The 240,212-nt window shown below is 32.2% G+C and overlaps 6 protein-coding genes and 2 long non-coding RNA genes across 11 annotated transcripts; 2 read left to right on the forward strand and 6 right to left on the reverse strand.

Moving 5' to 3' along the window:
• Positions 1-1,866: 1,866 nt before the first annotated feature.
• Positions 1,867-10,308, reverse strand: LOC127735195 (uncharacterized). The gene is made up of 2 exons (XM_052245318.1): positions 10,178-10,308; positions 1,867-3,589 (listed from the first exon to the last, which is right to left on the reverse strand). Exon 2 carries the CDS (start codon positions 3,447-3,449, stop codon positions 1,896-1,898), a length of 1,554 nt encoding a protein of 517 aa, XP_052101278.1. The 5' UTR covers positions 3,450-3,589; positions 10,178-10,308; the 3' UTR covers positions 1,867-1,895.
• Positions 10,309-18,223: 7,915 nt separating this feature from the next.
• Positions 18,224-30,302, reverse strand: LOC127735211 (uncharacterized). Its single transcript, XR_007998185.1, has 4 exons — positions 29,968-30,302; positions 23,429-23,616; positions 20,445-20,513; positions 18,224-18,413 (listed from the first exon to the last, which is right to left on the reverse strand). It is a non-coding gene; the product is annotated as an uncharacterized LOC127735211 (long non-coding RNA).
• Positions 30,303-44,249: 13,947 nt separating this feature from the next.
• Positions 44,250-97,723, reverse strand: LOC127735194 (collagen alpha-6(VI) chain-like). 3 transcript variants are annotated; one of them, XR_007998180.1, is made up of 9 exons: positions 97,587-97,723; positions 94,945-94,994; positions 94,114-94,271; positions 91,022-91,136; positions 90,675-90,788; positions 88,866-88,979; positions 46,700-46,983; positions 45,484-45,757; positions 44,250-44,362 (listed from the first exon to the last, which is right to left on the reverse strand). XR_007998180.1 is itself a non-coding variant. In XM_052245316.1 (9 exons), the coding sequence occupies exons 1-9, from the start codon at positions 97,604-97,606 to the stop codon at positions 83,322-83,324; spliced, it is 1,710 nt and encodes a 569-aa protein (XP_052101276.1). In that variant the 5' UTR covers positions 97,607-97,723; the 3' UTR covers positions 82,448-83,321. The 3 variants fall into 3 exon arrangements, 2 of the variants coding, with proteins under 2 accessions (XP_052101276.1, XP_052101277.1); XM_052245316.1 differs by lacking the exons at positions 44,250-44,362; positions 45,484-45,757; positions 46,700-46,983 and adding exons at positions 82,448-83,902; positions 84,869-85,142; positions 86,214-86,497; XM_052245317.1 differs by lacking the exons at positions 44,250-44,362; positions 45,484-45,757; positions 46,700-46,983 and adding exons at positions 82,448-83,902; positions 84,869-85,142; positions 86,214-86,497 and having other exon boundaries at positions 94,945-94,991; positions 97,587-97,713.
• LOC127735215 (uncharacterized) lies at positions 54,106-70,009 on the reverse strand. The gene is made up of 6 exons (XR_007998195.1): positions 69,317-70,009; positions 65,567-65,669; positions 60,598-60,755; positions 56,226-56,337; positions 55,657-55,770; positions 54,106-54,213 (listed from the first exon to the last, which is right to left on the reverse strand). It is a non-coding gene; the product is annotated as an uncharacterized LOC127735215 (long non-coding RNA).
• A 7,659-nt stretch (positions 97,724-105,382) lies between the features above and the next one.
• Positions 105,383-182,809, reverse strand: LOC127733658 (uncharacterized). The gene is made up of 32 exons (XM_052242974.1): positions 182,717-182,809; positions 180,818-180,864; positions 178,308-178,474; positions 176,490-176,604; positions 175,480-175,596; positions 174,105-174,218; positions 173,556-173,669; positions 171,429-171,542; positions 170,998-171,111; positions 170,113-170,226; positions 167,285-167,398; positions 166,947-167,060; positions 166,024-166,137; positions 165,477-165,590; positions 165,107-165,220; positions 164,503-164,616; positions 163,150-163,263; positions 162,105-162,218; positions 160,476-160,589; positions 159,508-159,621; positions 157,106-157,219; positions 156,398-156,681; positions 154,823-155,096; positions 151,517-152,097; positions 134,298-134,463; positions 132,972-133,085; positions 128,787-128,900; positions 123,923-124,036; positions 109,320-109,433; positions 108,587-108,870; positions 107,148-107,422; positions 105,383-106,115 (listed from the first exon to the last, which is right to left on the reverse strand). The coding sequence occupies exons 2-31, from the start codon at positions 180,855-180,857 to the stop codon at positions 107,195-107,197; spliced, it is 4,536 nt and encodes a 1,511-aa protein (XP_052098934.1). The 5' UTR covers positions 180,858-180,864; positions 182,717-182,809; the 3' UTR covers positions 105,383-106,115; positions 107,148-107,194.
• LOC127735204 (multimerin-2-like) lies at positions 114,883-119,929 on the forward strand. Its single transcript, XM_052245330.1, has 2 exons — positions 114,883-115,549; positions 118,311-119,929. The coding sequence occupies exons 1-2, from the start codon at positions 115,060-115,062 to the stop codon at positions 118,736-118,738; spliced, it is 918 nt and encodes a 305-aa protein (XP_052101290.1). The 5' UTR covers positions 114,883-115,059; the 3' UTR covers positions 118,739-119,929.
• An 8,468-nt stretch (positions 182,810-191,277) lies between the features above and the next one.
• Positions 191,278-196,819, reverse strand: LOC127735187 (uncharacterized). The gene is made up of 2 exons (XM_052245303.1): positions 195,115-196,819; positions 191,278-193,175 (listed from the first exon to the last, which is right to left on the reverse strand). Exons 1-2 carry the CDS (start codon positions 196,816-196,818, stop codon positions 191,526-191,528), a joined length of 3,354 nt encoding a protein of 1,117 aa, XP_052101263.1. The 5' UTR covers position 196,819; the 3' UTR covers positions 191,278-191,525.
• Positions 196,820-204,770: 7,951 nt separating this feature from the next.
• Positions 204,771-220,669, forward strand: LOC127735200 (glucose-6-phosphatase 2-like). Of its 2 annotated transcripts, none has more exons than XM_052245325.1 (8): positions 204,771-204,912; positions 206,798-206,906; positions 207,508-207,665; positions 208,482-208,598; positions 212,176-212,259; positions 213,546-213,664; positions 219,378-219,620; positions 220,399-220,669. In XM_052245325.1, exons 2-8 carry the CDS (start codon positions 206,802-206,804, stop codon positions 220,659-220,661), a joined length of 1,089 nt encoding a protein of 362 aa, XP_052101285.1. In that variant the 5' UTR covers positions 204,771-204,912; positions 206,798-206,801; the 3' UTR covers positions 220,662-220,669. The 2 variants fall into 2 exon arrangements, with proteins under 2 accessions (XP_052101285.1, XP_052101286.1); XM_052245326.1 differs by having other exon boundaries at positions 204,789-204,820.
• The last annotated feature ends 19,543 nt before the right edge of the window (positions 220,670-240,212 follow it).

Here is a 240,212-nt window from a genome sequence, read left to right on the forward strand (position 1 = left end):
GAATCAGAGCGTTGCATGTGGGAGATATATTCCTTTATTTTTAAATGATTTCAAAACTTTTATAACAGTCAGGAAATTTTAGTCTAAAAATTATATGTTTTTTTTAATTTCAGTATTTTACCATTTTTTGGGGGCAATTAACAGACGGTTTGAATTAAATATTTTTCACCTGCTACAATTGTAAACTTTCAAAGATTGTTATGAAACTTGGACAGAAGCTTATCTTCCAAGATCAAGAAAAACATTTAAAGAAAAGTTTGATTTCTTTTAAATTTTATAGTTTAACAGACAGCAGCAATCCCTGGCGAAACACAGGATTCCACGGAACCCTTTGAGTATGTTTATATCACACCTGACTATCTATGAAAATTTATTATTGCATGTACTTGTCCATTAACGAAATAATGGCATAAAAGGGGAGAAAACTAGATTAAGTCATAATAATCGAAAGAACGACACCATTGAAAATGTAGACTTGCTTTTTTTATATTACGAAAGGTTTTGATCTTTGGTCGATTGATTGTTTTACCTCACATCTCCTTTTAAACATATTTCATAGTAACAACTATTGTCCATTAGATTCCAAATCAACACACTGAATAAAATATACATGAAAAAATCAAGAAATTAGACTTTAAAGTATGTTGCTATTGATGAGTTTTAATGACAGAAATAGTATCTCTCTCTCAATAAATCATTAGCTTCCGTCGGACCCCTGCTTGGAGGTCCCTTGCCCTGTACCCGCTGGGGACCCTCAAAACCCTCGCCGACGTTCGGGCATACACTTAAAAATCGATAAGCGAGGGGTTTGTGGGTCCCCAGCGGGTACAGGGCAAGGGACCTCCCAGCAGGGGTCCGACGGAAGCTTACAATTTATTGAGAGAGAGATACTATTTCTGTCATTAATTTTCATGATTATGCTCTGGATACTCTTTTGATCATAAAAAAGATTCTGCCTATATTCTGTAAAATTTCATAAAGGTTTTACAAATTTATTGGTGTTTTAAAAAAAAATAACCACAGGCTGAACATAAATATTGACGACGCCAACGCCGATTAAGGAATGTCTCGCAGGCTCGACAAAACTGCATATCGTATCTCAGCAGATAATGAATTGCTTTAAACTTTAGGAAAAGGAGGACAATTCACAGTAGATTTAGATTTTGACAGAAAACGAACAAATAAATAATATGATACCATTTGATTAAAAAGTAAATTTCTTCCGACTTTTTAAGCAAATAGCCGTAAAAGTTAGGATGTAATATCCCGTTTATTATAAGTTTTCTAGAAGTACAGATGAACATCTTCACCAAATCTTTGTATCTGATAAAAAAATTTAGTAAAGGTTTTAAGTAATTTGTGCTAACGATTACGTTCATTGAAATCCATAACGTCACAACAGAATGGGCATAGCGTACGAGTTAGGGTATATAAACACCGTCAGATGGGACCAAAGGAACATAACCGTCCAAAAAAACAATATGGAATGAAAACTCGTTTCTTTTCGTATATTTTTGTATAGTATTCATGTTTTCTTTTTTTTTCTTTTTAAAAATTCAGGTAATGGCAGATTGATCTATGACTGTTTCTGTTCAGAGTTACAACTTGTAAGACATGGGTCGATTTTGAGTTACCATATTGTATAAACAGTTGGTTGCCTTCTAAATGTCTTTTGATTACTTGTATCGTAGGTGTTGTCTCATTGATGTGTACGCCACTATTCTCCTTTTATTCACATTGGAGACAAACATATTTGTGATATTAGTGATATTGTCATTTATCAAGACTGCTCCATTAATACTATTGTATACATACATTGTATAAATTACAAGACAAAATGTCTCTAGAAGTAGTTAAAAATTATGCTTTCTAATTTAAAAAGAAAAAGAAATGTTTTATTTATTTTCTCGTATATCAAGATAATATGTTAAAATACACATGTCCAAAGGTTCTAACTTTGCTCTTTCTTCCAGAACCTTGTCAATAAAATTTCTACTCTTGTAACGGCGAAGAAAAGAACAATCGGGCGACCACCAGGCATGTTTATACCAAGGATTATCATCTTTTTCCCAGTTTCTTACACCATAACCACAATGGTGACACACAACCTTGTCCTCTAAATGTGTAAAATAAAACCCAGCTGTTGACAAATGACATGGATCAGGACATGATTCAATTGGCCAGTTATCAAATGTTTTTAAGCGGTTATCACATTCTATATATTCCACATTGTAAACATCATTTCGTTTCAATTTTGTAAATCTGCACTTATTTATAAATTCCTCAGTTTTAGAAGCACGTACGTATGGACAGTTAAAATACCACTTTGCATGTCTTGCCCACGGATCTTCGTCAGGTTTTAGATCCCACGAAACACCATCACAATAAAAGCATCGAAGAATGGTGTTTTTCGGGTCATAAAAATAGCCAGCCTCTGCTATACTTTCCTTTTTTGGTTCTTTATTTATTGGCCAGTTAACAAAAGTCTCAATTCTTGCATCTAGAGATACGAATTTCGGATGGGAAACTGTTTGTACATTTTGATTTTCTATCAGTGCATCATGAATTAAACTTCTACATTCGTTTCGGATAGTCTTAGTTTGAGTTCCTTTCATCTTCCACATAATACCCCAAAATTGTTCCTTAGGTGGCTTCAGAACACATCTTACTAACTCATTGAATTCTTTTGTTTCATTGATATCACCTCTGTGTAGAATATTGGCTTGCTTTTCCAGTATTAAACTTATTTGTTTAATGTTTAAGTTCTTAGAAAATTCTTTGAAGCAATGTGCTATTTGATATGGCTTGTCAGTAAACTGTGAAAATGTTTTCATAGTTAATGATACCCGATTCTCTTTAAATGAAATACCACACGTATTCATCGCAGATGAAAAAAATCTTAAGTCAGAGTGTTGTGACAAAAAATGTAACAGATCATTTGCTATCGGTTTTGCTAAAAAAGAAAAGACTTCGTGAACTGGTGCTGTATGCAATTTTTGGCGTAATGATACAGCTGCCTCATCTATTCCGTTTTCTGCATTTCGGGTGTTATCATCGGCAAAAGAACTAAATTTATCGTTGCTTTCTATAGCTCTGACTAATTTAGAAAGCCATGTACTTTCGTTATCCTGAATGTCCAACACATTAAGTGGTTTTAGAATTCTAGGTATGGTACAGTTGTCCAATGCTACAGGAATAAGTACACCAGTTTCGCCATCTTCACCTCGATTCAAACATTCTTCAAGTGCTAAATCTAAATCGTATCTGCAACGAGGACTTTCTACAAATGTCTTACTCAGAATCACTATAATTTTCATTGCTTGTTCTAGATTTTTTATTATTGTACTTGCATACGAATGCCTCGCTAAAAAATCTCGGCCACGGTACCAACAAATAAACCCGGCAGACTCTAATATGTTGACTGTTACTTTAACCCACTGTCTATCCATTTCAACATCTCTGTAGAGAAATCATGCATGATATCTTTTCCCAAATGCTAAAAGCTTCCATTGTCTCTCAGGACTATAGCTTATATTACTGACTGCAGTCGAATCACCAAGAGCTGCCATTTATCTAGATTATGGTAAATCTGAAACACATTTGAAGCACTATTAAGATTTTTAAAAGTTTCAAATCATTCATGATATCTAGCTAATTATTCCCAATAAACGTCAAAAAGAGTCTTAGAATTTAATACAGATTTTAATCCACTTACAATGATTTTTCAATCTGTTTATTACATGTTACCTTCTTTATAAGTATAGTTTTATAAAATATACCGTAGTTTTTAAGAAAGTTTTAGGACGGTTTTGTATGATAAATTCAAAGAAATCGGCACTCCAGAATTGGCAGCAGCCATTTGAATCTCATATAAATACGTTCGCATGTTACTCACTTGGCAATAATTTGCAAAAAGATCATTATTTTTTTATTATCAATTATAATGACTACAGAAACTATAAAAACAAAACTAAACTTCTTATATAGAATAGAATTTTGTTTTACTATTTTTTAATGACCTACTTGCCCAATATGTCAGGAATTTCGATTATATTGTGGCAGTGACTGTGAAATACTCCTAGTTTAATGATGGTTTGTTATTAAGTTTTGGCATTGCACCTTGTGACCAGATTTTTAAACCTCTCTTGATACACTAGTAGATAGACTTACAATAATTTAGGTAAAATGTTAACTTGAAATGGTTGCAGGTATTCCTATCAACACCAATTACCTTTTTAATAGCAGACCTGTACCTGTATTGTCATGAATCACAGATTATGACCAAACTCAATAAAGATACGTCTGAATTTATTTTAATTGAGAATTTTAATAACAATTACCGTTAACTAGATGATATTTTTGCTTGAAATGAATAATAAAGAATTTTCTAATTAAACGGTGAAATTTACAAAAAACAACATACTTTGAATAAATCTAATAATAATGGTCCTTTTCAAGATTTGGATAATTCAGTTTCACAAGGGAAACTCTTTACAAAAATGATGATTTTTCGTTTACTATTATTATTCAGTAATTTTCGTTTTTTTGACGGTGATGTTCTTCTAGCCTCCTCTTTTTACGGTGTGTATATTTCACAACTTGATCGCTATGCTCGTGTCTGTAATGACGTTATAGGTATCAATGAACGCAATCAATGTATAACTGTTAAATTATTAAGTTAGGGATTTCGTGACCACTTAATAAATGTGTTACTTAACTCTTTCATAGATACATAGAATAAATTGTAATTGTGGCTATACTTTTAGATTTCTTAATAAATCGGGATATCACAGACTTTTTTTACGGTGATGTTATTTATAGGGCCCGTTAATTCAGATATGATCCATTTAAAGTCCTTGGTCCTTTGAAAAACGTATTCTTCAAGGTGAATAATTTAACACCGTAGTAAAATCTTTAGATATTGTGTCTTATTGATACTAACATTGCTTTTGTGTTCGAAAAAAAATAAAACACAACAAAATAGATTTTGCTGTATAGCTATGCGTACTTATGATCTGTTGGTACCGTTTCCTAATATTTTGGCATAGCAAATGCTTTTCTCATTCTGTTTATGACGTCTTTTATTATAAATCTCTTGGATGAGTACTGCTTGATGGGAGAACAGGATTTAGTTATTAGTTGTAATTGGCTTTGCACTAGCTTTAAGCAACTGCGAGTACCATCATCTCGGTGATTTGTTTCTACTTTTCTATTGTTTTTATGTTAGTTGTTTTTGTGCTTATTACCAATCTATTGAGCTAAGCCATTTAAAACGTTTTTTACAGTTTGTTGTTATGTTGTGATGTTACACCACTGTCCTAGGTTAAGTGGGATGAGCGCTCACAAACATATTTAACCAAACCACATTATTTATGTTCCTGTCCGAAGTCAGGAGCCTGTAATTCAGTGATTGTTGGTTCATGTCTGTTATATTTGTGTTTTTTTTTCGTAAATTGTTTGATTATAAACTAGATCGTTAGTTTTCCCGTTTGAATTTTTTCACATTTTATCATGTCCGGGACTTTTATCGCGTACAGTTACATTTAACACTGAGGAGGTAATTTAAGACAAATATAAAATATCTAAACAAATTTGCTGAAATCGCAGGATGCAATTTTATGTGCTCAAGATGATTGGTTATTGGATTTTGAGAAAGGGAATCTTTGTGAATTATATCGAGAATATAAAACTTTAATGAATTATTTCATGATACATTTCAACAATTTGCAAATTTGCAAGTTCCAAATACAGTCGTGTATTGACATTAAATGAAACACTAATGGAATGATATAATGAAGAAAGTTACCAGATGGAAACGATTAACTCTGTTCAAACCAATGACCGAATAATTTGTATTATCAATGCATATTTACCAACTATGAGGTCAAACTCGGGAATAAAGTAATCTAAATTTAGATACAGATAAAATTTGCAGATTTTCGAACTATAACCTCATACTCGGGAATAAAGTACATTCAATACAAATTTAGATAAATATAAATTTTCAGAGGCAAAAATAATGTTATGTGCTTTTTTTATATGGCAGAGATCTAAATAGAAATTATGAAATTCAAGACAAAGCCAACATAATATAATATTTGAAAAAACGATAGATTACAACAGTTAGAAGCTGAAGATCTCCTACCATATAACGGAAAATCAACATCGAAGATTGATAATATCTGCACATCAAACAATAAACTTATAAGTAAGCTCAACTCAGACATTTAGAAAGAACGCACTGAACTTATCTCCCAGTGCACAGTCCAGCTTAATCTACCACTTCAAATTGACAATAAAATTAATAGCAATGCAGTATGCATAAAATGGATGAGAAAAATGTTTCCGAAGTGCATTCAGTAAAGCAATAAAAAGGAATATAAAATCTAAATCAAAATGACCAAAGAGCATCAACGACTAAAGAAAAAAAAAATCAACTACTAATTACATGTATTATGATGGAATTTATCAAATATGCTGCAGGAACAACCATCCCAGCAAAAACTGTCAAAATTTTGTGGCCCAATATGCAAGGTGTCAAAACCTGAAAAATGGCCAAATATAAGTATTAAAAAAAAGTACAGATTCAGATTTAAATGGAAGAAAAAAAGCAATGCTAAGCAATTTCTAATGCATATGTACTCTCTGTTGAACATTTCGAAGAGAGCTTGTTGTTCCACCTGGTAACAGTATTTAATCATCTACTGGCTTAGAAAAAAACCTCTTTCAGTTTAAAAATCTTTATGCAGTATGTAAGAAAAGATAATGATGATAAAATACTATATAAATAAGCAACACGACGGGTGCCACATGTGGAGCAGGATCTGCTTACCCTTCCGGAGCACCTGAGATCTACCCCAGTTTTTGGTGGGGTTCGTGTTGCTTAGTCTTTAGTTTTCTATGTTGTGTCATCTGTATTATTATTTGTCTGTTTGTCTTTTTATTTTTGGCCATGGCGTTGTCAGTTTGTTTTCGATCTATGAGTTTGACTGTCCCTCTGGTATCTTTCGTCCCTCTTCTATAGAGTTATTATCGTCTCATCAATTGTAGGGACATTTTTTCGAACAAGTTATCCACAATAGAGTCATATCAAAACTGGATATGCTTTCGGATTTTATAATTTGGATTCACCAGGGGTCTTTCACCAGCAATGCAGCAGATTCAAATAATCGTAAATATATGTAAAGATACATCTTAACTATTTGACAAAAATGGTTGTTTTACATCACATAATTTACTTTAGTACAGACCCAAAAGAGGAAGATGTATATACCAAGGGACATTCAATATCCAGTAAGGAATCAGAGGACGATTTCGGTCATGTTGACTTATATTATTCATAGATTTAGTCTTGCTGATAATTTGTTCTCTTTAAATTTTCTCTCTATAATAGTTTTCAAGATAATAGGTAAAAATGGAAAACAAATTGTAAAATTCGTCATTTAAAGGCAATAACACGTATAAGAAGTCGTCTGACGGGTTTGATGTAAATGGACAGTAGGTAGATCTCATCATTTTGAACATTTATGCGGTTTTCAAGATAATAGACAAAACTTGCACTTAATCCCTATGTTTTATTTTTAGCCATGTTGGTTAATTAGCAGGCGGAGTCATCAGAGTCAGACTACATACCCAAATAAGGATTATGGCCAAGTTTGTTTAATTCCGCCCTGTAGTTTTCGAGGAGAAGATGTTTGAAAAAGTGAACGACGACGGACGCCAAGTGATGAGAAAAGCTAACTGTGGCCTTTGGGCGTGGTGAGCTAAAAAAAGAATACGGAAATGAAGACCCCTCTAGACCCTGATATATATGTTGCATGTTCTTTTCAGGTTGTTATACAGGTACTGTAAACGAACTTATTTTCGAGAAAAAACTGATCTTTGCAAATATGTAAATACTAAGATCTTCTCTTACATAAATAAAAAGACAAAGCTAGAAAATCGCAGAGACAAATCGCCGCGAAATCGGTTGAAAATAGCTTAACGCGAAAAAAAAGTATCCGCGAAATTAAGTAGGCTTACAATAGTGTCGTAAACTGAATATAACAAAAAATAGTCAGACCATGTAATCTTTTTCAGATAAATCAAACTCAACATTCAGGAACAGCAATCTCTGTGATAATGTTATTTTTGGGCTCTCTTAGACTTTAAAATGAATAAACGAATTCTTATATCATTTCGCTCAATCTTGTAATCAAAGGATACCAATCTACAAGAAGCCTAAGAAAGATAAAAGTCTTGCAAACTCATGAACTAACATTGCTTGAATTAGAGCAACAGTAGTTTACCGAGGTTTAAATCTCGTAAATCGGTTATGAAGAGACAAATCAGGGTAACAATCAAAAATTGAGGGAATCGCATGAACTCCTAAAGAATTAACAATTATAGGTAACCGTACGGCCTTCAACAATGATCAAAACCCATACCGCATATCAAGCTATAAAAGAACCCGAAATGACAAATGTAACAATTGGAATACCGACTGTCTGCTGACATATGAATCCACGAAACACAACAAATGTTGACGATCAAAAGTCTTACATTTTTATGATATTATCTTCGGTGTGTTTTGTGTGGTAATCAATATTGTTCTTTACAAGTGATATTTTTCATGACCTTAAACAAGGAATTTGAATCTATGTTTCCTATGTTTTGTAGAAAAGGCTCTTTTTAAAAAAAAACCATGTAGTCAATCTTTCAACTGAGCATGGGGAATAAAAATTTAAAGCGTAGATTGAAAAATCAGGTTTTGATATAACAGTAAAATTATTAAGATTGTGATTGAAGACTTTGGAGTAGATCTTTAGAATTTTTTGAAGAATCCACATCTGATTGACACCACTGGCTAAATATACCTCGTCTCAATATAATTATGTGTGAAGGCCAATTCTGTGAAGTTTAATATTCAATTGGTTCCGTAGTGTTAGATGAGAAGATATTTGAAAAAGTTTACGGACGCAAAGTAATAACAAAGCTAAACTGACATTTGGCAAGCTACAATCATGGGGAACTACATCTAGACAATTCTTATCATAAGGTGGTGTACGAAATCTAATCCTTTAGAATATGAAATGATAAACCTCGAAATGTAAAGTTTGAAACAGTATAAATTGTGAAACAATGTTTTGATGCACATTGGTGTTGTCCACACAGGAAAATAGATCCGATTGAATCATACGTAGTAAGAAAGATAAAAAAAGAGAGGCGAAAGATACTAAAGGGACATTCAAACTCATAAGTCGAAAATAAGCTGACAACACCATGGCTAAAAAAGAAAATGACCAACAGACAAACTATAGTACACAAAATAAAAACAGAAAACTAAAGACAGGGCAACACGAACCCCACCAAAAACTGGGGGAGATCTCAGGTGCATCGAAAGGGTAAGCAGATTCTGCTCCACATGTGGCACCCGTCGTGTTGCTCATGTAAGTTCAAACCCGGTGATAAGTCTAATTCGGTAGGTCACATTCGGGGAAAAGGGGACGGGATTATAGTTGGAGTTGAACATATCCGTCGTCATCTGTGAAACAGATATTCCATAACGGTCAACCAACTCATGATGGCGTCCGCAAAATTTTCGAAGGGATGATTTCAACTTCACTGGTTTAATAGATTCCTTGTGAACAGCAACCCTCTATCAAGGAAGTCATGATAGGAAATGCAATCCCTAGAATATCGTATCAACTGGGAGATATATACTCCATATGCAGGCGCTGCTGGAATGTTGCTACATAGAAATGGAAAGTTCACAATTGGGAAGCTGAAATCATCTCTTTCATGTCGTCGAGTTTTATTTTCAACCTATCCTCATGGTCAATTTCTAGATGTAAGTCAAGATATGAGGCAGACTTAGTTCGATGGGATAGACGCGTTCAACATAGTCACCAAATTTATAAGTATTTAGTGAGAGAACATCATCTATATAGTGAAGTTAAAGGATAGTGCTAACTTCTTTTCGTTCTTCCTTAGAAGTTCCTGTGCGAAGTCCGCTTCATAAGAATAAAGGAACAAGTCGGCAAGAAGAGGAGCATAGTAAATAATTTTCAAGTTATTTTTTGTTGTTTAAATCATCACACACCTTCTTTCAGTATAGTGTTTACTTACCGTTAAATAGATCAATGTATTTTGAAATCGAAAGTTAACTTAATCACAACGAATTTGCGTAAATTCTTACCTCTCATATTAAATTCTTCACATTAAAGTAGTACATAAATATTAGCATAGATCTGAGCAAGTTTAGCCTTACACATAAGGTTACTATTTAAGTGTAATATATATCACTTAAATAAAATCGTTCGATTCGTGTGCAAATATTACATAACCAAAATAAATACTTCACTTGAAGTGTTGTTTAAAATAGATCCTACATTTGATGACAAAAACATGTTCTGTTTGAAAAGATGACATTCTAGGCAAAGAAATATATTATTAATTTTTTATCTATTGCTTTTAAAAACAATCAACTGCCTTTTAGGAAACCGACTACTTTTGCCAGAAGGAGGACTATTTCGTTCAATCTACTTCCGGGTAAGTTATTAATGTTGGCTGAACTTTTTACAGAGGTACCCGAAGGTGTTGAAATTCATGCATACAGAGGTTGACGTGTTTTTTTTCTAAATAAAGGTCTTGAATTCAGTATAAAGAGTTTTACTTTGATTTTAGATAAAGGGTTGTGATTCATGTATATGTAGTTTGATAGATAAAGTAAGAAATGCCTGAACTTCGCTTTGTTCGACAAGCATGTTCTGATTAAGTAGACATTAATTCACAACAGCAGATATTTTTAAATAGGCTTTTTGTGAGAAAAAAATGTGTCCTATTGGACCCCCTTTTCACAGGACACTTTTTTTTTTTTTTGCTTATTCTTTGATAGTAAAATATTATTCAATGACAGAATGATTCGTTGAAAGTTATTCATCTTAATACGACCTGAGTTTATCTCGTTGTATTTGAATATTGCGTGATAATTCGGGACCAAACATACACCTGTTTTGAAGGAGGGGCTGATGTTTTTATCAGGACATAAATATAAAAAAAAATTTAATTTTTTCAATACCATATAGGAAAAAAGAAATATTTTAAAAGAAATAAGAGGCCATTCCCCTTATGGTTCAATGATTGTTATACATTTTATATTACTAAATGATTTCCGATAAGTCACTTTTTGGTGTTATACATTTTATATTACTCAATGATTTCCGATAAGTCACTTTTTGTTGTTATACATTTTATATTACTCAATGAATTAAGGGCGTCTGCTATGTACTAAATGTAAATTACCTAATAACCTGAGCTGATCTCCTAGGAATAGAATGACTCTAGATCTATTATACTGAGATCCCTTACTTATATATACCAAAAAGGTCCATAAAGCCAGACAAAATCAAACGATCGACCATATCAACCAGCAAAACGAATAGAAGACAATTGTCACATTCCTGACTTGGTACAGACATTCTCTGAAGAAAATGGTGGGTTAGACTTGGTTTTATATCTAGCCTACCTCCCACCTGAATGGCAGTTGTTTATAGCTCTATTAAATTCACAAAATCGGGCGACCAATTCTAATAAACATTATTCTGATTTAAACGTTTTATTCAAATAATCGAGAAGATTGCATATTGTACAAAAATCAAAACGCCATATTCTTCAAGTCATTAAAAATAGTAAAATGTTTGTTTGTCACAACTTATCAGAAATTTTGTTTTTCAATGCTCATCAACTTCGTAAATGACACTGATGATTCTTATGAAGACGTATCAAATTATGAGACCGTTTTTTTTTTAGTTTTCTGTCACCACTGGTTCGATGCCACTGTTGACGTGAAAAATCGTTGATGTGGTTATTTTCGTTAAATGTCTTCTGCCGACATGCATGAGTAGCCTTAGCCAGATTTGGCACAACTTTTAAGGTCTTATGGTTCTAAATGATCTTCAACTTCGCAATTACTTTGGCATTTCAACTGTTGTTTTTTTTTAGGTATGACAACAATGAGTCCTATGTAGACGAAACGTGCGTCTGGCGTATTAACTATAAGCCTGTTATCTTTAATGAGTTATTACAGATAATAATTTTTGTTTAAACATTTTCCTATGATTTTTTAATCTGAATTTACAAACATTTAAAATAGTTATATTCACACATTTATTTATATTGAAGGTTCCACTGACAATGAAAAAAAACGGCGTGTCTAAAAAACTTGGTTGTGGAATTTAGGTAGATATGTGAAATTTGTACCATAATAAGGATTATATTGAACAGTCTGAAAAATTTTTATGTAATCTACCATTTTCTACATAAGGAAATGCCTATGCCAAATCAGGAATATGACGGTTGGTTTCCATTCGTTTGATGTGTTTGAGCATTTGATTTTGCCATTTTAAAAAGGACGTTCCGTTTTGAATTTCCCTTGGAGTTCGGTGTTTTTGTTATTTTACTTTTTGAGTAGGGAAAGGGCATTTGAGTACAATGTACATATCCTTGTGTGATAGGGAATACCATTAGTTCGATTGGAAATATATAACTAACTGGCGTACCAAATTATAAGTTTGGTATCTCGGATGACTTTTTTATTCACTTGAATTAAGTTTTATCAAATATCGTTATTTTGATACTACAAGTTCTCATGGTTATCTTTATACCAAAATTATGACATTTCTTTTCCTGGCGTTAATTTTCTTTTCCTTAAAATTTCTCAATTCTATAAAGCGTTTGCCTAACTTGACGTGTCGTTGTTCATAGCAATAGAATTACTACTTAAAGGCATTTACAGTAATGATATATTTATCATAAATCAGTTAAAACGCTGACTAAATTTAACACTTTAACAGGGATTAATTTTGAAGTATGAAATTACACTTCCTGGAATTTTATGAAAATGGTATTTCGCAAAAGCAGTTTATGACTTTATTATTTGTAAAGCAACTAGTTTAGGAATTGTCCATATTGCAAAGTCAATTCATTTGGTTGTATTTTGGATTTTTATGAAATTTTGTATGCATTAAGATCTAATTGGATTGTGATTTGAATATCACAAATATATTTTTTTTTATTTCATGAATATATTTTGAAACATGTTTAGTTATATAATTATCACTGCGTCGACATAACAGTTTGTTCCGCCCAGTACCCATACTTCGGCAGTATCATGATTTCTTTATCCTGCATACATCTAGGTAAATATTTGTCCACATCACGTATAGTGCGCACATATATCTTACAAACACTGGTTCGGCATGGCTGTTGATTGACCATTAGTTCATAAATGGTCAAATCCGCACAGTAGCTATTGCTATTTATTCTGTATACTAATATTTTATTTACCAATTTCCAGTTCATGAATTATTTAATTGTATAAATGATTAGATCGCAATTTCTCAGGCAAATTGACCTTAGATATGATGTTTTGCTATTTTGGAATGCTCCTCAACATCGTACTTTATTTGGCCTTTTAAATTTTTTTGATTTGAGCGTCACTGACGAGTCTTTTGAAGACCAAACGCGCGTCTGGCGTACAAAACTTAAAGCCTGGTATCTATGATGAGTTTATTTGCTATTTTGGACAGAAGATGCCATAGGTGCGCAATGATAAAGTACTACAAAACGGTACACACACAACTTAAGACTCAGCAACACAACCAAACAATACCATGATTGAACTGGCGTGCTCCGAAATTTCAACAGTTCCTGCTTCATTTATTCCTGTTAATTCATTGTAGAAAAATTGTCTTATATGGCATCATATAATAACGAGTTCGTAAGTATCTGTTGTCTAACCATAAGATATTACCAAATTCATGAACAATCGGTACATGAAATTTTTTTAATTCCAATACATGACCTAAAGTTTGAAACTGAAAAGGTTTTCTTTACAAATGATACACAAGAGCTTTACTGATAGAAGTAATAGTTATACACCGAGGGATAGGTGTGTCGGGGTTTCTTATCCAGACACGCCGTATCCCTAGGTGTATAACTAACTTACACCCAAAGCTAAACCCTATATTTGTTAACATTGATTATTAAATGAAAAAGAATGAATAGCATATTTATTGACAAAATCGAACCATGAATTATAAGAAAAATATTTTTTTTTTACATGAAACCCCACTAGTAACCTTACTTAGATTTTACAAATGTCATAGTTGCTGTTTTGCATATTCCCGTTAAATCCTGGTGCTAATATGGATCAGAAGTTCAAGGTTGACCGTTTCGTGCATTCTTATCACCAAAAAAAATACATTCTGCTCCTTGTATGCAGTTGTCAATATGGACGGGTATAAGACGGACGACAATTTGAGTCAGGCGTTGGATTTGGTAGAAGAGACTAAAGATAAAGGCAATATCATAACACAAAGTACTTACCTGTATCAGTTTAATGAAGGTAATGATCATATATGTATTTTTTATGTTACGGTTTAAAAAAAAAAAAAAGCCCTCCCCACTTCTGGAGAATAAACAAACATTCATATTCGGACACACTGAGGGATAGGTGTGTCTGGATTAGAAACCCGACGACCGGGATCCGGGGGGGGGGGAGGGGGGGGGGGTGTCCGGGAGTTAGAATCCCTGTTTTTTTTAAGATCAATGCTTTAGAATAAAGACATATGACTGGGATCAAAAATTTTACCTTCAAGTAAAGGAGTATTAAGGGAGCAACCTTTTTACCTTCAAAGGGGATTGGGGGGTATGGTTTTTTGTCGGAGTCAGGATTTTTTTCTCGCAAATCGCGAACAATCTTATTTAGTACTTCAACGCTATCAATCAAATTATTTTTCCATTGAAGGATTTTTTTTATTCAAAATAGATGCTTAATATTTTTTTCACTATTTGAATTTCCTAAAATGTGTTTTTTAACGTCTTGAAACAACTTGTAGTGAACACTATTAGTAATTTCTTATGTTCATGCTATTTAAAAAATAATCAATTTCTATTGTAATGAATAACAATGGACTTTGTTTTCGGGATGTAGAAGCAGGGGTTTCCAGAAACCCCGCTCGTCACACCCTGTGGTCAAAATCCATTGTTATTTGTAACAGGCATGGGGCGAATTACATTGCAATGTAATGCATTACATTACAATTACTTTGACAAAACCATGCATTAAATTACAATTACAATCACATGCATTTATCAAAGTAATGCATTAAATTACAATTACTTTTGCAAAGTAATGCATTGAATTACACATTACATTTGTAAATTTTATTATCAAGTGAAAAGAAAAATCAAGCATTTTGAAAAACAACATGAAATCACAAAAGATTCTAGCATATCCTTGGCTTTAGTATGAATAAGTTTAGACGAGAGATGTTTTCTGCTTGGAATGTTAAATTTTGGGTCAAGTTTTTAACAATGTTCTTGAAGTTTTGGCTGTCAATTGTAGCAAACAGAAGTAAATCACCAGCAATATACTGAATTAATGCATCTGTAGCCTCCTTTTGCTTAGGATCATCCCAATGATATTTCGGACTACCTGACTGTTTCACAAAACTTATCAAAGTTAGTTGCTCTTCTATCTTTGATTTTAAAGTTTCAATATATAATGCATCTCTGTGTTTCTCTGCAGAAAAGAAGTGACAGAGATGAAGTTTAATCTTCATTTTAACTTAATGTTAACTTTTCTTTTATAAATATACATTTGTTTTTGTTTTTTTTCTAATTTCAATCAAAATATTTACTGAGAAATTCTTTCCTAATTATAAAATAAACACAGAACTTAATTTATGACCAAATGTTGTTGATTGTAAAACAAACTAATTAGTGTTTTATGACAATGTTCAATTATCTGTTATTTAATTATGACAAGGTACTCTCTGATCTTTTGACAACAATGGAACACTTTTACAGTAATGCTTTTCAAATATCAATCTTTTTATGCAGGAAAATATATGAAATAAAATGAAATAAAAAACTAAGTAAGAAAATGATAATCCCATTCTTTATTATGATTAAGTACAAGTGGGTAAAGTGTGAAAAATAAATAGAAAATAAATATTCATATGATAATTTTTTAGTTAATCAAGAAATCTTATATTCTGCTTTTAAATATCAAACAATCTGTTAAAAGATATATATATAGTATCAGAAAAAAAGTAATGCAATGTAATGCATGAAATTACACAACTTTTTGCTAAAGTAATGCATTAAATTACAATTACATGTAATGCTAAAATTGCTTAATTACACATTACATGCAATTACTTGGAAAATGTAATGCATTACCATACATTACAATTACAAATTTGCAATACCCCATGCCTGATTTGTAACAATAGATCTATTCAATTTACACTTGTTTCAGAAATAAAAACTATGAAGTATAACAATAGAATTGGGGTGTAAGATCATAGAAACACCACAAACTGGAATTATTGGAAGAAAAACACACCGCAGAGACTTACTTCAAAAGCAACGTGTACCTCTTCAAAAACCTAGGGATGTATTCAGGTATTCCGGAAGCGTAAACATTTCCTGTTCCACTAAAGACAACCACCCTGTTGCTCATTGCAATTGAAAAAAGATAATTCGCCGCTTAAGTCAAATCGAAGAAAAGGGAAGGAATTTTGGCAACGACAAGTGGAACATATTCTTGGTAATATGTGACACATATATCCCCTAATTGTCCACCAAATCATTATGATACTGTACTGTAAAATTTTCAAAGAGATTGCTTCAACTTTACAATTAAGAAAGAACCATTGGTTCAATAGCTTTCCTGTAGAACAGAAACCATCTACCAAGGAAATCATGATAGAACACATAAGCCCTTAAATATCGTATCTACTTCGAAAAAAAAAGTAAAATCACAAAAATACTGAACTCCGAGGAAAATTCAATCGGAAAGTCCCTAATCACATGGCAAAATCAAATGACAAAACACATCAAACGAATGGACAACAACTGTCATATTCCTGACTTGGTACAGGCATTTTCGAACTTATTCTCAATATGCAGGTGCTACAGGAATGTTCAAAACGAGAAAATTGCAATAATCACTTTTGTCGTAAAGTTTAGTTCTTCATCGATCTTTATATTCGTTTCTGCATATGAAACTCGTAACCTTATCCAAGGTATCCTTTATTTCAAGTTCAAGGTGGTAGATGTGATTTAATAACACTATTAATTTTGTGCGTTTGAAGCGATTTTGTTTTAGTTTTACCTTCATCATGGATGCTCAAATCAAAACATTTTAAAGCCAATGATGTATAAGACCTAAACACGCGAAGAGCTTTATGACCAAACTATATTAAAAAAAGTATAACAAAAATACCGAACGCCAAGGTAAATTAAAAAAGGGGAAGTCTTTAAAAACTGACAAAATTAAACGTTAGACTTTTTCAATCCACCCAACGAATGGAAAAAAAACGGTTATATCCTGACTTGGTACAGACATTTTCTGACGAAAATGGTAAGTCATTCATGGTTTTATAGCTAGCCAAACCTCCAACCTGTGTGACAGTTGTCATAGACCCGGTTATATATTCTAGTTGTTAAACGAGTTCATATTTTAGCGTCCTTTTTTGTTTTCATGATTGCGATTATTTCAGATAAGTGCCTCTGTTGGATTAATTGTATTGGTTGGTTTTGTTGAGGGTATTTAATTAAGAACCTCCCTATGGACAAGGTTGAGTGATTTTGATACAAACTAAACGAGTCATTGCATGCAACAACGCCGTCTACAATATTTTTTGGGGGACTTAATTTTATGTTTCTTTATAAAACAGTTTTTGAGTCATTTTTCTCGAAAATCCGTTTTTGCATGTTCTCTCTGTAGATTGACTTAAATATACAATAGTATAATAACGGTATGAAAGATATTTCAGTAAGAACAGAACGTGTTTCTATAGTAAGAACAATTCACAAAGACATGTCTTTTAAGGGTAAACATAATACACACAGACACTTGTTTCTAGAATAAACATGATATATAAAATCACGTGATTCTAGAGTAAACATAATATATAGGACATCTACAAGATGGGTTTTTTTGCGAACACCATTCTTTCAATACGTATACGCCATGGAAGTTCTTTTGTTGGGTATTACTCCAGGACATAAAACTGGTTCTTGAGACTAATGGATGACACTTGTAAGTAACTGGATAACGATAGCTGGATAACGTTTCTATAACAGAATTCACTGAAGTACTTCTCTCTTTATATCAGATTATGTCAAAAGACATATCTATTGATAGACTAAGGATGAGAAAGTCTTTATTATATTTTGTTGAGAATTTTATTATTTACAGGGCAATAAGACTAGGATGAACGACGTGACTGATATATATGAACAATGTTCTTTAAAAATTAATGTTAAAAATGTTTCATAGATTTCATATATAAAACAGACTAGAAATCAAATGAAGCATCTGGTTGTGATAATTCCTGCATGTCTGCTGACTTGCTTGCCTGAAATGAACAATATTAGTTGTTGTATATGCAATTTAGTCATCAAGTGATACGGAAATCAATATGAAATAACATGTAGAGGAAGTCACTTAGACTATATATGTCAATCTTGATAAAATTAAAGTTCCATCTGTTTTAGGTGTCACACCACCAATCCAACCACTCACATTGAAAGTAACCTTTCTCTGACAAAAAATAGGGCTGTTTATGTTGTTGCTTACTTCAAATAGCATATGAATCTACATAAATATATGTATTTCTAATCAAGAGATATATTTTGATCATTTTGAATCCTAATTTACTTGTAAACTTACTAAGCATAGCATGTTGGTTTATATTTTTTAGCACATCTACTCTAGAATTGTGATGCAATTGTGAGAGCTGTGATTTTTTTTTTAAAATTTGGAATATATAGGGATTTTGAATTAGTGGTGTGATATTTCATATTTTGATTTGGATAATGAAAAATGGGATGATTATTAAGAACTTTTTTTTGTTCAAAGTCAATCTCAACTATAAAACGACTTATTACATTTGTTAAAATATAGCTGAAAATGAAGTCAATTTTTTTATTTCTTTCATTTTGATCAAAATTTGAAGCTTTGAAATAATTTATGTTTATTTCAATTATAACTTCCGATTTCACAACATTTATGACCAACCATTTTTGTTTTGATAAACTGACAGACAATGTCCCTTTAAGTAAAAAATTTGTGAAATCGGAAGTTATAAATAAAAATAACCATAAATTATTTCAAAGCTTCAAAAGAAGTAGGAATTATGTACTTCACCATTAAATATCTATACCATCGGTGAGGTGTGAAGAGTCTCCTAACTAATCCATTGTTCGGTATTGCTTTTAAAAATATGCGTGTAATTCTGAAGCTACTAACGTTATGACTCAATTGAACTTGCTCGTCGTTTTGAGTTTATATGGCTGTCTAAATTATTAATAGATTACGCAATAACAAAAAATACTACAAAAACTCGTATCCTGCATCATAGAGGTTTTATTATACACCATTTACTAAAATAAACTGTTTGGTTACAGATTTAGGAAAATAGTTCTGTTTAATTTTATATCCAATTGTTTAGAATATTCCGATTCTCCCTATATTAGAAGTAGTGTAATATTTTCTAAAATACTCTAGTTGCAAGTTTTTTCACAGCAAAGTATGTTTGGTATTGAAGGAATGGACGATTTCTCAAACTGAACACAAATCAACATAATGTACACGGGTCATCGAGTGTAATTCAGAAGCTGGCCAATGCTAATAAAATCTATACAAATGCTGCAACTTCCTTATCTAATTTAGGTGTCACTTTTCACCATTTATCACAATAAATAGGGATAGTCAAACAATAAAGATAAATGTTTATAAATTTCTGAGATTTGTGAACACGTAACTTTACTCTGTTTATGCCAATAAAGCAAATGCATTCTGCCAATTTCGATTAAAAGCTATCATATTGTCAGGATTCACTTTAAGTAATCACAAATCACATGAATATTTAAACAGTCCCTTTTAGGAGCAGCCTTGTTGAGCATTCATGTTTTGCAGTTCTACAAAATGTCCCCTAGGTGTTTGGAAGTTCAAAAGGAAACATTGAAATCTCTCCGTCTGTTCTGATTTATATGATTTTTGCAAGCTTTATCTATAATATTCTATATTTCCTGTCAATTAATCTGTCTTGCATCCTGTTTTTTAATTATAAATGAAGTTGTCTTTTATTGTGCTTTGGATTTCAAATTTCTGATAATGTACCTCTTTATTATTTTCTTCAATATCCTTCCTAATTCTAGTATATATAGACAGACTTGGAGTTCCGATCAACAAGTTTGTTCACCTATACAATTTTGCGCCTCAGAGGTGTAATTTTATAAACTATTGTTGGTTAAATAAGAGTCGTAAAATATGTCAAAAGTGAAAAATTCTAGTGGCACGTGTGGAGATGTTTTCAGCCAATCACAGCATTTGTTATAATTTTTTTTTCCGAAATTACCCTAGTAACATATAGTTAATTTCGTACCCGATGTCATCGCCGATGTTTTAGGTTACTGTTATCATTCTTACAATCCATGAAACTTTCCACGTGTCTCTGTAATAAAAGCATATGATTATCAATTTATTAACTAACTTATACAATTTTCTTTGTCAGATCTTATCTGAAAAATAGTTAGTAGACGTGAATAGTTTTAATCTAAATTTTACCACAACTAGTCCGGCGAAAATTAGAAACGTGCACGTTGGCAGAGTATTTATCCTGTTTGATACCAAAAATTGAAAAATGTCTATATACAATATGTCTGGATTTTTAGAAAAATATAAAATCTATCTGTACATGCTTACGAAACAGGAAGGAGAGCTTTTCTCCTGTTTCGTAGCAAGTACAAACTATATTATCCGACAAAAGTGTATACATTTAAGGCATAAGATTATTGTTGATGTTAGTTGCTTTTTCCACGGAACTCAAAGGGTTAACTGATGTAAAGAAATACAGACACTATTTGACTTCTTCCGAACGACAGAAAACTCTTTTCTTGAGAAGGTCATATATTGAACTGTGTTGGATGTATAAATACCCAGCCACGTTCGGTCGGAATGGGAATTTCATGTCCGATGAAGCGTTCAGGAAGATTACCAAGTTATCTGCAAATCGTTTAGAGGTATGTGGCTTGTTGCAAGGCTTAATGAATGCCCCAGTTCAATATATCATTATTATCCAGTGGGGATTCAAATTTTCCGAACTTCACACTGCACAACCTACCTTGCAGAACCTGCCTCTTAATTTTGGTCTTTTTTCTGGTGTTTTAATTCCTTAGATGTCATTAAAGGTATCGTTCAATATACAAGTTCAACGGGTTTTTATCATAATTCTTATATGATTTGAATATTGATACTTGAATTGAATTGGTCCATTAGCATTTTTTACCTTGGTTTACACTTCGATAAACCATGTTGCCGAAACTATTTTCGTAACCTTCCTTGTGATTTATTCATGCGCGATACAGATGCATGGATCAAGGTGTTCAAGCAAATTGAGATTGAAAAAAACAAACACATAACTGTTATTTCTATTCTAATGAATAATAAAAAGACATTAAAGCTTGGAAAAGGTATGTATTTACAATAAAATAAAATTCCGCGAAAAATCATGAATGAGCTTGGTGCATTATCTTCAGGGGAAAACTTGACGTCATACGAATGAAAACTCTCAAGATGAAGATTATTCCGTTTCTTGTACGCTTCAAATTTTAACAATATTTCATTAAAATGAAGTTTTTGAGCTAGGTGTTATTTCATTTTAGATTCTTTTGCATTAATCGAACATTAATGGATTTCAGAAAGTCAATACACATTTTACACATTTTTCTAGAGGTTATTGATGTGTAAACTGGGTCGCTGACTCACAAACTTTACAAAATTTTATTCAGTTTGTGAGTTAATCGCCCCAGTTAACACAACAATAACCTCTTAAAAATGTATTTAATCCTATAATAAAAAGCTCCTTTGATTTATTGGCTAACAGGTGTAATAACACCAAATCATAGTACGTCACATCCGGTTGCATACGAAAAAGGGTAGAAAAAATATTCCAATGAATTTGACAGTTGTAGGAAATTAATCCTACATTTCATGGCAGTAAAAAATTTATGAGTCATAAACATATATCTTGGGTGTTTCAAAGCACCATTATTTTTTCATTTGATGTTTCTATAGAATATTTTGGAAACTTGAGGTTACATGGTTATTGAAGCTTGTACAAAGGAAAAAAGGGGTGAAAATTTGATTGGTTATCTTCCAGTGATGGTTATTTTCGTATATGAAATGGAATGTTATGTGAAATTTTGTCTATAGTACTGGACAGGATAAAACTTTACTCATGCTTAGTATTTCTTTATTTGAAACAAAGATAAATTCTGCACAATTTTTTGAAAAGTGCAAATTTAACAAAAACTAATAGGGGAAAAATCATTGGTGGTATTACACCTAACAAATGACGGGGGACCAGAACTTAACAAGTTAAGGTGATTAAAATTGATAAAGGACAACACTTTTGCTTTTTCAGTTCTTTTAATTGTTTTTCTATTCTTTGATTGTTAATGGGGTTTTTGCTATTTATAATTTACTTGCAACATTGTTTTTTTAGTATGTATTTCCGCCATTCCTCCGTATTTTTAGTGAGAATTCACATTGCTCAAAAGCGTTAGTTTTTACGTAAAACCATTTGAATGAACATAAATAATAGGAATATCTACATCAAAATCAATGTTTTTAAATATAGAAATTGTATATCTTATCACAACACATTTGTTTTAAGTAAATTTCACAAATATCACGTTTGAAATTGAAATGAATTACACGATACCTTAGAAGGATTTTTATAAGTTCCGTTTTGAATTAGAAATGACCTTTATCTAAAGAGCTATGCCAGAAAAGTAAAGATAAACTTAATACCGGATTATGAAAAAAAAAAGTGACTTGATAAACAGGTAATTTGTTAAACTTATATCGCATTCATTTTCGAAATTCATGATTATCAGTATATGTTTCTTTGATTTCGGTGTCTCTGCATAATGCTCAGTGGTTTGTCTTTTTGTGGTACCATTGGAATGGAAAGTTCAAAATGGGAAAATTAAATAATCTCTTTTGTTGTAAAGTTAAATTCTCACTCAATCTCCTTATTCGTTTCAACATTGAAGCACTGAACTCTATCTGTGGTATCAGTTAAATCATGGTGGTGTATCTGATTTAAATATTTAACCGCCTTTTCTCTCAATTTCTATTTTCAATTTTGCGATTTTTGTAGTAATCCATTCTCTCAATTGGTATGAGTTACTTTTATGTCAGTTTAAACCTCAAGCTGTTTCTAATTCTGATTTTTATAACACGCAATTAATACAGGGAACACATATTGTAGGAAAATAGAAAACTAATCAACATAAGTAATCCCTAACTAGAGATATATGCTAAAAATGGAAGCAATAACTTAAAAATCAATCATCTACTTACTTGGACAACACTGGCTATGTCAAAAATTAACGACTGTTCCAATTTTGATTTGCAGATATTTTCGTAACTTTCTAAAAATGAGCGTTTTCCACTTCCCCAATCTGTTGAGAAACTAATTTGTTCGGCACTATCACCAATAAGGGAAATCAATAAGCAAATAAAAAAGAAACTCTTCATAACTAATATATCTGCAAATAAAAAAACGTGTTATATAAGAAATGACATATTACAAAGCAATACAAAAATCTGAATGTCCAACCGCCTCTTAATGATCAAAGAAATGGGTAATGCCTATATGCGTTTTTGTGCGTTTTTTTTGTAATTGGTCACTGCATTATCTTATAATACTTTACTTGTAATTTCTATGTAATTTAGATACTAGATGCTCATGTTTATTACTTAAGCTGTATTGGCAAAACCTTTTGGAATTTTGGCTCTCTACTTTTCAACTTCGTACTTTATTCGAGCGTCACTGATAAGTCTTTTGTAGACGAAACGCGCGTCTGGCGTACAACAGTATAAGCCTGGTATCTTTGAGCAGTTTATTTATAATCTAAGAGATAATGTTTCACGTTCTATAGCTAAAATGCTCTGATTTTCAAGGAAAAATAACAGCAAAAATATTAATGATGTGAAAACATTTTTAATTAAAAAACGTAACTTCGATAAGGCGTTGTAAACAGCTCAAGCAAAGAGGTAGGCCCCATTGCCCCGGATTTATTTAACACTAGAGCAATTTTCATAAAGGCTGTATCTTATCGTGACTAAAATTTATTTTCACAGCTTGCTTCGATGATCATTGAGGCTCGAACAACATCATGGCGTAATCTAGAAAATATACCGTTACGTGATCATATAATAAATGTCTAAATGGCTTAAACTGCTGAAACGATTTTTTGTAAATTTTGAGTATATATAAATATATAAAAGTAGGATATCCTTTAAAAAAAAGGGGGAGGGGGGTTAAGTCTTTTTCTGTCATTTAAAAACTGAATCATTTTGTTAACATTTCCTTATAATTTTGTGGTAAACATGTAAAATTAACAATAATAAATCAAAACATTATCGTCTGCTGCAACGAGTAGTGCCAAACAACGTTTTGAATTTACGGATTTATGTAATTTAATGAAAAATCTTCAAATTGTATTATTTAGACTCTGTAATATTCAAATTTCAGTAGTGTTCAAAACCTTTCCGAATTTTAAACTTTTGAATGAATCATATACAGGTCCTACTCCTTAAAAATACAGCGTATAATATGTGTTTTGATTTTGGCAGTATATTAATTGTTAAGAGTATATACTATGACTAATGTTAATCATAAGGGTAAAACTAAATAAGAATTATTCTTACATCAGTTTAGTATAATTATACAAATTAGTATTCTAAGCTTAAATGCTTTTTTTTATTGATTGGAAAAATAAAATATCGGCAATAATTATGATTGTCTTATTCCCCAAAACAGTTGTTAACATACTTTGAACGTCAAAAAGGAAATTAAGACGACAGACATAATTTCTCGTACAGACTGTTGCATTAATTAAAATCCTAGCAAAGGTAACAATAGCTATTGCTCACGCATGAGTGCAATAACCATTACTTACGCATGAGTAGTAGCATTCAAACTATTCAAGTAAACCCGTACGCGTATATGCAAGAATATGAAAGAGATGATTATGTTTATCCGTAAAAGTACTATTACTGGAGAATAACACCCACATTCTGTAGGTTTTACGTTCTGCAATTTCGATGCAGAATACCAACTCTCCGGTACTTTTCAAACTGAAAATTATGTAGTTCAGGATGTCATTTGACGTATTTAAGTAGGGTTTGTCTCGATATTAATGAACTAGCTCGTGCTATGAATATTTATGAATTTAATTATCTTAATCAATATCACTTTATAATCATGAATGTTATATTTGTAAGGAAGGTATTCATTTCTGGTAAAAATGGGTAAGAATGAATCGGTTTTGGAATTATGCTATGCCGTTCATTCTAAATAAGGAAAATAACAGCTAGTGATTATTTGTCTTTCAAACAGTGATTCTTATTATGTATATATAAATACACAACAATATGAATAATGGCAGATCTGATTAAAACATTATAATCACTTTGTAACCGAACCTCATTATGACGTCACTTTCTTTTACTGGCTATAGATTTCACTAAAGTAAATATTGAATTTTATATGGTTACATTATACCATTTCAAAAATTATCTAGTATAAAATGAGATAATTTCTGATAATTATAAGTTTGAAAATAAAAACGAGCATTTTGAAAATGAAAATATTATTTTGGAATTTAAAATGGAGATATAAATTTTGAGTGCATATAAATTCTTTTTGAGCATATATACACTGCATGGATATTATACGTAAAAAATAAGATAGTACCTTGGACATAAGATATTGAGTTAGTAGTATAGTACTCCTAGGTGGTACTGATGGCAAAACAAAATATGTTCTTGTAAAGTAGACTTTTCATATAAAACAACTTACTGGGAAAATGCAGCCCTTCGTCATTCATGGTGTTTTGGGAAATTACTGCATATTATCACGACTAGGTCTATTGGTTATTGAATATATATCATATAAATATCACAAACCAGAAATAGCACTGAAAATTGATTCAAATTAGTTCGCCTACAGTAAGGAACAATCGTTAATATGATTCGGTCATAGAAGGACAAGATCTAGCTACAGATTTTATGTACTTAACAAACAATCGGCCACAAAGCATTAAAGAGAGAAAGAGGGAGCGCAACATTAGCACGCCCGAAATCAAATGTGAACTCATGCGCTCAAAAGAGGTAAGCGGTGCCTGTCCCGCTATTAGTACTGATCGTGTTGCTCATGAAAATTCGAGTCTTGTCATAATGTAACGCAGATTATCGGTTTTAGCGTGCTTTACACACGTTTCTTGATATCATTCATCGGGTTTGCTCGAGACCGAAATTTGTGTAGCCAAATACATTAAATATCTAAGAACTTCAAGCTTAACCGGGCTTAAACAAAATCGTCAAAGATCTCTGAATAAAAAGAGATATGGAATATACATAAACGAAACAGCAACCAAACGACAAAGAAAACATCAACACATCTAAAGGGCAATATTCAGTCTTATAGACAGGTGTCAATAAATAATGCCAAGCTCTAAATCGTCAGCTTCTTTGAAAGTTGTAAACTAATTAAACAGAAACAATCATATGCCATCAGTACAAAATTCTCCAAATAACAACAAAAAGCCATATCATGACACCAGGCAACCAGCGGCGAGGTTTCCGAATTGGGACAGGCTTATACACATATGTGACGGAGTATTAACTTTTTTTTTATATCTCAAACCCCCCTTTTTTTCTATCTCTAATGATGGACTAACAAAACGTACTCAAATAACATACAATAAAAAAAACATTATTATATGAAAAGCGCTTAACCCCAAAAAAACGTATAACAGATAAGAAAAAATAAACACAAAATAATTAACAGATTATACCATGGTAAAGAATGCTCGCAGTTACTGAAAGCAAGTTCAAATCTTAACCTGCTAATATGAAATCATGCAATCCTAAACGTTATATCGGTTGTTGCACTTCCTAGAAGATTCCATACAGCAACGTCATTTAACAGTAACGAATTTGCTTTCAGTTTTAGAATAATAACATTCATCTTATATCTAACTTACATGTATAGATAATAACGTTTTATTTGGGATAATAATGACCGAGAAATAAAGCATGGTATTTTAGCTAGGACTAATGAAAAACCTCGTGGTCATCTGTGACACCAATGTTCCGTAATGGTCAACCAAGTTGGGATGGAATTCGTATGTTTAAGTCATAAATTACAAGAAAGGCTTTGAAAGAAAATGTACAATGCAAAAAAAAGGGACGTTGAAACTCTAAGAATGGACAATTTTTTAAAGTTGTAGATACTTGCAAGAATTCACATTTAAACGGCCAATGAACATCCAAAAGCACCCAGATCTTTTAAAAAGATCATCAGTTGCAAATACTTGTCTTACACTTCAAAGACAAATTTGCTATTGCATCGTTTCAGCAGACATAGCTCTAACGTTTTCATATTTATCCAACATTACATTGACTGCTTGGTTGCACAGTTAGGCATACACAATACACTACAAATATAACAAAAATTGTGGTTGTTTTTGTCTCATTCTTTTTTCATCAAAGGATATATCTAAAATCACTAGTTTGCAAGTTCCCTTTAAGTGTCAATCTTGTCAATAATGATAACAAATGACCGGAAATTAGGCTGGACCTATAAACTGTCCCAAAAGCCAGTTTCTAAACTCTTACAGCAGTTAAGATAGAGAATGGGAAGTATTAATTCAAATTGTATGGTTTCTTAGGTCATTTCAAGTTTTAAAACTTGGTGCGGTTTCTGCATCATTATATAAACCCCATTCAACAATAAAAAGGTAAAAACGAGTGAAAACTTACATTTACCATTATTAAACAATAGAAAATACATACTTTGTAAGAAACCTGGTTGATTCCAAAAGGAAGTGCGCTGAAATGTATGTAGTGGTAACATGATGGCGTGCGTAAATAATAATGCTTTTTCTAATTTGAAGTTGAAAGTTTAAATGGTCAGTACTTGCAAGCCACATATTCAGGGGTTTGTTTCTGTAGTCTCAGTAAGGATTGAAACTGGGAGAAATGACAATATAGCTTCAGAAAACTGAGTATGTCATATATGTGATGGTTTTATTGAAGACGAAGCGCATGTTTTATTGAGATGTCCTCTTTATGACTATTCAAGTGAGAAACCATTTGTATTATTTGACAAAACTTTTAATGGAAATTTTAATATTTTAGATGACGACCAAAAAATAATGTGTGTTATTCTTTGATGTAAATTTGATACGTGTGTGTGCCAAAACCTGTTATTTAATTTTAAGAAGACGTAGAAATTTTATTTGTTGTAAATAGTACTTTATTTTATATTATTCAATGTAGTATGAATTTTAATTGTCTCTTATAATTCTGTATGGAATGGCTCTCATTTTATGTAGTATCGTTTTACAATTTATAAATATCGATTGTACTTGTGGATTTTTTTCCGGCGAAATTTATGCTTATGCACAAAAAGATCCACGTGTATTTGCAAATACGACAATCGACTGTTTTGTTAAAATTTTTCTTTAATTTCAAAGTTTACAAATATCTCGAAGCTCCATACTATAATTTAAGTAAAAATACGTATTTAAGATGCATAAAATACTAAATTTTGCACCTTCATTAAACTTTTAAAGCCCATAAAAACAGATGTAAACAATTCAAATATACCATTTTGGCCTTTTTATACCTCCTCTAATAAAGAGTTCCATTTCTTTTGTTTAATTTCAACTGGGTATCCGCCTGGTAACCATTTCGTGTAAATTAAATGACTACTACAGAAAATGAGCAAGAAGTCTATCAAATTCGACAGTTTCGGCCTCCGCTACATTCATTATGTAAAGCTTTTAAACGGCGTAATTTCATACATATTCTGCTTCTTATTCATCTGCATCAGAACAGATATAAGTGTTATCACTAAGTTTGGTTCTTGTATAACTTGACAATGCATATATACATAACCGGTACACGTTATCATTTCGATTTAACCGAATTTTACTTGCCATTTGTAGATGCAACTAGTGTAGCAAGAACTGTTAAAACTTCCGGAGCAACCGAGTTCACTCGGTTTTGGAGGGTTCATTTTGATCAGTATTTCGTTTTCTGTATAATATTTTGTGGACTGTTGTTTGTCTTTTTCTCTTCTATCTTTCGGTTATGAAGATGTCTATTTTCTTCGACTTATTATTGTTTTAAATTGCCCCCTTGTCATCTGTCCCTCTTTTTTACGTCAAATACTTTGACTGCTTTGACACTACTCGGTCAGTTTTTAGCACGAAGCCATGCATATGTTTTCTAAGAACTAACACACATTGGGTCATAAGTTAAAAGAGAAATCACCATATACAGTTCATAAACTTTAGCATCATTAAATAATAAATACACAAGAATTTTTTTTTTTCTTTAAGGTTTGAGATTTAAAAAACTAATTCAGATTATCAATATTAAAAAGGACCGACAACAGAAAAATAATAGTCCACTTCTAACGATTGAGTTAGCAATGGATTTACAGATAATACTTTATAAGTTTGAAATTATAAATGTGTACATGCATGATTTAAAAAGTATCTTTTTCGCCACTAAAAAAAAAACTACACACACATAAAAACAGAAAAAGAAAAAAAAAACAATGGTTTAAGAAGAATAGAAAAGAAATGGTTTGAAATTATTGCTATTCAAATCCATAAAACAGAGAACAAGTTAAGCAATATTCTGCAATTTGTAAAATCTTAAAGTGTAACAAATTAAACTTAAGTCGTAAAATGATAACAAAAACATATTCAAATATATCTTTACTATGAAGTATAATTATCCTTATGCTTTTGACAAGTAAAATTTATACTTTTCTTCATTAAAAAAATTGATAATTAGGATTAGTTAACGTTACTCACTTTTGTTCATGGTTGTCCTCCTGTTAGCTGTTCTGAATGATTCTGACCGTTCTCTAAATAGCTGGTTAGTCTCCTACGAAGCTAGGATCAATTTGACAGGACGTCACTACTAAAATGATTATGTATCGTTATCGTGTCACAACCACTCTTCTGACTCAATTACAATCTCTTCCACAATTTTTTTATACATAAATTATTAAATTATATAAAAAGTTTAATATTAGCATCAGTCTTGTACAAACATAGAAATCTTAGAATATGATAGATTTTTTGGGAGTAAAAGTATTTAATAATGAAGTTATTAATTATTCATAAGACAATATGGTATTTCTATGGTGAGATTATCAAAAGGATCATGTTATTTATCCGATTGTACATTTAATAGTTCCAAAGTACAATCAGAATTTGATAGTTAACAGCAAATCTGTGATTGTAGGCGTCTTTAAGCCCTTAATGTTGTTCTTATTCAAGCACGGTTTGTTCAGGACAAAATCAAAATGGGCATCAACATGCAATATATGTTGGTCCAATTACTTAAAGACAGGAAGCTGTTAAGTAAAGACTTTCAGTATTAGAAAACAAACGGAAAAATATCAAGTTAATTTTGAAAACGGAAATTAAATAATGATTTAAAAGGTTAAATTATTCTGATAAAATCTATAATAAAAATGTATATTAGCTTTGTTGTTGATCGAATTTGATTAAAAATGGTCTAAACTAAGAGACCATTTAGAAGAATTGATGCCAAAAGAATCCATGTCTATGGAGATTTTTTTTCCGATGTTTTACATTTAATTGGCAGTATCTGTTAACTTTATTTTTTTTTCTTGTTATGCAAACACTAATTACTAAGTGTCAATAACCGTTAATTCTTCATTTAGAAATCTACGCAGCCACCTTATTCTGACATCACAATGTAACTCTTACATTCCTTGGTAGAATTAGTATAATAAATCTTGTTCATGTAGTTTTAAAACCGTTCAGTAAAGTATGCAATATCAAAAAGTAAGACGGTACTAGGAAAGAATGAGACAAAATACTTTGGGGCCCTTAGTTGTTATTTGCTTTGAACTAGCTACAAAGTACTATTTGATTGATACTGTGTGTCTTTTGTTTTTATAATACTGTAGTTTTTCTTTGCTTCGTGCCAATCTAATGAGTCAAGCCATTTCCAACTGATTTTTACATTCTGTTCTTGTGTTGTCCTGTCACACCACTCTCCTAGGTTGGGGCGGGGGGGGGGGGGGGGGGGGGGGGGTGGGGGGGGGATTGAGCACAAACATGTTCAATCCCGCCACATTCTAAATGTACCTGTCTCAAGTCAGGAGCCAACATGTAAATAAGTGATTGTCGTACGGTTGTTGTTATATGTTATATTTGATTTTTCGTTAATTGTTTTGTCATACCGTAAATCAGGCCGTTGGTTTTTAGTTTGAATTATTTCACATTTTGTCAAGTCGGGACCTTTTATAGTTGACTATACGGTGTGACGACCATATGGTGTGACCTATAGTTGCTTAAATCCGCTTTATTTTGAAAGTTGTCTAATAAGCAATCATACCACATCTACATATTTTATATACTTGAAACAAAATGTGAAAAGTTTTAATGCATCTAAAAACATCGTACACCATGAATTTTGCAAACAAAAAGTGCATATAAAGTCTCCGGGCAATGATCAAAGTACTAGTAATATTTTTGCCACGATCCTGTATTGTATAAGAAATCTTTCGCTGTTAATAAATGTGTAGTGAGCAATACATTTTCTGTTACAATTTGCAAATGATCTATTTTTGTTTGTTAGGCTTTACTTTACCATAATATGTCATTTGAAGTATCTGAACACAGCTGTATGCATCTATTGAAAGAGATGATATCATAATGTAAATTGTTACTGCAAGGTCCCAGAGGACGAATCATTGTCCTTTTATTGTTTAACGCCCAGTGGTCAATATCGAGAGATGCATAATTACACTAGACGATAACACTTCATCGCTTCTTAATTTACCAAAAAGGCTGTAACATTGAATGAATGGGATAATAATTTTGCAATTCGAAAAGTACATGATGTACGTTCAAACGGTTTACATCTATAATTTCCAAAGTTAACTTTCTGTTGATGGCGGTTCGTTAAGGCCAGTGATTCATTTATTGTCTCTAAATGTAAACACATGTCAAAGAAAGAAGGCTTATAATTTGGTGCGCAAGACGCGCACTTCGTCTACATAAAACTCATCAGTGGCGCTAGAACCAAAACAGTTTGAAAACCAAATCGAATACGTAGTTGAAGAGCATTAAAACTGAAAACTCTGAAAAGTTGTGTCAAATTCGACTAAGGCAATCGATTCCTATAGGTAGAAAAACCTTAGTATTTTTGAATAATTTTTACAAACAGTGAATTTACAAACACTGAGGATATCAATGATATTTTTAATTGTGTACAAATATTATCTTAAATATCGTTTATATTTTTGCAAATCTTTTCGTGTTATACCATTCATTGTTAAAAAAATTAATGAATATTTAAAAACAAAAATGAATTTTCGTTAGCATTCAAACTGGGGTATCTCTGATTTTACATAGAAGTGTTATGATTATCAGCAAAAAGTTAAGATTTTGGTATCAATTTGATGACAGAAAAAAAGACCCAATTAAGATTTCATTCCAAATCCATAACTACAAAACATCTTCTGAAAGTGTTACTGGATCCAGAAAATTTGAGATAATGACACTAAGCCTGTTTTATCAAAACTAAATGTCTTTTTAGAACAAGAGAAAAGATAAAAGGTTTATTTATTACTTCTATGTAAATCAGATCTAATCGTCTCATATCTTCGGGGCTAATGCCCCTCAGATATGAGAAACTTACATCTAATACTTGTTTACTATGATCATCAGACTTTTAAAAACTAAAACACATGTTCTTTTATTAGTAGAGCACAAAGTCTAGAACTACTGCTCCAATATGATAACAAATCCTATTGTCTAATCAGTGCCTATCCTACCATTGTCATAATTAAACGTAGACATAAAACATGAATAGTTATTTGCAATATGTTAAACATCAACAAATCCTAATTACATCACAGTCTAAAAGTAACTCACGGATGACAGATCATTGAAAACAAGGGAAACATAAAGCAGGTTCTTATTGGAAAATTAGTGTCTGGAATAAGATAGTTGATGGGTCGAGCTGGATTGATCTACGAAAGAACTGGATTGATAACTCACCACTTCCATAAATAATAAAAAGAAAGTAAATCTAGTTCATCTATTTTACAAGCACGATTTATTAATTTCCAGATATTAATCTGTCAACAAACGTGTAAGCCAACAAAAGTTAAATTGGACTTAAACGCTTTTTCCCTATCATATCATAATTTTCTGAATTCAAGAACTACTTCGCACATGACATAATGTGTAACAGAATATCAGAAGACGATAAATAAAATTAAATGCGTATTGTCTAACACTTATAGTAATAGCTGAATATTTCAACACACAGGTTTGCATTGATAAACGACCCCCCAAAAAAAAATATTGGAAGCAAAAAAAGCAAAGAAAAGTAAGAGTTAGTATGGCTTCTTGAAAAAATAAAATCTTGCCAATACGCTTGAATTACCGTGAACAATACATACATTAAATTAATGACGAGTCATTTGAAGACGAAACACTCGTCTGGCGTACACATTTTTAATCCTGGTATCTGTGATAAGTTTATCATCGGTCAAAGAATCATGACCAAAAGAAAGAAAATAACTACAAAATAATTAGACAAAAAGTCCTAGATATTGCAATACACAAAAAAAAAGATTGAACAACACCAATGATCGAGTTATTAAACAGTATATATTGTATGTCTTTTCTAGTGTTCATCTATATATAAATTGTGTATGTACAGAAGACGACAGTAATAAGTTGACAAACGCCTGTCTCATTTCTTTGTGTTGCTGTTGCATAATAAAATATGTTTAAACTATTTGGTGATGAACTCGGCTTTTCTGAAATAGACAACAGTTCTGTCTCCACTAGTTGCTCCCGTCGTGCTTCACTTGACAATCAAAAAAGACAATTCAAGTGAGACGCACACGAAATGAAAATATCGCAAATCGCAGCCAGACCAAAGGTTTGTTTTTTAAACGCATGTGCGCAATGAAATTTGTATCATGGGTTTATATTGCATTTACTTACAAAAAGAAGTGTAGGAATTTTCATTGACTTGCATTGAACAACATAGTAGAAATTCTCATTGATTTGCATAAAACATCCAAAATTCTCATTGATTTGCATTAAACATAGAAGAAATTCCAACTGATTTGCAATGAACTAAGAAATTCTCATTGATTTGCAATTACACATAGTTACAATTTTCGTTGATGGAACATGGAATAAATTCTCATTGATTTGCATTAAACATACAAATTTTCATTGATTTGCATTAAACATTAGAAATTCTCATTGATTTTGCATTTAACATATTAAATTTTTTTATTGATTTGCATTGAAATAGAATAAATTCTTATCGGTTTGCATTAAACATAGAAATTCTCATTGATTTGCATTAAACATAGAAATTCTCATTGATTTGCATTAAATATTGAAGAATTTCTCTTTGATTTGCATTAAACATAGAAATTCTCATTGATTTGCTTTAAATATTGAAGAAATTCTCATTGATTTGCATTAAACATAGAAGAAATTCTCATTGATTTGCATTGGAAAAAAGCAGCGATTGACATTGATTTAAGTATAATATTTAAAGTTGTTTAAAAGTAGGGACGAATTTAATAGGTTTTAAATCTGAATTTTAAATCAGTTACCGGCTGTGTGCATGCCATCGTGTCTGTTATACTTCTTCGTCAGTTTACAATATTTGGCTTTTAGTTGGATGAACGATCTTTGTAAGTGATTGATTTACCCATAATCCTCCTTTAAACTCGCCATTTTGGAAAAAAGACGCTTTTTCAGCTATAGATGTTTTCAATACCAAATCCGCCCACCCTCTCTGAATTCGATTTGTGATGCGATTTCTATGGAAGATACTGTTGTTTGGTTTTGTTTGTAATTTCAGGTTTGCATTGTCTGCATAATTGATCGCTGGAACTGGAGCAAGGACACATATAACGTAATAGTTTATCTTGAACTGTCCCATTTCAGATACGATCTACCACCTCGAACATTTTGGCCAATCATCATACAACATTTGCAAGGACGCATATACATTTATCTCAACGAGTTTTAGTTCAAATCACAAATTTCATTTCATATAAAAGTAAATATATCATGTCTGTTTAATTGTAATTTGTAATAAATGATGTGACCATTTCCTCCAAACGCTAATCTTTTCATTTTAATTTTTGATGAGTTTATAACACAGTTCGTAATATATTAATGTATAACATTGATATAACGAAAATCTCGTTAATGCAATTTATATGTGAAAATAAAATAGTTCCTTTTCAAAAGTTAAATCTGTAATAAGGATGTTAAAAGCATTAAGAAGATCAATTATTTCCTAACAAACGCTTATTTGTAAAAAAGGATTCAAAAGTATACATATAGACCAACAAGAACAACGAAGGTAAATGTAAGTCGGATATTTAAATTAACTTTAATGAAGAAAAAAGACATGATTTGTAATTAACGAGATTGTCTCAATTCGTGAAAATTTCTAGGCTAAAAAAAGAGAATGACAAAGCTGATGACTAAACATATTGGTTCATTCAAGAATGTGACATACACTGCACACTAAGAGGTATGTCCAATAACAATATAACACATGCTGTCTCTGTGGTCTCATGGTAAAGTGTTTGCCTCTAGTCAAACAAAAGACTTTGTATTGTCATTTTTTGGCGGTTATTGAGCACGCGGCATAATTGAATGAGAGCAAAGATGGAGTACCGATACCATAAACATAAACTAGAAAAATATCTTTAATACCGGGATAACACATTGAAACAGTTACGGAAATCAGGATATGTCATGGGGAATTGTTTTTTTTTTTAATTTTAAATCGTTACAATGAATTAGCTAACTCGTTATAACAAGTTACTAAGTCGTTATAACGACATAGAATAAAACTATACCCTGACAATAACCTGCTTCCGTAAACAGCCCGGGCCATACAGAAAAGTCGAAAACTATTTTAGTTCTTCAAAAATGAGACTTTGTGTTTTTAATCAAAGTGATACATCCTAAATCTGAAGCATGAACATTTATTACAAATCCAGCTAGCATTTGAATGACAAAAATGAAGATGTGAATAAAAGAGCAGTTGTGGGATACCTCAACTACGATACACAAATCCAAAAGACATGTAAAAGACATCATGCATTCCCTCATTGATAAAACAAATTTGTATGCAATATTTCAATATCCATAAATTACCTGAGTTTAGAAAAATTGTGAATAAGTTCACAACATTAACTGTCCTTTGTTACTGTGCATAAAACCAGTTGTGTTTAGTTTTAATTCAAGCGGTTACCAGTAATAAAATTCTATTACCTGTGCTAATTTTCAAACTATCTAAAATATCATTTTATTATGTAAAACGCTTTTTCCTTGTTTTTTTTGCAAATACAGGATGAGAGTCTCAGCAGCTTTTCTTTTTCTGTTTGCGCTAAATTGCTTAAATGGAGAAGAAATCAAAGATTGCAAGTTAAGTGACCCCGATGAATGTGACATGCAACAACATCAAAAAGAAGTATATTTGGTAAATGAATATACAGATAATGGAGGTGATGACTATGTGAAAAGTGAAGATGATAAAATGGTAAATCGAGAAGGTGCTGTCGATGATGAGAACTTATATGGTAGTCAAAGTGATGAGGATGAACCGGATATAAATGACCTCGGTTCTCTAGCTGACAATACAGAAGAAAATGACGAGGATTTGTTTGACCTCATTATGGAGGATGAAGATGAACCTGAAAATAACATATAAGTAATTAATACCAAACAATATATTTTATTTTTCTTAATGAACAGTTGTTCCGATAAATACTGAAGTTACTATACCTGTTTAAGTCGTTACCCTTAAAAAAAAGTAGGACCTTCAGTACCTGAACTTTCAAATAAATCATTAAAGCCAATAGAAAGTTTCAGAGCGTGAAATATTAAAGAGCATGCACTGAACCGCCTTTATCATAGTTTAATGTTATTTGATTGGACTCGAGTATCACTGAAGAGATATTAATTGTCGAAATGCGCATCTGGAACAATATCAAAGTACTGAAGTACTGAACATCGGATGACCGCAAGTTCTTGTGGATGGTCCCAAGCACTTATCTCAGAAAAATAAATCACATCTGTATACCTGAAAGTTAGGTTAATGTACAGATATATATTTTTTTTCTGAGACAAGTGGAAAATGAATAAATGACAGGGAATTCAATGTCACCGTAATAACTATTATATTGTAGTGATACAAATCAGTATACTCTGGTTTGTTGTTATATATTATATTAATGTTTGTATATAACAGTTACATGTACAAAATATAATTTTCATCCATTTGTATATCATTCTATTTTATTATTCTAATAATAGTGCAGTGCAAGTGCATGGTGGACACTCTTCTGTAATAATATGATTTTTCTAATAGATTAGATTTGAACAGGCATTCGCGTATTTTCCCGCAAAACGTTCTTGAGATAATCTTCCGCATGCGTTAACACAATTTTTCTGTACGTGTGCATAGATATTTTTTTTACTTATATATATATTTCTAACGACAAAACATTTTCATATTATCAATTTATGTTCTAAACAAAATATTTTATGAGTATTCATTTAAGAAATGAATTTATAACAAGCTATAAGGAATGTTATTTTGCACTCGATAATGTCCGCGTATTTATAGATCGGTTAAATGCGTATTGTCTAACAGTTATAGTAATAGCTGAATATTTCAACACACAGGTTTGCATTGATAAACGACCCCCCCCCCCCCCCAAACAAAAAATATTGGAAGCAAAAAAAGCAAAGAAAAGTAAGAGTTAGTATGGCTTCTTGGAAAAATAAAATCTTGCCAATACGCTTGAATTACCGTGAACAATACATACATTAAATTAATGACGAGTCATTTGAAGACGAAACACTCGTCTGGCGTACACATTTTTAATCCTGGTATCTGTGATAAGTTTATCATCGGTCAAAGAATCATGACCAAAAGAAAGAAAATAATTACAAAATAATTAGACAAAAAGTCCTAGATATTGCAATACACAAAAAAAAAAAGATTAAACAACACCAATGACCGAGTTATTAAACAGTATATATATTGTATGTCTTTTCTAGTGTTCATCTATATATAAATTGTGTATGTACAGAAGACGACAGTAATAAGTTGACAAACGTCTGTCTCATTTCTTTGTGTTGCTGTTGCATAATAAAATATGTTTAAACTATTTGGTGATGAACTCGGCTTTTCTGAAATAGACAGCAGTTCTGTCTCCACTAGTTGCTCCCGTCGTGCTTCACATGACAATCAAAGACAATTCAAGTGAGACGCACACGAAATGAAAATATCGCAAATCGCAGCCAGACCAAAGGTTTGTTTTTTAAACGCATGTGCGCAATGAAATTTGTATCATGGGTTTATATTGCATTTACTTACAAAAAGAAGTGTAGGAATTTTCATTGACTTGCATTGAACAACATAGTAGAAATTCTCATTGATTTGCATAAAACATCCCAAATTCTCATTGATTTGCATTAAACATAGAAGAAATTCCAACTGCTTTGCAATGAACTAAGAAATTCTCATAGATTTGCAATTACACATAGTTACAATTTTCGTTGATGGAACATGGAATAAATTCTCATTGATTTGCATTAAACATACAAATTTTCATTGATTTTCATTAAAGATTAGAAATTCTCATTGATTTTGCATTTAACATAGTAATTTTTTTTATTGATTGGCATTGAAATAGAATAAATTCTTATCGGTTTGCATTAAACATAGAAATTCTCACTGATTTGCATTAAACATAGAAATTCTCATTGATTTGCATTAAACATAGAAATTCTCATTGATTTGCTTTAAATATTGAAGAAATTCTCATTGATTTGCATTGGAAAAAAGCAGCGATTGACATTGATTTAAGTATAATATTTAAAATTGTTTAAAAGTAGGGACGAGTTTAATAGGTTTTAAATCTGAATTTTAAATCAGTTATCGGCTGTGTGCATGCCATCGTGTCCGTTATACTTCTTCGTCAGTTTATAATATTTGGCTTTTAGTTGGATGAACGATCTTTGATCATCTTTGCAAGTGATTGATTTACCCATAATCCTCCTTTAAACTCGCCATTTTGGAAAAAAGACACTTTTTTCAGCTATAGATGTTTTCAATACCAAATCCGCCCACCCTCTCTGAATTCGATTTGTGATGCGATTTCTATGGAAGATACTGTTGTTTGGTTTTGTTTGTAATTTCAGGTTTGCATTGTCTGCATAATTAATCGCTGGAACTGGAGCAAGAACACATATAACGAAATTGTATTAATAACTCGGAAGTGATTTAAAGGATTTTATAACATACATCTATACTATTAAACGAGAAGACCTCATTTTGTGTGTCGCTTCTCTTCCTTCCCCAATAAATTAATCATCATGCCTCTGTGTCCTATAGGTACCATGCATAGTCGCATTTGTCATCCATTCTTATGATTATTCAGTTTGGGTTATTTTGGGAGAAAAACGAAGAAAAGGCGTCCGGATATTGTTTCCGTCATCAGACCGACTTTTAAGTCATACTCAAAACTTCCGATTTTAAACTTAAAAAGAGGGGGTAAAGGGTTATTTTCGTGCAACGTGTTTTGCCACTTTTTATTTCACGTGCAGCCGTGAAAAAGGTTCGTTATTCACCGTGTTTCTTGAAATCGATAAAAAGTTCAACGAGCAAGAAATTTTTAAATGTTCGCTCATCGTGAAATAGCAATTTTATTTCGCGTTCTTCCGTGCAGATACCACCCCTTTACTCCCCTCTTTAAACATAATTTAAAAATTAAAAAAATTACTCGGGGACAGGACAATTATTTTCGCGTTATTCTGCATGTATACTATGATTATAATCCTATAATATATAGAGACTCTCTATATAATATAGCAGTGATCGCCGTGGAGAAGAAACTTGGAATTGATAGTTAATAGCAAATACACTTTATTTATATTACTATGATGTATGTTCATAGTATACAGAAACGAGAAAATCATGGAATTTAACAGAGAGCAAAAAAAATAACGGACTTTGGAAAAAAGGGAGAGGGCTTAAAATAATTGTCCTGTCTCCAAGTGCCTATGACTCAGTTTGATACCTTTTCTGAAATTCTCCAGACATAAAATTTTACAAAAATTCATCCTACAACAGTTTACATACTTTGAACCAAGCTCTAAATACCCGCGATTTCGCGGGTGTGTTCTAGTGTAATTTTAACGTTGGAAGCACTAACATCTGATATCCAGGGTTAGTCGCTTATTTTATGGCAGATTTCGCTGCGCTTAGAAAACATATTTGACGTTTACATACTTATTCAAATCTTATGATAGCATTAGCCTCTGATTTCCATGAGTAATAGTTTATCTTGAACTGTCCCATTACAGATACGATCTACCACCTCGAACATATTGGCCAATCATCATACAACATTTGCAAAGACGCATACACATGTATCTCAAGGAATTTTAGTTCAAATCACAAATTGCATTTCATATAAAACTAAACATATCATATCTGTTTAATTGCAATTTGTAATAAATGCTGTGGCCATTTCCTCCCACCGCTAATCTTGTTATTTTAAATTTGACGAGTACTTAAGACAGTTCGTATTATATTGATGTAACATTGATTTAACAAAAATCTCGTGAATCCAGTTTATATGTGAAAATAAAAAAGCTCCTTTTCAAAAGTTAAATCTGTAATAAGGATGTTCAAAACATTAAGAAGATCAATTATTTCCTAACAAACGCTTATTTGTTGAATAGGATTCAAAAGTATACATATAGACCTACAAGGACAACGAAGGTAAATGTAAGTCAGATATTTAAATTAACTTTAATGAAGAAAAAAGACATGATTTGTTATTAATGAGATTGTATCAATTCATGAAAATTTCTAGGCTAAAAAGAGAATGCCAAAGCTGATGACTAAACATATTGGTTCATTCAAGAATGTGACATACACTGCACACTAAGAGATATGTCAAATAAAAATATTACAAAAATTAGTAATATTACAAATGCTGTCTCTGTGGTCTCATGGTAAAGTGTTTGCCTCTAGTCAAACAATAGACTTTAAATTGTCATTTTTGGCGGTTATCGAGAACGCGGGATGATTGAATAAGAGCAATGATGGAGTAGTAATACAATAAACTTAAGCTGAAAAATTATCTTTAATATCGGGATAATACATTGAAACAGCTACGGAAGCCAATATGTGTCATAGGGAATTGTTTTTTCTCTCAAACTTTAACTCGTTATAACGACTTAGCATACTCGTAATAATAAATTACAAAGTCGTTATAACGACATAGAATAAAACTACACCCTGGCACTAACCGGCTTCCGTAAACAGCTAGCATTTGATTGCCAAAAATGAAGTTGTGAATAAAAGAGCAGCTGTGGGATATCGCAACTACGATACAGAAATCCAAAAGACATGTACAAGACATCATTCATTTTCTTAATGATAAAACAAATTTGTATACAATATTTCAATATCTATAAATTGACTGAGTTTAGAAAAATTGTGAATAAGTTCACAACATTAACTGTCCTTTGTTACAGCGAATAAAACCAGTTGTGTTAAGCTTTTAATTCAAGCGGTTACCAGTAATAAAATTCTAATTTTCAAACTATACACAATATAAGTTTTTTTTACGTAAAGTGCTATTTTTATGATATTTTAGCAAATACAGGATGAGGGTCTCAGCAGCTTTTCTCATTCTGTTTGCGCTAAATTGCTTAAATGGAGAAGAAATCAAAGATTGCAATTTAAGTGACCCCGATGAATGTCAGATGCAACAACATCAAAAAGAAGTATATTAGGTAAATAAATATACAGATAATAAAGGTGATGACTATATGAAAAGTGAAGATGATAAAACGGTTAATCGAGAAGATGCCGTCCATGACGAAAACTTATATGGTAGTCATAGTGATGAGGATGAACAGGATATAAACGACCTCGGTTCACTAGCTGATAATACAGGAGAAAATGACGAGGATTTGTTTGACCTCATCATGGAGGATGAAGATGATCCTGAAGATAACATATAAATAATTAATACCAAACAATATATTTTATTTTTCTCAATGAACTGATGTTCCGATAAATACTGAAGTTACTATATCTGTTAAAGTCGTTACCTTTTGAAAAAAGTAGGAAAACAATACAGTACTTGAACTTTCAAATAAATAATTAAAGCCAAAAGAAAGTTTCAGAGTGTGAAATATGGAAGAGCACGAACTGAATCGCCAATATCATAGTTTAACGTTGTTTGATTGACCTCGAGTATCACTGAAGAGATATTAATTGTCGAAATGCGCATCTGGTACACTAAATTGGTACCGTTAATGTTATTACTACTACAATTGGTCGATACCTGTGCTGTAAGGGTATCACCAGCCCAGCAAATATAGATAGTGTTATATTTAAATTCGATGTTATAAAAATTTCGAAATCATTTAAAATTGAGGAATGTATCTCCCTTATGCATAGCTCTGATTCTTTGTTTAGATTTGGCTTTACTTTTGGTACTTTTTTGGTTTTATCAGCTCTTCAATGTTTGCATTAGGCTTTCGAATTTCAAATAGTTTGGCCTTCAGAGACATTAATTGCCAAAAGCCGCATCTGGTGCAATAAGTGTTATTTCAACCTCTGTTTTAGATCAGTTCTATAAAATGAGGAAATGAAATGATAAACGATAGGTCACTGAAAGACAGACAACACTAGCCAAAAAAAGGGACAAAAACCACGAATATACAAATAAAAACCCACAAACATTACACGGTAAACTATATCAAAAGACACAGCCAATCAAAATTCAGGGGTCAACATAAATGCTCTTGAGGGGTAGACACTAGTCGTGTTTATCCTGTTTAAATCCTTTGAGTCATTTACCATTTTCTACATGAGGAAATGCCTGTACCAAGTCAGGAACGTGTGACAGTTGTTTTTCATTCGTTTGATGTGTTTGAGCTTTTGATTTTTGCCATTTTATATAAGACTTTCCGTTTTGAATTTCCTTTGGAGTTCGATATTTTTGTTATTTTACTTTTTACGTAACCGACAGTTTACGAAATTGGTGATGTTTAAAAGTTAAATTAGGGTCAATAACCAATCGGCTAATGTGTTATATAATTGACAACGTAATTTAAAGGAGTAACATGACGAGTGTCACATGTGGAGCAGGATCTGCCTACCCTGCCGAAGCACCTAATATGATCCCGGTTTTTGGTGTGATTCGTGTTGCTCAGTCACAAGTTTTCTATTTTTTGCTCTGTAGACCGTTGTTTGTCGTTTGGTCGTTTTCGGTTTTTTGACATGGCGTTGTCAGTTTGTATTCGACTTACGAGTTTAAAAATCCCTTTGATATATTCTGCCTCTAAAATTGCGAATTGTTCTGTTATCAATTTCTGTTAATTAAGCTATGTCTTTGGACAATAACTATGTTCATTTGGATGTAATTTTAATTATTCGAAAACCTTTCGTTGACAAACGCGAGTACTTATTTTAACAAAATACAAAGAACGTTAATTATGCGAAACCTTAGATGTATTGAAAACATAAACACATTATTATACAATTATTGCCGTATACTGAAGATATTATCATCACAAGAATAATACATTGCCATAGCTGCGAGCGACTCTAATGCTTTGAAGTTACCATCTTCTGTATAAAATACTTGACTAGGATCATTCAAAACTGCCTGATAATTTTCCATCACACTGTCCTCCCCAGCAATAACGCCAACAACTTCTATACCATCTTGTTTAGAATACGAGACTTCTTTTTTTATTTCATCCATATCTGTCCACATTCCATTTGAGACAATAACCACGATTTTTCTAAATGCTGAGAACTGTTTATCTTATCTTACATGTCGCAAGGCATGGCTGGTATTTGATATTGATATATGGTTGTCAACGTTAATTTGTAGTGCTGATTAGATACGTTTGTCTTTGTCTGAAGACCACGACAAAGAAAACACTAAGTCTGGTTTTTCAGAATATGAATACATGCCAATTTTAGCATTTGGGTTATACGTTAATACTTTTTCTATTATATTACGTGTAGCTGCAAGACGGTCGTTGTAATTGTCTATAGTTTGGTTATTATTATTATCGAGTAGTATGACTATTTGTGTTTCTTCTTCCAATAAACAATCTGTAAAAAAAAAACATTTCTACAATGTAACATTTATGTTATTCAATAATTTATTCAATTCTGAAAGTACACTGCTGTATTGCAATTAAGAACACCAGTCAATGATCTGTTTACTTAACCGTTGTATTTAAAACCCTGTCAATGACACCGGTCTAACATTTAAATTTCAGAGGCGTATGCCATGTGATATAAGTTTAATTGCAATACATATTCAAACTATGAGGAGAAAACCAGTAGAGTAAAAACTCATCGAAGAAAAGTAAACGTGTAAAAAAAAACCTTTTAAGTTGTTTTTATTTTTTGTAAAGTAAAGTAAGAAATTTGAAGTAATCTTATGCTTTGTTTTTTTTCAATTGATGTATTGAAGTTTATCAACATCGGCTTTATGTCATATGAATAATATTATATTGAATAATATTATATGTTACATGGGATCTTTACGACTGATATGGGCTCATATTCCTTGAGAATCCCGAAGAACAATTATATTACACTGGAGTGTCCTGATTTCAACATTAATTACCAGTTTGTTTTCAGTTTTGTTCACACGGTATATGGGATCATATAACCTGTCAAAGTAACCAATAAAATTGCACAATTAGCCGGGATATTTCACTTTGGTATAATTTGATAAGATAATTGTTTTTATGTAAGACTGTGTTGACTGTTGTTTGTCTTTTATCGTTTTTCGTTTTTTTGCAATGAGTTTGTCGGTCTCTCTACGACTTATGATTTTTGATTTTCCAGTTGGTATATACCGCTTGTTTTTTTTGTTGTTGTGTATAGCTATTTAACAAAATGTAAAGCAATCTTAATGCCTAGTGTAAAAATATTATATTTAAGTATTGAATAGAAGCTGTAGTAGAAAATATATTCTGATTCAGCTTACTATTTACCCTTATAAAACTACAAATGCTTAAAAAATGAAGATCAAATAAATATATCATAACTCTAAAAAATAAGAATATGTTGTATGATTGCCAATGAGACAACTCTCCACCAGAGACCAAATGATGTAGATGGTTAGCAACTGTAGTACGGCCTTCAACAATGAGAAAAACCCATACCGCATTGGAAGCTATAAAAGTCCCCGAAAAGTTTATGATATATAACAAGTGTACCTGCACAATCAGAATGAACTGTTTCTTTGAGAATCTGGTTGTACATATCATCTAGATGATGCGGACTGAATGTATAATACTGGCTGTTTGAAATCGTAAGCATATCTCTATGTGCAATCGACTGTCCAATTCCGACTGATAGAATACGTATACCCATCGCGTTGATAATCTTTGCCTCGGCAAAAGCCTTATTCCTGTCTGTTGACAGACCGTCATGCAGCAAGACAATGTAGCTTGTTGTTCGACGTGATCCCATAGAAAAGGTTGTTAGCATCTGCAACAAGAATTCTGCTTGTTTTGATCATAAACACTACACAGAACAAATGTGATATTTCTTTTAACTGTATTTACCTCAACCCAAGTAGGAAATATTTTTATATGTTAAGTAGGATTTAGCTTCTTAGACTTATCCAAATAGTAGCATTGTTTATTTTAGAATACATAACTAAATATTATGTGGTGATTGGTAAAAAAAAATATGTATAAACTACCGTTATATCATACACTGACCAAAAGATGATGGTGCAATCAAAAACCACAAAAATACAAAAAACTTATGTACACAGAAAACTAAATACTAAGCAGCAAGAACTGCACCAAAAACTTGCGAGAAATCAGGTTCTCGGGAAGGGTAACTATTTGCTGATCCAATATTTTCACCAGTGTTGCACGTCAAAATTCGATTATAAGTCGTACTAGTTAATTTAAAAATCGAGGAAACCCAGGCTTTCCATTTCTGGAAAGCCTGGTTTTCCTCGATTATTAAAGTTAACGTTTAAGTATATATCTCCTAGTTAAACCAATATCACAGGGTTTGAGTTTCCTATCGTGATTTCTCTGATAAAGTGCTACAACCTACTAGGAATGATTCCTTGTAAGCTGCAACACTCTATCAAGAAAATCACGATAGGAAACACAAGCCCTGCAATGTCATTTTGACTACGAGATATATACTTTATATGCAGGCACTCTTGAAATAAATAGACAAATGGAAAGCTCCTCGTGCAAATTTTTGAATATATACAGTTTTGTTTACATTTACTGCATGTATAAAGATGCCAATTTAAAATAAATGCAATAAAAAAGCTCAAAATGTCCGTTGTTGGCAGAGTAGTTTCTAATAATTTGTTTATGTTTAGCATTACACTTCATTAAAAAATATCTCGAGCTCATCTTAAAGAAAAATTCTGCATTTAAGGTGACAGGTCAATTTTACCTCGCGAGCTTGTTGTAAGGCGATGGCTGTATACGTTGCAGCTTCTTTTCCCCTGATGGTCTTCTAAACAGCATTCATATCAAAAGCCGATGAGTAATCATCGAGATCAAACAATACCTTGGAATTAAAGTTATAGACTATAACACCGATTTGGAAATCATTTCGACCAATAGGAACTTTGCTGATAAATCGACTGATAAAGTCGATGCTTTTATTTACATCATTTTGCAAACTGTCAGATGTGTCAACTACAAATACGATGTCTGCAGGACCTGGTCTACAGTCTGAAAAAAATTAAAATTCATCAACCAAGAAAAAGTTGTACAAATCAGTTTAACAGGTCATACAATCGATCTATATATGATATTCAGTTAAAATAAATTGACGTATTATTAAATACAAATATCAAAATATGCTGGATTTACGTTGATCATTGTGAACAACGGTTATGAATTCTAGAGTACTATATTGATTTGAAAATAATTAAAAAAACCAAAGTTCAAACTTCCTCGGTTAAAGTTTACCAAACTTGGATTATATTATTCTTTGCTGTATTCTTTTGGTCATATATATCGTCAAGTTTTCAAGCATTTATACACACCTGGCGTTCAAAAGTTTGGATTTGAGCGTCCCTGATAAAGGTAAATCTAGGAAAGGACTTCGGACGCAACATATATATGAAGTGTTATTTTCATCATCCACTATTATTGCTAAACAAGGTATATGGCATCTTATACTTTGAAACAATTAAAATTTCAATTCGTATCACAACTTGTCAGTTGAACTATTTGGAGCCTAGACATATCGTTTCCCAAGAGATACAGTATTGGAAAAAATAGGATTATGCAGGAATGCGACTTTATGGAATATTTTGTTAACTTTCTGTTATCATTTTGCGTTTGTAGGTGTATAAATTTTATATACAGAAATAATTTTACTTTATTCAATAAAATTACGCGATGTATGTACTGTAACTAAACATGTCACATTATAAATTTGTAACATATTACTTTGAAGTCTAGCTCAGAAGATGTCTACCAATATAGGATGCTTCATAATTAGCATTTAAATACTAGTACTCTTCTTCAATATATTTTTACATTCTGTCTAGAGGCTTTTCACTTATAATCACTTATTATTATAATCTCAATTTTAAATCTCATCAATCGATTAAGAAGACAATTCAAGGTAACAACCAAAAACTGAGGGAATCATATGAACTTCAAAAGGAGCGAGAACTGGAGCGTCAACAGGGTAAGCGTTTCCTGTTATGCAAGAATCAGGATGTGATGTGGTTGCAAACAAGACAATATTTCAATAATAGTTTTTATTCACAATAAATGTTTTGAGATATCGCGTGTACATGATTTCGTAAACATATTTGATATGAAACATTAAAAAACTCTTTTCATTTATTCATGTTGAGGTTTTTTTTTTATTTTTCAAGAAATGGAAAACTATATTTATAAAAAAAGTAAAATAACAAAAATACCGAACTCCAAGGAAAATTAAAAACGGAAAGTCCTTTATCAAATGGCAAAATCAAAAGCTCAAACACATGAAAAACGAATGGAAAACAACTGTCATATTCCTGTCAGTGTACAGGCATAATTTACATGTAAAAATTGTTTGTTATACTATACAGTGTCATTTATTGAAATTGCCCTAATGTCAAAAGAGTTAAACGTTGTATAAAAACCGATTCTTCATTATCAAATATGTTGAAAAGAGTTTTAATTCACTCGAAATGATACTGATTAATTGTGGTGTGTTGATTTGAGCGCCACTGATGAGTCTTATGTAGACGAAACGCGCGCCTGATGAGAACAATTATTAGCCTGGTATCTTTGGTGTACTTTTACACACACCACTGGATCTATTCCACTGCTGATGGACATTTCGTCCCCGAGGGTATAACCTGCCCAGTATTCACGCTTTTTGTTTTGACAAGCAATTACATTTTTCTGTTTATAAAATTTAGAATTATTCGAAACTAAAATTTGTCTGGCCACTAGCATAGATGGAATTCATCGCATTTGGCAAGTTTTTCGCAATTTCTTATACTTGTAATGATATTTAACTTTGCGTTTAAATTGGCCAACCATTTTGTTTTACATGCACGCCATTCCTGAATCTTATACAGTTGGTTTGTGTCAGTAGACACAGTTATTCAAAGTTGTTTTGAAACCACAATCGTACATTTAAAAAAAATATTATCTGTTAAACTAGTATGTTATTTTTTTCAGTAAGAAAATAAAATACCGTACACTCAAGAAGTAAAGCTCTTAACAAGTTTTCAAGGACATGTCGTTTCGATTTTCTGCATACATGCACGCTATTCTCGATATATTCGATTTAAAAAAATAAATCGGAATAAGGTTTGTTTGAATTTTTCTAAAAAAGTGTTAATCTTTGCTACATATCAACCGATTTTGTCGATGAATTTTTTCTTAAATCTCACTAAGACTATTTGCTTATATATACGGAGAATTGGCATGTTCCAAATATACGTATACAGTCAGTAGAAAAAAAATAAGTTTGGTACTCGAGGATTGTATTCCTAGAACAACATTTCAATCAACTGTACACAATCATCTGTAGCTTATTGTCCTCATTGATTGCTACATAGAAGAATGATAACAATGATTATTTTAGTTTTATTTCATTTTATATTTTTCTTTATTATTGTTTACCAGAACGTTTTCATTTGAACTTATAATCAGTAGTTTCCTTATGAAGAACGTGGACAACATTGCAGAGTTCAACTAATCAGTGTTTGCTTTAAAATATTTTTTAGACTAGATTTTCAAATGTTATGTAAACAAAACGTATTTCTGGCGTAACAAGTAACAAGTAACAAGCATGGTATATTTGACGAGTTGGTATACCATAATCCTAATTGAAAATATTTTTAATCTAACCTTTTTCACACACACTTCCTTCATATCTGCTGGTACAGTCACACGCAAAAGCGTTCAATAAATCGTTACACGACCCTCCATTTAAACAGGGAAAGGACTGACATTCGTTAAAATCTGTAAAACAATCATATGAAATAATGAATAAGAACAAATGTTTGCGTGATGTAAACTATTGTAGATCAAGTTTTTTTTTATTGTTTCACTAGGATCTTTTTTTTACTTTTTTCTAGAATGAATACGTGTTTAAAAAAGTTTAAAAGAAAGACATCAGTATTCAATGTCTTATGGGTAATTTGAACGATAAGATGAAGAAAATAAATAGTTACACCGTACGGACAACTATAAACATATTTTCATTAGTTGTGTTCGACATCAAACGCATGAAAACAAACAAATAAAGATACATGTACATGTAACATAAACTAGGACACAAAATAAAACAGCCAACGAATTCGGCATTTATAGAATAACCTTTGAAAATAACAAATTTTATAAACTTAGAATTTTAGAGATTGTAATTATGAAAGTGAAAACGCCTTTAAAAAAAAGATCAATAAATATGCATTATGATATCTAGGATGTAAATATTTGAAAAATTAAATAATTAAACTCAGTTGGTATAAATCAAGGAGTAGTTCTTTCGTAAAGCCTGCTAGAAAACATCAAGACATGCTTTTATTACAGCGGATGACCGTGAGGGCATTCCGGTGTATTGCTATCGCCTAGATTTCCATTACGTAACATTCGTTTTGGGTTTTTAACCGATCTATAAACATGATGAATACGTAGACATCATCAAGTGCAAACTAACATTCCTAATCGCTTGTTATAAATTAATTTTTTCAATGAATACTCATCAAATACTTTTTAAAGAAGATAAATTAATAATATTAAAATGTTTTGTTGTATGTATATACATATAAGTAAAAAATCATTAATATCTATGCACACGCATGCGGAAGAATATCTCAAGAACGTTTGCAATCTCAAGGAACGATAACTCTGCATGGATGATTAAACATTTTTTGCGGGAAAATACGAATGTCTACTCAAATCCATTCTATTAGAAAAATCGAATTATTACAGAAGAGTGTCCACCATGCACTTGCACTGCACTATTATTAATATAGTAGAATAGAATGATATACAAATGCATGAAAATTATATATACATGTAACTGTAATATTCAAGTATTAATATAATATATAACAATAAACCAGAGTATAATGATTTGTATCATTACAATATGATAGTCATTACGGTGAGGTTGAATTCCCTGTCATTAATTTATCATCCACGTACGAACTTGTCCCAGAAAAAAGTTATGTCTGTACATTAACCTCACTTTCAGGTATAGTAAAGGTTATCTTACCGATGTTGTAATTAGATCTTTGAATATAGTTTACATTGGCACTAATATCGATTTTGTCATCAGCAAATTAAAACATAACTTAATTTGTATTCTTTTCAAACGGGGTGTATAAAGACATACCCACGTTCATTTTGATCTATAAAGAGGTTAAACTCCTAACTATCTTACTGTCTGTCGATACATTTATTTTTGGCATTGCACAAGTCATGTCTTCTTTGACTGTCCATGACGTTAAAATACTAAATCCCTGGGATGTGTTTTAGTTGATTTAAGTCTCTGATGCATGCTTTTTTATTATTAATTGTTTTGGCTTTTAACTAGCTGTCAGTAACTGCGAGTACTCTCAAATCGTACTTTCTTGTTTATTTGACCTGTTGATACTAATTGTAATGCTTTGAAGACCTGTTGGTGGCCTTCTGCTGTTGTCTGTTCTGTGGTCGGGTTGTTGTCTCTTTGACACATTCCCCATTTCCATTCTCAATTTTAATTTTATTTTTTGTTATTTAATGTTATTCAGGTTTATATCTGGTCTATAAACCAACTTTGATAAGTGTTTGGTATTACTATAAATTTTCACTTCGTACTATGAACATCAAAATTTTTTATTTTGTAAAAATATTTCCTTTCTCTATTGGAACTGTACACGTATACCTAACAACAAAATTATTTTCATTTACCTGTGTTTAAAATAATTGCAAATTGCTGATATTTTTGTTCGAGAATATTGTTTTTCTTAAATTGTTTAACATTTCATACCGATATGACATGTTACTTTTATTATCCTTCCCTTAGTTTATTTATTTTGTATTTGCATTGTATCATAGGTCAAATTTATTTGTTCATTGTATGTTCATTGGTGTTAATATGTCCTTTGATTGAGTTAAGCTATTTCAGTTGATATTTTATGGTGTGTCTTTCTATGTTATGATGTTACACTATTGTTTCAGAATAAGGGTAAAGGTTTGGTACCATTAAAACGTTTAAACCCACTGCATTTGTTTGCACCTGTCCTAAGTCAGGAATCTGATGTTCAGTAGTTGTCGTTTGTTGATGTGTTTCTCGTTTCTCGTTTTTTATATAGATTAGACCGTTGGTTTTCCCCTTTGAATGGTTTTACACTAGTAATTTTTTGAGCCCTTTATAGCTTACTGTTCGGTGTGAGCCAAGGCTCCGTGTTGAAGACCGTACTTTGACATATAATGGTTTACTTTTTTAAATTTTGACTTGGATAGAGAGTTGTCTCATTGGCACTCATACCACATCTTCTTATATCTATATAGAGATGTGATTTTTTTCTGAGACAAGTGCTTGTCGGAGCATCCAGAAGAACTTGCGGTCATCCGATGTTCAGTACTTCAGTACTTTGATTCTTTTTGTATGATCACATCATATACATTTGATTTGATCCAGGTAGCATATTTTCCCTGAAAATTTAGATTACTGCAAAACATTGCAAAAGTCTCCATCGAAAAAATGGACCATATGACCAAACAAATGGAATGTATATAAATGAATTGATGTTTTTATGACTAAGTTGCGTGTTATATACTTAGTAAAATGATTATATAAGTAAAATATATTTGTAGATAAGTTACACTGTTTTGATTACAACTGTGTGGACTAGGAATGGAATATTTATGGCCTATTTTGCAAACCCTAAAGGAGATGGCAACTTATTACCTTGAGCGGACTGTTTGAGATGGACATTTCGAAAAAATATATATATCTGTTCAAGCTGCAATTTAAATTCTATAGCCTCCATTTGGATGAAATTCTGTGTTGGGTCATAAATTCTTTGAACACTTCAGTAAGATATTTTATTTGGTACTTCGGAGACAGCACATTTACCGGATCCAATCTCAATTATTGACACAATACATATGATCATGTCAGAAAGTAAAAAAATGGTTGGGATCAACTACACGTTATCTTCAATTAACATTAACATATGGGAAGTGTTATCTGACCATTCGTTAACAACAGGGCGAGGGGGGTTCAAATGGACGGACGATCAAATATTTCAATTGAAATTTGTTAAAATGCTTTAATTTGATTTGAGAAAGACGAACAAAAAACCTAAAAAAAAAAGTAACGCACTTTTGAAACGTTCACATTTAAACGGCCACTATCTCAGAGATCCTATTTATGATGCGTTATTCATTTGAATTCTTTAAATGCCTGGATACAATATTGTGTTCCTGTCGGGAATCTCGAAGCTTTTTTAAGGAGGAAAACGATACAAAGAAGACAATAAAACAAAAGTCGAATGATAAAAGATAACTCTATGGCCAAAGGACCGGTAGTGCACTCAGCTACCAATTTTGGCACCCATCGTGTTGTTCATTCCAAGTAAAATTCAGTTGATAAGCCGCCCTCGTTTATGTCACAATCGATGGTTCATTGTTCTATTCCTTTCAATGATTTGGTGTTGATAACTGATCTTTGGAAGTCACTGCTACTTTTATTCACATCTTGTCTACATGATTTCGTTATTTCAATTCCTCTGTAAATGATGGTATTTTGCCACTAGATATGTTTATATGTCTCCCTATTTTATTTGTGTTTAATGGTCACCGTCGTATCGATGTACACATGCAGCCCAGTTAATCATATCTACCTGTCTGACAACTTGAGTCAGTATAACCTGGGACACAAGAACAGCTATATTTGTTCGGGTGATCAGTACACGTTCCGCTGTTTTGACATGGAAAAGAAGCGCATTCATTTATATCTGAAAAATGTTTCATTGTGATAATAATCCACAAATACATCATAAGAAAAAAAAACTTTCATTATGATTACAATCGATTTTAGCATACACACCCACAAAGAAGCCTTATGAATGATGTAACTTTTATACTTGGTAAATAGGTAACACTTCAAAGGGTGCGTCATCTTATGTTTATGCTGATAAGGTTTTCAAGAGAGAAAACTATTTCAAACCCACCTTTTATTTAGGCATGATACTATTTGCATATTAGAAATATAATTAAAAGGATATGTGGGGTTACATATATATTGAATATAATTGTAAAAGCAAATATATGTGTTTCACAATTTTAAAATAGACTATAATAATTTATTACAGCACAAGAATGACCAAATACCTGTTTGACAGATCTTTCCTGTATAACCTGGAGGACAGGAACAACTGTAGTCATTAAACTTGTCTGTACATACACCGCCATTTTGACACGGGTTAGATGCACATTCATTTTTTTCTGTGATTAATTGAAAGTGAAAAATATTACTCTTATGAATATCCATGCCAATAATAGTTATGTTGTCTTTCAACAGTTTTGGTTTGAGTGTTCCTACTAAAAGTAAATCCGATCACGTGGTTCGGACGTACCTAATTTATAATATGTTTTCTTTTAATTATCTTATCAATCAATTAAAGGAGCGTCTCTTTATTCGTTGTTATGAATTTAAATGATAAAAATTAAAAAAGAATAAACGAAATGTTTTCATTCGTTATAATTTTTTTTTAAAGGTTTACTATAAAGGAATACTTGTTATTTAAGCAACAAGAACTAATAATATACACATATAGTTGTTATCTTCTATGTCATTTTGGTCTCTGGTAGAGAGTTGTCTCATTTTGGCAATCATAAAAAATCTTCTTAATTTGTTATTTTTACAATCAGATATAGTTATAACATCGTTGATTCTAACAGTCAGGTTATTAGATGTTTCGATCCGATGAACGGTTTGCTAATTTTTTATTTTAATATCATAACTTTTCAAAAGAAAAAAAATCAATAAACAGAAACAAAATATTTTTGCATCAACCCAGTTCTTTTTGTATATATAAAATGTTTAGTCTATATGATTGTGTCTTACAATGTCAAACAATAAACTAAAAAAAGGTGTCAAAGGTTGCAGACCAAATTTGTCAAAGAGTATATGGCCTTGTATTACCAACAATGTTTACCTTATCGTGTTTAATTTCACGTCTATTTTTAAAAGAGGCGAAAAATGTCAAAGGGATATTTAAACACACCTATCGAAAACAAATTGAAAATGCCATGGCAGAAAACGGGAAACAATTAAAAGACAAACAACAATATACGATACATAACTTGGATTACTATGGACTGAGAAACACTAACCTCTTCGAAACCGGACTTGGCCTCAGGTGCTTGTAAGGGTTAGCAGATCCTGCTCCACATGTGATACCCGTCGTATTATTCCCTTGAAATATGTTGATTAATTATAGAAAGTGATATCACGCAATAGTGGATTAGTAATTGACTCATCGGCATCACCAAATCGTAAAACATCGGTCATGTAGATTTTCTAACCCTGAAACGTGACCGAATGTTACATTTTGAAATTGAAACACGTTTTTCATGACAAAGGATAGACAAGACTGTTACCGATATAAACAAGCACAAAGAACAGCACTTATAACAAAAGCAAGAGCACGAACCCCTTGAAAACAAAACTTGGGTGATCTCAGGTGCTCCGGAAGAAAAGGGAGAAGGAGGAAGGGATTCTGTAGTGGTCATGTTCATACATGTAGGTGGAGATGGTCATTTAACAAAGGTAATAGGACAATGAGGCACTATGAAAAGCACATGTGAACTTTTACGTATCAATAATTAAAACAAGAATGCTTGAACTACTTTTAAAGTGTGTTGATTCTTACAAATAAAACATACCTGTCTTACAATAATCCGCTGGATCCCAGCCTTGTACACATTGACAAGTGAAGCTGGTACTTGTATCATGACATGTGGCTCCGTTATAGCAAGGGAAAGAGAGGCACCGATTATCTCAAAACAGAACAAAGAAAATTATTCATGTTCACGCTTCCAAAAGCAATTCAATACCAAATTATGGAACTCTGACATATTTTTGCTTGTTTTCTGGTATGGTGTACTGCTAGTGATTTGTAGAAGTACATACTTATAAATTTGGGTAATTTTAAAAAAGATGTTAATGAAGTAATATTTATATATTTATAGTACAAATTGATTTATTGAACAATATTACACGTCGCATTTGCATGAAACAGCCAAATCGGCACAAGAGCCCTTAAACCAATATAATGGTTTACTGGTTTACTTTTACAAATTGTGACTTAGATGGAGAGTTGTCTCATTGGAACTCATACCACATCTTCTTATATCTATTTGTTTTAATCAAAATCGGACAAAAAGCCAATCACTTCTTAATGTGAAGTACACAATAATCAAATAAGAAAATCTTTCAGACTGGCAATAATTACCTGAGCAGCCTAATGTGTAATGTGCTGGACAGGGTGTAGATAGGTAACATGCTTGTGTAGAGGTGCATGTATTATCCTCACAATAATACTCCCGTGATTGTTCATTGTGCTCCTGAAATCAATCAATTTGTTTTGTTTAACATGTATCTAAAATAGCTTATTCCTTATTCTCAAATGTTACGTTGATAAAAGCGTGTATTGGTTGATTATTTAATTGAAAAAGAAAAAGTAAACATAATCCTACGAGGAAGGTATCATTGATTTGCAAGAAGCAGTGACACAAGTCTTAATCTGATTTTTTCATTGATACTACAACATTTAATTTTTACTTTTTTTATTGAATTCAAAAACGAAATATTGCCACGTGAAGAGCATTGATGAATATAGACTTTGTTTCACAATATAGACTAGTGTGAGCTTCGATCATGTACAACGATACGGTCAAACAAATCATAGTTTAAATTTATGTATGCAGACTTCCTGTTATTTATCACTGTAAAAGAGAGGCGAAAGATACCAAAGGTTTACTAGTATTCAATATCATAAGTCGAAAACAAACTGACAATGAATGCCATGACAAAAAACGAAAAACGACGAAAAGACATACAACAGTACACAAGACAAAACATAAAAAAGGAAAGACTTCAAAAAGCACATTATAGACTATGAAGTTATAACTTAAAACTAGAGGTTCTTAAGAGCATTTGTCAGTCACGTAGGTCTATATGAATCTTAATCAAGAGACACTCTCTAACATTGACACTAGATGTTTAAACCAGGTGATAAATCTAATTTGGTAGGTCATATTCGATGAAAAGAGACAAAATTGTGGTAACGACAATTGAAACATATTTGTCGTCATCTGTGAAACAGTATTCCAAAACAGTGGAGATTATTACCAACATCAAAAACAGCAGCGGTTTGACCAGATCTGTTTTTGAAATTACCAGGAAATAAAATCTGATTTATATTGATATTGATTAGTTGAAAAGAAAAATACAATTACGAAAGAAGAAACACATATCTATGATTTGATTTCTTAATTGACAACATATTTGTTACGTTTGGAGGACGTGTTTTTCAACAAACCATCGGGATTCCCATGGGAACGAAATGTGCTCCTCTTCTTGTCGACTTGTTCCTTTATTAATATGAGGCTGACTTTATACAGAAGCTTCTTAGGAAGAATGAAAACAAGCTAGCATTATCCTTTAAATTAATGTTCCGCTATATAGATGATGTCCTCTCACTAAATAATTCATAGTTTGTTGACTATGTTGAACTTATCCCATCAAAGTTGAAATGAAGGATACAACAGATACAGATAAGTCTGCCTTATATCTTGACTTACATCTACAAATTGACAATGATGGTCGGTTGAGAACAAAATTTTACGACAAAGGAAATGATTTTAGCTTCCAAATTGTGAACATTCTATCTTTTATGTAGTCGGAGTTCAGTATTTTTGTGATTTTACTTTTTAGCAACATTTCAATGTCGTAACCACAATCACGTCCTCCATTATTCAATGTGACCTAATGAATTAGACTTTTAACCGGATCTGTACTTACATGAGCAAACATGTTCCTATTGTCCTAACCACAACCCCATCCTTTTTTCCTTGCATGTTACATACTGACTTACGCTTATCACCAAAATTGTACTAACACGAGTAAAACAACAGGTGCCACATGTGGAGCAGGATCTGCTTACCATTCATGAGCACCTGAGACCACCCTCGGTTTGTAGTAGGGTTCGTGTTGTTTGGTCTTTGGTTTTTAGGTTGTGTTTTGTACAAAATGTATATGGTTGTTTGTCTATTGATCATTTTTCGTTTTTTGCCATGACATTTTCAGTTATTTTTTCAACTAATGAGCTTAAATATCTCTTTGGTATTTTTCGCCTCTCTTTTGCTTATCACTGTTATTGGAAAAATGGAGTTATCGTGAATGAGACAGCAATATTACGACGTAAAAACCAAAACACAATAGATAGATGTCTATACAATTAGTAAGCTCTTAATCGCCTGCCTTAAAGGTTACTATGGACAATTTTCCATCAGTATCAAACGAATATTTTCACGTTATAGAAATTAACCATAACAAAGGTTGTTAGAGAGAAAAAAAGCTAGCTTCTTCCTTTAATTTAAGTTATTGTTAAATATGATGTCCGCCCACTAAATACTGTGGTGACTATCATGCTGGCATCTATGCCATCAAGCTTGGAAAAGAGGGTACTTCAGATATTGTTAAGTCTACCTTATATCTTGACTTACATCTAGAAATTGACAATTTTCATGTAGCAACATTCCATCAGCGCCTGCATATGGAATATATATATATTTTCCAGTTGATACACTATTCCAGCTTGCGTTTTCTGTCACGATTTTCTACACTGAAGGTTTCGGTTTCGAGGAAACTATTGAACCAAGGCTTCCAAGTTGTAGTCATTCCTTCGAACTTTTTACGGACGCCATCACGAGTTGGTTGACCGATATGTGACACAGATCATTACGGATATGTTCCAATTGTCGTAACCACAGTACCATCTTTCTTTTAAGATTGTGACATTCTCGAGTGAGATTTACCCTTATTTATTCATACCATCAGCAACATTACTAGTGCCACTGGTTATGTAAAATCTGTTTACCCTTCCGGAGCACCTGCGATCATCCCTAGTTTTAGATGGGGTTCAGACTGCTCAGTCTTTAGTTATATATTTATATAGTGTTTTGTTGACTAGTTTCTAATGTTGTTGTATTTCATATTTTGCCATGACGCCGTTAGTTTCTCTTCGACCTTTGAGTTTTTAATGATCCTTTAGGATCTTACGCATCTTCGTTATAGTTTTTTAGACTTGGGAACATGAAAGTTAAAAAAAATGTTTTAAATCTCAGCCCTATACCATTTAGCTTCTATCAGTGGAGTTGTCATGGAATAAAATTTCTTTATACTCTAGTGTTCTAAATGGAAAACAAATATTATGGAATGATATTTCCACTGGAAGAAACTTGCTATGTGTAGGAACTGTTTTGTTAAACATATGTACTTCTTTCTTATATGTTCTTTCCTACTAGTCCAGAATTCTTTACGTTAGGAAGAACAGATATGTTTACAAGCGTATATAAGTAAAAGAATGTACCATAAAACAGTACTGGGTTAAATTCTAGAACAGTTGAATAAGTAACAATTAAAACAATCACGAAAAATCCAACAAGCACAAGGAAAACCATAATAAGAAATAACTTACAAAAGAATGTTCACAGTAACTAAAACACGACAAGAAAACAAACACCGATTACAGTATTTTTTCTTAAATAATCATAGAAACAGGGGCGGTATATATTTATTGATTGACTGTTGCAAGCTTATCGTCTAATGGCAAAAATATCATTTACATTTTTACAGGATGAGAACAAATTTAACTATAAAATAAGTAGATTCTTCGATATGGGATGACCAGGATGAAGGGAGATAAAATGTTGATTCCTAAGTGTTGTAAGTATAAAATCTCGGAAAGATCCTCATTCCGACACATACTCAGTACTCAATTTACAAATCCTTCACAGTCAAACTAACACGCCTTTATCATTATTTTTGCTTGAGATTTGAATATTTTAGGAAGCCTTATTGTTATATTCAAGACAATTTTTTAGTGTACCTGCTATTGAAAATGGACAAATAAAATAAAGATATGTTGAATAACAAAATTAAACTTTACGAGTTGTTATTCATAGACAATCCCATTGACACAACCTCCCCCGTTCCTTTCAATTCAGTTAAATTAGAAAATGTGAAACGATCAATTAATTGATAACTAATTTTCATATCGCATCAACGAGAAACTAAAGAATCTTTTACTTTTTTATTTCCAAACTTTTATAATGAACCGAAATGCAATATTATCTTATGTATTGACAATATTAAATATCAATAAATATCAAAAAACGATATTTTAATTTCATAATGAACATGCCTGCATGTTTCATTCCCTCACACCACTGATAATATAAAAGATTTATTTAAAATGATTCATGAATCTTTATCATATTGTTAACTGATTTGATCTTCAAATTTGATAAGATTATTCCTTCATTCTTTTTTCAAAGACTCCCCCCCCCCCCTAAAAAAATCTTTCCAAAGTGACTTTAAAGAAATGTCATGTCCAGTGGTCACAACAATATAACCTCGTGTTGTAAAATCTTATTATTGTCTGGATGAAACATTATTATGACATTACGTCATCGGTGATAACCTGCTCCGCCTTTCTGCTGTATAATCAAGACATCTATTTTTCAAATAAACTTATTTCTATATGATCTTAGTCAAGTGAGTTAACATTTCTTTCTTTAAATGGTTAATTCATTTTTTACCATACAACTGTCTTTGTTGTTTTCACAATAAAGCTCGTCTGTATTGCATCTAGGATCACTTCTTCTGTTTCTTGTTGGAGATGTAAGGAATGAACGGGCTTCATGTCGTTGTATTTTCCACGGAGCTTCTACTTCTGCATTGTGTGCGTTAGATAATTCTACAAGGTAATATATAAACAATGTACATATATTGTTTATATCATGTATCCTAAAATTAAACCGTAAATTCTTTACTCCGTACGTTTAGTTTTTTCTTTTTTGGTCGCAACCGTTGTCTTTGATTTTTATAGAAACCGACATGACAAAATTAAAACGCATATCAGGAAGAGGAACCTTAAATAAACAGTGAAGTAAACAGTAATTTTAATATTACTTTTTGCCCAACATAGAAGCAAAGGTAAAAGTAGACTTTATTTGTACATGTACAAATAAGGCGAAAATTTAAGTATACCTATTCATTGTAAAAAAGTTGGATGAATGCACGATAAATATATATTGGTCCATAAATAGAAAATTGTTCAGGACAGCGGGTTGAGGATATTACTGTTTCTTGTACTGTGACTAATCATGAATATTCACAGATAATATTTGTAAGAATTCAAAATTTTATTGCAAAAAAATGGTTTAAAAATAAAAAATGTTTATTCTACTAGACATATTATAACCAATGCATTCTGATATAAAAAAAAATCGTGTTTGAATTATTTTTTAAATGTAAATCATTTGACATTATTCTTCTCAAGAAAAAGAAAGAAAACAATACAAGGAAATAAAATAACAAAAAATGTATAAGATGTTTTAAAGTAGAATAAATTATGGAATACATGTGTAATTGATGAATTGAAGTAACTGTATCTTTCAAACAAACTTACCTAATAAAGTAAAGATAAATGCGAATTGTAAAATGTACATAGTACAGATGAGGAAAAGAAGGAATATTCTTCTTCACACCAATACTTTCAAGCGGATTATATTTTACGTTCCGTAAGCCGAAAATACTCAGTAATTCAAATGTTCAATCTTATAGGCTTTTGAAAGTTCAAATAAATATTTCTCTAGGTACTCAAATATACCAAATAAAACGATAAAATAAACTTTAATGAGTTTTGTACACTTCTGTACGGTAGATACAATTTACAATTCTAAACTTGATTCACCCAATCAAAAATAATTTATGATACTATTGGAGTGTTTTTCGTTTTTTGTGTAGTTGTATAGATCAGTTTCTTTAAATGATTTGTCAGATGAGATTTGTTTAAACATCGGTAATAATTTTTATACACATACATGTTATTTGTAATACATAGTGAAAAAAAAAGAAAATGCTAAAAATCATAAATTCCTACACGAGAAAGGAAAACTCGACTGATAATTAACAAAGCACAAAAACAAATACTTTATTTGCTTTTTTGGTTTGAACAGCTCTTCAACGTTTGTCTTAAGTTTTTGATTTACAAATATGTTGGCCTCGAGCATCACTGAAGGAACACTAATAGTCGAAATGTGCATCTGGTGCAGTAACGCAGTAAAGTTGGTACCGTTTATGTTATCAATAACTTGAAATAGAAAAACGAAAGATACCAAAGGGACATTCAAACTCATAAGTCGAAAATAAACTGACAACGCAATTACAAAAATAGAAAAATACCAAAAAGACAATTAATTGTACACAATTCCTTGAATAAAGAGCTCAAATCGATTAATAACATTACCGGTACCAATTTTACTGCACCAGAAGCACATATCAACAATTGTCTCCTTAAATATTTCAAAATCCAGAACATAAAACAAACGTTGAAGAGCTGATAAAACCCAAAAGGAACAAAAGTATATTCAAACGTGTACATAGAATCAGAGTAAGTAAACTTTCCATGGGCAATCCTTATTTGTAATTGTGTCGTTTTTCTTATGTGTTATTGACGTTGAACCCACATCCTCCTGTATTTTATATAAATCCGAACGGAAGTTTTGATATACTGCTTAAATAAGCCGAATTTTAAAATGAAGATTTGTTATGACACTTTCATAATTCAACGGTAACTTTAAATGTTAAAGAAAAGAACCCCGAGTTTCAATGTACTGTTAAAATTTGGCCTCGTGCTTCTCCGAAGAAACACTTATTGTCGAAATGCGCATTCAGTGCATTTACATTTTAATGATAGAGAGGGGTAATCAATCTAATACCTCATATCTCACTTACATTTTTTTTTCTTTGGTTGATATTTTTCTTTTCAGTATGCTTATATTGGCAACTTTGATTAACTTTTAGTTATAGTTGTATACGGAAACCACCGAAGAAAATTACGTATCCTATTTAACCTTATTTTTATATCTAGATATAGTAAGAACGTTTTTTGCACATCTTTTTAGGAATTTGGTTTCAGTGCTCTACAACGTCGTTATGAACATGGCCATCAAACTATTTTGTTTAGTGCCATGGTTGAGTCTGGTCACTACAAAACGTTTCTGGAGTAGTAAATATATAATCAATGTATCTGTGATAAGTTTTGCAACTATTGAGACGATACCACATGTGTAAACGTTTCGTCTCATAAAAATAATCTGTATTTACCAAAGTCATAACAACTATAGGCATACAACATATAAAACTACACATAGATATAAAAAGATGTGGTATGAGTGTCAATGAGACAACTCACCATCCAAGTCACAATTTATAAAAGTAAACCATTATAGGTCAAAGTACGGTCTTCAACACGGAGCCTTGGCTCACACCGCACAGCAAGCTATAAAGGGCCCCAAAAATTACTAGTGTAAAACCATTCAAACTACTGAACATCAGATTCCGGACTTAGGACAGGTGCAAACAATTGCAGAGGGTTTAAACGTTTTAATGGTACCAAACCTTCACCCTTATCTGAAACAATAGTGTAACATCACAACATAGAAAGACACACTATCAAATATCAATTGAAATGGCTTAACTCAATCAAAAGACATATTAATACAAGTGAACATACACTGAACGAGTAAATTTGATCTATGATACAATATAAATACAAAATCAATAAAATAAGGGATGAATAATTAAAGTAACAGTATTATACCGCTGTGAAATGTTAAACAATTTCAGAAAAACAACAATAACCTTAAACAAAAATATAGTATACATAGAATAGCAGAAGGTAGTGTAAAACATATCACAACATGTGAGATTTTAATATTTGTTAACGAAATATAAATTTACCCAAATTACATAGCTTTCTAAGATTATTTGAACTCATTTATTGTATATATTTATACATAGAAGGATTTCTCAAATGATAAGGTTTGATAAAATCAGATCTTAGAACTTGATAAGTGGGACATTTTAAAACAAAATATATTTCATCCTCAATGTCATCCTTACAAAAACGTCTCAAAGGGTAGTTGTCAGCACTTCATTACTGATATGGAATATCATTGGTGCTTTCTTTCCTGTAATTTAATGTTTATAAAAGTTTAAGTTATGAAAAACAAGAAGATTTTTCTACCCCGAGGCCTAAGTCAGCTTTTGCACAGCCCATTAGACTTTTAGCGTTAAATGTTTTGTATTTTGTATCTTCGTAAATCATGAAATGGTTTACAATATGGAGTATATGCACAACAGATGACCACAAATGTTTTACTTTTCATAGCCAGAATTCAGACCACTTTTTTTTAACCATGACATCGACGAATAGGTTATATGACGGGTACCACTAGTGGAGTGAGAATTATCTGAGTTCACACCCGTTTTTTATGGGAGTTATTGTTTCTTAATCTTTGGTGTTCTGTGTCGTGTTTTGAGGATCTATATTTGTCTTTTCGTCGTCTTTCATTTTTGTCATGGTGTTAATTGTTAATTCAACTCATGATTTTTTAATCCCCCTTGATATCTTCTACCTCTTTTGAAATGTGAATATGATACGAATTTAATCTTGTATTTCACATATAAATAGCATGAAGGTTACAAAAAAAATTTCAAGAGTTCTAAGCTCACAGAAAATATGTGTATATAATTCTTTAAAGCTAGAAATGATTTCAAAATTTAGTTTTAAAATTTAATCGTTAAACCACCCCTCCAAAAAAAGGAAGTTTTACTTTCTATATCAGATTTACCTATCGTCATTGAAAATTTACTAGTACTACTCAACACGGATGCAATAAAACAAGATGTTAGTTTAATACATTTAATGATAAAATGAGGAGTTATTGGCTGCTATTAAGATCACAAAGGTATAAAAAAATTGAAAACAACACGATTAATAATTTCATGCGTCCGAAGCGCTTTTCTGGATTTTTCTTCATCAGGAACGCTCAAAGCCAAACACTTGAAATCCGAGGATGTATAAGTACCGAAACCGTTGAAGAGCTATATGACAAAAATACCTAAAATAAATAGCAAAATTCATCTAAAGTCAACTTTGCCTGAGGGAGTTGAAACCTTAGTATCTTAATAATTTAAAAATTTAAAAACGGACAAATTTAGAAAAGTTTGTTAAATCATGTCAGTACCGAAGTACTGACTACTGAGCTGATGATACCCTCGGGGACTGATAGTCCACCAGCAGAGGTATCGACCCAGTGATGTAAAAAATTGAAAACAACACGTTTAATAATATAAAAGAAGTATATCGTATATATTTCTCTAATTTACCACTTTCTTCTGGTACGTCAAATGTATAGTTGAATGCTTATACAATTTCAAATGTATGAAAAGCATAAAATGTGGGATAGTTGTTAATGCAAAACAATTTAAAGTAAACCAAAATGAATGTAGCTCCCTGTATGTTTTCTAATGATATTTTTTTCCGTTAGGTTCTTGTTTATATCCAGAAGAGCAATGACCTGAAACCCTTTTACCAGAAAACAGGGTCTACACTCCAGCGAAAAAAATCCCGAACCCGGAGGTAGGCATCAGATCTTAATGTGCAATCGACACTCCAACTGCAACATAAATAATACGTATACCCATCACATTTATTACCGTAATCTCCTTAAAAGCATTATTCCTGTCTTTTAATAGGCTATCATGCATTTGACAATGTTGCTGGTTGTTCCCCGGGGTCCCACAAAAAAGTTGTTGTCATCTGAAACAAAAATACAAAAAAAGTTTGATTATATACATCACAGAGAAATAAACATTGATATCTCTATATTTATTTCACCAAGTCTTTCAAAAATGTAGGGCCAATATCTCATTAATGTATTTCACGCCAGGTCCATTTATAATGAAAAAAAATTTCCAACACGACGTATGTCACCTGAGGAGTAGGATTTGCTAACCATTCCGGAGCACCTGAGATCACCTACAATTTTTGATGGGGTTTCTGTTACCCAGTCTTTAGTTTTCTATGTAGTGTTTTGTATATTGTTGTTTGTTTTTAATCGTTTTACGCTTTTTAGCCATTGCTTTGTCAGTTTGTCATATCGACTAATGAGTTTGATCCTTATCCCTTTGATATCTATCGTCTCTCTTTTTTAAGGGCAAACGATACAGTTACAGGGGAGGTAATGACGTTGCTAACGTTAAATGTTATTTTTCACGACGTCAAACTGTGATATATCGGGGAAAATGCATTTTCAACTTATTTTTTATCATTCAGACAGATTTAACTTGAAAACGAGTTCATGGACCCCTCTTTTTAAAAATGACATTTGGCTTGATTATGTATGAAGATTATTTATGACAATTTTTATGAACAAATCACCGATGACTTTTAATTTGGTAAACATACAGCAAAAAAATGCTCTTCTTTGACTAAATTCATAAAATGTGATAAAAAGTAATAATTTCCAAAGTATAGTTTCACAAATTCAAAGCATACTTATATAGAGAAGATATTCCAGATCTTCAAAAAATAAAGTTAGGTATGTCTTTCTGAAGGATAGAAATGTCCAAGAAACCGAAATTTCCAGTATTTTCCATTAAATGTCTAAAATTGCGACCCTATTTATATCTAAAAATAGCACATGAAGGTTTATTTTTTATTAAATATCTGAATTGACTAGGTGAAAGAAGCTTGTATTCAAACTTTAGTCAAAAATTCACCGTGGGGTCCAAACTGTATCGTATGCCCTTAATTTCACGGTATGAAGGTTCCTTGTATGTATTTAGAAGTTCTAACAACATTATGGTGTATGTCTGAGCATGTATCAAAATTTTAGATGCCTGAATATTGTTAAAAAAAAACGCAATTTTGTTAGAATTTGGCAAATTGTAATTACATATAAAAAATAGATAAGAACATTTTTAACCAAAACCAAAATTCTGTTGGAAATAAAGATATAATTTATCTATCAAATACAAATAAATCATGTTGTTCACGGGTGTTCTTTCATGTGATTATTATAAACGCATGTAAATCAATTGCATCAAAGCCGTCTTCAACAACAATGCATAACACTAAAAAACTATTCGACTTCGACTTGATGGCTATGTGTAAAAATGTTATTAAATCTTCAATGAGTATTATTAAGATTATTGAAAATTTAAATTACAGAAGGTTTTAACAACTTTCAATCTTTCAACGTGAGTGAAATAAATTTGCGAAATCTTTTTTTTCACCTCATGAATGGACTATTTCAGACGACATCGTCTTTTAATTGCAAATTTTCAATATATCATGTTTCTGTTTTATTTAAGGTTGCTTTTAAGCTCACCTGGTCATTATGGCCAGGTTAGCTTTTCTCATCACTTGGCGTCCGTCGTCCGTCGTTGTCGTCGTCCGTTAACTTTTACAAAAATCTTCTCCTCTGAAACTATAAGGCCAAAGTTAACCAAACTTGGCCACAATCATCATTGGGGTATCTTGTTTAAAAAATGTGTCCGATGATCCCGCCCGCCGACCAAAATGGCCGACATGGTTAAAAATAGAACATAGGGGTAAAATGCAGTTTATGGCTTATATCTCAAAAACTAAAGCATTTAGAGCAAATCAGACAAATTGGTAAAAATGTTCATCAAGTGAAGTTCTAACTGTCCTAATATTTTCAGACGAACCAGACAACCCATTATTGGGTTGCTGCCCCTGAATTGGTAATTTTAAGGAAATTTTGCAGTTTTGGGAATTATCTTGAATATTATTATAGATAGATATAAACTGTAAACAGCAATAATGTCCAGCAAAGTAAGATCTACAAATAAGTTAACATGACCAAAATTGTCAATTGACCCCTTAAGGAGTTATTGCCCTTTATAGTAATTTTTTAACAATTTTTCGTAAATTTTTGTAATCTTTTACAAAAATCTTCTTCTCTGAAACTACTGGGCCAAATAGAATCAAACTTGGCCACAATCATTATTAGGGTATTTAGTTTAAGAAAATGTGTCCGGTGATCCAGCTTGCCAATAAAGATGGCCGACATGGCAAAAAATAGAACATATGGGGTAAAATGCAAGTTTTGTCTATTATTCTGATAACCGTTATAAAAAGAAGAAATCTGAAAAGGATAAAATTGTTCAAAATGTTGAGCTCTACCAATTATCCATATACGTCAAAACTGTTAGACGATTTCCTGTAGGAGTTATTGCCCTTAAATGACAAATTTTACCACTTTTTTCGATTTTTGTCTATTATCTTGAAAACTATAATAGATAGAGAGAAACTTTAAATTGCAATAATAATCAGAAGGACAAGTTCTACAAATAAGTTATATGGTTGAAATCGTCAGTTGACTCCTTATTAGAGTTATTGCCCTTTGATGCCGATTTATACATTTTTTTTTGCGTTTTTGTCTTATATCTTAAAACTTATAATAGATCGAAAGAAACTTAAATATACAAAAATTATCAGCAAGACAAGATCTACAATTTAGACAAATGGCGGAAATTGTCCGACGACTCCTTATTGGAATTATTAGCCTTTAATTACGATTTCTACCATTATTTTTTTTTGCGTTTTGCCTTATATGATAAAAATAATAATAGATAAATAGAAACTTAAATAATGAAAAATACAACCAAGACAAGACCTACTAACAAGTCACATTTTGCTGATATAATTAGTAGACTGTTACTCTTTAAAGGAGTTTTTTACCCTCTTTTGTGTTTGGAGCAAAAGCTAAATAAGATCATGAAGATAGAGAGAAACTAAACAGACTTCAATGATCAGCAATATAAGATACAAAAAAAACCCAGAGATTTTTGTCATTAATTCTATTCTCGTCTACAATGTTGGAGAGTATCCTTTATTGAATATGCATATAGACCAAGGTGAGTGACACAGGCTCTTGAGAGCCTCTATTTTATTAATGTTTAAACACCATTTTTAACAAATATTTTAAGCTTTGCGAAAAGGTAAGCATTTTAAGTGATATATCGATGCTATTTACCGAGCTTGCTGTAAAACGGTGGTTGTATAGTTTGTATCTTCTTCTCCTTTGAAAGTATCAGAAGTACATGTCCCGTTTCTCATTCAGCAAGTTAAAACATAGAGAGAAAGGTCGCTTTTGTGGGTGAAATATCGTTTTACCTTTCAAGGAGAACAAACAAACAAACAGACAAGCAACTACAGTATACATAATACGTCTGCGGTTGACAGGCGTATAAAACCTGACAATTTCAGAACCAATCGAAACATTCAAAACAACTTGACAACTGAAAAATCATATTCATAGCCGATGTTCTTGTAGTGATAAATCAGTGAATTTATTGTTATTAGTAGTCATTTTAACTTCCAATTCACTCTTTGTATATAATCAAGAATTAATTTTTTTCAGGGAAAAACATACTTACCATGAAACACTTGTCTAACAAATTCATCTCCTTTACCAAAGTGAATCTCGCATGATCATCTATGTTTCTGTTCACACGATCCGTACAACTTCCAGCATTTTCACAAGGGTTTGATTTACATTCATGTATATAATTAAAAAAAAAGCTTTTCAGAGAAATGAAATAACATAAAACAACATAAAACAACAATCATAACCATATCAGTTATATACACAAATTTAAAACAAAATATTTAGAAAACAAGTTAAAGATCAAGCTTCAATTTTAATGATAATAGACAACCAAATAACATTATTAGCATTATAAATTTGAAAATATCGGCCACTTAAGACCAACTGAAGAATGTGATATTGATTTTTTTTTATAATAATTTACATTTAATAAAACATGCATTTTTAACGTATTTGATATTCAATGCTATATAGTTTACTAACAGGAATATTGCCTGGAAAACATATATTGGACATGCATTCTATCTTACAGTACGGGACTAGAAAGCAGAAGCATCAAGTAGAAAGGCAAATTAAATATGAAAAGTAAAACTATATAAACATATAAAGCAATGTACATTTAGATATATCTGAAAACAATACAAAATATAATATATTTGATTATGTATTTCAATGTGATTCCTTTTTTAAATCCAACAAATATTTAGACATGAAACTATATACATATAAAAAAACAATTATGTTCATGTAAATATTATAAATAAGTGCATAATCAATGCTCATTATTTTCAAATTTATCTCAACATACCTTGACAATTATTTCCTGTATACCCTGGAGGACAGGAACAGTTGTATGCATTGAACAAGTCTGAACAAACACCGCCATTTTGACACGGGTTAGATGCACATTCATTCTTATCTGTGATTAATTAAAAGTGAAAAATTGTATTAATGATAAAATTAATGCTAAGAATGGGGATGTTTGTAATGATGTTAAAACTCTGCTCAGTTAAGCAAAAACTTAATCAAGTCCAAAAGTGTGTGTGTAAAAAGTCGACTTTGATCAATTAAGATAGGACAAATCGAGGTAAAAACAAAAACTGAGGTACGCATGAACTCCAAAAAGTGAGTCTAGGTGCGTCGACAAACTAATTCACTAAATGAAAACACACCTTTATAAATTGTATTATCCAAAGCGCTTCTCTGGCTATACCTTAACCAGACACGCTCAAACCAAACATTTGCAAGTCAGGGTGTATAAATACACATAATGCTTTGAGCTATATCACCAAATGGACCTTGTCCTTTAAGAAATATTTTGCCTGTAAGGAATTAAATACTTGTGACGTCAGGAAACTGCTCTATTACAGTTGCTAACATCCATTTTATATGAACTTTGCTGGATATTATTCTCATTGGCAATGACATTAAATCTCGTTTTTATATATGGTATACTGTTATAACCTCAACAACGAAATTAGTTAACATACAACATTGAAATTATATGTCCATAATTTGATTAATATTCATTAATGCTTTTTTTCTTAATAGTGAACTGTTTTGTTTACCTACCAATTTTAAATTACTGTTGTTATCTTGCATTGTAAATCAATGCAATAAAGAAAGATCTCAAAGGATGCAGTTAAAGTTTGATCTAAAGTGTGTAAAGTTCCGGAAGATAATATGCTGTGTAGGTCAAAGATTTTTTCCTGTGCATTTATTAGATTGTTGTAAAGAGATTCACTTTGTTCGTATTGATATTTGATTTATATTTTATCAATTATTAACAGATGTAAAGCAGTTTCAGATATTTATCATTAAAATTGTATGTGAAAAACTACCTGTAACTCTATCAGTTTATTTTTCTGAATATACAATCCTATAGCATAATCAATCGCTGGATTCAAGGCTCTACACAGTGCCTCATAGAGTTTTTGTATGTGAAGACAATATTCCACAGTTATTCCCCGGATACCAGAACGCAACGCAACGTAACGTTACATTATATTTCGCAGGAGTCAGTATCGAAGAAAAAGCATGGTGAGTGATTTTAATAATAACATCAGAACTGTAGCACAATCAGTAGCTGTGTCCCGGCATAGATAACAAGGCCTCAGTGAATTATTTGTACCTTAAAAAACCTACCCATGGCAAAGAGAGTCATTGGATCCTAGCCTGGAACGCGACATCTCGATGAGAAATTCGTTTATAGAAACACCTACCTGCAGCACAGTTAGTCACTGGATCCCAGCCTGGTACACATTGACATTCGTAGCTAGTGTTTGTATCTTGACATGTTGCTCCATTATGACAAGGAAAAGAGAGACATTGGTCGTCTAATGATATAAGGAATAAACGTATTAATAACAAATACACGAAGAAAAGGATATATGTCAAGGAGACAGCAATACAACGATGCGAATAACCAAAAGATATTTCGATCTCACCGAGCCGTCTTCATCAAAGTTCTTATAAAAAATGACAGGAACTAAAAGTATCCGGGTTTAAATTAGGGCAACAGTTGTTTACTGATGATAAAATATATCCATCAAGAAAGAGACGAGAACGATACCAAAATGATATTCAAACTAATAAGGCAAAGTCAATCTGACAACACCACGGCAAAAACCGATAAACGACGAAAAGACAAACAACAGTCTACAAAATACAACATAGAAAACTAAAGACTGATCATGAACCCCACTTAAAGCCGGTGTTGATATCAGGTGCTACGGACAGATGAGAAGATCCTGCTTCACATGTTGCACCCGCCGTTTGGATCATGTAAGTACACATTCTGCGATGTCACATGAGAAGATACAAATTAAGGTAACAATTAAGGAGCGAGACCGGATACGTCAACAGGGTAAGCGTCTCCTGCTATGTATTCATCATCGCAAGCCATGTTAATCTACACTGGCAAAATGTCACAATCGGGAATAGGACAACACCGATAAAGTTTCAGATCAGACGACTCTTCTGTTATCTAAAGATCTTAGACTGCGGAAACATGTCGCTACTGAGTTTAGACACAGAAACATTGTCAACGAATTCATGATGGTTACCGTAAAAGTAATGTAGTGTCAAGTTCAGTCGTTCTTTGTCATAACTCAATTTTTGTGGAAAAAGATCACTCCCTCGTTAATATAATCCGTTTATTGTAAACATACACGAGCATAACGTTTAAATTGAGATATGTAAACGTCATACGATAGGTTAGAGGGTATGTTACTGAAAAATTGGAAATTTATAATTGGAAAGTGAACCTCATCACATTTGTCGTAGATTCTAGTGTCAATTGCGAGGAAAAGATCAATATATTAAACAGACCTCGTTGATTCGGTAGTATCCTTAATTCAAAGTTATCTGGGATATATGAAAATGTAAACACTCAGTAAAATGAGGGTTATTGAGTGACAAGACATCAACAATATATTTGAAAATGGAATTAAAGCACCTTTCAAAATGCTTTTTTCTTCTTTTTGTCTTTGAGAATTTTTTGTATGCATTCTGCTTAAAATGATTACAAAAACAAGTCAATTAGCAAAGGTGCACAATTAGTATACATTGGAACACCGACTGTCTGTTGGAATATCAATTCAACAAACTCAACAAATATGTTCATCTTTGTTGATGTGTTGTTGCAAAGATTTTTGAAGACCTAAAACGAGGAATTTGTATATACGAGTCCTATATTTGTAGAAATGCCCTGTAAAATGAAACGATGCAGTCGATCTTTCAATTGAGCAACAGTAATTACCTGAACAGGATAATGCGTAATGTGCTGGACAAGGTGTAGAAAGGTAACAAGCTTGTGTTGCAGTACATGTATGACCCAGGCCACAATAATGCTCCCGTGATTGTTCGTTGTGCATCTGAAATTAAATTAGTTTTCCATTGCGTCTCAGAAATCGTTCTATTTGTATATTTTTTGAAGATCACAACATGATAAAGAGAATGAATAAGGAAAAGACAGAACTATTATTAAAATGACAGAAATCTGCGAGTCTAAAACCAATGTTCAACCACTACTACAATTCGTTCAGTCTTTAATTTAATTTATTTTGAAGGGAAATAATGGCGAATATGGTTAAATGGACATATTGTAGGAAATCATTTAGCCAGGAGCTTCCTTCACATCAAAGTTTAAACCTATCCGTTAGACTTTGTGTACTATATGATTGATTGATTGATTGATTGATGTTTAACGCCACTTCCAACACTATTGTTCTATTTCGTGGCGGTCAGTTTTTATTGGTGGAGGAAGCCGGAGTGCCCGGCGAGAACCACCGACCTCCGGTAGGAAAACTGACAATCCTAGTCAATTAAGATTAGAGTCGAGTGCACCTGCCCCGTGCAGAATTCAAACTCACAACCTCAGTGTTGACTGGCTAGTGATACATCAGTTCGACTACTTAGACAACTAGGCCACCGAGACCCACGTGTCTTATATGACGATGATAAGTTTTTCTAAAACATGTTCAGTATGAATGGCAACTACATAGTGTCCAGCAATGTAACGATAGTTTTCTTGCAAAACAGAAACACATTTAACCGTTCTTTTATATTCAAAAGTAGGTAAAATCTTTATTATCCAAATCTTAAGCTTAATCCTTGGAATTTTGAAATTTACAAAAGACAAATACTGTTAAATAAGATGACAAGACAATTCACGAATAAATATTTTGGATATATGTCATTGAATATTATAAGGGTCAATATTAGTTTACCGATGTCCAAATCTAATAAATACATTTAGAAGATACAAATCAACGTAAGAAACAAACACTGAGGGAATGCCATGTATTCGAAAAGGAGCAAGACCGAGTGCCTCGACAAGGTTAGCGTCTCCCAATATGCATGCATGCCCCGCCATGCAAATCAACAATAAAAAATAGACAAAATCGGAAAGTTAACAGATTAAGCGACTATTCTGGTGTATCAAAGACAACGAACATATTTTGTTGGTGAGTTGAGATACAGACACGTCGTATTGGCCACCCAACAAGTGATGGTAAACGAAAATTGTGTAGTGTTGACATCTGTCGTTCTTTCTTTTAACTCTGTTGAAGCAGCTTTTGTGTCAGGAAGTTCGTATTTTGTGAACAATAACCAACTAATAAACAAGCATGTATCCAAGACAAAATACATTCCTATTTTCTAATTGATTTCAACGAAAGTTGATAAGTGCAAAACTTTTGTTTTTCATATTGAAGACTATCCGATGGGTAAGGAATACACAAAACAGTCGGTTAGAAAAAAATGTTTATTATTTGTACAGTTCCTCAACAAAAGTTATTCCTTCTGTCGCCTTTTGTGAGAAATGTCGAAGTGGTTCAAACGACAATAGCGTCAGTTTTCTTTAAAATGATCCATTCACGAAATTAAAGCTCTATCAAGGTCGTATCAAAACAATGTCGGACCGAAAGATCGAAATAATTGTATTTCACTTACATAATAATTTATTAGTCTTCCACTATTGTTATTTCTGTTTTAATATATATTTATTTCATTGTTAAATTAAGTCTTTACCCTACAGCTGTCTTTGTTTGCTTCACAATAATACTCGTCTATATTGCAGGTTGGGTCACTTCTTTTGTATCTAGCTTTTGCTGCAAGGAACGAGTGTGCTTCACGCCGTTTAATTTTCCATGGAGCTTGTATTTTGGCATAATGTGCGTTAGATAATTCTACAAGGTAATCATGCTAAGTGTTATATTAAGAGGGACGTTTTTAGCATAATTATTAATAATCAAATGATTTTGGCATACATATGCTAAAATTATTAATAATTCCAAGTTATATATGTGCGAGTCTAAAAAAAAATTAATTTTTAACACACTCTGGGGTCTTATGAAAGTAATTTTCATCGGATTCATTTTTGATTAAATAAATATACATGAAATTAAAAAAAAAGTATTTTTGTATAGTAGAATTATATATGGAATAAATACTGTGTAATATAAAATCTGTTATTCTATTTCATTTTATTTTTTCATAGCAGAATAGAATGATTGTTGATAAACTTGTGTTATAGTAGTCGTATTTTAAAACTTTACTTACCTATCAAAATGGAAACAACTGTGAAATGTGAAGTGTACATTTCGTAGCTGAAAAAAAAGCCGAAATCTTCTCTTTCAAATCAATGGAACTGAAAAGGATAATATTTTCGTTATCTTGGATTAGCATGAAATAGGAGTAGTTGAATATAAAGGAAACATTTTTAACTAAATCAAACAAACACTCTTGATGTAATTCAAATTTGTGTCCGTTATCCGAGTTGACTTACTTGATAGAATATACCCTTGGCATCTATTAAACAATGTAAAGCGCCTCAATTATTGAAAAAAAAAAAAAATTCTGCTTTCTTTCCCTGAGGATGAACAGCATGGTTTCATTTTTGCAGATTTAGTACTATCAGCTTTCTTTCATTATCATTCTGTAAGACAGTTACGGTTTTTCATTTATTTAGCGAACAAATATCTGTTGAAAAGATTCTAAAAATTAGAAATTATTACAAATTGTATCAATGTATTAAAAGAGAGGTGAAAGATACCTAATGGATATTCAAACTCATAAGTCGAAAATAAACTGATAACACCGTGGCTAAAAAAGAAAAAGACAAACAGACAAACAACAGTACACAAAACACAACAAAGAAAACTAAAGACTGAGCAAAACGAACCCCAAAAACTTGGATGATCTCAAGTGCCCAGGAAGGGTTAAAAGATCCTGCACCACATGTGGCACCCGACGTGTTGCTCATGTTAGTACAAATCCGGTAATAAGTCTTATTCGGTAGGTCACATACGGGGGAAAGGGAACTTCATTGTAGTTATGACAATTAGAACATATCCGTTATCATATGTGAAACGGATATTCCATTACGGTCAACAAACTCGTGATGGTGTCCGTAAAATTTACGAAGGCATGATTTCAACTTAACCACTTAGAACGCCTGGTTTAATATCTTCCTTGTGAGTAGCAACCCTCTATCAAGGATATCATGATAGGAAATACAATCCCTGGAATATCGTATCAACTGGGAGATATATACTCCGTATGCAGGCGCTATCTAGTGTATATTTCCCCATAAATTAAAAAAGCCTACCTGTTTTGCTTTGATTGATACTCTTCTTTTCAATATTTTTCAAATTATAGTCCACATTCACAAGATTGTGGACATTCTTCTAAGGTCACTCTTTATCAAAACTTACTATTTTTAATTGGATAAAATAATACAACACTTCCTTGTTGCTCGCGTTTTATGCATGAATGGTTTTAAAACCCATAAGTAAAATTTTAATACCCGTTGAATATCTCCTCAAAACGGACCACCTTTAAACGTATTTGGAATTCCTTTAAAATTTTCTTTACAAAAATAAGATAAAGAATGGAAATGGAATAAACTAGATTACGTGTAAATGTACTAACATAAATGATAACAATTGTAATGCAATGGGTGTACATTTTAAATATTAAAGGGGCACTAGTAGTCAAATTCATGTTCACCGATTTGACTCAAATTCTCATATTTGATTAATAACAATGTAAAACATTTATCCAATTTATTAAAAGTCTGAAATAAACAATTTACAGAGCATGGGCTCGATAATATGTAGCTACGTTTCGTGTGTATTTTAGTCTAGACGCCATCTAATTATCTATCGAGTTGACCTCCGAAAACCACCGATGGCCATATAAGGTATATAAACACATATATAGATATTCTTGTGTATGATGTACCAATGACAACGGTAGCGGGAATGAAAGAATATCAAACCGTTACTTACGTTGATGGCTTGGAGTACCACGCAGTTTTAGCAGTGTGGGCCTATACAGTTTAGGAAGCAAGTTACAGCTACCACTCAAGTCAATCACTGAGGAATTCAAGGTTACCAAGGTTAGACAACATCTGATGTTAAAAAACAGCAGGGATGAGAAAGTACGGTCAGCAAAAGTAGAAATAAGAACTGGAAGGAAGTGGTCGACAAAGAAGACAATAGAAGATGCTGAGTTACGATTAAAACACAGTGAGATATATAGTTGGCAGAGTTGCAGTTGGAAGACAGGGGCTGTATGCTACACCTACAGCAAAATGGAGAACAGCAACAGTGGAGGAAAAAAGACACCTGGTACAGAAAGAGGTACGATCAATGGAAGAAGAAAGTAGTGAGTATGAAGAAACAAGGAAGCTGGTTAAACTGGGAAGGAGCAAGGCAGCAGAAGTTAGGATGGAATGAGATCTGGAAGATGGAGCCATATAGGTTGCAATTCAAGCTGAAGTCAGTATATGATGTATTGCCAAGCCCAACAAATCTAGCAACATGGGGATTGATAGATGACCCAAAGTATGTTCTTTGCAGTAAGCCAGCAAACTTGGAGCATATATTATCTTCATGCTCGAGTGATTTGAAAGACGGGAGGTATACATGGCGACACGACAAGGTATTAGGGACACTAGCAGACACCCTAGGGAGAGAAACATCAGGAAGCCAAGAAAAAACAAGGAAGGCATTACTTTTGTCAATTTTGTTAAGGAAGGAGAGAAAGGACAGAAGAAGAGTGTGGAAGGAAGTGGTTTACTGGGAACAGCAACTGATTGGCAAATGTTGGTTGATCTGAAGCAGAAGTTACAATTCCCGCCACAGCTTGCAGTTACAAACCAGAGACCTGACATCGTCCTTTGGTTAGCCTCAACAAAACAGGCAATCCTGCTGGAACTAACCGTGCCATGGGAAGAAAGAATAGATGATGCCAACGAAAGAAAGAGATTGAAGTATCAAGACCTACTTGCAGAATGTAGATATAATGGATGGAGGGTTTGGTTATTTCCAGTGGAAGTGGGAAGCAGAGGGTTTGTTGGACAGTCTATGTGCAGGGCATTAAGAGCACTTGGTATTGTTGGAGGGGAAAGAAGTAAGCTGATTGGTAACTTGTGCAAAGAGGCAGAGACATCATCAATGTGGTTGTGGAGGAAAAGGTCTGAGCAGTGGAAGCAGTAAAGTGTAGAGGCAGGGATGGATAGCCATGTGGTTACGGGCTGGGACTTGATCACCCCAGTCGGCGCACCTCTGGAGGTTGTAGTGGACAGCGTCGAAACAGCCGAGGAAGGAGGATTCACCTGAAGACGGAACCACGCATCTTTCCAACAGGACGGATTAAGGTTAAAAAAGCTAACTTGTGCATTTGGACATTTCTAGATCTATTTAATTTCATATTATAGATTAAAAATATATGTTCATCATCGTTTTTACCTGTATAAGAATGATTTTTTGTCGATCAAATCAGTCAATCAAATGATTTACCTTTGTTTCACTTTCAATGTTGACATTCTTTTCCTTTAAATGACTGGTCACGCACGATTCATGCGTTATCCATCTCTAGGTAAGGGGTTAAATTGAAGTTCGCATGAATACGGATTCAATGAGGTCGAATTATTCACTTACAAGTGAATAATTAATCTTCAATGTTTCTTAGCTTATCTTGTCAAAATTGAACCATACTTGCTGTTAAAAGCGAATTATTATTTCACTATTTCACTTTCGTTAATGATTGAACAAAAAAAAACATCCTATTTTAGATTTTTTATATATCTCGTAGCTAGTGCCCCTTTAAGGGTTCTTCAGTGATGCTCAAGACTAAACTATTTGTAAATTCAAAACCTACTACCAACATTTAGGGCTAGTAAAAACTAAAATGAAAAACAATCATAGGAAAACACGACTAAAGAATCAGAGCTATGCGTGAGGGAGAGAAATTCATTAATTCAAAATTATTACAAAAAAATTGACAACAGCAAAGTTTAATATCCATATTTTCATGCCAGTACCGAAAGGGAAAGGAGGTCATCAGTAGTTGGGAATCGACCATAGATCTGTTCGAAAAACGATTGATCTAGATTATGACAACATCTAATAAGTACTTGAATTTTTTTTAGATCCAATTGTTTTTGCTGAAGTGGTACCTGCGTTAATGTCCCTTTGAGAAAAAAACAAATATCTTATCAATCAAACTTCTGATAATTTCACCGTGATCACCCCCCGGTTTTCGTTGGGTCTTTTGTTAAGTCTTTATTTTTCTACGTTGTATTTTGTAGACTGTTGTTTGTCTTAAGGTCGTTGTAAGTTTGTCTTCGACTTTTAAGTTTAAATATCCCCTTGGTATCTTCTCGCCTCTCTTGAATATTGCTTTCAGATGTGATTGATTACAATTTATCATTTTTTATAATAACCAAATCGTTTCCTTACATCCAGGAAAACTCTTATTCAAAATACCTGAGGAATTTTTTTCATCATACACAAATGAATAGCAATGCAATAAATTAAACGAAATTGAAGTCAAATATGTAGAGATATTATCCTGCATACTAAGTACAATAGTAAGTAAACGTGTTCACTTGTTTCACATACGAAAACCCTAATATAGGTATTTCCGTATGACCTTTTGTTGTCTACATGTTTAAAATAACACTTACTAAATTTTGTGCATCAGACGTAGATATTGGCATTTCCAATCATACACATAAATCAGCAACGTAAATTTAGTGTGTCAAATCCAAACACATGAAATGATGAAAACTTTTTCAGTGACAATTTTTGTTTTAGTTTTCTCTTTTTCTTAGTCAAATTGGCGTTCACCTGCATTATTTACCGAACAAAAACTTCGGTTGAAAAGATGAAAAACTAATCATACATATTATTAAATGTATCATATATTAAGATAATCATGCAAATATTGTATATTGCCCCATAAATTGAAACGCTTACCTTTCTTTTATCTTGGCTAATACTTTCTTTTCAATATTTTTTAAATAATAGTTCACATTCACAAAACTGAGGATATTTTTCTAAGGTCATTCATTTTTTTTTTTTTTTTTTTGATAATTGAATACACCTCTTCCTTGTAAATAGTATTTTATGAGTGTATCAATATGAAAACACATAATTAAAATTTAAATACCCGTGGAATATCTCAATAAATCTGACCTCCTTTTAAATTATGAGAATACCTATAAATTGGCCTTTTTAATATAAACTAGATTACGTGTAAATGAAATAACATAAAAAGAAAATGACACTTGCGTCCGATGCGCTTTTTTCGATTTACCCTCACCAGGAACGTACAAAGTCAAATATTTGAAAGCCAAGGCCGAAAGATAAAAACCAAAACAGGTGAAGAGCTATATGACAAAAAAGGATATTGAAATAATATACAATACCAATTTTACTGCAATAGGTTACGTTTCGTTATTACTGGTTCTTGTGAAAGTGGTGCTCCAAAACTAAACTATTTGTAAATTCAAAGCCTACTACAAACATTAAGAGCTGGTAAAAACTACAAGAACATAAGTAAAGCTAAACCTTGCTAAGGAATTAGAGCTTTGCTTAAGCGTGAGAATTTCATTAATGCAAAATGATAACTAGTACTTAGATTTGACAACATCAAATTTTTGATATCCATATTTTCATACCAGTACCGAAGGCGAAACGCAGTGCACCAGTAGTGTGGAATCAATTAAGTGTAATTTATAAATTAAGTTTGAATTCAAAGGTAACTGGCTATATAATTATGATTATACAAACCTATCCTTTCGATCATACCTCCGCTAATGAAGAATAAAATCACCAGGCTTATAATTTAGGACGCCAGATGTTTCTACATAAGACTCATCAGTGGCGCTTGAATAAAAACAGTTGCAAGTGAAGATAAAGTGACCGTTTAGATATGTTGTATATATAAATACGCAGTCCAATCGCGACCGACTAGGTACATTAAACTCCATTTGTTGAGAGATTGCAATTTTCTCAATATGTTGACCAAACTACAAACGGTTTTAAAAGTTACGTGTGATGATACTACAGTTCTTATCCTACTCAAAATGATATCGAGCAACACGACGGGTACCACATGTGGAGCAAGATCTGCTAACCCTTCCGGACCACCTGAGATCACCTCAGTTTTTGGCGAGGTTCGTGTTGCTCAGTCTTTAGTTTTCTATGTTGTGTTTTGTGTACTGTTGTTTTCTGTTGGTCTTTTTCTTTTTTAGCCATGGCGTTGTCAGTTTATTTTCGACTTATGGGTTTAAATGTCCCATAGGTATCTTTCGCCTCTCTTTTCCTTACAGTAAAAAATACGCTTTTCAGTTTCTGCAATTAAAGTTCTCTCTCTGAATATGCTCTAAATATGCGTAAAGTAGTCACAATTAAGATGTTAAATCGTCAGGTCAATCAATATTTTGATGCTACATATATAACAATGATTATAGGAATTATGTTTCCTATGCGATAAAATTATTGCTCCCTTTCAAACGCAAAAATGACTTTGGACGGGATATTTTTTTATCTAGGGTTTAAATTCTTTGGATTTTCTCATCTATATTTACCAAATTTCTATTTAAGTTTCTCTATATTGTTATACAAGGATTACATTAATCTTTTTCCCTTGAAAGCAACATATGCATCGGTTTAATTACTTTTCCGAATTTGGTCCTTTTCGATTATATCAGATCTTCAACTTTTATACTAAAGCAAAAATGAAGAGACATTAATTGTCGAAATGCGCATCTAGCGCATTAAATGTCTACAATCTAATGTAACTGTAACGTTATAGACAATTATATACAAATCGATATATATATATATATATAATTCAATAACTGATACAATCAATGAACAAAAAAATTAAATGTATTTCAAGTATCATTTCGTTCAAAATACCATATTTAGTATAATATTGTAGTTTCTAAGTGGCCAACAGTTCACTATAGTTCTCGTTTTAACGGAACAATACCATTTAAACAATCAAATTATCTCATGCAGTATATTATCACCAACTTAAATCAGTTTTGCATTTATAAATAATTTGACTGTTACACAGGAAAAAAATCCAAATTCCAACAGAAATAGGTGAACATTATTCTCTCAAATTACATAAAGGTTTCTAAATATATCAATCAAAGATTACTATTCAAAACCAAAATACTGTGGAATGAGAAAGATTGTACGGCAAAGCAGAAAACCAAATCATTAGGTACAAAACGGGCAAATAGCAATGACAGAACACCACAAATAAAAAAATCGACCAGTGAAGTTCTGATTCATAGCTTTGGTCAAGAAGGTTGTAACAAGGTCTACAATTTAAATAATTAAGATATACCTGACAAACAATAACAACAAAATTGTTTAAACACTGTATAATCTCATGTCAATTTCTGTTAAGTAAGTAGTGATTTAAAACGTACATGCATTAAAACAGTCTTTTCTTTAATTCTCCAAAGATATATAAAAAAAACATTTTCAAAAACTAATGTTCCAACTTCCTCAGGAAAGTTGACCATAATAGATTTGGCTATTCTTTTGAGGTCCCTTTTGGCCATATAGATGCTATTGTTTTTCAGTACAAATCCATTCTTTTCTTTAAAAATTTTGTTTTAAATTTGAGCGTTCCTTATAAAGATGTTTCTAGATAAGCTCTTTGGACAAAACAAATTTCTAGAGTGTTATTTTCATTTACTAGCACTTGTTATATACCTCTGCTGTTGGACTGCTAGTTTCCGATGGTATCGACAGCTCAGTAGTCTATGGTTTCAACTTCCTCGGACATAATTGATCTTGTTGGAATTTTACTGTTCTTTATAGAACCATTGTGATCATTTATCTCCCTCCGGTTTCAAGTACTTATTCATCTTTGGCATTCAAATTTTATCTTTGAGTGTTCCGAATGAAGACTCAATAAATGTATAAAGTGTTATCTTTATAGTCTTGTCCTTTTTGCATTAAAATGGTAAGTTGATACTTTAATTTGTCATATTTTTCTTATATATAAAAATTAGAAGATGTGGTATGATTGCCAACTCTCCACCAGAGATATATAAAGACATGTTTGATTCTTGTTTGTATACCGACTGAAAATAACCTGTGTTACTGTTACCAGAACAGTTTGTTAAAGACCCTGTCTCGTTTTTGCTTCTTGAGTTGTTTAAGCTCATAACAATACAATGATAAAGTAACAACATATTTTTTTTCTAAAAAAACATAAAATAAGTAATACATTTATTGTCGTGTACTAAATATATTGTCAACACAAACATAATATTTTGTCATTGCAGTGAGCGAGTCTAATGCTCTGAAGTCGCCATCTTCTGCATAAAACACTTGACTAGGATCATTCAAAACGGTCTGAAAATTTTCAATTACATTGTCTTCTCCAGCAACAACGCCATTCACCTCTATACCATGTACTTCGGAATACGAGACTTCCTTCTTTATTTCATCCATATCAGTCCACATTCCATTTGAGACAATTACCACCATCTTTCTTAGTGATGTGAACTGATTACTTATTCGTAAATGTTGCAAGGCATGACTAAGGTTTGATGATAAATGATTGTCAAGGTCAATTTGTAACGCTGCTGCGATACGTTTATCTTTGTCACCTGACCATGTTAAAGAAAACACCTCTTCCGGTTCGTCTGAATATGAATACATACCAATGTTAGCACTTGGGTTATACGATAATATTTTGTCTATGGTGTTACGTGTGGCTGTAAGACGATCGTTGTAACTGTCTATCGTTTGGTTGCCGTTAGTATCCAGAAGAATGATTACCTGAGTATCTTCCTCCAAGTTGCAATCTGTAAAAATATATACAACTTCATATACAATGTCGTTTCAAAATGTATTGATTGTGAATGTACAGTGCTGTTTTGCAATGATGATTGTCAAACTATCAAGTAAAACAGAAGCTGTGAACAGTAAAGATATTCAGAAAAGCTTAGAATTAGAATTCTGTATGGTAGTGGAACGAGTAAAGTAAGAATATTAAGCAGCAACTTTATATTCTATTTCGTTTCACTTGTTTTGTTGTTGCCTCATTGAGGTTAAGGATGTTCGCTACTCTGTTTCAAAATAATAAGCTTTTTAAAAGACTGTAATAAATTGATAGTATATAAATAAAGGAACTAAAAAAGCAGATAAAAATGAAGGGTCCGTGTGCTTGTTTTCGAGATATAAGTCATTGAAAATTTGGCGGGAAATGATTCTCAATAGATTTTTCATACATTTAACATTGGCACCTTTTCTCTGTCTAAAAGTATAAAAAAAATAACAAGGATTTAAGAAGATTTTCAAAGATGGTATTTCAAACTATATTTAATCAAATTATGAAAAGAAAATTAGGGGTTAGTGGCAAAAATTTGTAATGGCACCTCATGGATAAAACCAGAGGATTCCGAATATCTGGCAAAAATTCAAAAACAAGAGGAGCGAACATCCTTAAGTTACTTTCTGGCATATGACTTAAATAAAGACGATTGTATTGCTGTATAGCTAGAATGTTTAGTTTTAAATAAAATCTCTAGTGTGAAAAAAAAACACATTTTATTTACTTGAATATAAATGTAGCACAGAAACGGTAGAAGAAACATTGCAGATCCCTGTGATTGAAAATAAAACCAACAAGCAACGTTTTAACAGTTCTTCAAACGATGTATGCAGTTTTGTATTTATCCATTCAAATTAGTGATATACGAAATAGTATTTAATAGCATTTGTTTTCTTTTTCAATTCTCTTTTTTGATATATATATATAATCAAAGTACCTGTACAATCAGTATGCACTGTTTCTTTGAGAATCTGGTTATACATGTCATCTAGATGATTTGGGCTGAACGTATAAAACTGGCTGTTTGAAATCGTCAACATCTCTATATATGCGATCGACTGACCAATTCCGACTGTTAGAATACGTATACCCATTGAGTTTATTATCTGCGCCTCGTAGAAAGCCTCGTTCCTGTCTGTTGACAGACCGTCATGCATCAGGACAATGTAACTTGCTGTTCCACGTGATCCCATTGAATAGCTTGTTATCATCTGCAACAAATATTCTGCTAGTTTTTAAAACAAATAAACGCCACATAGAAAGAATTTGACATCTATATTGTTTATTTCTCTAAGTCTCACTACTTTTTCCCTTAAGTTCTTTTTCAGAGACGGAATATTTTTAAACATGGTTTAAAAGACAAAATTGTTCGCCATATTTTCAAATAAGCATATTAAAACATCAATGCAATTAATATGTTATCATAAAAACTTTTAAATATTTGTAAATTGGTTACAAAATTGTTTATAAAACAGTGGTGAACTAAATGTATAGAACAATTTATTTGGACCCGGTCAGGAGATGCATTCAAGAAAGAAGTACATATTTTAAACAAATAGTTCCTACGTATAGCTGTAACTTTATATATAAGTACTAGTAATTATACACTCGAGTACTTTTGTTATTCAATGAAAGTTTAAGGAATAGTTATAAATGAAGATTCCTTGTTGAAGTTCTATTTTGAATAATTAAAAAATATATTAAATTGAAATGAGAGGGCATATTTTGCCTGCAGCTCAGATCAGAAGCTCCGGTTTTGTTTTGTTTTTTTACTTTTACCAAACTTGCCGGAAACAGTGAGTTCTTATGCAATTAAAGGTATGTTCAATTTTTCAGCACAAAGCAGGATATGGAAAAGTTTTGACAGGAACTGACTGTCAATTTATTTGAACATAAGAAAACATAGCTGTAAATGCTTGAAATTGCATGATTAAACATGGAAAACAATGGGGCACAAATTGACATATTATAAATAAAACACCAAGGAACGATCAAAATTATATGATTTTGGAGAAATACACATAATTTGGCGGTCTTTTGGGATTTATATGAAATTACGTATGCATTAAGGTCTCATTGAACTGGGTCTGTTAGTAACAAAATGATATGTGTAGGATTTATACTTTCAGAGATATAAACAATTTGAAATCTTCGTAATAAATCATTAGCAATATATATAAATAGCATACACGAATTCGAAGAATTCATTAATGTTTTATATAATTCATACCATACAATGACATATCACGTTTTAACACTATTTTTTTATATATCAAGTTTACCTCTCGAGCTTGCCGTAATGCCGTGGCCGTGTACGTTGCAGCTTCTTCTCCCCTAACAGTCTTCAAAACAGATGACATATCGGAAGCCGATGTGTAATCATCGAGATCAAATAGTACTGTGGAATTAAAGTTATAGGCTATTACACCAATTTGGAAATCATTTCGACCAATAGGAACTTTGCTGATAAATTGATTAATAAAGTCGATGCTTTTATTTACACCTTTTTGCAAACTGTCAGATGTATCCACTACAAATACGATGTCTGCGGGACCTGGTCTACAATCTGAAAAGACAGATTAAAAACAATTCTCAAATGCATTTAATAATAAGTAGAACACATCCCATGAGCAAATAACAGTTTACAGTCTAAAAGGTTTACACTAACCGTCTTTCTTGTTGTCTAAGAAAAATACAACATATAAGAGTTGTACATGATTCGGAATAGGATGACATAAAAAGATTCTTTATTAGTATTAACATTAACAGTACCAATTTCTCTGCACCAGATGCGCATTTCGACAATAAATGTCTACTTCTATTGTTCGTGTCGTCCTGATTAAAATCGATATTAGTTTATATGAATGAGATGAGTGCACTAAAACTAGGGATCCCGCATGAACATATGTTTATAAAAGACTTGAATTAAACCAATTGATGTGTACCTGTCTCATTGGCTTTCTGTTACAAATTGAATTAAATCTGAACGACTTCATGTTATGTAGTGAGTAAAGGCCGAGTTAATTTGCCTTGGAGCTCGGTATTTTTGTTATACTTTTTTACTCATACAAAATCAATATATCTATTTTGTTACTTTTTAAAACAGAATTTTAAAATAATGCAAAAAAGGGGGTGTAGAAGCATCGTATTGGAAACGTTGTGCAATCGGGAAGCCAATGGAAAAGATTTCGCTACGACCTTACTACGATTTCACTGCGTCTATCCCGATTTCACTACGTCTTTATTACGCTTGTACTACGATATTGATACGATTATACTACGATGAGGTCTAAGACAATAGTACGCTGCTCCTACGCGCTTGCCGTCCTTAATACGACCTTACTACGTTTCTGCTACGTCCTAGCAAGGAGGTCATATGAGACATATAACCTCCTTGGTCCTAGCAACGATAATTGCACGACCTCATTCTGTTGATATAAAAAAAAACGGATGCAATAACTTCTACCCGTAGTTCAACCATGGACACACGTGAGCAAACGAAGAGCGCAGTGATAACGTAGTGGACACGTAGTTGAGTCGAGATTCGATCGTATTAGACTCGCATTGAGATGAGTGGTAAGGTCTTATTAGACGTAGCAAGAGCGTGAATATCGTAACTAGAACGTGTTACTATCGTAGCGGAATCGTAGCAGGATCTTATCAGGATCATAGCAAGGTCGTTGTTCGAACGTGAAAACTATGAAATATTGAATATTCAAGCCGACCATACCACGATCTCACTGCGATCTTATTGTTTTATAGATCGTAGTAAGATCTTCAAGGTCTTGGTCTAGTGTGACGGGGGCTTTATGAATACATACTCGTGACGTCATGAAACGGGTTTAGCCATGTTTAAACTTTTTGTTTCCATGTTTCAATAAAATGAGACTTCACATACAACAATTGCATTGCAATTGGCTTGAGAGTTCTTTAGTTGGCTTATCAAATCGGTTGATGTGCTTTATTTATGTACAGAATTTTTCCTTGTGATCATCTGCCGTCCACTTGCAATTCAATTGTTGTATGTTAAGTCTCGTATCATTGTAGCATGGAAACAAAAAGTTTAAACGGGATCCGCTCGACAATCCGACGCCCCTTTAGTCCGACGGTTCGACAGGCCGACAGTTCGATAATCCGACAGGGTGCCACAAACTCTGAGACTCTGCAGACGATATGCTGGACTGAGGGACTTTCTTGACTACTTCGAAAGAAACCAAAAGGACATGGTATATAGCCAAATCCGAGGAATCAGGGCTTTGCAGGAGGGAGATATGTTCCTAAATTTAAAATGATTTCCACAGTTTTATAACAGCAAATTATAATCAAACAATCTCCGTTTTTTCATACCAGTTTTTTTAACTGATTTTTGTTGGTTTTTTTTTTTTTGTTTTTTTTTTTGCATAATATCGAATTGATGAGTTAGCCTTTTTCAAATGTTTTTTTATCGTTTGTTCTTCTGTCGTGCTGTTACACTACTGTCCAGGATGGTGGGTATTGTATCCAGCAAATACGTTTAACTCTGCTGCTTATATACTATAACTACCTGTCCCAAGTCAGGAGCCTGTAGTTTAGTGGTTGTTGCTTGTTGCTGTATTTGGTATTTGTTTTTTCTTTAATTGTGTTAAATATATCTTTTTTCTCAGTTTTTTATTGTTTTTTTTATTGTTTGATTTTTTGTTGAAATGATATAACACGTACTCAGAATGATAAAGAACTTATATTATTCCAAAAAAACAGATAATTTCATTTTGTAATTTAGGTGGGAAATTGAAGCCTATTTTCAATAGTATTCAAAAGTGGGTCCGTACATCCACCGAGTCCAGACTTACTAATTTTGGTTAAAATGCATGTTATCTAAATAAATTATTTTATACTTATGTATCGAAAATATTCCTTTTATATAGGAAATGATGATTTATTATTTAAGATCTAACCTTTTTCACAAACACTTCCTTCATATCTTCCCGTACAGTCACACGTGAAATCATTAAATAAATTGTTACACGACCCTCCATTTAAACAGGGAACCGACTGACATTCGTTATAATCTGTAAAACAATAAAACAAAGTAATGAGTAAGTACATCATGTGTTAACAAAACATATTCTAACTATTTTTCATGTTTCTAATTAACCTTTTCCTGGTTAAAAAGTAAAGGGCTATTATATTTTCTATCTGTTCTGTATGCCAACGAAGCCGTCCAAGGAAATCTAAAACAGCAGCATATCTCAGTCCTCACCAGTGGTGCTTGGAACTTAATATTTAAAAGCCAAAAAGAATCAAATATTGAAGTGCATTTAATTCAAAATTAAAATAGGACGCCAAAGCACGATGATTGACGTCCAGTGGCAAGTTTAATTCATATTCAGGACTAGAACAAGTAAATACGAAATGAATATGAACCTTGCTTTTTACTAGCTTGACACACATATCTGGTCTTTTAACGTTCTAGTCTTTAAGTAACAGTCCAAAGGGAGATATGCCACACCACCCGGATACTTTATTATGATTCCGGTGCGCTGTGTTTTTTGTCTGGATGTTAATTGTTTGTTTTTTTGGGTTTTTTTTTGTGCTTCGGGCTAATGCGATGAGACAATCAATTTTCAACCCATGTCTACAGTTAGTTCTTGTGTTGAGCTATACCACCAAAATCCCATGTTAGGGATAGAATTGAGCGCGAACTACATGCGTACTCGAGTCACATTCTGTATGTGCCTCTTCCAAGTCAGGAGACTTTAATTGGGGGGTTGTCTTTTGTTGCTGTATGTCATATTTGTTTTTCGTTTATTGTTTAAAATTGAAAATGGAAACGGGGAATGCGTCAAAGAGACAACAACCCGAACAAAGAGCCCAAAGCCGCCGATGTCTTCAACACACCGAGAAAATCCCGCACCCGGTGGCGGGCTTCAGCTGGCCCCTAAACAATAATGTATACTAGTACAGCGAAAATGGATGTCACACTAAACTCCGAAACATATAAATGAACCAAAATAAAAAAAAAAGATACAAGACTAACAAAGGCCAGAGGTTCCTAAATTGGGACAGGCGCAAAATGCGGCGGGGTTAAACATGTTTTGTGAAATCTCATGCCTCCCCCTATACCCAATGTGGAATAACCAAACACACAGCAATTTGTTTGGTTTGTCATAAATCGGGTCGTTTGTTTTTACGTTTGATATATTTAATACATTTCAAAACAGAACTGTAACTATAGTACAAATATGTATTCAATTTTTTTTTTAAATTCTTCGTCCTCCATGACTCGCATCAATAATTCAGTCTTTTCGAAGATGACAAAAGTAGTAGTAAATAACGCTACATTTAGCATAGTTACTAGTTACCTCTAAATCACAGACTGAAACACAACACTTCGAGGTTAATCTGTTTAGATCAGCTGGTTCCTTGCCTTGATAAAACGCATCAATAAACTGATAAATTGATTGTTTAAGAAACAAGTTTACTTCCATCACATTCGGAACTAAGAGTAAGTGACTACAACCTAAGTGAGGTACTTCTTTTAAAGAAAAACTGCCTTGGTGGTCTCGTGGTAAGGCGACACGTCTTCCTGTGGACTGTTACCTTGTAAACTAGCACTTTCAAATTCCGGCTCGGCTAGTCGGTCTAGTACAAAGCAGGGTTAATATTCATATTACATTAACATGTTCTTGTCCTGAATATACATATTAATTTGCCGCTGGACATTAAGCAGCCATCCATTGTCATCATTATAAAGAAAAACCTACCAGTAGCGCAGTTAGTTGCTGGATCCCAGCCTGGAACACATTGACAGTTATAGCTAGTACTTGTGTCCTGACACGTGGCTCCGTTATGGCATGGAAAAGACAGACACTGGTCATCTAAATGACGATACAAAATACATATTTAGTACAAAGTTATCACTACACAAACAGAAATATTAGTTAATAGTATATTGTTTGTACTTTGAATCATATTCCTTTGTATGGTATACAGGTTATGCTTATTATTTGCAATTTGTTTAAATTTGTTTTTCACTATGTATTTTATGAAAAAAATTAATTCAATGAATTCTAATCCTTTTAAATACTAATAGTATGAATTTTAACATTACCTGTACAGCCTAATGCGTAATGTGCTGGACAGGGTGTAGATAGGTAACACGCTTGTGTTGCAGTACAAGTATGACCCTGGCCGCAATAATGCTCCCGAGATTGTTCGTTGTGCATCTGAAAATAATTGCTTTATTTGCATGTTTCTCTTTGAAAACAACATATTTGATAAAAAAAATTGGAAGTGTACCGAATTCCAACCAGAAAAGTGTGTTTGATTTGTTAGACTAAAAATGTTTCATTACCACAACATCTATTTATTCTCTCATTGCTGTTTAAGACAGATTTGAACGAAATTTGCGAATTTCACATATTTTTGTAAATTTTTGCATCGGAAGATATCGTTACTCAAGATTTATATATTTGTATTTCAAACAAAATACAAAGCTTTACTTTCGTGAAAATTTTTATTTTGATTAAGAACGGATTTTTTTATCCGAAATTGATCAAATGCAATCAAAATTGCAGTTTTAACCATCTTTTGACTTTTATTGTTCCGTTCGTAAATGACTAGAAGTATGTAGATCAGTGGTTTGTCATTTGTGGTCTGTCATATTTGTTTTCGTTTATTGATTTATCACATGCTGGGTCCTTTTGTATCTTACTATACAGTATGGCTGTTGATCATTTTTGAAGGTTAAACGGTGATCTATATACAATAGGAATCAGTTCTAACCTCCCTTTAAATCATTTGGGAAATGTCAAGAGAACTGCTCTCCTGACACATTTAGAACAGTATCTGACAGAAGCGGTTATACCCTAGAACAGTTTTAGACAGTTCTAACATAGAACAGTTGTGGACTGTTCTAACCTTTAACAGATTCTGATAGTTCTACTCTAGAACTTTTTGGGATAGTTCTAACATAGAACAGTTTTTGGATAGTTCTAACATAGAACAGTTTTTGGATAGTTCTAACATAGAACAGTTTTGGACAGTTCAAACTTCAAACAGATTCTGACATTTTTACTCTAGAACTTTTTTGGATAGTTCTAGAGTAGAACTTGTTTGGATAGTTCTAACATAGAACTGTTTTGGATAGTTCTAACATAGAACAGTTTTGGATACTTCTAACATAGAACAGTTTTGGATAGTTCTAACATAGAACAATTTTGGATACTTCTAACATAGAACAGTTTTGGATACTTCTAACATAGAACAGTTTTGGATACTTCTAACATAGAACAGTTTTGGATAGTTCTAACATAGAACAGTTTTGGATACTTCTAACATAGAACAATTTTGGATACTTCTAACATAGAACAGTTTTGGATAGTTCTAACATAGAACAGTTTTGGATACTTCTAACATAGAACAGTTTTGGATAGTTCTAACATAGAACTGTTTTGGATAGTTCTAACATAGAACAGTTTTGGATACTTCTAACATAGAACTGTTTTGGATAGTTCTAACATAGAACAGTTTTGGATAGTTCTAACATAGAACAATTTTGGATACTTCTAACATAGAACAGTTTTGGATAGTGGATACTTCTAACATAGAACAGTTTTGGATAGTTCTAACATAGAACTGTTTTGGATAGTTCTAACATGGAACAGTTTTGGATACTTCTAACATAGAACTGTTTTGGATAGTTCTAACATAGAACAGTTTTGGATAGTTCTAACATAGAACAGTTTTGGATACTTCTAACATAGAACAGTTTTGGATAGTTCTAACATAGAACAATTTTGGATACTATTTACATAGAACAGTTTTGGATAGTTCTAACATAGAACAATTTTGGATACTTCTAACATAGAACAGTTTTGGATAGTTCTAACATAGAACAATTTTGGATACTTCTAACATAGAACAGTTTTGGATAGTTCTAACATAGAACAGTTTTGGATAGTTCTGCCCTAAACAGTTTTAGAGAAGATTTCATATGTACGATTTACTTGTATTTCATCCATTTTGCTGATATTTAGCAAATAAAATTTGTTTAAATTAAACAGTTTTAGACAGTAGTTAAAACAGTTCTAGGATTTTATAGAACAGTTCTTAAAATTTTTTATTGTGCGTTGATGCTTTGGCTAACTCGGCTGTGTATTTTTATATGTTGGATTAAGTTGTTTTATGTTATGTATCCGTTTTTATTCAGTAGTTAGTCCCAACTTCGGTTTTATCATGTATATCTATTATATAGTCATTTTATAAAATTTACTGTTTGCAAAATTATAAATTATTCTAAATAAAAAGGATGTTCTTGTCCCAGGCAGAAAACCCTGGCCGTGTTAGGCGCAACTTTTTGGAAGTTTTGGTCCTCGTTGCTCTTCAGCTTTGTACTTGTTTTGGCTTTCAAGCTTTTTTCATCTGAGCGTCACTGGATGGTCTTGTGTGGACGAGACGCACGTCTGGCGTATTGAATTTTAAGCCTAGTACCTTTTGTTAGCTATTATTCGTGTGTTTCTTTGTCCTATATGTTCACCCATTTATTTGTATTGTGGTCCTGTCATATGATGTTGTCGTTTTGGTGTTGTGTTTGACGTTGCCATTAAAGCGGGAGGTTTGGCATGCCACAAAACCAGGTTCAACCCACCATTTTTTTCTTAAAATGTCCTGTACCAAGTCAGGAAAATGGCCATTGTTATATTATAGTTCGTTTCTGTGTGTGTTACATTTATAATGTTGTGTTTTTGTTGTGTCGTTGTTCTCCTCTTATATTTGATGCGTTTCCCTCAGTTTTAGTTTGTAACCCGGATTTGTTTTTATCTCTATCGATTTATGAGTTTCGAACAGCGGTATACTACTGTTGCCTTTATTTAGGACCGATCCCAACTGTATGCTTACATTCACGTCCTTTGGTCACTGGTGGATAGTCTTCTCATTTGCAATCATACCATATACCCTTATTAATTTTTTTGTATATATTTCTAAAAAAAGATAGCAATCTAGTCAAATAAATAATAAATACAGGAAATTTGGTCCTATGAATGTTAGGTTGCTGTCTCATCAACGTGTCACCATTTCAACTTCTTATACAGTCCCTTTTGAACGTCGTCGATGAATATATATATTTTTCTGTTTAATATTATTATTAAATTTTGTATTATTATCTGATATACTCATTCAAATGTTCAAATAAGTCTTTACCATACAGCTGTCTTTGTTTGCTTCACAATAATACTCGTTTGTATTGCAATCGGGATCACTTCTTTTGTTTCTAGTTGGAGCTGTGAGGAACGAGTGCGCTTCACGTCGTGGTATTATCCATGGAGCTTCTACTTCTGCGTAGTGCGCGTTAGATAATTCTACAAGATAAACATGCGTTGTTGTTCAATATCAACTTTGAATAGAAGATTAGCTTAAACAAATTTAAATAAATTTCATTTGGAATGGTTCATTCTCTAATCTATAGCACTAGAATATATAAAATTCAGTATTCTACATAAAATTAAAAAATACGCTACAAAGAGAGTCAAAAGATACCAAAGGGACATTCAAACTCATAAGTCGAAAATAACCTGACGACGCCATGGCAAAAAACAAGAAAAAAAAAGAGACAAACAACAGAATAAAAAAAAACACAATATAGAAAACAAACTAAAGACTGAGCAACACGAACCCCTCCCCCCCCCCCCAAAAAAAAAACCGGCTGATATCAGGTGCAGAAGGGTAAGTAGATCCTGCTCCAAATGTGGCACCCGTAGTGTTGCTTATGTTGGTACAACGCCGGTGATAAGTTTTAATTCGGTAGGTCACATTCGGGGAAAGAGGATTAAAAATTAGTAGAATTTTTAACTCTCTCTATTGTCTTCTGGTAGTATTTATCCCCTTAAACATGTTATTAAAAATTGAGAAAATAATATATTCATTTACAATCTGTCTTTATACATAGCAACTAAATATTTAATTTAAAAAACCGCATTAAAGATATCAAAGAATAAATGATATTAACGTTATTATGTGTAATAACTAACTTACCTATCAAAGTAAAGACTAAGGCAATATGTGAAATGAACATGCTGGTGCTGCTGGAAAAAAAGAAATATTCTGTTTCACATCAATATGTCTGAAGAGGCTATAATGATATTATATTTCATCTTGGATAAGCATAAAAAAGAAGTAGATTAAATATTCTTTCTTATTGACTCTCGCAGCAGAAAAAATAGTTCTGTAACAAAAACTACATACCAAATATAAAATCAAGATCAACTAAATTTAGTTTATAAATTTCTATTTTTTTGTAACAATTTCACAATTTTCAACTTAGAATTCTGGTAGGTAAGTATATACAATATATCAAGTTTTTAAATTACTGTCGCTTTAATTTACCCCTGCCAATCGATTTTATGCTGGTAAATCTGTTTACTGTGGATGTGTATTGATCATAGCAATATTTTGAGATGGATTATATTATCAAGAGTGAATTTTACGGTAGAAATTTGCTTTTATCAAATGATTTCTAAATTTTATTTATCTTTTTAGTTTGATTGCTGAATAGCAAAATTATTTGGTCAAAATGGGACCGATTTTTTTTTCGTGTATAGAGATTGCCAACCTCTCGGCACATTGAATAACACTTGCAACAACTGTAAGAAATGTCCATGTGTGACACGTTGCAAGGCCAATTGCTGCCAATATCGAACTAAGTAAGCCCTCTTTTAGTCTACAACTTTTATATTTACATTACAGAGCAGTTACATTTTGACGCAAAGATTCTATTATGTTGCACAAAAAGCTTTTTTTTTTTAGACTGGATCAGATATGATCACGCTAAACACTGGAAAGTTGAAAAGAAAAAGATAATTGAGTGAGGAAAAAATATCAAAAGCAAGATTAAAAATGAAAAAAAACAAACAAGTTCAATCCTAGTACAAGTTTTATGTCTTTCAAAAGCAAAGAACATCTTTCGTGGTTGTATCATTTATCTTAATGTTTTGTCATTCGGGACACTAAGTGTTGATGACAGATCTTTGATCGTCCCTTACTATTTATCAATCGGTTCGATTTATAGCTTGATACCTTATGTATACACTTGTCTACTATTGAACACTGTATGCAGATGTACTTGAATTTTTTGGTACCGTTGGATTGCTGACTCATTTACGAATTCACAAAATATTTTTTACTTCGACCTTTAGTTTTCTAATAGTTTTTATTATTGTTTTTTTCTGTTTTGTCATATTTTGTTTTCTGTTTTATTTGCCTTCCGAATGATATAAAAAAAAATAAAGAACTGAAGTAAAATAAGGATGCATAGACCTCAAGAATAATCCTCTCTCATAGAAAAAAGGGGGAAATACAATAGAAAGAATAAGATACCATACGTAAAACAGACGATATGACGAAACGTAAATAAAAAGGTGAACATCAAAAAAGTTGTATTCATAGTCTCATTGATGTCATCCTACGTTTCATTGAATGTTATTTACATAAAACCATACGATAGTTTCAAATTTTTGTTTAAGATACAGCGAAATATATAGAGAATATCATATGGCTTTTTCAATATTACACCTGTATCAACCCGAGACATCAATACAACCTTAAGAGCTCTGCTCGAGGGATTATTTTGGTTGAGGGTTGATACGGTGTGTGATATTGAAAAAGCCATATCATATACACTTTATTATATACATATACCTCAAGTACAAATAATCTCACTTTTATTACTAAATTTTACCATCGGTACAAGGACATCATTCGTAAATATAAATCAACATGCAGACATCTTATACGTTCAGGTATTTCACATCCAATATTTTATGGTAATATTCTTTACAAAGCACAAAAATGTCGGCATTCACCTCAAAAGCTAACCAAACCTTTAAACAGACATATTCGGAAAGGATATAGTTACGATACTGTTGTCAAGTCATTAAGAATTGCATATTTTGGTATTAATATTGATTCACTCATAGGGTCTTTGCATCGGAAATAAACACATTTATTCTAAAACCAGTTGTTGGCATGATATGGGTTATGTTCTTCCCATATATTTAATGATGGTATGATACTAAACCCCTAACGGGAGGGATTGTACTTGATTTTCATATGATGAAGACATAATCTTTCAATCAGTTTAATTGAGGTCTGGAGCTGGCATGTCAGTAACTGCTAGTAGTCCTTTGTTCATTTATGTATCATTGTCATTTTGCTTAGTTTCTTTTGTTACCTTTTCTGACATTGGACTCGGACTTCTTTTAAACTGAGTTTTACTGTGCATATTGATATGTGTTTCTTTATTCTACATTGGCTAGAGGTATAGGGGGAGGGCTGGGATCTCACAAAACATGTTTAAACCCGCCGCATTTTTGCGCCTGTCCCAAGTCAGGAGCCTCTGGCCTTTGTTAGTCTAGTATGTTTTTTTAATTTTAGTTCATTTATATGTTTTGGAGTTTAGTGTGACGTCCATTTTCACAAAACTAACACATAATTTACTGTATTTACTACTTAATATATAATAAAACCTGATATAGTCATGTGATTAAGAAGTATTGACTGTTTATTTTAAAGGTTCGATGATAGAGAGAGATTCCCAACTTTTTTTATCGGAATCTTCCATAATAACATTGAACAAGCTGCAGTAAAGTGTATATTTCTTTATCAATTTAAACACCTACCTTGCCTTTGTCTGTGTCATGTTGGTGAATACTCTTCTAATTATTATTTCACATTCCAATGTTCTTTTATAAATGCTTATATAACTTTGATTGGATGTCAGAATTAGACTTCCTTGTAAAAATATATTCTATATACACATAATATATAAATAATAAGCCCATTCAACGAAATTGAATACCCGTTTTAAAAATCTCTTTCAAAATAGGAAAACCTTTAAACATATTGGAAATTCCCAACAGTCAATTGTACTTTGAAAAGTTTGAAACGTATTGAATACGTTTAAAGACTTGGATGTCATTAACTATTATAACTTACAATTCACTTAGTGTAGATATTTAAATTTTAAATATTAAATTTATGTAAATAATTTAAATGATGATACAATGATATTATTTTTCATGATACCTCATAACTGTAATTTGGATTAAGATTCAACCAGTCATACTAGTTGTTACCAGTATCCTCCAATTAATTAACATTCGATCTGGTCATTGGCTTTTTAAGGTGCTATGATATAATTGTTGTTAGTGTGGATTTTCTGTTATAGCAAATAATTTCTTTCTTTTTGAAAAGTCTATTTACTATATATATATATAAAAATATTAATTTTCGCGAACCATTTAGGTCACGGAAATTCCATTTTTTGCCATCAGTAAGGAGAGTTGTACAAATAATGTGAATACACAGAACCCCGATCCAATTCATCTTTTGCTAAAAATATTTATCATTTTCTGTTTTATATCTCCTAACATCATTCCATTTTTCTCTAATTTCGATTAAAATATGCCAAAACCTGCAGTAAAAATAGATGTATGCCCCAAATAAACATTCCCCGATTGGTTAAACTACTATGGCGTCGATGTAAAGCAACGCAAGCCTCGATGTAAAGCAACGCAAGCCTCGATGTAAAGCACACGCTTCCCAAGAGTAAGGAGAGTTGTACAAATAATGTGAATTCACAGACCCCCGATCCAATTTATCTTTTGCTAAAAGTGTTCATCATTTTCTGTTTTGTATCTACCAACAACATTCCATTTTTCTATAATCCCGATTTAAACATGTCGAAACCTGCAGTAAAAATAGATGTATGCCCCAAGTAAACATTCCCCGATTGGTTGAAAAGCTGTGGCCTCGATCTAAAGCAACGCAAGCACACGCAAAAATTTCCGTTGATATGTTGAACTTCGACCCCGGGATTCAGCCGAGGTAACCTTCAGCCGATTCACATAGAAATTTTCTTGCGCTCAAATGTAATTCTAAGTGAAGTATACTGGTAAAGTAAAATTATATTCTTTTACAGAAATATTTACACATTTTATCATTAATGTATTGTCATGCTTCTGCATATTTACGCTGAGCTTTAGTTAAATATAATTCTATACAAATTTTGTTACGTCAAACATTAAGAGTAAGAATATATTTCGCGTCAAAACAAGAAAATAATCTGTGTCACAAAATAAGTTTATCAGCATCTTTCTGAAATTTTCCAACAGAAAATGGCGTTAATTATAGAGAAATTTTGGTGAGTATTACTTATTAATGTAAAGGTTCTCCAGAGGTGGTTCTCTACACCTTCTTGGCGGTCAATTTAATCCCATTTATCAATTATCCCCGATGCCGATGGCGATGACACCCAGTCGATTTGTGTCATGAGCGAAAATCTTATCTATTTGATGAAATAACTTCTTCATTAACTGTACATGCAATATTTTTGTAGTTTTTGATAACCGTGCACATTCCCATTGCATGTCCGCAAGATAAATGGGTTATGCATTTGTGAATTGTGTAAGTACAGTAAATAAGAATAATGGCGGAGGATAAAAATTTGTGACGGTCAGTGCGTGATCACGTGACATTATTATTTGTAAACAAACGGGCTCCCCATGTAACACGTGTCGGAACTATCCATACAAGGTGCAATCAATCTTATATTTCACTATTTGATGATATTTCTGTGTCTGTTTGTAGGTTTTGCAGATCAGATGTCATTGTGTAGTTTCATAGACAAAAAAGTACCATGATTGTTCCTGTTCAGTAGTTGTGAATTTTTTTTTATAGAATTAGAAGGCAAGTCTACATTAGTCATTATTTAAATTAAGTCTGAAAAAAATGACTCAACTCTCTGTGTAATTTTTCCCCAATTTTTGAAACATGCATAATTTAAAGAGCTTTTGCTTCCCTTGATCCCATAATGTTGGTCATGTGACATTCTTATCAAGTGTAAGTTAAAATGAGGGTTGTAATGGGGGTACCTTCATGACGAATAACGGTAAAAAATCTTGCCAAATGACGTTAACGGTAATTTTTGGTGCATGACGATAAAATGAAGACTTTCTTCAAGACGATAAAAAAATCGACAGATTTTGATGAATCACGTTAATTTTTTCCCAAAAAATAACGGTAACAATAATTATTTGAGACCTCTGACGAATCACGATAAGGATATGTTTTTGAATCACGGTAAAATGTTAACATATTTGACGCTAACAGTAGCCTAATTGATCGTTTGACGCCTGACGGTAAAGGGCATTCATACCCTCTAAAATGCCAGTATTGATGGGTCAATGTGAAAACTGTCCAAATATGAGAAGATAATGGGTGGCAGGTTGATCAAACTTACTTAAATGAAGAGAAAAATGAATAAATTGAGGCTTGATTTATATGGATCCAGTCGCCTACAGAAGCAACGAAGCAGCACATCCACTTTGGACGGGCAAATATCATCTATCTGATATGGGACCAGCTGAAGTCCCACTGCCCTAGCTGGTGTCGCAAAACAGTCGTTGGAGGTTAGAGTAATCTCGGACTACAAAACTCATTTCCAATGACAAAAATGCCCTAATCTTAAATTGAAAGCATTGGAAAAGTAAACCGTAAATTATAATTTTGACAATGACCACAATTTGTTTTAGTTCAATGTACATGTTATAATATGGGGGATAATACATGAACTTAATACTGCTTCAAGGTTATACAGGTTTGTCAATGTAAAAATAAAATAATTTGTTTGCTAACTTAGGGAGCCACTATTTGATTTTTAGGGGGGGGGGGGGGGGTTCTTGGATGAAATTTGAAAAAAGGCAGGATGAGACAATATGAAAAAAAGGCAGGATGACAATTTATGTAAAAACAAGTCGGGATAAACTAATAGAAAAAAAGGCAGGACAGATTACATCTCGAACTTAAAAAAATATTCAGGTCAAAATTTTTCATCCTAGCCCCCCCCCCCCCCTTTTTCCCCCATAAAAATGGAAAGGAAGCTCCCTTATAGTGTTTCCTTCAGAGGGTGTTGGCCTGGAATGGTACCCTGCAGTTTTCATACGCATGTTCATGAGAAATATTATGGTATGCCTTTGTCCGTCTGTCTGCCCTGATCTGTCTGTTTCTAGCATGTTGTTCACTAACTCAGTAATATTTTCTGGTGAATTGATTATATCTACTGACGTGAGCTCCCTTTTAGATTTTTAGGAATTTTATAATATATATTTTCAAAATGTGAGGTTTTATTCATTAAAAAAGGGGGATTTTCATGTAAACGCCCATTAACTCTAAAAATGCTTTGTTCACTAACTCTTCAACACTTTCACCAATTTGCATGAAACTGTTGTGAATAGATTTCGCTTTTGAAGGTCGGTCAAAGCGAAGTGGCGACCGGGAAAGCGACTTTGTCGCCCCAGTAGCATGGTAACGTAAGCACAATGCTTATTACTTTAAAACACAGTCCTGTAATATTTTTTATTCTACTTTGAATATTGCCTGCTTATTTCAGCAACTATTCCTACAAAACAATCCTCTATTTATCCTAGGTGTTGCACTCAGTATTGTTGATTATATTTATATGTATATGTAGTAAAGTGAATGCAACCCCCTTTTTGAAGGTAAGTAACAGTTAACAAACTTTATCACTTATCAGTAGTTTAGAATGGTTTAAAAAAGGATCTAATAGATGTTACATGCATTATGACTTCCTCTCAAAAAGTTTGCATGTGTTTTAAAGTGGTTATTTAGCAATGTAATTTTTTCCCTCAGTATTAACATTAATTTGGAGGTAAGTTAAAGGATTTCAGTAAACCAAAATTATTTCACGCCTAATTTATGTAAACAAATCCCACGTCGATATATAACAATCAAACATCAACCCATGCCAAACTGGGTGTAATTGAAAGGCATCTAGAGGTCAATATACAGTCTCAAACAAAAGACAAAATAAGGAAAAATTTAGCGAATTTTTGAGAAGAATTATTATTGCATGTATATTTGCAATATTTAAAATGCATAGTTTAAAATCTTTTAAGTTTTAGGTTCCACCTACCATTTTAGAAAACTGGGATTTCATTGCAGCTAGTCTGTTAGATAACATTTTATAGTTTTGAATGTTTCTTCATCAGTTAACTAAAATTAGGTGGAGGTATGTTCTTATTTCTGACAGAGGGGTACTCAACCATCTATTAATTTGTACATGAAGCGATCGATAGTTGCTAGATACTGAATGATTTTACCACAAATTTGTGAAAGTTTTAACTGGTGTATATACTTAAAATATGTTAATAAAGTTCATGTCTTTTTCAGGACTTCTGATCCAACCATGTAGTATGGCATGTTTGTGAGATATGGTTTTGGCCAGTAGGATGTTCATGAAGGACCTGTAGTACAAAGTATATCACTGGATTGAGCTCATTGTCTAAGTGTATTATTAAAGTGCTTTGCTTTGAGCTCAGTTCATTGTTATGCAATTCATTCTTTGTGAAATAAAGATTTGAAAGACAACTCTCATGTACAAGGAATTGTCAAAGTAGTATCCATTCTATGTACAATGTAAGTAATAGGGAGATAAAAGCATTTTATTTAGATTTGAACCAAACATTTTTTGTCCATTAGCCAAACTAAAAAAAAAAAGCACAAATTCACCAAACAATGCTACTGGCGCTACTAGCAATATGATGCTAGGTTATTTTGTTACACTTTATTTTTTTACATCTGTACTGCTTACTGGCGACTCAGTCCTGAGTGTAAATGGTCATTCAGTATGTTAAGAAAAAGACCAAAATTTATAAACAACACCCCTAATGCTCATGTTGGTTGTCATTGTGCAACACAGTTAATACATAGAAAACATAAAACATAGAACTCCTTTTGTCATATAAAACACTGTCAAACATCCAATCATACTATCCACACTGATCTGTGTCCACACTTGTTATCTATATAAAATAATATAAAGTGTTGTGTTTATGTATACATACGCATTTTAAAGTCTTTTTCGATTCGTGACGTTAAGGGCATACGATACAGTTTTGATCCCAGGGTGGTTTTTTTACGAAATTTGCATACAAGCTATATTTGACCTAGTCAATTCAAATATGTAATAAAAAATATACCTCCCTGTGCTAAATTTAGAGATGAATGGGCTCGAAATATTTGACATTTACTTAAAATTTCGGTTTCTTGGACATTTCTATCCTTTGGACAGACATACTGAACTTTTTTGTTTCAAAGGATAAATACATATGGATTTTTGTAAAAAGATTTGGAATAGCTTCTTTACAAAAGTAGTCTCTTAATTTGTGTAACAATTCTTTATAAATAATTCCTTTATATTAAATTTTCATGATTTTAGAAAAAAATGTGATTTATTGCTGTATATTTATCTAATTTAAGCAAATTTCATCGATGATTTCCTCTCTAAAAATCAGAACAAAGAATCTTCATAAGTATCAAGTCAAATGCTACATGTATTTTTATAAAAGAGGGGTCCATGTACTCGTTTTCAAGCTGATGATTAAAATCCCTCGAAAAATGCATCTTTTCCAGATATCTCGCAGTTTGACGTCGCGAAAAATAACATTTTTCGTTAGCAACGTCATTATTTCCCCTGTAACTGTATCGTATGCCCCTAAGTAAAAGTAACGAGAAATGAGAGCGGAAAACACCGAAAGTTTTTTTTTCTGTAAGAGCTTATTAAAAGAGGGGACAATAAAAAGCAAAAGTCGAATTGAATAGACAACACCATGACAAAAGGAAAAAAGAAAAGACAAACATTTCCATAAAACAAGAGACATAAAACACAAACCCCGCCAAAAACCGGGGATAGACTCAGTTATACCAAAAGGGTCACCAGTTCATTCTCTAATGTGACACCTTTCATGTTACTCCTCATAAATAACATTGAAGAATCATATGCTTTGATAAGGCATCACACAATAGCGGATAGGTAAAGGTCTCTTATTTAACCACGAGAAATCACCAAATTCATAAACCTTCAGTCATGTAAATTCTCTTACCCTAAAATTTGACATAATGTGAAAGTATGCAATGTACACATCGTTTTTATAAACAAACAAATACTTCGTAGGTAAGACTGTCATCTGTAGACACAGATTATGAAAAATAAAATAAAATACAACTGAATACAAAAGGAAAACAAACAGTAAAAAATCAAAATTAAGGGCCAGTTTCGGTGCCTGGAATGATAAGCAGTTCCTGCTCCGCTAGTAGCACCCTCGTTGTAAGTTAAAGTAGAACTTTAACCTAAACACAATTGAGACACAACACGCAATTGTGGTTATGACAAGTCAATCATAACGACCCGTTTTCCAATGGCAGTCAAAACCAGAGTTCAAAGGACGTGGATGTTAGCAAGTATAGATCATCGTACGGCCTTCAACAATGACCAATGAGAAAAACCCATACCGTTTTGTCAGCTATAAAAGGCCTGACATCAAACATTCATGTATATATTATTTACGTTTCTACACATAGAAAAGAAATCACAACTACAGATATAAATTTTGTTGCTAGCATTAACTTTGTCCTGAAAACATAATTTTTACGTAAAAATATCCAAACCGACATATTAAACCAGAAACAATGTCTGCAATGGGCTGACTGACAGTTAAATGTCATAATGAAAACTCGACCTCTTAACTGTCACAGAATTCACCTTCACCCGCTAGCCGTATATTTATATAAAATATACGTTTTACACACGTTAGGACTCTTTTCTTACAATATTTTATTTGTCCATGCCTTCATCAAGATATTTGTTTCTACAATGACCATTCTTGTTTAAATGAACTAAGTTGGATTTATTTGTCTTTTGGTTTGATACGAGGAGTAATTGTCATAAAAATGGTTAATTGAACAGTTTGAAACCATTGCACTAGGAGAAAAACTATGACGAACGGATATACAATTTTTAATGCAAATGCCAAAATTGAGTTCACAATTGAAATTCATTATTAAACTGAGGGCAGATCCGAAACACTTGCTGATTGGCGGATGTTAACCTCTGGGACCGATAATCAATAGAAGTGGTATCGGCTAAGGGGTAGTATATAAAAAGATGTTCACATTTGTTTACAATAAACTAGGTTGGGCTCCTCTGTATTTATTTAGTAAGTATGCTTTTGGAATATAAAAATATATGAGTTTTTCATTGACCAATTTTATGTACATACATTTATAAACAGTTTTCAGGTTTATTGATGAAAATTTGTATTGCCGAAAAAGGTATTGCTTTGACGAAAGTGCGTCCTTATATTTAATGTTGCTGTACATTGATTGTACGTATTACTCACACTTTTAAAATATACCGATTAAGAGCTTGACATATTGTATATAAAACTGTCTATTGTTGAAGAATGTATGTAATACTCTAGGTGTCTTTTACTTATTTTTGTCGTTGGGTTGCTGTCTCATTGGACAGACAAAGTGTAAATTTACCCCATAAACACTGACAATGTATGCATATATGAATATTTAGGCAATGTTTCTAAAATAAAACAGAATGAATATAAGTTAACACGCCAAGAAAAATGAACTGTTCAAAACTTGAATATAATAAACTCACAACTACAATATAAGTCTCTGAAACGTAACAATTGATACAAAATTTCGGTACAAGAAATGACACAAAATGTAATCTGCCTATTACGATCTGACTGTTTACTGTCGCTTGATAAAAATGTTATCAGTGCAATTATAATATTTTGTTATTGCTGCAAGCGACTCCAAGGACGTGTAGTCGTCATCTTCAACATCAAATATATAACTAGGATCATTTAAAACTCCGGCAAGATTATCCACGTTACAATCCTCGCCTGCTGCTACACCAAAAGTACGGATGTCTTGTTGTTTTGATAATTTAACTTCCGTGTCTATTTCATCTACATTATTCCAATTTGCGCTAGAGAATAACACAATAAGTTTCCGTGATGATTTAAATAAGTTGCCTTCTCGTATATAATGTAGTGCATGGCTTAGGTTTGAAGTCGTATTCAATTTATCAACCTTGACCTGCAATGCAGCGGCAATCAATTCATCGATATTAGATGACCACGATAAATTAAAAACTTGTTCTACCTCGTCCGAATATGAAAACATGCCGATATCTGCATTTGGATTGTAAGTTAATACGTTTTCTATTGTTCGTCGAATCGTTGTTAGACGCTGGTAATAATCTTCATTTGTTTGGTTCTTGCTTGTATCTAACAGGAGAATGACCTCTGATCCTGTTACCATAGAACAGTCTGTAAATATTAAAGACGTTGTTAAAATTTTCAAGAAATAAGATTTGTTGTGTTTCTATGCACATAAAACAAAACATTAACAGGGTCAAATGATCTTTATAGAAAAAAAAATCATTAAATGTGCAACATATCAGGGGTAATCTGTGACAAAGATATTCTTTGACTTTTAAACAACTCATGATGATGTCCGTAATACTTTTGAGAAGATGACTACAACTTTCAGATTTTTATAGCTTCTTTGTAAGCAGTAACCCTCTATCAAGAAAATCATGATAGAAAAAAACAAGCTCCTGAATATTGTATCAACTGAGAGATATTATTAGTTGCACAGTGTGCTAGTGATCTGATACGATATATCGGGGTCAGTAAAGTCCGTATGTGGCGAGAGAGACGCGAAAATCGAGTCCCATGTGGAATTTGCAAAAACATATATTACAACAATTGATGGCACACTGCATACCCAACGGCCTGTGCCTTAAAGTTCGAAGGTCATTAAGGGAGAAATAATGAAGAGTAGGTGATAACTATTGATAGTATTGATAGAATCAGAAACCTTAAATCAAAGGCTGAAAGACAAGTTAGCGCCATGAACAGGCAAATACGAAAAAAGATCAAAGAAGTTTAGTTCTTTTTTATGTATCGCACCATCTTGTACCTTATACGGTAATTTTACTTTTAGAAAATCTTAGAGAAATTTGATTTACAAACATCTTATTTGTTAACTGAAGAAATTGTTATTCTATCTTGCAAACTAAGCTATTTTACAAATACAGTGTTATACAGCATGAACGATGCGTGTGTTGACCTTTTTGTTTATTTTTGTTACTTTTTATTCAAATAATTCTGCCTACTGCATAGTCCTTCAAAATATTATTTTGTTAATAATATAACTTTTCTTACTATTTCAAGGTGAATAAGATTATATTAAAAAACATAAATCATTTGACATATAAGCTAAGTAAAAAGAGGCAAACGTATATACCATATCATAGATTGACTACATATAAAATTGGAATTTCAAAGCTGTACTACCTGTGCAATTATTTGGAACAGTTTCCTTTAATATGTAATTCAACATATCATCCAAAAAAAGATGTGCTGAATGTGAAATATAGTTTCTCTGAAATCAATAACAACTCTGAGTATGATATAGATTGGCCAACAGCAGCAGTGATGATACGTCCACCAATAGAGCTTATTAACATAGCCTCATTTACAGCGTTATTCCTGTCAGTTGACAAACCATCGTAGAGTAATATTATGTAACTAGATGTTCTACGTGCTCCCATGGAACTGTAAGTTATCATCTGCAAAAGTCATAGAACATTTTTGTTTTGATTTGCTTTTTTTTAAAGTATTTTGATCCCTTTTTAAAAAAAAAACAACATTTAAAATATTTTCTCTCTCTCTCTCTCTCTCTCTCTCTCTCTCTCTCTCTCTCTCTCTCTCTCAAATTTAACCTTAAAGGATATTATTTTATTTTTATGTTCTTTTTGGTCATTTACTCCTCAAGCATTCAGGTATGCATGCATCGATCTTCTAAAAATTTCATAGTCAGCTAATTTGTAAATTCATTTTACGTTTTTCTTCACTAGAAAATACATTTAAGTCTGAAACGGTTATTTTGATCTTAACAGGATCTAAAGTCTGAACAATAAATCATTAAGACATGTTCTGTTTTTCAGTATGTTTTAGGACTTACCCACTGCGATAAATTCAGTACTGTTCAGACAATTCGCTTGCAGTCAATTCAGTACTGTTCAGTAAATTTTTTTAAAATCAGTATGATATTGATGTGTACAGGTGAATAGCAGCTACTGAACACTCTGAACAGAGACTGAACAGATCTTAATTGACTGCAAGCGAAATGTCTGAACAGTACTGAATTTACCGCAGTGCATAAGTCTCAAAATTGACCAAATACTGAAAATGACGTAATGATTTATTGCTCAGTTTTTAAGAGCTGTTCAGATATAAATGACCGTTTCAGATCAAAAAAGGTTTCCTAGTGCTTTCTTTTTATCTATCAGTATATTCTTTCTGAATTGATTTCTGATAGATGTTGTCTTTGTATTTAATATAGTGTTCATTTAATCGTAAATCATTCGAAACGCAATTGTTTTTCTTCTGCCATTGCATGACAGAAATGGCCGAACTTTAGAAATAAAGTTGACATAGAAATGTTTAGTTTTCAAGTATTCTTCAAATTTGTAATTAGTTTTGCCTGTAACCTGCTTTGATTAGAGACTTACTGAAAAGTCTTACATAAACGAAATTGATCACCTTAAAGACGCTTTTTGATTAGATGCAGCCAGTTACAACTGCTACCAATGGAAAGGTGGGGACTAGATCGTAACCCTTGCTAGCGAATATGTTCGACTTATGGCTTTTGATTGCTTCCTTAGTATCCTCTACTTCTTTTTCCAGACATGATCACAGATTAACAGTTATTAGATAATTTATATGTTTACCTCCTTTGCTTTCTGTAATGCTGGTAATGTATATGTGGTGGCATCTTCCCCTTTAATATGCTGGAGTTCGGCAATCATACCAGATGCAGTATTGTGATCATCAAGATCGAAAAAGACATTAGTTTCAAAATCGTGTGTGATTACACACACTTGAAAGTCATCTGGACCAATCAGTATTCTATTGATAAGTTCAGTAATGAAATCTAAACTTTTGTTGACATTTGTCACTAAACTAGAAGACGTGTCAAAAATGAATACTATATCTGCCGGTCCAGGTCTACAATCTGCAGAAAACCACAACTAAGAAACTTGAAACAATGTTCTCATATCTCTGATGTATAAGTATGGTGTCAAAGTTTTAAAATATACATTCTCTGCGCATTTGATTGTGAATATGTATAGTTTAATGCATAATAAAATGATAAACGGCTTTCCTTTATAAAAATAAGAGAATGCGGTATGCTTGCAAATGAGACAACTACCCACCAGATTTTAATTGACTCGGTAATAAGCACGTTTTGACTATGGTGTTGTCTGTGTGTCTACGACTTACGGTTTCTTATGTTCTTGTTAGTGTCTCCTTTCTTTAATTAGTAATAAGTTTATACCGAAAGTCTTTCATAGTTTTTAAAAAATATGAAATAGAAGGTAACCCTAAGAAAAAAGTAAAAGTAAAAAAAAGTTGCAGTTGCTTTAAGGTTTTGTTTTTGATAATAAAAACAACAATAGTCACCTGTTTGACAGACATCACCTTCGTATCTACCTGTACAATCACAACTGAAGCTGTTAATTAAGTTATTGCATGATCCAGTATTCATACAGGGATTTGGCTGGCATTCATCATAATCTGTCGTAAAAATATGTTGGACTTCTTGTATATAAATATATATATTAGTATTAGATATAATAACTAGCACTGGGTAAATAACTGTGTATTACGGAAATGGCATGAAAATCCGGATATTGTTTTATTGGAATTTGCTGTTATTAATCTCAGAAATTCATATTTAAGTAAAGAATCTATTTTCATCGTGCATTGCTCTGATTCCTTAATCGGGTTTTATGTAAAAATTGTGATGCATTTCCTTTATATCAGTTCCTTAAAGTGTGAATTAGGTTTTGGATTTTCAAATATTTCGGCCTCGGACAATAATTGTCGAAATGCTCTACTGATGCAGTAAAATTGGTACCGTTTATGTCGTTTTATGCACAGAACACGTGTTACTGGAATTATACCAGGTATACCACGACTATTACTTTAGAACACCCAAATATGAAATGTTTGAAAGCATAAAAATCAACAAAACTATCAGTTTAAAGCTACAAACTCAATTCTTAGAAGTAAAACGTTTTACACAAACTGTTCCATTTAAAAGAGGGACGGAAGATATCAAAGGGATATTCAAACTCATAACTTTAAGATTTGTACCGTTAATATTATTGAAAACAAACTGACAATTACATGGGAAAAAACACAAAACGACAAAAAGAAAAACAGCAGTTTACAAAACACAACATAGAAAATTAAAAACTGTGCAAAACTAACCCCACCAAAAACCGAGTGTGATCTCAGATGCTCAGGAAGGGTAAGCAGATCCTGTTCCACATTTGGCACCCGTCATGCAGCTCATGTAAGTACGAATTAGGTGATAAGTCTAATTCTGTATGTCACTTTCGAAGAAAAGAGGACGTAACTGTGGTTACGACAACTAGAACATATTCGTCGTCATATATGAAACCGATGTTCCATAACAGGCAACCAACTGGTAATGGCGTAGTGACATCATGCTAATACGGAAGCAAAGGCTATTCGGTTGATGGTTCCTTCGTTGAATGATAGTCAGCCAGTAGCGGAACTGATCCTATTGTAGTAAGAAATGTATGATATGAGTCCGTTCGCACATCACGTGTCTGAAATAATCTAAACAATGTTTGTTTCAATTGGAAATAAATGTTCGTGCTCCTAATTTTCATTCTTTAACATAGATGAAATAGTTATTTGTGATGGTTATCCATCTCCTTTTCCGTTAAACATCTTTTTTTATAAATCTGGAATGACGTAAACTGATTTTGGAAAATAAGATATATCTTGAGTTGATTTATATTATCTCTTAATCAAATAAATAATTTTGAAATGAAGATTTGTTTCAAAAGCAACAAATTGTTACCGAAATTAATTGTATACCCAGAAGAAAAGGGTCAAAGTACTTGTTTAACAAAAAAGTATTTTAAATAATATTTGAAGTGTTTTTCTAAATCGATAAATCGTTAAACAGGTACAGCATGAGCCCATGATAAGTACGAGTCCCTTGTTTCAGCAGTTAAAATATATTAGGGATTATTTCCTTTGCTCATGAATAACTAATTTGAAATCTAAAATTGTGAGATTTTTCAGGTTTGCCGAAACATGACCCGCAAAATAGGATTTTCTTCAATTTCAAATCAAAATGAAAGCAATTTTCTCTGCTCGAAAATCTTTGTTTTTACATATTCTTAGTCCATGAGCATTCATGATCATGAATATACTATAAGCAGTTTCAAATATTTAAATAAAAATCTAATTGCTAATGCAAAGTTCCAACTCCATGCGTTTTGCGCTTTTTCTCCATTGAATTGCGTTGGCAGTAGGGTATACAACTTTATTGAAGAAAGAAGCAATTTCTATGCACTTGAGAATAAAGAAAGTTTGACCACCGAAAAGAGAATATTTTTTTCTTTTTGAGTATAAGTGTAATACTATTGTAAAATTTTAATCGTGGCTCCAATTCAACATTTTCTACAGTTATCACTATATATTTCATATAAAAATTGTGATTGAGCGTTATAGGTTATATGGCATGCGCACTAGACAATGTCCCTGAGTTTTCACCATGTATTACATCCAAAACGTTTTTTCATGACATGGGTACATATTTTCTTTAGTTCGTCCTTTTTTTCCTCATATTCCTCTTTCTCTGCCAGAGAATTATTATCCAACCATTTGAATGAATCTTTGGATACATATTCTTTGTCCTGTGTTGACAACTTGTCACCAGAGTCATCAATATATTCTTTAAAGGCGGCTGCGCAGATTTCGACTTTACCCTAGTGTTCCTCATTCTAAACTGAAAGACAGTTTGAAAGAAATAGTTCAAGCATGTTACAACAGAATGGCCAACGCAGATACAAGTATCTTTTTTTCATGCAAAGACAAACCATACCTTGTACAAAACCACTCTGATTCGAGCTAAAAGTTCACTACAAATCTAACTGAATTTTTTTTTATTGACATCATATTTTTGTACGGTTGGAGGGCGTATTTTTCAACATGCAATCGGCATCCCTATGGAAACTACTGTTCCCCTCTGCCTACCAAGTTGTACCGTTATTCTTGGAGGCCTTCTTTAGAAAAATAAAAAGAAGCTGGCATTATCCTATAACTTAACTTCCCACTATACTGATGCAGTTCTTTATTTATGCCAATATATCTATTTTGCACCCCGTACTTCTCAATTTTTTATTTTTTTAATTGACGCATTTTTCTCTTTTCTGTAAACCCGTTCGTAGGCTGATTAATTAAAGTTTTTTGGTGACTCCATCTATCACAATGAATTTAGAATAAAGGATGCCAGAAATACAGATACGTGTACCTCATTTCATGACTTATATCTTTAAATTGACAACGAAGTTCGATTAAAAACTAAAAAATTATGACTAAACAGATGATTTTAATTTTCCTATTGTGAACTTCCCATTTCTGTGTAGCATCATTCCAAAAGCGCCTCTATATGGAGTAGATATCTTCGGGTTGATACGGTCCAGAGCTTGTGTGTCTATCATGATTTCCTTGATACAACTTACATGGAAGATATTTCATCAAGGGTTCCAAGTGATAAAGTTTAAGTCATCCCTTCCAAAGTTTTAGGAACGTAATCATGATTTGGTTGACTGCTTTGAAAATCTTGTGTCACAGATGATTACAGATATGTTCAACGTGTCGTAACAACCATCCTCTTTACCTCGATTGTAAGATAGCGGCTTATCACCGAATTCGTATTTGCATGGAATTTGGAGCCGAACTGCTTACCCTTTCGGGGCACCTAAGTTTTTGAATTGTGTTCGTGTTACTCAGTCTGTAGTTTTCTGTGCTGCAGTGTTTTGTTAATGAAGTTTGTCTTTTGGTAATTTTTATTTGTAGCCATGGTGTTTGCTGTTTTAATTGGACCTTTTCGAAAGTCCCCTAGATATCTTATTTTTCTTTTACAACAGTTTTATAGATCTTCTTTAACTTCAGATAAGATATCTTCTAGAAAAAGGTTAAATCACAAAAAATACTGAACTCCGAGGAAAATTCGAAACGGAAAGTCCCTAATCAAATGGCAAAATCAAAAGCACAAACACATCAAACGAATGGACAACAACTGTCATATTACTGACTTGGTACAGGCCTTTAACTTTAACAAACAATTCTTTGATTAAAGAAAATGTATTTGACACAGAAAAAGAACATAAAGACGTTCTATAACGGTCAACCAACTCGTGAAAGTGTCCGTAAAATTTTAGAAGGAATAACTTTAACTTTTTCACTAGGATAATTCCATCTGGATCTGGACGACTTGGACATATATAAATCATATGCAGACGTTGTTGGAATGATGTTACATAGAAATGTCAGGTTCATAATTTGAAAGCTGAAAACATTACTTTTTTCGTAAAGTTTTGTTCTCCACCGACCTTCATTGTCAATTTCTAGATGTAAGTCAAGAAATGAGACAGACTTAACTGTATCTGTGTCACCCTTTATTTCAAGTTCAATGTGGTAGATGCGTTTAACATAGTCACCAAACTTTGAACTATTTATGAAGCGGAAATTATCAGCGGAACGTTAAAGTTAAAGGATAACGCTATTTTTGTTCATTCTTCCTAAGGAGCTCCAGTTTGAGGTCTGTCTCATATGAATGAAGGAACAATACGACAAGAAGAGAAGCACAATTGGTTCACATAGGAATACAGATTGTTTGTTAAAATTTAAAATTACCTATTTTTTCAGCAGAATTCTCTTTTTCAGGGGAGGTTCGTCTTTTTCCAATTAGCTGTCAAACGGTTCTAAATTTCTTGAAAAATGATTGGTTCCTTTTAATAGAAAGTGAAAATATAGTTTGTTTCTATTTTTAGAGTTAATGTTAGATGTGATTCTGGCGTGATTACATTTTGTTAGATACGTTGGAGTTAAAAATTAGCGAATTTTTATATCATGACGTAAAAAGTTTATAAAGTTGATTTAAAAAAAAACAGTTCTCATGCTTTTGAACCCTGATATTTATAGGGCGGCTAATCTTATCGCATACTTGAGGTATATTTTTCATACCACGTAAAGGTATGGATGTCAGAATAAACTTGAAGAGTAATGGATTAAAAATTAAAGAAAAATGGGTATACAAAAAATAAAGAATAGATGATAAATGATAGTCCAGGATTACAGATGATTCAATGATATCTAATACATCTGTCAAGAAAAACATGTTGCAAACAATTCAGTCTGATCTTCAAGCTCTTTAAAATGAGGGCAGACAAGGAACTGCTGGAACACAGACTATTTCTGAACAAGGAACTCAAACTGGAATAAAATTGTTCCCAGAAGGTGACTCTGTCCGTAACTCTCGTCATGGACGTCTCCGTGACTTAATGGATGACGTTAAGAACTTAAAGGGAGGTAGCCCTGATAGTCCAAATGACTTGGGATCTAGGCAGAGTTCTCGTACTGGTACACCATATGAAGGGCGACCTTTGTCAAGTGTACAAAATCGACCATCCCCCGTTCGATTTTCTACACCTGGACCAGCCGCCAATGGACCAGTACAGAACGGTATACCTGAACAAAATGGATATGACAACCATACATGAGATCATTACCTGTGCCACCCAATCCTCAGCCACAGATGAATGGATTTCCTCAGTATCCAGGGAGTATGGTGACACAGGATGACATTAATGCCATCAGTGATAGAATACAACGATTACAAAACTACCAGCTACCGCCGCGGCTTACACTGCCACGAGATCCAGTGGACCGTCCTGGTGCAATGGACATGCGAGATGTCTGCATGGACATATTTCTAGCTAGTCCACTTGTCTGTGTATGTATTGTTCTTGGTGAATCATTCATGTCAGGTTCGGTCTGGGTTCTAGCATGACCTGGTGTCTGTGTCATAGTATTTCGGAGATCCTCATGATTGGCATGAGGGAATTCTCCAGTTATGTAACTAACGGTTGAATCGTTATCGGAAAAGAGAATAATGGATGTTTAAACATAAAAAAATAGAGAATAATGGGGAAAATAAAGAAAAGAGAAACAATTGCTAACAAATTAAAGAATACAGAACTGAAGACCAACCCAGCCAGACCCTCATGGACTTTAAACTTCTTTGTGCAAACGATATTTAAACAACGTCAGTCACCCGTGAATTTTACTAATAATTTGAAACATAACAGTAATGGAGAATTATTTAGTTGTTTTGCTTCTGTCTGTATTTATTTTGCTTGGTGCATTTTATGTAAACACTGCAGTACAAAGAACAATCCAAATAAAAGACGAGTTTCTTAAACACAGAAATGAAATAAAGAAAGTGAGAGAAGAATTAGAATCGACCAGAACAGCACTTAAGGAAGTGAAAGTAGAATTGGAATCGACGAGAAAGGAACTTAAACAAGTACATGTAGAATTGGAATCGATGAGAAAGGAACTTAAACAAGTGTATGTAGAATTGGAATTGACGAGAAAGGAACTTAAACAACTGAAAGTAGAATTGGAATCGACTAGAAATGCACTTAAGCAAGTGAAAGTAGAATTAGAATCGACGAGAGAGCAAATTAATTTACTTCGTAAAGAAATGATAGAAAAAGACAAAGCCCGCAGGGAAGAAATAGACCAAATTAGAGCAGACGAAAATGCCTTACGTGAAGAATTAAACGAGATTAAAAAAGGTAAAAAAAAAACCAGTCATGAGTACACCTCAGCTATACCATGAATGGTATATAATTTAAATCATACATTTAAAATACGTAAGGGGCATCCGTTTTCACCATATATTTTATGGGTTATTTTAAAAATTATTTTTGTGCCCAATATGCATAACATATTTGCCAATTGACGTTAGGAAAACAGTGATATAAATCAATTTATCACAATTTGCAATAGTAGAAAGAGGACGATTACCAAAGCAACTATGACGGAAGGGATTGTTCCTTTACAAAGATATCCCTCGTGCATCTTTTTAAGACTGACATGCTAATGACTGGTAGTCCACTGCTCTGTACTAACATGATTAAGACTTCAAGCGTAATGTTTTAATCAATAAATAACATAATTAGTTGTGACCTATTTTGGTTCAACGTTTTCATGTTTCAAGGTGTAATACCACCAAATCATAGTATTTGTAGTGTGTACTGGTTGTTTTCATACGCCCTTCTCGGTACCGATTTATGTAACAAGAGGTAATGAGGTCATAAAAAAGAATGACGAAATAACCGGAACAGAAGAGGGGAGAGGAGAAGAAGAAGGGACCCCCAAAAAAATCAAAACAAAAAAAACCTAAAAAAATACGAAGTTTATAATTCATGAATACCAAATGAACTACAATACACACATGACTGCATCAAAGTGATAAAATCAACAAATACGATAAAGGAGATAGCAAAAGATGATTGCATTTTTATGATCCTTTAAGTGTTATATCTACAAATCGAACAGATAAAGATTTTTATTACTTTATTTCACCTATGAAGATTATAAATGTTCTAATTACTTTACGATACTACATGTGTTACCCTGCGTGTAAAAGTAACCTATCTTTCCAGATAAGAATTAAATTATGTAAAAAGAATAATTTAAATTAAACAAATGAAGTATCGATCTCTCGAGTTAAATCATGTTTAGACATGTTACGAACAATTCAAATAGATTGATAGGAATAAAATATATCACGATCGGGATTGAAGCGTGGAATATACTTAGTATTGTAATAATTGCCACTGGACTTACAACACATGTTATACACATAGTAATAGTTATCACTGGACTTACAAAAATCATCCAATCAAATTATTCAACAAAATCGACCGTACGCGTGTATTAAGCATCTGATACTAACATGATTTAATGATTATATATCATCCATATCAATTTTATATCGATCTTTACATCTATAGAACTGAAAAATCGCTCTCACACTTTCAGATTTCAGATCTGATTCAGAACTTGATAAGATGTGTATATCAATGACATTTGATAGTTTGTCAAACGTGAAAAGAAAAGAAATGTGTAATTCGGCAATTTAAGAGTCCTAAATATGCATGATTTGTGCAAAAAGTATATATATCTGTCTTTTGATGACGTAATTACATGGTTTTGTTGATTTTTGAACACTGAAGCCGGAGTGAATATCAGTTTTACAAAAGGTAAAATATTAAACCACAGATTTACCTCACTAAAAGAAATTAATTGTTTTAATCTATGAACATTCCGCAGGGAATATGTACGTAGTTTATTCCCTCCTCGGTGTGCTTTATTTACGGATTACCTTTTTGAGGAAAAGGAAGAAACTTCTGTGTGGCGACCCTTTACTCGGATCTTTAAATCAACCAATCTGCGAATTTTAAGTTGTGGAAATCGGGATATATTCCAACATATTTGGCTTAGCCAAAACAATATTTTTTTTATATATAAAAATAGTATTGTAACAATATTTCATATTTGTATCCCCCCCCCCACGTCACCGGAGGGGGCATTAAACGATTTTAAGTGTTACCCTTGTCCGTCCGTACATACGTCCCAAAATTGGTTTCTGAACTTTAGTTTGCATCAACCAAATGTAATGAAACTTATACACAATGCTTATTATTACAAAATACAGATCAAGTTCAAATTTGGGTAGAGTCACTTTTACCGTTCTCGAGTTATGCCCCTTTATAACGTTATATGCAAGTTGGGGCATCATCTGTGTCCCATTTACACATTCTCCATTTATTTTTCCATATAATTTCATCACAGAACATTGTTCATATTTCTGTAAGGCTGTGTATAAGTTTTAAGGTAATGTGAAATATAATTATTGATGCACTATTGTAAACAACTGCAGAAAAACTTTAAAATATATATATATATATACATGCAACGTGTATTAACAAATGCATACAACTTACACATTATAGCTTTGGAGATTTACTTTAGATGCAAGGATAACAAAATTATGATTTATATAGTCCTAAAAGATTAATCGAACAATATCAGTCATGATAGTAATTTCCAGCCTCCAAATGGTCTGTACACACATATTTGATTTTTAAGTCATGGTTGTAAGTTCGTCTCTCGAGAAATGTATTTAAAATCAAATCTGTGTGTACATCCGATTTTGAGGGTGAAAATTCTTTAACAGTGTTTTGATTAATCTGTTAGGCCTTTATATATATATATACGAATGAAAATAGTTTTCTCATGCACATAATAATATATTCAAAAATAAATTAAATATTCTTCAGTGCTTTTATCCTTCTACAGTACATGAAATAAAGACCCAATCACAAAAATATACACACCCAATAAATGATTTAATGTAATTAATGTTCTATCTTAAATGTAGTACATTCTTTCTCCATATTTTTTAATTTTAATTAACTAAGCCTTTTTTTATTCAATCTTTACCTGTGTACTTTTAAAATGTCGATTTTTATTCTTATTTCTATACAGGTATGAATCATCATGACGAGGAATTTTCGGCCTTTGCAGCTTCTTTAACTGCTTCTAAAACTTTAGGAGTTGGTGAACTTGTAAAGTTTGACAAAGTTTGGACGAACGTACAAAAACATTATGATCCAATTACCGGCGTATACACAGCCCCAAAACCTGGAGTGTACCAGTTTTCATGCACCGTAATGACATCAAGCAATGGGGTCCTTCGTGTCTTCTTATGGAAAAATAACGCAAAGACAGTAGCTGTTTATCCTGGCCAAATTGGTTATAATACGGGAACTTTAAATATGGTATTAGAACTTAACAAAGGCGACAAAATATACATCAAGCAAGGGGGATCCGAGGAGAAAAGCATTTACAGTGAATCTCATAGTAACTTCAGTCTGTTTTCTGGTTTTCTCATTCGATCAACTACAAATAAATAAAATATATATTAATATTAATATTAATAAAGCATAATCAGGAGGCACTGCATCTGATCTTCACTGTTAACGATTCGCCATTTCATTATCAATTTCATGTATTCTTAGAAATATTTCAACGTCGTAAACTAAGTCATCGTGATTTTAATCAAAGTCGTAACAAAGGGTATCCTAAAGAGTAATATAGGTTTAAATACATTCTAATGTATATTTCTCTCACAGTGAAATGTTGCTTCAAAAATGTTATACAACCTCCTTGGTTTACTTATCTTTATAAACATTGATATAGACTTTGTTCTTTTTGTAAGTTTTGTCATACTTTAAAGTGGTTATTGCACAATTATTGCTGAATTTATTCATTAAGGAATATTTCACTTTGGACAATTTTTCTGCAATAATGCTGTAAAATGTACGATGGTTACCATTCACCCATGTTTGATAAATCTAACAATGCTATGCAATTAACGGTACAAAATCTACAGCACCAGATGCGCATATATTTCGACAATTTATGTTAACCAAAACTATGCAGATTGAAGATATAGGAAAGAGAAAGACGCTTTTAGATTTTGGATTAAATATCAAAGTTCAAAGTTACTTGAAAAAGAATTTTTTGAAGAAAAAAAAATAGTTTCCGCATTCGAGTTTTCTTTGTTTGTTTAAAATATATAGATGGGAGATCTAGATATGGGGAACGGAAAGAACTTTATCGATTTACAGGTCAATAGGTCAAATTCACGGCTGCCAAAAAATAGACTGAAATTTTAGAAATATCAGGTACAATTTGTTGTTCTGGTCATTTCTTTATAATACCAAGGAGGTTGTATTCTCATATAACCTCCTTGATAATACTTATTACTGGCCACGTAATTGATGTCTCGAGAACCCAACCTTTGCTCATTTATCCTGCTTTTCTTTCATTCAATCTTAGAGATGTGAGTGATCATGAATTGATTACCTTTGTACACTTTTAATGTCGAAAATATACATGCGCTTCCAAGTAGATTATATTTAGCACAGATAAATAGTGCAAATGATAACAATCTCTTAACAGGACCAAAAGTTAGTTGTTCACAGAATTACAATAGAACGAAACATTTTTTATTTTGAAATGTGTACGAACAGGTATGGTACCGAGTACTGCATTGTAAAAGGAGTGTATGGGTTGAAAAAATAATAAATACATCAGATGAACAGTGCATTTATTTTTTTTCTCCATCTTGACATTTTCTGGAAGCTCATCTGATAAAAATGTTTGAATTTGGAGCTTACTTATTGTGAAGCGGTATTTAATAATAGCATCATTTGATCAACGAATTTATAAAGTTGTAAAAAGTTAAAATTGAACAAATTGTCGTTGTTACATATAGTTAACCGCGAGCATACCTAATGAAATATATTATACATGTCGTGACCACTGCAATAGTATGATACGTTTATATTACAACTCTTATCTGTTGCTAAGGAACTGTATGTCCTTATAGAACAATCAGTGCTTTATTTTATTATTAGCATGATTTCAATGATATTTTAGTCTTAAGTATTGTACATTTTGAGTTTCGAAATTATTCAGAGGTAGTAAAAAAATCTTGCAACTCCTCAAGAAAAAAGACTTTCATTCCAATGTCTCCGCGTTGCACATGTTTGCTTCTGTTTAAGGGCAATAACTTTAAACAAAATATATGGATCTTTTTAACTTAAAAAAAAAACTTACAAGAAATGAAGGCATGCGATCACTAACAAAATTATTTTCCATACACATTTTATTTCCTATAAAAGAGGTTTGCCTACCCTCTTTTAAGACCTCTCTAAATTAAGCCTTTGAAATAATCCGACGAGAAATGTAGGTGTGAGAGTGCTTATCATGCAATGTTCAATATAAATTACATTTCCTGTAAAAACAATTGATCAGCTGATTGCTAATATAAACCTTTGATATGAATTTCATAATAATCCTACAAGAAATGTTGGTGTGAGAGTTCTAAGAATGCAGTTTTCTGCATAATGTATATTTCTTAGGGCATAACTCTTTTGAAAATAGTTGATCGATCGTCACTGATTTAAGAAATCGTCCGAAAGAATATTGATATAAACCTATGATATAAATTTCACAAATATCTGGCATGAATTGCACACTTGTACCATTTTTAGGGAGTATACATTTCCAAGGGACATAGCTCATGTAAAAATATTTGATCAGAGCCTCTTTTTGAACTAGTCACATTGTCCAAGACAGCTCTTTTATCAACCTTGGATATGAATTTCATTATAATTCTACACGAAAATGTAGAGAGAGCGCTTACAATGCAATTTTCCACATACATTAAATTTCCAAGAGCATAACTCTTTTTAAATGCTGTTTGGTACTGATTTTCGAAGTTTTTCATTGCTGATATAAACCTGTGAAATAAATTTCATAAAAAATTGTCAAGAATTGTACACATGAGAGCGCTTACAAGAATCGACATACGGACAGACGAACGGACGCCCATGTGAACCACAAGCTCAGATATCAATGCTTCTGTACTGATCTTGTAATATAGCAAAAAAAAATGTGTGTGTTGACCTTTTTGTGTATTATTTTGTTTCTGCACGTTAAAATAATTCTACCTACTGCATAGTCGTATCAAAAAACATTTTGTCAAAAATTTAAATTATCTTAGTATTTCAAGGTGAATGAGATCGTATTAAGAAATATAATTCATTTGACGTATATGTATGTAAAACAATGCAAACTTATAAATACCATATCATAGATTGACTACATATAATATTGGAATTTAAAAGCTGTACTACCTGACTGTGCAATTATCTGGAACAGTTACCTTTAAAATGTAATTCAACATATCATCCAAAAATGATGTGCTGAATGTGTAATATTGTTTCTCTGAAATCACTAACAACTCTGAGTATGATATAGACTGGCCAACAGCAGCAGTGATGATACGTTCACCAATAGAGTTTATTAACATAGCCTCATTTACAGCGTTATTCCTGTCTGTCGATAAACCATCGTAGAGTAATATTATGAAACTTGATGCTCTACGTGCTCCCATGGAACTGTTAGTTAACATTTGCAAAAGTCATAAAACATTTATGCTTTGATTTGCTTTTTTTTAAAGTATTCTGATCACTAATTTAAAAAAAAAATATTTCTCTCTCTCTCTCTCTCTCTCTCTCTCAGGCAAATTTAACCTTAAAGTATCTATTATTTTTATGTTCTTTTTTGTCATTTACACCTCAAACATTCAGGTATGCATGCATAGATCTACTTAAATATTTCATAGTAATTTGTAAATTTATTCTACGTTTTTCTTTCTATATCTATCAGTATATCCTTTCTTAATTGATTTCTTATTGGTGTTATCATTGTATTTAATAAAGTATTCATTAAATCGTAAATCATTCGAAACGCAATTGTTTTTCTACTGCCATTGCATGACAGAAATTGCCGAACTTTAGAAATAAACTTCTCATAGAAATTTTTAGTTTTCCAGTATTCTTCAAATTTGTAATCAGTTTTGCCTGCAACTTGCTATGATTATAGACTTACTGAAAAGTCTTATGTAGACGAAATGCACGTTGGCGTACAAGACATTATGAGAAGAGTATTTTTGATGACTTTTGACACGGCTTTTCGACGTTTTGTTGTTTACAAGAAATATCGATAATGCGGTAACTTTATTAAATTAACGTAACAGTGTGTAATGATATCAATCATTTGTATTTACTTTACTTGTTTATCTTTACACGTGCATCTAATTTTAGTACCGCCTACCTGATTTAGTGACATTTTAACTGATTAAATATAACGTTGTATCTTGGGGATTTCTAGCAGTTGTTATAATCATGTCTTAGTGTATTATTAAAGTATTAGAATTTACATGGATTTAGTTATCAGTCATTAAGAAACTCAATAATATAACACAGTCGTTTCGACAATTAGGAACATATTCGTTGTCATATATGAAACCGATGTTCAATAACGGTATACCAACTGGTGCTGGCGTAGTTACATCATTACGGAATCAAAGGCTATTCGGTTGATGGTTCCTTCGTTGAATGATAGTCAGCCAGTAGCGAAACCGATTCTATTGTAGTAAGAAATGTATCATATGAGTCCGTTCGCACATCACGTGTTTCTGAAATAATCTAAACGATGTTTGTTTCAATTGGAAATAAATGTTCGTGCTTCTTATTTTCTTTCTTTAACATTGATGAAATAGTTATTTGTGATGGTTATCCATCTCCTTTTCGGTTAAATATTTTTGTTTATCAATCTGGAATGACTTAAACTGATTTTGGAAAATTAGATATATCTTGAGTTGATTTATATTATCTCTTAATCATATGAAAAATTTTGAAATGAAGATTTGTTTCAAAAGCAACAAAATGTTACCGAAATTATTTTTATACCCAGAAGAAAAGGGTCGAAGTACTTGTTTCACAAAAAAAGTATTATAAGTAACATTTGAAGTGTTTTTTTATGAATCGGTAAATAGTTAAACAGGTACAGCATGAGCGCATGATAAGTACAATTCCTTTTTTCAGCAGTTAAAATATATTAGGGATTATTTCCTTTGCTCATGAATAACTTATCTGAAATCTAAAATTGAAAGAGATGTGAATTTTATTGATGCAACATTGTTATTATTATTTTAAACACATTTCGTATAATTCCTTTTTAAAAACATGAGCTTTTATTAAACATTCCTTATTTCTGAAAGTTAAACTGAAATATTATAATTGTGGAAAAGGCTTTCACAAAAAGCGTTAAAATCGAAAAGAAGCTTGTAGTAATTGAACCAAACGCCGTGTACAAAATTATTGTCAAGATGAATGACAAAGCCGGCTTATTGGAGAGGTGAGGGCGATAAAAAAAACTTCAGTATGCCAGAATACGTTCCTTGTTGACTACTTGTAAAACAGATAATTGCAAGAGCAATCGAGACTCACAAAAAAACTTGACAACTGAAGATCAAATTCCTAAGAATTATTGATGAAGTACTTGAATAGTTGAAAAATATTGAAAATGGGTTCCATTACTGCCCATTTTCACCGTTCCTGATAAAGGTAAATTGAGGAAAGCACATTAGACAGACCATATTTATAAATTGTTATTTTCATGTGTTCTAAGTTTATACTACAAACCATGATGGTATTAAACAACAGGATGTAATTACATACCTGTCTGGCAGTTAGATCCAATATACCCTTGTACACATGAGCAAGTGTATCTGTTGACATGATCTGTACAACTTCCGCCATTTTCACAAGGGTTTGATGAACATTCATTAATATCTAAAACATAAATTCATTGGAAATAAAAAAAAATTTGTTTGCAAGTTCAGATTATCATTGAGGATTAAGTAATATCTACTGTATAGTAATTCTATCTATTCGATCAACCACATGAGGTCTAGGGCAGTATTTTACATCATGAGGTCAAGGTCTGCATGATCAGTGTATGCTATGGTCAAATAAGGAAGTGTATTAGCCAGTTGTTGGGAAGGGCAATTAGGATCAGATTATTGCATGAGCTTAGACATGCAGTCATTCAGCTCATTTCTCTCAAAGAAGAATTATCGTTTATTTGAAGCTTAGAAAATATTTTGTAACTTTGATTTTTTCTTTATAGGAAAATCTGTTATTAATAATTGTTTGACAGCATTGCACACTTTTATGTGACTTGCAGAGAAATGACAAATGGAAAAAACACAACTCCCAACTACCTGTCTTGTAATATATGGAATTGAAACTGATTCCGTACAGATGGTTGCTCGTTTACCTGAGGAAAAAAATCAAAAAATTTCACTATTACTCAGTTAATCAAATGTAAACATAATGTAGCTCTAAGAGAGTTACAGTCATTATTGGGTATTTTGAATTTTGCCTGCGGGGTTATTATTCCAGGTAGAGCTTTCTTGCGCATGTTATTTGATTTGACTATAGGTCATACATCTCCACATTATAGAACAAAGTTAAATTCTGAAGCAAGATTAGATCTTGAATTATGGGATATATTTATCAAGGATTTTAATAGTAAATCATGTTTTTTATATAAAATATGGGTTTCCTCAGAAGTTTTGAAGCTTTATTCAGATGTTGCTGGGACACATGGTGGGTTTACTGCTGTTTTTGACAATAGTTTGCAGGTGAATGGCCACAGGATATAAGAAATTTGCCCATTACAATTAAAGTGATTTTCCCGATTGTTTTGGCAATTAATATTTGGGGTGTTTTTTTAGGGTACCACAAAATTTTTTTTCAGAGCAGATTTCCAACTACTTGTGAAATTCCAAAAAACTGAGGAAGGTCCATCTTTGTTGAACGTACAGCTATATTTCAGGTAAAAGCGAACCTTAATCATTTTATTTTTAACTTCAATATTTGTCTTTGAACCATGGTCCGGCATGCATTATTTTTTTTGTCACTCTTTTATTCATAGATTGGAATCATTTTTGTTTAGAAATTGCTATCAGGGATGGTTTAATTTGGGGTTTGATGGTACAGACATTCAAGTCGAGTATTTCGGTTTGGGTGGAAGTACGCTTCGTCCGGGTCCAAAATGCGTTCAAAGGCAAGAATTTATCAAAATTATTGATGATTATAAGTCTCATTATGTTTTTCTTCAAATCTGCGGCAATGATTTATCCGCTGAATCAAATCCCGCTAGATTAGCGAGAGGTATAATAGTTTTTTTGCCGTTTACATAATCAAATGCTATCATGTTCGTCACGTGAATATAGGTCAGTTGCTGCCGAGATACTCCGGAGAATTGGAAGACAATTATGATAACAAGGTTATAGAGATAAACAAAGAGCTACGAAAAATGTATATCGACGTTGCGATATTAGCTACTGGCAGCACAGGGGTTTTTGGGAAAACACTCTAGCACTGTTATCAAATGACAAGGTGCATTTTAATGCTACAGGCATGGACAAATATACAAAGAGTGTTCTAGCAGCTGTAGGTAGTCCAGCTCGAAGTTAAATATTTATTTTATCACTTTTATGTTGATAATGATGCAATTATCTACTATTCAAAAAATTGATATGGAGGCTCTTGTCATGTGGTAACTTGACAAATATTATGGTTATATACTGAAAATATGGTACTACATTACTACTTAATTTAATATATGTGTCTTGCTTTGGTTTATTATGGTTGTGACACAAGAATGGTTGACATTACTAATATCTTATATTATTACATGGTTCAGTTAAATGTTATATTTTACATGTGGATTAACTATTTAATCATTTTTCATGTACATACATGTGTATTGACTTTGGTCCAAGCAGAGGAACATACTTAATGGTTTATTACCCTATATGGTTATGTCACAATAGGGTAAATTGGTTGTAAAATTAAATTTTACATGTTTTCCATACATATAATAGTTGTATTTCTGGACTTTATCAGTATATTTAATTTTTGTTTCAACATGTTTAATCCAATATTGGTTGAATATATGTATTCATTTATACATGTATAGGTTTACAAATATGCCTAATATTTATTAGATCATTTTTTTCCTCAATTGGTCATATTACAAATATACCTAATATTTATTGGATCAATATTTTCCTCAATTGGTCATATTAAGACAATATTGTACTAACAATTAAAATAGTATATTTTTTTTAATTATTAATCAAAATGCCAAAGCAAAGAACACAAAGGAACGTTGCTCCCAGAAATTTGACTGAGGCGACGGTTGGGGATGTCTTTGAGGTAGAGACTACTGCTTTGCCGACATTAAATAGACCAATGGCAAAGAAACGAAGGAGTATTAGGACACAACCACAACGAGCTGATTTGCCGGACAATATTCCTATGAGTTCTTCTCATACAATAATCCTCAAACCAGTCTATCCGCAAATGACATTGCTGAAGCATTGTTTGCAAAGTTGCACAAATCCGGCATTCAACTAGTAAAGGACAATAACGTGATACCGTTGGCAACTGTACAACATGATAACAGGGATGACCATGACTCATCATAAGCAATACTTCAGCCACCCTTATCTTCGGGAGCAAAATGTCATTTATTCAAAATTTGAGAATGACACATTAACAATATTAATAGTAGCAAATAAATGACAATGACATTAAAGAGCAAAGGTGGGGTTTAGAAAATGCCACAAAACCCCAAAGGGGATCCCCACCCGAGGACTGCCCTTTCCAAACTAGGAAAGACAAATACGACTTGTTCATAATTGTACGGCATATAAAGCTTGCGAAAATAAGCCATTTCTGACAACCAAAATGCAGAGCAAGCCGTGTTGACCTCTACAGTCCATATAGACCAAAATACATGTGAAAATAAAAACAAATAGTTAATAATAGTCATGTGAAAATGTTCACTTAAAACTTCTAAAATATAAAAAGAAAAACAAACAAATAAAAACATTTTACAAAACACAATGTATTGGACATGCTGAATGAAAACAAATGTAGAGTAAGCCATGTTGACCTCTACCCAAATATACTTAAATGTACGAAAAACTGTACAGCAAACCATGTTGACCTCTACTAGTTAGTCTAGAATGTTCGACAAAATAAAAACAAATAATTACTACCAAGAGGACAGAAGGTTACTTACTTACATACAAAAATTTTCAAGTCTTAAGTAACGCTGAAAGGCATTAGACTTCCATCTACCTTTGTTTTGAATCATAGATAAGGGCACTTCTCTGGCAGCTGCTGAAGTTGCAGCCCTAATTCTAAAACTGTGACCCTAATAAACATTTGCATCCAAACCAGCAAACAATAATATACTTTTCAAAGAGGAATTTAAGTAAAATGATGAAACAGGATTCCCACACTGAAATCTAAGTAGAGGACCTAGTTAATTTTGAAATGAAGATTTGTTTCAAAAGCAACAAATTGTTACCGAAATTAATCATATACCCAGAAGAAAAGGGTCAAAGTACTTGTTTAACAAAAAGTATTAATAAGTAATATTTGAAGTGTTTTTCTGAATCGGTAAATAGTTAAAGAAGTACAGAATGAGCGCATGATAAGTACGATTCCCTTGTTTCAGCAGTTAAAATATAACTGGATTATTTCCTTTGCTCATGAATAACTAATTTGAAATCTAAAATTGAAAGAGATGTGAATTTAATTAATGCAACATTGTTATTATTATTCTAAAAAATTTTCGTTCAATTCCTTTTTAGAAACATGAGCTTTTATTAAACATTCCTTATTTCTGAAAGATACATTGAGATATTATAATTGAGGAAAAGACTATCCCAAAAAGCGTTAAAATCGGAAAGAAGCTTGCTTATTGTAATTGAACCAAACGCCGTGTACAAAATCATTGTCAAGAAGAATGACAAGCCCGGCTTATTGGAGACGTGACGGCGATAAAAAAAAACTTCAGTATGCCAGAATACGTTCCTTGTTGACTACTTGTAAAACTGACAATTGCAAGAGCTATCGAGACTCACAAATAAATTTGACAACTGAATTGAAGATTAAATTCCTGAGAATTATTGATGAAGTACTGAAATAGTTGAAAAATGTCGAAAATGGGTTCCATTACTGCCCATTTTCACCGTTCCTGATAAAGGTAAATTAAGGAAAGCACATTAGACAGACCATATTTATAAATTGTTATTTACATGTGTTCTAAGTTTATACTACAAACCATGATGGTATTAAACAACTGGATATAATTAAATACCTGTCTGGCAGTTAGATCTAATATACCCTTGTACACATGAACAAGTGTATCTGTTGACATGATCTGTACAACTTCCGCCATTTTCACATGGGTTTGATGCACATTCATTAATATCTAAAACATGCAATTATCTGTTTTAATACACATTTATTCTTTACGGTTAGACTCATTCACCTTACTTCTGATATCATAGATTGTATCATAAACGATCGGAGTATTTGATATTATAATATTTTCATATTCATGAAATGATTATTGTTTCTAGAATCATCACAGATGAACGATCGTTTTTATATTATTGTCATGCATTTTGTATAATATAAGAATGTAATCTCAGTTTTCTAGAATTGACAATACCTGTTTGACAATTTACTCCAGCATATCCTGACATACATGAACACACGAAAGCATTTACTTGGTCTGTACACGTGCCACCATTTTGGCATGGATTTGAAGCACATTCATTTATATCTGTAAATAGTATCACTTCAAATGTGCATTATTGTAAGAAACCAAGAACATGGAAAACTGACTTTGTGAGAAACTAGACCTGTGATGACAATTTGTTGTAGTAGGTTAATTATGTTAAACGATTCTTTACTTGTGTCACTAAAACTGTATAAATGACATTCGTTCGAGATTTCCGATGTCTCATGTTTACAATGTTATCTTGATGAAAGCTTCTTTACAGAATATTTTGTTTGAAGTCTGATTGTACAGCGTCTGGTCTTTTGCTTTTTTTCTTTTTACCCTGATTTGTATCTTCTTAATGAATTAACGAGAACTGAATATCGGTAAGCTTCTGTTGCTTCTTTAACACTCAAGTTATATCTTTAGGTCATTTCTTATGAACGATATTTGTTCTGTTGTGGATATTAACTTATAATGTTTTGTAAAAAAGTAAAATAACAAAAATACCGAACTCCAAGGAAAATTCAAAACGGTAAGTCTTTTATCAAATGGCAAAATCAAAATCTCAAACACATCAAACGAATGGAAAATATATGTCATATTCCTGACTTGGTACAGGCATTTCCGTATGTAGAAAATGATGGATTAAATCTGACTTTATAGCTAGCTAAACCTCTCGCTTGTATGAGAGTCGCATAAATTCCATTATATTGACAACAATGTGTGAGCAAAACAAAAAGACATAATAGGTTAAAATGTCAAAAATTGTGGTACAGCAGTCAAAATTGTGTTATAATCTTAATCACTATAAAAAATGGCATATAAACACTATATATACAAAGTACATAAGCAAAAATGAAAGGCATGAATACAAAAATCACTATAGAACAATAGCACAATAGTTGATACGGAATATTTATCAAAAATACCTTGGTATCTTCCGATGAATAACGCATGTAAGTTTTCTATGTAAAGTTATGTTAGATTCAGATTCAGTTTAAAATTTTGATTACTTAATTGATTTCAATTGATCAACTGTGACTTAAACGGATATGCAACTATAGGACCTTTAACAGATAAGTAATACGTGTCAACCTTAACATAGGGATAAATAACCTTCCATCCTTTATGGGTGGATTTTACATAGATAAATAAAATCGTATAATAAAAAAGCAAAATGAGGATGTTAAATTTGATGTATGCCTTTTTGTGCTTCTTCGTTACATTTATGATAACACAATGTTGACTGCTGTACCCCTATTTTTGACATTTTTACCTATTGTGTCTGTTTGTTTTGTTCACGCATCGTTGACAATATAATGGAATTTGATGCGACTGTCATACAAGTGAGAGGTTTAGCTAGCTATAAAACCAGGTTCAATCCACCATTTTCTACATAAGAAACTGCCTGTACCAAGTCAGGAATATGACAGTTGTTATCCATTCGTTTGATGTGTTTGAGCTTTTGATATTGCCATTTGATTAGGGACTTGCCTTTTTGAATTTTCCTCGGACTTCAGTATTTTTATGATTTTACTTTTTTCAGTAAATAAATATACGTCATCAGGAACCGCCCATTCGGGGGAGAGCTTTCTGTATAACATTACTGTCATGTGCTCATCTGATGGGTAGATAATGTTTGTAATAAATATTTTCGATAGATGGATCAAAACTAGATTTAAAAAAAAAAATATGAATGCACTTAATTTTTTACCGTAGGGTTGAAAAGTAATGGGGGTCAGTATAAGACTTTTGTGCGAATCTACAGTGTTTGTAAACAGACCATGTGAATGGAACAAAAAAAGGCGCATGACCCTATGTTTATATTGGTGCAAAAAGGGGCTATATTTGTACTTTAATGAATGATGAATGAAAGCTTCTTATTCCTAAAGGTAAACCAAATATAGATTCAATTCAAGACATAGATTTGAATTAAAGTCAATGGAAGATTTTTTACTGAATTCACCCCTATAGGATAATATGCACTCTGTCATTGTACTTTTTAAAGGCCACACAATAAACACAAAGCTTATTTCCTGTAAATATAATGCATGGGAAACTTTTTGGAAACAGTTCGTGTTGCCCAGTCTTTAGTTTTGTATGTTGTGTTTGGTGTACTGTTATTTGTCTGTTGGTCTTTTTCTTTTTAGCCATGGTGTTGTCAGTTTATTTTCGAATTATGAGTTTGAATGCCTCTTTTGTATCTTTCGCCTCTCTTTATAAGTTTTTTTCATATATTATTCTATGTTTTATTGCGGCTGGCAAGGATGTACTGAATATGCTGTGGGAGGAAGCATGGTGCATATGGGAAAAATCAGTTTTGTGTTCAGATTGAAAGAAACAATAGAAATTACCCCTTAGAGTTATAAGACATAGATATTCTCTTCATTTTACATCAAATGCTGAACATATTTATTCTAATAATGTGTAAAATCATATGCAAAATCAGAATTACCTCCCTTCGACATAGTGTATTTGTTTAGCAGTGTTCCCCGCGTTAAGTTGCAGATCAAGGTGTAGATTTTTAAAGTCAATGGGTGGATTTCTACTGAATTTACCTCTATAGTTTGAAAGTCTTCTATTGAATTTGTTCTTCTTTAAATATTGTATTATAAAAATAAGGAGATTTGGTATGATTGCAAAATGAGACAAGTATCCACCAAAGTTCAAATAAAGTGGATGTAAGCAATTAAAGGCAACCATACGGCCTTCAACAATGAGAAAAACCCATACAATATAGTTGGCTATAACAGGCCCCGATTTGAAAAAATATAACACAATTTAATTGAGAAAATTAACGGCCTAATTTATAACAGAACAATTCACGAAAAAAAAATATATCAGACATGAACCAACGACCACCACTGAACTACATGCTCCTGACTTGGGACCAGCATATTAAGAATGTGGCGGGGTTAAACGTTTTGTTAGCGCTCAACCCTCTCCTAATCTGGGACAGTGGTGTATTAGCAAAACCTAAGAACAAACTATAAAAATCCGTTGAAAAAGGCTAAGCTCATCAGATCGATACAAAGCAGAAAAAAACATCAAACAAAAACACAGACCAGACTTGGCAGGGTATTTGCCCATCCCTCATCCCTTACAACAAAAAAGGACACTAAGTACAGATCTGAGAGTACTCGCAGTTACTGACAGCTAGTTCAAAGCCGTCAATATAATGGATTTTTATGCGACTGTCATACAAGTAAGATGTTTAGCTAGCTTTTAAACCAGGTTTAATCCATCATTTTTAACATAAGGAAATGCCTGTACCAAGTCAGGAATATGGCAGATGTTTTCCAATCGTTTGATTTGTTTGAACTTTTGATTTTGCCGTTTTGAATTTTCCTTGGAGTTCGGTATTTTTGTTAAATTTTTTTTAAACCAATAACAACTAATAAAAAAAATCATGTATCTAAGACTAAAATATCAATCAGAACACATCCAACATCATATTTCATTAAATCAATAATTTGTTTACCTTTTCTTTTTAATTCTGAATTAATTGATATTCAATATCAAATATAATCAAAATTACGTTTAAGTTTTTTTTTTAATATACAAGACGACAATATTTCTTTAAGGGAAATTGTTTGTCAAACTTTGATGAGACATTATTCTAAAATTTATCTTGAAGTGGAATTACAACAATTAAATATGTAAATTAGTGCTTAATGTATATCTTATGATATGCGTCTTATTTTTGGTTTTTTATATCCTGTTTGAAACTGTTTATCAGTTTTTTGTCCCCCGCGCACCGCGTTGTGGGGGACATAGAAATACCGGGCGTCCGTCTGGTCTTGTTAGCGCTCTCACACGTACAATTCTTGCGAGATTTTTATAAAACTTATATCATAGGTTTATATCAGCAATATCTCGGACGAATTCGAAAATTAGTGTTTTTAATGAACATCAATTGTAAATATTTACATTGAAAAAAGACTGTACTGACTTACACACTTATAAGCCTGGTATCTTCGATGAGTTTTTACACAGAATAGCTAGTATCAAAGTGACTTGTGTCTTTTAGACTTTTTCATTGATGAAATGAAACTTAATTCATTATTCAACTGTGGAATTGCCGTTTGTATGAGAAATGTATCTCTGGTATTTCAAAGATTAGAAACTGACCTGTTTGACAATTGACTCCATCATAACCTGGGATGAAAGAACAACTGTATCTATTGAAGTGGTCAACACACGATCCACCATTTTGACATGGGTTTGAACTACATTCGTTATAGTCTGAGAAAGTTATTTTAAAAAAGATACTTATGTACAACTGGTTAAGTAGTTGGAGGTTGGTTGCGACCAAAAAAAATAAATTTTAAACTTCTGCTTCTGCCGTACGGAGAATAAGTTGCACGAGTAAAGACTGTCCGGGTTGCAGTAGGAATAATGTTTGACATAGCGAAGGACTTTCTATTTTTTTTGGACAATGTTAATTTGTTACTTAGTTAGCTAGCACGTTACAATCCGGTTTTTGTATTAAATACTTTAAAGACAGAATTGTTAATAAAACAAGAAATATGCGTCCAATTTCTGTAAACATTCCCCAACCTTCAGGACCCGCATCAACAATTAAGTCTTTTCCAAAAAATTTAAATTCCATAAAAATATTGTACAAAACACAACATTTAGCATAGTTAATAGTAATAGCAAGATAACAGACTAAAACACAACACGTACAGGTTAATCTATCCAGCTCCACAGATCCTTGCCTTGATCAAAACGCCTAATTAAATTATTTGTAGAGATAAAACAGCAATTAACTACATCCCCTCTTTGAATAGAACATTTCAGCGATTAATTGTTTAAAAAAAAAAGTATACTTACAGCACAGTCAGCAACTTTGAGCATAATTCCTCAGGTTAAACCAATCTGTTGTATAATTAGTCTCTGGATTCCCGCTTTAAGTACAAAAACTCAATGAATTATTTCTATACAGAAAAACCTACCTGTAGTACAATTAGTTGCTGGTTGAAAAGTTTTGTTTCAGTGAGTTATTTATTAGAAAAACCTTCGCTCATAGTCAGAATGTAAATATATATGATCTCCACGTTAATGTATATTTTCATAATTGATTACTTTATATTTCGTTTAACAGTTTATTATACATATATGTCATCATAATTTTAGACTTCATTTTACATAATCGTACTGCATTTGTTTGCCTTAAACGTTATTGTTTTTCATTGATATTGTATGTTTCTCTGTAAATTTGTACTTCGTTTTTCAAGAATGAAGTATCTATCTAGTAAAAGACTCCGATCCTGGAACACATCAACTTAGTTAGTTATTTGTACCTACCCGTAGCGCAGTAAGTAGTCAAAGAATACCGGATCAGAACAAAATTTCTCGACGAAATGATTGTTTAAGAAACAAGTTCACTTCAATCACATTCGGAACTAGGAGTTTACAAACTAAGTGAGTTACTTCTTATAAAGAGAAACCTACCTGTAGCGCAATTAGTTGCTGGATCCCAGCCTGAAACGCATTGACAGTTATAGCTAGTACTTGTGTCCTGACACGTAGCTCCGTTATGGCATGGAAAAGATAGGCACTGGTCATCTAATGACGATATAAAATACCTATTTAATTCATCATTTAAGTTATCACCACACTAAAAGAAACATTAGTTAAAAATATATTGTTTGTACTCTGAGTTATATTCTTTTGTATGGAATATAGGTAAATAATGCTTATTATTTGCACTTTGTTTAAATTTGTTCTTAACTATGTATTTTATGAGAAAAAAAAATTAAATGAATTTTAATCCTTAATACTAAAAGTATGAATTTTAACATTACCTGTACAGCCATATTCATAATGAGCTGGACAGGGTGTAGATAAGTAACAGGCTTGTGTAGAAGTACAGGTATGACCCTGGCCGCAATAATGCTCCCGAGATTGTTCATTGTGCATCTGAAATTAATTGCTTTATTGGCATGTTTCTATTTGAAAACAACATATTTAGTAAAAAATTGGAAGTGTACCGAATTCCAACTAGAAAAGTGTTTTGATTTGTAAGACTAAAATGTTTCAATACCACAACAGCTACTCATTCTCTCATTGATAAGTAAGACAGTTTTGAACGAAATTTGAGAATTTTACATGTTTTTGTAAATTTTTGCATCAACGGACATTGTAACCCAAGATTAATTTATTTGTATTTCAAACAAAATACAAAGTTTTACTTTCGTTAGAATTTTTGTTTTGATTAAGAACGGATTTTTGTAACCGAAATCGATCAAATGCAACCATATTTGCAATTTTGAACCATCTTCCGACTTTTATTATTCGGTTTATATATAATTAGAAATATGTCAATCAGTGGTTTGTCATTTGTTGCTGTCTGTCATACTTGTTTTCGTTTATTGGTTTATCATATGCTGGGTCCTTTTGTATCTTACTATACGGTGTGGCTGTTACTCATTATTGAAGGTTGTACGGTGATCTATATACAGTATGGATCAGTTCTAACCTTTCTTAAAATTTCAGGAGAAGTGTTCTCCTGACACCTTGAGAACAGTTTCTGACAGAAGCGACTATAGACACTTCTAACCTCAAACAGATTCTGACGGCTCTACTCTAGAAGTACTCATCGACAATGTTTTGGATAGTTCTAACATAGAACAGATTTGGACAGTTCTGCCCTAGAACAATTCTAGACAGTAGGTACAACAGTTCAAGGATTGCATACAGTTCTTAAAAGAAGTAAGACGTTAGGACTGATCCAAACTGTATGATTAAATTCAGGTCCCTTGGTCACTTGTGGATAGTTTTCTCATTTGCAATCATACCATTAACCCTTTATTATTTGTTTCATATTTCTAAACAAAATATAGCCTTTGAGTAAAATAAATACAGGGGAAATTAGCACTATGACCGTTAGATTGCTGTCTCATCATCATGTTACCATTTTTACTTCTTCTACAGCCCTTTTTAGACGTCGTCGATGAATTATTTCTGTTTGATATTACTAAATTTTGTATCATTATTTCGAATATTTATTCAAAACAATGACTTAATTAAGTCTGTACCATACAACTTCCTTTGTTTGCTTCACAATAATACTCGTTTGTATTGCAAGCGGGATCGCTTCTTTTGTTTCTAGTTTGAGCTGTGAGGAACGAGTGCGCTTCACGTCGTGGTATTTTCCATGGAGCTTCCACTTTTGCATGTAGCACTTTAGATAATTCTACAAGATAAACATGTGTTGTTGTTCAATATCAACTTTGAATAAATGATTAGCATTTGGAATGATTTATTCGCTAATTTATAGCAAAAAAAAGCACTATATATATATAATATAGTATTATACAATAATTTTAAAAAGAGTCGAAAGATACCAAATGGACATTCAAACTCATTTGTCGAAAATAAACTGACAACGGTCTGGCAATAAAAAAACCAAAAGACAAACAACAGTATATACAAAACACAACATAGAAAACTAAAGACTGAGCAACACGAACCCCACCAAAAACCGGGGGTGATCTCATGTTCTCCGGAAGGGTAAGCAGATACTGCTCCACATGTGGCATCCGTCGTGTTGGTCATGTAAATACAAACCCGTAGATAAGTCTAATTCGGTCACATTTGGGGGAAAGAGAATTAGAAATTAGTATAATTTTTAACTATCTCTTTTGTGTTCTGGAAGTATTTATCCCTTCAAACATGTTATTGAAAATTGAGAAAATAAAATATTCATTTAAAATCTGTTTTTATTCATAGCAACTGAATATTGAATTAAAAAAAAGCTCATTAAAGATATCATAGAATAAATTATATTATCGTTATTATGTGTGATAGCTAACTTACCTATCAAAGTAAAGACTAAGGGTATGTGAAATGAACATGTTGGTACTGCTGAAAAGAAGGAAATATTCTTCCTCACATCAATATGTCTGGAGAGGTTGTAATAATTTTATATTTCATCTTGGATAAGCATTAAAAAAAGTAGAAGATTGAATAGTCTTTCTTATCGACTCTCGCAGCAGAAAAAATAGTTCTGTAACAAAAAATACATACCAAATATAAAATCAAGATGAACTTAATTTAGTTTCCTTTTTTTAGTAACAATTTCACAATTTTCACTAATCAACTAAGAATTCCTGGTAGACAAGTTTATATACAATATTTTATAATTAATATAAGTTGACTACAGTCGCAATAATTTAGCCGTACCAATTGATATTATACTGGTAAATCTGGTTTTCCGAATAATCCTTGCAACAACTGTAAGAATTGTCCATGTGTGACTCGTTACAAGGCCAATTTCTGTCAATATCGAACTAAGTAAGCCCTCTTTTAGTCTACAACTTTTATATTTATATTTACATTACAGAGTAGTAACATCTTGAACGCAAATATGTTGTAAGGTTTCATAACGAGTGAGAATCGGATATCGCTTGATATCGGCTCGAGTTATTTAATTTTAATATAATATAAACGAGCATTGGGCGAGTTTATTATTACTATTTAAATTAAATAACGAGAGGTGACATCAAGCGATATCCAATTTTCACGAGTTGTTAAACGTATTTCTCTTATGGGCAACACCCTCATTTTGTTAAATTCCGCGAATCGTTGATCTAGTCTTTTGCATATACCTGTATGACGTCATATGTCATATTCCGGCGATAAACTATGACATCAGACATTTTTAAAAATAGTGTACGCTTCAGAATGTAATAACTTTTGATAAAAAAAAATGTTCAGGTGAAAAGTGTGGGTGTTTTGTATTTTTTGTATTTCGAGGAAATCATATATGTCTATTGCATTAGACGAAATCTATATCGTCTTAACCTTTGAAAGTCATCAATGACCTAACGAATAGCAAATTGAAATGTCGTAATATATATCGTTAACAAATTAAATCAGTTTTCTTTACATTTTTCGTATCACACTCCCTGCAGTGTCGTGAAGTGTGATATGAGACATATGTCTTCATGCAAGAAACAGATAAAAGACCACAGCCATAAGAGAATCTTTTTTTAATTCATAAAAAGCTTCTTTTTTTTAAACTCGATCAGATTTGTTCAAGCTAAACACTGGAAAGTTAGAAAAACAAACTAAATAATTGAGGGGAAAATATCAAAACCGAGATTAAAATGAGAAGGATGGAGATATCTATCCCCGAACAAACTATTTTAACCCTTTAACCCCAGTACATGTTTTATGTCTTTCAAAAGCCAAGAACATCGTACGTGGTTGTATCATTTATTTTAAGGTGAGAGGTACGTAAATCAGCGCCTCTAACGGAAAACGGCAAAAATTACGTTCGTTGTTATGAGCATTAAATTCATAACGTGTTGTTTTCATTTTTAACAGCACTGGGTCGATACCTCTGCTGGTGGACTATCAGTCCCCGAGGGTATCATCAGCTCAGTAGTCAGTACTTTGGTATTGACATGAATAATAACAACCCTTTCTAAATTTGCCCGTTCATAAATTTTGAAATTATAAGGAAACTAAAGTTTCAACTCCCTCAGACAAAGTTGGCCTTAGACGGATTTGGCTATCATTTTAGGTCATTTTTGATTATATAGCTCTTCAACTGTTTCGGTTTTATGCATCCTTGGCTTTCAAATGTTCGGCTTTGAGCGTTCCTGATTACGGTAAATCCAGAAAAGCGCTTCGGACGCACTTAATTTATAACGTGTTGTTTTCATTTTTTATCTCCCTTACACCAGAAAAAAATATTTTCAATATGTCGGGAGATTCTGCCTCGTCGGAAAAATAGACAATAACGGTGAAACTGAACTCAATGCACTTCATCAACATTTATCAAAAAGTGTAGTCATTGTACATGAAATTTCTTGCCCGAGTGAAACAGATCTTCCTTCCAAAATAATTTACCATGGCGTGATAGTCGGAGAGTTGTTGAGTAGGGTTAACTGGTAGTCCAAATAATTATAATGATCTATAATGTCTTGCAAAAAAAATGAAATAGCCTTTCAAGACGTCATAATTATTTGGACTAGGTTTACTGGCTGACCAACTAAAAGCTTCAACCTTGTAAGAAGAGCTATGCACCATTATTTTTCCACAACTCTTTTATAGAAAACAGACACGGACTTGGAAGTATCTTGTATATAATACCGTGTTGCAACTGTCCCTACACTAACTTATAAACACTGGAAAACGGCACAGATCAGAGACTTAAAAAAGGAGTGTTGATATATGGGCCGTGAACACAAAATGAAGTAAAATTAAAAACGCATGCATATACACTCATGCACACGCAATATAATAAATTAAAGCTTATACTATAACGTTGCTTTGTTTCATTTCATAAATTGACAGGATACAGTTGCATAAAGACTGAAATAAATTCGTCTGGCAAAACAACTGACACACTATTACATTTTTGACATTAAAGAGAGAAACACTTTTTTGTTATGCCCAATGCCTTATTACTGATATTCTTAATTTGATATTCATGATAGATAATCACTTTCCAACTTAAAAATAAAAACATTTGGAAGTTAATAATTATCACAACCGTTGTTTACAGTGTTTTCTTTCACGTCCGCAATGCGGTCTATAAATAGAAGTACAAAGTTTTCAGCGTAAAATTTAATTTAATTTGTAAATATTGAAACAAAAGTATAAAAAACAATTTGCTTGTGTGGCATGAATTTATATATATGTCGGAAGTATAAGAGAGGGAAGAGGGACATAAACTTGAATGCAAATAGTAAAAGGGGAGAGGGGGCCTTGTACACGGACGAACGGGAAGTAAAATGGCAACTTCAAAATGAACGAAACAAACAAAAAATACCCTACATGTTGCTTTTGACCACTTTATACGAAACATGGTGAATAATAAGCTTCAAGCACGAAAATATGTGAAGTAAAATTGAAAACCGTTGCACGAAAGTTACCATTTACCATCGCTTTGAAAAATAAAAAATGGCGCGCAGAAGTAGTCAAGATGACTGTATTACTTTTTTCAGGGCTTGACAGGATACACGTTATCGTTCGTAGTTTCAAAACATACTCTATAACAAAATATTAAAAAATCAGTCAGTGGCGCGCGGAAGTAGTCAAGATGACAGTATTATTTTTTTCAGGGGTTGACAGGATACACGTAATCGTTCGTAGATTCAATTTCAAGGTTCTTATGGAAGCAAATTTAATGAACAATGATTTTAAACAGGTTTGTTTTTTGATTTTCACTTTACATAGGGCTTTATCTTTAATCATATTTCTGTGTGCACAGTTTCGATTCTACGTATTTCACCTTTATCAATATTAGGAAATCTGTTCTGACGATTCCATATATCATTATGTTTTAGGGGTTTTTAGATTGAGTGTCGAGTTAATGTATATTATTTAGCATTGTCTGCGAGGAATAAATCATTTTTCTGATAAAGTAACTAAACTCACAACCAATATAGAAATAGTTAACATATATATGTTATTTAACTGTGTAAATTGATCGAAGGGTGAGTGACAACATCGACCTAAAACTCTTTTTGGTCTCTCCCTTTTAACACATGACATTTGCGCGGGAATTTCTTCAGGGACATCGTAATACTGAATTTGGATTATTGTAATGTGATATAAATTGTTTTTGGATGTAATGTGATATTATTTGTGCCTTCTTCTACAGTACATAATTTGACGTCAGGTTTGTTCACATTAAGTCTCTATAGTCTAGTCGGAACAGAAGTAGATGGTACAGCATATCGCATCATATTTCAACTGATTATTTCATCCATGATGATCCACAAATACAACTGATTTACACTACAATTGTTGAATAGACCTTTATGTTTAGATATTTAATCTCATTCCAGTACATTCAACTGGCAAAATCAACGGAATAAGTGTAAAATACGCGAATTCTTATAAAAATCGTTACGGACGATTCCACATACATGTGACGGGATTGCTTCCCTAAGAAAATGAAGTACTTCTTTAGCTCAGTCGATATACGCGCTGCTTTGTAACACAGAGGTCCCAGTTTCATGTCCCGGTGGAGACAAGCAATTTTGTAATGAAATTCATGGTCGCCGGTTACATTGGCGCCCAACAATAAAAAACCCACGGTTAGAAGCATTACCTAGCCAGGGAAGTATATACATATAAAACTGAAGATATCAACATTATAGAGTATAATGACTCTTGAGGTGGGGAAGTGTGACGGGATTGCTTCCCTTAGAAAATGAAGTACTTCTTTAGCTCAGTCGGTATACGCTCTGCTTCGTGACACAGAAGTCTCGGTGGAGACGAGCAATGTTGTAATGAAATTTATGCTCTCATGTTACATACCATTATATTTTAGGGTTGTTTGCATTCCGAGTCGAGTTATTAATGTATCGTATCACCATTCAGGGGCGTAGCTAGGCCAATATGATGTGTACTCAATGCGGCGCTGGGGGAGGAAGTAATACGGAGGGGGAGGGGGGGGGGGGTGGGTCTGGTCCACTTCAGGCCACCAGAAGCTATGGGGTAAACGGTGCAATATCCTACATTTTCGCGATTTCCTGGGACTTAAAATTACCACACAGAAATCTTATTTTCATGAGTTACATGTCAACTTTTGAAAATAATTAAATTTGAAAAAAAATAATAATTAGGGAAAAACAAACAAGTACTGTTGGCTTAGAAATTAGGTTTTCTAATGTGTAGTGGGTTGAGCTTCATTAGGTATTAAGTACAACAAAAATATATAGTGGCACCACCATATATTTTAATTGTTACCTAATCAGAAACCTTTAACCTGGAAACAGTATATCTATATCAATATATATGTTCCTGCTTTAACTGGTCAGTAATTTACGTTTGAAGTCCCGAAATCTACAAAGAAAAGCATCAAATCATTTCTGATTTCTTTTTATTAACTTCCAAAACGAGTCTTTTAATTTTACCAAGCAAGTAAAACAAGCACTTTAAATCTTGAAGCATGGAAAATAAGCACTTTTAATCTCAAAGCATGTTTAATTAAATTGGTGAAACATGTTGAACGAAGCACCCGTCTTGCACGGCCGAACGTAAAATAAAAAAGTAAAAACATGTTGATCGTCAAATAATTTCCGACTTCAATCTTTATTATTTATTAGAAATAAGTGGATCCATCCTTTCAAAAAGTTGTTCTGAATATAATGAATTCCCCTCCCCTTTATAAGTAAAAAAAAGGCTACATTTTCTTTTTTCCTTTTCTACCACAGCAAAATAATGGATATCCTTCATTTGAGTGGGGTAAGGGGGGGGGGGTGGGGGCGGGGGGGGGGGGGGGGGGGTCCCAACATGTTATTTGTATATGATTATCCGAACATGTTATATTTATATATAATTAGTTGTAATTCAAGCCATTACTTTAATCAATTGAATTGTTAAATACTGTTCATGTAGGGAACGACAAGGGTTTTCCTCATTTTTGAAGGCTGTATGGTTGCCTATACATTTTTTTGTAGTTGCTTTGTCATTTGAACTTCTGAGGATAGTTGTCTCATTGGCAATCATACCACATATTCTGTATATTGATTGCAGACCTAAAAAAAAAAGATGCACAAAGTTAAATATGTTGCATGCTTCAAACAACCTACTACAACTGATTTACAATAAAACTGTTGAGCATAACTATATGTATTAGATCTCATTCCAGTCCTTATATTACTATCAATCAACAAAACAAATGAAAATAATTATGATGTCTTGAAAGGTTTTTGAAAAAGTCGTGTAAGTCTTGTCAATATAAACTGTATCGCTATATAAACATGTTGGGCTCTTTTACAGCCGACTATACAATATGAGGGTTTCTCATTTTTGAAGGCCGTATGGTTGCCTATAATTGCTTACATCCACTTTATTTTAACTTAAGTGAATAGTTGTTATTTATATAAATGAATCTCCACATCGATATTACAACAATCAAACATCAACCCAAAGCCAATCTGAATGTAATTGAAAGACATCTAGAGGTCAATATACAGTCTCAAACAATCATGACAGTAGACAAAATTAAAAAAATACAGCCAATTATTGAAATGAAATATTATTACATGTATTTGCAAGATTTAAAATATTTCTTTCACAATTTTTTTAGCTTTTGGTTCCACCTACCCTTTTAGAAAACTGATTTCATTGCGGCTAGTCTGTAAAAATGATGTCAATTAGAGAAGCCAATACTTTTGAGACATTGTTTTGAAACAACAAATAGCCGTCTATTAGAGGGGAATTTAATTGGTTGTAGATTTTGGAATTTTATTTTATTATGAAGTCAGATTTGGATATTGACTTGAGGAATGGAGGTCCATTAGATGATTAGAGACAGGATGTCAATCTGAGTCCTATATATATACATATATTATTAATTCAATTGTGGTGGTAAATAGTCACTGATAATTCTAATAACATTTTATAGTTTGGAATGTTTGTTCACCAGTTTACTATGATTAGGTGGAGGTATGTTCTTATTTCAAACAGAGGGGCACTCAGCCTGTATCAATTTGTGCATAAAGCGATTATTATTTGTTAGGTACCGAATGATTATACCACAACTTTGTAGAAGTTTTAAACGGTGTATATACTGAAAATATGAAAAAAATGCATGTCTTTTTCAGGACTTCTGATCCATCTATGTAGTATGGCCTGTTTGTGAGATGTACATGTGGTTATGGAGGATGGATGTTCATGAAGGGACATAGTACAAAGTATATCACTGGATTGAGCTCTTTGTCTCAGTGTATTATGAAAGTAGTGCTTTGCTTTGAGCTCAGTTCATTGTTATGCAATTGTTATCCTTCTATGTAAGTAGTAATGGGGAGATAAAAGCATTTTATTTACATTTGAAACAAACATTTTTTGTCCAGAGGCCAATTTTAAAAAAAAGCACAAATTTACCAAACAATGCTACTGTGCTACTAGCAATATGATGCTAGATGGTTTTGTTGCACGTTTTTAAAACATCTGCACGGCCTACTGACGACTCAGTCCAGAGTGTAAATGGTCATTCAGTATGTAAAAAAGGACAAAATTCAGAAGGCCTGTCTGGCCTATTTGATTTCTTAAATTATATTTGATTGTTCAGCATTTATCATTCATTCTTCAATTTCTTAATTTGTGTGAATTAACAGCACTTTCATACCACAACAAAATTAGCTTGCTATACTGGTACCACCAATAAAAATTCCACCAATTGCAGTAAAGAATCTCTATGAAAGAAAAAGAGAAATCGGCAAAACAATAGAAATTTATTCATAACTTTTATAAACTCGATTTAGATCTTTGCATATTGTATAAACACCCTTCCATTTTTAAACGGCTGTCCTTTAATCTTTTAGTCCCTGAATTGATGTTCATTGACGTACATTTCACACAGATTGAAAAAAAGCTCTAAATGCAATGGATTTCATATAATCCTTTGAAAGTAATAATCGGTAAGAACATGTAATACTTTTTCATAGACGGGATAATGATTTCATATTGCTCTTTAGCACATTAATTTAGAAGATTAAATCATAATTAATGAGACACCTTTATGAAGCGGTTGTTGATTCGTACTGATTGTTCTTAAGTGACATTATTTTAAGTTGGTAGACAAATTGAATGATTCTGCAAATGGAGACTTGACGTCGCGAGGTCAATGTGACGACGTCATGCTTTTTTTACGTCAGAAACACTTTTTCGACGGCTGATATACATAAAAAAGGAGTTCGGTAACCCTATGAAAAGTATACACCAATAGAAAGGAAAATCGTAGGATTGGTATTCACGGAAGAATGAATTAATCATTAAATTTCAAGTTTTTAAGGTACAATGGACGTTATGTCTATGTACTTGATAGTGGTTTCCTCATATTTTCAAATGGCTATAACTCCGAAATTATATCGGTTACCCCCTTACATTTTTCGGTTTTTCATTTTATTTTTTAAACTTCTAAGTGCATATAATTTCTTTTAAAAATCGCTGCACAAGTCATTTACGTACCTGTTACCTTAATGTTTTGTCATTGGGGACATTTAGTGTTGACGATAGATCTATGGTCGTCCCTAAGTAATTTACCAATCGGGTCGATTTAGAGCTTGTTAGAGAGATGCCCAAATCTTTTATCTGCAAATTTCTTACTAACACATATGCAACAAATCTAATTCTTTTGAACAAAACCTTTTTAGCGGTGCTACTAAATTTGTCAAGTTAACAAGCAGTATAGTGTATATTTCTTTATCCAATTAAACACCTACCTTGCCTTTGCTTTGATGAATACTCTTCTGACTATAATTTTACAATCCAATAATCTTTTATAAATGCTTATGTAATTTTGATTGGATGACATAATTCGACTTCCTCGTAAAAAGATATTACATATACACATGTATACAAATGATAAGCCCTTTCATTGAAAACAAATACCTTTTTAATTTCTTTTAAGATAGGAAACCTTGAAAAATATTGGAAATTCCTAACAGTAAATTATAATTTAAAAAGAAAAGTATTAAATACGTTTAAAAAATTATGTATTGGTTTCCGAAGCTACACAAAACACCTTACAAATATAGATTCATTTCGTCTTCTAGCCATTGTTCCACTACTAAATTGTCTATTCTTCTTACCAGTACACTTGGTACAATCAATAACCTGATAATAAATTGTTCAAATAAGGCCTTCAAAAATAGTGGAATTAATTACTTTTGGAGTGTCAAGAACTCGTTGGAAGTACTTGATAAATTACATGCATATATTGGTGATTTTGAATCTGTTCAAAGTTTTGATTTTTCTACCCTATATACCACATTGCCTCACATTCTCATTAAGAAAAAATTCACACACCTAATTAAATGGGCATTTAAAAAGTCAGAATGTGAATATATATATGTTCAAACTTTTTTAGGTCATTTTTTAGTAGCAATAAACAAAAAAACTATGTCAATTGGACATGCTTTGATACTATATATGCCCTTGAATTTTTACTTGATAACATTTTTGTTCGCTTTGGAGATTCCGTATATCGTCAAGTTATCGGAATTCCAATGGGGACTAACTGTGCACCACTTATTGCGGACTTTTTTTTTGTATTGCTATGAGTTACAATTTATGACAAAAATCAGCAAAGACCCATCGAAACAACATCTGATACACAAATTTAATAATACTTTTAGATATTTGGATGATATTTTGGCTCTCAATAATGACGACTTCAGTATGTATACTAAAGAAATTTATCCTGTTGAACTTACTTTAAATAAAGCTAATACTAACAATGACCACTGTCCTTTCCTCGATCTTGATATCTATATCATTAATGGAAAGCTTAACACTAAAATATATGATAAAAGAGATGATTTTTCATTTCCTATCGTTAATTATCCATTTTAAGATGGTGACGTTCCATTGTCACCATCTTACGGTGTTTATATATCTCAACTTGTACGATTCGCTCGTGTATGTAACAATGTTTTAGATTTTAACGAGAGAAATTTATGTATTACTGAAAAATTATTACACCATGGTTTTCGATATCACAAACTAGTCAAATCATTTACTAAATTTTATCATCGGTATAAGGACATCATTCGTAAATATAGCTCAACATGCAGACTTCTTATACGTTCAGGTATTTCACATCCAATTTTTTATGGAAATATTCTTTATAAAGCACAAAAATGTCAGTATTCACCTCTGAAGCTAACAAAACCTTTAAATAGACTTATTAAGAAGGGATATAGTTACGATACTGTTGTCAGGTCATTAAAGATTGCATATTTTGGCGTTAATATTGATACACTTATAGGGTCCTTGCATCGGCACTAAACACATTTATTTAAAAACCAGTTGTTGACATGACACGGGTTATGTTCTTCTCATATATGTTATGATGGTATGATACTAAACCCCTAACGGGAAGGATTGTGCCTGATTTTCATATGATGAAGACATAATCTTTCAATCAGTTTAATTGAAGTCTGGAGCTGGCATGTCAGTTAACTGCTAGTAGTCTGTTGTTATTTATGTATTATTGTCATTTTGTTTATTTTCTTTGGTTACATCTTCTGACATCAGACTCGGACTTCTCTTGAACTGAATTTTAATGTGCGTATTGTTATGCGTTTACTTTTCTACATTGGCTAGAGGTATAGGGGGAGGGTTGAGATCTCATAAACATGTTTAACCCCGCCGCATTTTTGCGCCTGTCCCAAGTCAGGAGCCTCTAGCCTTTGTTAGTCTTGTATTATTTTTAATTTTAGTTTCTTGTGTACAATTTGGAGTTTAGTATGGCGTTCATTATCACTGAACTAGTATATATATTTGTTTATGGGCCAGCTGAAGGACGCCTCCGGGTGCGGGAATTTCTCGCTGCATTGAAGACCTGTTGGTGACCTTCTGCTGTTGTCTGTTCTATGGTCGGGTTGTTGTCTCTTTGACACATTCCCCATTTCCATTCTCAATTTTATTATGTGTCATTAAGTATTACTTACAATTAACTCAATTTAAAAATTTAATTTTCCATTATTAAATATGTAAATATTTTGCTTGATGGTACAATACATCATTTTTAATGACGCCTCATATTGTAGGCTTCAGATACAACCAGTCATACTAGTTATATCTAATATCCGTCCCCATATATTAACACCGGATTTTTGGGACTGGCTTTAGTCAGACTGAAGTGCTAGGATACCAGTATTTCTAGAGTCGATTTTCTGTTACAGCAATACAGCAAATATTAACTTTTTGAAAAATTGTCTTTTTGTTTGTATAAGATGGTATTGACATGATATAAAGTGAAACTCTTCATGTTACTCCTCATGAATAACGTTGAAGAATCATATGCTGTGATAAGGCTTCACACAATAGCGGATAGTTAAAGGTCTTTTTTTAACCCTGAGAAATCACCAAATTCATGTGAATTCTCTTACCCTAAATTTGACCTTATATGACAGTTTGAAATGTGCACATCGTAAAAACAAACAGATATTACGTAGATAAGACTGTCACATGTAGAAACAACACAGATTATGAAAAATAAAATAGGAATACTACTGAATACAAAAGGAAAACAAACAAAATCAAATCAAAATTATAGGCCAATTCCAGTGCCTGGAAGGATAAGTAGTTCCTGATCCAATAGTGGCACCTCGTTGTTAGTTAAAGTAGAACTTAACATAAGGATGTAATTATGTCAGGTTTTGGAATTTTTGTCAGATGTTCGGACGCATTGGTTTTTTTCCTACAATACTAGGTAAAATATTTTGCCCAATAACACCCATTTTTCTTTTCATACAAGACTTCAATAGCTCATAAAATGTCATTTTCCAAAATTTAAGTAGATTCTATTTTTTTTTTTTTTTCGATTTGAGAACCAAATTATACCAATGCAAATATAAGGTAAAAGTCCGAGTCAGCCTATTCTAGCCATTTAAAAAAAATGAATATCTCGAAAAGGAGCTCCATTACCTATTAATATTTTTATCTTATTTTGTTCCTTAACTAATGCTCTTCTGACTTATAGTATCAATTTCAAATTCTAATTTTTTTTTTAATTTCACCCTAGTACATCCTTAAACATAATTGAGACAGAGGTTGTGGTTTTGACAATTGGTATATGTCAGTGATCCGTTCTAAGGTCATTTGTTACCGTATCATAACGACGCGTTTTCCAATGGCAGTCAACATCATTCCCTCAACAATATTTTCCGTTTCTTACCCTGAATTTGAGTGAAACATTGTCAGTAAAACATGTGAAATCTATTGTCAATCAATCTTCTGTTTCCGTGAATATAGTTTTGTAGAAACAAATTCACGGCTCATAATTCGAGATTGCTTTTTTTGTGTTTTTTTTTTTATTAACCAGAAGCACGGATTGCCTTCCAAACGCCACATTCCCTTTGACGGACTTGCTCAACTAATTATGTTTATGAAATGTCCCTCCCCTTTGCTATCTCTGAAATTTAATTACATATAAAAAGAAGGAGATGTGGTATGATTGGCAATAGGACAACTATCCACTAGAGTTCAAAGGACGTGGTTGTTAGCAAGTATAGATAATCGTACGGCCTTCAACAATGAGAAAAACCCAAACCGTATTGTCAGCTATAAAAGGCCTGACATCAAACATTCATGAATATCTTATTAACGTTTCTTCACATAAAATAGAAATCACAACTACAGATAGACATTTGGCTTCTAGCATTAACTTTGTCCTGCAAAAAAACATAATTTTAATGTGAAAATATCCCAACCGACATATTAAACCAAAAAGTATACCTGCATTGGGCTGACTGTCAGTTATATTTCTTAAATATTATAATGAAAAACTCGACTCGTACATTTTTTATTATATTTAACAATATTTTATTTGTCCATGTCTTCATCCAGATATTTGTTTTCTACAATGACCATTCTTGTTTAAATGAACTAAGTTGGATTTATTTGTCTTTTGGTTTGATATGAGGAGTAATTGTCACATGAATGGTTTATTGAACAGTTTGAAACCGTTGCACTAGGAGAAAAACTATGATTAACGGAGTTGCAATTTTTAATGCAAATGTCACAATTGGGTTCACGATTGAATGCATTATTAAACTGATGACAGATCCGAACAATTACTGATTGGCGGATGTTAACCTTTGGAGTTGTAGTATATAAACCTTCGGAGTTGTAGTATATAGAAGTTTACACCAAACTAGGTTGGTCTCCTCCGTATATATCCAGTATGCGTTCGGAATATACAAATATTGAGACCCGACTAACAACAAACGTACTTTTTTATTGACCAATGTTATGTTCCTAAATTGATGAACAGTTTTCAGGTTATTGAAAATTTGTATTGACTAGAAAAATAAAGTATTCTTTTACGACAGTGTGTCTGTATATTTAATGTTGCAGTACATTGTTTGTACATATTATCGTCAGCTATAATAAACGGTCGTTGAAATATTTGTAGACGCACACTTTAAAAAAACTCAACACGATATAGAGATTGACATATTGCATATAAAACTGTCTACTATTGAAGACAGTATGTAATACTATAGGTGTCTTTTAATTATTTTTGTCGTTAGATTGCTGTATCATTGGAAAAGGTGGAATTAAAGACAAAGCGTAAATTTTACCCCATAAACACTGACAATAAGGGCTTATTTAGGCCATGTTTTGAAATAAAACAAAATAAATATTAGAATAACAAGCCAAATATATTGAATATGTTCAGCAATAGTTTCTGAACAGTACCAATTGTTACAAAGGACAAGGTACAATAAGGGCCATTTTTGTCCCCCTCTTGAAATTAATTGAATTTTATTACTTCAATAGACTAGGCATAGAAGTTTTAAAAAATGACAATTTATTTTAGCTATTATCATTTTTAGTTGCCTAGCAGCAGATTTGAAACCTGCCTTAATATGCTATTGTAAACCTTATTTATCAAAAAATGCGTCTTTTCCGTATGAATGGATCATTGTATAATACATATATGGTAATCTCAAACAGTAACGTTTTATTTATTTATATTATTTAAACGAGTATATATCAACACCATTACCACCAGATGACCCTAGCAACAATACCTTATACAAAGCAACCACGACCTTTGGTATCAGACCAAGGTTAATGTAATCCAAAATGTGTTAACCAAAGTTATGTTTTATTGTTAGGTACTTAAACGGCAATTGTACAAATCTTACATTGTGTTAACTTGCTGTATGCGTAGAAACTACCTAGCAACCGTACACACTGCATAGCAACGACCGTTTTCATGTATGATTTAAGTTGATCATGTTGATATTGTATTTTTGATGGCCATGATTTTCTCATCTACGGTATTGATCTTTTGTAGATTTATCTCTATCCGATTATTGGTGGAAGCAACTGGGTGTTCATTTAACGGAAACAAGCCACAACATCTCCAAAAAAGATCGGACTGACGAAAAAGTCTCTAGTAAAACAACGAAATAATAGTGACCTTTATGCGGACCTACTGACCTCATAAGCAATATTTTCCCTCCTGATATCAAATATTATCGACCATATATTATCCAGCATTATGAGTGTTTGTTCTAGATTTAGACAATCGTAACCCTGTCCCATAGCAGTTGTGCTAAACACAGACTTCATAAACATATTGTTTTATTTTATTTGATCGATCTGAATCGACAAAACAAAATCCACCTTGATTAAAAGATAAAAAGTACAATTTGGAGAATGATTGCAAGATCTTAAAACTAAACACCTCAACTATGGAAGTATTCTTGCTTTAATTGAGGTTGTCTTGTAGTCACAGACGAATGCGGATATTTTCAGCCCTTTATCGATTTCGCTCCGATATTTAATTTTTCGAATCAAGTTGTTTTATTTAAAGATATTTTTTTTAATTTTTTAATGCCTCCGCTAACGTGATCAAATAATTTCTTTTCTTAGTCGGCAAACTCCGTTTGTATGCCATCTTTATCATTAATTTTTACTGTGGCCCACTTTGGCTGAGGACTTTTAAAACAAAGGATTTCAGTCCAAAGATCAACATTTTTCCATATTTTGACGTAATAAAAACACTTTACGCAACGAAAAAGCAGGTTTCTGCTTTACTAAAAGACAAAACACGCATGTACTACTGAAGAACAGATATATGCAAATCTTTTCCGATCCTAAGTTCATTTATTTCATATATATGATTTTGGACAAAATAGGGGGCCAAATACGGCCCTTAGTGTATCTGTGACATTTCACTGTCGCTTGATAAAAATGTTATCAGTACAATTATAATATATTGTTATTGCTGCAAGCGACTCCAAGGACGTGTAGCCGTCATCTTTTACATCAAATATATAACTAGGATCGTTTAAAACACTAGCAAAATTATCCACGTTACAATCCTCGCCTGATGCTACACCAAAAGTATGGATGTCTTGTTGTTTTAATAATTTAACTTCCATGTCTATTTCATCTAAATTATTCCACTTTGCATTAGAGAATAACACAATAAGTTTCCGTGATGATTTAAATAAGTTGCCTTCTCGTATATGATTTAAAGCATGGATTAGGTTTGAAGTCGTATTCAATTTATCAACCCTGACCTGCAATGCAGCGGCGATCAATTCATCGATATCAGATGACCACGATAAATTAAAAACTTGTTCTACCTCGTCCGAATATGAAAACATGCCGACATCTGCATTTGGATTGTAATGTAATACTTGTTCTATTGTTCGTCGAATCGCTGTTAGACGCTGGTTATAATCTTCTTTTGTTTGGTTCTTGTTTGTATCTAACAGGAGAATGACCTCTGATCTTGTTACCATAGAACAGTCTGTAAATATTAATGACGTTGTTCAAATGTTCAAGAAATAAAATTTGTTGTGTTTCAATATGCTCAGAAGAAAACATTAACAGGGTCAGTACATTTTTATAGAAATAAAACATTAACTATTTTAAGGGTTATTGACATTCTATTGATCGCCGTATTGATATTCATTCAACGCACAAAATATCCTGGTCATAGGTGACATAGATATTCCTTCACTTTCAAACGACTCATGATGGCGTCCGTAATACTTTTGAAAGGATGACTTCAACTTTAAGATTTGGATAGCTTCTCCGTAAGCAGCTACGTTCTATCAAGGAAACCATGATAAAACAATAAAGCCCTGGAATATCGTATCACCTGTGAGATATATGCTCAATATGCAGACTCTGTTGGAAAGTTCACAATTGGAAAATAATTATCATATCTTTTGTCGTAAATTTTAGTTTTCAACCGACCCTCTTGTCAATTTCTAGATGGCTAAATCAAGAAGCTAAGCAGCCTTAACTGTATGTGTGGTATTCTTTATTTCACGTTTGTTGCGATGGATGCAGTCAAATAAGTCACCAAAATTTCAATTATTTAGTGAAAGGACATCATCTTAATAGCGGATCTTGAGGTTAAACGTTAACGCAAGCTTCTTTTAATTTTTAAGACGCTCCTGTATGAATGCTGCATCATAAAAATAAAGGAACAAGTCGACATGCAAAGGGACACAGTTGGTTCCCGTAGGAAAGTCGATTGTGTATTAAAAAAAAGCCCTCTGATGGTAACTAATATATTGTAAGTAAAAACAAATCAGCATTTTCAGGATGTTCAGATTCAGTTAACGTTTTGCTTTAATCAGAGAGTTTTCACAGTAATATGTCCTTTACTAAAACATGATATTCGTATCTGTGTTGGCCATTCTATCTTATAAATTCTTTCATTTTGTCTAGAAGTTTTGAATGAGAAATATGTGTGTAAGGAAAAGATAAGTCAAATGTTTTATGCTTTTGAACTGAACGAAGAAGGAAAGCTAGAATGTAAAGTATACTACTGTTGCCTTTATCTAACAGATCTCTTAAACTTTTGGATTATCTTCTGATTCATACCATCCCTAAAGTAGATAGTTAAGCAGTAAATTTTAAATCCGATTTGGATTGCCAATAAATTAGATGTCAATGAAGGGGCTTCATGGAGCATTTGGCAGACCAGCAATATATCGTTGTTTGTGAGAACATCTTTTTTTATTTTGGTATCCAGGAAATGAATGAAATTCCAAAGAAACATGAAACTGACCAGTGATTGATTCGGATTTTCTCTTTAGTAACTTTAGAAGGATGTTTGGTTTTAAAGTAAATTGTCAACACATAGTTTCTATGTGACGCAGTTTTTATGGTATGATTTATAAACAAAATCGACAGTATAGAGCTTTGTGTTGTGGGCCAACAAAATATTTTACTTGGAGGTAGGACATATGTGTTACAGCATTTTGGGCTTTGAAGAAAGTTTTCTTGACCCATTGAGTTTTTCATCCTCATCTGTATAAACGAAACAACAGATTTAATCGATACGGAAAGAGTATTGAGTCTTCCTTTTTATATTTTGCTCATTGACTAGCATAGCCCTCGACTTAATAAATTACATGTATTATTATAGAATTTCATTTCTTCTTTTATGGATTTTTGCTTACGGTATTTCGGCCCCTTAATGTAACACATATAGTTGAAAAGGGATGTAGACGATGTTACGATCAACAGTTTACAATATTTCCCGTCGGAATATATATGTGTAGCTTTCATGGATGCAATCAGATGGGTTAGACTTGAATTCGTCAATATAGAGATAGCGCAACACATTTTTGAAGTATGAAATTTTGGGTGCAACAGGTATAATAGATGATAAGCACATATTTTCCTTTAAAGCAAGGAAGAATAAAATCATCAAATATAAATTTTAGATTTAAAAGATTTATGATGAAGATATTGCCTCACTTGATGGCATAAAATCTGTTTCCAAAAGATTGCGACAGCCATGCGTTTATGTTGGTTAGAATTGACATTTGTTACATGAGTTTCCAAACAATAAGTACATAGAATATTTTTTCGGAAATTGGTATTGAATGTAGTTTCATGAAGAAGTGATGCATACCCTATTCGCATTAAAGATGGAAGGTCATTAAGGGAGAAATAGTGAAAAGTGGGAATATAAAATGATAGCATTGATAGAATCAGAATATGTTAGTCAAAGGCCGACAGACAAGATAAGAGCTATGAACAAACAAATACGATAAAGGCCAAACAAGCTTCATGTACTTGTTAATGTATCCCACCATCTTGTACTTTATAGTTAAGTTTAGAGAAATTTGATTTAACACATGTTATCTGTTAACTGAAGAAATTTTTATTCTATCTCGCAAAATTAACTTTTTTACAATTACAGAAACAATCCTATAAATTAAAAGTGACTGTACATATACCTGTTTTGTTATATGGCAATAACATGTGTGTGTTGACCTTTTTGTGTATTATTGTGTTTCTTTTTGTTTTGATAATTCAGCCTAGCTACCAGTCTTATCAAAATATAATTTTGTTAATTAAACAAATAAATCATTTTAATATTTCAAGGTGAATGAGATCGTATTAAGAAATATAATTCATTTGACGAATATATAAGTAAAATAATGCAAACTTATATACCATATCATAGATTGACTATATATGAAATTTGAATTTCAAAACTGTACTACCTGTGCAATTTTCTGGAACAGTTTCCTTTAAAATATGATTCAACATATCATCCAAAAAAGATGTGATGAATGTGTAATATTGTTTCTCTGAAATCAATAACAACTCTGAGTATGATATAGATTGGCCAACAGCAGCAGTGATGATACGTCCACCAATAGAGTTAATTAGCATAGCTTCATTTACAGCTTTATTCCTGTCTGTCGATAAACCATCGTAGAGTAATATTATGTAACTTGATGCTCTACGTGCTCCCATAGAACTGTTAGTTATCATCTGCAAAAGTCATATAACATTACATTTGTGCTTTGATTTTCTTTTTTCAAAGTATTCTGATCCCTAATTTAAATAAAAACATTTAAGATAATCTCTCTCTCTCTCTCTCTCTCTCTCTCTCTCTCTCTCAGGCAAATTTAACCTTAAAGGATCTGCTTCTTTTTATGTTCTTTTTTGGTCATTTACTCCTCAAGCATTCAGTTATGCATAAATCGATCTTCTTATAATTTCATAGTCAGCTAATTTGTAAATTCATTCTACGTTTTTCTTTCTATATCTAGCAGTGTATCCTTTCTTAATTAATTTCTAATTGGTGTTGTCACTGTATTTAAATTAAGTGTTCATAAAATCGTAAATCATTTGAAATGCCAGTGTTTTTCTACTGCCATTGCATGACAGAAATGGCCGAATTTAAGAAAGAAACTTATCATAGAAATTTTAAATTTTCCAGTATTTTTCAAATTTGTGATTAATTTTGTCTGCAAACTGCTTTGATAAGAGAGTTACTGAAAGTCTATTGAGACGAAATGCACGTTGGCGTACAAGAAATTATAAGAAGGGTATCTTTGATGACTTTTCACACGGCTTGTTGACGTTTTGGTTCTCGTTGGTATAATCGATCAAGTAGCAGCACTGGTGTTTACACGAACTATCGTTATTGCGGTAATTTTATTAAATTCCTGGCCATTAAATATTAAAAACACTCAAAACACTAAGGTTTTCCTCCCAATATGCATAAATGGACAAAGACAGATGAAAAAACACTTGTAGAATGTGAAGTTTTCAGTGCTGTTCACTTTCATTTAAATTTTTGGCCTTCAAACAGATTTGAGTTGATTTTAATGTCAATGAAGAGTCATATGAAGACGAAATACACGTATGGTGTTGTAAAAGTGGTCTGGTATCTTTGATGACTTTGTATTTAAAATTATAAGATAGAGATAAGATCGGCGGTAATGAGTTTCAGTTTTCTATTAAACAAAATTTGCTTTCCTTTATGCAATTTCAACATATTATTTTATCAGGAGTAGCATGGCAGATGTCACTAGTAGAGTAGAATCAGCTGATCTTTCCGGAGCATCTGATTTCACTCCGAATTCTATTAGGATTTGTGTTCCTCAAATCTTATTTATTATGTGAAGTGTTTTGTAGACTTTTGGGTTTTCGTCGTTTTTCTTTTTAACAATCATATTGTTTGTTTTACTGCGACTTATGACTTTTGATTGTTTCCTTAGTATTCTCTACTTCTTTTTCTAGACAATATCACAGATTAACAATTATTAGATAATTTATATGTTTACCTCCTTTGCCTTCTGTAAAGCTGGTAATGTATATGTGGCGGCATCTTCCCCTTTGATATGCTGCAGTTCGGCAATCATACCTGATGTAGTATTGTAATCATCAAGATCGAAAAGGACATTAGTTTCAAAATCGTATGTGATTACACCCACTTGAAATTCATCTGGACCAATTGGTATTCTTTTGATAAATTCAGTAATGAAATCTCGACTTCTGTTGACATTTGTCACTAAACTAAAAGAAGTGTCAACAATGAATACGATATCTGCCGGTCCAGGTCTACAATCTGGAAAAAAAATTTAAAACTTAAATCAATGTTCTTATATCTCTGAATTATACATTTGATGTCAAAGTTTTGAAATATACGTTCTTTTCGTATTTCATTGTTAATGTTAATATAGCTTCATAAATGATAAAGTGGTAAACGTCTTTTCTTTATAAAAATAAGGAGATGTGGTATGCTTGCAAATGAGACAGGTATTCTCCACTAGAGTTATCACATTGTCCAGTTGTAATACACTCATTTATGGTTATGGTGTTTTCTTTCTGTCTACGACTTATTGTTTTGATTGCTTCTTTTGTATTGGTTCCCTTTGTTTAATAAGTAATTAGTCTTTCATAGTTGGAGTGTTTTTTTTTTATATAAAATAGGAATTTACCTTTAAAAGTTGCAGCAAGGTAAATTAAATAAACAAAAAATCTATATTCACCTGTTTGACAGACGTCACCTTCGAATCTACCTGTACAGTCACAACTGTAGCTGTTGATTAAGTTTTTGCAAGATCCAGTATTCATGCAGGGATTTGACTGACATTCATCATAATCTGTCGTAAAAATATGTTTGATTAGAATTAAATAGATGTTATATATGTTATGTTCTGATAATTTACTATTTTATAGCATTATGAGTCTTATAAAGAAGACGAAACGCTAGTCTGGTAACTAGATTAAAATCGTGTTATCTGTGATGGAGTTTTGTTTATCATGCAACATCAACTCTTTAAACTTTGTGGTTGTTTTTTTATTTTGAAATATTATGGCCTCGATCATCACCGAAGAGACATTATTTGTCGAAATGCTCATCTGGTGCACCAACATTGGTATCGTAAATGTTATTACTAGCACTAGACCGTTTGTTCCTGAGTGTATCACCAGCCCAGTAGATCTAAACTACGATCATGGCATGAAAATACGGATTGTGATCCTTTTTGGTTATATCAGTTCTTCAAAGTTTTAATGGGGTTTTGGATTTTTGAATATTTCGGCCTCGACCGGTACTGAAGAGACTTTAGTTGTCAAAAATCTGATTCAGTTAAATTGGTTCCATTGATGTCATTCCGTGCACACAATACGTGTTCCTGGAATTACATCAAATACGCCCATGACTAAAACTTTAGAACGCCAAACTTTTAAACGTTTGAGAGCATAAAAGTCAAAAGGGTTTAAACAGAACAGCAAAACTGACAATTTGAAGCTACACGCTCAATTATTTAAAGTAAACATTTCGACACAAAGAATCATTTGAAAAGAGTGGTGGGTGATACTTAAGGGATGTTCAAAATCATAAATTGAAAACAAACGGACAACGTCATGGCAAAACACTTAAAATGACCAAAAGACAAACAGCAGTCTACAAAACACAGCATTGAAAACTTAAAACTAAGCAACACGGACCTAACCAAAAAACCGGGGTGACATCAGATTCTCCGGAAGAGTAAGCAGATCCTTTTCCACATGTGGAACCCATCGTGTTGCTTATTATGTAAGCACAAATTTTGTCATAAATCTAATTCGGTAGGTCGCATTAAAAAAAAGAGAATGTGATTGTGGTTACGACAATTATAACATATCCATCGTCATCTATGAAACCAACATTCCATAACGGTAAACTCGTGATGGCGTAGTTACATTATGCCAATACCAAAGCAAAGCCTTCAGTTCGAAATGAATGCTCGTGCTCCTCATTTTAATTTCTTAACAAAGATGAAATAGTTAATTGGGACGGTTATCAATCTCCATTTTCGCTATAAATGTTTTTGTTTGTTTCATATTAGAATGATGTAAACTGATTTTAAAAAATAAGATTTATCTGGAAATCATATGAAAATTTAGATTTGATTCAAGAGCAACACAATGTTATCGAAATTAATTGTATATCCATAAGAAAAGGGGAAAAGTATTTTTAGTAACATTTGAAGTGTTTTTTTCAGAAACGGAAGATGGTTAAACAGGTGCAGCATGATCGTACGATAAGTACGATTCCTTTGTTTAATCAGTTAATATACATACGGGATTATTTCCTTCAAGCAAGAATAACTAATACCACCAAGTAGCCAGTACTTTGGTACTGGCATGAAAATACGGTTTTTATGTCATTAAAATTTGCTGTTACAAAATTTTGGAAATTATTTTAAAATTAAGGAATGTATCTCCCTCATGCAAAGCTCTGATTCCTTGCCCAGCTTTGGCTATACTTTTTGGTTCTTTTTTTGTTTATAGCTCTTCATATTTTTGATAAGCTTTGGATTTTCAAATATTTTGGCCTCGAGCATCACTGAAGAGACATTGATTGTCGAAATGCACACCTGGTGCAGAACAATTGGTACTGTTTATGTTATTGAACTCCTTTAAAAAAACATGAGCTTTCATTAAACGTTCCTTATTGTTAAAAGTTTGATTGCGATACAATAATTGTAGAAAAGGTTATCCCAAAAATCGTTAAAATCGAAAAGGATCTTGTATTAATTGAACCAAACACCGTTTATAAAAATATTGTCAAGATAAGAATAACAAACCTGGTTTATTAGAGACGTTACGACGATCAAATACTTTCAGTATGTCAGGATACGTTCATTTTTGACGACGTGTAAAAACTGATAATTACAAGATCGACCGAGACTTACAAACAAACTTGACTACTGAAGATCAAATTCTTGGCTTAGAATTTTTTGTGAAGTACTAAAATAGTTGAAAAATATTCTTTTACTGTAAATTTAACCGCTCCCGATAAATGTAAATAAAGAAATACACTTTGGACAATTCAAATTTATTAATTGCTATTTTCATTACCGGAGAGAACTTGATGGTATTGAAACTGAATATTATTAAATACCTGTTTGGCAGTTAGATCCAAGATACCCAGGTACACATGAGCAAGTATATTTGTTCACGTCATCTGTACAACTTCCGCCATTTTCACAAGGGTTTGAGGCACATTCATTGATATCTAAAACACGGTATTATCTGTTTAATATACATCTGCACTTACGGGATAACAGCACTGTAGTTGAAGAATTGCCGCCGTCAGTTGGGGATTCGACGGTCGCAAATGCAGTTTTACTGGCGACGCTTAAATTGGATAACTAAGATCGTCAAATCCTTAATTGACGGCGGCAAATCTTCAACGACAATGCTGTTATTCCGATTTTAATGCATGACAAAAAGAAATCATATGTCGTAACTTGAAAAAATGTACAAATTGAAAATTAAATAAATAAAATAAAACTCCGTGAATTTCAAGTATGCTTTTGCGCATTAACGTCATGGTAAACATGGCGTCATTCAAATAAAAACTTTTAAAGTTAAAGTTATTCCGTTTCTTGTGCGATTCAGATTTTTATAATATCTGAATTAAACGGAGTTTTGAGGTAGATGTTGTTTTACATTATATTGTATTAGTCGAACATTTTAGATTTACTATGGCGGCTCATTGCTTAGTTGCGACATGTTAACTGCGGATTTGACGGTAAACTTAGCCAAGGAATATACGATTGTACTTATATACATTTCTTTCTGAGTGTATGACAAACGACTAATCAATATTAAAATATTTTCATATTTAAGAAATAATTATCAGCAATATTAAAATATTTTCATATTTAAGAAATGATTATCAGCAATATTTATATATTTTCATATTTAAGAAATGATTATCAAGCAATATTAAAATATGTTCATATTTAAGTAATGATTATCGCATCTCAAATCATCAAAAGTTAACGATCGTTCTTGTATCATTGTCATGAATTTTGTGTAATATAAGCATTTTATTTTATTTTCCTCTGTCTAAAATGATAATACCTGTTTGACATATAACTCCAGCATATCCTAACATACACGAACACATGAAAGCATTAACTTGGTCTATACATGTTCCACCATTTTGACATGGGCTTGAGGCACATTCATTTATATCTGTAAATAGTACCATTTCAGATATGCATTATAGTATAAACCAAGATAATGGAAACCTGGCTGCGTGAGAAACTATAACTGTAAGTACACGTTATTGAAAGATGTTAATTGTGTATCTCGTCCGTTTATTTACATTGGTTCGAGATTACCGATTTGACAATGTAATCCTGATGTAAACTTCTAAACAGAATATTATTATTGGCCTCGGGGATATTAACGCTGGCTGTTATCAACGGCTAACTTCCGTTCCCGTGCGCTAGCTTTTGGCGTTTGAAAGATTTATTTTTTACCCTGATTTGTATCTTTTTAATGAACTTGAATTGAATATAGGTAAACTATTGTTGCCTCTTTTACATACACGTTATATTTAGGTCAGTTTGTAGGTGTGCTACTTGGTTTTATGTTGGTTCTAACTTGTAATGTTTTGTAATAACGCTTGTGAGTTCGGACTCATTATAAAGTGCTGTTTTTAATTATTTTTTTTCTCCATACTCAGATTACACATTTGAAAACTTAATTGATTTCAACGGATCAAATGTGACCGAAACAGATATGCAACAATAAGACATTTTAAAGATAAATAACACGTGTCAAGACATTATAGTTTTGGTGTCTTCCATTGTTTTTTTTTTAATATTTTATTACCCTTAAATTTAACGCAATAGGAAAGTTTTAAAGCAATGATCTGGTTTATCATTTGAATTATTTAAAGTTAAATATTAAACACAATCAAATTTACTTTTTGAAACATTTGGGTCTCCTTTGCTCTTCATAACACACTTTTCTTAAATTTTCAATTTGATAAATTAAGACATTCTTAAGAAACTAATGTTTTGTTTAACTCCCATACGCAAAGTTGACTTTAGCTGAATTTGGCTATTTGTATAGGTTATTTTTGGTCATAAAGCTCAGTCTTACATATGCATCTTTATCTTTAATATGTTTTGTTGGGTTTGAGCAATCCTGATGAAGGTAAATCCAGGAAAGAGCTGCGGACGTACGATGTTAATAGTGTTATTTGCATATTCTGTAAAAAGATACAAAACCAAATTACTTATTCTTCAGAAATCTTTATACTATTGTTTGTAAAACCTTGATTATTATTGCATATGTAAATTAATGATTAACGGGTTAACATTTACAGATAACAATGATCTTAAGATATATGTCCACTTTTGGTACATTATATGACGGTATAAACAGTTTATCGCGTTTATATTGTATTTGTTATTTTTTATAGTCTCTCATTTTGAGAAACTGATCTTAAATTTGCCTTTCACGTTTTGACTTTTTGGATGCTTACATGATCTGCACCAAATAGTGTAAAAAATCATCACGGGTTGTTGTCACTACAAAACACGATTAGCATACGCAAAACACTATTTGTCAATCATTGTGTTCCTGTGTGAAATTTCAATTATGATATGGACAGTGTGTGAAATAGATTTTTAAATAATTTCAAAAGTTAAAGTTGAGACAAATTAACAGCATTGTAACAGAATTATTGACATATACCTGTTTGACATATCAAACCAAGATATCCAGGAACACAGGAGCAGCTGTATCCGTTCACGTGATCTGAACAACTTCCGCCATTTTGACAAGGATTTGATGCACATTCATTTATATCTAAAAATGTAAATAAAGAATTGGTATAAAACAATACGTGCACTTTTTGTATACTACTCGAAGCGCGAAAAGCAGTAAGGAAAATGTTGTCTGTCAATGGCCAACGGTCAGGCCATTAATACACGTCATACAATAACTAAAGTTTTTTCACAATTTTGTACTCCATTGTTAGTTTAATAACACACAAGTTCAAAGTTTGCGTTATACAAATAAATGAAATTGTTCATTGACAACATTTAACCGTACCAATAATTATATATCCATCTGTCATCTTTACTTGAAAAATAATCAAATGCGAAGTGCTTAACAGCTTAACAATCATGAAATTAAAAAGGAAAATTGATGTAAATATTTATCTTCAGTAGTAAGAGTTGACTTTCAATATCTGAATTGCCCAACTGTGAATAAATCAAATAGAGATACCAAAGATTTGTCATCAACACATTTCTTAATTGAAGAAAAACCCATAAGAATATAAACGACATACACCACCAAAAAAAAACTTTAACTTGTCCCTGATTTAGGTTTTTTGATCAGCTGTCCTCTAAGGCATTGTTTTTATTTGTGTTGTTGGGTTACTGTCTCATTGACGTATACCTTATACATCTTTTTTATTAATTTTCATGTGGCTCCAAATAATTAATAGAATGTTTCGCAGGTTATCAAACAAAATAATAGTAAAATTGAATGTGGAAAATATGAAGAAAACAAATATTAGAGCGTCAAAACGTAAAAGTCTTTCTCAGAACTGACTTACATATTTATAAGCCTGGTATCCATGAGTTTTTACCCTGAACACTTAAAATCAAAGTGACTAGTGTCTTTTAAAATTTTTCATTGATTAAATGGAGCCTGTCATTTTATTAAATTGTAGAATTACAGTTTGTACGAGAAATGCATCTCTGATATTTCAAAGGTTTCAAAAGCTAACCTGTTTGACAATTGTCTCCATTATAGCCTGGAATACATGAACAACTGTATCTGTTCAAATGGTCAGTACACGTTCCGCCATTTTGACAAGGGTTTGAGCCACATTCGTTATAATCTGAAAAAGTTGTAGATTAATCAATCCATGTTTTAAGTATAATAAAAAAAATATTTTTTGGAAACATGGTCGCGTCGTCGTCGAAGTATTGATCTACAACTGGGGAAGAAAGAGGAGGTGGGTTGCAATCAGAACATTGAAATCGAAACAAGCTGTTTTTGTCGTTCCTTAGAATGAATTGATAACTGCTGTTTTTGTCGTACGGAGAATTAGTAGGGCGATCAACTACTGTTCATTTTGAAGTCAGAATAATGTGTGCCATATAGGATGACTTTCTTTTCTGGCAAATGTTAATTTGTAACTTTTTTAGCTAGCATGTTAAAATTTGGCCATGTATTGGCGCAATGCTATATTCCAAAATATGATAAAAGGCTATTCACTGAACGTTAAATTTTGTTTTTAAATTATCGATTTAAATAACCATCTAATGGAGATAGTGTTTAATAAGCGAAAGGTATCCATGTTAGTCTTTAATGAATTACAGGCTTCTGACGCTAGATTGACAAACACTATGTGTGTTGTTTTTAAGGGCAATTCCTTTTACCTGAAATGATTTTTACATTATATTCGACTGTGAGATAATCTTATCGTACTTTTTTTTATCAGGATAAAAACGACAGGAGGCTGAGATCTAAAGAAAACCAGTTCAAACCTGCAGCCAGTTTGGTGTTCCTATCTTCAAAAATCAATCAAGTCAATAGTTGACCACTTAAATGTGTTTGTTATCGTTAAGTTCACTTGCTTTTGATGACATACATTTGGAAAACTCTCTTAAAGTTTTCACAACTTGTATATAAACTCATCATAGATACCATGAATAAAATTGTGTACGCTACACCCGTGTTTCGTCTACAAAAGACTCATCGGTGACTCTCGAATAAAAAAACATGAGTTGGTCAAATAAATTACGAAGTTGCAGCGCAATGAGGACCCAAAATTCCGAAATGTTTATCCAAAATCTTTTTTCGAAATTTTTTTCGAACTGTTTTGTATATACCCTAGAGGATCTACTTTTTAAACTTGTCCGTCTGTGGAGAAAGTTTTTTTTAAAATGGGAAGATGCGGTATGATTGCCAATGAGACAACTCTCAACAAGAGACCAAATGACATAGAAGATAACAACTATAGGTCACTGTACGGCCTTGTTCTCTCTTTGTCGTTAAACGTTTTGTTTTGTTTTGTTTTGTGGTTGAGGGTTATTGTTTTATCGTCGTACATCACTCCATAATTCATATTTACCTGTCTGACAATTTGAGCCAGTATACCCTGGAACACAAGAACAGCTGTATCCGTTTACATGATCTGTACACGTTCCGCTATTTTGACATGGAATAGATGTGCACTCATTCATATCTGAAATACCAGATTTTTTTATAGTAATACTAGTAATCAATTTCATGTATATTCGAAGGAAGTTTTTTTAATGATGTAACTTGATACTCAATAAAAAAGGTAAGACTTCAAGGGGCTTAAAATCGGATATACTACTTGTTCGAAACCGATAAAAAAGTAAATGTTTTCAACACTTATCAAACTATACAATCAAAGGTAAAGGACAATAAACATGTACGACAAGAGTATATGATAAGCACGATACCCTTGTTTGATAAACTTAAGTACTATAGGGAAAGTTCCTTGCTAAAGAAATACGCATTTCAAATCTATTTTTTAAAGGGAAGTAACTTAAATGTTTGTAACATTGTTGTTATCAATTGGAAAACAAATTCATAGAAATTTTTGAAAGTACACATAAATTTTAATTTATCGATTTTATTTTCATTCATTCTACATTGTAAATACTAAAAACCTTGATGGTTTTAAACAACTGGATGTAACTAAATACCTGTCTGGCAGTTAGATCCAATATACCCAGGTACACATGAGCAAGTGTATCTGTTCACGTTATCTGTACAACTTCCACCATTTTTACAAGGGTTTGATGCACATTCATTAACATCTAAAACATGACGTTATTTGGTTTATTTACATATGTACTATATAGCTACAATTATATACATTTTAATTTTTTTTCTGATATCATACAGTCAACAATAAACAATCGGAATGACTAGTATTATTACATTTTCATATCAATAAAATCATAATTGTTTCTCGAATCATCAAAAATGAACAATCGTTCTTCTATCATTGTCATGAAATCTGTGTTATCTTAACATCTTTATTTCAGTTTCATCTGCCTAAAATGACAATACCTGTTTGACAATTTTCTCCAGCATATCCTAGATCACATGTACACATGTAGGCATTGACTTGGTCTGTACACGTCCCAGCATTCTGACACGGATCTGATGCACATTCATTTATATCTGTAAATTAAATAATTTAATATGTATAATATGATATAACCGAGTAAATGGAAAATTAACTGCTTGCGAAACTAGACCTGTAAGATGCAGTTACGGATAGGCATTGTTCACCTCATTCTTTTCTTTACTGAAGTCCTCCAGAGAACTGTATATTTTACATTGGTTAGAGATTCCTATTATCCTGATATCAAACGTTCGTAATGGCACACTTTACACTAAACAGAACATTCTGTTGGAAGAGAAATAACTCTAATATTTTACTTATTAATAATATCATGAAATCCGTTCTTTGATATACTACATGCTTTAAGACTGTCAATATACACGCTAGATTGACAGACACTATGTGTTTTGTTTTTAAGGGCAATTCCTTTTACCTGAAATGATTTTTACATTGTATTCGACTGTATATCACTCCATAATTCATATTTACCTGTCTGACAATTTGAGCCAGAATACCCTGGAACACAAGAACAGCTGTATCCGTTTAGTTGATCTGTACACGTTCCGCTATTTTGGCATGGAATAGATGTGCACTCATTTATATCTGAAATACCAGTTTTTTTATTATTTTAATACTAACAATCAATTTCAGCATGTATATTCGAAGGAAATATTTTAATGATGTAACTTTCTAATCAGTAAAAAAAGGTAAGACTTCAAGGGGCTTAAAATCGGATATACTACGTGTTTAAAACCTATAAAAAAGTGATTTTTTTCACCACTTATTAAACTATACACTTACAGGTAAAGGATAATAAACATGTACGGCAAAAGTATATGATAAGCACGATACCCTTGTTTAATAAACTCAAGTACTATAGGGAAAGTTCCTTGCTTTCAAATGTATTTTTTAAAGGGAAGTAACTTAAATGTTTGTAACATTGTTGTTATAACTTGGAAAAAAAATTCATAGAAAGTTAACATGAATTCTCAAAAGGCATTTCTTATTGCTGAAATTTAAATTCAGGGGTGAACTAACAGTGGAAAAGGCGATCCCGAAATCCTTAAAAACAAAAAGGAAGTTATTGATTGAAGCAAACTTGAGTTCATTGAGACGTGTCGACGGCAAGATGATTTTAGTAAAACAGATTAGTCCATCGTTGACAATTACAAGATCAGTCGAAACCTACGAATAAACCTGACAACTGAAGACCACATTTTAGGCTGTAGTATCTTCGTGTAGTATCAGTTGAAAAAATTTTAAAAGTATATTTCCTTACTGCCAATTTCGATGATCTTGATGAAGGTAGAGCAAACTCTTCATACTTACCAATTAATCAATTGTTATTCTCATTCTACATTGGAAATAATAGAAACATCGATGGTATTAAACAACTAGATGTAATTAAATACCTGTCTCGCAGTTTGATCCAATATACCCAGGTACACATGAGCAAGTGTATCTGCTCACGTTATCTGTACAACTTCCGCCATTTTCACAAGGGTCAGATGCACACTCATTAATATCTAAAACATAATATTATTTGTTTTTATATACATATGTACTTTATAGCTTCATTTACATACATTTCAATTTCAGTGTATTATAAACGATCGGGATGATTCATTCCAAAACAAATTTCATAGTATCTCGAATCATCAAAAATAAACAACCGTTCTTAATTTATTGTCATGAATTCTGTATCATATTAACATTTTGTTTCAGTTTCCTCTGCCTAAAATGACAATACCTGTTTGACAATTTACTCCAGCATATCCTAGATCACATGTACACATGTAGACATTGACTTGGTCTGTACACGTCCCAGCATTCTGACACGGATCTGAGGCACATTCATTTATATCTGTAAATAATATTATTTATTATGTATAATATGATATAACTTAGTAAATGGAAAACTAACTGCTTGAGCTACTAAAACTGTTGAAAACGAGTTCTCGAAAGAGATTTTTAGTCATTTCGTTCATTCCTGTGCTGGTGTCCCTAAGAACCGTATATTTTGACATTGGTAGAAATTCATGATATCTCATGGTCGTAATGTTATAAGTTTTTTAAACAAAACATTCAGTTGGAAGAGAAACAACTCTAATACCAATAAGTTATATCTTGCAGACATTTTATTTTTTGGTATAACATATAGTCTAATGTTGATTTTTAAATTTATCATAATGTAAACGCTTATGAGATTTTCTCTATAGAGTGGTATTAGTTTTAGATTCAGATTAAAAAGTTTAAATATTTATTGATCAAATGTTGACTAAACGGATATACCACTGCTGATGGACTTGTAGACCCCGGGTGTATCATCAGCTAAGTTGGCAGTGCTACGGGACTTACATGGTTTATAACATAACTTTCTTAATTGCTCCCTTGTTAAATTAAGAAATGATAAAGAAATTAAGGTTTCAAACCTTAGATGTGGCAATTTTTTTATCCTCGTTGGTCATTTCGCTCATCACGTATTTAGATATTATTTGCTTTCAAATTATCAGTTTAATCCAGAAAAAAAAACGCTTCGGACGCACGAAATTCATAAAGTGTCATTTTCATTTAACAAATATGAAGGTAAACATGAAGTGCATTCTGTCATGTTTCCAATTAAAACCTGAAAACACATGTTGTTGGAAATTGATATATTGATTCGAAATAAGAACCATGTGTCAAGATCGTACAATCTTGCCGTCAACCATTCTTTTTCTTTAATTATGTTAATATCATGCAATAAGAAATGTGTATTAAAGGGGCATTAGCTGTCAAACTCATGTTCACAGATTTGACTCAAATTCTCATATTTGATTTATAACATACTAAAACGTATATCCAAATTATAAAAAGTCTAAAATAAACAATTTACGATGCACGGACTCGATCATATGTATCAACATTTCGTGTCTATTTTAGTCTAAACGCCTTCTAATTTACCATCGAGGTGACCTCCGAAGACTGCCGACGGTCATATAACCCGATATAAACATAAACATCGATATAAATAGATAGCGAACTCGTGCAATTAGATTTATCAAGGTCTGTTTGATTTCATATTATAGGTTTAAAACATATGTTAATAATCGTTTTTACCTGTATAAGAATGAGTTTTTGTAGATCGAATCAGTCAACCAAATGATTTGCCCTTATTTCACTTCCAATGTTGACATTCTTTTCTTTTTAATAGCTGAACACTCCTTGTTCATGCGTAACCCATCTTTAGCTAGGGGGTTCAATTGAAGTTAACATGAATATGGATTTAATGAGGTCAAATTTTTCACTTGCAAGTGAATTATTCATCAGTGGTGTTTCTTTGTTTATTTTGACAAAACTGAACCAAACTGGCTGCTAAAAGCGAATTATTATATCACTATTTTACTTTCATAAATGATTGAACAAAAAAAAATCATATTTTATTTTTTTCTATATCTCGTAGCTAATGCCCCTTTAATATATACACATTTTTGAATTCTCGATTATTTGAAGATTATGATTAAATATAATAAATTTACTTTTTGAAATATATTTTTTTTCAAAATAAACTTGAACAAAACGAAAATACTTTTTGCAAACAAGTATATGTACTTTTTTTTATATTTTTGGTAAACCTTCATGAGGTTCTATTTTAACTATTATCTTTAAAAGACATATTAAGAAGAGAACAGGGATGTTTAAATAATCATTAAGACTAGTTCCAATTTTCCCTTTGTTATAACAACATTATTAATACCAATTTTACTGCACCAGATGCCCATTGTCCAATATTTGAAAAATCAAAAATTTATTTAAAAGATGATGAGCTCATAATCGTAATTATGACTGTTAAAAGTTGCAGGAACCTCGTCTCCGGTTGCTTTTTTATCGCAGTTTTTTTTTTATAAAAAATGTTTAATTTATGAAAGGTCGTCGTAAGTCTTTGTTAACTTAATTCACTACTGTCTAACCCGGGATTATTAAGTGCCTTATCCTTAATTGTTAGTTAAATTAGAGGCAACGTTAGTTTACCAATGTTCAAATCCAAATGATCCTATAAGTAAATACAATTCAAGGTAACACAAATAATATTGAGGGGATCCAAAAGGATCAAGTACGGGTTGGTCGACTGTGTAATCATCTACTGCTATGCTTGCACCAACCGCTATGTTAATCCACTCAGACAAAATGTCTCAATTCAGAATAGGATACAATCGGAAAATTTACAGATTAGGGCACTATTGTGATATCTGAAATTCTAAAACTATGAAACATGTCCGTAGTGAGAAGAGATACAGATACATCGTACCGGCCAACCTATTCGTGATGGTGACCGTAAAACTAATGAGTATCAATTTCAGTCGTCCTTTTGTAAAAAAAAAAAACACATGGTGCATATTTTGTGACAGGATCACACCTAAGTTAATGAAGTTCGTTTAATGTAAAGATGCACGATCGTATGGATTTAGATATGTTAACAGTATACGATTGGTTCTATTAGATATTGCCCCTAGATATCTTAAGACTTCTCCTAGTTTATTTTGATTTTATTACTATCTCATCGTCGTATACATGCAGCCCATATTTATTTATATTTACCTGTCTGACAATTAATGCCAGAGTACCCTGGAACACAAGAACAGCTATATTTATTCACGTGATCTGCACAAGTTCCGCTGTTCTGACAAGGATTAGATGCGCATTCGTTTATATCTGAAAAAAGTACACACGTTATATTCGATTCCAGCATTGATGAATGCTGTTTTTTTTCTACTTGGTAAATGAGCAGGAATTCAAAAGTGTTAAAAAACGATTTTTTTTTGGCAGATAAATTACTCGCCCAAATTCAAACATATCGATTTTTTACCGACCAACAAAGTAATGCAACAGACATCTTCTGTAAATGTGAGGATGGTGTATATTTTAATATGATATATCTTTCAAATTCATGAACCCATATGCAAATAATAAACAGGAATCATGCACTGTAAGTAATAAAGTACAGTTATGCATAGCACAATTTCCAGTTTCGTTAACAAAATTTTAAAATGAATAAGACTGTATTGAAATCTAATGGGTGCAACAAATCGACAAGGAAGCTGTCATAAATAAACTTATCATTAATTCCAGGATTAAACTTTTATATGCCAAACGCGCGTTTCATCTACAAAAGACTCATCAGTGACGCTCGAATAAAAAGGGTTAAAAAGGCCAACTAAAGTACGATGTTGAAGAGCAATGAGAACCCAAAAATCCGAAAGATAAAATCATATCTTAGACAATGCATTTGCGTCTCAATGAAAGTCTTTCAAAAACAAACTACTAGAATAGATATTTTTTTAGTCATTTCAGTTTTGTGTATTTGGCTTCTGTAATTGGATCATGGTATGGATTTTGATATGGAATTAAACCATAAATACTATTTCCTAATAATTGACTGTATTAAACCTTGTTTTAGTTGTTTAAATGATAAGACAATAATACCTGATTGACAATTCAGTCCATCATATCCAGAATCACAAGAACAACTGTATCCATCCACCTGGTCTCTACACGTTCCATTATGTTGACAAGGGTTGGAAGCACATTCGTTAATATCTGAAATGATATTAAAACCAAAATTTTGATAATATTCAAAATAAACCTGAGCAAAATGTTTCTTTGAACATAATATAAATAAGAATCAACAAGATTGGAATGCAAATGAAAAAAAATATCATATTTAAGAGGCAGTTTGAATGCGAACACACAAAACATTTAGAGCGAAATATTCCTGCCCAGAACAGCAATACTGGAAATACCTTAAGGCATATGATTTTGATATTTAATAATTGAGCTATAATCATTTTTTGGTTTGAACTTCAGTTTTTATGAGACACGTATCTTTGAAATAGCGAAGGATACGAAAAGCTGACCTGTTTGACAGTCATCTCCATTATAGCCTTGGACACACGAACAACTGTATCCGTTCAAGTGGTCAGTACATGTTCCGCCATTTTGACAAGGATTTGAGCCACATTCGTTATAATCTGAAAAAACATACATTATAATTGAATTACATATCAAAAGTTAAAACATTAATCCCAAAAAATAATGAAATATATAACCAATTCATAGTACCTGCGAAAAATTAACAACAGACAAACAATAGGATAAGAAACAATGAACAACGCTTGGTCTAGATATCCAGACTTGGTACAGACTGACGAAAAGATTTAAAGATCGAAAATCAAAGTTGAAAGTATATGAAATTAAGATATATCTATGTGCATGCGTCAGTGAAAATGACAGGAAAAAATCGAATCCAGATATTTTGTTTATTTGTGGGATTTATTGCAAACTTAAGACTGAAAAACCTGCAAAAATGAATTTGATAGTGATAAAACCTTTCTGGAATTTAAATATCAAATCTCTGCCCATGGTCACAATTTAGAGAAAGGCAGATATTACAATGCAGATGAACATATAGGTTATGTACTATGTACAATATCGATATTGTTGAAGATGAATACCAATATATTTTAGAATGTGGCAGGTACAGCGATGTAAGAAAATAATATATAAAATTGTAAATATACTTTTATTGGCAAAAACCATCAACTTTTAACCTTATACAGTTATCAGTTTACAATTTGAAAGAACTTAATAATTTAGGTAAATTTTTGTTCAATATCGAACAAATCCGTAATATGTAGTTGTATTCCTTATTTATCATATGATTATTGTCATTCTCCGCCATACGTATATTTCGTATAATGATTGTTACTGATAATTAACTGATTCATTGAAAATTTAATGTAAAATGTATATTCTATAAGCTGTGTTGCTTTCGAATAAAGTTTCATTATAACATATTTCCGTTAACTGCATTTGGAAAAGTGGTAAAATTTTGGTACGATGACTGATAAATGAAAGATTAATTAAAATCACGAGGAGTGTGTACATACAGAACATAAACGTCGGCATACGAGTAGTCTAGCTGAAGCATGGTCGCATTTGGGGTCTTGTATTGGATCTACAACTGGGCATAAACAATGACATTTCAAATTAATCCTTGCTGTTTCTCCCTCAGTAAGCAAGCCTTCAGGAGTTACAGCATTTTGTTTAGCTTTGTGTCACGCATGGGTTTTGTTTGGCTTTTTTTTTTTGCAGCCGACTATTTCTTTCTGGGCTAGCATGATAAATACAATAAGCCTGTTTCCTGAGTATGGTAATAAAATGCGTTTTTTTTCAATTCCAGAAACTAACGTCTTGTTTATGAACTAAATGCCCTGGTATCTTGATGAGCTGTTGCAACCACTTGAACGATGCCACTGCTTTTTTTGGCATTTCTTTCTGGGGGGTATCGTCGGCCCAGAAGTCAGTTATATGCATTTTTTGAAACAGTGGATAAGAAAAAATCAGAAGTCGAAGAAAAATCGACAATACAATTACAAAAAACCGAAAACGACGAAAAGACAAATGCAGTATAAAAAAACTCTGTAAAACTACAGACAAAGCAACACGAACCCCACCAAAAAATGAGAGTGTTTTCTGGTACTCTTGAAAGATGACCAGACTAGGAAAAAAGAGTCAAACATTATTTGATACATAAATTATTGGTGTTAACTGAATTGTCACCTTGTTTTTATCGTTTACTATACAGATGAAATTAAGTAAAATGTTGGGTTTTTTTCTGTATGTTTTATCGTATACCTTTTTTATCCGGCAGGTTTGAATTCTGAACAAGACTTGTTTAAACTTGCCCTATGTTAATGTGGCTTAACACTTAAAGTGTCAGTGTTTTTTGTTTATAACACAGTTTGTTCTTTGAGTAATTTTGTATGGATGAGAAATCTTTGAAAGTCTTAGTTACATTCATCCACAAGAATAAAAAAATAAGGAGGTGTGATATGATGTGTGTAACAAGCTAATCATCGGGTAAATTAAAGTGTTTGACAACTCCCTGTAAGTGATGACGATAAGTTGCCCCATGGTTTTTCATTTTTTAGGTTTAACGTTTGATCATCATTCACATGTAGCCGACATTTATTTATATTTACCTGTCTGACAATTTATGCCAGTATACCCAGGAACACAGGAACAGCTATATTCGTTCACGTGATCAGTACAAGTTCCGCTGTTTTGGCAAGGATAAGATGCGCACTCATCTATATCTGAAAATACCGATTTTAACGTGTTAAATTCGAATTCAGGATGGAAATTCTTTGGGAGACTTGTGAATAATGTGACCTTCATACTTGGTAAAAACTTATCAAAGATACGATGTTTATAATTTGGTACGTTCTCCGCGCGTTTCCTCTACATAAAACTTGGTGTAAATTAGCAGGACTTTATTAAAATAACTTGTTCAAAAACTAACAAATGAAATATTTATCGATCAACAAATTGATGCAACATACATATTGTGTAAATGTGCAGAATGAGTTGATATTTCAAGATAGTAACTCTTTTGAATTCATTAAGTCATATGCAAATTAAAAACAGGAAAATTACACTGTAAATAATAAAATTATTTTGGACAGCAACATATATGGTTTTCACAATATTCAAGATAAACAAATGCCTTATGATTTTTTTTCTCAAAATACCTGTTTGACAATTCTTTTCTGTATACCCAGGAGTACAGGAACAGACGTATTCATTGAGCATGTCCGTACAGGTACCGCCATTTTGACATGGACTAGATGAACATTCATCTATTTCTGTGATTAATATACAATAAAAAAAGTTACGTTAAGGAATATAAAGACGAATAATGAGAACTCTGGTTTATCTTTTAGTTAAAGGAAACCCTGAATCATTCATTATTACAGATTTGGGGAAAATGAAATGAATAAAACCAAACTGAAAATTGGTTTAACGTGCACTAAATGTTATTACAAACATTTTATATATTTGCCTTAAGCATTAAGAAGGAATAGTGTGTGCCATGAATTATGACAACTAATATACAAGAAGATATTGAAAATGTGGTATGATTGCCAATCAGCCAACTCTCCACAAGAGACCAAGTGACACAGAAATTAACAACTATAGGTCACCGTACGGCCTTCAACAATGATCAAAGCCCATACCGCATAGTCAGCTATAAAAGGCCCCGAAATGACAAATGTAAAACAATGCAAACGAGAAAACTAACGGCCTAATCTATGTACAAAATAATGAACGAAAATACAAATATGTTACATAGCAACAAAAGACAACCACTGAATTACAGGCTCCTGACTTGGGACAGGCACAATATTTTTACATCAAAAAAGCATAAAACAATATTCTTTACATTTTCCATTAAGTTTTTTCTGTTTATGAAGAAATGAATGCGATTAATAAGATAAGATATTAGTCATTAAATTTGAGAATGGAAATGGGGAATGTGTCAATGAGACAACAACCCGACCAAAGAGCAGAAAAAAGCCGAAGGCCACCAATGGGTCTTCAACACAGCGAGAAAATCCCGCACCCGGAGGCGGGCTTCAGCTGGCCCCTAAACAAAAAAGTGTACTAGTTCAATGAAAATGGACGTCACTCTAAACTCCAAAACATATAAATGAACTAAAATTAAAAAACATACAAGACTAACAAAGTCCAGAGGCTCCTGACTTGGGATAGGCGCGAAAATGCGGCGGGGTTAAACATTGTCTACTGGCCATTGATTGTTTATTTGACGGTGTCGTACATTGCCAAACAGTAGGTAGACCGAAGATCCTAAAGACTGCACAAATTTTATCTTAATGAACAAGGAAGATTCTGGAAAGAATATTATTTTGTATTCACCATAAATGTGGACTGTTTGACATTTATATTTATTATTGTGTCATAGATTGTGATAAAGGGTTTCGTGATGACTGAGACGGTTATTTTATTTTGTAAAAAAAAAACGGTTGGCAAAGCCCAGATTCAAAACATTTAAACCACTCAATACAAAATACAAATAAAGTTACTGATTTCCGGAATAAAACCTACCATCAGCACAGTTAGTGGCTGGATCCCAGCCTGGATCACATTGACATTCGTAAGTGGTAGAACTTGTTTCTTGACATGTTCCTCCATTTTCGCATGGGAAGGAAAGACACTGATTGTCTAATGGTTTAAAATGAAAATGTATCAATTTATACGGTCAAAACAGAAAAAGAAAGACAAAATATTTCTATCAACGTACAAATATCAAATCATGATGTTGAATATTAAATTAATGAATCGAGAAAGTATTAAAAGAAACTAAAGTTGATCTCAGATAAATTTAGTTATACTACAACAAGTTGTGTTTATTTCCTAAATATAATAACACAGCTATATTTTGTGCAATGTCAATTTCATCATGGATCACCTTTTCCACAATCAGGGGTTCATTAAGGGATGAAAATAAGTTTGAAATTTGCGTTACAATGTAAATAGCTATAAATGTATCAAATTAAGTTGCAGTATAAACACAATATTAGGTCAATGTCAGAAAAATTAATTGTTTTTGTATTCGGCACAAAACTAGGGAAGGGTTCGGTTCAACCTCGCCCTTCACCAGTTTCTCAGCCTCATACAAAAAACATTTATATATTTCTGACATTGACCTAATATTGTATATCTATATTTGTATGTCCCTTGTGGTCATATAGCTCCTCACATTTTATGTATTTAGACATCTATGGCTTTCAATTTTTTTGGTGTGAGCGTTCCTGATGAATGTTTTTTTTAGAAACTCTTCAGACGCACAAAATTAATAGTATTATAGTCGTTTGAATTGCGGATTTCATTCAACACAATGTTTAGTCGTTTGGTTTGAATATGGTCCCTTTTGGTCAATTATCTCCTACCGAAATATTTAAAAACAAGGCTTGATTTTTTTGTTGTTACTCTTACTTGACTGAGTATCAGAATGTCTTACCACATAGTAGGTATCCTGTCGGAAAAAATATATACTACAAAGACAAAAGTCGGTAATATGAAAATAGTCTATTCCATACAGTAATACTAATTACCTGTACAGCCTAATACATAATGTGCTGGACAGGGTGTAGATAGGTAACAAGCTTGTGTTGCAGTACAAGAATGACCCAGGCCACAATAATGCTCCCGAGATTGTTCGTTGTGCATCTGAAATTTAGTGTTATATGTGCATTTTTGTTTACATCATTCAAGATACAATTACCATAATAAGGTAAGTTTTGGCAATATACATAATTTCATGAAAGAAATATTGTACCATGATCCTTTCACTAGGATTATGTTGACACTAGTTACATGACACTTTTATTGTCTAAATGTTCATCTGGTGCAATAAAATAAATACCGTTAATTCGTTATGTAGTTTGCCTCCTTTTTTCTGGAACTGTATCATCAAAAGGGTTAATAATTCATAACCTTTGGTATCTTTCGCCTCTTTAACAGACATTCAAAAGCATTTATTATTCAGAATTGCAATATTTCAACTGTAGACAATGATAATTAGAAAAAAAAACAGCATATTTTAGGATTTTCTAGTTTGCTAACTTACGAAATATAATAAAAACTGAATCGAATCGCTTACCTTTGTATCAAAATGCATCATTTCGAAATTGATTCTTATAGTCGTTTATATCATTTATTTGTTTCTGATTTGTAGATTTTATATAGTCATTTTATTGATCTAGTACTAATGATCTTTTTTATTGTTTGCAGTTTATAACTGCTAGAATCTATTCAAATTTATTCGCGAATTATAAAAAAAATGTTAGAGATCGTCATTTAATAGTCAAATATTCGGCTTTGAGCGTTCCTAATGAAGGTAAATCCAGAAAAGCGCTTTGGACGCATTGAATTTATAACGTCTTGTTTTCACTTTTAAATGACAAATGTTTTTTTTGTAGATCTTGTTATGATAATCATCTTGGAATTCCTAGCAGATTTTTTATCGGGCCAGGTGAGATAAAAATTGATAGAAGATAACAAAAAATAAACAGACATGATTGCTAACTACTATTCAAGAGAAACCAAATAACGTTCATGGAAGCAAGTATGTGTCACCTTTCAGCATTCAACAATGAACATAACCCATTCCGAATAGTCAGCTATAGCAGGCCCTGATATGACAAAATGTGAAACAATTCAAACGAGAAAACTAGCAGCCTGATATATGCTAAATCAATAAACAAAAAACAAATATGACAGACGTCAGCTATATTTTTTATTTGTCAATCAATCTTTCTTTCTGTAGTAGGAATGCAATAAAAATATTTTGACTATGACAGAAAGCATCTCCGATTGATATAATGAAAATTGCAAAAAGAGAACTTTTTGTTAAAATATTTAATTTTGATAATTTCACTATATGTCAAAGCAATTGTATTTTATTTTGGTTGACCGACCATTTTCTGTTATCGATTTTTGGTTTTTTTTCCTGTTTTTTTATCTTTTTTGCCATGGCGATGTCAGTCTTTTTATCGACTTATGAGTTTAAATATCCGTCTATAAATGCCCTTATAAATGCCTCCTTACCCCACCCCAACAAAAAGCGAACTAATCATCATTAAATAACAAGGGAAATGTTTTATGCATTATCTATTTTTTCAAATCATTATGGTGTCATTTGAACAAAATATCATATTGATTTTCAGTACGCTGAAATTTATTTAATTTTTCGAGATCCACAGACAAAGTATTGAACTTTTTGAACGGATTTTTTGGATATATAAATGCTAATTACACGATCACTCATTATCTTATTTTCTTAAAAGCCTGAACATCCATCAGCTTGTTAAGTGAAGGTGATACCATATCTATATTCGATATTTCTTTCTTATATTTAATTAATTCTTTACCATACAGCTATGTTTGTTTGCTTCACAATAACCCTCATGTGTATTGCAAGCAGGATCACTTCTTTTGTTTCTAGTTGGAGCTGTGAGGAACGAGTGTGCTTCACGACTTTGTATTTTCCAAGGAGCATGTACTTCTGCATAGTGTGCGATGGATAATTCTAGAAGCCCTACAAGGTTAACATTCATATGGATAAAAGGAGACGTTGGTATACGTCAATGACAGAGAGATCTCTGAACAGGTATGACACCACTAATTCATAGCCCCATTGCTTTCTATGTTGAATTCTGCAACTTGAAGCATTCATAGGTATTTTGTCTTACAGCACATAGAGTGTTTATGTAAAGGTAGTATCTTTGATTTGCTTGCTTGCTAGCTGACCATGAAATCATTATTAGCTAAGTTACTACCTTCTTTTGGGCGGAGTCAATAGCAGAGAACCAATCAAAAGTAGTATCGTAAATTGGGTTGTTTTGGTTGCAGTTTTAATTTGGTTTTATTGGCGCCTCCAATGAAAGTGCCAAAATTAACCTAAACACACGAAAATAACGCAAACACTATAAATGTAAACGCCAAAATCGCGTACCGGTATGACATTATCGTAATGTTAATTGTTGGGAAATTACAGGTAAATATTTTTATGCTATATTATCTTCCGTATATTTCCTACGATTCTTTACATAGCAAAATCTGCAAATAAATACCTGGTATAATTTGAAAACAACACTTTATAATTTTAACTTAAATGTCAATTTTCTAAAATTGTTAAGAAAACACAACTTGAATTGCTATTCACAACAGAACTCAGATATTTTGTTAATAAACGGGTAAATAAGGGCAAATAAGAATAGTTTGCTCACTACTATTGTGCCAAAATTAAACAAAACAATTGGACGAAGCACCAAAATTACACACACCAAAATAAAACACATGCCTTTTGAGAGAAAACCGCCAAAATTTCCCAATTTACGGTATATCAAAATGATTTTGACATATTAAACACACCTAAAACATTGAATTTAGAATGAAAACCTATTTTTAAACTGAGTTATAAAACAGGTCAATGTTTATACACTGTCCCTACTTTTCATTGGTTCTCTGTTTAACTATTGACTCCGCCCAGAGGAAGGTTGTTCCGTAGCTAGTAAAGATTTCATGGTTCAGCTAGCAAGCAAGCAAACCAAAGATACTACCTTTACCTACACACTCAAGTCTATGTGCTGTAAGTTCAAATGAAATGATAGTCATTTTATGTAAAACTTTATCTTATCCTGACTTGTGCTGAAAAAAATTAACATACTCTTGATTGCATATTAGAGCGCACTGGTTCCCGAAAGTTGGGTAGTACAAAAACAGGTTTTTCTGATCTGGACAACAGGGCAATTATGCCTCCTATTTTTTTTTTTTCATATATTTTTTATTATTCAAATGAAATTTTCAACAAGGGTTCTACAGTGATCCCAAGTCCTTTAGCTTTCATTTGATACCAAAAATACCAAAAAATTTACTTATTGACAAAGTGACACTATGCGTAGGAACTATTTTTTTTTATCAAAAATATGTACTACTTTCATGTATGTTCTTTCTGGATGTGCCGAATTACTGGTTCTATACCAACACATAACAATAAATGACATCAACATTTATTCTGTTAACTATATTTACTGTGGATGCAGGAATTTGAAAAAAAAATAATGAAATAAATATTCAATCAAATATATATATATAGTTTATTTATTGAAACTAATATTACAAAATGGTCGATATACACAGAATAGCATATTATTTACGCCATTAAATATAAGATACTTAATTTAATGCGTTCGGTATAAATTTTATTTATACAGGAAACGCGCAAGAATATACTTATCATTCTTATCGAAAGACCCTATATGATTATCTGGGTATTTTTTTTCTGCATAAAAAAAATACCCGGCCAATGTTAAATTTGAGTCACTTTTAAAAAATTACATTTTAGAGCTTATAAAGAATCTATGGTATTAGACTAATAGATGGCTTTTTCTTTTTGGTTTTTTACTTTATGTGGTGATTTTTTTTTTTTATATTTGATGTATTATTAGTATCTTCTGTCTTTTAAAGATGTTTGCTACTCTGTTTTAAAATAACGAGCTTTTTAAAAGATTGTTATAAATTGATAGCATATAAATAACAGGACTTAAAAAGCAGAAAAAATACAGGTTCGTGTCCTTGTTTTTGAGACATAATAAAATTGAAAATTTGGCTGGAAATGATTTTCTCTAAATTTTTCATACATCTAACATTGGAAATTCTTTTCAAAATTTATGAAAAAATAACAAGGATTTTATAGGATTTTCATAAAAGAATTCTTAAAATATATGTTATAAAATTATGAAAAGAAAAGAGATTAGCGGGCAAAATTTGTATTGGCACTGCATTGATAAAACTAGAGGATTCCGAATATCTGACAAAAAGTCAAACACAAGACTAGCGAACATCCTTAATTTTGTGGTATCTGTGTATAAAAACTTACCTATCAGGATAAAGATGAATGCATAATTTGAAAGGACCATCGTGTTTCTGTGAAAAAAAATATGAGGAAATTATTCATCTTGTGTGTTTTCAATCCATTTATTACATGACGTGTCAACACGTGCTATGTGTGACCAACGATGGCTTAAATAGGTATAACGTCATTGTGAGAAAAACGCCGTTAACTATGAACGTCACGTCAAATTCAGTAAACATACACATTTATTTCTTTACTGAATTTAAAGTCTGGATGGTATCCATTGGTACATTGTACACAAGGTTAGCAACGTTTTACCCAGGCGGAAAACCCGGGTTTTCCCGGTCTGGGCAATACTCCCAGAAACAGGTAATACTGCGCAATATGATTTTTTAAGCTTATTTTTACACAGAATAGTAAAGACTTGTTGTAGTTTCATAGTACTATAGCTAAATATATACATTTTATACAGATAACCATTGAGAGCCATTTGTAGCGGATTGAAAATTCAGTTTTCTTCCTTTTCTCCAATAATTCTATATAAAGTTTTGCACATTTTAGGATATATGTACCTTGTTAATTTCCAAGCTTTGTTTCAATAATCTAAACTTTGAAAAAATGCATTTTATTACAGTGTTTAAGTGAATTGTAAATTTTAATTGTCATACAATCATATTGCTAGATAAACACCCTAGGGGGACATGTCATGAACACTTAAAGAAATGAAAAGGTTGATTATTGTTATGTAAACAAATCAGTGTTATAATCTGAATAATTACTTATTAATTAGTGATGTACATATATATACTGCTTAGTAAACATTTTTAGAAATACTAATACAAAAATTGTTTATAAGTAATTTTCCTTACATATAATTGTTAATTCTTAATAGTTATATATATTTTTAAAAAATCAAATTAAATTTTTGGCTTTATGTTAACAGTAGTTTGACCAATCTCGACAGAATGTTGAGTTAATTGATTTTTAGAAGGATTATTGAAAAAAGCTTTTCACATTTTGTCTAATGTGTCTTCATGTACATTAGAGTTGCTGGAACAATACTTTCTCAGAGTTAGTATATTACACTTTATAATAAGAGTCTCAAACAAGTGAACTTATAACTTAGAATACTATGTTTCATTGTATAAATATCTTTAATGTATTGTATTTGTGATTAATCACTGAATCCTTTTTATAATTCAGATCAGTATTTCATATTACCCAGTATTGCCCTGTATTATCCAGTAAAACCCAGTAAAACCCAGGTTTTCCCAGTATTTCCCTCTGGGCTGGGCACTACTCATAAAACCCGGGTTTTTGCCAACCTGATTGTACATCACGTTTTTCATATGAATAGTTAAAAATCAATTTAAAATGGTATACATGTACTACATTCTTTTTGTCAATGTATTTATGTATCGTTGATATAATTATTGAACATTTGCACCCAAGTTGAATGCTTTCTAGGAGTGCAACTATTTTGAATAGTCATGTTGTATTATATTTTCGTTGCTTTGTCATATTTAATGCTTTCAATAAATAATTTATTTATTCATTCATTTTGCAATAACAAAATCAATTTAGGCACATATGGTCATTTAGTTTTATATTACTTAATAAAAAGTAAAACAACAAAAAGCGTCACATAAAAAAATGAAAAATTTACAGATATTTTACCAGGGTGGATTTCATAATAATCGTGTTAGTCGGATGATTTATGTCGAAAGTTTAATGTTATTTTTTCTACATACGAAGGTCGGTGGGCCTTTACAAATATAATTATAAACTACTTTCATGAATTGTACGTGTCCAAATTATCAAAATAAGAAATTAGTCAAGAAAAGAAAAGTCTAAAGGGACAAAGAATTGTTAAAATAATTTCAACTTTATACACAACATATTTTAGAATACCAGTACACTGACCTTCTTGTTAACTGAAGAGCACCGCTTCTTAAAGCAACTTCAATAAGTCAAAAATATTTTACAATGTTTAAATGTTTATACCATGCATGCATATACTTGTAATTGAGGTAAAAAGCTTCTTATCCAATGATTTAAACTTTTTCCACGTAAAGAGCAATTATTTTGAATAAATAAATACTTTTAATCTAAATATCGTTCAAGCAAAAAATAAAAGTATTGAAAATATTTAAATTGTTAAAAGAACCAATGATGATAAGTTTTATTAATACAGCTACACGGAAGTAAAGGTAAAACCAGTGCCACCTTAATAAGTTTAACTTGTCAAAACAATCTTTTATTTCAATTCATATTTATAACAACGAAGCCTTCTCTTCGTCCAGGTAATTAACAATACACAAAAGATACATGAGCAGAGTAATGAATAGAGACCCATTTACCGAATGATATACTAGTATTTGATTTTCTACCACATAAATATTTTGGAGTTATTCATCATATACTGCATAAACCCTTTTCCTAGAGCAATAATTTGATTTTGAATTGTAGAATTATTACTTATATATTAAGAAATATTTTAGAACAAATATACGACAGTCATTCTCCATCGGATAACCTAGTCTAATATAGGAATAACTCTATGAATTAAATATACTTCGTCTGAAATTTCGAAAAACAAGCTTGGATATGGAAAAATGTAGAGCCAATTACTCCTGTGATTGTTTCACTCGCAGATATAAAAGTTACAAGTCCCATTGAAAATTTCCAAAATAATGTATATTATACTAGTATACTAAAAACCCAACAGTTTTGCATATTTCCCATTATTAAATATATTTTAGTGTTACACGTTGCTTAGTAAATAATTTTGACCAAAAAAATTGCTGGGTGTTACTAACCAAATTGAAAATATTTATATTCAAAAGACAATCTACAGCTTAATTTCAAAGTTAATTTTGATTTTTTTATGAGAATATCCTTCTAAACCGTTTTGTACAAAATACTGAAAATTTGTCAAAACTTGTCTACTGTACATTTGATTTAAGATTGAACGACTACTCCTACATAGTCTAGGTGTTACATAAATTTAGAGGACATTGGCCCACATATATCCCAGTTTCAAAATATCGAATTACGCTAATTTTTAAATGTTAATAAATTATATCAATCATACTGACTAAATTCACAATTCGTCACAACACATTTAATTTAAATATAGATCTGTACCCAGTAAATCTTGTTAATTTCAATAAAATGTGTAAAAAAAAATATAAAATCAATTATTTCAGTGTGCGTTATCTTTAATTGAATAATAAATACAAAAGAAAAATTTGAGGATGAAGTTCTGGTATATTTTTTATAAATATATGTATGCTGTCTTCCTACATAAGAGAAAAAATAAGTTCAATTTTTTTTTTAAATTAACGAGAACCTCATAATTTGTCATTTTATCATACAATTCATAAATAAAATAAAAACAAGAAAGACCATCGCGATTTTTTTATTAATGCAGAATAAAAAAAAAATCTCAAATAAAAATGCAAAATATAAATTCTAGATTTAAATGAATGAAAACCATAAACAGTGATAAAGGAATATTACATAATTCCATAGAATAGCGAACGGAAACGAGGAATGTGTCAAAGAGACAACAACCCGATCAAAGAGAAGAAAACAGCCCAAGGCCACCATTTAAAAAGAAGTCCGAGTCCGATGTTATAATAGGTTACAGAAGAAACTAAGCAAAATGGCAATGATCAACATAAATCAACAAAGAACTACTGACATACCAGACCTCAATTAAACTGATCAAAAGATTATGTCCTCATCATTAAGGAGTTGAATGCTTCTTTTTGTAAATTTATTGGGGTGTAAAAGCGTTGACCGAACTACATTTTGTATGAAGCGCGGCTGAAAATGTGCGCACTGTCAACGTTTTTACCCTATAAAATTACCAAAATAAGCATTCAATAATTATAATTAAAATTTTTTTGTTATGATCATGAAAACACAATTTATATCAAGTTTTTCTTTTATTTCACTTTATTGTGGCAGCTCATGGCAGGTCGTGTCATCATTAATGTTACATTTCATTTTGAAATGAAGGTTGATTTCAGAATGACGCGAGATTGATGTTAGCCAATCAAAATAACGTATTATAAGGAAACATATATGCAATGTATTTATATGAAAATCAGCCACAATTCCTTGCGATAGGGGTTTGGTTTCATGCCAGTATGAATTATACGAGAATACAACCCGTATCACAGCATGGCATAATTAGGGGTCAGAATTAAAATGTTAATTGTAGCGCATGCTTTATTTTCATTTAAGATAAAACCGAGAATATTTATTAAGGTTGACTTCACAATGACGCGAGATTGATGTTAGCCAATCAAAATAACGTATTATAAGGAAACATATAGGCAATGTAATTATATGAAAATCAACCACAATTCCTCGCGATAGGGGTTTGGTATCATGCCAGCATGAATTATACGAGAATATAACCCGTATCACAGCATGGCATAATTAAAGAACCTTAGTGAGCGCGCTCGCATACCCCACGTCCCCACATTGTCATTGGAGAAATAAGATAAGTGTAAGAAAAAAAAATTGTATCAGAAAAAAAATTGAATCATAATTTCCTGTCAATATGCATATCTACATAGTATGTCCTTATTATCTACACAGTTTCATGAAATTCTGTTGTGTGGTTTGAGAGGAGTTGCAATGACAAAAGGTTGCAGTAGTATATTGGGCAAATAAGTTCAAAGGGGAGTAACTCCTGGAAAAAAAGTGAATCGTAATTTCCTGTCGATATGCACATCTACGTAGTATGTCCTTATTGTCTGAAAAGATTTCATGAAATTCTGTTGTTTGGTTTGAGAGGAGTTGCGATGACAAAAGGTTGCAGTAGTATATTGGGCAAATAAGTTCAAAAGGGCGTAACTCGTGGAAAAAAATTGAATCGTAATTTCCTGTCAATATGCACATCTACATAGTATGTCCTTATTATCTGTAAAGGTTTCATGAAATTCTGTTGTGTGGTTTGAGAGGCGTTGCTATGACAAAAGGTTGCAGTAGTATATTGGGCAAATAAGTTCAAAGGGGCGTAACTCCTGGAAAAAAATTTGAATCGTAATTTCCTGTCGATATGCACATCTACGTAGTATGTCTTTATTTTCTGAAAAGGTTTCATGAAATTCTGTTGTGTGGTTTGAGATGAGTTGCGATGACAAACTGTTGCAGTAGTACATTAAAGTAACTAAGTTCAAAAGGGCGTAACTCCTAGAAAAAGAATTGAATCGTAATTTCCTGTCGATATGCACAACTACATAGTGAAATTCTGTTGTGTGGTTTGAGAGGAGTTGCGATGACAAGAAACAGGACTGACGGACTGACGGACTGACGGACTGACGGACGGACAGACAGACAGACGGACGGACGGGTCAAAAACATTATACCCTCCGCAACTCGTTGCGTGGGGTATAATTAGACATCAGAATTAAAATGTTAATTGTAGCGCATGCTTTATTTACATTAAAGATAAAACAGAGAATATTTATCAATGAATAAAAAAAAACTCATCAAAGATACAAGGCTGACAATTAGTAGGCTTAACGCGTATCGGGACACTCAAATCAATAACGAAGTTGAAAACCATTGAAACAAAATATGGTAAATAACCATTGTCTCTAATCTAGTTTAAGACATATATTCCTGGAGGTTGTAACTTTCGGGTTAGTACACCACTAAGGTTGAAATTAGTAGCGAAAGTAATGTATATAAGCTTTTGAAAAGATCAGAAAAGGAATCATATAGTTGAAAGAGTTATTGTCACTTTATAGTTAAAAGATTAAGATATAGGTTGAAATAAAATTTAGTACGCATGTAATAGCCCGATGTGACAGACTAGAAACAACTAAAGATATAAGACTAATGAAAAAATAAACTTAATCAAGAAGATGGTTTATGATTGTCAATGGGACAAAACTATCCAACAGAGTCCAAATAAAATGGTTAATGCAATTATATGTCAACATATGACCTTCAACAAATAGAAAAACCCCTACTGTAAAGTCAGCTATAAAAATCCCCGACATGACAAAATGCGAAACAAATCACATCCTAAGACAACAGCCTGATTTCTGAAAAAAATATAAACTAACAAAATACAAATAAGACAGATAGCAACCAACAACAACCACTGAGTTACAGACTGGTGACTTGGGACAGGCACTGATAGAATGTGGCAACACTAATCATTAAACTTAATTAGTTACTTCGTAAAAATATATTTTCAGTTTATAATAAATATTTTACAATTATTTTCATGCTGGTTGGCTTTTTACAAGGATGATCATAAAAAATATAGTTTCTAAATTGTTTTATTATTTGTTGACCTTTACATAATAATCCGCTTAACAGAAATACTACAACTGTATATGGTGAGTGATTGTATCAGATAAGTTAACTTAAAATAATGGAATGAATGTGTGCTTTATATCTTGATCTTTTATATCATATTGACACAAATAAACAACTTCAAACTAGAATCTATAACAAGCGTAATTATTTCAACTTTCCTATTATCAACTTCCAATTTCTCAGGGGAACAGAACATACCCTCTGTCACTATTGTATGGCGCTTACATATTTCAACTGAAACGTTTCACTCCGGTTTTTTGATGGGTTTCATGTTGCTCAATCTTTAGTTGCCTATGTAGTGATTTCTGGATTTGTTCGATTTTTTCGTCGTTTTTCATGGGTTATTTTGCCATGTCGTTGTTAGTTTTTCTGCAACTTTTCGAATCTTAAGCCTCTTCTTTACGATACCTCATGTTCACATTACACGGATTTAAATAATAAATGTGTGTGCTCCAACAGATTATGAGGAAGAACGACAGAAATCGACACTCTTTAATTAAAATCACCATCACGAATTTGTTGATTCATATGAAGTTTCTGTGTCTAAACATACAAGCAACATTTCATTTACGGTTTCATATTTCAAATGTAAGAATAATCATCTGAATTATAAATTAACCGAATATGGCACATCCCTATAATAACGATTTTGACTGAATGTAGATTCGAGTGCTGGAGGATGCATGCATAGCTTATCCTATCTATGCTCCATGTATTGCTCCGTTTGAATTTCAAGAGAATTCCTCATGTATTGTTTTTTACGTTGATGTATGTTCTGATTTTTGATTTTTTGAAAATGGGTAAACTGCTGTCGTCTTTAATCTATGTTGACCGAATAAGCAGCAAATTATCAGTGCACAAAGTAGGTAGTATTCGGAGCAAACAAACTGCAGTTTTAATCAGATCGTTGAATAATTCACATGCTGTTGATATTTCTAGTTGTAAATAGTACAGTCGTGGGCAACTCATCAAATAATGTCGTACTTGTACCAACATCATCGAATAATCAAACATATTGATAAGCCCTATTTTTTTCTTAAAAGCACAATTCATAATTTGCATTCATTAGGTCTAAAAGGTGAAAATATCTTATATAATTTCAGTGTTTATGCAAATCAATGTGAGGTTGGCCATTTTTAAAAAAGATATTAATTTTTAACCGGATTTCCAAACAGTGTCCGTGCAATAACTTGAAAACGCTTTGACGAAATCTTTTTAATTCAGATAGATTGTTTTTGTGACTAAATGAAGGTCAAGCACGATTTTCACGGTTTTAGCTTTTATGGTTGTTGAGTTGTAGATCTTTATGTAGCGATAAGTGATATTTAAAGCATTGTCCGTGCAATAACTTGAAAACGCTTTGACGAAATCTTTTCAAATTTAGATGAGGGTGGTGAAAGGAGGTGCTTGACTCAGATATAGTGTTTGCTGTGACTGAATGAAGGTTAAGTTCGATTTCCACGATTTTAGCTTTTAACGTTGAGTTGTAAACCTTTAAGTAGCGAAAAGTGATACTTAGAGTGTTGTCCGTGTATTAACTTGGAAACGCTTTGACGAAATCTTTTCAAATTTAGATGAGGGTGGTGAAAGGAGGTGCTTGCACGGAAAAACGGTGAAATAAGACATAATTTCACGTTGAACGTGAAATAATTTCTGTCATGAACGTCTTCCTGTATACATAAACTCTCTGTTTTACTCTATATTCCCGACTTAGTATAAATACTTTTGATATAAATTACGGCTTTTAAAAAAGTATATAATGATCTTCTTAACTTTTAAAATGCAAATATCCCGCAGACACAAAATTGTATACTTGATATTTTTCCTTGCCTTTATCAGAAAACAAAATTGAATCTATTTTTTCTTGACGATCCCTGCCAAGTGTTTGAATTGTATTTGAAAAATACCGAGCACCCAAAATAAGCATTTAAACATCACGATGCACGTAAAATTAAATAAGCAGAACACGTTGAACGAAGCACCTGTCTTGCACGACTGAACGTCAAATAAAAAGTAAAAAACGCGTTGAACGTGAAATAAAAAATGGGATCACGTTGCATGAAAATGACCCTTTTCCACCTTCTTAGATACTAGTATGTTGTTTCCTGTGACTAAATGAAGGTCAAGTTCGATTGTCACCATTTTAGCTTTCATAGCTTTTGAGTTGTAGACCTTGTAGTAGAGAAAAATGAAACGTAGATTGATTTTGGCCGTTCCATTTCTGAACCCTAAAAAAATCAATTATTCTTTTTACTTGATAAACATGGGTCCAGATTTGCAAATATCATTTTCTTGCAGGAAAATAAGACCAAGAACATGAAGAGCTTCAAAAGGGACCTAACAAATAGCCAAATGCATCTATGGTCAACTTTGCCTTAGGGTTTTGATTCAAAGTTGCTTATTAATTTCTTGATTTATCAACGGAGAATAAACTAAATGTTTGTTAAAAATCATATCAGTACCATGGTACTGACTACTGAGTTGATGATACCCTCGGGGCCTAATATTCAACAACTAGTAGCAATTAATTTATGCGTCCGACATTGTTTGAAACTAACGCCTATTATCTTACTTGAAATTACTAGTATAGTTTTATAAGCATTCAATTCGAATTTACTTTAGACATTAAGCATGATCGTGCCTTTTAAAGTCTACATTGAAGTAAGTCGCTGATATTGGAGTGTAGGACATCATGATTTTATTTATCAACTTCGAAACACATCTGCTGATAATGGTCAATACAAGGGTTTGATTTTCAATTAAGCAATATAAAAAAGTATTAAAAAAAACTACCAAACTCCAAAGTTAATTAAATATAGGGTAAGTTCATAAAACCTGACAAAATCAAACGCTCGACTATATCTTCCAACGGAGCAAAGGGATAACAATTGTCATATTCCTGACTTGGTTCTTTGTAAAAATGGTGGGTCAAACTTTGTTTTATGGCTAGCTAAACCTCCTACTTGTATAACAGTTGTTTACAGTATCATTATATTGACAAAATATTAGTGATTTGACCTTCCTTTTAGTAATTGAGAGCATTCTATGATACGGTTTTAATTGTAAAGAAACTAAGGTTTCAACTCCCTCAGACAAAGTTTACCTTAGATGGATTTGGCTATTTTATTAGGTTATTTTTGGTCATATAGCTCTTCAATTGTTTCAGTTTTTATAAATCCTTGGCTTTCAAATATTTGGCTTTGAGCGTTCCTGATGAAGGTCAATCCAGAAAAGCGCTTCGGACGCATGAAATTTATATAACGTGTTGTTTTCATTTTTTTTTTATTCATTATTGTCTTACCTCTACTTGGGTTTTTGGTTTTTGAAGTTTGTCTATCAATACCGGTATAAATATGTTTTCTGAACTGATTGTTATTTAATGTTCTACTATCATATACCACTGATATCAATTGAAGAAGGTATTTGACTGCCTTAAACATCAAATAAACTACTTTGCATATGCACGTGTCTGTCGTCGAAAACCCAATGATTGTTTGACTTAATGTCTGTTTTGGCCATATGAAATTTGACGTTGCTGGTAAATCTTTATTAGTCTCTTAAAATTTATTCACAACATTTCTAGACTACGGCCGATTTAAAGCTTGCTATTTTCTAGAGACACTGTTCTATGTTTGCTGTCTCCTTGGCGTTAATCCGATATCTTCTTTAATTGACTTGATAACAATGAGTAAATTATAATCTAATTGTATTCACATTCGTTAATATTTTAGAATACATCCATGTTGAGTGAGTATTTAAGATAATCTCGGGCCACATTACTTAAGAAAAATGTCTTTTCAAATTAACGATGAGACATCTATAGTCAAAGTGATGGTTATCCTAAAATTGTTGAAAACTAAAGAAAAAATAAACGAAAATTAAAATTAAATAACTGTGTATCTATGGTTAATTTCCTGTTGCATTTAAACATATATAACCTGTTCAGGGGCGGATTCAGGCGGGGGGCGTCGCGAGCGTGCGCCTCCCCCCCCCCCCCCCCTAAAATTTGCAATGCATGGGTTGTCCTCAGTTTAATAAAGAATATTTCGATAATTTTACCTCAAAAAAATTTAGGTTTGCGACCCCCCCTCCCCCCCCCCCCCCCCCCCCCTTACCTAAAATCCTGGATCCGCCCCTGCTGTTAGTCTAACATAAACAATGGACAATATCAAGCGTATCAGTATATTATGGTTATTGCCTATCAAATCATCTTAATTGCTGCTAATGATAAGAAAGGAACCGGGTAAACATATATATAACAGGAAGTTAAAGGAGACTCGTATGTAAGTTGCTTTATCATAAGCTCCAATATATCTTCTGAGTCCAGAGAACGCTCAGAAATACAACTGCATATTTTACGAATTTATGACAACTTCAGTCTTTATAAATGAGTACTTGTATATCCGTTCGTGTCATCTTGATAGTCATTTCCTGTCTCTATTTGACTTTCATTTGTTGTTTTACTCTGAATATCTTTTCTGTATTTCCAACTTTTTCCTCCGTCTTGTTTTCCCGTTAACAAAGACTTGTAAAGCTTGAATACACGTTTGTTCCAAATATATGAAACAAAAATAAATAATCCAGTCAGCAAATTACAAATAGAAATCAATATTGAAAAGATGGATTTCGGCAAAAAAGCGTCAATAAACTGAAACATCCAAGAGCATCCAGTAATAGCAAATAATTTGAAATATATTACTACGTCATTCCTTTTATCACGTGGTTGATTTTCAGATGACACTTTAGGGGTGTTACATATATGGTGAATCGCTGCTGCAAACATAAAAGCATTCGACAGGAGAATGCCTCCAATTGGGAATAAAAATGTAGCAATCACGGCTGTCCTCAGTAAAATGAAGCAGAGTTTTCCTCCATATCCAATCGATTCCTCGATAATGTACGTAACTACGATATTGCATGCAACAATCATAGTTGGAAGTCCAAACACATACGCCTTGTACTTACAAGCAACATGAAAATTAGAATTTAAATTTCTTGAAAATGAGCTTGTAAAAACTCTATAAATATGGAACGTACAAATATTAAACGAAGTAAATACCGATAATATGAAAAAATGTTGAAGAACTCCAATGATTTTACATGTGTTATCTTCTTTGATCTCATACAATCGTATGTGGAAAAGTATTTCATTCAAAATAAGACAAAACACCAACGTCATGTTGTTTTGACCTGGGACTGTCATGAGTACTTTGAACAAGCTATATGTTATGAATGTTAAAAGTAAGCATATAAGGGATATGATATTACAGATGCTCCTCACTACCAGCATAAGTATATCTACAGGTTCTTCAGGAATGTCAGATATTGCCTGTATATACTTCTCAGAACACACCCGAAGCTTGTTGTCTTGAACTACTAAAAAATCATTTGGTCCTAAAGAATAACAATTGATTTGAAGAAGAATACGTCGATCACTGCTTTGTTTTACATATTCTTTCTCGCTTAGTTCAACTTGTGTACAAAGAAGAAGGTCGTTTACGTGATAATGAATTGGTAAGTCATCTGATAAAAATCTGCTGGATTGGAAAATGCACACATCTGACAATTGTAGGCTCGTTACCAATGAAGGTAAATTAAAAGAATTGTCGTTTCTTTTTAAGACAACCTCAGCAGCAACATTGCTTGTATTTATTTTAATAGTTGAATCTACCAGTTGCAACAGCTTTTTTTCCGTATGAAGTCTGTCTACTCTCCCTTCTGCGCACAAACCTAAATAAATATACCCTGAAAATAATGTTTTAAGATTTCTACAGGAACTTTCAGACATTACATTAATCGAAGTTTGATATAACTGTGCTTCGGGCAATTTTGTTATCAAATGATCCAAGACTTCAGAGCCAAGTATTTTCAATAAGCTGTTGCCTTTACTGTCAATATTGTTTTCGTATACTATAACATTGATACCAACTGCAAATATGTAACACAGCCCGGTCGTTGTCCTCAGAAGGGGAATGCATGTGTTGTTTGACAATAATTTTCCTGGACTACACTTCAGATCTCTACAAATTTTCTGAAATGAATGCAAAACAATAATTAGTGTGCATATACTTATTCCGGAATTAAACGTATGATAATGAAAAGAAATGTGAATCCTCAAAAGGCAAATGTATTCAAATGTTTTCTGTGAATTTTAATGTTTTGGCATTCAGACGCGACCCTTTTTCTTTTACAGTTATGTGAACTTTAGTAACAGTTGCTGAGGTTTAGATAATTTTATTGTAGAATCATAACATTAAATGAATGCTCTAAAATTATTTTCTTGATTAAATCGTCGAGTATAATAAGTAAGCACATTGTTGATCATGTCTTTGTAATTGTCTACAAAGTTCATTGCATTGGACAAACCTTCTGAACACGAGTTATGTAATAGGCATGAACTTAGACAACTGTGACACACAAGCTTTCAAAGACTTCCGCTTTGCGTTTTTTGTAAGTAGTCATCGAAATTTTCCTTTTGCATGCATGTTTTTCATGCGTATTATGTTAGATAATGCGACTTTTGGGTGAAATCAAGCATTTCTTATATACAAGCCAAATATATTATTATGCTTAAAATAACAGATTTCAATCAGAAAGATAGAGGGTTGCTGCTTACAAGGAAGCTATTAAACCAAGAGTTCCAAGTGATGCAATTGAAGTAATCGATTCGAAATTTTAACAAACGTCATCATGAGTTGTGGAATATTTATTTCATACATAACGACGGATATGTTCTAACTGTCGTAACCACAATCCCGTCCTCTTTTCCTCGAATGTGAACTACTTAGTCATTTGGTATATGATGGATCGTCCCAGTATAATTTACGTTTATTGGGTTTTGCAAATTTTGCCTCGTTGCATTTCAGGAAAAAATCGTTTTTAATTGCAGTAATAAATTTCATAAATTTAATTTGTTGGGTTTTTTTTTTATATTTTACTACATTTTTGTGTATTGGAATGCACAATATTATTTTTTTTTTCCTTTTAAAAATATTCATGACAGGTTAATTATGCAAAACGTTCCAACTACCTCAGGCATAGTTGACCTTCGGTAAATTGGGCTAATCTTTTAGATCCCTTGTAGCCATATAGCTCGTAATGATTCTATTATTTTTTGCGCGATCTTAGATCTTTAGATACCAATATAGTAGTGGTATTTGTAATTTAACCGATTTTTGTTTCCTTTTCAGATTGTGACATTTTTTCGTCGCACCAGGTCTCGTTCCTTTTTAAAGTTCATGCCATTCCCTCGGGTTTTTTTTATCTTCTAAATCAATTTACGAGATTTGACCATCTGTAAACTTATCACGGCTTGATTTATGAATTCCTGGTTTTCTAATATCTAAATTTGAGCGTTTCTGAGGATATTAAATTTCAAAAGTGCGAAGTTTATACAGTGTTGTTTTATTTAATGATAATACTTTTGTTTCTGTAATTTCCCTTCTTTCAGTTTCTCTTTTTGAAAAACATATAGTGTGTCTTTTTATGTTGAAATGTTACACTACTGTTTTCAGGTTAGGGTGAAGGTTGGCACCTGTTAAAACGTTTAAACCCGCTGCATTTGTATGCACCTGTCCTAAGTCAGAAGCCTGTTGTTCAGTGGTTGTCGTTTGTTGGTGTGGTTCATAAGTGTTTCTCGTTTCTCGTTTTTATATAGATTCGACCGTTGGTTTTCATGTTTAAATTGTTTTACACTAGTCATTTTGGGCCCTTTATAGCTTGCTGTTCGGTGTGAGCCAAGGCTCCGTGTTGAAGGCCGTACTTTGACCTATAATTGTTTACTTTTTACACATTTTGATTTGGATGGAGAGTTGTCTCATTCGCACTCATACCACATCTTCTTATTTTGTATGTAAAGAACGAAGAAGTATTGAGAACGCGTTTTTACAAATAATTTTATACTCCCAAAAGAATATAGTAAGGTCAGTCTTTGTTTCACAACATTTTTTCACTATCGAGTAAAACCTTACCAGTCTTTTGTCAAACAACTGATCTGGCAAACACATTAGATCTGAATCTTTTTGTATGGAGCTATCATATGAGGTCAACATAAACATAGAACGGTAACTTAAACTGTCTGCTGAACTATAATCACTTACTACACAAAGCCGACAAAATACGCTTTGAATTATGTATTTATTAGACGGTACTATATCACATTGATTTGTTCCTACGTTCAATAGTTCTTGAAATTTTCGATCCAAACAGAAAAAATGAGTAAGATCTTCCCTTTCATTACACATATAGCAGAAAATATTATAATACCCATTGTATGCCATTAGGTTTTTATCTTCAAAAGAAAGACATGCGTTTTCGATCATATCGTAGGTTTTTGTGTCGTATCCCGGATTTTGACAATTTCTAATGAGATTTGTTTGGCGAAAGCATTTCATCATACTAACTGGGTCTTCGATTTGAATCGTGCAGCCTCTTGACATTGATTCAGTTTTAATTTGATTTATGTTGTAAAACAAACTGAAAACTTCTCGGCTCGGACAAGTGATGGTATACTGCCATTGTCTCGTGAACGAAACTGAATCATCTGTATTATCATTCGCTTTAGTTTCATAAGGATGAGTGTCTTCGACATCAAAAGTTGAATTTAGAACATGTAGAGCGTCATATGTTCCCAACATAAAACCAGAGGTACAGTATCGAGAAAAAATATAGTAAACATGACCAATTCTTGCGAAATTTTCACTGTAAAAAATATCACTCACGAATTCTGTTGTTGCATTGATATTGCAAAGATAGCAATATCTGTTTTTGAATGGATACATACTTCGGTCAAGGTTGGTACTGTTGCAAAGTTTCGAGTAGTCATTAGAATCACTTGGCAAACACGTTGTTATAATTTCAATTTTTCCAGATGGAGGGTTGCACATGTAACAAAATACATTTCGAAACATTCCGATTGGTTGATCTAGGGATTGGCATGCGTTGACAATTGCATCTTCGTTTGAAAACCAAGTGCCAGTTTGATTGCATTCTGATATAAAAACGGCTGGATTGTTAATACAAATTTGGACAGGCAGGTTCTGATTGTTTGCTAAAATGATACAATTATTTTCTAAAGCAAGTTCAACTATTTCATTTAAAGAACTTAGAATATTGAAATCAGTCATTTCCGAACATTCAAAATCCGGAAACCATGACTGAATGTTGTAATTATCATTATTGCACTCGGAACAGTATATACTGTCATATGTCAAAAAGCTGTCTAATGACGTCACAGGTAGTGTAGTCAATTTTTCCGATAAATTTCTCTTTAGTTTACATTTGGAATTAAGGTCATCCGGTGTGTGAGCAGGACATTCTTTAACAACTTTGTGATCAGTTTGGTTTATTTTTAAAATGTTTACATCCCGCATAGAGTTGTCATAAAATATTTCGTTTTCACATATTCTATCAGGAAATAGAAATTCAATCTCAGGACAACAGTTTCCACGTTTTATACAATCAAAGGTACAAGAGCAACTATGGCAGATTGACGTTACAGGATTATGTTCCGTACTGGAATGGTTTATGCCTTTAACCATACATTTTGATATACCACAAAAGTTATAATATTGTCTGAGAGCATCTTTCTTCCAGGTGTCGTTTGCTTTCTGTTCTATACTCAACTCAATCAATATGGAAATAATGCTGAAAAATTTCAGAATTCTTCGTCGCATTTCGAATAGATTCACAAATCTGTTAGGAAATGCTGTAATAAGAAACAATATTTATGACATAATGAAACCAATTCAATAATATAAGATGACCATTTCGAAGATACAGTCTCGTGGAAATTTAATTGGTATTAAATGTTTACTCAGAAATGACCCTATCATTGGTTTACTTGTCTTTCCTCAAACCTTTAGAACTGTAATGGATTGTTAATCAATTTGTGATTTTCCAATCATCATTTGAATTGTCTAACAAACTATACGGCATAGGTTTTTCTCATTGTTGAAGGCCGTACAGTTGCTTATAATTGCTTACATCCACTTCATTTGAACTTTGATGGATAGTTGTCTCATTGGCAATCATACCACACCTCCTTATTTTCATAGCTTGTAGTTCATAGCAAATCTGAGAACTCCATTTACTATTACATCATGAAAGGAAAGAGATGTTTGAAAATCCATAACCAGTCATATTTTCTTTGAATATCTAGTACAACGGAAATCTCCTTCCCCAAACTTCACAAAATCCTTATAATGAACGATATATAGCAGCCCTGTCCACTAGATTTTCCACTAGTCATTTAACTTAGATTCTTACTTTCATTCTTTCCAAAGTAAAAGATGGCCTTCAAATTTATTTTGGTGAAGTATATTCAATCACACAGATGTAATTTCTTAAAAATTCTTAAGATTTTTTTTAATCATTAATCAAAGTCATTCAAATATTGCAACAGTAACAAACTTTTGATTTTCAACACATTAAACTACTATTCCTAATGCTCGAATAAAAGATCGACTACGTCTTCATATCAAACATTTTTAAATTGCAAAAATGGGATTCGTAGATACAAATGTCTTGTTCTTGATCACGAAAAATCTAATTTGTATATAACTAATTACAGTTTGTCATTATGTTGTACAGTTATATCATTAAACCAGGTTAAGGAGAGAGTCAAGTGCTCCAAAACGGTTTGACTCTGCAACATGTGCCTGACCACAGATATTATCAAAATCCTACACTTTTAGTTTTTGACCGAAAACATATTTGTTAAGTTTTGTGGATTGATATTTCAACAACCGGACGGGTTTTCAATATGTACCAATGCGCAATACTACTATCCTACTTTTTTTTATCTTTGTGAAGCCGAAAAAAAAAACATTATCCAAGCTAATAAGTGAAAACACTTTGCCAAATTCATAAGTTTTATCTTTAAGATATCCATTTCTTCAATTGGCCTATTTTTGAGCAAGTTCTTGCATCTAATATATCCCAGTAAAGTGGATTCCAATGATACTAATGACATAAAGCCTGTGTTATATCTGGACCTTTTCTTGAAATTGACACAAATGGAAGATTTTTAACAGGGATCTATGACAAACGTGAGGATTTCAATTCTTCAATTGCAATCTTCACTCTTTCCAGTACTTGTATACCCTCTGTCCATCGAATGGCGTTTATTTATCTCAAAGTATGCGTTACGTGCAAGTTCGCATTAAACATACTTCATAAACAGGGGTTAGATATATAGGTTAAATCTTCATACAAAACGTTTCAAGAAAGTTAATGGCGAAAAACATCTGAAATCGATGTTACACAAGTTTTCTGGTCACCATTACGGATTGATGTATATGTGTCTCAAATTACGAGAAACATATATGTCAAAAGATTTCCGAATTTTCTGATTTCCAATAATGATTTTGTTTACTTCGTGTTGATTTTGATCCTATGGATGCCTGCATTTGCCCTGTCGATCTACACGGTCACGAGTTCATGTGATTCCCTGTGTTAAATTTACTCTTATATATATAATTTAAATTCATTTCCGACTTTTTAATATCGATAAACTTCTGTTAGCTCTCAATTTAATTCTTCACATGAGACATTTTTGTTCGTTATTTTTCTTGTCTGTTAAGATCAAAATGGTCCAAAATTACGATGAACGGAAAGAAACGAGTAATAAAGGACAGCTAGAATTGCGGTTATAACGATCGCGGGAAACTGAATGATTATCGTTAATTGGAAAATGTTATTATAAACAAATTTAGAATGGGAATTATTCGGAAAAGAGATAATGGGTTTAATTTACTAGTACACGACACACAAAAAAAACTGTCAAATACATGTAAGCAATTGATATAAATAGAAAGGGCTTTAATTTTTCATTTATATCAATTTGATAAATTTGTAAATAAAGATCATATGTGGGATTTGCACTTGAAAAGAAATAAGGGAAGGGACGAATTATTATTATCGCAACTGGAAAATAAAGGAAATGTGGATTAGATAAATATTGTATTCTTATAACAGGCTACCTAAGGACAGCTTGCTGAAGGCATGTCCTTCTCCAAACACTTGTCTTGGACTTATAGGCTAATAAAGTCTGATAAGTGTACAGGTTGAAATGGATAATAACTTGAAATGGTACTAACTTTACTGCATCAAATGACCATTTCGACAAATGATATCTCTTTCGTGATGATCGATTGAATAATATTTATAAATGATTAATCAGAAAAATATATAAACTTTGGAGTGATGATATAACCGTAAAAGCCCGCACAAGGAACCAGAGCCATACGTGAGAGATAAATTTTAAAATGATTTTCTAAGATTTATTTTTCGGTTCTTGAACATCTTTGGCTTTCAATTGTTCGGTTTTGAACGTTCCTGGTGAAGGTAAATCCATAAAAGCGGTTCGGACTCATGAAATTTATAATGTGTTGTTTTCATTATTTTAGTACTAGTTCGATACCGCTGCTGGTGGATTATTAGTTCCCGGTTGAATCATCTACTCAGTAGTCAGTACTTCGGTACTGAGATTATTTATAACAAACATTTCTCAAGTCAGGAGCCTCTGGCCGTTGATAGTCTTGTATGTTGTTTTGATTTTTTTTAATTTTTTGTTCATGTATATGTTTCGGAGTTTAGTGTGACGCGTCCATTTTCGCTGAACTAGTACACATATTTGTTTAGGGGCCAGCAGAAGCCCGCCTCCGGTTGCGGGATTTTCTCGCTATGTTGAAGACCCATTGGTGGCCTTGGGCTGTTTTCTGCTCTATCGTTTGATTGTTGTCTCTTTGACACATTCCCCATTTCCATTATAAAAAATATGGAACAATTCAATTGAGAAAACTAACGGCCTAATTTATAAAAAAAACAATTTACGAAAAACAAATATGAACCAACATGAACCAACGACAACCACTGAACTACAGGCTCCTGACTTTGTACAGGCACATAAAGAAAGTGGCGGGGTTAAACATGTTTGTGAGCGCTTAACCCTCCCGCTAACCTGGTACAGTGGTGTAACAGCACAAGATAAGAACAAACTATAAAAGTTAGTTGAAAAAGGCTTAACCCATAACTTAGTTCTTCAACTATTTCGGTTCTTACATTTTGTATACACCCTTGGCTTTTAGATATTCGGTATTGAGCGTTCCTGATGAATATAAATCAAGAAAAGCGCTTCGGGTGCATGAAATTTATAATATGCTGTTTTTATTTTTTACATCTACAAATTTTACTCAATCTATATCCGTATTTTCATGCCAGTACAAAGTGTTTTAGCTACTTGGCTGGTGATTACCTCGGGGACTAATAGTCGAACCAGTGGTAACAATGACGATACACGGTACCGATTTTACTGCACCAGATGCGCTATCTCTTCGGTGATGCCCGAGGACGAAATATATTTGTAAATCCAAAACATAAATACAAGCTCTGAAGGGCAAATTAAACGTAAAGGACAAAAACTTTAATTTTATACATTATAATCGGTAAAATATTGCAAAAGATACATTATTTTTTAGACATATTTGAAACATGTATTTCAAAACTTTAAATTTGAGAAAAGGAATTTGTTGCTGTGAGGAAGGGAAGTGGCACGATGCATTCAACTGGGAAACAAGCTTTATGTCACCTGCAATCTTTTCTCAATGACATATGCTTAAGATAGTTTGCGCCAAAAAGAATACATGACCAAGGAATGAAGTTATCACAAATACATGTATATTCAATTGCCTTACCTTCAATTTAAAATGATACTGTCAGTTAGTATCACCAGATATAAATGAACTGTTTGGTGTTTGTAATAAATTTACATTATTTGAATAAATATTGAATATTGATGACATTTTCTACTGTTTAATAAATTTATAATGGACATTTCATCTGATGATGGCACGAACAATCCTGCAGACGTCAATAATCAAGTATTTGAATAGCAAGAAATTTAATTGAAACAATAGTTGATGTGCAAACAATATAACTTTATTAAAATTATTTCTGTGTGCATAATCGGTCGTGATTTATATTTTATATATAACTCTATTCTCTTCATCTAAAATCGAAGCTATTACATTGCTCAGTTTAGCCGATAGCGACCTTAAATATTACAATATTGAATATACATGTATTGGGGAAAATGTATGATAATTGTCAATTTTTCAACTGGCCATGGTGACACGTAGCATACGGAATTGATCAAGAGAGATAAATGTATAACCTTTAGTGTCAGAACTGGTCAATTTTCAAATATTTTGAGACCTAGAAGCTTCTGGGAGTCTGTGTTGCCCCAGTGTACAGCATTTATGTCAATAGGTCTGCAAGAATTTTACTTGGCATATACTAGCATTCAGAATGATATTCAGTGGATGTAGCTACCTGGAATTTCCATTGCCATTTTCTAACTCTCATTAAACTTTCTAAGTTAAGAACTCCATTCATTTTACAAAAAATACTGAGATCATAGAAGTTAAGAAATTATGTTAAAAAATGTTCAATAGTTCTTTAATATCTCTAATCGGAACTGTATTTTGAATCTGAGATGCCATCGGAACAAATTTGGAACTGTGTTCATGAATTTTTAGCTAATAGAAAAGCAATTTACACACTGCTGTCAATTGAAGCTACAACACAAAATTATTTAAACAGAACGTAGGATATAAAAAAATGAAACTTGAGTCCAAATAGTATTTGCCAATTCTGTCAAGGATGAGAAACATTACCACATCTTTTTGCTCATTGTAAATTAGTTGAAGAAATTTTTATTGATATGTTCAAGGATTTTTACTGTACAAATCCTATGTTAAATGAATTTTGTACTGGTCAAAATATTATCAATTTTCTAAAAACAGAAAAGAATATACTCCTGGGTAATGATATTAAAGGTGGTGTAAACATGAAGATTATTGATACTGTACTTGTAACTATAAAATGGGTAATTTGGAAATATATGATACATCAACGAAAGAAACTTTCTAGATCAAATATAGTTGATATGGGTAAACGTGAAATCAAGTTTTTGCTTACATGTATTAAACATAAATTAAAAGTGATGACGTATATTCAAACACTACAAACATTCTCTGCTAGGTAATTAGTTTGTGTATCGTATCATATATAAAGATGAACAATATAATTTCATATATAGATGTAATAATTTTTTACTCACCACCATTAATCTCCTTCACATTTTCAACTTTTATAACGTGGGACATAATTACATATTGGTCATACAACCGTTACAAATAATTTAAATAACAATAAAGGGCTATCATAATGTATTGCCCATTGGCTCTTTTAAAATTGGCCATCTGGCACGGCACAGATAGCATATTCGAAATTTACTTTAGAAAACAAATCTTGTTTATTTTCATATATATTTTTATTTATGAATTTCAATTCTTAATTACATTGGTGAGATAGAAGACATAAATAAAATTATGATTATTGTAAATTCAAAGTTTCTAAAAATATCAAAATATGAAATATTCTCCCATTTTTTTACCTGGAAAGTGGGAATTGATGTACTCGTATGATGTCCTTAGCATACGTCCCTGGGTTGCTCATGGTTATTTTACATCAGGTGTTATTTGATAAAATGTGTTTAAATTTAAAACAAAAAACAAAACCAAAAAAAAATGTAGTTTTTCACATCGGATTTCACATTAATCGTTTCATGAAAATGTGTTCATGTTGGTTTTCAAACTGGTTTACAATCAGTATAAAAAAAACTTCAACAAAGACTTCTAGAGGTCAACATGCGGTCTTCAACAAAAGACAAGTGTCTATACATTATGTCAAGTTCGCGGAGTATATAAAAGTTTTATATTCCTGAAGAGCAAAATACATCACGATATACTGACTCAACACCAGAACTGACTAAGTTCCTGACTTGGAAACAGTGACGGGATTAAACTTGGTTTGTTTAACATACAATCTCCCCTTTTTATATATTGATAAAAATGTACTTAGAAGAACAAACAATAAAATACCTGTATAAAAGAGTTATAACAACTAAAACACATGTTATACTAAATAATATCGTATCAACGAATGCTCGCATTTACTGGAAGCAAGCTAAATCTGTTTTTAAATAATTCAGATATGACGTAACTCGCTTACTCGTCGAAGTTATAATCATATAACGATCTATAATTAGATTGGAACAAGCTCAGCGTACTATGTTTGCTTAAAGTAAGTTCAGGCGAACAATTAAGTTAGGTATACTTTGGGGGAAAATTGACTTTTTAAAGAATGTGTCGCCTAATGTTCATATCTGCAGGTATCTTTTTGAAAATATTTAAATTCGGGTTTTGTTAGGTCTTTGAGAAGTATCACCAAAAAATGAGAGAAGATTTCTGCATGATACGATTATCTTAATTGTAGTATCATATACAGAAAAATCATAACTGTCAAAAGAGACAAATTGACCCCTAAAGGAACATACATTGTCCAAAATTTCAAATAATTTTGAACACTACAGAATTACAACATGTACAAGCGCCAAAAGCTATATTGAAAGTTCTAAACGCCCAGGATATAGACCGGCAACAACGTGAGAGAGAAGAAAAGACAGCGATTTTACTACGCGAACAAAGTTTTCTTTTCATTATAAGGACATGGATAGTAATACAAATAGACAGGAAATACTCTTTGTGCCGCGAGAACCAAACTCTTCATTTTCTAACATTTGGAGTACACCGCTGCTGGTGGACTGTTCGTCCCCGTGTGTACTTAAGGTCAGACCAGTTGTCATTGCAAAATCTATGACATCCGTTTCTTAAATTTTCTGTTGAATTTGGGCTGGACTATTCTGGTTATGTCACTTTTTGTCATTTATCTCATCAATTACTTCTACGTCGCCTTATTTCATTGATTCCAGCGCTTCGAACTCACCAAAGTGTTGTGTTCAGTTTGTATCCTTTTTTCTGTGGGGGTTAGCAGAGACCGATCTAGGGGGCTGGGGGCTGCCCCCTTTATGGAACCACATATATGAGGATCTCAGTATGGGGTCTTTCATTTCTGTATTCTTTAATTATTGGGGGCATTTTTATTTTTATCTTTAAATATAACGCTTATTCTTCAAATTCTAATGAAAATGAGTTTCCTATTAGATTTAAATTATTTGTTATTACATGATTTTTTTCATTGTGTACAAGGTTCGTTTCTGTAATCAGTATTTTATTACCAATTCTTTCAATTTCACAGTTATTCTTTATTCTTTTGCACCCCATTATTCTCTATATTCTCTTTTTTTTCTTTTTTTGCTCATATTTTCTCTATTCAATAATTTTTTGGCCATTATTCTCTAATCTGTTAACACCATCCACACCCTCATATACCAGTATGGTTTTTACATATAATTTTTACATGTTCCACTCCTAGTATTGCCTAGTTTGGCCCCCACCCTTACTTTTCAAAATCCAGGATCCGAATCTGGTTATCCTTTAGGCCTTAAACATGAATTCGCATGTGTATTCCATCATGTCCATGGCTTACATTTGTATGCTGATATTTTTTGGAATGCATATTGACAGCAAATTACAGGTCATGTTTTTATACGACTAGAAGACTGGGTGTCGAAAAATGTTACCTTTTTTTGCAAGGATTTGTATAGTATACAAATCCTTGCTTTTCGGATACATATTTTGTCGTACGGAAATTGGTGTGATTTACTTTGAACTTTTTATTTCCGGTGAACCAAAGCGATAAGAAATTTGATTGGTAATAATTTCATATGTACAATATTAGAACCACGAAACGGTCAATAGACAATATTTATTTGCACTAACACATCTTTCTAAAAAACATAAGTGGTAAGTCAGTGTACTCGATGATTTTCATTTCATTTGTTTTGCAATAAAAAAAAATTGCAGAGATATGATGTCTTGGTGCAAAAATTATGTTGTCTTTTATATGAATGTTTGTGCCATGACATCCAATATCCTGAAATTCACAATTATTTTTTTATCTGACACTGTCTTTAACTTATACCTACTTTTGTGTATAATACACATGAATAGGGATAATGACCATTAATGAGGATCTTCCCTTGGCCCTGGACCCCAAACTCTCCAGGTACATGTATTTGCTGTATTGGCACAACTATTCAAGTAAAAAGGTTTTGCCCCAAGATACCATGACTCAAATATCATCTGGATAAAGCTCAATGGCCTAAAAAAAGAAACAAAAATATTGAGGCCATTAAATTTATTCAGTTCTCAATTGAACTACTTTGTAATTGTAAATGGTCATCAAAGTGGAAATGTTTCCATTTACACGAATTTAAGCACCATGACAGCAATTTTAGGGAAATACAAATTTCTTGTTATATCACTGTAAATTGGTACCTGCTTTTGGGTAAAATATGAAAATAAGTAGACGAGGTGTGAATGCCGATGAGTCAATAATCCAACAGAGTTCAAATGACGTGGATTTTAAAAAGTTTTGTTACACTGGAAAAAAAATATCCTTCAATTGGTTGAATGTACCCAAATTAAACTATTGTGTACATATGGATACAGCAATCCATGTTCTGTTATTGGACACCCCACCCCTTCCCTCAAAAAATTAAAACAAGATAAAAAATGAAATAGGAGAAATACAGTTTTATTTCCAATTTACTTAAATAGGAAATTATCTTTGGAAAATGTCAATGAAATCCTGTCACTGGTTAAGAGTTGAGGATACAATTTTCCTATTAAATATCAACTATTTTTGCCTACAAGAAAATAAATGAATAATATGCATTTTAAGGTAATAACATTACATGTACATTTGATTATCATTTTACCTACTATATTCAAATTTACAATAATGTTCATATGCTTTAAAAATAAAACTTACTAAAGTATTTTTAATCCATGCTAAATTGATAAATGAGATGTTTATTAACTTATCACGAAAAAAATATTTGAAATAAATGCAATTCTGTATACTGCCTTGGGATGCATGTAAATAAGTGCATGGTATTTCATTGAATAAATCACTGGTGAATTGATCAATACATAAATTTGTTTACCAATGAATTAATGAAATTGACACAAATTCTCAATTAAACACGAGATAGCCTGGAGGTTATATGATAGAGAATGCATATATGCAATTAAGTGACCTTTCAAATAACAAATCATAAGTATAAGTATTTACAACCCAACTATTTGAATATTTGGCCAACATTTTTAAAGTGTTAAATCAGTGTTCTCCCCCACAAATTTCATTTAACATCATGGTATTATATTTTGTTTCTAGAAATTAAAAGCATTAATTCACATCCATAACAAAATTTATATGACAATCATTTTAGATACATTTAGCAGCACATTCAAGCAATATAGGAGGGTATGGATTGGAAGCTTTCATCTCTGTATTCTTCAAGATTTAGCCCATTTTTCTCTATTACATGTATTTATATTTTTGGTCCATTGTTCTCTATTCTTTATATTTTAGCGACCCATTTTTCTCTTTTATTTTTATTTTTGGTACATTATTCTCTTTTCTTTACTTTTTTGGTCCATTTTTCTCTATTCTTTTTTTTTTTGGGTCCTTTATTCTTCACTTTTTCCCATTACTATCTATTTTTTAAACCCCATTCAGACCCTCTTATAGCTTCACCTTACCATGATGCTAAAGGTCCATTGGGAGAACACTGGTGTTTGTTATATTTTTTTATATATATACATGATGTACATTTGTATACAGAAGTATGGAGACTTTAAATCTGCTGTTGGACCTAAAAGAACCAGGAGTGATGGATTATGTTCACCTACAGGGAGTTTATTTCATTCAAAATATTCAAGCATTATTCAAGGTAAAGCATTAACAATGAATTAAAACTTCAGTTACACATTTGGCTCTCAAAACAACAATGAATTGATACTCCAGTTACACATGTGGCTCTCAAAACAATGAATTGATGCTCTAGTTACATATGTGGCTCTCAAAACTACATTGAACCGATACTCCAGTTTAATCAGTTTTCTCCCCCACAAATTTAATATAACATTAAAACAAAAATATATTGATACTCCAGTTACACATGTGGCTAGCAAAAACAGACATAAAACTTTTTCAAATATGGCATGGTTATATTAAATTTGTGTTTTATGATTTGATATAAAATTTTGGCACATGAAAGGAATAATTTTTAGTGTCATCATTTGATTTCTACAATTATAATAAATTCAAGAATTTAATGAATTGTTTCAATTTAATCCATTGTCTTGGTTTTAGGATAGGATTAAAAAATAAAAATTATTTAGAGAACTGTACTATTTGTCTATGATTGGCAGTTACATTACTAATGTTTTGAGTCAATTGGTTTAATAAAATATTTATAAAGCCATGAAAATGTTGATATTTCTGAGTACATATGCCAAAAAGGTTAATATAATTTGACTTTTATTTTACAGCACCATGGTGACCTTATGCAGTTCATAACAACAGTTGGTGATCCTCGCTATGCATTTCTGATTTACTTCCCCTTGTCTTACTGTTTACATAGACATACAGGAATACAAGTTATCTGGTTAGCATGTATTTCTGAATGGTTAAATGCAGTGTTAAAATGGTAGGTTTTACATGTTCTATTTCATTCATTTCAAGATGGTAGGTTTTACATGTTCTATTTCATTCATTTCAAGAACCATTTTCATTGAAAACTTTTTTCTCCATTTTGCTGAAGAACAACATTGATTTTTTTTCAACTTTTAGGTACATGTACTGTGCTAGGTTGTATAAATTTCAATCATTCATGCTTGAATAATTCTGATTCGCCCCTAAAATCTGGCAGTTACATTTGCTTAAAAACTATTGAAAAGATTTCAGGTTAACTTGTAATATTTGTAGTATAGTAATACATCAAGTTTTATTATATCACTATCCTTCTGAAGGTCTGTTGTTCTCTTTGGACCTCCAGCTTCCTCCACCAATTAAAACTGACCTCCAGGATATAGCCAATAGTGCTGAAAGTGGCATTATACACCAACAATCAACCAATCAATATTATATAACTTAACTTTGTAAGGTATACATAAAAGATATACAAGGTATTAAACAATGAAAAGCTATTGAAGGACACTTAAAGGACATTTAGAGGTCAACAAACCTCCTTCAAAAATAGAACAGTTTGGAAATATAAAACAAGTCTATCAGAGATCTTCCATCAATCTGATTCCCCTTAGTGCAGGACTAACAACCATGAGATATAACAACAGATGAGGCTTCTGACTTTAGAACAGCAGGCACATTAGTAGTTGTCAATTTGGATGTTCATTTTTAGAATTGAAAAATCTGTTGATAGGTGGACATTTTTCAATGTTGTTATCTCAACTAACTTTAATATTAAATTTGAAAATAAAAACTTTTTTCCTGATCATTTTTTCAGGATATTACATGGAGAGAGACCATACTGGTGGATACATGAAATACAACAACATGATCATGTGATTCGTCCTGTTTCCCTGGACCAGTATTCTCTTACCTGTGAAACAGGACCAGGCATGTGACTTAATCATGTGACAAGACATGTGATGTATGCTCCTCCTACTGCTATGTGTGCCCTTCATGCTTTATTTCTGTAAGGCCATGTACCTTATGTGAAGAATATAACACCTCCATTAAGGTTTGAGAGGAAATATTTTTTTAAACATGATAACTTATCACAGTGTTCCCGCCTGCCCTAAATAGAAGGGCGGCCCGCCCTTGGTGCCCTTACCCCCGCCCTTCTGCCCTCTAAAGTAAAAGAATGCACCCCTCTGCCTTTTCAAAAAAATAAAATTTCCAAATTTCATGCGTACCGGCGTTTCCGGTAAAATTGTTACCTGATTGTGTAACACTAATTAACTGACAATGGGATTAAGTTAAATACCTAGTGCTTTGGCAGTTTTATCACCTTTGTTAATGATTGTTTACTGCTAATTAGTGGATTTAAGATAATTGAACAAATACTAGATATTTAATACAGAATGAAATGTCCACATGTTATCCATTTGTAATGTTTATGTTCAGCATGTACACCTGAAAAATTATTTCAGTAGGCATAACATAAAAAATAAAATCTTAAACAATTTTAAAGGCAAACATAGTTTTGACTTAATTGGTAAAAAATGTTCTGTTTCATAACCATGAGTATGAAATTTAAAGAGGAATCAAAGAAATTTGTACTTTGAACATAACAAGATTCACTTCCTGTTTTTAATACTTCTTGTATTTTATAATCCTCCTGACATAGGAGCACTCAACAAATTTATTTTTAACAATGATGGAGAAAAAAGTAACTGTTTATACCTTCAGCAATATATTATTGCATCAATATAAAATATGATCATCTCCTGTCTCACCTGTTATATTTATAAAACTTCTTACTGAGGAGCACTTTTGTGTGCACTTAAAAATACTTTTTTGTAACAATTCAAATGATAATTAATAACTCTCAATAACATATATACTATATGTTTGAACAAGTAATTTAAATGTAGATAATTTAATTACATTCAACATTCAATTTTGCATGTACATGTATAACTCCATCTTCCAAAACTACTTGTTTATTTTGGTATAAGTTATAAAACATTGAAATTTTTGATTATTATTTTCCATACCAAATGTACAAGTTTGTTTAGATTAACATCAAAATGATATGCTTTGCTTCATGGTATGATAATTTGATGAAAAAAAATTCTTACTGGAACCAACATCAAGAACACATTAATTTCTGAATATGGTTTAAATACAACTAATGTTCTCCAGCTGAGCCTAGCAATATTCAAGGTAATTTATACACTGTCCAACATTGCCCTTAAAATCTGGGTTATTTATACCGCTAAAGTGCCCTTTCAGACAACTAGCACCCTTCTGCCCTGAGATTCAAGCTGGAACACTGTATCAGATAATGATATTTAAGGCTTGTTAAACACATTATGGGGGAACATATACCTAATACCAAATAAATCCAATTTATTTTAAAATTCTAATAGATATTCCAAAAATATCTGAATACTTTAAACTGCCAATCTTTGGAGGTTTTCAAGTTACAAAATATTTTCATCAATATAGAGATTATAATCTACACTTCAAGTTTATTTGGTCTTGCAGTACACAAGGTGGTTCCAGAGAGAAATTTAGTGTGCTACTGTAGACCAAAAGCTTTGTAAATTTGATAAATATACACAAATTTTTAACAGCATACATGTTAATTTTCTCAAAAACATTGTAAGATTTTTAGTGTCTTTCAAAATGACCAAACATAGTCAGAAAATAAAGGATGATCCACTTTGTGTTTGAAAAAAATAAATTATATTATAAATATTACAGCCCACTCTGAAAGGAAATTCGTGTGTCATTTTTCTCAGGAACTACAAGGCTTTCTGAAATGTGGAATCAAGCTTCATGTGAGCATGCTATACCTTTTGATGCTTTTTCACATCCATTGCTTATCAACTTCCTGTTAACGGAATACTTACTTGTTCAATTTGTTTTATCCACCACTGCAACATGTAGAATATGGTAATGCTAGTCATCTATGTATATATTCACTTTGTTAGCTCTTAAGCAAATGTATTTATCAACAGTTTTGGACCTTACTTATTCACAATCTTTTGTGGAAATTTTACTCAAGGAAATTTAATGTTGAATCCTGTTATTTTAAAGGTGTATTGTCCATTTTATTTACAAATTTGGCAAATGATCTTGTTAGTGCACACACATGTCATACCACTAATTCTTTCATATTAATTTATACATAAGTTTTAGCTGAAAAATATCTCATGCCAATTTGTTTTTTATAAAAGAGTTGTATCCATTTATTAAAAAAAAGTTAAGCCCTTGCTAAAAAGCTCACTTGTATTTGAAAAGTACTTGACATCCTGAAATTTCCTGGAGTCAAAAGATCAGCAGCTTTTGCATAGAGCAACAATTAAAGATTAAAAAATTGGTATTCTATCTTTGGTCAATCTTCCTCGAATTCTTATTATTATGGCCCTGCAACAATGCCTTATAGTTTTACCTTTAATATCCGTCATTCTGTCATTCCGCAACAAAGGTATACAGACTTTTTTCTAAACGCCTTCACCTATTGAGCAGATTTTTACTATGTGAGTCTCCTATGATGAGTTACAGATCAAGATTACGTTTGGTTCCGCTTCGCTGATTTTTGTTGAAGCAACAGGCTTTGGACTTTGAGCATGTTGAGCTGATTTTGAGTCTACTATGATGAGTTACAGTTTGAGTTTAAGTCTGGTTCTGCTCCACTGATTTGTGTCGAAATTATGGGCTTTGACATTGAAAATTTCGTGAAAATAACAGTTATACAGACTTTCATTCTCAAATTTCCACTCCTAAAAATGGCTTCAAACATTTTTTGAGAGTGGGCCATTTGTGTCATTCCAACACATCTAGTCTTTTATTTTTTTGGGAGAACACCAGTATCAATTAAAAAAAAGAAGGATTTCAAATATTAAACTGTCAGTGTCTCATCAATTAGAGAAATATCCTATCACACTGAATGCAATTGTAGAATCTATATTTACACAAGTTTATCAGCTTAGAATTATCAAAACATGTACTGGTAAAAATATGAAGATGTGGTATGATTGCCAATGGGACAACTCTCCACCAGAGACCAAATGATGAGAAGTTTAGCAACTATAGGACACTGTACAGCCTTCGACATGTACATTTATGTAAGAAATGATGTTCAAAAGGAGATAAGAAACTAAGGGGCAATAAAAAAAATCAAAAGACAAAGAAAAAAAGATATACTGTGAATTCAGAAATTAATGCGAGGTTTTTATTAACATGATTAATGCGAATAATGCGACTCCTTGAGTATCGCAATGATAAGAACTCGCATTCTGATATATAATGCATATGAATGTACGAAAGTTTTCCTACAATCGCAATAATTATACTAGCATTTTTGTTAATTCTTAAAAAATCGCAATAATAAATGCACACAATAATTTCTTAATTTACAGTAAACAACTAAACAGCAGTCCATAGATAACTATGTATAAGAACTTTATATTTGATTTGTATGTTTGCAATAGTATTACATATGGTTGTTTTTTTTTTCTAGGAAGTCCATCAGGACATGCCATGATAACAGCTGCAGTAATGTATGTCATGATGAGATCCTTCAACAAACATGCTCTTCCATCTAACAGGTATGTAGATATATCAATATATCAATATATATATACAAGCATAAATTGAAAACAACGTTCAAACCTATGATTGCGTGGGTTAAAAACCGCAATTTTTATATGTATGCATGCAAAACAAATTTCTTGGTAGAAGGGTCTAAATACAGCACAAACAACATTTTCCAAAAGACCAAAAAAGTGAAAAAATATGATTTTAACTGCCATAAAATACATTTACTTAACATGTAGTTCTTTAGTCATTAGCATGATGGTTACCTTCACCATATATAAAACTATGTTTGCAGTCAATTTCACAGCTCTTTTCTTGTTGTTCTGTATTTTAACTTTTATATATTTAGTGGTTGTACTTTTGACCAATTCTTTCTTTTTGTATTTTGTTCCTGTAACTGCTTTACCACCGTTATTTTGTTAACCACTTATTTAACTTCAGTAAAAAATCTTTTTCATTTTAAATTTGATTGATTTTCATTAAAGAGGGTCTGGATGGGGTTTACAGAATGGAGAATAATAAACAAAAAGTGTGGAATAAAGGGCAAAAATAAAGAATAGAGAATAATGGGGTGTCCAAATATAAAAAAAAAAAGAGAATAATGAGTAAAATTAATAAAGTAAAGAAAATGGTCAAAACAATTAATGAATAAAGAAATGAATTACCACCCATCCAGACCCTCATTGCAGTTTCCTCCAGCATTTCAGCATCACCAAAAATGATTTTTATGCAGAAGATTGTCTCATTACAGGCTGTCTCCTGTTACAAATTTGTTTTGGAAAATAGCTGTGAATTCTATGAATTTAGCACATTACCACTTAAATTGCTGTTTCTTGCAAATTCTATCAATGCAACAACCCTTCCTAATATAGGAAAGAGAGACATCATTAAAAGCTATTGAAAAAACTCTTTTAAATGTAAATTCTTGGATTCAAAATTGTTGATACCAAAAGAAAAAAAAGAAAAACATGTGGTAAGGTTGCCAGTGAGACAACAAGTCCAAATGTTGTGGATGTAAGCAGCTATAGGTCACTGTACGGACTTCTACAATGAGCAAATCCCATACTGTATATTCAGCTATAAAAGGCCCAAAATTTTGACAAAATGTAGAACAATTCAAACAAGAAAACCAAGGACCACATTTATGATAAAACACCAAAGAAAAACAAATATAACAGATCTAAAAAGGTTACAGAAAAAAAGATAACAGTTTTAACACTTGATAGATAATGATCTCGTACAACAGAAATAAATAGCTTTTTGAATATTTTATATAATGGTATATAATGAATTACAGAAATGACCTGAAGTTAATGATATGGTGCTTATATGGTATGTTGCTGTTTGCTGTCAATATATCCAGACTATTTATAGCTACACATTTCCCACACCAAGTGGTTGCAGGAACTATTGCTGGTTAGTGATCAAAGTTTGACAGTATAATATAAAAAGAAGGAGATGTTGTATGATTGCCATTGAGACAACTATCCACCAGAGTTCAAATGACGAAGATATAAGCAATTATAGGTCACTATACCAGGCATGGGGCGAATTACATTGCAATGTAATGCATTATATTACAATTACTTTGACCAAACCATGCATTATATTACAATTACATGCATTTATCAAAGTAATGCATTATATTACAATTACTTTTGCAAAGTAATGCCTTGAATTACACATTACATTTGAAAATTTTATGAAGTGAATAGAAAAATTAAACATCTTGAAAAACAACTAGAAGTCACAAAAGATTCTAGCATATGCAGCAACTGTTCCATGAATTGAATATAAGTATACATGTAAAAAGTCTATTTAATTCAGCTTTTACAATTTTAATTTAATGTTGACTTTACTTTTATAAATATATTCTTTGTTGTTTTTTTTTTATTTTAAACGAAATATTTAATTACTGTGAATTACTTCCCTAATTATAAAATAAACATAGACCTTAATTAATGAACAATTGTCTAAATGGTGAAAATATTGATTGTAAAACAAACTAATTAGTGTTTTATAACAAAGTTTAATTATCTTTTATTTAAGCAAGATATTCTTTGATGTTATGACAACAATACAGTTATGCTTTTCAAATATCAATCTTTTTATGCAGGAAAATGTATGAAATAAGATAAAATAAAGATTATATTCTCATGATTAACATATTCCTAGTTAATCAAGAAATCTTAAATTTGGTTTAGTTAAAACTCCAATAATATGTTAAAGATGTGGTATGTGAAAAAAGTAATGACGTGTAATGCCATGTAATGCATGAAATTACACAACTTTTTGCTAAAGTAATGCATTATATTACAATTACATGTAATGCACAAATTGCTGCATTACACATTACATGCAATTACTTGGAAAAATGTAATGCATTACCATGCATTACAATTACAAATTTGCATTACCCCATGCCTGCACTGTACAGACTTCAACAATGAGAAAAAAACATACTGTGACATGACAGGATTTTTTTTAATATACCGGTATCAGATATTTACAGTCTGTGTTCAAGTTTGGGTATAAGCGGAAGGAAGGGATACTTAAAATAAAAAGCATGATGTAAGTCTACTTGAATTACGGGTAACATATTTGGTTTGTTCTGTCATAGGCTTTGGTATTTCAGAATCTGAAGGACTATCATGTGCGCATGTGCTAGGAAATGGACGTCTAAATTGCAGCTCTCAAAAATATTTGGAACTTACAGCTTTTTCTAGAGTAATAAATCCCGGAACTTGCTATTACATCAATATTTGGCTTACATTTGTCATTGTGTGTATGAAATTATCAAAAAGTTTGATATTTCCTTGTAAATTAAAATGTTTGTATACGTAAATTTTTGATTCACATTTGTACAGTGGCGGGAAAATTATTTTCCTTATATGTAAACAGTGTAAACCACTTCCGGTTTACTTTTTTGTTTGTTTTTGTTTTGATCATCAAACAGAGTCTCTGTGATTAAATAGGTAATAATATCCTATCTATCAATCCTTACACTTTATATAATATGGCTTCCTAGTGTGTTTATCCTGTGTCCTTGAGTCGCCCAAGGAACGAAGATCTAATTTGTCATCAACTACTAACTGTCTTATTAAACATGTTATGAATGTGTATGAGAGTCACCATCCTTCTCTTCACTGATTATATTTTTGTGACACTTAGACTCTGTCAAAATGTTTAAACATAGCTAAGTCGTGATTTGCTCAACATTTTTTATTTTTCTGAGCACAGTCAATGAGTTTAATATACAAAATAATATACTAGAATCCAACAAATATGAGGGTATCACTATCAGCCTTCAATGTGACACAACAATTGAGGTATCTACCCAGATTTATTACTGGCACTTGCATGTGTCCAATTTTAAAAATAGATGTGTTTTTGGCAAATCAGATCGCCACATTCATCTTTTGATTAGAATTCTTTTAAGCAACCAGGTTGAAACCAACCCTGGCCCATCAAACTTGAACGACTCCAGTTATCCATGCTCTATTTGCTTGCATGAGTGTACCTGGGACAGTGATGCTATTGTTTGTGATAACTGCGATAAATGGTGTCATATTGGATGTGTAAATATAAGTCCATCTATGTATGAAAAGTTTGGAAATTCATCAGCACTTTGGATATGCCCGATATGTGATACTCCTAATCACTCTAGAACCATTTTTCAATCATACCTCTCATCAGGTAATTCTATTTTGAATCCTAACTCATATTCAGTACTTTCTGATAGTTCAGCTTTTTCCTTAAGCTTCAATATAAATGATAATCATGAAAATTTTGGAGACCCAGTTGCTACATCATCACCAAAACCACCAGTAACGAAGCAATTAAAAAATAAGAATATTAATAGACAGAACTCATTAAGAGTTCTTCAGATCAATTTTAGAAGTTGTAAAAATAAAGTTCCTCAAATTGAAAATTTATTAACGTCATCTAAACCAGATATTATTATTGGTAATGAAACTTGGCTAAACAAAGATGTATTATCTTCTGAAATTTTTCCAAACACACTATTTGAAGATGTATTCCGAAACGACCGGGTCGGAAAAGAAGGTGGAGGTGTATTAATCGCCATTAAAAAAGGTATTATTTGCCAAGAAGTATATAAAAGCAAAAATGTAGAACTTATTGCTGCCCAAATTAATATAACTGATACTAAATCCTTAGTTATTATTTCTGCATATAGACCACCAAATAAAAATGATATAGACTATCTCAAACAAATGATCATTGAAATTAATGAACTTAAATTAAAATTTAAAAATTCCACCTTCTGGCTTGGTGGTGACTTTAACCTTCCAGACATAAAATGGCCGGAGCAAAATATATCTGGCTCATTGTATACTAAGGAGCTGAATGAAGCATTTATAGATATGCTGAACAACTTAGGCATTGAACAAATGGTTGATTTTCCAACTAGGAAAGATAATATCCTTGACCTTTTCTGCACAAACCAACCTGCATTGATAACAAAAATAAAATCCATACCAGGTATATCTGACCATGATATTGTATTAGTGGATGCAATCTGCAAGCCCCAAAGATCTAAACAATCACAACATAAAATTTATTTATGGAAAAAGGTTGATATTAAAAAGATAAAAGACATAACATCTCATTTTATATCTGAACTTATATCTCAGGCTAATGAAAATTTAAATATTGACCAATTATGGAATAAATTCAAAGAAGGTAGTAATAAAATAATAGATGATAATGTACCAAGCAAAATAACTAAATCTAAGTACACCAACCCTTGGGCAAATAGGGATATAGACCATTTATGTAAAAAACAACGTAAAGCTTACAACAAAGCTAAAAAAACTGGTAAACAAGAACATAAAGATAAATATAAAAAGTTAAAAGCTACTGCTCAAAGAGAAATAAGAAGAGCCCAGAGCACGTACATGCAAGAAATAATTAGCCCCCAGTTAGAAGAAAAACCAAAATCTTTCTGGCAATTTATAAAAAGTAAAAAAACAGAAACATCTGGTGTTTCACCATTAAGAGGAAAGGATGGCTTATTATATAGTGAGCTGAATACACAAGCTAACATCCTAAATGAACAATTTAAAAAGGCTTTTACTACCGAAGATACATCCTCTATGCCAAATAAAGGTACAAGTCCCCACCCCACTATGCCAGACATATTTATTAGTAATAATGGCTTATTAAAGTTACTTAAAAACTTAAATCCACACAAAGCCACTGGCCCTGATAATCTGCCAGCATATTTTTTACATAATTTTGCAGAAGAATTGTCTCCATTTTTGACATTCTTTTTCCAAAAATCTATTGATACTGGTAAAATCCCAACTGATTGGAAGCAGGCTAATGTTGTACCAATATTTAAAAAAGGTGACAAGCATAACGCTATTAATTATAGAACAGTTTCACTAACTGCAATATGTTGCAAAATTCTAGAACACATTATAACAAGCAACATAAGGAAACATCTTACAATTAATAACATATTAAATGATAGTCAACATGGGTTTAGAAGTAAAAGGTCTTGTGAGACCCAACTTATCATCAGTTTACAAGATCTTGCAAAATCATTGGGATATGGTAACCAAATAGATGTTATACTTTTAGATTTTTCCAAAGCTTTCGATAAAGTCCCCCATCAAAGATAAGCCCAGAAATTAAACTTTTATGGTATTAGGAATCAAAATTTAACTTGGATAAATGGCTTTTTAGCTGACAGGCAACAGCAGGTACTATTAAATGGTGTTAAATCTTCAAAATTAGCTGTTGATTCTGGTGTCCCTCAGGGAACAGTTTTAGGCCCAACATTATTTTTACTCTTTATTAATGACCTACCCGAACATGTAACTTGCAATGCAAGACTTTTTGCAGATGACTGTTTATTGTATAGAAATGTTAATAATAGTTCTGATGCCAAATTACTTCAAAAAGATTTATCTAGTTTAGTACAATGGGAAGAGGACTGGCAAATGAATTTTAATCCTGAGAAGTGTTATGTTATTCATATTTCTAAAAAAAGTAAACCTTCCACTTTTGATTATATATTGCACAATCATGTTTTAGAAGCAGTAAAAGATAGTAAATATTTAGGCGTAACTATAAGCCATGATCTTGATTGGGGAACACATATAAACAATATTACCTGTAAGGCAAATAAAACCTTAGGTTTTCTTCGTAGGAACTTAAAAAACTGCACACGTAAGGTTTTTGTACACATCACTTGTCCGTCCAGTCGTCAAATACTCTTCCCCTGTATGGGATCCGTACAAAAAGCAACACATCACTCAGGTTGAGCAGGTACAGCGTAAGGCAGCCAGGTTTGTCTTCAATGATTATAAAGACAGATCACCTGGAGCAGTTTCAAATTTAATTAAATCATTGGAATGGGAAAATTTAGAAATAAGAAGGAAAAAAGCTAGATTAACTATGCTATATAAAATAAATTGGGGGTTAGTGGAAGTTCCTAAGGACAATTTAACAATATCTGATAGACGTACTAGGGGGAAACATAAATTTAGGCAAATATCAACAAATAAAGATTTCTATAAATTTTCTTTTTATCCTCGCACTATTTCGGACTGGAACTCACTACCTGAAGCAATAGGTATGTCTGACACCCTGGAATCCTTCAAAAGTGGCATATCCACTATAACATTTGAAGGAGCCACAACAACTTATTAAACTACAAAGCCACTGTACATAATGTATATATGTTATTGTTAATGATTTTTCTTTGTCATATTATTTTTAAATTAAGTCCATATGTACCTAGCACACAAGTTCCGGGAAGTTTTACACTCCTACCTAGGAGTCTACTCCCGTATTCGGAAGAAGAAGGAGAAGAAGAAGAAGAAGACTATGGATAATTTCATTGTTTGTATCCCAAAATGAAAATAACATCTCATCATTGGTTGAATTTTCATTGTTAAGGATGTTGTTAACCAATCACAACATTTTGGTGTATCCTTTTGAAAATATTACCCATAATACATTAAATTCTGAAACAGCCAGTTACTCGGGCAAAGGTAAATCTTTGTTTGTAGACATTTATCTAAATGGCATCTCTCAGAATATTTCATCAAGATTTGTTGTAAAAATGTTTAAAATGAAATTAACTTAAATGTTTCAGGTATGTTACTTGGAGAAGTGATTAAACATGAACATGTGTCAAAGCTTGCCTTACATCATTACCTTGGTTGGTGTACATTGTTATTGATATTGGTAGCAGTTACCTACTTTACAATATTACTAATAGGATTGGACCCATTCTGGTCTATAGCTAAGGCAGTAAAATGGTGTGCTAACAGAGACTGGGTGCATCCAGACACATCATTATTCTTCAGTATAGATAGAGATATATCTACATTATCAGGTAATTTGTAAACAATATTAGGTCAATGTCAGAGAAATATTTATTTTTTTTGTATGTTGCTTAGAACCTTGGGAAGGGCAAGGTTCACTGTGCCCATCAACAGTTTTGAACTGCAGCAACAAATGACTACAATAACATGAATTGAAATGCTTCAAAAATACAGTTTGATTTCCTTCCCTAAACAAACCACAGAATATGAAGAGAGAGACATGACATGAAATGACATTGCACAACAAATTCTTTGTTACTATTTTTGGTAAATAAAAACAACAGGAAGTGTTTTAGCTGCAGTATAAATTGTACTTTGAGTCTATTGACATAGGACATGATAAGACTTTAGAATTGAGTATTATTAAATGATTGTTGTTTTGCTTTATGCTCTGTGGCAAATATTACAGACATATTCAGGAAGAGATCCAAGTAGTAAGGGACAATTTATAATTTTGAACATTAAAATCATCAGATGCCAGTCACCATAAGACTTAGAAAAATCATAACATAGTCATAATTTAACTGACTTTGTTTGAAGTGAGAAACACATATCACAATGAGACTGTCAGTGCAATTTATACACCTGAATAGTCAGGGTTGTTAATGTTTATACTAAATTAGATTTTGTTGAAAATTGATTGCAACATTATAATTTTTAACCTGATAGTAAATATGCTGGAAAGAAGACGGATATGTTAATTTTGTTTCAACATTTCGCTTGAAGCATTTCAAGAATGCAGTTTTGCAATTTAGGGAAAAATATAATCTTGCCAATTCTGTTTTCCAGGATTTGGAGTCAGTTTGTACCTAGCTAAACGTCTGAATGTAGATAATGAGTTTAGAAATCCTGTGGTTAGATGTCTCCAGATTATACTGAGTATAGCAGTAACATTGACAATGGAGTCATATAAAATTCCTCATCAAAATGAACTTATATTCTATATCGGAGGGTTCATCAAATTTTTCTCAATGGTCAATATTGTTGTTGTTGTTATACCATATTGTTTGAAAATATTTTTTGAACCTGTTGAAAGAATAAAAAAATCATAATTATACAAGCATTGAATATAAACATCCAAAAATAGCATGTTGCCAAAAAAAAAACTGCAATTTTCAAAATAATATTTATGAAGGCTGCATATATAAAATGTGAAACATTTAAAACAGTTATGTCCATATTATAGAGTTAGATGGCAGAGTTAAATATTGTATAAAATGCTATCAAAAAACCCTTATCTTACTGGCTTGGTATCAATATCTTCAAGACCTTTTCACTACCTTAGATAGTTTTAAACAGCATAGTGCAGTGAGGTAACATTCTTAAGATCCTTTTCCACCAATATTATGCAATTTATTAATGATATATTATACTCAGATATTTAAGTTAAAAAATGATGTGTATTTCTATAACCATACTTGTCAAGAAATTATTTTATTAAAAATTACATAAGTTGTGCATGGTGTATGAATCTATCTGATATAAAAATAGGATCAACAAGTGAACAATTATGAACAAATAAGATTAATCCAATTCAAAATATAAAATTTTCTTAAATCTGTAATTTTAAGTTCACATGCTCACAAGTACTTTTATTATGTTAGAGTTACAATGGTAAATGTACCTATGTTACTGCACCAGATGCTTATTTCATCAATTAATGTCACTTCAGTGATGCTTGAGGCCAAATTATTAGAAAGTCCTAAACAATCAACAAATATTGAAGAGCTGAAAAAACCAAAAAGAGTGACAAACTAAAATATAAACAAACAATACTCTCATAATTTCTTATTAACGATAAATAAAAATAGTCATATCAGAATTAAATATTAAATTCCATGCTACTTATTTGAATGGAAAATAAGGCAAATCTTTCCAAATTTTTATTTTCAAGTCAAATATTTTAATCTTTTACTTCTTCATTCCCCTATATATTATATCATATGGTTTGGGTACACCAATTCAGCTAAAGGTTCCCATTAAACCTTGAAAGGGTTCTACAATTCTATGTCAAACAAAAAAAATCAGAAACAGCACTTGTAACAGGTTTCATGAAGTCTCATCATTAAATTTAATTGAAATATGCAGTATTTATTATAGGCCAGTAAGTATTTAAATTTTCAGACCATTGAAAGAATGAACCATTTCTATTGGATAAGTAGTCTATCATGCCTGTAGCCCATGCTGATGAAAGATTATAGAAATTTCCTGAGTTTGAATTTACCATTTTTCAGTTTTATAGTTCTATTAACAACATTACAATACAAGTGAAAAGTTAGTTCCTATAGATCCTCCCCAAACCGCAAATTTTTTAGAGAAATGAAAATAAGTGCCATACACTTATATAAAAATAAGGAGATGTGGTATGATTGCCAATGAAAAAAACTATCCACCAAAGTTCAAATTAAGTGGATGTAAGCAATTATAGGCAACCGTACAGCCTTCAACAATGAGAAAAACCTATACCGTAAAGTCGACTATAAAAGGCCCTAACATTAAAAATATGAAACAATTGAATTGAGAAAACTAAGTCTAATTTATAACAAAACAATTTACAAAAAACAAATAGGACAGACATGAACCAATGACCACCACTGTCTGACTACAAGATCCTGACTTGGGACAGGCACATAAAGATTGTGGCGGGGTTCAACATGTTTGTGAGCGCTCAACCCTCCACCTAACCTGGGACAGTGGTGTAACAGCATAACATTAGAACAAACAGTACTATAAAAATCAGTTGAAAAAGGCTTAACTCATCAGGTCGATACAAAGCAGAAAAACATCAAACAAAAACACTGACTGGACGTGGCAGGGTATTTATCCATAGTCTGTTTCTGTCTTGCATTTCAAAGTATGCTTAGAGGGACAAAATAAATATGTAGCATTATTGCTAATTTTTCACCTGTATAAATGTGTTACAATCCATTATTGGATCCTAGCATTATCACACAAAAACATGCCTAGAAAAATATGGTCCTGTGAGTATACAAAATTGTATACAATTATAGTACTCAAACTAAGAATTCAACCAATTAAAATACTGGATTTGGTGTTTCGAGCACAAATTTTGTACTCCCAGTACTTTGTAAAGCTTTATGACCAAGAGCCCTCCAGGTATTTAGGAACCAAAATGGTTAAAAATACTTTTCTTCAGAGTACAAAAATGCTGAAAAGTTACAATTCCTTGAACTTTGAGCTATTTGATAAAAAAATTTGAAAGGTGTCTTCCCCTTCCCAATAGCTTCCATTTGTGTAAGTTTTATTTCAATAAAGCTCATGTTAAGTAGCCATCTGGAAAAAAATTATTCCAAAAGTAACTATTTTTAATGACAGCGACCTTCAACTTTGACCTATTAACTCCTACATCAATAGGTGTCTTTCCCTTTCCTATATTTTCCATCTATACTAATCAAGGAAAATCAAGTTACTATCTGCAAACCAATTTTTATAAGCCTGTATACTGGACGTATGTATTATGGTATACTGTTGTCCGTCCGTCTGTCTGTCCGTTGTCAACATGTCGGACAATAACTCAAAAACTCATTTTCATGAAATTTTGTTGAATTGTTTATTTCTATTGACGTAAGTTCCCTTTCGATTTTTATAGATTTTAGATTTAACGTTTACGAATTGTTGGGTTTTATTCATAAAAAAGGGGGATTTTGCAATTTTCGGACAATAACTCAAAAATACTTTGAGCAGTTTCCTTGAAACTTTGGAGACTGGTTTATGTCAATTAGAATAAGCTCTCTTTAGTTTTTGATTCAGCAATGCTGGATCTATGTGATCACTCCGGATTTGAACATGGTGCAAAATTCTAAGTTGAAGACATATGAAAATAATCATGTGTTTCTATGACTTGCAGAAACTTTATACACCATTTTAATCATCAACTGCCATTTTTTAATACTAGTTTGTTATTTGTCCTTAAATTAAGAAAAGTTTGGGCAAACAACTTCTTTATTTTAGATATAAACTTGCATATAGTTCCTTTGTAAATCAAAATTTATATTAAATTGCCATGTATTGATTAATGTGGAAAATGTGATTTATCAGATTTAAGCGGTTGATAAGAACAATGAAAGTGTTTTATCAGTATCTTATGTTCCTGTAAGCCATTGAATAAAATTTGGTTCAAGATTTCAGATTTTATTTCACTTGTAAAATCAGTGTCATAATCATCTAACATAAGTTAATAATTAAGGTCTATTTAAGTTACAATTATGAGTAATTTGGTTGAAACAATAAACACAATTGCATTACTCTTACCTGAGAATTTTCTGCAATAAAATTATTTGTATATTCCCCATTATACTGCTATTTAACAGTAATTGGAATTATCTCAGCATTATGTATTTGTACATGTATATTTGAATACAGGAAAAGGAAATGATTTTTTTCCTCAATGAAGAACGAACACCAATTTAGATAAAAATAAGTTATTTATTTTTGTTGTTGTTGAGAAAGGGCATTTTTTAATGCCTCTTTCTGGAAATTATCAAGCCAATTATTATTAATGGCATATAAAAATATGCTACGTTTGAAGATTTCCCTTAACATTCTTGTCAAAATCATTGAATTTAAAATGTTTCTAAAAAAAAAAGAAGATGTAAAAAAATCTGACTGTCTTCAATAGAAATACCAAAATAATTTGCATCAATATTGCAAAATTCTCCATCTTTGGGCAATAGAATAGAAATTTTACAGTGAGATTATGGAAATGAAATAACGAAAGAAAGATTTAAAGTATGGTTAAAAAAAATGTCAGACTAGCTACAAAATTGGCTGGATCACAACATCCATGATAGAACCCCCCTTTTTTTTATGATCAATGCATTTGAATGGGGACATATAGTTTGAACACCCCCCTCCCCCCCCCCCCCCCACCCCCCCTTATCCTGGGTTAGGAACCCCCCTTTTTATAAATGGCTGGATCTGCCCCTGCCAGGAGAAATATTATAATTACAGATAAGATGTTGGTACCAACTATAAGATTTGAAAAGAATGATTGAGGCAGATAGATTGTTGGACAATACACGTTGGGAATTGAAAATTTGTTATCAAGCGCAGTGAATTTAACCTTAATAAAAAGCTATTCATATTCAATGCATGTTGGATGTCAGTTGTAATGTACGATTATCAGACATTTTATAATGGGGAAACAAGACATTCCAGCCGGCTTGCAGACTCCTGGTTATGGCTTTGTTCTAACATTGTGATTACAGTGGGTTTTTTAAATGTTATATTTTCTGACACTGTTTTTTTAGCTCGCCTTGTCAAAAAGGCAATGTGAGCTATTGCCATCACTTTGCGTATGTTGACATCGTAAAATTGCTAAAAGATTTTCTCCTCTGAAATTACTGAACCAATTTCAGCAAATTTTATCTGCATGATCCTAAGGGTATCTAGTTAAAAGATTATGTTTTTTTTTTTTTCGTCTGTCAACAAACATTGCCACTATGGCTAAAAATAGAATATAAGGGTAAAATGCATTTATTGTCTTGTATCTTGAAAACTATAATATATAGAAAAACTCTGACAGTTGCATAAATGCTCAGAATACTAAGATCTACCTACTTTCTTTTTTCAACAAAAGGAGTTATAGCCCTTCAATGATTAGATATACAAAGATCTACAACCATTGCTATCAGATAACGCCTTAAAGGAGTTATTGTCCTAAAAAACGATTTTTTTAACTCATTTTGAGTATTTGCCTCTAAACTGTTAACAGCAAAATTTATCAGTCAACAAGATCTACAAGAATGCCAATTAGACAGAAACCATTGGCTGACCCCTTATAGTAGTGATTGCCCTTAAAAGACTTTTTTTTTTACTATTTTACTAGCTTATTAATTTTTGCCTATTATTACATTGAAATGTATCTATTTAGTCTAAGCTTAGAGTGTTTGTAGACGGCGTGTGTACAGAATATCAAAGCAGGAAAATTTACTTTGTGAAAACAATTTAACGATGACCAGCAAAAACAGGAAAATTTACTTAGTGAAAACAATTTAACGATGACCAGCAAAAAATACAACATCGGGGCATCTAAAAACCTGAAAAGAATACCACAGAAGAAGGGTCAAGAAGATGCACACCAAGCTGGTTCCATATCAAAATCCTTTAATTGAAAAATGTTTATAAAAACACAAGATCAGTGCACCTTCTAAAATTGAAATACTAAACAAACCTGTTTTCTGCCTTGGTTAGAAAAACAAACCAAAAAAGATAACGTATAAGCCTTGATAGTAGAATTTTACTAAAAGTTCTTACAATGGATAATAAAATGCTTCGCTGAGCGCAGCTGGATACGCCCGCAGAGGTCCAACCCTGAACAGTTGGGGCAAAAATGGACACAATATTCAAGCTTGAAACAGGTATGAATTTGGATTGTAATTAAATATTTGACATATTATAGGTTTCTGAATAAATGTAGTCAAAAAACTTGAAATTGGTTATATGAATTGAATTTATATTCAATTAAAGATTTCTTGCTGTTGTGCAATACACTATGCTGTTGCGCAATACTTAGTAAATCTGTTGTCAGACTATAAACAAATAAAATTATAAAATTCTAAAGGGAGTTACATCAATAGATATAATCAATTCACCAAAGTTTCATAAGAATTGCTGAAAGCATTTTTGAGTTATTGTCTGAAAACTGGAAAATCCCCCCTTTTTTAATGAATAAAACACCATAACTCGGAAATGTAGTTTCATGAGAACTGCTGAAAGCTTTTTTGAGTTATTGTCCGAAAACTGGAAAATCCTCCTTTTTTTATGAATAAAATCCCGTAACTTGGAAACGTAAAATCTAAAATTTATAAAAATCAAAAGGGAGCTCATGTCAATAGATATAATATTAACCAAAATTTCTTGCAAGTTGGTGAAAGCATTCTTGAGTTATTGTCCGAAAACTGGAAAACCCCCCTTTTTTAATGAATAAAACCCCATAACTCGGAAACGTAAATTCTAAAATTTATAAAAAACGAAAGGGAGCCCACATCAATAGATATGAACAATTCACCAAAGTTTTATGCAAATTGGTTAAAGCGTTTTTGAGTTAATGTCCGACATGTTGACGACGGACGGATAGACGGACATCGGTATACCATAATACGTCCCATAAACGGGCGTATAAAAACAAATAAAAGATTTTCCAATGTAATTTTAAAACAAATTGGCAAATTGAGTTAAAAAAAAATATCGAAAGATGGAACATTTGGACATGGCGCTGGGTGATACAAGCACAGCATGAAACTCGAACCGATCGATTCACTCGGTCTCTCTCCATATTGTGATGATACAAATCCAATCTTTATACACCTAACTTCGTAAATTTATACTTTGACAAAGTGATATCTCAACTGAGATAAGTGTACCAGCTTCATAGTTGTTCCCGTCGGTATTATTCCGAGTATGCATGAAATATTTGCCACTGAACGTTGAACAAGCAAGAACTTACCAAGCAAACTGACCAGATACAGGTAATAAACATGAGGTAATACAAGAAAGTTATAAATTCAACACAAAGTTTATAGCACGTACCAATTTCAAATATATTGCAAATGTCTGAAATATAAAACTGGCATAATGATTTAAGGGAAAAGATAGACAGAAAATCCAAATGATTACCCAAAAGTTCAGTCTAAAGTAATATAAACACCAAATGCTAATCATAATTCTTACATGAACAATTATTTATTTTGTGCCTGTTGCATTCAAACAATAAAAACCTCTATATGTACATTTACCAAAGTTTTGGAATCATTGTGAATTCGATAAAAAAAAAGATTTGCATCAATTTGTCTTGAAAAGAGCTATTTACCTATCAAAGAAATTCAATCAATGCTCACAGTTCATAAAAGCAAGCTCAAAGTACTTATTGGCCCCTCTTTGTAGCATGTTAGATCTTCAATGCGTTTAATATTTTTGTTAGCCTTTTTATTTTTTATAATCGGTTATTAGTTGGCATATTTATCACTGTATCCTGTCAAAGGGAAAACGGTTCATGGTTTTGTATTAGATTCTAGATTTCCATTGAAAAGAATGATCGGTGAATTGTCCGCAGATGTGCACTCGGTATTTTCACACTAAAGCTAGCGAATAAAAGCTTGACCAACGCAAAACCTAATGCTAACGCGTGTCTTCCACTATCAAAGATTTACAGCATATGTATAATGATACGATGTTGTACAATTGTCTGCGCCGAAGCGAACGTCATAATTGAGGAGACGGTGTCAGTCAGTGTGACGGCACATCCCTTCACTACAGAGCTTCTTCTGTACCATGGCCGTTTGAAGTTATTATAGAAGAAGCAAACATAATTGAATTATTTCAGTCAGTGTTAACAAGAAACTACAGAAGAAAAATGAAGAAGAATCGGTATGCACATTTAACTTAATTTAAGTTATCTCAATTTATTATAAAGTCATATAGTATCAATTGTATTTATTATTAAAGGACGACAACACCTGGTGTTTGAAATGTTTCATTTAAGGCAAATTTGTATCATTATCATTAGTATAACTAATGGTATATTGTAACAGGTACATACGTAAGATATACTGTTCCCAGATTGTAAATACAATCAAAAGTCATACAAGATTAGAATTGCAAATTGGATTGTATACACAAGTTGTGACAAGGCAGATCCTCTCAAATAACAAAAACAGACACAAAAACTAATAAAACTGACAAATTCTGAAGAATTTAGAATAAAAATAAAACTAAAGCAACTACTGCAACACAGGCCTTTAATATTAATGTTTATTGTATTCGGATGTAGCCAGAAAGATGGACACATCTTCACGTATCCTGGCTCAAAAAGTATAAAAATTATCGGCTGCACTAAAGCCGTATTTTTTTTTCAAGGATAATATTAAAATATTAAATATAAGTGATTTTGTACACAACAGTCCTACAATAATAAAATATAATTGCTGTTCCGCAAAATAGTTCTCTGTTGGCCAACTAAAAGAACGTGGTCGAAATTCGACTTGAATTTAACTCTCCCATATAGGTATAATGCTCCGATATTTATATGCTAACAAACAGTACCTTTCGATCTCACATTTAAAAAAAATTACACGTAATATGTTATAACCTTACGATATATCACACCCTAATACTGGCTGTCGTTGTTGCAGATGCAACAGGTAAGACAGGTCAAAATATGCTCTACCCCATTACAAAGTCCATGGTATTGTTATCGCAATCGGAAATCTAGACAAAAATATGCTGTACACGATAGCAAAAGCAATTGTTTTAATGATGGAAATAGGAAACACAAATCCTATTGAAACCGACGTAGTAATAGCCAGTAATATGGTATGAAACAAACCATTATTTTACGGTATAATTTTACTATACCGGACGTGTTTTTGCCAATTTGGAAATTACTTACTATTTTTCCCTTTGTAGTAATAAGGTAGTAAATGTTACACCTAAAATGCAACTTTGGACCAAGAAGACAGGAGACAGAAGTAAGTTAAAAAAACGCGTTATGTTTATAGATTTGAAAATTAGGCCATGGTTCATAGGGCAAACAATGCATAACAAGAGACCACGAGTTGTTTTGTGGTAAAGGGTCTACAAGAAAGTCCAATTACAGTTTTCTTAAACCTGATTTATGCTTATCAATTGTTAAATACTAAGTATTCTTATAAATTTAAGATCAGAACACCATAGTGTAACTCAGCGCTCATAGTTTGGATTTGGAGTTTTTCGAATATATTGCTTTCACTAGTCAGCGACGGCGTTTGGGTGGTAATCGTAGAATAACTAAACATGGTTAGAGTATAAGCGAAAGATACCAAAGGGTTATTCAAACTCATAAGTCGAAAACAATACATTCACTTCATTTGAACTTTGGTGAATAGTTGTCTTATTGGCAATCTCCTTATTTTCATTTTGAAAACGCCGTGGCAAAACACGAAAATCGACGAAAAGACAAACTGACGTTGTGTATACAAAACACTACTTAGAAAACTAAAGACTGAGCAACACGAACCCCACCATAAAATGGGGGAATATCAGGTGCTCCGGAAGGGCATGCAGATCCTGCTCTACATGTGAAACCCGTCGTGTTACTCCTAAAAATCAATAGTGTTGAAAAAAATCCAGAATTTATTGTTACTATTAGCTAGATTTCGTTTAAATGAAGTTTAAACAATTAGGAATTGATGCAGGAATTTTTCTACCACTATCTTTTTTCCGACGGCCAAAGGACATAACTCCACAGAGTTCTAGCTTTTATCGCTTTTGTTCACCAGGAGATCATATACTTAAATTGAAAAGGAGCAATGTCATTATTTCTTTTTCCTCTTCTTTTTTTTTGGGGGGGGGCATTTGAGATGCAAATTATTTATGAATACTAATTCAACTTAGATTTTAAAAAGATTGACAATGAAATGAAAAGCTTCAGATCTTCAAAAAAAAATGGGAGGAAGGATGAAATACAGAATATTTTTGATTGCGAAGAACAATCGAACATTGATCAAAATAGTTAACTTTTCCTGAAATCAGCTGTTTTGCTATACAAATAATAGTTTTCAAATAAATGTATGCAGTAGTCATACACTATACTATGTTGACTTATTGAATTGTCATATTTATTCGTGTCGAGTACTCGAATGAAAGGTAGAGTCTTCATACACTATTGATAACGAGGCTATATGAAACCTTATCCCAAGTACAGCCGCCTATATTAGAGTGTATGCTGGCATGATTTCTCCGTTAGCAGGTCAAATACTTCAGCTCGCTTTCGGTAACAGGGAAATTTTTTTAAACGGTGTTATGTAATATTGTTTTATTTATACATGTATTTTTATTCTCTATAATTGCATTTGAAAGTTAGATGCTTTTGAACTAATTTACTTTATAATTTTTATTATTCCACTGATCGAGATAAAAAGGGAAAGGATTTTAAAAACACGTGAGCAAATTTTTCCTACGTTCAATGTTTGATTACCTAGTCTTTGATTGAAAGTTATTGCTATATGGACAAAAAGGGATCATCAGCTGAACTTACTGCAACAAGATGACTATCCAATAAAACAAAATAATAAAGTAGATATACTGAATTCTTTTCTTAACCAAATTTTTGTGTTTTTTGTAGTCACGCCAAGGAGCGCGAACTTCAAGATAGATTATGATACATTTGATAAAGTAGACAAGAAAGGAAAAGAGTAAGTTTTATGTAGTTTTCATCGAAAAAGGATAGAAAATGAGACAATATCAAAATTTATACTGTTATAATAAAATCTAAATTGTTAAGTACTGCAAGTACAGCTTTGCATGCAATGTCTTCAACTAAAGCAAGCTACCACGCCTCATAAATTTTAAGCTATGTGGTTTCTATATATGAAAATAAGAAGATGTGGTATGATTGCCAATTAGACAACTCTCCAACAGATACCAAATGACATAGAAGTTAACAACTATAGGTCAATATACGACCTTCGACAATGAGCAAACCCCATACCGTAAAGTAAGCTATAAAATGCCCCGAAAATGCAAAACTATTCAACCGAGAAAACTAACGGCCTGATTTATTTACAAAGCAACAAACGAAAAACAAATATGATATAAAGCAACAAACGACAACCACTGATGTATAGGATCCCTCTATCCAGCTGGCGGATGTTCTCAATGTACTTTTTGTTAACTATAACCAACAAAAAAATTCATTTTAAATGCATGTTTTTTTTAAGAATACTAATTTAACTTAAATTATGAAAAAGACTGAAAATGAAATGAAGAGCTTCAGATCTTTAAGAATTTTTGGATGATGAAATACAGAATATATTTTTTCGAGAAGGAATATAACCTTTTTACAAAGAACACTGGCGAATAATCACGAACAAAAGGCGAGAAAAAAAATATTGGAAAATAACATTTGACTCTGGATACATTTTGATAGACAAACAAAAAGAAAATGTAGAACTTGTACAGAAATGTACAATAAGATGGCATAGAACATACATAATAATCTGGCTTTTGACTGTAAGTAGTTCGGTAACACGAAAAAAAAAGCTGTCAAATTGACAACACGGCTTTTCTATATTTTAAAAGGTGCTTTCAGGCTTGTTTGATAGGTCACATCTACACCTATTTCCCTTCTATCAAGGACCATAACTCCTGAACGGCAAAAATGAAATTTACTAATATCGAACTAATATCGAACTTGACCTCCATTTTGTCAGCAGTATCAACATATTATAATTTTAAGAGTATTGGTAGAACGGTTTATAAGTTATTGCACGAAAACAGACGACAGCCCGCCAGCCCACCCATCACCTGTCGCCCGACCGATAACCCTCGGTCGAAATCCACCCATCCGTCGCCCGCTCGCCATATTTCACCATTTTAATAACCGGATATTTCCTTTGAAAAATCCAGTTAAAAATTATATGTTGTCCTAAACTGAGGATCATATTTTGAGATCGACCATTTTTTTTATTGTTTTTTTGTGGGTTTTTGTCTATGATGCTGATTTTTTTCATAATAGCTTACAATGAATTGTAAAATATGAGGAAATATTCTTTCTTTTTTAAATGTTATTTTTATGTAAAGAATTATCTATTTTAAAATTATTCTAGCGATGAAAGTAACTTGTAAAGCGAATTATACTGAGTAATAATGACATCTTGTTTCAGTTTGCTTGCCAATTGGAAGTTCTTAGTTGAAGAAAAGGAACATGCTATCAAAACAACCTTTAACAAACTATATAATATGCAGCCAAGCAAACTATCATATAATAGAACCAGGCAGGAAATAGAACAACACATAGATTTTTATCAGGCTGACAGGCATGTTATGAAGAAATGCATGAAATATCTGCAACATTCAATGAAAGACCGGCTTAGTTACTTGAGAAAACAGAAAAAGTTTCTCCTTAATTATCAGAATACCATAGAAAATATATTTAACTCAATTGAAAAAAGCAAACGTTCCAGAATTCCAGATCCATTTCCAAAATTCATTCTAGATGTTAAACTCAACCATTACAATATGTTCAAAGAGGAGCTTCGTATTTCATCCAACGAACGCAAAAACAAGAATGGAAGACGTGTGATAGAATCCAACACTTTAAGCATCGGAAGCACCAATATATATATGGGAAGAACGGGCAGGGCAAATGTGATGACACCGATTCACGAAAATGAATTTGAATCGGATAAATGTTTAACAGGCCAGTGTTTCGACCCTAACTGTACATGTTATAGGTCTGACTCAGAACTTAGTTTTGTCAACCATGAACTTGATATTGAATGTAAGATGTATGAAATTGTAGAAGATAGCAAACGAAATGAAAATATTTCTAGAAAGGAGGCGCTTAGAAACGTGTTGCAGAAACAAACTCAGAAATCAAAAATTCCAATTCCCATTAAACTACCATCACAGTTAACTTACAAAAAAATGAAAAATATGGGTGAATCCTCCTCCATTCAACTGAAACTTCCATCACTTTTTCCAAACAAAAAAGTAAAATGCGTTGAAGATTCGTTCTCCGCCCTTCGGAAATCACCACCATTGCTACGAAACAAGAAGATAAAAACTTGCTGGGAACCTCTGAATCTACCACCGTTGTTGCCGGATCAAAAGCTAACGTGCAAGGAAGGAAAGTCCTTCACTAATCTGTCTGTTACTCCAAAAATGCTTCAACCTTTAAATATGTTGCCACAAAACATGAAAAGGTCTTTAATCATGAATAAGATCAGGGACGAAAAGAAAGAGAAAAGCAAAGTCATGTCAATGAAATCAAGGCCTAAATCAGCCTCGCGACATACTGCTGAGACAACAGCTTCCAGTGAAATTCTAAACGTAGGCTCAGAAATAGCTTTGAATATGATGAGCTGGAACAATGTGCCCCGTGAGAGAAATAACCGATATTCCAGACTTCAAAAGGACTCCACTAAAGATTGCTTTATCCCTAAGGGTCCAAGTGATAAAGTCAGCAAAGTTATTTATGAAAGATACTTTACCACAAGAAAACAAATTGGTAATGTTAAGAAGCTATTAGAAAGAGAAAAATCGGACAGCTACCCAGAATCCGACCAGTATCATACTAAGCTTAATATAGAAGTTGCTGATAAATATGCAGTCGAAGACGTTTTTGACAAGGTATACAACCAACATACTACAACTGGTCAAAGCGAAGGTAGTACCATGAATGATACTCAAGATACGACAAAACAATCTCTTTGTTCGGATTTGCAAGTTATAAACATGGGTTCTGAAGGAGAAATTAAAACACGATTTCTTCCTATGCCACCTAAAACACCAAAACCCAAAACACTAAACTCTAGACTTCATCAATACAGCAGGAAAAAATTATGATTATGATAATACATATAACAGCATTTTACCAGATACTTAAACAATGATATTCAGATTGTGTGATGCATTTTAATTTATCAAGAGAAGATATGTACAGTTGTGTTATAAGATTTGAAGCAGCAGTAAATGACAAAAGGGTAGAAGCATAGATGAAGGACCAAATATATGAGTGGCAAGCATATCTATTGTGGTGGCATATACAACAACTCATTTACTTTAGATGAAATATCTGTAATAACAACACAAAGACTATCAGATTACATAATTGAACATAGAACTACGTAGTTTTGGACTAAAAAATCAGTACCCACTATTGTTCCCTTTGTCTCACTGTATATAACTAAATAAATGATTATGTTATAAAAGTGTGATATGTTTTTCTTCTTTGTTTATATTCAACAAGATCCTTTCCGATTAACAAATTTAGGTCAGTGTCGTAGGTAGCAAAATATCATAGAGATGGGTTTTACCGCAGGGGTTTTTGGAACCGCTCAAGTCTCACAAAAGTGCTCAACTAAATGGTGACTAAATTGTGTTATCTAATTATTCTACAGGTAATTAAACTAATGCCATAAAAAATTCAAGGGCAATATCTTGAGTTCTGAACAAAGATTTCTTATAAAATTAAATATTAAGTCGCGTATTCATGTAAATGTATTTAATTCATCACTAGTCATTGTAGGATCTGAACCACAATGCACGATTCTTAAAGTCCTTAAAGACATTCTGACCACTACAAAGCCATTAAAGATACCAATGTTAGAACAGCAATTTTAGTTCCCTGTCTCATATCTCATCAGCAGCAGCACCGGAAGTTGTTCATTTAAGGAATAATTTGACGAGTATCCATAACCACATGTCTTAGTCATGATTGACACCAAGTAAGGCAAAAAAAATGATTAGCTCAAACATTACATGTGGAAATTCAAATTAAAGAACCTTTTGTTTTAAACAATTTTAACTGTCATAACTATGATTGAAATAGACAGTGAAATAATTGATGTCCTTCAGCTTGTCTCAGCACACTATTTTGTTTTCGCAGCACGCCTTTTGGTCAGGTGAAAAAAAACAACGTTTTTACTGTAGAAATACACGTATGAAAATGGTTGTTTCCCTTGCAATATTTTTATTAACAAACAAACATAAATGAAATAATTCCATACACATTTTTGATCGATTCTATATTTGTGACGAGAACACTACATGATAGAAATTACACTTCAATTCTGTATTATCTGATCAATGACTCCTTTAACTTTATTACGCAACATCTAACAAGTTCAAAAAGCTTCATATTGTGTCAAGCAGTTGATGAAATATCCATATGATGAAAATCTGATATGATTATCTATAGATTTTCGAATTATGTGTTTTTCGTGGAAGAATCTAGTACTGTTATTATTTATTATTAGATATAATTTATCAGACTTTATCACAGTTTGACTACTTTTGAGATAAACAATACATAGTGCATGAACATCCTATCCATGAACATCCGTGACATTTATCAATGAAATATATACTCAAATATTCAGTTACAAAACGATTGTTATGTGTATTACCTTACGTAGATATAAGAAGATGTGGCATGAGTGCCAATGAGACAACTCTCCATCCAAATCACAATTTGTAAAAGTAAACCATTATAGGTCAAAGTACGGCCTTCAACACGGAGCCTAGGCTCACACCGAACAGCAAGCTATAAAGGGCCCCAAAAATGACTAGTGCGAACCACATCAACAAACGACAACCACTGAACATCAGGTTCCTGATTTAGGACAGGTGCAAACAAATGCAGCAGGTTTAAACGTTTTAATAGGTGTCAAGATAGTTACATAAACTGTGCATGTTGCATTGAATTTAGTATCAGTTCTAAAATATCAATTATGTAATTGTTAAAGATTAATATTGGAGTTATTTTCCTTTGCCCATTATGTAGTTAACATGCACTGTTTAATTTTTAGTTTCAACTGTGAAACGAAGACAATATTTACCCTTCAGTGCTCATAAGAACTTTGATTTATCAATCTGAAGTATTGCTTTTGAGCATTTTCTGTTTCCCATAATTATAACAGTTCTATCAAAACTCATGCGTTCCAGAACATTGTTTTCAGCTTTCTCTTTGTTGTACTTTAAATTTCTTGTTTATATGCACAAAATAATCCTGAAGTAAGGGCCTGGGTTTCTTGAGTACCAACAAATCTAATTTATGTGCCTAGCCAAAGCATCGGGTAGGTGAAGACATAGTTGGCAGTTTGTGGGTAGTTGACAAGTGGACTTTTTTGAGGGCTAATAAAAGAGATGGTCTTACTTTTAGTTTTTTTTATGTTCTTCTGGGGATTTCTTTGAAGAAGAAAATACCGAACACCTTTATATTTTTACATTTTGAGGAAGGGGTTATCCGCAAATTAGGAATGATGGGACAGTGGTAGTATATGTCTATGTTTTATTGAATGTCAACGTTGCAGAATTCGATACTTTTTTCCACGATATTCGGTTACCTCAGCTTAATTTATTATAAACTCATTAAGACTGGCTATTTAGCGTGTGTAATACAATATGCGCACTTGTTCGCTGCTGTTGCTGAATGGCTGCCTCTGGATGTTCTTTTTCGGTTGCCACGTGTTTAGTTAGAAGTTTCTGACATTTATTCATTTCTCTTTTTGTTTACATGCAAAACATATTAGAAATGAAGACTATATCAAAATATCATTTTTTTTTTGCACACAATCTTGAAAGCTGCCAGCAAGAATTATTTGGTACCTTACATTTCGTCAGCATTTTACTTTGAAGTTCATGCTTGTTCCTTTTCCAATTGATGACTAGACCGCAGTGTAAACGAATGTTGTTAAGTCTGAAAATTATGTTGATTATCAAAGTAAAATTATACCAATTTTCAGAGTAATTGGGCTATTTCTGCCACCTTCCAAAATAAATGCAGCTCCCTTGGGCAAAATTTACCTTTGATCGTTTTTGGGATACTATTGCTAAAACTGTTTCTTCTGGTGGAATAATTGGACATAGATCCTCAAGTACTTATCCTACTTTGGCAGTTCCAACTTATGGCTACGAACGTTCTGGTGAAGGTTTTTAATTCAGAAATAAGCGTCGAACACAGCAAACACTATTTGTAACATTCAAATTGTCTTACATTTGTAGTAAAAATGCAAAATTTAAAAATTTTACCTCAAACACATGAACACATTTTGCAGTTGTTGAATATTTTATTCATAAAGACACAACTGATTAATTTTAATAAAAAAGTGTATCTAATATTTTGCATTTCTTAATCTTATATGTTATAAATGGTTTGGTTTTTATGGAGGTTGCTCGGTCAGAGTATTCGATTTGTAAAATCGAGAAAACTGTTATAATTAGATATACATGAAATATCAAATGACCATTTTGGAAGTATGAACAAACAGATATTCAAACATTTGCAGACTGACGACATTTTTGAATAGATAACGAACATGGTAATTCATATTTGAGAATCTATATAATGATATATTTTGCATGAAAACCATGTTCAGTGGCTCAAATTCACAAACCCATCCTTCAATTTCAAGTGACTGGAGTATAGAAATATTGTCATCTCTTGGTCTTCTTTCATTGCCAAAGTGCGGCATCCGTTTAGCTGTACGGGATGTATAAATTCGCAGCAACGTAGGTCAGAATAGGGACATTAAAAAAATTCGACGCCTCTTAATTGTAGAGGTAATTCCACGCTCTATGTCCGTTTCGAACCCTTGCAACAACTCGTTGGTGGTTCCGTAGGTTACCTGCCAGTGCCATGATAAATTTCAGTCTATCCAATATATCCTCATTTTCCGGTGGTAATTCTAATGTCCCTCCCGTCATCCCGGTCGACACCTATTGCAGGACATACCTATTATGGCTATTGTTTATTTGTACTTGTCCTGAACATGCATGAACTATTTGTCACTGGACGTTAAGCAAACATCAATCAATCAATCCTTTTAAGTGAATATATTGATGGCTATTGCGTAAAAACAGTATTTCTTTTTGTTCGAAACTGTTTAATATCTTAAATCCAGATAAGATTTACGATGTCATGCAGAAAAAGACTTCAGTATACACGCCACCTGTTTCTGGAACAAATTTATCAGATAGGCTCGAAACCAAAAGTTTGAAACGCCAAATACGTCAATAAAAACTGCTTATCATAGCAATTCCATTATTTCAGTTCTATATATAAGGCATCTAAACAATGCTATAATTGTTCTTTGTGAACTCTTTCGTACGCGAGAATACCAAACTGTCATGTTAAGATAATGTGTTACGATACCAATCTTTTGTTTTCACTTTATAGTCATTTCATAGTCTGTAGATGTTTTGTATTGTAGAAATTTGAAACTCTCATTATGTCCTATTAGTGAATGGTATTCAATTTCAAATATTCTGACAAGCGATTTCATGATAAACTTAATTGTTTTAGAGTACACTTTAGGGATCGACCCGCTTTTTATTCCAAGTTATTTTATCCAACTACACTCGGAAACAAAAGAAAGGATACACCTAAATTATGTTGGACATACTTTAGGAAGACGAAATCCATGTAGCTGAAGACAATACATTGTCACTGGAAAAGCTGATGGTGTCATTCCGATTTCCATGTCATCTAGTTGAAACATAACACAATGACCTCCACTTAATATTACATTTTTGGCTGAGAATTGTAAAAAGACGAGGCCATGACTTATACAGCACTTTTTTTTTGAGCTAAAATATTTAATTTGTCTTCAATTCAATGCTGATCGGTTTGAAAATATTAATCAAAAACTAGTTACATATTGGCCAAAATATGTTTCCTCATAAGTAGAGTTTTGATTGATTGATTGTTGAAAGTTAAGTCAACGTTAAGTGGAAAATAATGTATGCAAGTTCTTAAATGTCGGTGACGTATTGTTATTCTACGTTTCTTTTTTTTTCTTATTTTCATTTTTCTTCCACACATTTTGTCCGCGCTAGTTCTCGGAATTTAATGGACTAATGTTGATGGAACTATACTATAATGAGGACCCCCATGTAAAGTTGTGCAACTTGCTATGGAATGGTTCAAGATAGCCACCGTTTCTATGGAAACAGCAAAAATGCGAAATAAAATCAAAGTGTTCTAAACTGAATTAAACTTTACAGAAATGGTGACTGGCATGTGTTGAGTTGCAGTTTGACTTTGAAATTTTCAAAATGGCTGCCGTAACCATTTAATTAAAAACTAGTTACATATTGGCCAAATTTTTTGATTGATTAATTGTTGACAGTTAAGTCAACGTTAAGTGGAAAATAATTTATGCAAGTTCCCAAATGTCGGTGACGTATTGTTATTTTACGTTTCTCTTTTTTTCTTATTTTCATTTTTCATTTTTCTTCCACACATTTTAATGGACCAATAATGATGGAACTATACTATAATGAGGACCCCCATGTAAAGTTGTGCACCTTGCTATGGAACGGTTCAAGATGGCCACCGTTTCTATGGAAACAGCAAAAATGCGAGAAAAAAAAATTTCAAAAATTTCAAAATGCTCCAACCTAAATAAAATTTTACAAAAATGTTAAGTGGCATGTGTAGATGCGCTTTTTGCATTTGGAATTTTCAAAATGGCTGCCGTTATCCTGGCAATAGGGGACGAGGGTGTCATCCGCTATTGCTCGCAATTGCAAATCTAGTTGTGAATGATATTGTCAAAACAAGGACGAATTAGTCGGGTTAGAAATAGAACCGTCATCTACGATCCATTAGAATTATAAGGGTCGGTTGTCTTTAATGTGCAGATGTCGAGGTAGACACTTCTGCAGCGAAATCATCATGTGTATAAAACTTAAAGGTGACAATTTTAATTTCCAAAATAATTCATAAAAAGAATAACATGAATCACCACAAATATTGGAAAGTGCACCAGACTGACAAATAAACATCCAACTACTAAAAACAACGATTTGCAAACAAAGACGAAAACAACTTACAACACATGGTCTAAATATCATGACTTGGTACAAGCACAAAATGTGGTTTGGTTAAATCAGTATGCAAAACGACCAACGTGTCTTTCCTAATATCTTTGACTTTGCTAATACTCATGTCGTCGGAAAAAGAGAGACCAAGAATACCAAAGGGACATTCAAAGTCATAAGTCAAAAACAAAGAGACAATTCCGTGGCAAAAAACGAAATACGACAAAAGACAAAAACAGTACACAAAACACAACATAGAAAACTAAAGACTAAGCAAC

Source organism: Mytilus californianus, unplaced genomic scaffold, assembly GCF_021869535.1.
Source record: "Mytilus californianus isolate M0D057914Y unplaced genomic scaffold, xbMytCali1.0.p SCAF_3, whole genome shotgun sequence".
In the NCBI taxonomy this organism is placed as follows: Eukaryota; Metazoa; Mollusca; class Bivalvia; order Mytilida; family Mytilidae; genus Mytilus; species Mytilus californianus.

What these genes read in the sequence shown, in the direction of transcription:
- LOC127735204 (XM_052245330.1), top strand. Translation starts at nt 115,060, where the DNA reads ATGGAGAATTATTTAGTTGTTTTGCTTCTGTCTGTATTTATTTTGCTT. An exon ending in ATTAAACGAGATTAAAAAAG is followed by an intron (nt 115,550 to 118,310) that starts GTAAAAAAAAAA and finishes ATTTCTATACAG; the next exon opens with GTATGAATCATCATGACGAG.
- LOC127733658 (XM_052242974.1), bottom strand. Translation starts at nt 180,857, where the DNA reads ATGGTCCTTTCAAATTATGCATTCATCTTTATCCTGATAG. An exon ending in CAAACAAACATAGCTGTATG is followed by an intron (nt 176,605 to 178,307) that starts GTAAAGAATTAA and finishes ACTAAATTTCAG; the next exon opens with ATGCACAACGAACAATCTCG. An exon ending in TGGACTGAATTGTCAATCAG is followed by an intron (nt 170,227 to 170,997) that starts GTATTATTGTCT and finishes TACTTTTTTCAG; the next exon opens with ATATAAACGAATGCGCATCT.
- LOC127735195 (XM_052245318.1), bottom strand. Translation starts at nt 3,449, where the DNA reads ATGGATAGACAGTGGGTTAAAGTAACAGTCAACATATTAGAGTCTGCC.
- LOC127735200 (XM_052245325.1), top strand. Translation starts at nt 206,802, where the DNA reads ATGGAGACTTTAAATCTGCTGTTGGACCTAAAAGAACCAGGAGTGATG. An exon ending in CATGCTCTTCCATCTAACAG is followed by an intron (nt 212,260 to 213,545) that starts GTATGTAGATAT and finishes AATGAATTACAG; the next exon opens with AAATGACCTGAAGTTAATGA. An exon ending in AGATATATCTACATTATCAG is followed by an intron (nt 219,621 to 220,398) that starts GTAATTTGTAAA and finishes TCTGTTTTCCAG; the next exon opens with GATTTGGAGTCAGTTTGTAC.
- LOC127735187 (XM_052245303.1), bottom strand. Translation starts at nt 196,818, where the DNA reads ATGCGACGAAGAATTCTGAAATTTTTCAGCATTATTTCCATATTGATT. An exon ending in AGTTGTTTGACAAAAGACTG is followed by an intron (nt 193,176 to 195,114) that starts GTAAGGTTTTAC and finishes CATTCATTTCAG; the next exon opens with AAAATTTGTAGAGATCTGAA.
- LOC127735194 (XM_052245316.1), bottom strand. Translation starts at nt 97,606, where the DNA reads ATGACACAGACAAAGGCAAG. An exon ending in TTACGCATTAGGCTGTACAG is followed by an intron (nt 90,789 to 91,021) that starts GTAATGTTAAAA and finishes ATCGTCATTTAG; the next exon opens with ATGACCAGTGTCTGTCTTTT. An exon ending in AGCAACTAACTGCGCTACTG is followed by an intron (nt 88,980 to 90,674) that starts GTAGGTTTTTCT and finishes ATTGTTTTACAG; the next exon opens with ATTATAACGAATGTCAGTCG.